Below are 269,656 nucleotides of genomic sequence, written 5' to 3'. Positions count from 1 at the left end.
CATGTCTGGCATCTCTTCTCCAGCACACCATGCTTTATCGACCAGATGTTTTTTGGCAGCTGGGAACCTCTGGTAGAGCGTGGTGTCCCGGAGAAGACCTGGGCCACATGCTTTCATTTTGATGGAATCACCTTCTTCATGTCCAAAACATGTAACCTGCATTTCAGAGTTTGGATCATTTCAAGAAGTGAGACTGTGTTGCAGCAGCGTTCAGTGCAGTTCTCTGTTGGCAGCAGTATGAGTGGCCAAAGTCAAGACGCAAACTGCAACTAACTGCTGCACTGAGGCCGATCTCGTGTCACTGTGTGAAGCGTGAATCGCTCAGTGTGGTTTTCATGTGGGGGATAATGACCAACAGAGAAATACATTCGGAGCGCCGTTCTTTTCCAACACAAGAGCGCAAGCTGCACTGGAGTAAGCCCTTTCTAGTTTTGCATCTCCTAAAATCTTCACAGATAAAAAAAAACAAAACAAATAACAAACAAACAAAAAAAAAAAAACAAGACAAGCCAAAATATAGTTTACAAAGGAAAATATAGAAGTCATCTTTTCTTTGACATGAAAATATCTCCGGAGTATACATCTGGTGTGAAACAGTCAGCATTCACATCGGGCAGAACAGTCCCTGCTCAAAAGCCAGGAGGTTACAAATAAAGTGCCAAGCAACTAGTGGACTAAACACTGCACAAAAACATAAAAAAAATCAAATAAAAAACAGAATTACACTTTACCCAGTCCAGAACCTGACATGATAGGCAACGACAACATAAAACAATCATATCTGATGTCTTAAAACACACTCCACTTCAGCATAGCTAGATTTAAGTCCTGTACATAACATGGGATAAGAATCTGCTCAATGTGTCTGTCATGTCATGCAGCTGACTGCGTAATGCAGAAGCACCCACAACCTGCAGTCTTGGCGAGACAGAACCTCCTTTCATTCTCTCAAGAAAGCCAAAAGGTTGTGATGACGGAGAGGAGGCGGCCGGATCGACAGTATGAGAATCGCCTGTTTACACCGACTCGTAACGCAGTGAGATGCTAGAGTAAGGAGAGAGAGAGAGAGAGAGAGAGAGAGAGAGAGAGAGAGAGAATGGAACGAGCAACAGTCTGGTTTTTCGGGAGGAGGAAAGAGACAACCGAAGAGCAGAGAAGAGAAGAAGACCGGGACCAAAAAACTCCAAGCGTCAGGTCATTTGGCAACAGGCTCAAACTAGGACACTGCCACAGAAAATACATTCTTTTATCATTCGTGAAGTAGCATTATACAGAGATGGAGGTAACAGAGTCACTTAACAGGAGTTAACTGTCGCTCAGGAGAGACCCATACATGCATCCCTTCAGACTTGGTGATAGCTTTATGTTACACAAATCAAACCTGCGGAGCTATAGAAGGCCTTTTCTCATTTAGAGGTTTGGACTGTCAGTTTAGTCATGCATTTTGTTTCAGCTATAGTGTATGTACAAGGTCAGTGTGAATGACTGTTATTCAGCAGGATGAGAGAAAAGAAATGACAGGAAAGCTCAACACACTGGCGTTATTGGAAACGCAGCAGTGACGTTCGGCTCAAAGACAATACGTATTTTTTTTCTTTTAGGAATAAAAACCTTTGGAAACATGTAAAGAATGAGCTCTATACATTTGTTTCAGTGACTCTGAGGAAAAATTCCAACTTTAGATACACAATATCAGCTCCTGGTAAAGTGTTGTGCATTTCTGGGCCTTTTTTTTTTTTTTTGTTTATTTTTCTTCCTTCAATGAGTACCTGGCCCGTGACAAATGTTTCACTACAGTAAAATGTTCCACTGATCTAAAACATTAAGAGTAGGTCAAGTTTGGCATCAGTTCCTTTAGGATTAGAGAGAAAGGGTTTCTTTCTGGAGCAGCAGTTTCGCACCAAAGTTCAACAGTCACACAGGAAGAAATTCATAGAAGAGGCAGAGAGGAAGTATGCATTAAGGTGGACGGGAATTGTGAAAAATGTAGAGACTATCACACGAGTGATTAGAGACAGAACAGGCAGGGTGAGTGATGTACAGAAAAAAAAAAAGAAAAAAAGAGACACTTCATTTCAAAGTAAAGCTGGATTTATGCTTCTCTGGCAAATTCATTTATAGCTCAGCGTACGATTTCACTCGTTGATTGTCATAGCACCACTGCAAAACTCCACGTCCTGCACTCATTATACACTGTACTCTCCAACTAAAGAAGACTACATCTTTTCTTTCATGTTCTATAGGGATACAAAGGAGCTTAATCTCAGAAACACACATTTGTCCAGCAGCTGAAAAGAGATGATCATTCATCATTTCCACTTTTTCTGTTATTTTGTGACGGTCAACAGAGCCCTTGAAATCCTTGTCTCTATAATGTCTGTACAAGTTTGTATATCTTATGCACAAAAGTAATAATTTAGATGTGCAATACTGCAAAAGGGAAAGTTGTGGCTTCTCTAGCTCACAATATAAATTTATGGAGTGATATTGAAGAGGAGATAACTGACCCTCCCTTGAAAATGTGACTGTCAGCGATTTCTACCAGCATCAGCAACATGTCACAGAGAATACAAGCAGGCCAAGCTGACCAATCACACTTCCAGCTGTAGCTCCAGTGTGTAGTTACATTCTTGAGGAGGTCTCCATTACCACACCATCTCCGAAGCATAAATCCAGCTTAACTCCTGGAATGTGTTAAACAATAAAACATCAGCAGGTGGATTTTTTTTTTTTTCCTTTGAGGGTCATTTTTTGTCTCATTTGCATAGGAATCACAGATCTGTTGAAGGCAAACAAAACCTTTGATGGAGGTGTACAGCAGACAAGAAACACTTCAACTGAAACCAACTGTACAACTGTAGAGGAGTGCAGTAAACCAAACGTGATTCCTTTTCGGGAAGGGGGGGGGGGTTGGGAACTTTTCCCAACAGCGCTTTAGGTGAGTAAATGATTAGCACGTCTGTACATGAACATTACAATATACCAAACATGATCCCACAGACCTACACACGACTCTCAGGGAAACTCTGACAAAAGGCTGAAGCGGACCGACATCTGACGTGAAGCTTCAAATTTGACACAATTTGTTTGACACATTTTTGGCAAAAGACAACTGTGTCATGGACGTAGTTAGAGATGATGTCGGTATGTACATTTTCAGATTTGTGTGAACACTTTTAGACTCTATTAGATCCCTGCTTGTTTTGAATGGAACGGGGCCGGTCTTGGTGCTGGCAAAAAAAAAAAAAAAAAAAAAAAAAAAAAATTGCATAAAATACTTTAAATATATAAATACACTCATATTCTTTCTTAAACATAATCTTTACGTAGCCTTTTTCTACTTCATTCAGTTTACTCACTGTAATAAAAATATCCTTATCTTCATAAACTCTGAGACTGCAAGACGGCGTCTAATGAATACAACAATTTGGAGGCATTGATACCGTTACATATCCTTCAATCAATATTTAAAACCCCTATATGCTGTATGGTACTTTTGTTATTGACGACCCCTGTTGCAAAGGTCAGTAGCGTTTTTGTTAGAGCTTCCCTGTCAAGGAGCAAAAAGCCTCCCCATAATTGCACTACTTTTCCAACACTTTAAACCCGTCCTTTTGAGTTTTTTTCATTTAGTTTTTTTTTTTGCCCCACTTTAAAAAACATCAACAATTTGGCTATAAACTGTACCGCTACAAAATACAGTACATTGATTTGTCAAACCTTACACAACATAACCACAAGTATCACTAATCAAAAGTTAAGTTCCTCTCAAATACAAGAAAAATGTTACAATAAGTTACGAAAATACGCTGTCACATTAGACACTTAAGTAGAACAGTAGAATACTCATGTAAGGCAAAATCAGGTGATTTCACAGTGAAAAAGATTTAAGATTTTAGTGTTCTCTGGTTTAAAAACAGACAGCTTCAGTCTGCATGGATATTGGCTTTTCACTGGCAGAAAATGAATTTGGACACGTTTCTCTTGCTTTCTAGTTAAATAGAAATACCTGATGATTTTCTCAGAAAAGAATTAATTCAAATGGCATAAAACCCAAATCCATTTCTGGAAACTATGACATTTTGATTTGACCGCTGGGCTGCAGCATGGCAACGTCTACCACGTCCCACATCAGAGAATGGCACATCGAACACCAAAGAGCAACTATGGGGAGGTTTTGCACTCCTTCATTAACCAAGTAGCTTAACAAACACATATATAAATATGTTAGTAATTAATAAATAGACACAAATTACATCAGTGCAATTTTACACTATGCCTACAGAGAGCATTTTGGCATCAAATTTAAATTATGAAATGGAATATAAAATCTTTAACCAAATAAATAAATAGAACATATAAATACATAAAGCATCAAAACATACAGTACATGATGAAAATAACATTTGGTTGTCAAAAATAAAGCTTTGAGTGTGAAATAGAAAGCCGTTACGGCATGATGGGAAAAACCGATTCATTTGATTGCCGGGTACAGGAAAGCAAAGTTTTTTTCTTTTTTGTTTGTTTTTGAACACAGCCGTTATAACGGGAACGGTTTAGCCCAATGTCCTAGCAGCTTCCTGCTACGAGCAAATTATGAACAAAAACAAATAGTACAGTGGATATGAAAAGAAAAAAAAAAAAAAAAATAGTCAAATGTGCGTTTTTGGAATATATGTGGCATGTAATGGTACACTGTAAACACAGCAGGCTAGCGAAAGCGCTGAGCGACCAATCTCATTCAAAACGACAGCGAGGCCATTCCCCGGCAAGCCACTGGATGTCTTTTTCCCTGTTGTCTTTTGGTGGCGCATCGTTTCAAAGGGCTTCACGAAGTCGAGGGCGAGGTCGGACAGCTGGACAGCCATGCAACGAGGGAGAGGGTTCATCCTGCCCTTTGCTTCTCTCCATTCACAAGTTAGTGTGGTTTTTTTTTTTTTTTTTTCCCCTTCTTGTTCTTGGCCACAGTCGGCCTCTAACGTTACAGCCTGTCCATCCTGAACGTGTCCTCGGTGGCGGGGTCGGCGAGCACCATGTCGGGGTCATTGAGCATGTGCAGTCCGTCCAGGGTGAGTGGATCGATCTTCAGCTCGTCCAGAGGAAACTGAGAGTCTGCGTCGAAGCTGACATCACCAACACCGGCCAGAGAGTTGGTCAGCTCTTTGGAGAGGCTCGGAGGAGACTCGCCTGTGACTGAGAAATGAGACAATAGAGAAAGACGGTGATACTGACGTCTGAGAAACACGGGACAGTCGTATGTTTTTTTACAATAAATTTAAAGAGGTATCTGCATTTCTTAAATGGCAACGGTAACTACAAACTATTTTCTAGTATGTTACACTGGTTATGTTATTTTGAACATTTTAATCAAGCTGTCATTTGACACTTATATAATTTGGGAAAAGTAAACAATAAATACAAAGAATTATTACACACAATTACACATAAAGCCAGAACAAATATCGTTAAAATATTATTTTCAGCTTAAAGGATCATAAAATGCCACCATGTGACATGTGTGGAGAGTCTTTTTCGAACACTGTGCCACAGTTCTGTTGTTTATGTGACACTGCACTTTCCAAAGTAATTGTTGAGATCTCTGAACACAGCGACGGCACTAAAAATAGGTCCAGTGGAGCAACAAACACAGGCAGACTGACAATCATGCGGGCTGCATAAAACAGATTATCTAGCCACTTTATTTAGAGATAAAACAAACATGAGCACCAGTGATGTTACAAAAAAAATCCTCATTGCACAGGACAATCCAAGTACAGCAGTCAGCCTGTGACCTGCGATGGATGTTTACAACAGAATGTGGTCAGACATATTGGACATACATTTAGTAACATTGCTGCATTCTGATATCTCAACTTTCACTGGGGGCGAGTATGACATCACCGTTACTATATCCTGCATTTAACCATAGATAAATTCCTACATGTCATCACTGTCATCTTGCGCTGGAAGAAGAAGGTAATTTCATCCTGGGAAAGAAGTTAAACTCAATACTACTCCGCAGTTACGCTGCAGCATCCAAACTAGGAGGTAGATGTAGTTTTTCCTGCTACAACCACATAACTGTGTCTAAATGAGTCCCATGTGCTCATGGTCAAACTCAAGTGGAATAGGGCAAAAGTGTATCTAATGGACTGGCTGGTGTGGCTACCTGTTAGGATGATGTTGGGGATGTTGCCGTGGTTACTGTAGCCCAGCTGCTGAGAGTCCTGTAGGCTGCTCCCAGTGAGGCCCATCATGGCCGCCTGTGTGTAGTTGAGGGTGGAGCACTGGTTGTAAAGGCTGGTGGAGCTGATGGGGTTCTCGATCATGTTGAACTGCTCCAGCTAGAAATCAGACAATTGAAACGTGGCGTTGAGTCAGTGACTATCTGATGAAAACATTTCTGTCACTGCTGCTTATTGGCTTTCTGAGCGTTCTGAATCACCTGGTGAGAAAGTGCATTGGTCTGCCTCGATGCCAACTGCTGATCATAGAAGGAGTCGCCAAATATACTGCCCACCACAGGGATGTGCTGGAGGAAGAGAAGTAAACCAAAAAATTCAGAACAACTGGTAAGAAAGCAGCAACAATTAAAAACACACACACACACACACACACAAAAAAAAAGCAATATTAGCCAGAGGGCAGGTTATCTGGGCCCACAAGCAGACATTTCAGCGAAGGAAGAACAGAAAACACAAGCAAAACACAAAGTGACACGACTGTCAGACCGAGCAGTGACCGAAGCAAATGGTTTTCTGGATTAGAGCTGTCGTGGTCGAGAGACAAAAAGAGGTGAATGAAACACTCGAAAAAAACTTTAAATAAAGGGATTTTCTTTATGATTTATTATTCAAATTAAACAAACACACCTAATAATTTCAAATGAAAAAAAAAAGAAAAGAAACCCTAAGACATGGAATGGGAGAATGAACATGGTGTGGTTGTTTGTCCCGTCCCTGCAGACAGGGATATACAACAGTGCAGTGATGCGTTGACCGCGGCAGCCCTGTTCATGACGACACAAACACAAATCAATTTGTTAAAGGGAAATTCTGGCATCTGGCAACAAAAGGGTTATTCTCATATTTTAGTTCATTACAACTATTGTTCATTTGCTACTGCTGAAGAGATTTGAAAAACGTTGACTCCAACAAGAACAAGGTTGATGAGGGCAAAGAGCACAATGACCCAACAGCAAAAACATCTATTCAACAGAAACCATCTCAAACACTTTCATCCACCACTCTACCTTATACAGGATATCTAGAGATTTCCTTTCTATGTTTACCATCACTTAGACTAAGAGGCAAGCATTTGAGATGATTTCTTTTGAATTTAAGTGCTTTTGGAAATCTACAGAGGCTCTTTCCCCCACTCAGTGTCACTCTTGCCCGAGCCTTCATGTTCCACATCTCTGCAATGAAAGAGGTGAGTAAAATGTGAGAACACCACCGGGCAGACAAATACCAGGTTTTCCCTTTCAAATATTCTTGCAATGAGAAAAGCACCACTGGACACAGAGTCAGCACTGTGTGATTGGCTTTCTTTTAGTGGTGGAGTCCCAGTCTAACCATTTCCAACGTTAACCTTTTAGTTACTGATGCCGAGGACATTAATCAGTGTGTGAAAGTCTTAGCTGGTCTAGATTTTACCTCTGTACTTTTTCCCTTTTTGAGACCCTCCTCCTCATATTTCCAAGTCAGCTTTCTCACATTAACTAAAAAACCTGTTATTTTCATTTTTCTGACATCTTATCTTTCAGCTTTTGACAGAGTAATGGCTTTTCTTGATGTGGCCTTTAGCCATTAAGTGGCCATGCACCCTGGAAAACACTGAACACATAACGTGTATTATTAAAACACATGCAGCTGTCCTTTCCTTTCTGCCAAATGTTTTATAGAAGATGGAATAAAGCTCTGATGACTCTTCCCCAAAGGAGGCAGCGACATGTTGTGTTTGTATGTATGTAAATAGCAGATGTTAATGGAGGCAGAGTTGTGTTCCAATGACCCAAAATACATGGGAGAATTACTCTGAAATAAAGTCTGTTTGAGGGAACGAACACACAACCAATTAATTAAGAAATGTATTTCAACTAAGTTTAAATTTTAAACCAAAAAACAACTGATATGATATTGGCCAGAATGTAACAAGATATTTTTTTCTGGTAATTACGTTGGAAAAAGTGGAAGTTGTCTTATATTCAAAGACTAGACAATTACATGTTCAGAACATCAAATATTCTTTCTGAATGCAGAGAGGACTGCTTTAACAGGCTCTTCTACTGAGAGTGTTGCATTATGGGTTGTTTGTAGCCTTAAATTTGCTAAGCTAGAGAGTGTTTTCAAGTCTGTTTATAGAAGGGCTGAACGATATGCAAACAAACAAAAAAAAAAGTCTGGAGAATATGATTTGTAGGCCGGGGCGTCTCTGTAGCACCACAATGCTGATGGTGCTAATAATGCACAAAAATGTTGTCACTGTTGCTACTTGTTCATATTGCAATTTTGATTATATTTCGATCTCATTTGCAGCCCTAGTTTATAGTGAAGCTGTTAAGAGTCAGCCATAAATATGTTGTGGTAGTCCAGGGTAACCTGCAGGTGTTTCTGAAGGCTCATGATCTGGTGTTTTGCTGCCACGGAGCAAATATAAGCATCATGATTGGCATCGGGTTCATAGCATCTCCCAACGTTGTTACTGCAGAAAACAGCCAAGAATAACGGCCGGCATGGATGATGAGCTCAGAGACACTCAAGACTGAAAAATGCTTACTGCCAGAGAAAATGATTTTACCGCTCAAACTGCAGGTATGAGACTGATGGGAAGTTACAAAAATGTGTGTTTTGTGTATTACCGTATTTCATGTTTCACTTCTACAGGAGAAAAGGCCTCAATGATGAGGACTTCCTTGTCCTTAGATTAATGGTCTCTTAGGGAAACTTTCCCAACAGGATGAGTGTATCACAGTTGTAGCCAATACACTACTTCATAATTTACCTGTGGAACACTATTTAGTCTATTCACAACAATCTGAGACCTCTTGTCTTCATCCTGCAGCTCACCACAAATGAACATAAGATTCAATCATGTGTAGCTCAAATGAACATTAACATGTTCACAGTAACAAATGGTCGGGCCTCCATCAACAAACTATCGCCACGTTGTCATGCACACAGTGAACAGTGACAGTGGTGATGAAGAAATGAGTTATGCAGCTGTTGACACCATGAGTGGTTAACTGCTGATACAGAGAATGAAAAGCAGCCTAACTCATCTACAATTAGCTTTCCCCCCAGACGCAAAGCCCTTCCCCAAACAGCAGCTAGCTCGGTGGGTGGGCCCTTACTTGAGGCGAGCCGCCGGGGGAGAAGCCTTGATTGGAGACTGGGGAGGTTGGAGACTGAGTGGCTGGTGAGCCAGTCTGATTGCGGTACTGTTGGAGGGAAGAGGGTTAGCTAGCACTAAGCTTCATGCCTGGCACACACAAATTTCAAAGGACGGGGTGTGAGAGGGCATCAGCCAAGGACCTGCTCAGTATGTATAAAGTGTATACATGTAAGTGGGAAGTATTAGGAATCACCACCTGATAAACTGTGGGACAGCTCTGTGGCTGGAAAATGTGACTGTGGAATAGTAACATCTGATACCATAGCTGAAGTTATTGTTGTGTTATAGAGAGTGGTCAAAGGTGTATATGTGTTTCGTATAAGTTTATATAAGCCAATTTCATCCTTTTCATCAACTGCATCTCAAAATGCCTTAGCCTACACAAAAGCTGAGAAAACTATAGAAAATGCTAAAAGTGTCAAATGGTGAGAAGAATTTGTCAGCTTTAAAAAAAACCCTGTTAACATCTTCCTGATCATCACACAACTAATAAAAATGATCTGATAGTCAAGAGTAAATAAGGTGAGTTATTCTAAAAAATGACAAATTAATGTAAAAGCCCTGTAGCATAAAAAGGATGTGAAGATATTCACTGGGTGTTCTGGGTTGAACAATAAAGTGACAAAATGAATAGAACCTTAAGAATAAGCAAAACAGTCCCAGTCATTTCATCAGGTTAACTGTTTTATCTCTGCTTCTAGTCTCTGATTAGACTTCCTGGCTCCTTACCGAGCTGATGCTGATGCTGGCGGTCGTCTGGCTGTCTGGTGAGGGGCTGCTTGCAGTGGCGGTGACTGTACCAGTGGAGGCCTGAGTTGGCAAGGCGATGAGCTGGATGCCCTGCGGCAGGGCCTGCTGCTGCTTCTGCAGGTCGCTGAGCAGCTGGGCCTGGGCCTGAGCCGTCAACTGGTTGAACAGGGGGTACTGGGCGAGCTGCTGCTCCAGGGTCAACGACTCCGTTGGCACGACCTGAAGAAAGAAGCATACACGCTCTGTTTAGGGTTCGTGTGTAATTTCAACTCTTTACCCTCCTAGAGTCAAAGCGCTTTACTGTTATAGAAACACCACCCAGGCCACAACTTTACACTGGCCCAACAGCTCCTTACTTGTGTGATGTTAACAGGTGAGGACAGGGTGGGTGAGAGCTGCTGCGGGGACTGTTGAAGATGGAGGTCAGAGGTGAGGGTGAGCGGCACCACAGGAGGTTGCCGGCGCTGTGCCGTTACAGTCATGGTGGGCTGAGAAGAGGTAGGGATCCCTGGGAAGAAAAAAAAAAAGAAGATGAATACACCTCAACTCAGACCTACTGACTGATGTGACAGTCAGCAATTTCAATAAGAAGACTGACACCAATGACTACATTCTAGGAAGAACCATGTCCTCAAACTCTGGCTGCTAGATTATGGTTAAAACTAGGGCTGCAAATAATGACTTTTGTCATTATGATCATTATGATTAATCCCCTGATTATTTTCTCAATTAATCAATTTGTCCATTGGTCTATAAAATGTCAGGAAATACTCTATTACTCCAATACTATATTTGAAAAGCTAGCACCAGAGAACATTGACATTTATTCTTAAAAAATGATTAATCGATTATCAAAATATTTGCTCAATTCAAGTAACTGTTGCAGCTTTAGTGGAATGCGTAACAGTTTACTGCAGAATAGCATATGACCAAGACACAAGTCCATTGTGCTTTTGTACAGCTCCTACGTGGTTCTTCAGGTTCAAATATGAGAGGCTGTGACTAATTGATGCTGTTGAGCCAAACTGATCATCAGCTCAGAAAGGCCAAGTCATCGGAAATGATGAAAAGGCAGCCAACAACCTGCTGATCCAGACTCAGCACTCATGCCAACACTGCATGTGCTTTCACTTGAGGTCGCAGATATGAGCGTAGAATAGCATCCTGTTACTTTTTGGCATTTTGACAATATTGCTGACATATTTTTGAGCTTTGTTTCACAAATTGCTTTATAGGCAAATGATTTAAAGGGAAAACACAATATCACCAGTAGCAACTCTTAGGTTTGATATCTTCTACTGTTTTACTTTGTGGCTGTTTCAAACTAAATATTTGACCTACTATCCAGTTCCAAATTAACACTAAAACTGATAACTACAAATTTTTTTTTGCGCTACATCAGTGCTCATAATAACAATTAAAGTGAAGTGCGAGTGTAAAGCATACAGCAGTTTTTCCCATCACTCTACCTCCTCACATGGCGAGCATAAATGAAAGGTTGTTACCGTGGCTGGCAGCGCTGATGCCAAGGTGGGTGAGGTTGGTGGTCAGGCTGCCTGTGCTGTTGGACGAGCTGAGGGAGGGGAAGGCCACGGTGTCGTCGGGGTCCAGCGGGGTGGATAGCGGAGGAGGGAACTGGATGTTAGTCAGATCAGGCAGCGAACCGCCGGTGTTGTGTGCAGCTGGGAGCACGGATGGGTTCAATTCCTGGTCTGGTGATGGGAATATACTAAAAAAAAAGAAAAAAAGAAAAGAAAAACAAAGTTCCATCAGTCATGAGAAACGCTTTTTAGTTTTTCTGTGACACAATATGTGGTCTAGACTTTGATCAACAAACAAAGATGCCAATATTTTTTAACTAAAGACACTGATACCTCATGCCATAATTCAATACCTATTTAAATCTGGCCATTTATGAACCAATAATGTTACTGTCGTGATTTTCCTTGAAATTAAAAATCCTTTAAAAGCGCATTTTAACAGATGTAACATAACTTATGTCAGGCCAATAAAACTCTTTTCGCCTTAGCAGAACTTTAATGTAGTGTGACTGGCCACATGGCAGGGAAAACTACAAGGCCCAGTCAGTGAAATATGAAATTGCTCGAGTTTGACTGAAATTACTGAATTTTATGCTTCATAAATGATTAGAATTGGAAATGCAGGCCCATGACAAACATTACAGATGTAAACAAACCTTTAACAGCACCAGAGAACACTTAAGAGCTGTTATTTAGGATCAGTCCGTGTATGAAAATATATTTAATTAATGTGGGAGGAACATTTCTGATTCCTGTACTATTTTAGCATCAGTGATCCATTAGTGACTTGGACAGCATAACATTTATTTAAACCTCATTTTAAATTAAGTGGTGCTGAAAAGAAACAACAGACGCCCTTACAATAATATTAAAAGCACCAATGACCGCTTTCCAGACTCTGCCTTTCACTGGGATCAGATGTGTTATACCAGCATTGGGGCCATTTCCTCTAGGACTACATGCAGCGTGTTTAAGTGCCTTTCCAGTATGTTTCTAGTGTAGCTAGACCGGCTGTCTTGTATCGGTGCACTTACAGCATGACTTATTTATGGCTGTGTAACTAACCCCCGAGTTTCACTGTAAAGAATAATAATACAATACACTTGAGCCACTCACTTGATTCCCGGGACATCACACGCGTTGGGCTTTGATGCATCATCCTGAGGAGAAAACGTAATCATGAGCTGCAAATCTTGTACCTTAACAAGTGTACAGGTTGCAGCCCTTCCCTCTCCCATCAGTACCTTCTTATCATTCCACAACTGTTTCTGCGCATCCTTGTCTGCATTTGACTCTGAATTCTCCGTCCCAGGCACTGTTAGCAGCAGTACTAATTAGTGAAACAGCAAGACACAGTTGCTTGCTATGACAAAATACACAACAATTCAAATCAGTGCAAGAAATGAGTCATCAATATCCCACCCAGTCATGCAGAATATATTGCTGTGCACTAGATTGCCGAGTCTCTAAAAATAGCAAGGTGACCACCAGACAGATTGTGGATGCCAGCCAATCTTGGCTTCATTATAGCAGAGCCTCACACATAAAAAGACATAATCCATGGATAATCAGTGAATTATTGATCCTGCTCTCTAGATCATCCTGAGTCAGCTTCATTAAGAGATGTCACTTCTCTACAGCCAGCTGTGTGCTATAATACATGCTGAAGTAGTTCTTTGCCAGAGATCAGTATCCATTTACTCTATAAATATTTCACGAGGAGTCTAGATCCACTTCTTTGTGACATCAACCCTTTTGTGTCATTTAAGGTTTGCCGCCTGCACTGGCACATTAATAAATAAAAGAGGCCTTGTGTCTTTGTAACTGGATCTTCCGTTACCTCGTTTTGGCTGCAGCTCCTGTGATCCCCCTGCAAACACCTCCTGGGGCTTCGGATTCATGGCGCTCTGGTGTAAGGCAGAGTCCGAATTTGTCCTGTATGTGTTAGAAAGATGAGATGTCAGCAAAATCACTGCCAAATCCACACTGAGGGCAGATAGCCAAGTCTACAGCATCATACCCATCAAGAATCTCACACTGTTATGAACACTTGTTTGCCGTCATTCAGCAAATGTGTGGTCTTCTTTGTGTTGGTTGAGTCTGGAAATTTTGTATCAACACGGACACACAGGTGTCATGTTTTAATTTTTGCAATTGAGCTGTATCCAGTTTTGTGCCTCAGTTATCACTTTGGCAAAATGACAAGGGGAGGTGGCTTACCTTCTCCAGCTAGTGTCTGGCGGTGGGGAGAGGTAAACTGAGCTGTAAGGACAGCTGTCAATGTGAATTTAGTTAAGGCTAATAAAGTAGGCGGGATGAAAAATGGATCCAAGCTAATCCATACTTTTATGTCTCTTGGCTGATTCAACCTAATAGACCTGATACATACACACAAGTGTTACTGGGATCCAATTACTTTGAAAAGGGCTTCAGTCAGCGTCTTGTTACCTAATGGTGGAACATATTTCTAAGAATAATCCTGTCAACAGAAGTGTGACAACACACTGTCTCATATTGTATCATTCAATATCACGCTCTCAAATTCACCTCACTTTTATCGAAATCTGTCAAACACTGCAGCACTGTGTGATGATACCTCACCATTAGAGGTATCAAACCATAACTGGTGGTATTTGTCATGTGTCAGACCTACATATACTGCAGAGGCATCACTCTAAATGGATTGGGCAACTATCCACTGTTTCACTCTGAGGTTTCAGATGCTAACATGCTGCATGTATTCCTCACAAACCATTTTGTATGCAAATTTGTCTGGTTTAGTACACTGTGTAAACAAAATAATTCCAGTGTTATTTGTCTAATACATAGCAATTACACTCCTTACTTACTTCTGTTAGCTAAACCATGTAATCAACTCTCATCTATCATGGTACTGTGAATAAAGAGCCAGAGCTGGAAGATCCTCCCATACAGTTTATATCCCATCTCAAGTTTAGATTCATTTTAAAGTTTATCCATCATTGCAACTATGAAATATGCTGAAATGAAATGTCATTGCATTTGTGTCTATGAGAATTGGACAGAAACTGTTCACGCTTGAGACCAACTCAGATCATGTTATGTCTTTGGAAACGGCCAAGGAGGTCCAAGTCACCCAAGTGTCTGTTATCAAAAAGAGGCCAAAACAAGACCAAAGGTGTAAACCCTGCAGTGATAAAGCAGGCTCTGGGTACAGATTCGGAGCAGAGCAACTACAAATAAAGTCAAAACATCCTCATCCCCACGCGCTTTCAGACAAAGGATATTTGGCGTCCGTGTTTGTCGACTGACAGTGGCCGGCGGTGAGGAGATGTGATGCGGTTCCGGTCACGGTAAACACGCTCCACCAGCCCGTGGTGCCTGGTTGTCCGACTGGTATCCAGCACCGAGTTCTAGAGTGAGCACACCAGGTGAATGAGGCCAGCAAAACCACTTACTCACACAGCAAAACTGTCTTTGGATAATGTCTTAGGATTAATGGTGCAAATGTGTTCATTTCAAAATGAGTCAAGCCATGGGCCCCCCATACTGATGCTCGAGTTGGCAAATGTATTTAAAGATGGAAAGCCGTGACAAGCAATGATATACTTAAAAATTTTGGAACCAAATTACACTGCAGGGTAGAACTGGTATGCCTTGTAGTACACTTCATTCATCCTTTCATTCTTTCACTCTTGAACCAAGATAAAACCGGTCGGACCTTGCAGCTTTGACCAGCAGGTCGTTTCTGGACACTTTACTACCGTCATAACCTAAGCTAAGCCTGCAGACTTTCTTTAATTGCTTTATTCACTGTTTTGAGCCAATCTTTCACCAATACTACAGATAACTGCAGCCTTTGTGTGTCCAATATTATCGCCAACAACTAAAAAAGGTACACTGTTCGAGAACAAACCTTTGATTTACCAGCCGAGAGGCTAAGGGCTCACCTGAAAAGGCAGGTCAATGTTGCCATTTCCAATCTGATTGACATTGGGCAGTGAGCCTCCATAGTACTGTCCACGATTCTGCCCTAGTTGCAAATACTGGGTCTTCTGTAACTGCAACTGTGCAAAGTAAAATTGCATGAAAGCATGAGTGAATGACTGATCTGATTCACAAAAAAAGTGATGCTAAAAATGAATGACGCCTGCCAGTCCACAGTGGTGAAATGAACGATTAATGATTTCATTAACTGACAGACGAAACATGATGAGACAGGCAGATGTGGCTGTTTCATGAACAATCAAGAGGCAGACAACATCTTTCATAGCAAATAAAGACCACATCAGCTGATGTGAGTGACACCTGACTGACAGCTGGTGCAATTACAGATCAGACTTTCCATGTAACACATCTGGCTAGTACATCAGCCACACGTCTTCATAGAGAAATCAGTCACAAAAGTCATGTATGTCATTATGTGTGACATGTGATGGAAGGCCTCTTCTACCAATAATGAACTGCAGTAAGATTGATCTGAACAAATGCAATGGACGGATGTTTGGATGGAAACACAAAGAAATCTGGCAGAGACCACAAATCTGAGAGAAGTTAATTCAATTCTTCTCCATGCAGTAAATGACAGTACAGCTCAGGTTTACACTGATGCAGCATGTGCTAAGTGGGCATCATTTCCAGCAATAGGGCCGACAATTAGCCCAAACGTTTCCTGGCAACAAGCTGTTCCTTTTTGTGGTACATTGAGCTGGAACGACTACTTGATCAATTGACTGACCAAAAATTGGCAGCAATTTTGATAATTGATGAATCATTTTAGTTACTTTTCAAGTTGAAAAAACATTGCCTTGTTTCAGCTTCTAAAATATTGAGATTTGCTTCGTCACTGTGTTTTATATGTTTGTTAACTGAATGTTATTGGACTATAATCCAATAACTTTTATTTGAGGAAATTATAATGGGCATGTTTCCCTATTTTATGATACTTTATAGAGGAAACTAGGGCTGCAACTAAATTATTTCAATTATCAATTAACCTGTAGATTTTTATTTTGAATAATAAAATAAATTGTTTTGTCTATAAAATGTAAGAAAATAGTGAAAAATTCTTATCACGTCTGAGCCCAAAGTGACATCTTAAAATTGCCTGTTAACTTACAATAATAAGCAGCTAGTCCCATTTTAGCAGCTGGAACCAATGTCAGTTCTTATCAATTGATTACTTAAATTATGAAAATCACTTATTTTATATCAATGTAATAAAGGACAAACCAAGTACTCTTTCCAGCTCTTGACTAAACATGGGATGATAATAATCAGCAGGTTTATTGATAATGGAGCTGGAACATAACTCAACAGACAGAAAATGAATTGGTAGTTTCTGATAAATGAATAATTCAATTAATATCAGTTATTTTTCTCAAGCAAAAACGACCAACCTTTGCCTCCCAACTTCTCAAATTTGAGAATCTACTGTTTCTTTGTTTTTTATCTGTCCTACATAATAGTAAACCAAATATATCTGTGTTTTGGGCTGTTGGTGGACCAAAACAAGATATTTGAAGACATCGTGTTGGGCTGTGGGATTACAACGGTCATTTTCTACAATTTTCCAACATTTTATACACAAATAAAACTGTTAGTTGCAGCCCTGGTGGTTAACTCATCTGTTTACCATTGTTGAGAGAAAGTTGACAAAGTTATGCTGACTTAACGTTAATGTACACTGACTAAACTAAACTGTTAGAGCTAGGAAAACAGACATGTGAGCCATTTAGAGCTGACTTTATTTCCGACAAGTCTGATGTTTGCTTATTGTTAACAAATAGCTGCCGAGCTAGTGTAACGGGTAACGTTAAGCTAGTAGTAGATGGTTAACCTAAAGAGGACAGTCACTGGTTATCACATACGATCCCTCACAGAGATGCCGCTCCTATGCAGTTTCTAGCAGCTGACTTTCCAAACATGTTATTATACTGTGATTTACATGCCAGCCGATGTGTTTGCTAATGAAATGTCAGCTGCTCAAACCATCCACATACAAGAGCACAGGTGCACACTACACAGGCTAGATAAGCTGGTTAACGCTGCACATGCTATACCCTGAAGAAGGCCAGGGTGCTTTTTTTTTTGCAGGCAGGGTGAAAACGTGATTTTGTGGTGTTGCACCGGTGCAGATAACATTGAGGACGTTAATATTAACTTTAGCCACTTTAGCATCCCAACGTTCAGATTTATCTCCGCAGCGTTCGTTAGCTGCAAAAACAGCGATGTAACAAAATGTAAACAGCCGGGGGTGTGCGCGTCTTACCCGTGCTGCTCTGGTGATGTTCAAGTCTTTCATCACTTCTTCAAACGCAGCAGTCTCCTCCGCCTGTTTCTGATTATGCAAAGCGATTTTTTCGCTAAATTTGCGAGGATTGTTAGAGGACGCCATCTTTCCCTCTTCTTCTCAATGGAATGTTACGTTACGCACTACGCCTGGGCCTTGTTGTGTCGTCATTGCGCACGGTCAGCGTATCTGCTATTTCGCCTTTTGCCTCTGCAGCTGTTGCCAGTAGCCCAGGGTTTGTTGGTGGGTGAGTCTCCAATGAAACAGCACAAACATGACTGGACTCTCCTCCTGAGGAACACCGGGGGCAAAACTTTGTTGTTGGGCCCCTGTTGGTGCCCACTATACAGTTTCACGATTTCCCCAGGGACCCAGTAACCGATACTGAAAATTTTGAGAACCCCAAAAGTCTTTTTTGAGCAGAAATGCCAAGAGTTCAAGGAACATTCTTGGTACAAGCTTCTCATATGTGAATATTTGCTAGTTGCCCCAGTTTTCTATCACAGTAATATCAATATCCTTGGGTTTTTGACTGTTGGTCAGTAAAAATTAAAACAATTATTGCCTTATATGTTATTTTGGGCTTGAACAATCGACAAGCGATTAGAGAAAATAAACGTGACATGTATTAATAATGAAAATAATTGTTGGTTGCAAAATTACAGTACCCCTATGATGGAATAATAGACCTTTCCCCAGGGTTTCTGTAATTAACACTAAGAAAAAAATATAATAAGGTAGTTGGCTAAAAAGACGGAAGTGTCATGCCGGGGAAAGATTTTACACAACCTGGCAAACCATATGTTGCTATCCTCTAATCCTAACCATTAATAATGTTCATTAATTATAGCTTAAACAACCCTTTATTAATGGCAACAATAAAGTAGACATGGATATTTACACATCAAATAGAAAAAATGAAATGAAGTGAGGTAAAAATCATTATTTAAAGTAGAACAGTTACAGTGTTTCAAATTATAAGCAATTAATGAACTGCACTGAAAGGTGCATCTGTGTCACATATGTTACAAATCACAGGCATTTAAATGTGTATGAATGTTTGGAAAACACTGTATGAACTGTATGAAGTTCTGATCACACCAGTAGGAAGTGCAAGTAGGAAATGTAGTAAAAAACAGTTGTAGGAATATAAACAGTGGTTTAAGACCGAGATGCATGATTATACTCCCTTGGCAGTATTCAGTATGAGTGTCATTTGTACAGACTGATGGCCACACACATCAGTCAGCAATCAGTGGTGCATCTTGGTGGTATTAGCTTATTGTGGAGGATGCTACTTTATCCATGCAGAAAAGATTAAGGGGTGAGAAGTATTGTCTGTTTCTCAGTGGATTGAGCTCCATCATTCTCTGGCATTTCCACAAGAGAATCAAATTCCATTTGAACAGCATAAATCCACCTTCTATAGTTTTTCGAGTTCTTGCTACACACACCAAAATTACCTAAGATTTGGTTTTAGGACATCTAGGTTATAGTATAATAGGCTTTTATAGTTTATAGAACAGCAACAATGTTCTTGCTGTTACACTATATTCCCTTTTTTTTTATTTAAAATTGTACAATTGCTGGGCCTGGGGAAACTTGTGTTCTGGTGGATTAAGGTAAATACAATATAATTGCAAACTCCCTAGTTTGACTTTGATCAGGACCCTTTGTTGCATGTCATACCTCTCTCTTTCTGCCCCCATCTCTTACACCGTCGCTGTCTCATAAAGGCAAAATGCCCAAAAAGACCTTTAAAAAAATCACAAAGCATCTGAATCCTAAAATCAACTTAGCCGATGTTTGGTTGTAGAAGGTTGAGAAGCACATATAAAATCCTTGAATGTGTTTGGTGGTGCTGTAGCTTATACATAAACAAGAATCAGGAGGGTGAGAAAAAGTAAGTGAACCCTTACCTCCCTTTATATATAAATTTGTCCTAAAATATGCTCAGATCTTCATCCAAGTTATGATTATGAACAAACACAGTCTATTTGAACTAATAACATACAAATCATTGTGTTGTTCTTGTTTATATTGATAATGCCACTCAAACATTCACAGTGTGGGCTGGAAAAACTATGTGATCCCTTCGCTAATGACATCAATAAAAGCTAAGTGGAGTCAGAAGTTATCAAACATGGTGTCAGTCAATGAAAAAAGATTGGAGGTGTGGGTTAGAGCTACTTTGATTTATAAAGAAATACTTTTTAAATACATTTATGAGTTTGCCATTCACAAGAACGATCTGCTAATGTGAACCATACCTCCCAAAAAAAAAAACAAAAAAAAAAAACAGATTGCAGAAGACTTACGATGAAATACTGTTGATGTGCAAAAAGCTGAGAGGGTTACAAAGGCATCTCAAAGAGTTAAGATAGTCATCATTCCAGAGTTAAACAAACTGGCTATAAATGGACACGATTTAGTTCTGTGGCTACTCTCCCTAGAAGTGGACGTCCAGCTAAGATGACTCCAGAGACACAACACAGAATGATCAGTGAGGTAAAAATGAATCCCAGATCAACAGCTAAAGGCTTAAAGGGACCATTGGAGCTGGTTTAAATCTTTGTTCATTATTGTACCACGAGCAAATCACGGTGCATGGTTATATGGAGCATGGTGGCCGGACACCACAGAGTTAAGGCGCTGCTGCACCTTGACATTCCACGTGTCAAGGTGCAGCCTTTGCTGCCTCTGCACCTGGACAGCTCGACATCATCAAGTAGAAAATAAAAATTCCCATGGACTATGACCCTAAACATCAAAGCAAATCTACTACAAGACGTTTTTCTTGGATTTAAAAGAAGTATAATTTTTTCTATCAGGCAAAACTGCACAGTACTTTGTCAGTGGCAATGAGTGGACACAAACATTTCAACTTTTATGATGTGACGCAGCGCTTCAGTTGGCTTGTGTGCGTCATCTTCTCAAACTAGAAAAACAAAAAGCACGTGAAGGATATTTTTAAAATATGATACACCTTTAATAAAGGATGCACATAAAGCTACACAAATGTCTACATTCCCCTTTGACTACAGTGCTTTCTTTTATATTGCAGTTCAACAATGTAATGTGCTTTTACTGGTACAGGTAGAACAAGACAAAGAAACACTAAGGCAAACAGGAGACAGTTTTAAAATGGACACTCCTCGCCATCATACAGATGGTCACATTTAAAAAGGAAATAAGAACTTTAAGCTTGTTTCTTCCTTATACACACATTAAGTACAGTTATAACTTCAGCAGCAGAATCAGATGTCTGATAGATACTGCTTAAAAGTGCAGCAAGGCAGTCAAATAAAAACACAAGTCAGTATCAGCCATGACAAATACTTTGAGCATGTTTACCATGTAAGTTACAGATTTGTGAGGGTTTGAGCAACAGCTCAGTAGTTACATTTTTTTTTTTAAAAGACAGTTATCCCCTGCAACATTAAATGTTACTGTGCTTGGGACAGAAGCATGTACTGAATGCAACATGTAGCACTTGTTTAACATAAAAAGCAGCACACACTGACATTCTAATGGACACAAACATCAAAGATTTATGTTGCTGCGTTAAGAGGTCCACACTGGTTTGTAACGTTGACTGAGGGGCGAAAGAAAGAACATTAACACCATAATGTGGAATCACTGATTCGAAGTTGAGACACATCCAGTGCTTGTGTTTATTCGTGCAATCAATTCTGTGCATTGGTATGTGGTTTGTTGATCAGTAAATTTTAGGAGACGTGTAAAAACAGTTAAGATTATCAGTTATCTTTTTTGGTAGAATAATAAAACAACAAATAAAAAAAATATACACACACACACAACTGTACAATCAAAAAGTCCAACATTATAAAGGTTGAGTCTCTTAATACCTTTGCACAGCAAATTTTAACTCAAGGCCTTCACTCAAAGATGCGATTATCAAATCAAACCTACTCTGATAAAAGGATAGGATAAAATCAAAGAGCCTCTTTGTGCCGTCTGAAACTTAAGCCCTTGATTGGTGAAACAATAACACTTTCATAGAATTACTAATAGTTTGTAATAACGTGTTATAATTTTTGCTTATGCTATTCTAAAAGAGAACCTATATCTTCAGTTCATTTGTCAGTGATTTTAGATTTTCCAAATAGGCAAGTGTACAATAATCAAAGACTGATTATATGTTATAAAAAGACTGATTATACTGTATATTATGTCATAGCTGACTGAAAATCAGACTGGCAATAATATATCAGTCAATCTGTTATTTAAACAGGAAATTACTCTGAACATCATCTTGCTAAAGGCTTTTCCACAGGAACGTATCAAAATGTGTTGGTGAATAATGACAAACTCTCAAATCCTGTAATTCAAAAGTGTATTATAAAAGTGTCCCAACATAAAAACCCTTTAGAGTTTTCATATGATGGTTTGCTCATATCAATGAAGGTCTACCTCTTGATTAGACACACCTCACCCAAAGCAAAGATAGAAAATAATACATTATTTTGTGTAATGCTGCTTCGTAGCTTTTCAGGTCATTCCCTCAAATAAACCCCCCACACCCACACTAACATCTTATATTATGTTCACACCTAGTGTCGAGTCAGTGTTCGGCAGAAAGAGCACACGGAATAAAATCTTCACAGTCACAGGTCTGGCAGTTAGCGTTGTGTGGTGTTTTGTGGAAGTATAATCGGCGTACAAGCGATGCCAGCAAAAGATTCTGGGAAGTGCAAATCCCTCTCCCACTCATCTGTCTCTGTGTTGTACACCTGCACGATGCTTGTGACGTTGTTCAGGTGCCAGTTGTAGCCTCCAACGATGTAGATCTTCCTGTCCAGTAAGCAGCAGCCTGCCTCGGACTGCCCTGCCCTCATGGGACTGACAGTGGTCCACTGGTCGTTCTCTGGAATGTAATACTCGACGGCCAGCACATCAAAACAGCGGTCCACATGGTCCATGCGACCGCCCAGTGCATAGACCCGATCCCTGCTGCTGATCATGGCATGCAACACTCTGGGTTCATTCATGGGAGCTCTGAAGTCCCACTGGTCTGATACGGGATCATAGCAGTGAAGAGTTTTTTTGTCATCCAGTGAGACGCCGTAACCCCCTGAGATATAAAGCTTTTCTCCGCATGGAGTCCCTGCATGACCCCAAATCCTGCGTTTAAGTGGCTCCACATAAGTCCACTCATTCTTCTTTGGGCAGTAACACTCCACAGACGACAGGCTGCCAGATCGATTGCGCCCTCCGGTGGCGTACAGCTGTCCATGCAACACGTTGAGCTGAAACTGGATACGGGCCTCCTGCAGGGGTTGGATCCGTAGCCACTGGCTCAGGTGTGGGTCGTAGCGGAAACAGCTGTCCACTGCGCCCTCGCCGCTGCGGTACTGTAAGTGCTGTCCGCCGACGACGTACACAAAGTTATCAAGTACAGCAACACAAGCGTGGCTGCACCCTGTCTCCATCTCCGTCAGCTCTTTGAACTGGCGGGAAGCGATGTCAGGGAGATAGTACACCTTGGTGCTCACTGTGCGGTCGTTGTCAGTGTAGGGCGTGCCACCAAAGGTGATGAGTGACATGACATCAGAACGAATGAGTGTCCGCGAGGACCGCATCTCATGCTGTCGGAAAGGAAGGATCTGGTAATTGAAGGCCTCGAGGAGATACTGCCGGCACAGCACGTCCTCCACCATGATGTCCACCGTCTGAACACTGTCCACCAGCTCTGAGGAGCGCATTAGTGGGAAGCGGACATGGCAGAGGACACTGCTGGCTTGAGCCCGGCGAGACTCGTCATACTGGAGCCACCTGATGGCAGCGTGGAAGAGGTCGATCTCGCTACAGTTTTTCAGTTTGTTGCTCTGCAGGAAGAAGACGAGGCGCTCCATGGGAATGTGCAGAAAGTCCTCCTCCTCAGCAATTTGGAGGAAGTGACGAAAGGTGAAGGTATCCACCGACTCCTTGAGGGAAGACAGGCTGAAGGTGGTGGCCATGTGGCCGATGTGCAGGCAGGTCTCCACGCTCATCGCTGACTTGAGGAACTCTTCGCAGAGCTCCACGACTGGGACCATCTGAAGAAACACCGCTGCTCCGAGGACATCCTGAATGCAGTCCAGGTCCAATGTGACTTCTGCACTGTAGGCAAAGTCGATGATATGTTTCAGCCCACGGGCAGACAAGCCCTTCAGCTCAATGGTATCTTGATTTGACTCCCTCATGCCTCCGGTAAACATTGCTCTGAAACACAAAAAGTCAGTAAAAAACATTTTTATAATTCCATCTCATGTAAATGCAGGGCAATAATTTTCATGACTAAGTAACAGAATCTTTCTGAATTATTGTGTTTTTTTTGTGTTTTTTTTAGGTCTGGTGTCCACAGCAGATGAACTGAAAACTACTATTTAAAGAAAAAATGTGCAAAACAACATTAAGAGTAGATTTGGCTACATTTTTCAAACATTTGTTAATGTCTGGAATACATCATTCTACAATTTAAAATCAGTAGGAATTCTCTAAATATAAATCATTAAGTATAATGGCTCATATCAAAAGACGAAATGAAAGAAAAAACAAGCACAAGCGAGTACACAATTTTGCATTTTGTTTCTCCCACCCTTACCTTCCCCTCCCAACTTAATTGCTTTGAATATGATTGATCTGTGAACTGCTTACTCTAACAGTGCTCTCAGTATAAATTGCTCTGGGTAAGAGCATCAGCTAAGTGCTTCCAATTAAAAATGTAAATGGCCAGTAAAGGGTCTTATGATTTCACTAACCTGAAGTAATCACTACAAGCAGCCAGCACAGCTTTGTGGACCTGGAAGCGCTCCTCATTGATGGCCAGCACGACATCAAGTAGTTGGCCCTGAGCCCGCAAGACCGACAAGCCCTGAAGGAGAGTGGTACTGTGGCTTGGGGCTGAGAAAGTACAGCGCAGGGTGCTATTCTTGTTAGCCATACTGGAAGAGAAAGACAGGCCGAGTCACAAGCAGTGAATCAAGGGATCCTGCACTTTTTTCAAATAACTACAACCTTTTTCCAGTACTTAAATTGTGGATTTGTAGCTTTTGGTGTTAACCAAAGATGTAGATGCACAAAGAAATAGTGATGAAGTAATCTAATCTGTATCGAAATAGTGATGAGATTAATCTAATCTGTTACAATCGACCAGGGGGAAATGAGAAATGAGAGCGTATCTGCACACACTACATAGAAGCAACATTGCCTGGAAGAGAAATGCCGTCGTTCTGTGTCAACACCTCATTGCTGAGCATAGAACACCGAAATGAATCTGCCAGTAGGAAGCATGATCACGGTGGGTGGAAACATTATATCAAAAGTAGGCCTACATATAAAATCGCAGGGTGCAGAAACAACATGTTGTGGGTATAAAACCCATTGCATTGGGTAGAGATAATATTATTGTGCATGCAAGTGTCAGCAAACATTGTACAAAATAAAGACTTTATGAGACATTATGACCACAGACAGAAACTGTGAGATTAATTATCCTCCTGGTATCACTTTAAATTAAAACACTACATAAGGAATGATCCCATTTTTTTTAACCCAATATTTCTCATATTCAGATCACAGTTTAATACCAGGTAGAAATTAGGTCATGAAATATTTAATGAATGGCCTGAAGACTGAAGCCACGAAGCATTTAGGCCTGTGTGTACATGGATTCAACAATTTTATATTCAACTGAGCAATAACTTACAGATATGACAGTGCTCTTACTTTTCCAGACTTTACATACCTGTGGCCTGATCTTGTGTATTTAGTCACTGAGACTTCATGCTTCATGGATATGGTCAAATTGCACTTTTTAAAAATTACTATAACTTTAATAATCTGGACTGAATTTTAGATATAGATGGAACTTAAGCCCAGGCAATAGATTGTCGTGGTTTATTTTAAAAACTGTTGCTAATCTGTGCCAAAGATATGACTGCAGTAATTTGAACCAGTCTTGCCATTATATACCATATTGGCCCAAATATAAGGAAACAGCAGATGTTCATTTGAATGGAGCGGGTACTGGTCCCTCCACTACAAAGTGAGCCTGTTAAATTAAAAGAATATCAAATTATGAGTTACTTGGTCCTAAAAAGGTTTCGTTTAGGTTTAGGCATGCTAAGTGTCTCTTGACACCTTTACTGCAGAAATAAGCTGAGGATCTCATCATCTGCCAGCCAACCAACAGCTATTGGCATCATAGCATGTCACGGTGAGGAGGCTCCAAAAGACAGACATAGGGCAATATGGTCGTGTGTTTATTTTTCAACTTTAGCAGTCCCGCTCAGTCACAGTACTCCTTTTTCACAGCAGACATTTGACTCAGTAGGAAAAGCCACAGGTGTTAGTTACTGATAACAAAAACAGCAGCTCTGTTATATTCAAGTTTTCCAGTGGCCCACAACAGTGTGACAGTGAAGCACCATGCACAACACCAGCACCCTGAAAATGAGCAGCTAAATGGACTTCAGTCTTCATTAGGTTTGTTGATAACACCTGAGCTTTTCTCACTGTGACATGTGTCCCATGGAAAGACAACCAAATTGAAGCAACAAAAAAAATCTTTAACCTCTTTATATCAAAAATGACTATTGACTGATATATTGTAATCAGATTTTCTCTTAAAAATAAATATTAATACATCCAGTATGGGCAAGGCTCTGAAGAGGACTGACAACAATTAAGGTGTTGTATCCGATTTTAATCACAATAGAATCATTCATAAACAAGAGAACAGACTGTCCACATTTAACTTTACCATTTCTGTTCACAACTTTAAATTTTGCTGAGCAATGTGTGGCCGGTTAGGCTTATTATTGTTAGATCATTGTCTGCACCTAACTTTGGATGTGTTTGGTTGGTTTTAAAGCTGAAACAATTAGTCGCAGAAAACAAACAGCAACTATTTCGATTATTAATTAATCATTTAAGTCCCTTATCAAGCAAAACTTTCAGACACTTGGTGGCTTTAGCTTCTCAAATGTGAAAAATTGCTGCTTTTCTTTGTCATATGATTGCAATTTGAATATCTTTGGGTTTGGACTTCAGGTCTGACAAAATAAGCAATTTTAAGACATCACCTTGGGCTCAAAGATTGTGAATAAAAGTTTTTCACTATTTTTTGATATTTTATGGATTAATCTATCGATTGTTGATGAAAATAATCTTTAGTTTCAGCCGTAGTTGGTTAATTATTGCAGTTAAGGCAATCTAATGATGACAGGAACATTAAGGCAGTGTGCATCAAAGTATTAATTTTGCCATGATAATATTTATTATTCATGTTTGTGTGTTTGCACAGGATATAATTACTATAAAAAAATATAAACACAAAGACACCCTGATATGCACAAACGCAATTCTACCTACATATACTTAGGCATACATGAATCTTAAGTAAACAAGAGCTTGTACAGGAGAGGTAGAGAGATAAACGCTTATCAATGACCTCTCCTAAAAACTGAGTACAAATCTGGTTATGTTCACCTGTTACAACACAGCAGACTGGCTTATGTGTGCCACCTCCTCTAAATTGACAACTGTTACATCCTTACTTTATTTCCACAGCTGGTCATCGATAGAAAACGCAAGCAGTGCGGATGCCTGGAGGCCCGGGCAGCTCCTCGGTGTTTCCTGGTGTCTAGCCGCGGCGCCGGGACGCCCCAGCAGTCTCGGACTGAGCTGCAGTCCCGGAGCCGTGGAGACTTCGAACAAGGTAACACCAAGAGACCAGTCCAACACCACAGACACACCACACCCTCACCCCGCTTCACTCACCTGTTCTGCGGATGTTTCGAAGCAAAATCCCCGCCATCCGACTCCGCCATCTTCTAGCACAGGGCAGCTCGCATAGGGCATCTTCAGGACTGTTACCAGAAGGTCAACAGCACGACAGGCCTATTCATGGTGCTTTACAAGTGCAGAAACAGCCTGTTGTTCAGGCACGGACAGAGAGCAGTCTGTCTGTGGACCTGCAGTGAAGACGGTGATGACCTCTCCTGCCGGCTGTTTGATACCCGTCCTCCCCCTGTACTGACAGCTTCTACCCACTGGGAGGCGCCATTGTCACAATCCAACCAGGGGTGGAAGAAGTGTTTAGATCTGATCTATGGCCGCAACTACCGACTATTTCATTATCGATTTATTTATAAAATGTCAGTAGTGAAATAACACCAGATAAAATATCCACTGCCCAATCGCATGTTCTCTCATAGCTTGTTTTTTTGACTGAACAGTGTAAAACCAAAATATATTCAGTTTTCTATCATATACGACAAAATTGCATAAAATCCTGACAATTGGGGGAGTGGGAACCACATAATGTTTGGCATTTTTGCTTGAAAAATGACAAAAACAATCAATCGATTATCAAGATAGTTTTCTGCTGACAGACAATTAATTGCTGGAGCTCAGTTCAGGCCCTTGAGTGCCGTGAAGTATCGGTACTTCACTTCAACATCAGAGAATTGAGGGGTTTAAATCGTATTTGATTACAACGAGGTAGATTATATATTTTTGCTGACCACAGCAAACAAGCACCGGGGCCCAGTAGCTGTCAGGGATCCGTCATACCTAGGGGTTTGAGTTATAGTCTTTTATATTTTTATTGCTCTTATTGAATTTTTTTCCAAAAATACACGTTTCACTGAAAGTAGGAATGTTACTTCTACCCACCACTTATTTAATTTGATTGCTTTCTTCTCAAAAGTTATGAAGGAAGGCTTTCTGGGAAATCCTGATTTTTCCATTGAGCATGCTCCCTGTTAGTAGTGACAACTCGTGCGAAAACACTGCACAGGTAGAGGTGAAGAGCGTGAAAGACGGAGAGGGCAAACGCTGCACGAGAGGAGAGAGCCGGCGTCGGTGAGGAACTACACGGACTGAGGCACCAGGACGAGCAGAGGGAGGAATCGGGAGCCACAACAAGCGTCTGACAGGCGGCGGCTGTCCCGAACGCCAGCCAGCAACAGAAGGAAAAGGAGCGCGACCCACACGCAGCTGCAGAGCGAGGAGGTTCGACAAGTGAAGTGACCGGCGAGGCCAGCAGCACCAGGACGCACACGGTCACTTTATCCCCCTTTTGTTAAGCTGAGTGACTTTTTAGCCTCCTGTATTTTAATATTTTGGACCTTTTTAGCTCTCCTCATTGTAATGAGAAAAATTGTTTTCCTCCATTTCATGTAACGTTTTCTTTTAATCGGATTGGATGTTCTCTTTTAATGTATGAATAAACCGTATGAACTGATCTCCGCAAATAAATGTACACTTAATGATTAAGCAAGATAAACATACTTTATACCCTGTATGAAATTTGAACTGTCTGCTTAAACATGTGTACGTGATAGTCACTGTATAAAAGAGCTAAGTTAGAGATTGGAGGGGGCCCAGACTCTTGATACCGTTGTGGTTGAAAGACGCTGCACCCTATTTGGCCAAATAGTAATGTGTTGATCTTTGCCTCTGCTTATGATCATTGTGTTGATTGCTGGTTGTTCATTCTAATTTGACATACTGTTCAATAATAAATCTTTGAATCTCGACAGACTCACTGTTGTCTGCTTTTCCTCACCTTAGAGCAAATTGCCTCTACACTCATCCCTTCTTTTTTAAATGGAATTTTAATTGTTTTTAGCCCATATTATCAAAGACATTTTAGATATTTTATTTTTGGTGGCTTAACTTGGTGCTGTGTAAAGCATAACAGACCTTGTAATAAATCATTGTGTTGCACCAGTACAAACGGCTGAACTCTTTTGATCTCTGTCAGAGTTGCTCTCACCCCGATAAACCACCACGAATCTGCTCATAACAACAACCCTTAAATTTTACATTGTTCTCCTCATTCCATTCTCACCTTACAAGTACAGGTTTCTCTTTATGGAGCGGAATCGGGGATTTAAATCCGCCGCAGTTACTGTTATCTCTCACATGTTGCTGTGGTGGCTGTTAGAGTAGAGTTGATAAGTTTGACTCCAAGGCTGCTGTCCTATGTGCTGATCAAAGGATAGTTTGCCGGATCGGCGCAACATGATGGCTGTAAAGGTGGAGGCTAGGGCTGTAACTAAAGACTATTTTGATGGTCAACTAGTCATTGATTATTGAAACAATTAATCGACTAATCGGGTAATAAATCACACAATTACTCAATGGCTCTATTTAGTTGCCAGCGTTTAAATTTAGCTTGAGGTTGTTTTAGGCATGTCCTATCTAACAATAAAGACAATAAAGATACTTCATTCAAAAATATCTTTTGACATACTTTGCTGCTGTTTATGCTTCTACTGATACAAATGATAAATAAAAATTCCAATATCAAATTTTTGTCCATTTAAAACCAAGGACTGGCAAAGTGCTGATACAAAAAAATCATGTATACATTTTTTTCTGTAAACCAAGGATGGGCAAAGTAGCAGCAGTAAATAAAACCCACCAAAACAAGTACTTTGAACACCACATATTGAGCTATACAGACCACTGTGGTTCAGTTTACTCAGCAAATCAATGCTTCAGTTGTGAATGGTTGGGAAGTTTGAATTGATTATCACCTGGAATCAACAAAAAACTTTTCAAAAAAATTTTTCCCTTAATAAAAAGAAAATAAAAGTGCATTTTGTGCGCAGTATTCTGTGGTCTATAGTGTCTGTTGCAAGTTCCAACTACACAAGGCTATATGTCAGTCATTTCAGTCACAGTTTATTCAAACTGTTGCAGGAATGCACAGAGGAGATCTTGCCAGCTTTGACAGTGTGGGGAAACGGCCATCAGTTTCCCTCCACCATATGAGAGAGTCTTGCTTTTTGGGTATTACTGGCTCTGCAAAGTACATCTGAACTTCTCACCTTTTTGATCTTTTGGTCTGCCTGGGTTTCCTCTTCCTCCTCACTCAGACTCCCAGTGTCATATTGAAAGAGGTTATCCAGTGCTGAATTTTCCCCCTGGAACGCTGACCTTCTTCTGTTGTAGAAGTGTATCCATGTCTCCTTTGCTGTTTTGTTAGCAAAACGGATTTGCTGTATGGACCGTTGCAGCCCTTTGACCAGCTGTCGAAGACATGAAGCAGTTGCGTACTCCTGTCCATTAAGGTAAACAGTGTACATTCAAAAGTTAAAATGGTGTTTGCCCCTAAGAGTCACTTCAGGATCAGATAGAGTTGCAGTGACTGCCCAGCGCTGTTCCAGGAGTCTCTCTACCATGTAGTATGTACTGTTCCATCTTGTACCGACATCCTGGATCAGCTTGTGCTGTGCTGTGTTCATTTGCTGTTGTTTCAGCTTCAGTTTTGTATTTGCCAGCTCGCTTCTCGTGAAGCGTTCCACTAAGTTTCCACTATGCTGGGCTCTTTGAGGGCACTGTTAACAATGAGCTGGAGCATGTGCCCAGTGCAGCAGACAGAGGCCCAACCATGTTGTTCTTCCGGCATTGGATTCGAAATGAAGTGTGTGTATACAGAAGACAAAAAGAGTCATAGAAAAAGTGCACACATACAATTGTCCTTATTGGCCAATAAATGTCACTACCAAACCAAACCTACAACACTGAACCCAAGTACAAGTACTCTAATAGACTTAGATAAAATAAGTAGTAGAAACTCAAGTCCACAAGTGTGAAAGATACACAAAACACTGTGGTATCATTTGATAGTATTTTAACCACGTATCACAATTATCAGGTGTTAACCTGCTGTCTGTGGTCAGTATAAATGATTTTGATCTCACTGTGGTGAAAGATAAAATATGTGACACAGCTGAGGCCAAAACCAAACAAAACAGGAACAAGGAAAATACGTTTTCTGCTCAGCTGCTGAAAAACTAAAGTGCAGTGTGGTGCAAGAAGTCTGTCATCACTTCTAATAAATCGACATGACACTTTCTTACACACTTGTTTGAACAAAGTCGAGCAAAACACCACAAAAGTCTCTTTGGTTATGACTAATCTAGTTTTTCACCTTGCATGAGCTACCTTTTTTTTTTTTAAAGGCCATTGTTTTTTTTGTTGTGACCACTTCCTGTCACATGTTCACCTCTTAGCAGGTTCACATTTCTACTGCTCAGCCATTACATCCAGCACTTCTTTGTTTCTGCAGTCTCAGGTTTCATTTTACACTGACCATCAACAGGTCACAGTCTTTACAGTAAAGCTGTTTTCTTTTATTTGGACCTTGCTGTTGTTCCATGAACATGGTGTCATTTTTGTTTATCTGATCTGTGTTTTAGTGGTTTGATTACAATATATATTATTTTGCAGCTGTACAATGAGTGATCTAGATTTCAGACTACAAGACTGTTAGGGAGTTAAAAGTTGAGGTCCAAAACTAGTTTTGATCTTTTGCAGTCTTAAAATAAATGTAATAATTGGCCAGAAGGTGGTGTTAAAAAAAAGTTACATACAAATAAATGGCAAATTATGGAAACTGCTATGCTGCTTATATAAATTATGCTCCTAAATAATTTGTCAAAGATATCCCCTCTTTCTAATGTAAAATACAGTCGAATCTATATACTTCCAGTTATTACATGAGAAATGAATGGTTTTTAATTGTTCATGTTTTCTTTGTTATTAAATTTAGTATGTCATTTTAGGGTGTTTGCTAACATGCAAAATAGCAATTAGGTACAGCTGAGGCATTAATTTTGCTTGTATTTGGACATAGAATTTTTGACCCATTGATGGGGCTAAAAGAAAAGTCAGAGGATCAACAAAATTCTTCCTGAGGTGAACATGAATGTGTTTACCAAACTTCCTGGCAATCCACCCAATAGTCGTTGAGATATTTTCCTCGGAACCACACATGTCAACCTTGTGTTGACGCAAGAGGAAAAGTCAGGGCATCACCAAAGTCAGTATGGTTCACCCTCTGGGGATCATGAAAGTCAGTACAAAGTGGTGAACTGACTGACACTGCTGTCCTAAAGCAGGCCTCTAGAACAAAATCAGTCATCACAATTTGATGGTGTGGAAAAACCTAAAAATATCAAAAATTGCACAAGTCTGAACAAAGATTTACTATCCACAGTTTACAAAAAAGTTTTATCAACAACGTGCATTGACAAAGCCTGTGACTGGATTACCCTCCTTCTTTCATATACTGGCTTTTGTATGTGAAATGTCACTGGCATAAATTAAAAAATACACTCATGTCAAACTGGGAAAAACAATGCATTTTTCGGGATGCTTAACGGGAATATGCAGAAATATTATTGTTCAAAAATATAAAACTCTTGAAACAAGAAAAGTATTAACCCATATGAACACATATATCAACCCTTTGTGCGTGTGCAACGAGGCAGTAAATATCTGCACTTACATTCATTTTAAGGCTAATCTACCTTCACATCAAAGACCAAACCATTCCTGTATATCAACATAGCAATCTCATTGTCCACTTGTTCAAGATCTGTTATTTCTCCTTCTCTGGAGCTTCTCAGTGCCTGATCTGTAGAGCCGGGGCTCTCATCACTGGTTCCTCCTGACATCCTCGAATCACCCCTCTCATTCTCCATGTCCTTGTCACTCCCATGATCCCACTCTCCTCGGAGTGTGGTGGTCTCCCCTGCATCCTCAGGGACAGACTTCACCTTTGGATGCAGCTGGAGCAGCGTTAGATCATTCACCTCCTCTTTCCCCTCTAGTATCTCCTGTAGTAGGTCGCATTGACACATGACAGTAAGATTCAAGTTTCGGTATTCAAAACGGAAAACAAACTGCACTGCACTGGAAAATTACTTTGCTAAATATAAAAATAAAAAGTATAAGTTCACTCTTCTCACCAAAAAGTGAATACAAGGGTCCAAAACTGGAACCTTTTACAGTAGTTGGATTACAGAAGTTGTAATCGTCTCTAAAAAACTTGTACTGCTAACATGTCAACATTTAAAGAACTGAGAAAGACTTTTTGTCCTGTTACTCATGAGGTTTTAGAGTGATGTAGAGTGTTTCATTGGCCATGTAACTACAGAAGAAGTGGAGTTACATGGTTTTCAATGAGGCAAGTTATTTTTTATCACAAAAACAGTTAACACTTCCTTTAAATATATATAGACTGCACTGATTTACTTAACTCTGTGTTTACTATGTCTGAGGAAATGAGTTCTGCTGTTTGGTCAAATTACAGCGTATAAATGACTGAAAGTGCAGCTGTCAGGGTTTCAGAAAGAGTAAAAACTTCCCACATGATAAAAAGTTTTGAAGGTAAAGGTTCCAGGTAAAGAGCAATCTGTGTGTGAGATTTACCTGATTCTCCGGCTGAAAGAGGTTGAAATCTGGAATAACAGGTTTCGGCACAGGAGGAAAGATCTTGTTTTTGATTCTAAATATTAGAACAGAGTAGAAAGTGTCTGAAACTTAAAGATCCACCCAGGATGAATAGCTGATTTAAATATTGCAGCTCAAACAACCGTTTAGATAACACAAATTCCTTAAAGCGGCAATGTATGGCCCTTTCAATTGTAAAACTGAGCAGATGCTGAATATGAGCAACACTGCAAACTGCACTTATGTTCACCAAGATTGTTTCATTTTTCTAGATAACAAAAACATAAGCCATCAGTGTATTATGAACAATTGCAAAACAAAACAAAAAAATCCTACACATAGTGGCATTCAAGACTAGAGAAAGAATAAGTAACTAAATTGTCCTCTTAGAAAAGTTGAATTACATTTTGTTACTATAGCTTCTTTACCTGGTCTGGTATGGCCACTAGCTTCTGGTTGTTGATGTTAGCTAATGTTAATGCAAAATTTAAATATATCATGAGGTGAGTTTGGTCTGTTTGTGCTACTGTTACTGTAGCATTTGAACAGTTTCATCACAAAAGTAAAACAAACAAAATGACGTAAGAGCATCTTGGAACATCAAAGAAAATTTGGCGTGATATTATCCTGTAATTGTGGCTATAGCTAATGTTTATAAAACGTTTATTAATGTTCTGACTTTAAACAAAGACATCTTAACCACAGAGTGCAACGAGATAATGGGAGGTCACGTACCTCTTCAAGATAACAGTGCACATTGTTGTGCCTAAAAAGAATGCAATCAGCAGGCCAAAACTCAGCCACACTAATTTTGGAGGAGAAAAGGAAGATAGGGAAAAGGAGTTAGCATCAGCACTTGGGACATCTGCTCCACTGACATTTCACTTGTTGAAAACAAGTTAACTTTAGAGTTGATTTTGGATAGTCTGATACCATTCATTTGCTTCTCTGGCTGTGTGTAGATACTTATTATGGCTTTAGGGCCTTCTCCCGCTCGTGTCACTGCGGCCAGGCTGATGTTGTATTTTGCTCCCGGTGCCAAGTTTTCCAGGTGGTATTTGGTCAGTGAGGCTGATATATTCCGGCACTCTGATGAAATGAGACATGTTGTCACAGTAAAATTCATGTAGCAGTGTTATTAGCTAGTTTTATTTTCACAAAGTTAAGTATCAAAAGTTGTTGAACTATTGCACATTTGTAATCAAACAAATAACTGCACATGAGGAAGCTCTGCAAACCATTTCAGATGAAAAAAAAGAAGTGGCTTTCACACCTTCCTGCCCTTCTTGTGAGCTTATTTTCATGCTGCACAGGCTGTAGTGTGTGCGAAAACCTCGCTGGTGCTCAGAGGCAGTTGCTTTCCAGGATAGGATAGCAGAATTGTGTGCGTCATTAATAGCAGCAAAGACCTGTGGTTCTCTTTGTGGTGCTGACGAGGAAAAGAAAAAAAAAGGGTAAAAACAACTTTTTTTCTCCTTCTACAGAATGTGGTAGTTAGAGTCATGATAACTATCTACACATAGAGTAATGTCCCCAGTCAGTTCCATCCATCGACAAGATTATTATTTTCCAATAGCTGAAATTTGTTTTTTGAATCCGTACTGGGATCAGTGGGACTGGTAAATTCCTTGACTGCACAGCCTGGGACGACAAGACTAAGATTCTACAGCCTTGCTGTAACTGCTCTGTGAGGCTTTAAATAGGCACATCGGTACAAAATGCTAATGTCAGCATGCCACCATGTTCAACATGACAATGCCTACATGCTGATGTTTAGTAGGTATGTTTACCTTGTCACTTTCTTAGTTTAGTGTGTTAGCATGCTAATAAGTGAGTACAGCTGAGGCTAATGTATGTTATATGCAGGTAAACCAAAGTGTTAGGCAAATCAAATTTGGACTTGTAGATGGGTTTTGGAATCAGTATTGGGAAAGACAAAGTGGAATTTCTGCAGAAAATGTGGCATCTCTCACCCGATACATGTCTAATCTAAATGTACTTCTGATATTTCTGTCTTTCATTTTTGTGAGAGAGGAGATCACCGGACAGAATCACTCATTTCAACAAATGCCATGTTAACATTTAACTGCCAAAGCTTTCTAGCGGGTGTAATTATAATTCTTGTCCAGAGGGAGAAAATGAGGATTTCTTACCATTTTGAAAGGCACTGTCAAAAAATGTCATCCACTAAACTGGAATGTCTGATCATAAAACACTTGAACGTAATTTACATCATGCAGACCCTAGCCAACCCTATGTGAATGGTATATGTGGATGTGATACATATAACAATGGCTTAAGGTGAGTGTCCAATAAATATGCTGACCGCGTGCATCTCATCACACACAGTATGTAGAGAAAACGACTTTAAAGACACTTACCACCCTCTTTTTTGTAAAAGAGGCACATTTTAACTGTCCGTGGCTTCTCATTGTCACATGTGTGTTCAAAGTGAAGGTAGCGAACATAGTCCTGCATTTCTGTAACAGACACAGAAGGTATGTGAAACTTCTTTACAGTACAGAAAATATTTCCACAGCAAGTGTAGCACAACATTGTATTAACAAGATAAAAGTTATTGTGGTTTTCTACCAAACACAGTGGAAATTCCACTGCGTTTGTTTTTTGGTTTTTTTTGCAATGTGACCTATTTTACTATCATTTAAACTGTCAATGTCAATGAATTTGGTGCCAGGTTAGGCAAAAAATAAGAAGTGGTGGATAATTGAGAGAATTTTTTTTTTTTTTTTTTTACTTTTGTCTTTTTCATTGTGTTTGCCCTCTGTAGAGCAGAGAAGTTGTGTGGGTAAAACATCTTTAAATACAACTTACTCTTTTTTACTCGCTCCCTTTCTTTTTTTTTCTTACTTGCTAAGGTTATAACATTTTGTGGCCTTGAATCTTGATCTCGAAGCTCATACCACTGCTTGCAAGTTTTCTTATTTAATTTTTCATCCAATGTCATGTTGTCACAAGCTACCAGGGAGAAAAGAAAGAACGGCCTTTAATGTCTGCTGAATGATAAATATACATGATACGTGATACAGCCCAGCACACTCAAACATGTCTGCCTACTTTTTAAATCTGCTGCAGGTATGGCTGGTACTTCTATGAGTGCTGAAGGAGAATACCCCACTGCGTTTCTGGCAGTAAGTGAGATGTTGACAGCAGAGTATGACACATAAATAACAGTGTTGTTGTGATGTCTGCTTGTCTTTGTCCTCTTACAAGGACATCCATGAGAAGACTGTGTGTCCTCCAGCCAGTAGGTCACTCCTCCGACTGCTGCTGCATGTGGCATTGGCTGAGGATGATACAAACAAATCTCAGTTCAGACAAACACAGGAAATGGCACCAAGTGAATAGGGCAATGGTTAATGGCTAATTGAATATCAGTGGTCAGTGGTTAGATTCTTAAAGGTTTTGTTTAAGTCTGCTTAGTTGCTGCCAGTGCAGTCATTTCTCACCAGTTGTCTCAAACTCCACCTGTAGTTATTGGTGGTTGTCTTGTTTAAAGACAGATTTCAACCGTCTGATGAAGCAGAGAGCCTACCTGATTTTCCCTTATCGTTGTCACTGTTAGCTACAAAAGTAGTAGCAGTAGTCTTAGTACAAGTAGTAGTTGTAGTAGCCCTGTAGTAGATGTAGAAGTAGAATGAATCATTTCTGCCATAATAGACCAATACGTACTAGTAAAGTGTTTGAGAATATTCTCTGGTTGCACCAACTCAAATGAGCGAATTTCCTGCTTTTCTTCGTCGTGTATGATTATAAACTAAATATATTTGGTTATTTGGACTTTATGTCCAACAAAACAAGACGTTCAAAGAAATCATGTTTGGTTCGCTGCAAAGTTGTGATGGGCATTTAATTTACAATTCTTTGATTTTTCATAGACTAAACGATCAATCGATTAGTCAAGAAAATAACTGACAGATGAATCAATAATGAAAATAATCATTGCAGCCATATAAAGTAGTTCCTTGATGTAACTGTTAAAAGAAAAAAATGCTGAAAACAGTAAAAGAGTCAAACCTTGGGTCTTTATTACACCAGGATTTAATCTGTGACTGACTGAATGACTGACTGACTGACTGACTGACTGACTGACTGACTGATAGAGTTTTCAAAAAACACCCAGTGACAAATCTAGCAACTTCTTGGATGAAGCATGGCTACTTAGAAGACAGTTATCAGTAATGACCTCTCTCATGTCTTCTCTGTTCAGTGAGCGGCAGAGATGTGGAGCAGCAGTTTATTACCCAAAAAGACACTGTGCACTGTGTGAGAGACTAAATAACAACATAAACTGAAAAACATGTAAATAAGAGCAGCTTTATTGGGAATTTGACTGTATTAAAATACTGTATATGTGAGCACAGAGAATAGGAGAAAAGCAAACAGATGAAGGGCTGAAACCAGCTGACACTAGGCAAAATGCAAATACGATGCAATGTTGCTGGTTGTTTACATCTGTTCCACAACAGTTTTCAACTATGTTCTCAATTCCAATGTCAAATTTTCTCATTGACCATAGGTGGTCCAGGCATATACTAGATTTTGCCCTTGTTTTGTTTTTTTTGTTTTGTTTTTTTAACCTTTCAAAAGTAAAGTCCTGCGTCTGCTGAACAAAAGCAACGAATTCAAAAGTCAAGGAAACCTGATTCTTAAAGAATACTGTATGGATATAATAGTAATACAAAGTGGATATTAATTGTCATTTTCTGATATACTAATCAGTAATTTGTATTGCTGAATAATCAACTCAAAAAGTTCTTTGCAGTAGGAGGAAAAGTACTTAATGGAATATTTATTTAGAATATTTCAGCAGGATTATTATGAAGTACTGACCTCCCGGACCAAACTTGGTGGGGCGTAGGGATGCAACGATTATGGATTTTGATGGTACAATCATAGTCTGAGGAATAATCACAGTTTCACAACTATTACGCATTAATCTATCTAACAAGATTACTGATGTATTAAATCACATGAGAATTCTTTAGAGAGTTTAATGTGATATTCATTGCTGTCCTTTCAAACAGATATAATACAGCAATACAGAAACCAAATAATACAGTACAAAATAATAATGATTAAATTTTTTTTTAAAAAATCAACTAAAATCAACTTTACTGAGCCCCCAGGGGAAAATATTACTAATGTGGGTTATAAACTGAAGTCTTATTGTCATCTACTGTAATCAATGCCTATTTTTTATTCAATTTTGATAATTGATAATCTAATTGTACACGTGGCCTGAGAAAATCCTGTCTATTATTCTTTTTGTTTCTTTGTTTGCAATTAAAGAAAGAAATTTAGAACATCTTTTATGCAATGTTATCAATAACTGAAACGCAATTAATTAAAACCCATGTTATAGTGCTGGAAGTTTACAAGCTCCTATAGTGTTATAGTTAGTGTTTTACACCTGGCATATCTACCATACCTAGAGTTTATTCAACACAGGCGGGAGGAAGCAACATACTGTAATGTTAAATGGTCAGAGAGACTGATCCAGGTTTACTGCCTAATTGTTTACGTTTCACTCAAAGCCCAACTCTCGCAGCTACGCCGTTGATTGTGAGTGACACTTTCATATTTACTTCTTGCTCAGGGTTTCATGAAGTAACTTGCCTCTAACGTAATTTAACTCGGTTGTTAGTATTACCTTTAATTGGATGTGTAAAGTTGGGTGGTAATCACGCAGACGCTGCATCAAGTTTGATGTGTGAGACCCTTCAGCCGAGACTTTTTGCCGGCAGGTTTTGCTGACAGGTGAGTCGTCGTCTTGACTAACGCCCTAGTAATTCGTGGTGTTAGCGCAGTTAGCGTGGCCTCCATGCCTGCCTCTTCATTCTGTTGATAAGCGCGGCACTTAAAGCTGGTGCACCACTGGCGTAAATGTTCCGTGCAGGTTGCGCCTAAATTAATTTACAGTCATAATGTCCCTCTTTCGAGTGAGAACAGACATCCACCCCTGTAGCTGAGCCTTTACCATTACATAGCCGTGACGTTTTAAAGCGATAGCGTTAATAGTGAAATAGCTGCATCCCTAATGGGGCGAGGGCCAGGGAAGAACCAATACATTTTTCTCCCTGATGTATATTGTTTGACATTGGCCTTGCTCTCTAAGTGCGGTTTTATATTTGTCTATTTTATATATTGTTAATATATATTGTGAACATAAAGAATTGACATCTGCAAATGATAGAGACTGAAATAAAAATACTTTCCAGATGCTTTATTGGACATTTTACACATCAAGTCATCAATTCAATTGTAATTTTCTGACGCTTGATTTTCTGACAATACACTATTCTCTAATCCATCTCCTGTTTGGGACAAATTTGTCCTTCAAATTTCTGTGCACCAATTTTGAAATGTATGGACATGTGGATGTTTTTCCTTTACTGGTTTACCTTCCAAGTTAGTGCCACCTCTCGAGTGCCATTTACAACCTTTGTTTTGATGTTAACTTCAGGTTCATGTTCCAGCTCTGCAGTAACAAACAAAATATTAGTGAACAGACTATTTCATTTTTAGAGAAATTTTGCAATGGGTTTGAGGCCTCTTTGTCTCACTTTTACAACTGAAAATGTGTTTCAAACTTTTCAGTAAAGCTGCATCTGTTCATAGTTTGCCATCTCCAGAGGAAAGAGGGAAGTGTATAGATTGTGAGGAATTAAAAAATGTAAATTACTGTATGGTGTTGGGGTGGGAGTGATGGGAACACGTATTCATATATACTGTCGCCCATAAAGTTGGAATAATTTTGTTTTCAGACACAATCCTCTGTTTATTTCTATTTAAATGCACCAGTAATCACTTTTGACCAGGTGCAATGATTACATTATGTGTCCCAATTACCCAGGTGAAATTAAATAAATCACATTGTCACAATCATTTCATGGAAAAAGAAGAAAAATATTTTATTCCAACTTCATGAGCAACAGTGTATATGGTATCCAGTGTGCACAGACCATTTCAGGCCCATAGTCATACCTGAAACCACTGTTTAGATAGGGGAGAATCTAGAGTTATAGATATGAATCATGGGTGGATGGGTCATGGGTGGGGATTTGACGCTCCTCACTGTTAAAGTGTCCCTTTGTGATTCATATATACTTTCCTATTACGTCTACAGCAGCTTTATGATGATTATACATTCATTTTCTTGTATTGAATGATGTGAATCATCAGACACAAATTATTTCAAACCAGAATAATGGTTTCAAAGTCTGAAGTGCTTTCCAATAAACCGTAAAAGTTATGATCCATGCATTAATTTAAATAGATAACATGAGTTCACCTGCAGGAACCATCAGAACTGGAGACCATTTGCTCCACAGTGGGTTTTGGGCCTGAGTGGACCGATGTCTGATCTGAAACTGGTAAGCTGAATGCTTCAAGAGGTTCACAACAATGACCTTGTCTGTAAAGATTAAAAGGGAAACAGACATTTTGTTCACTAGACATTATAAACTTTGGTAGAATATTTTTCCTGTAACACATTGCATTTTCAACAAGTCAAGTCAGGTCGAGTCAATTTTTAATTATATAGTACCAAATTACAATAGAAGTTATGTCAAGGTACTTTTCAAATAGAGCAGGTCTAGTCCATACTCTTTAAAACTGATTACAGAGACCCAACAATTCCCACCGTCAGAAAGCACTTGGTGACAGTCGCAAGGAAAAATGTCCTTTTAAGAGGCAGTCCTCATACCTAAATGACGAAACTGGTTGGTTGTCAATGTTTTCAGCAAAATTTGTGGTACAAAAAAGACATGAAGCTAACGTTCTGATCTGCCACCTCTATGATTAAGTGTAAGGCAGTAATGCATTACTCACAGTAATGTGTTACAGTAATATGATTACCTTTTCCAGTAGTGTAAGGGATTTGAATTTGATATTTAGCAATTACAGTACAGTTATTAATACCAGTAATGCTCAGTAACTTTAATATTCAGGGTTTGCCTTGTTGGCAGTCATACTGGGAGTTAGATGGAGGGTTGATATCAGTTTGATCTCTGTGGTCAATGGGCTGACCGGTCTAGCATATGGTTGAGGTGAGGGATAGATGGGAGCCTTATTTAAATTTTGTGCATTCTTGAATAGCTTACAAATGTTAGCCACATGGATACGTACATTCAGGAGTCAGCCCTTTTTGTGAGGTTGGGACCTGTGGAGAACTTTGTGCAGTCACTGAGGAAAGGAGAAATAAAGGACTTTAGCTAACAGTTAGTGGGCTAAAACAAACAAAACCAGCAGCATGGTCCTTCAGTGTTATTCAGAAGTAAATCCACAAGAAGCACAGAAAGAAATATATCACCCACAGAAACATGAAATAATGCAGAACTGTTGATTTCAGAACTGTTCATTTGAAAGACTGTGACTACAAAGATATAAGACACGAGTACTTACTCATGGTGGTGTATGTTGATATCTGTAACAGCAATGTACACATAAGGTTAAAATGGTTATTTAGGGTGAATTGTAAATTTGCTTCAGATATAATAGATTTGGTAACAAAACCCTACTTTTTCCCATGATTCTGTGGGGTGTCCATCTCGTCGAAACCTGACCTCGGCTGAAGCTTGATGGTTCTCTGCAGCCTTCCAGATTAAGCTGATGTTGTTTCTTAAGCTATTGTTTTTTACCCAGGACACTGAAATTATTTGTGGTGTTTCAAACTTGACTGTTGAGGAGAAGTAAAAACTTGTGTTTAATATCATTGTTATTATTATTTTTATTATTTTGATATTTACTTGATATACATTTGAAGTGTATCTTGAGTAAAATGAAAACCTTGACGTCAGTGTGTTCTCAGTTAATCTTTACTTCAAAAAGGACACTGTGTTTTAATCTCCCATATTGTAGGTTGAAATCAGAGAAGTATCCATTACCTGTGTCCCCGAGTACAACAGACTTCCTGGGTGACATGCAGCTGAAGTTTCCTACATGAGCTTCCACCCAAATGTTAACAGATCGATGTCGGATCAGCAGTTCCTCAGCGATCTCAAAGTAGGTTTCCTTTATGTTGCCAAATTTCATTTCACTGCAGGTAAATATGTTGAGGTATGAATGTATTGAAAGTGGTAGAAACTGAAGCATCTCACAAGACATCACAAGACATTAAGAAATCCAGTTTTCCCCATTTCCATTAAGTTGCCTTAAGATTTTTTTTAAAGGGATAGTTCAACATTTTGGGAAATATGCGTATTCACTCTCTTCCCAATAGTAAGGGGTTGGGGCCTGCTTGAACAAAACGGCATGAAGTACGTGTGAATGTCGGATCGTCAGTTTTGGGTTTTAGCAATGGTGGGACACAGCCTCCCCTAATCCAACGTTAGAAAGGTATGGAGGGCCAATACTATGTTCCTGTTACAGCTTCAGGACCACGGTTCAATGACCACATTTCTCCGATGCTCATGTTATGTAACTGTGCCACCTAGTAAATTGGTTAGGATTAGAGGTAGGATTAATAGTCTAATAGGTCTATTAGGATTAACACAGAGACTACATCGTAGTGAGCATTTACTCATTTGTGCTGGGGTGTCTGCCTTACTCTGCAATTACAAATTACAAATTGCTAGTTGGACGATGTAGTTGGGGTTTCTATTCCATTGTGTTGAGTTTCTTCCTGTACATCAAAAATAGTGACTGAAACTGAAACCTGTGTTGCGTGTGCATGGCAGCAGCCTTAGCTATCTTGCTGTGGAGACGCATGCATGTGTGTTCACACCAGCTGCATGTCTGCTGCGTTGCTGCTACTGCAGCTGTCTGTTTTTGGTGAGAGACGCGCTCATCACACCTTAAATTGGCTTTTAAGTCTAGCCACTGACAAAATAATTGAAATTTATACAGTTATTTATAGAGGAAGAGATTTGAGGCACTGGTACACTGAAAAACTGGCAATGACCCCATTAAGACAACCATTTTAATTGCACATTGAGAGGACTGATGGGTGTTTGTTGTGTCTAGAATTTGTTATATCAGTACATGTTCACAAAATACTAAAAAAGCTAAAATCACAATGGATGGTTTATTGGTTGAGTAAATGTTACCATTCTAAAATATTGCAGCTCAAAAAATACTCACTTGAAGTAAAGGTCAAATATCACATCGCTCTCAGTTGTGTTCATGCTCCATTCACACATGTAAACAGATTGCTCAGAATTTTTCCTGAAGCACTCAGGACTTGAAGGAGCCTCACATGCTGACCCTTTGGAGAAAAGTAAAATTAGAATCAATATTTTTTAACTTTTTGAAATGAGTTTTAACCTTTATTTTACCGGGTTGCTCCAGAAATAAAGATCTCTTCTTTGAGATCAGCAACAAACCAAATGCAGCAAATCTATAGTGATAGAAAAGGCAGCAGCTGCATTTTAAGTAACATGTTTTATATTGTCAATCCACTTTTTAATTTACCTCTTCTTGTCATTTTCTCATTGTACTGTGAAGCACATTGTAATGAACCATACATCATAACATGCTTTACAATTCTGACAAAGAGATTTGGAGTTCCGTACATCGGTTTCATTACTGCGACTGAACCAAGCTCCAAACTGAAAAAAATACATCCTATTCGTAAAAAGATATCCTACCAATGTGTAATATCAGTTTAGAAAAAATTATAGACACTGGAACTTTTGTAAGGGTGCCCAGGGCAATGCAATAAGGATGTCATCTGTTAGTGGAAACCACATGCTGCTGATAAGCTAACCAACATTCTGTGGCTGATGTACTTTTACTGAAGACACTTTGTTACTTTCACACGTCTGATTAGTTTTGTGGATTGTGTATGATAAGATAAGGTTAAAAGTGAACCAAAAGCTACAAAGAGGTCCCTGAAGTAAATGAAAATTTAAGAATAAAGAGTTTTTATATTGTTTTACCTTTGCTGACCGTTGTAAGGAATATAAACATAACATATCCATGTAGTGAACTCCAGCATTTCAAAGTTTCCATGAGATCTGGTGGAAAGTCTCAAAAGATGATCGTTCTTCAGTTAGTCCATTTAGTCAACCTGATTTCATGTAACTCAGTTGTCTTTCTCAGAAATGTCACAGCAGTTTCACGTCTCTCATGTTATACAAACAAAACCACAGTCAGGGGCGGGGGAAGGGTGTTCGGTACACTGGTAGACAGACACAAAAGCCATTCTGAAACAGTTTGAAGTCATTGTGTTGAGTTTTTAAAAAAAAAAAAAAAAATTTCCTCAAGCCAGTCAAAGAAAAATGTGAGGAAACTACACAGATGTGTCTCTCTACCACCAAGTGATCATCATATTAGTGTCAGTCAAGAGGTTTGGAGGAGGAGAAAAATAGAATTTACTTAAACTTCATTTTGGCCTTTCCAGTATTTTTATGGCTTGATTCAAAACCACCTGTTTGATCTCTGCACTTGTCAGAACCAGAAGGACTTGAATGCACGACTCGGAGACACCTTTATTTCACCTTTATTTAGGCTTGGCAGACAAAAGCAGGCAGGGACAACCAGGAGGCAAAGTCACGGAGCGCATAGTGGTTTGCAACAGGCCAAACAAAACCAAGCTTACGAAGGCAAAGGAGCAGGCAAAAGACAGAGTCCAAAAACAAGCAGCAGGTCAAAACGAGGAAGGTGAAGGTGGAAAGCTACAGCTGGGATGGCACAATGGACAAGCTGGTAGAGTGTAGGTGGAAATAGACTGGTGTATATACTGGGATGTAAATAGGGAATGTGGAACAGGTGTGTAGGTTGGCGGGTAGTGATTGGAAGGTGGGAATCACTGGGTTACTGGTGGGCAGTCACAGTGACACACTAGCACATTGGTTTTCGTCCATTCATGGGATTTGTTGACAATGAGAAAACTACGAACATTGCCAGCCTTTTCTCTACACACTTGTTTTGAACAGGTAGCTTTTAACTTAGCTAGTAGAAGTAGCTGAAAAAATTGTATAGCTGCACAGCTGGCTGGTGATTCTCGAATAGTTTTGCAGTATTGTGGACTTTTCAAATTACACGTACGTTAAAATTACGTTTAGATTAAATACTCAGTTGTAAATCTGAGTAATTAGAGAAAGCTCACTCTGTTTTGCAGTAGCAGTGATGGCCCAAATAATTCTTTAGTCCGATTAATTTTTTTTTTTTTTCAAGTAAAATATCAAGTTATAAAACTTTTCAGAGCAACTGAATGATGGGGAAGACTTTGAAGGAAATAATACTGTTGTACTGTTTATTCCTGTATTTCCTCAGGTAATCATCCCATAATCTCGGATTTTGTGTAGCTGTATACATGTTCAGTAACTGCTTTTAATCTGTCACATATTGGGATGTGAAAAAATGTTCAGCTATTTCAAAATGTGATATACCTTTCCAGCTCATGTGGAGACAGTGGAGCTCATTCTCCTGTAACACCTCCCTATCTTACATCCTCATTTGTCTTTAACCAATTCCCATTTTCAAGTTACAGTTTCATAACAAATGACTTGCATTTTCATTTTGTGTGTAATTTTTTAATTTGCAACATTTTTTATGTTTATGTTTCTAAAATGTGTATCAAGTCCACACATTGTTTCTCAACAGTCATAAGAGAGCACACATTGCTTATCTATCACTCATACAGGCAATTTACAGTGATAAATTGACTTAACATGCAAGTCTTCAGACACCCAGAGGAAAACCACACAGATGGAAAGCAATAGAGAGGTGTCTACAAACTCAACACAGGAAGAGGAAGTCAGAAAGAGCTTGCTGCTGGTGACAATGCTAACCACTGCATCATCATGCTATCTTCATCAACTAAACTTTTTATTTGATATTAAGTTAAAGGCGGCACTGGGAGAGGAGGGATTTCTCCACATCACTGAGATAGTAGCACACCAGATGGTCCAAAAGGCACAAGAGTCTTGATCTTACCAAAGAGCTCTGCCACGGAGAAGCCTCCCTCATACAGTGAGACAAGTCTTTTCTTTCTCCTCTGCCGTCATCACCTGCACCAAGATGCTTGTGTTGGGGTGGCAATTCGCCACCAGTGGCCTAAAAGGTTCTAACTTTTTATCCACACTAAGTTCAACCTGGGCAGCAGAGCTGGAGTCTGCACCCTACGATAGCGGAGCAGGTTCTTCTCCAGAGAATGCAGACCCTGATGAAGACTGTATGCGCGGCAGACATCTGATGGATAGCCTTATGCTATCTGGCACTTTTTGATTAGCACCATATACAACCACCTACAATAATTAATTAACTAATCATTTACAACTTTAGTCAAACTTAACAGACAGCAAGATAATGGAACATGTAAGGAATTGCTTGTATTGTTGAGCTAACATTGGCAACCCAACCCAACAGTACACTGCTAAAGAACCTGAAAATAATGGTCTGCCAGTTTGCAGCTATAAGTTGACGTAGGATTGTCCTTAGTTAAAAGATTAAACATTACCTTCTTCTCCACAGACTGGTGAGAGAACACTGGGCAAATTAAATGGTTGTTCCTATGTCCTCGTTTAAATGAATATATGGCAGTTATAACATTGAGACAATATTGATTAAATGTTGGTGTTTAAATGTTGAAACATGAGCTTTACACAGTGTTGATTCAAAGGTTCTTCTTTTGAACAAATAGGCTCAATGTACTGTAGAAATGATGACTTACAGTTCAATTTTTAACTTCAACCTTTTTCTGACCGTAACTGTATGTTGAATTACCAACAATTCGGCACATGACTCATACTTGCTGGCCACACAGCTTGATTCAGTGATGGCACAGACATGTGAATGTGTATAGGGACATCTAGTGGTAGGACTGTAACATTACAAGCAGACAGATTAAGAACTGATTGATTCTGATATTGATATTGAAACTGGAATTGAAATGGAATGGGATAAACAGTTCATCATCATGTTGAAGTCAACTGTAGGCTTTAAGGTGAGCCACAGCTCAGCCTAATATTTTGGGTTGTGAGCCCCACAAACTATTAACACCCCTATTAGCTTAGAATGGAACAACCCATAGGCTGAGTTAACATGCCAAAATGAGATCTAGAGGCATTGAAAATTTATCTGGTAACAGATATTTTAATCTTGTCTAAACATGAAATCTCTAAGATGTTATTGCACAAATGGTATCAAATCCAAGCAGACAGAAACTACAGAGACATAACGGAGATAGAGATGAGTGTATAAAAAAGAATTAGTCATCTAAATGTTAAGTTGTATCTATTTTCCCTCAGTAGTACTCAATTTCAGAAACTTTTCACTGCATTGAAGAAAGATTGTTTGTCTTTAGAGGAGAAGAAATAAAATGTTGTACTATGTGACCCAAGGCCAACATGTAAATTAAAAACAGAACAGACCCTGCAGGACTGAAAACCTGCTGTTGAGGAAATGATGCATGCTCGTCGACAGGGCTGGACTGGGACAAAAAATCGGCCAGCACAGTAGGAGATGTGAATGGGCTGGTCTTACTGGTGTCATAAGAAAAAAGAACCAATGGGCCACTGCCCCAGTATTATGGGCTGGTCATCTATGATTGTGTATGTGTATGTTCGTGTGGAGGGGTGTTTTTTTTATTTGTTTGTTTGTTTGTTTTTTAAAAATAAATATTAAAAATTCAAATCATATCGGCCCCAAGGTGAGTCGGCCCACTGGGAAAATGTCCCGTATACCAGATTACCAGTCCAGCCATACTATTAGCCGTCCGATTGGATGGGATGTGCAGTGGTTAGTTTAGGATACAGTCATGTCATACGTATATTTTCAATTTTAATTTTCTGAACTAAATTTAATTTTTTTGGCACACAGGAAGATGGTGAATGTTAGCTTTAAGCTCTGATGCACTGTATTTGTAGGTAAATAAATTACATTTACTAATTTGGCAGACAACCTAGAAGTTAAAGTCTTCACAAGTGTATGGCTCTCCTTTACGCTTGATAGGCTGACCTGGAGATGGCGCTCTTTCATTTGGTTCCATTATATTTTCTACATAAGCAAATAAATATTTTGTCATATTTTTGTTCCAAGTTGGTATTACTACTGTATATTAATACAGCATGCCTGTGTGTGGTTTGCAAGACAAAAATGTGTACCTGACCTGTGGAGTTTTCAAGTACTGCAACTCACTGCCACCAGAGGGCAGTCTCAGCTGACTTTTCTAACTGACTTTTTACTTGAGCAATGAGGTCACTGAATTACAAAAACAAATCCTCTTCAGATATACTTTGCATTAAAACATTTATATGCAGTTGAAAATTTACAGTTTTTGAGAGCTGGCTTGAAACTGACATGTCATGAACATTCCTAAAAACATTGTGTTTAAGATCCTTCACTCTCCATCGGGAAAGTTAGGGCAGTGGTGTCGAGGTAGAGAGAGTGACCAGTAAGCAATGACATGTGGAAGAGTGTGTGTGTAGAAAATAAACTGAGAGACTAAGCCAGTAAAATATGTGGAAAGAAAAATTTCTTTTGCAGATTAAATTCACCCTGGCAGGGATTTTTCGTAATATCATTTGAAGTTGATATCAGAAACTTGCAAATTACCACTGTCTGTGTATCCAATACAGTCTGAGGATTTATAAGCAGACAGGCAGTTTCTGGGTGGTATGTTTCTGGGCAATTAATTCATAATGAGAACCTGAGTCATTATTTGTGTTTGATCCTCCAGTGGATTGACCTTCATTACAACCAAGCAGATGGCAGAAGGTATCTGGGTAGGAAGATGGAAGTAGAGAGCAGCAAGATGAAATAATCAGGAATTGCTTGCTATATTGTGGTTGTGCAACAAAATGGTGGAGAAGTTGGCCTTTAGTCGGACTGTTTGAGGTGTGGGTAAGGAAAGATTAGCCTGATAATTAGACAGAATTTCCATGTTGTTTTCACTTGTAATGTTCTTTCTCTATTTGATAAACATAGAGATGTGGGCTGAGATTTAGAGAGGTGAAACCAGATTAAAAGATGAATAACTAATGTTGACATGAAAGGGAAAGGCATGTATCATCTGAAAGTCAAGGTAGGAAAAACACGTAATACCCGCAATACATGCTGTGCTTTGTTTGCATGGTAGAGATATACAATATAATATTATTAGAAACAAAATGCCTGTTTCAGGAGGCTCTTTATAGGTAATGATGTTTCTTGATGTCTTCAAAAAATATTAACAGTATTTTGTATCATGTAACTCACAAATAAATAATATGAGCAGAAATCCAACAGAAGCATTTTGTGAGATTAAATCAGATCACAAACTGCGCACTTGGATAGCAAAACTTGGCCTTTCATATTTGGGGGATTGTGGTTAAAGTTTCCAGAGTCCAGGCTGGAACGTCAAACCATCTTTTAACATTTAAAAGTCAGAAAAATCAGCTGCTGGACAAAAAAAAAAAACCATCAATCTCTTGAAGATCATAATGTTCAGCTTCGCTCTAATGCAGTGGGTCCCATGGATTCCACATGGCCAGGGGGAAAATATTGAGTGAAACTAAAGTGAAATGAACCTAGTTTACTCATCAAACTCAGGTTTAACTAATAACTTGTTAACTGCTGCATTGCATTGGTTACTAAAACACAGCCATCATTAATGTTATTACAGTTGCTCCTGTGCTTTTCCTGCAATGAAAGGTCAAAGTGTCTGCTGTGTAGAAGGTTCTATGAATATGATTCATGTCAAAGGCAGAAAGGAATGAGAGTGCTCTGATGCCAGCAAGGCCAACAAGATTCGAGTTAGTTAGTTGTGGAAAGTTGATGAAAAATTATCTTAAAATTAATGTAACTGACACAACTGTGACAGTCACTCATACTGTAAGTGTGAGCACTCTTTGAAGAGGAAATAATAATGTTTAGGAACAATAAGTGGAAAATTAGCTCTGACCAAATTACATGTTGTAAATTTGATTTGCTGACTTCTGAAACCTTTCAATTTTTAGAATCAAACCACAGCTCGCTGATCTTTCTGCTGATTTCAAGTGGAAAACAGAATCTATGTTAATAACACTCCTACAGATCAACAGCTCTGCATTAACTGATTATTATACATGTATGCAATGGGTCATAAAGCAGGTAGAAGCATAAAAACAGCAAGGGCTCCACTGATAAATCACAAGAGTCACAAGATAATCACAGGGATAAAATGAAAAAAAAAATTTTCAATTTTGTTGCACAAATACTGGATGCTTTCACCACTTCTGACCTCTCAAAAAATAATGTGAGAATAAAAATCCTTCTTTGACTTCTCACAACTGTGTTCATATTGGAGTGAGCATAATTATGAGTTTTGACTTGTAAATAGCCTTGACGTTAACTTCCAAGTCGTAATTACATCTGGGAAGCTTTGATTTTTCTTAAAGATCTTATATATAGACTTGGGATTTACAAATAGTGAAGTTCCTAAAAACCAAACAAGTATGGATACCAAATGGAAACCAAAATTTAATAGATATGATATTGTGAATGCATTTTAATCCTCCCATGACCAACTCTGTAATCATACAACCACGTGAACACTTGCAAATCTATTCTAATTGTACAAGTCTTTGTTCTCATTCTGTTCGCATCAGAGGTCAGAAATTTCCAAACTGAAAACTCGACATTTCCGAGCTTGAAGCAGTCCACCACCTGTGACACCCAACATGAACAATCAACATGGCTGACCACGAGAAATGCCTACGGCAGGCAGCATTCCTTTCTGTCATTTTTTTTAGAAGTCTCAGCTAGCAATATGTAATTAGTTAGTTAGCTAGCTTCTCCACATAGCCAGTTAACTAGCTTGCAACATTTATGATTAATTTTCACATACATTATCTGTCTTATTTTCTTAACAGCACTTATTGACGTGCATGGAATTGGTCCAAGTTTCCCAGCTGGAGCTTTAACTTTAGAAAGCAATTCCATCAACCTTTGTCAGGTAAAACACTGCAGCAGACAGCCTGGCAGGGAACTGGCTAAAGGGCTGGTATACTGGGGAGCCTATCAAGGAATTGGGAGCAGGTGTGCAGATGGGTGTGGAGGCCATGTAATGATAAAAGGCAGGAAAAACACTTCTGAAGGACAGGGAGGGAATGACAGAGCAAATGGTGCAAAATGTAATGAATTGGAATTGTGATCATTACAATTGAGCTACATACATCAGAGGCCTCCTGTTAATGCAATAATCCTGATAATGTAGTGCCATTCAGGTGAAGTCAACACACTATTATGGTACACACACAGATACACACACAGATACACACACAGAGATAACATTATTTGTCATTGTTTGCATTGCAATGTTGCTTGGTTAGAAGATGCAACAGCTCAGCGGCCCTGTAATGGAAAAGGTTTGGTTTGTTTATGAGAAACGTTGATACAGTAGAGGTGGGTGTTATGTTGTGCAAAGTGCACATTGTTTGCTTGTGCCACTGCAACAGGTGGAGCACAGCAGCAAACATGCTCACTACTAACAAAAGACATTGAAGTCCATCTTTACCTCAAAGAAGCGAGAGGCAGCAACAGTTTCACTTCAATGATTATCTTCAGGGTTCAGTTGACGCTTTCCCTCCTACATACACTGAGCTGATACAGTGCTCTGAAAAATTCCCCAACCAGTCAAGGTCCAGTATGCAACTTACAGAAGTGTGACGTGGAAACCTGAAACCAGAGACGTTACGTCCAGAAGTTAAACTTTTGAAATAGATTCTGGATTTTTTCAGTTAGAAATTTAATTTTACAGCAGGCTATTGAACTTTTTGTTGAAAAAACAATGTATTTATAAATGAAGTAGAGTATTTTAATGTCTTCAAATAAATATGTCCCTGCACGGACTAAAATGGAAGAAGGGCCAGTTGGTGTAATGAGTGACCTGCCTGTAGCGCTTCTGAATCAATAGCACATCACGCCGCTTTGTGTATTTCAGGAGCTAGACTCTCACAGTTGTAGGTTAGGCCACTGTTTGTTCACATGGAACATGAAAATAAAAAAGATTAAAATAGGAGGTAACAAACTGATGCAACATCTGTGGAAACAAACAGTAGTAGTGTCAAATTTAACAGTCAGATGTTACAATTGAGATATTACCTACCACATTTCACAATGCTAGGCAGTGTTGTGCAGGTTCACACCTTACAATACACCAGAGCTAGCTTAAAGTTCAGTTTAAGATAGCTGAAATATAGATTTACTCTTTTTCAAATAGGGTTAGAGACATCTTAAAGAACAATCATAGTGAATTTATAGTTAACAATATCATAATCGTAACAAAATACTACATACATGAATGCTATTTCACTAATCTTCATCTCAAATGAAGAACTGAATGGAAAACAGATCTCTCTGTAATGACTGTCAGTGTGACCGAACAGATGTCGATTCATCTGTTAAAATTTACTAAAGTTGTTTTCTCAAGTTTAGTTAATGTAACTCAGATGGATTTTTGGAAAACTCATGAGACAACATTAAACTTGTGTGATTTCTTACTGCGTTTGTCCTTATTGCTGATCACGCAAGATGTTTTGTTTCCACTGTCAAATGACTCAAAGAAATACTAATTTGAAGGAAATAGATGAATTTCCAGGGGTTTACCCATTTCTACATGTCTGGGCTGTGAGAGAAAAGGTCTGGCCACTCATTAGCATGTCCGTTACCATGAAATGAAACTTACTGAACGAACCCTAACCAAAATAGTAAAAAGTAATTCAGATCAAAGAAGCATACAGGCTATCATGAGGCTACCACAAGGCACACACTGCGACAGGGCTGCATTCAGGCCTTTTGGGGGCTGGAGGAAAAATCGAAAGTAGTTATTGTACAGACTTTGCATTGTTCAAATCTAGGTGTCATAACGTTAAATGCTGAACTAGCACTTGCACCTGGGACCCTGTGTGCAGCTTCAGAAAGGCAACATCACACAGGGTTCACACAAAAACAAATGGTGTGGTTATCACAAATTCATACGGGCCAACCCCACTGATGCACTAAAAAGAACGACCCTGAATGTGTAGTGGATCAGTGCAGCGTGGTGTAACGTAGGCTTCTGACGGCTGGGTAAAACCCCAGGCCACTTTAGCAATACCTGTGCCAAATAAAACAATGGTGTTTAAACTCCACTTGCTGAAATGTTGTTTGAATAACTACTAAAAACAATGAAGAGCCAAAAACCAGATACATGTAGTGTACAAAGTGGAATCAGCAGCTATTTTATTCAGGGCACAAGCTTAACAAGTACAAGAATACTTCTTTTTTTTTTTTTACAACTAACACACAATGTGAACCATGCACAGTGCATTTGATCTCATTTCATATAGTGCCTCGAACATGCTCTGCTGTTACTTACAGTACATGAGACTCATAGAACCGACAATTATGAACACAACATTATTTACACACACAAAAGTTTCTTATTTTGACATTCACTCACAAAATACTGTGTGCTTTTCAGGAAGAAACTGTTCAGTAATATGTGAAATAATAACACCTGTTGGGACAATAAACTTTGTAGCTTTGTAGCTTTTACTTTTGCTATTTCACCGCCAAGGTTTTCAGAACAGAGATGAACCTTCAGTCTGTGTTTGGTTGCATTGCCATGTGACCATCGATCTTAACACCACTGTCATTATTTACTTGCTTAGTCAGTTATTTTCCTTCCTGAGTAACAACCAACATGTGAGATGCCTGTCACTAGCATGTACATATGTTGGGTGAGTTTTATTCTACATAATACATTTGTAACACATAAAAATACATGGTATGAGAACTAAATCAATAATTTGTCTGACAAATCTATTAAAACATCACTCAGTTAAAAGAGAACTTCAGATGCCATGCAATGGAAAATGGTAGTGAGATAGTGTCAGATGTTGTATGTGTAATACTGAGTGTGAAAAAACTGTCAGTAGATGGAAAGATCACATCTGTATTCTGTGATACAATACTGTTGAGCTGGTAACAGATCTTTATCTACAAATAAGATTTCACCATGTCCCTGTTTCATTTCACTAGTTATTTTTGGCTTTGTTTATTTTAAAAGCCATAAACAGAGGAAGGTTGATGAGTCAAAAGTTCAAAACTGTGATAAATGGAATGAAAACTAAATATTAACAGAGGATATGCAAAATACTAAAGATATCACAAAGATATCACACCTCCACAGCCTTAGAAGTGTAGTTACACACATGGTGACAATATTATCTATGGGTACTTAAGCTGTAATGTGACTTAAAGGAGCTATTGGTAAGTTTTGTTATTTATACATAGCCAACGTTAGCATTACCAGCTGTTCACTTACCAGTCTAGAAGAAATATTGTGAGTTCAGCATCAAACTTCAATCCTGTACTCACCAAGCGCTGTCTCTAGCAATGGAAAGCAACCCCCTTGTTTTGCTTCTATTACTATCACTTATTTTCTTCTACTTAAATTATCAAGCTAGCCAGCAAGCAAGCTAACCAGATAGCTCCTGCCCTGCCGGCACCTCTCGTCAACTTCCAATTAGAAGTCATTGTAGCATCCAGGCTGCCCTGAAGCAGTACTGCCACTCAGTAGGCAGATTATAACCTCCTGTATTGTAAATGCATCAATGGTTGAAACTCTTAGCAAGACTGGCAAGTAAACAGCTGCTATGTAGCAATGGCAAAACTTACAAATAGCTACTTTAAAAGATAAGGTTGGCAGTTTTCAACGTTTTTGTTATCATCAACAAAAAAACATTCTCAGAATATTTCCCCAGGAACACGAAATTTAATCTATTTGAATAAATTACAATGGAAGCTCTATAGACTTTAGTTACGTGGGACATTTGTTAGTAGGATGTTAGTAAAATCAGTTCATTGGTGGTTTCAGTCTTTTTAGGGCATTTGTTAACAATGACAAAATTCCCCTGAAACAAATAAAGCAAAGTTGGTTTGTTACTGCGACAGTGTATATGGTGGCTTGTGGTTTGCCACTGGCAACTGTCAACATTCAATCTTGCGACCACCAAAAACAAAGCGAGACCTACATACTTATGACCCATCAAGTCAAAACTGCATTGTTTGTAATTTATTGCAAGAAGCTCACATCCTGGAGGGTTCATGGCTCTATTACAAAAACAGCATTCATCACCTCCGAGAAATATATTTTTAGTTTATATAGACAGTATATAAGTCATCTGGAAAACCTTTACTCAAACCAAGACAGACTAGTCGGTTTACATTCAGCTGTGTGTCACATTCTATTTTCTGGGAGATAGTTGACGGCTGCGTATTCTGTGTCATTTGGATTAATCCCCAAAATTGGAGAAGGTCTTTTAGGAAAGTCCAGGATGCTGTAAACCAGTGAGGGTGGAGGTACCCTGTTGGATTCCAGGCTTGTTTCCTGCAAAGACAATCATAGTGAAGAAGTTTTAAATATTTACTTTGACATGCATGTGTCTGAAGGAGGGACATGATGAGAGTGTTCTTACCTGTACTGTGGGATTAGAGTTTCGTTGCTGTGGTTGTTGTTGTTCTGGACAAGAAGCAAAACAGGTAAAATATAGAGTCAGTTAGACAAATAATCAGCATTAGCGATAACACAGTTTGACATTTCAACAAATAAGTCTATTCATGGTCTTTCTCAATTGATCGATACTGACGTAATTCCTGGAGTCTTGTCATCAGAGTGAGTTTGTGACAAAGCTGCAGATGCTACACAGAAGTACTGGGGGAAAGGATAAACTGTAGGGTGTCAAGCATGTAAATAGTTGCAGCATGTAACTTCCCAAAAAAAACACAAAATTGTATTTCTGTTTTAGTGTTTTTGTACAAATTACAAAAGCAACAGTGTTAAGTAGTGAACTTTAGAGGTGCTGCTATGCAGATTTTTTGAACTTTAGAGAGAGCCAGGCTAACTGTTTCCCTCTGCTTCCAGCTTTTGTGCTAAGCTAAGCTAATCAACTCCCAACTCCAGCTCCATTCATAATGCAGACATAAGTGTGTGGAAGATCTTCTTTTCTATCTCTCTGCAAAAATGCATACATTAATTATTGCACAGTTTGAAGGATTAATGGGCAAAGTTGTGCAAAAGCTGAATGAAAAACAGTGATTAGAGGTTCATCAAATTAAGCCTGTATTTAGAAAAAAAAAACATTGAAGTAAAGCCTATTAATTCTGTTGAAGTCAGACTTAATCAAACTATATCAGTCATTTCATTTACTTCTAGCTCTGATACTCAACTGCATCACTTCCATAACATTGTAAGAAAAAAAACTATCCTTTATGATCTGGTAGTATAAATAAGCTAGACATGGTGCAGACAAGTACAGCTCATCTCCACCATCTGTCCCTTTGCAGAGTTGTGATGTTCTCTCAGTTGAAGACTCATAGCTGTGTTTGAGCAGTGCTATCTGTGGACAACCTTGGACCGGATAAGCACGACATGATACAGGAATGCACAGTCAGCAAAAGCCTGCATTTGTATACATGTACGGGAAATCGTCAAAGTGGTTTCTGAGGTCACAGGGGCTGTCAGATATTTCAGGGCGGCAATGTTCCTACACAAAGTAGGCCAGAGGGGTTCGTGTCTGAGTGAGAGTGCACTCATGATAGTGAACAAATACTGCAAGCAATTTTTTTTTTCCACACATCCATCAGTGATAGTAGGCACATTTACATTTGCATGCTCTGAGGGAGGACTTCTTTTCAAAAGCAGTGAATCATCACATGTATCAAAAGGATGTGAAACTGCAATCTGGTTAGCATTTTTGAGCATCCAACCACACAACTGCACATTTTTTCCACAGAATAACAATATTTCTTCTCATCTTCACTGTATTTACTTGAAAGAAAATTTGTAGAAAATACTACTGACTGTAGCCTTAAATATATCCACCCTTGGATTTCATTTTGCTGGATTATCAGGTCCAACATTAGGTTTTTGATTTTAAGAGATCAGCTGACACTTCTATGCCGACCTAAATTACAAGCAACCAACAACTGGTCAATGTCAAGAGTCATATAAAGAGTCAGAACATCAATATCCCTGAATTATCAGTCATGGCAAACAAGTAAAACAAACAATTGTCCCTACCTTTGGTACTCACGAGACACCAGATCAACAAGGGAAGTGCTGCAGCCAGCAGCACTACAGGTAAAACCACAAGGACAATGACGTTGTGAAAGGAAAAGAAACTGGAACTTCCACTGTCTTCGATTATTGTGATGTGAGTCGGCAACGGAGGAACTGTAGGAGTTAAAAGGAAATTATGAAAATATACAGTCATGTCGCTACAGAAAAATAATATTTCTTTTCAATGTCCATAACAAGTAGTGCCACGGTAATAATTGATCAAATGGAACCAAATTATATTCTAATTTAATGGGAGGTATTGTGTGACTACATTTCTCCTATGCAATTAGACTAATACAGTATAATCCCTTTTTTCTTTTAAATTAAATATGAAGCAGACAGTAATGTCGAGGCACAGGCACTTTCACTTTTTTTGACTGACAACCTTAGTAGCAGACATAGCGCCTTTAACCAGCAGTGAAACTAACACTCTGTGGAGTGGCAAACAGTATCTCAAATGCACGTCGATGAGAATGTGTAGCAGCTCTAAGTACTTGTTTTTCTTTATTTTTATTATTGTCAACAAATTCCATGAAAAGTAAAGGCTCTCACTACTTTCAGACCTTCCTTTGAAAATGCAGACTGAAGATGTAAATGATTCAAAAATCATCATAAAATATATATATATATATATATAAAAGGCTCAGTAATTTCATAAAACAGTTGGTCACTGTAGTCTTCAGCAAACGTTACTCAAACAGGAGTAAACAGTGTATTTGTTCAGGGACTATTTTGTGCAGTGGATTAATACACATTTGGTGCTGTAGTTAGTGTTTTAGTAGAGCCCACATTCATTGTAAAGAATGAACAGGTCACCCAGTGTGACACTGTGTCTCATTCACAATGACAGTTTTTGGACAACAGTGGGAGCCTATGACACTGAGTGAAAATATATCAGATAATTTTATTGTTGTTTTTTGTCCATTCATGGGATTTGTTGATGGTAGAAAAATATGAACACCTGCCTTATCCCTGGCATTTTCACATTGCACAGGTAGCTTATTATAAAACTGTGACCCACATTGTAGTTTTTAGCCATGTTAGCAGCATAGATAGCAATGTCCAGTGGTCAGTCCACCACTTAAGTCCAGACTGAAATATCTCAACACCTGCTGGAAAGATTGCCATCAAATTTGATTCAGTTACCCATGGTGCAGAGAGGATGTTTCCTAATGACTTTAGTGCCACCATGAGGTTCACATTCAAGGTTCTGAGTGAAAACCACAACATTTCCAATCAAGACTTTCCCATCAGCATCATCTGTTCAAATGTTGCTCATACAGGAGTAAACAATACATTTGATTAGAACTATTTTAAACTGAGAATTTATACATTATTGGTGCTCTAGTAGCTCAACAGCAGAAGGACATTTTATGTGTGATGGAGACAAAATAAACTATTGTTCCCACAAGGGTTGGGCAATATGATATGAAGTTATTATACATTTATCTACTGTTGTCAAAAAACTTGCCATACACTTTATACCGTGATATCTATTTTTTTAATATTGCTGGTTGTATTAGACATTTATGGTCAATGTAGCAAAGTAATCAATGAGTAAGACTGCTTTATGGCTTCACAATAATGTTTTTATATATAAATTTTTGCATAAATGTAATGACAATCTTTGTCAGGTATAACAAAATAAAAACACATACACTATGAGAGAGGATTATATCCAGTCACCACTTAGTGAAACACTGTTGGTCATTGATGTGTTTCTTAATAGTGTTTGAACAACAATGGAGCTCTATAGCACAGAGAAATAAGCGATATGAGACTTTTGTCATACAGGAAATAATACTTTTCAGGATAAATTTGTTGATGGTTTTGGTCTTTTTGTCATATTTTTTGACAATAACAAAAAATGTAGAAAAGGATCAGACTTATCAGATACTGGCATGACCTGGTAATTCATTGCAGTTGTGGTAAATATTTACTTGGTAAATGAAACAAACAATATGGTGTTGTGAAGGGCAATTTCTCTCTGTTTAAAAGAAGTGGTGCATGATGGCTAACTGTGTAAACCGCAGCAAATGAGCACATGGTTGTTCACCTGAAATATTTCAGAGATGAATAAATCAGCTAACTTTAGTCAACAACTTTTCATTTTTAATGCGTATCTGCAGACTATAATAACAACTTGACATCTTTATGATAACAGGAGGTTAGTCTTCTTACACTGCACACTCCACAGACTAACAAAGTGTCCTTCCTTCATATTGATTTATATTGGTGTCATTTGTTGTAAGTGTACTCTATAATTATAAAGTCTGAATTTACCTGTGCTGCTTCTGTTCTCCTCTTTGACGATCAGCTGCACCTTATTACTGTCTATGGGAGGTACCGAGTCGAACAAACTGACCCAGTAAAGATCACTGTGATTTAATCTGAGATTTGTAATGTGGTACTCAACAGAGGTTTTGTTAAGGTCAATGTTAAGAAAACATCCTCCTGAGCAAGCTTTGGCCTTTTTACACTCATAAATCTTTCTCTCGCCTTTTACATAAACTGCAACGTGACTGTTATGATGAAGGACAGTGTCATTGAATCGAAATTGAAGGGTGATGTTGCTGCCGAGGGTCCCGGTGACCCCTGCTTGGCTGGAGCCTGTGTGAAGAAAAAAACAATGTGTACGAATGGGCAGTGCAATGATCACTATGTCACTACATCTAATTCCTATGAAATATGAACTATACATGATTCAATTGAAGTTTATTTTTTCAGACAACCCAGTTATGGACAAGAGAGCTGACAGAACATTTTGATGGCAGATACTGGGTTTTCCCCCTTGCAACATGTGAAGAGAGACAAAGTGCAGTACACAACTTTTCTATCTCTTCACAATTTATTACCAGGCCTGAAAACTTATAAGCCTTTATTCTCAACCTCACTGTGTAGCATCAGTACGTTTTCACTGCATATGTCATGGACGTCAGCAAGTTCTGTTAAACTACTTTATTTATTAATAGTATGTCTACAAAACAAACTCCTGGCTCAGAATAAAACATAGGTACCGATCAACATAACTGTTAGTAGTGCCACTAACTAAGTATCCCATCTGTCTATACATATTATGACCCAGAATTTGTTCTACTTAAAAATTTAAGGGCATAATTTAAACTCTTGTGACCTTTTTTCCATGGATAGCATTGGGAAATAAGGCAAATTTATTTGTATTAAAGGATTTGACATACAAAGTGTCAATGAGTATTAATGGCTTATTAAGGCTACACATTATTCTGTTCTTGCATTTGTCTTCACATTAGTGCACATCGCGCTCATTATAATGTCCAATGTTTTCAGCAACAGCATAACAACAGACACCAAAGCCAAACCGAGAAGACACCACGTCAGAAATGAAAAGATCGTGGCACAGCAATGGAATAATAACGTGTTATAAACACAGGCACTGTGATTCAAAAAGGATAAAGAAGACAAACAAAAATAAGTTTTAAAAAGTAAACGTAAATATCAACCTTTAGCATGTGAGAACCTACAAAACTTCTGAGATATCACAGATTTAACAGTAATGAAGGAGACAGCTTACCGTTGGAAATCATGTGAGCTGTGGCGATCAAAACTAACCCGACAGTCATAGTGACAATATTGTCAACCATGGTAAAAGAATTGATTTGATCTTGTTGATTTATATGAGCTGCCTCGGTGTGTTGGGTCCTCTAGTTTTATCTTTCTAGCCAAGTAGCACTTTGTGTGCCTGACAGGAGGAAACTGTAGACAGGAACTTGCACAAACACCGATATATCTACCTACAGCATCATAAGCGCCTCCTGTAACGGAAGACTTCAGAGAGATTCATGGACATGTGGTGCAGACTGAGGAACTCAGCTGAAGAGGTTGTCACTCACATGATGCAGAAAGAGCAGTATAGTAGTTATAGTATAGTTTCCTTCATATTTTGAGGAATAATTTACAGAAATGTTACCCACAGAAAACCACATCTAAGCTCACGATACAGTGGTCTGGGATTGAATTTTTGCTGACGGTAAACTATTGAAAATACTTTTAGTTTTCGTAAAAAGTTTGAGTTTGAGCTGTTATTTAACCAGTAAACTGTCATTTACAAATAAAGTGAATGGTTGTACCCTGTTTTTGATTAAAGGTTGAGTTCACTTGAACTGCACAAGAAAACCCCCGCATTTTTTCTATTTTTTGACTTGTAAATAGTTTCACTTTTATCTGCTAAGGTTTCGAGATCTCAGTGTCTGGGTTTTTGCAAAGTGAACAGACTTTTGGTATGTGGTCCTCAAAGTCAAGTCGGGTCAAACATGACATTAAAAAGCATTTAGAAAACTACTTAAATTCAGCAACAACTTGTCTTCTGAGAAACAATATCCCTGGTGCGATAGATAATCCACAGACATCAGAGTGAACAGTTTTAATAATTTTCTTTTTTTTCCTCCCATTGATCTTCATCGACTGCCATATCAAGTGTAGGTGTAGGTGTAGTTGTGATTGTGAGTGTGAATGATTGACCGTGTCAGCCCTGTGATAGACTGGCAACCAATGCAGTGTGAGCTGGAATTAGCTCCAGCCATATAAACGACTGGATGTAGATGATGGGATGTTTACCATGAGCAGATAGACCTAAAGCTCTGAAAGGTTCCGAGGTCAGGCAGCAACATGTTATCAGTTGAAGTTTTACGCCTACTGTTTTTTTACATGTCTGTCATTGCAGACAAGTCAATCAAGTCAGATATGTAAAGCATATTTACAAAGATATGTATTTACCCACATATCAGATGGTCATCTTACACATTGTAATTTATAGTAAACCTGGTACTCAGCTGGGAATTTGTTTCTGCCATAAAATGGAAAGAAAAAATGAAAAAACTGCATATCAGATCCTCTTTTTGTTCAAAACTGCATTTATCATTTTCTGTTAATACTGCATTCTTGTCAAAGACAATCTTCTGTATTGTAGACAACTAAGTTCCTAAATTTCAAACAACAAAACTGTTTAAGGAACAGAAAGCTTCCAAGGTTGCAAATTATATTTTTACAGACAGATTTTTACATTTGATTTTTAACGTCTTATCTTCATTTGTTTTAAACAAAACAAAAAACAGTCAGCCCAAAGTTTAGGCTATAACTATGCTGATGTCAATATCAGTAAAGATCAGCCACACACACACACACACACACACACACACACACACACACACACACACACACACACACACACTCACACACACACACACACTCACACACAAACACACAGCAACACTCCAACCACAGAAGAGGAAGTTGGGGGCTTTGAGGTAAGGCCTTGATTTCTTTAAGACAATCACTGTTAGTGTACAGCATGGGGGATTTTGTTGGTTGGATGTTTGGTTTCAGTGGTTGATGGAGGTGGTCATTTCTTTGCAGCTCCTGTTCTCAGTTTTCCTGTAGAATCACCTCTGTAAAATGAGCGTGCAGACAAAGACCCCACTAAAGCAGATGACTCAGCTATAAGGTGCATGAACTTTGGAAGGTAATGTGATGCATCGTCTGTAAATCACAGTGTGCCTTCGGAGCCTGTAAAGACTGCAAACAGCTGAATCAGTTTTCAAATGCAGCACAGAGATGCTGTATCTCAAACAACATACTTGATGGCTGGACCGCATATGGTCAAAGTGCAAGGATGCGGTAGAACCACTGTAAACAACTGACATCACCTACTCCTATTTCCATTCCACCTACAGTCAGCGGGTTTCAGATCTATATCTGTTTGCTTCACTCCTACTCTCTGTGCTCACATGTACAGAATTTTAATACAGCTGAATTCGCAGAAAGCTGTTCTCATTTACATGTTTGCACCAATTAATTTTGAAAGCGCAATGGCCAATGGGTAAAGTCCAACTCAGTTTTATGGCATTTGGCTGACCAATGGTGGAACTATGATCACTCAACTCTATCAGTCGGACAGTCAGTCAGTCAGTCAGTCAGTCACTCAGTCACTCAGTTACAGATATTCACAATTATATGGCTGGCCCCCAAAAACCTTGTAACAAATGTATGTTAGTCTTTGTAAATCAGGACTTCTTGTGGTTGCTTACATAACTGGCCTCAGAATGACCACATAGAGACAGAAAATGACCACAAATGACTACAGAGCTTAAAACGACCAAACAACTCCAAAGGGACATAAAAAGACGACAGAGACACAAAATGACTACGAAGAGACACAAAACAATTACAAACCGTCATAAAATGACCACAACAGCACACACAGTGTTGTCGAAAGAGATGCAAGACAATCACAAAGAGATGAAGGAACCAACTATAACTGTTTCGTGTCTCTTTCAGTCTGGGGGTGTTGCTCCTCTGTAGGAGCGGTGTGGCAGGGCCTTTTACATATGTACACCTGGGGGCCCATTGTCTCATAACTGGTCCATGGGTAGAGCATGGATTTGTACAGGTGAGTTTTCTTTTTTGCTGGCACTACTTTTTCTGTCCTGTTCGTGTCTTTTATTTATTATATTGTAAATGTTGGAGTCACATTGAAAATGATTTGATTGGCTAAGTGCATTTTTTGTCTAGTTTCTTGCTGTGTTATTGTCCCTAATATAGATAGTATTTGGGGATGTATCATAAGTAAACACTTTCCTAACTCCCATTTACCTGCCTTCTTATTTGATGCAACAGGCTTGAAAAGTCATTAAAGACAGAAATTAATTCTTACATTGCAGATTGTATAAAATCGAATTGTCTGAGGAATATACTTGGTTCTATTAAACAACTGCCATATAATAAGTCAACCTGAAGACAAAGTGTATTTACTTTCATGTATTGCTACAGAGGACCACAGGTTTCATTCCTTCGTCCATCAGGGGTCAGTGTGTTTCTGCCTGCTCACACATTATATCTAGTAGAAACACTGATGTGATTATTCCACTGTCATTATTGTATTTCTACGCCATCTTGTGGACTGAGCTGTGAGAAGAAAAAATTTGCAAAGCCTCAAACACGTGATGACACACACCTCCCTTTTTTCTGTCTCACAGAAAAACACTAATACACACATACAATACACGCACTTATAGCCACTCACTTCCCCTGTGATATTACTCAATTTCCTGCATCACAGCTTAGTAAAATGATTTCCTCTGTGCATCCCTTACACCATATTGTTGACATTTCTGTTCCTCTTACCCAGTAACAAAAGTACAGCCTTGAGTTTAATTGTGGTGGTGAATGTTTTTCTCTTGTTGCTGCTCATTTCACAATCCATTTTCAATTTTTTTTTCTTGCTTGTCATCATGCATTTTGTAATTATTTTCTTTTTATTGAATAGAATGTCAGGTCAGGTCCCTTTTGCCAGCTTTTAATCTTGCCATGGTATTCTGATGAAACATCCATTTGCGTATGTATTTTATTAACTCAGTTCACAGTGTGTTTGCCGCAAATACACAACCTATTAGATTTCAGTGGTTGTATAATAGAGTCAGCAAAGAAATAAATCATGGCCTCAGGTTATGCACTTCAAGTGCCTCCGTTTCACTGTCATCAGGGGAAGCATCTTCACTTCAGTTTGTGTGAGTATCTGTCAGAGCTGAGACATTTACTCATGTGAAGGCCCCACATTTCAAACTGGAAGTATCATTTGTATGACTGTAAAGGGGAACACTGACAGATGAACCTGTGTGTGACCAACCAGTGTAAACAACATTCTTTCAAAGACAGGAGACTGTGAAAGAAAATGACATTTGATGGCACGTTATATGTAAGATTTGACTGGGTGTGTTATATGATCTGACCTATGATTTGCACTTCAGCTGTTATCATCCTTTGATTTGCATAAAGTATTTGCACATGGTTAACATTAATGTGTCCATGAATTGTAAGTCACATATATAGCGTCAGCATCCGGTTAAACAGCCTCCTCTTTGCCTCTCCTCCCATGCAGCAACACCGACTGAAACAATGCTTCACCTCACGTTTCTCAGGTTTTGGTGCACAGTGATTCTTCTCGCTTGTTATTGAACCATTCAGTATCTGTGGGTGAGGTTTTGGATGTGTGTGAGCCTCAATCTGCAAGATATAGTTATCCAGAAACCTCTACACTAAGTCTCTGTGGAAAGACGTGTTAATATTTCTTTGCAGACACATGTTTCTCTCTCATTTAGCATACATACATTTTTCCTACATTGCTCCCCAGCTGTTCCTATTGTATCAGAAATACAGTATATGTATATATATATATATATATATATATACAGTATATAGTGTTAATTTGCACTTTGCAACCATTTACTGTGATCTCCACAGTTTGTACTATAGTGCAAGACCATGTATTCTTTATATTAACATGCAGCAGAGAAGACAAGACAAAACATGATGTAATATTAAAAACACTTGTGGTGGATTAAAGCGTATTCAACCCTAAATCTAATTTGGCTGAAAAAGCGTTTAGCTAAGCTTCATCTCACACAGCAGAGATTGAAGGAAGAACACAGATTGATGGGAAGGGAAGAGCAGGAAAGCCCTTATTGCCATGGTAACTGAGATACCGACTTCTCCTACTAAATGCTTCTCTAGCAAAACAATTACCAAGCAATCAGGAATGGGAATCCCTCCTTGCCTTCCACCACCACTACACTATACACCACCTGCCACTCAATGCCTACCACCTACCACCACACACACATCATGCTCACAGGCAAAGCCAACCCACAATTTTCTCTTTGTGATCTAGCAACATCGTGCTTGAGATAAATACCATTTCAAATTGCTGTATCTTGTGTGTAAATGTGCAACTCTTTTCTAACCAGTTGGTCATATCAACTTAAAAGGTGATATGTTAGTGCTTTCCATCTTTCTGTTGCCCCAGAGAGGTCAAAACTGTTTTTTTAATTCAAGTTTAAGTTTGATCCATTTTATTTTAAACAATAAAAAATTAGCCATATAGGACATTAAAACTCCTCACTGATACAAACTGCTGTTACTGCTACTACTACTACTATTAATGGTAACAATACCATGGTGTATAATGTAAAAGCTACATACAATATTTCATCAGAGGCAGTCATTTATTGATTTAAAGATACACACAGTAAACAAACAGCATACTGGTCAATCAAACAATTGTGTGTATGTGTGTGTGTGTGTGCGTGTGTGTGTGTGTGTGTGTGTGAACCTACTGGTTGATAACTATTGTACTTGGGTCAAGCTCATGTTCTAGCAACCAGGCAAACCTTCACCAGCTCCCTAGCAACCAGGAAGACACTGGTGCAGTTGCTGTCACCAGTTGCCATTGGAGATGCAGACATTCAATAGAAACCAAGCTGAGATGCAAATAGTGACAACACACAAACACAACCTACAGATCTCTCTGTCTCTCTCTCTCTCTCTCTCTCACACACACACACACACACACACACACACACACACCTACCCTACATAAGTACAAGAAAATTGACTTTCAAGCATGCACTTGCAAACACACATCCACCAAACAACACACATCCACACACTCACACATAAACACACTCCTACTCATGCTTGGGAAATCTACTTGCATGCTGTAAAAACGTGTCAAAACCACATGTCCGCACGTGCTCGCACAGACTCGGCCTAAATTGCAGATGCTCAGAAATGTGATTTTAAGATACACACACACACACACACACACACACACACACACACACACACACACACACACACACACTGCCTTTGTGGGGAAATTGGAAATTGACTCTGTCCTTGCAATTGATGGCTTCCTACATCAGTCAGAAAATAAAGGCTTGCATGGCAGGTGCCTCCCCACACACACGCACACGCGCCGCGCGGCAGAAAGTGAGAAAAGCACCCTGTGTGGCAGCTGTCACGGTTTCCAGCGAAGGTGTTCCCCAGCCTCATCACGACCAGCAGCCTGCCACTGTTCACGGCTCCGCTGCTTCATTTTGTGTCCGTGGACCGAGAGAGAGAGAGAGAGAGAGAGAGAGAGAGAGAGAGAGAGAGAGAGATTGGATGGATTTATAGATGAAGCATTAAAAAATACTGGTGGAAACTTCATTTTGTCAGGGTGTCATTGTGGTATTATGCGGATAAACAGATAGAAAAGGAGCAAAAAGACATGACATATAACCTACACTGATTATTATAGCCTGTGAACTCACCAGACCTCAGTGTGTTTGTCTTCTCTTTTATGAAAAACAGAATAATCAGGTTTGTGAATCACATCTCATCCCCTACGCCAACTTTCCCCCCGTCCTCACCCAACCTCGCCTCTGTTGACTGTCACCCACCACCCAAACTGATTTAGCCACCCCCCTCCAGTAGACTCCCCCCTCCATCCCTCCCTCTCTCCCTCTCTCCCTCTCTTCCCACCAGTCACATGGAGGTTAGCGGCGACCCGTCGCTCCCTCCGTTTCGTGGCAGTCGCTCTCCGGTGCGCCTTGGAGAAGAACGACGAGCAAAACGCGCAAAACTGCCACGGCGCGTCATTTTGTTTTATTAAGTGTAAACTGCGGTTTTTTGAACCAGTTCACTCGGAAAATCTCCGCGGAATCCGCTGAAGCCGCCGGTAAACGATACTCAGTTAAAACGGGTTATTTTTAGTCAGCCACCGCAGCGATGAGTGTCTTGAAACCGGCTGTGAGACCGAGTGGTGCTGCGCTGCGTGGTAAGTGAAGCCCCCGCTTGGTGTTCAGCAAGAATGAAGTCGAGGCGAGATAAACTGAAGATCCCCTCTCTGACTCTGGAGTAAGTTCTGCTCTTTGTTTTCATCCTGTGGTGCAGATGTGAAACCGCAAGCTGCCATGTGAAACTGTTGTCTTTTAAAGTTGTAACAAAAGTGAAATGGTAGTATTTATGTGGTCGTGTTGTCTTGATGGTAACTCGGCGTATTCCAGTGTCAACACAGAGACTTTTCCCATGCAAAGTGGCTGTTAGTTCAAACCCACTTTTATCTACTAGGCTACCACTAAAGCGTTGAGATCAGACCTACCAATTGAGCCAGATGGAAATGTAAATAATCCCTCCTGTTTTCTCTCAGGTTGATGACATTTGCTTCAGGCTCAACTATCTAGTTGAACAGCTTCAGTTTTCTCTTGTGTTTTTGTATTTTTGAAGAGAGGACTGGAGAAGTTAAAGATGTCTCATCAGTTTCCTAATAATGCAACTATTCTTAGAATTATCAAACTTAGTTTTCCTGCCTATTAATCTTTAAACTAATTCACCCCACTGAATGTAGAGAATCCAGCTTTCCAGCCTTGAACTCTAACTGTGTTTGACAATTCATGGCTGGTTAAACTTGTAAAACCACATCACTGAAACAACAAGAATGGGAGTTTTAGGGAAAAAGTTTTAGGAACATCAGATACAAGAAGGATTATACTTCTTTCCTCAAGACAGTTACAGATCTTTGATTTTAATCAAACCAAATGCTTCTCTCAGTGTTGGAGGCACATCTCAGTCAGTGTGATTCTATCCTCACGATGTTTTGCCTTTCTCTGGCTCTATTGTCTCATTTTTCTTTTTAGCCTCACATGAAGATTTCACTCCAGGATTCCTGCATGAGTCACATGCTCACCCTCACAACACTAGACAGACAGACAGACAGACAGACAGCGAGACAGACAGACAGACAGACAAATGCCTTTCAGCCTTTGGAAGAATAGATATTTTATTTCCTTATAATTGCTAATTTGTGATTCCTATCTCCATCAAAGGACATGGCTGCAGTCTTATATCCACCCACTCATCCCCTAGAGTGAATGTAGCCGTTTGTTTTGTGGGGAGGGAGGGAGGAGGAGGAGGGGGGGTGGTACCTGCTGCCCACTAGATGCTTATCATAAGGCGTAGGAGCTCCCTGCTCACATCCCCTTTCTCTGATCCATCCATCTGCCTCCACTATGGATCATCTCATCAGAGCATGCGCTGTTTTCCTTTCATTTTCATTTTTAGGCACTTTTGTAGCTTCTGCTCACGTGCAGAGATACAGAGGAGGTTTCAAACTCTGGCTCGCAGGGAGGGGTTCAGGGTCTCACTGATGCCTGTTGATGGAAGCATCGTTCCCGGCGCTCATTTGTCTAAACCAAACCTCTGACAATTAGCATTCTTGATTAGCTCTTTAACCACCAGCAGTGAGAAAAATGACAAGCATGACATACAATTTTGGTTGTATTCAGACATATTTATTGCAGAGAATTATACTATGCTATGTTATTTTGTAAGATAATACACTTTTCTGAACATACTTCCTTTCCTGTTTCCAGGTTTCAACTCTTGTTTTTTTTATTTAATTTTATTTATGTTAAAATTATTTCCCAGTGAAGGACAATAATGTGTCTAAAATATCCTGGAATAGGCCAGTAATCCAATAATTCTAATTAAAGAATAAATTGACTTGACATGAGTGTTGTTTTTGCAGTAAAGACAATCTTGCTGTCATATTGCTATTGAGGGACTGTAGCTGCCGCTGCACTCCGTGTCAGAGTCTCTACGACCTGAACATCTGAGCAAATCAGAAATTCAGTGCAAATTCCACCACTGATTCAGTATGAGATCTTTTACTCAGTTTACACTCTGGCAACAGTGTCTGTGAAGTGCTGACAAATTGTAAATGCAAAGTGTAAATGACGGACGATTACTGGCTCAAGCATCACTGAGAGCTTTGGTTTAGGGGTCTGTAGGAGAAAATGTGTCGAGACGAAATTCAGCGCAATGAGTTTCATGTGTTGTGTAATTATGAGCAGACACTACAGAATGTGGAGTCTTTGTGCAAGGAGTTGTTTTTCCTACCATCCTCCCTGCATTACTATGACAACACGTTCATTAGTGCTGTGTTTAGCACTGAGAAGCCTCTGCAGCACTGAGACAATAGCAGCACTGTGGCAAGGCAGAGCTTACATTTGAGCAGGGAAGTCAATAGAAAACGGCTTCGGTGCTTGGTCAGCATCAGTGAGATATAGACCTCAGGATGGCTGAGCATGCATATTCCTATACAAAAATGATGCGTTAGGATGTGAAATGGTAGATAATATTTAGTTTTCAGGACTTTGTGTGTAGGAACCCAAGGGATTCTGGATCCTGGATTAATTAAAGAACACAGACATTGTTAATTTTAATCTAAAGTCAATCTTATATGAACATGCAGCATGTCCTCAGATGTCAGAGTCCCTAAAACTGTAAGAGTCAGTAGTGTAGTCACTATTAGGTGTTCACTAAATCTGTGCTGGACAATGAAATTTCCTGTCTGGTGTGTTGACACCTAGCTGCATCCTGTGGCGTAGGAGCTCAAGAGAGTTTATATAGCAGCCAATTAGGCAGCAGCATCACCCTTCAGAGGGACGATGAGTATCTGTCACTATCAGCGGGTGAGGTCAGCCAATTGGAGGCAGGCATCAACCTCTAACCCACGACAAAAGCTCTGTTGCTGCCTGATGACAGACGCCGGCGCACTGAGGTGCTGAGTCAGCGCACTAATCCATGCGAACGTTTCTTGCCTTACAGTTTGTCACCCACTTGCCAGAGCCCCACCCTCCTGAGCCCATGCAGCCCCTGCAGCCCCTGCAGCCCCTTACAAACCCTTCATCCCTGGAGGTAAGACAGACAGGTCACACGCAGACTGTTTCTATAGACTGAACATGTTGAGTCACTTGAAAAAAGTCTATCATCAAAGAGTCCGTTCATCACAAAAGCAACAATTAGCTGATCCACCTAACAAGTGTTGTCCGTGTAGTCAAAGCCTGACCACAGAGGACACGGTGGACTACAGAGTTGCACTGTATGACAGGTCCCTTCATTAGCAAGAACATGGGCACTGTATATTTGGATTCAGGCCCTCATACACTGAACTGCTGGTGCAAATACTCAGAGCACCAAATATGTATCAATCCACGACTGACAATAGCCCCCAAACAATACAATATCTACTATGGTTTTTAGTCACATTTGCCAAAGACTACAGCGCCCAGATGTTTTAAGATACTAGTCAGTATTTTTTTTTTAAATGAAAATATGTATTTGTTTTTAAAGGTTAACATCCTCATTTGTAACAAAAGGGCTTGGGCCCAATTTCTACCAGAAGGAGATGGCAAGGAAGATGCCACACTATTTGCAGTGATACAAAAAATATAGTGAAGTGATAAGTGAAGACTTTGGTCACCTGAATCATAGATGCAGCTATTTTTTTTATTATGTGATGTTATGGTGAAAAGATTTGAGATTCAAAGTTAATCCTTGACCTTTGAAACAGTTGTTGACAAACTATCTCAGCACAAGGTCCATTTAGTAGCTTTTCTGGTGCTTTCAATCATACCACACAGTCTTTACATATTTGAGCTTCTACAGTTCTGTATGATTTTAAACACATGCTACACACAAAAACATCAACATCATGGTATCAAAAAGTATGAAATATAAATGGAGAGATGAGGAAATATACACTAGGTCTGAATTGGGTTTTTTTTTTATATTAAGGTGCTTCTGTTTCACCAGTGAAGACCTATCATTTATTAGTTGTCTCTAAGTCTATGTGGGTTGCTTGGCAACGGTGCTGGGTGCTGTGGAGGAAGGCAACACTGCAAACAGAGGCGGATACATCCAGCATGTTTCTGGATGTGTGAGCAGTGCTCACACCACATGCTGTACAGTAATGAAATCCATTTGCTCTGTTGAAAAATGAGCAAATCTTACTGGGAATACAAAAATTTCTCAGGCGCGATAAACACGAATTCCTCAACAAGACTCAGTTTTCACACAGTCATTATCTGATGGCACAGTACGACAGGTTGCACATTTGTTGGCATCATTCCTCAGCATTCTGCATTGGAGACCCCCCCTGTGTTATTCCACCTCCCAGAAACATGTTCATTCTCTTGCATCAGATTCTATATTTGTATGCAAGTAAATTGCTTCCCCGCATCAACCTTTGACTCTGATCACTGAATATGTAGCATTTTGTCTTGATGGCATTGGTGCAGAGATATCTTCACAACTAATATGACAGGTATCTGCCGGTTAGAGACTGTCAGATAACCGAAGAACATGTTCATACTGTAATTTCTGGGTCCAGAGGATTGGTTCATGCCGCTCAGGAAATCTTTGTAGACACTGGAAAAAAGGACTGTCGCAAGGCTGAGGCGTGAAAAGGGGACTCATATTATTCATATTATTACTTAGAAAGTCATATTATTAAAGTTGATAATAGGAATGTTAGTGACCTCCACATATGTGCAGTTCTGATGATAATCATATAAAGCACACATACAGTTCTCCTCACACTGTAAACATATCAGCTGAACTGCATATACTGTAGGGAGAAAGCATAATGTATACTACTTTTGTAGTCTCTCTAAATAAGTAAAGAAATAAATAAACTTTATTTAGATTTTGTTTGCTGTTACAAATTCATCGTTCCACTACAGTATTTTTTTTGTTCTAATTTAAAATGAAATTAAAATGCACACGTACAGTACATGATGGGTATGCATACACGTGTTAACTTAACACTAGGTACTATATGCAGTGGAATGTACCACTGTTTAAAAGTTTGGCTGGGATCCTCCCTCTACCCGACTCCTCATGGTATAACCCAACAACATATGCTGCTTTCATGTTCTGTAGGAATTTGCCCTTTTAGTGTGAAGGCGCAAGTGGCCAAAGAAGTAAACTTGAAGAAAGTGTTTCTAAGGCAATGGCTCCGACTATGATTACACCATTTTAAATGTAATAATTGCCCTTAAAATGTTCTTCATGGTCTGTGGTCATGGTTTGATACAACAACAAAAGACTGAAACTGAAATGCACACCACCTGCTTCAAAAGGTCAGGTGCAGTTTAGGTTACAACTTGGTATAGTGGCTTGTGGAAAGATTTGTGGTCAAACATAGCACCATCTTGCACTCAGTACCTTTGTTTTAGGTAGGCTTTACATGCCAGTACATCAGATTATTAATGAGATCTCATCCAACAGAGCTACTACCCTTAAAAGAAAATGTAGCCTCTAATAGACCAGAAGAATAAAGCTTTACAAAGGATAGTATAATCCAATGAATCAGTTCCAAAAGGAGAATAGCAGCACGTTTATATTATCATGCTAGGACTACATAAGTTTTGATTCGTTTTATTTGCAAAATAAATTCAAACAGTATAGATATGCAATTTCCATTGTACCCTCACAGAAAGGGATGACTGCACTAATCGACCATGGTGTGACCTCCAGAAGAACAGCAGCTGAGTCATAGATCTCCACCACTCATCTTCGTGTTCAATCTTATGTTTCCTCTAAAAATAGTCAGGATGTAAACAAATGAAAACAATTCTTTAAAGCACTGGCTATGTTCAGCTTTTAGTAGGTAGCTTTGTAGCACTAGCGTAGGAGTCAGTGTGTGGAGCTTAGTTTCACTCCTACACCCCAAACAGCCTCTGTGTTTTGGTATGACAAAGTGTTTTGGCAAAATGAAAACTCTCACATTGGTCCCTCAAAACAATGGGGGTCGGAGTCCTGCAGAAACAATCAGTGAAATAATCATTTGAATAATTGATGCAATTTTTAGCAAGCCTTTTTAACATCTGGCGGGGAACAACAGAAGGAGAATTTTCTTTCAGGCTAACTCTGGCTCATTTACAATTATTTTTTCTGCTGATCAATGAGCATTATCCTATGAACTTGTAGATAAAGTGGCAGTGGTGTTGAACTGTGTCAGACTGTGACCAAAGTCTCTACAAGTTTATATTACAAAATACTATAGATTACAAAAACATCTTATCTAAACGTTGTAAGTAATGTAATCATCATTTATTGCATTTTTCTAAACGCTAAAGTTTTGTTCAGGAATGAATAGAAATTTTGGTTTGTGGGCATGGCAGGACTCCCATGAGCATTTAGAATGACAATTTCTGATGATTGATCAAAACAGTAGCTGATTTCTGCTTTTCCTGCTTCTCTCAGGTGGACTTGCTGCTTTTTAGGTTTTGTATAATTGAAAATTTAATGTGTTTGGGCTTCGTTATGGTGGTCCTGAGTGGCAAAACACAACAAAAAAATTTTGGAAAACACATTAGCAAAACAAGATAAAGACGTCACCTTGGGGAATAATAATCTCGGAAAAAAGGAACAAGCAATCATTAGTTGCAGACCTTAAATTTATAATAATGATGGTTAGCTGTAGCCTAAAGCTTGGGTGGATTTTTTCGCAGCAGTGTGAAACCGGAGGTTGCAAGCAGCACTTGAAAGCAGCATCAGGCTCCAGCTTCCTCACACGGACCCACACGCAGCCAGCAGTGTGTTTGGCTAAACTGAAGTGTTCCGCCACTGTGTGAACATTGCTACACACCAAACTAACCGACATGGAAGTGATGTTTCGGGGTTAGGACTACAGCCAGGGAGGTGCACGGAGGATGTAACGGCAGCCCCGGAGTGGTTTGGACAGACTCGGGGTGAATACAAAAGGAACCGCCGAGAGGGAGAGACGATGGTGGGGAGAGCAGCAGCAGAAGCAGGAGGTGGAGGCGGAGGAGCGGGTTTTACAACGACCCCAGCTTCAGTTTTCTGAAATCAACATTAACTTTGAAACGGGTTTATTCAAGAAAACATCTCCTCCAGCATGTCGGATCCCAGTCATTGCTCTGCGGTGCCAAGTCAGAACAAGTCACATTTTGTTCCCGGAGCGTTGCTGAAGCGCTCAAAAAGGTAGTTACCAAGTATTGGCGCGTGGACGTTAAGCTAGTTTGGCTGTTTATTTTGGTTTTTGCTGTGATAAAATCCAGTAGTATGGCAGTTTATGGGTCGCAGTTGGCCTTCATTTAATGTTAATGCTTTCACGAGGCTTCCTTTATGTTAAAACTAGCTAGCTCCTCTGTTCTCCTCTCAGAAAGCCGCTCTAACGTTAATCCTGTTTGTTCAGTACAACGCAGGAGTTTATGTTTATATGCAGATTCTGTTCAGAAAATAACTTAACTGAAAGCAGCTACTGCATTTTGCTAAAAAAGCTTGTTGTCAAATTAATATTCTCAAATGAAATTCCCCAAATATCAGACGCAACATGAAGCTTTCTTTGTTGAAATTGGATGTAACATGCTGCAGTTTACAGTTGGCACATAAAACCATCGGATCTTCTTATAGAATCACACCAGTGGCAGTAAAATAAATACTCACAAAAGATCTCTGATGTTAAGTCAGACATATTTTCGCTTCTCTGTTTATGCTGGTTGCTGTTGGCTGTGTTATGATGATAATGAGTGGCTGGGTGTCTGTCATGTTTACTGTTAGATTACTGGAGATAAAACTGCAGCTTCTGACTGTCTGATGCAGGCTGTTGCACTCAATTGAACTGTGGCCTGTCCATTGTGGACTATGGCTGCAAGTAGCAGTAGCTCTCCATTTATCTGTTAGTTGTCTTGTCGATAATCAATCATCTTTAAAATGTCAGGAACTAGTGTAAAATGCACATCACAATTTCCCAGAACCCAGGGTAATGTCTTCAGATTGCTTGTTTTGTGCAACCATCTGTACAAAACACAAAGATATTCAATTTGAAATCATATAAAGCACAGAAAAGGAGAAAATCCTCACTTTAAAGTGGTTTGAAACAGCTGCAACTAATGATTCTTTCATCAATCTATTTGCTGATAACATTCTTTATTGAGCTTGTGGTCTATAAAATGTCAGAAAATTGTGAAAATTGTGTATTATAATTTCATTGAACCCAAGGTGGCTTCTTCACGTTGCCATTTTTTGTCTAACCAACAGTCTGAAACCCTAATTATTCATTTTACTACAATACAACACAAAGAAAGAAGCAAATTATCACATTTGGGAAGCTGGAAGCCATTAAATGTTTTGCAGTTTTGCCACTGTCAAAATAGGTGACGCCTGATTTCCTGTTGATCGTTTAACTGTCTAATTGTTTTAGCTCCATTGTGAACTGTCAGCCCTGGTGTCACAGTAAAATCTGTTAATTTGAATGTCGTAGGCCAAAGTTTGCCCCTTCTTTTCAGGACCAGAGGGTTATTTAGGACTCCCTCCCTTTACTTACACACACACACGCACACACGCACGCACGCACACACACACACACACACACACACACACACATATATATATATATATATACACACACACACATACACATATATACACACACACACACACACACACAGACACAGACACAGAGTTGTGGACATCTGTGGGTCAAGCTGGTCCTGCTGTTGCTGTTGCACACACACACACAATCTCTCCAGCCTTGAGTCTGTTGACAGGAGGCTTCCCCCTTGTATTCTGGCTATCATCAGTTTTCCCTCCTCATCTGATATTGCCATGCTGGTGTGTCGTGCATTTGCTTGCAGATTAGAGTTGTAGTTACATAAGCATTTCTCAAGGCAGAGCTGCTCTGAAGGCAGAAATAATCTCATCGCTTGAGTTAAATCTCAGTGGGCAGAGACAATGAAATCTTACTCCTTCTAGTTAAGTCTCATCTGTACTAGGCCATAAAGTGTACATTTTTATTAAACTTGTGGTTTGCTTACAGTTGATAATGCCATTCTGCCTGCTATAAAAATGCATTGCTCTCAGTTGCTCAAGATGTGAATATGATACCGAGGGTTGCAAATGTAACTATGAACTCTGGATGACTGCCAGAGACTCCTGCACATTGGCATTATAAGCTAAAAACTGCATTATTGCCACCATAGATGTGAAATACTGGTGTGTAGCTGCAGAATGTGATTACTAATGAGACATATTCAGCTCACAATACCAATCAAAAGCTGCATTAGTATAATGGTGCCTGTAATATAGGTTAAATTTATTGCATTTTGATATTTTTCACATGTGACTAAAAATTTCAGACTGTCAAGTGTAGTTACAGGGACATATACTGATGCTGACTGAAAAAGACAGGCAAGCTGATGTTATGAAGCTTAGAACTCGAGTTCCACTGACTGGAGAACCTTTTAACATCCTAAATTGAGTAGAGCTGAAATGATTTATTGATCAACAGAAAAATAATCAGCAACTATTTTGATAGTCAGTTAACAGTTTCCTTTTTCCGGCAAAAATTGAAAAAAAGCTACACATTCTCAAGTTCAAGCTTCTCAAATGACAGGATTGCTGCTTATATAATAGTAAACTGAGTATCTTTTGGTTTGGGCTTTCGGTTAGACAAAACCAGACATCTGAAGACATCACCTTTGACTCTGAGAAGTTGCGATTGGTATTTTTTTCACTATTTTTTGATATTTTATAGACAAACGATTCAGCAAATTAGTCAATAATGAAAATAATCATTAGTTGCAGCCCCTAAAATTGAGTAGAAGAAAGAAGACACTAACATTTATAAATCTTTTACATCTTTATACCTGCCTTCAAAATAAGAGCTGACTAGTACTAAACAAAAATAGGCTTTTAAGAAAAACTCTTAATAAGTCAGGAAATGTAAAAACTAAAATTCAAATTGTAAATAGCACAGAAAACTTGACTGCAACTACATAGGTTTAAATTATAATGAAATAATAAAAGTGTAAGCAAAATAAAATGTTAGGTTTTTAATAGGAATATTTGTATGATTTTTATTTTTTATTATTTTGAGTGAAGTGTGAAGATGGAAAGCAACTATACAGAAAACTGGACATTGTTGTCTATTTTCACTTCTCCTACTTCCGGTTTGCACACAAGCACAGATGTGTTGTTGAGCTACAACAGTCAGAGCTTAATGGATCACAGTCTGCTACTTTAGAGGTCAAGTGTCTTCTTAATCTGTCCAGTGTCAGACTGTAATAAGTCTTTTGTGTCCTGCTGCTCAAACACAAACACACACTTAGACATAAACACAACCTGAATGACTCAGATATGTAATTGTAGTTGGATAAACCCAGGACAAAAATGATTATACTTTGCTTGCTATACATCACAGCCCCCCCCCCAAGATTATCTTATTCTTCATATTAGTGTTTAGTGATAAAAAGAAACGACAGAATTATCTATTGGAGCAGACACATCTGTGTGTAACAGTTTAGTTTTGCTGTCATCATTTTTAAAGAGAAAAAAGAGAACTTAACAGCAGCAACTGGAAACATAATGACGAGAAATAAGGCAATATTGTGGGGAAGAAATGATGAATGTAACAGAAAAGTGCAAAACATTTGGCAAAACAGTCTGACTGATATTGTTAATACACCTGCCTTGCATAGTTTAGCCAGGTGACCAATGGGATGCTGTTTTCATCTTAAAAATACTGCAAATGAGATGACTTTGAATGCTAAGAATAATAGAAGTAAGATAAATCTGGCTAATCGATTTGAGTGTCCTATATTTCATATTTCAAATCTACAAACTGCCGAATAAATGCTTCCAACAGCCTTAAGATGTTGATTTTTTTTTTCTTTCTTTCTTGGTTGTGCTCCAGCTGTCGCAGCAGCAACAGGAAGAGCCTCGGCGTTGGGACACCATCACCCACGCTTTCCCGGCCACTTTCTCCGCTCTCTCTCCACACTGGTAAGATCCATTTCAATGTTTTGTAACCTTTTATCCCAGCAGGTTGCAACAGGAGCACTGCTACAAAAAAAAACACGTTAGCAAAAACATGTTAGAATTGGCATAGGCTCGACTTGGTTATCAGTAGTGTAGTGCAGTGTCATTCATCAGTGTACTGCATTGGCTAGATGTAAGTGCACAAAGCAGCAAGAATACCTTTTATAGCATTATACCCATTTACAGTTTTATCCTGCAAGCATTGGTCTTAGTACCTTTACAAAGTTGTACAATCCTGCATCAAGAAAGTACAATCTGGAGTGTGGTGCATTTAATTGACCTTAAACTTGACTTCCTGCTTCATATTTTCCCTGTGCCTTGTAGAAACATGTCCACACCAACGCAGCCCATTACGTTGTCATGCTTTACTGCTGCTCTTGTTCCACTGAATGAGCTGTCAGAGAAGTTGGTGGCAGCAGGTGGTTGGTGGTCAAACCAGTCTGGTTTTAGCTCTGGTAATTTAGTTTAACAGCACTGACTCATTGGTGCTTGTCTGCATGTTTGTATGGTTTAAGAACAGTTTGAGAGATTTCTAAACTCAAGTATCAGTATTTGAAACATGCTCAAAACACACTCAGCACTAGACCCTCTCAGACATCACATTTCCAAAGTTATTTAAATGTGGAATTTAGCAGCAAGAAAACATAAAATTCCACTATTTGATTAATGACATTTAATACAGTTGCAAATGAGTTCATCATTTCTTAGGGCTCAAGTATCAGCTCGTCTCACGTATTGTTTGTAAGCTGTAGGGCACCTTGCCTCCCTCCCACGCTCACTAATACAAGATTAATCTTGTTCACTCTTAACTTGTAAGCTGCACCTCAGCCAGTATGTGGTTGTTACTGCAGAATAGTCGGACATGTTTAGATGACCTGGAGGGCACTAGCTATCAAACAATAGCCATTAACTGAGTTGTTAAAATTATAATAAGCTGGGTTTGTTAAAGAGACTCACTGATATATAAATATGACTGATATTCTACATAATATTACTAATATTACACAGTGTGAAGTAATGATGACTGAATGTCATTTCAGTACAGAATTGTATGGTGTTAGTTGGTCGGGGTTGGAGTAGAATAGACAGAAAGGGAAAAAGTCGTCTGTGTAACACAACCCAGGATTTTGACAGCACACTCAAGATGTTTTCACTTTGTTACAGAGTTGCACTGCAAATCGAAGATTATTTTTAATGCTGAAATAAAAACGAAATTAAGAAGAAAGATTGAATCTATAACATTTTCATAATCATTTTCATTATTCAAACCGACAACCGCTTTATCTAGTTTCACCAAAACAGCTTCTAGTACCCAAACGATCCTAAATTCTCTCATGTGAAATGCTCTAATGTTTGATATAAGACACAAGAAAGTTCAGATAAATCATTGAGACCAATGACTGAAAGTAATTGTTGAGATCATAGCCCGACTGGTGCTGAATTTCTGGTTATTTATTCCTTTATTTCTTTATTCTTTGACTCTGACATCGATATTAGAGAGTTTAAAAAGTGTGGAAACAATATTTTGGCCAATTTCGTAAATTTGTATTTTTTGAAACATTAACATGTAACATAAACAAAGAATCCTGATATGCATTCCTTATATTTGTATATTTTTATGAAGTTGTGAAGATACATACTGAGAGGGACATTCTACAGTTGAAAAATCATCTTGTCCTGGCTTTCTGGTGGACAAACTATATAATGGTGGAAGTGTTTTTAAATGACCTCATACCTGGTTTAGCATTCCTAAACTGCAGTCTCTTGTCCCAGGCAAATACGTTAAGCCAATATCAGCCGATCTATCAGCCTGGCTGGTTTATCAGTCTAGCTCTAATTGTGATCACAATTGAAAGTAAAGTTATCCACCATCATCAGGTTCAGCCTCCGTATCTTCACCAAGCATCAACAGTGCTTCATGTTGCTAAACTGTGTTTAAAACTTTAATGTTCTACAGAGTCGGTTTTAACTTGATGTTCAGAATTAACATCAGATCGGTGACACAAGTGCAGAAAGTGTTGAGATAATTGAAGGGCAGGAGATTTCTCAGTGGTTGGCATCCTCCTCCTGCTTTTTGTATCAACAATAGCACATACAGTGTAAGCCTCTTAATACCGTGAAGCAGCTGCACTCTATGAAAAGAGTTTTGCTCAAGAGCTCCTCATTCCAGCAGTATGTGGATGTGCTCCCTTTTGAACTCAATCAAGCTGAGGATTATTTAATCACAGAGAGCTATCAGGCTCTAATTGGTACTCAACCACTTGCATGTAAACGAACCACAGTCTCTAGTGTACCCACACCCGCAGACTCTGGTGAGACCTGCACAAGGCTTTCCCCTTAATTAAGAGTCTTCTTAGATAGACGCTCTGATATTTAGAAATGTAATACCAGGATGATATATTGCACCTTTCTGAGGTGCTGGTTAATGCTGCTGGTTTTTGCAGTGATTGAGAGTTCCTGTATAGACATGATGTCATCCTTTTTGGAAAATTTCCATGTGTAAATGCAGCCATATGGTCATCTCTGTTCTGTTTTCATAAGTTTATTATTACAGTCGTGAACAGTATGGGGAGGAACTTTGTCTTTCCTCTTTCAGCTGCAAGCAGCCCTCTAGACAGCCCCCGAAATGTGTCGACCAGCACCTGCCTCAACTTTCCATTTGCCCGGAGGTATGTACATACTGCTCTTTTGAATCCTTTCTCCCTGAAGTGATATATTTGTTTTGTTACATTTAAAGGATCTCAAGTATAGGATTTGATAAGAATATGTTTTTGATGAAATGTTATTATGCAACCTCTCTTGTATTCCATCTGAACAGTTTATACAAAGGCTGGTGCTGTATTTTAGTCTGTCATTTCCTAATAATCTTTTAAAAAGTTTATTGACAAGACTTGTATAATTTGGGACAGATTATAGGAAATTTTCTTTAACTAAAACTCAACTTTATATTCATATACTATTGAAAACTTTCCATATATGTTGAATTGTGTGCTTGCCTACAGAGAGTCTTTAGGTTACACTACAGTAGCAATTACATGGACTTAATTCACTAGAAATATTTTTTCTATAATATACATATATAAAATAAACTTCTTGGAAGTTATTTTGAAAAATTTTGAGTATTACAGAATTAATCAAGAGATTTTCCAAAGCTGTTTTGTAAATGAGCAAAATGTTGAAGTTCAAATACAGTTTTCAGTGAATAGCAGCACATATTTACCCAAAACTGCTCGTGAGTGAGTGAGTGAGTGAGTGAGTGAGTGAGTACGTACGTGGGTCCCAGAAAGATTTGGGCTACACATCATGATTTATTAAAATTACAGGAGCTACAATCACTTTTGATTCCTGAGTCTATGTGTTGTTTACATTCCATGGACATTTGTAATTTAACAGTGTGAACTCAGATTAACCCAAAAAAACAACAAGCAAAAAAATAATGAAACAAATAAATCTAATGATCTGAGGGTTTCCTGCGAGATTCAGTGTGTGTGTTGGGACAGAGACAGACAGGCTGGAAGCTGAAGAGAAACAGGAGCAAGGTGACAGAGGCTGACTCAGCCCAGAGAGTACACACACACACACACACACACACACACACACACACACACACCTCCCCCGCCAGCTCTTCTTACAGCCAACTCTTCCTCAGCAGGATGAGTGCAGTTAGATAGAGGGTACCCCTGAAGCCCACTCACACATCATTCAGCCTACAAGTGAGGCGGCACCTTGAAGACACCCAAGAACAGTCGTTAAAAACTCATGAGCAGTTCAGGTGCTTCATCCTGGGAACAAGACAGATAAATGACACCTGCTCTGAGAATAAATTAGTGCTGGCATCCGTGTGAAGCACACTCTATAAACCCTTATTGCTTAAATATTCCGATTTTACATGTTCTAGTATAGTGAGCCATAGAAGATTACGGTCCTTTAACTTTAATTTCATTTGCGCAAAACATACAATGGCTCTCATCTCACCTTGATACACAAGATCTAATTCTGCAGGCAAACATATTACTACATGATCACCTATTATGCGGAGGAAAGTGATGAGTTCCCCACACACAGTCACTTCCTCAGGCATCCATCGGCTGTTGTGCTGCAGTAATAAAGACTAAAAGCCTTGTTGAACAGTCAGTGACCCTGCTCATTGCTGCTTGAAGCTCCGGTTTGCTCAATTAATCTTGTTCCAGTGTTTAATGAGACTCTTCAGTTAAAAATTGAAATGGAGAAGATGATCATTCTTGGTTATAGTTGTTAATAAGAAGCTGCATCTTTTTCACCATTTAATTATGCCTTCTTCATTTATTATTTATTTATTTATTTATTCAATGTTTGCTGAGTCATACTGTCAATGCATTTAATTTTGAACGTTATGACTCTGGAAGCTTTCATTCAGTGTGTCAGTTTCCTGTGGGAATTCTTTGTGTAAAAAACTGTGTTTTGCTTCCAACATGCCAAATAATTTAATACCACTTAACCTTTATTTCTATTCAGTTTCATTTTGTGCTGTCGCAAAATCCGAACTGCAGACACTAAAGTAACAAGATCATTTTGCTGGAGGTGCTTTGAAGCAGAGGTGGGGGACTTGAGTCACATGACTTGACTCAAGTCACAAATTTTCGGACTTGAGACTTGCTTGACCCACACTGGTAAAAGAATCAGCTTGACTTTGACTTTCTATTCATGGCTTGAGACAAATGACTCGAAAGGACTTGACTTTTTTTTTTTAATTAAACATTTGCATTTTTCTAGGTATTTTTTTTAGATAAGTCACATTTTGTTTTTGAGACATGATTGGGTGATTTCTAGTGCGATGCCCACAAACCAACTGTCATGGAGAAGGGCTAGTTCATAAATACTTAATTTTGGACTGCACTAGGAAAGAAAAGTTATATTGGCACAATGCAAGTTCAACAGATTCTACAGATGTATTGTAATAGTAGTAACTAGAATCACACTCAGTAGAGTGCATACCTCCACCAAGGCCAAGCAATCCTACACATCACAAAGTGATTTAACTGGATCTGTACCAAAATTTTATGGGTTCATCCCTGCTCCATATGGGGCATCTCTCCACTAAGTTTGGTGCCAATCAGTTCAGTTGTTCTTGCTGACAAATAAACAAACATGGTTGAAAACTTGGCGAAAGTAATAATAAAAGACTAAAACTAATAATTTTAGCAGTGGATGGCTAGCAGTGACAGATACAGACTCTACATTGCCTCAAAATATCAAATATCAGTAAGATTTAAAGGTGAAGGTAGTTTTCATTAATGCGAAAAAATAAAATTAACTTTTTAACTGATTTAAAAGTGGAAACTGGGGTTGATCATTAGAATTTCATATAACTTGACTTGTGACCTTTTTTTTTGACCTGAGCAATGACTCGACTTGTCTTGTTTGACATATAGCAGGGACTTGACTCCCTTGATTCTCACCACAGTAACTTGGGACTTGCTTGAGACTTGAAGGTTAAGACCTGAGACTTTGCTTGTGACTTGCACATGTGACTTGCTCTCACCTCTACATTGAAGTGAAGATTTGTTTCTGTTATGTAAAATTTATCCTCAAATTAATTTAGTTTGGTAGCTACTCCTTGTATCTGGACAAATGAAAACTGGCATGGAAGGCAGCATTGTCAGTACTAATCCCTCAGATGAATGCCAGGGGTCACAGGATCACTTGTGCAAGATTCTCAAAACTCACTGAAACTCTTTCTTTGCTTTTCTCTTTCTCTCTGTTGCTGTCGTGATCTCAGTCACTTGGCTCGCGCCGACAGGTAGCTTCTTTTTATATCTTTTATGTTCTTACACCATTTCTTTTGGCTGGTTTTTTTTTCCATATACTACAAGCTTGTATTTGTGATTTATATTTGTTTTTCACAAAGAAAATTCTTCTCCTGAAAAAAGGTCTTATGTGAAGGTACTGATTGATTTCCTGAAGCAAAGCAAAATGCTAAAGGACTGCTGTGAATAAAATGACACAGAAAACCCTGTTGTATATGAATTAGGCAGAAAAAAGACATTCATTTCATGCCTTCGTAGTCACAGAACTCCTACGTCTTCTGTTATGTAAGGAGTTTCACATATGAAATGCTAACTAATGCCTATTTTGCTGAGGCTTATGTAACTTGCATGTCCGTTTCTCTCAGAGCTGAAGGCCGGAGATGGTCCCTGGCATCCCTCCCCTCATCTGGCTATGGCACCAATCCGCCGAGCTCCACTGTCTCAGTAAGTCACCCCACCACCACCACCACCACCACCACCACCACCCTGGTAGAGAAGTGGCGGCCAGGCAATTCTAACACCTCACTCAGCCCAAATAGCACATTCGTTTATGCAATAAGGGACAGCGAATGCCAAGACCGAGATGACAAACCACTAATTGTTTTCCTCCATCATCTGCTTGAATGAGTCATTCTCCCAGTCTGTGGAACTCAGTATTAGAAGTAATACACACAGTCTGTGTGTATGCATGTTAATGAAGAGATTAAGCTAAGAGCGTGTGCGCTGTGTGTTAGTTATTAGATTAAATACTTCAAGTGGCATTATTTTATGACAGCATTTCAACAAAGCATCACAACATCACACATTTGTCATATTAACAATGTGCTGAGATCTTGTTTTTTTTTTGTTTTTTTTTTTCATTTTTTATTAACATCACAGGTGGTAATTATGTTAACTTGGCCTACAATGTGATGTGTTTTTGTTTGGTGTTTGAAAAGCTGACAGATTGCTATACCCACATTTTGGGAGGGAACATGTCAGAATATACAAGGTATAAATGTCAAATACTTTTATTTCAAAATCATTTTAAAGGAGGTTTTGAGAATATTATTATAGTATACATAGTATAAATCTGTAATTGCATTTGTTTACAGAATGATATCGGTACACAGCATTCTAATGAACAGTTTTGCAATGGGACAGCGGGTGGTGCTGAGTTTGTGATGAAAGTCTGCCATGTGGAGCTATTGTAAAGAAATTTATTGGTTAGAGCTCGGGGAAGGCCCAGAGGTCAGTGGGGACAATAGGGCTCTTCAGTGGGCTCTCACTGCCCTCTTCATACTGAGCCATTAGAAAGAGACTTCACAGATGTTGTTCCTCTGGCCGTCTTCTTTTCAGGACACATGGGCCGTAAAATTAAACAGCGCCGGCAACGTACACCACGTCCCGTTCAGTTTGAAAAGAGTTCACTCAGCGCCTCAGTAGATATGGAAAATAGCTTATTTGTGTAACTAATGATGCCTCTGTGGGCTTCATTATTGTTTACACCATCACCTGAAAAAATCCACTCTAATGATTAGCCTGAGAGGTCTTAAGTTCTCTTTGGACTACTACTCTAAACTCACCAACTAAACATGTGAAATCCTCCACAGGTGCATGATCAGTTGGTCGGGCTTATGTTGACTCCTCGTTGGCACAGACTACACTACGCTGCCGTCGTCATGAATTAGAAAGTAAATGTGAATATGTGAGTGGCCAGCTAAACGCTGGTTAAAACCATGTGGTGCAATGTGGAGTAATTGAGTATAAATAAATTGAAAAACTGACAGCTGCTTGATTTGATAGGCATCGGCTCAGATTTGACTCAGTGCAGGAGTAAAGCACAACTTTAATGCTTTTGTCCTTTTCTTACTGCTCTCTCTCAGCTTCAGACTTGCCTAACTTGTCTGAACACATGCTTGTGGTCTCTTAAACAGAGTGATGCCACTGAAAATTCAAGCCTGTAGCAATGTCCTCTGCGTGAAAGGAAGTAGCAGGGTTTACTGGGGCTGTAATCTTGAGTTAGACCAAGACACAATGCTACATATTTCAACTTTTAAGTCTTTCTTTGGTTTAACTTGGTCTAACTAATCATCAATTTGGGCAACTGAGGCTGGATTAGCTCTGCTGGTCTTTTGAATATGTGTTACACTGCAATATGTTTTGATCTCACTTTCATTTCTGTCTCTGCAAGGAGTTTTGAGTCTTTGTGATTTTAAGACCTGTATAAACAAATGTCTATCTTTCAAGATAGATACACAAAATTATTCAGTCATTAATTATTTGTCTTTTTGTGTTGATAAAATGACAAAATAAAATCATTTTTATTTTGGGTCATTTAATATAAAAAAGGCCCAATATAAGTATTGCAGTGTATCACTCAGTGTAATTATAAAAACAGTTTTCTGAGGTTGGCTGAAGAGCTGGTAAAAGTTTTGGCTAAATTACAGATAGATGTGAGGATTTGAATCTGGTGAATATGGAAACAGATATTCTCCACTGATGGATCCGTCTTTGTGTCTGCAGTCCTCCTCGTCCTCCCAGGAGCGTCTTCACCAGCTTCCCTACCAGCCGACACAAGATGAGCTGCACTTCCTTTTCAAACACTTCCGTAGCACAGACAGCATGACCGACGAGGATGGACGACCCTCGACTGTCATGCGACCTCGGTCTCGGAGCCTCAGGTACCTAATCCTGATTTCACATTGCATCCGAAAGTCTTGTTGGCAAATGATTGTTTTCTTCTAGAATTTTACATATTGATTATAGAAAAAAAGGTTGATCTGTGTAGCCAGTAATAATGTAGAAAGACATGGACTGCAGGTTATCATCCATGATAACAGTGTCACCTCGTTTTTAAGGCTTTGCATGTTTACAGAGCCTCATCAGCTGTAAATCAAATGTGACAGCGAACTTTAAATGTCCACCACAGATCCAGTTGGAATGCGAGAAAAGTGTTGGTGGATTACACTTGTGTTCACCACTTGTAATTTCCCATCAGACCACTTGTTTTACAACCCAATCTGAACCGAGTCCAAACATCTGTTTAATGGTGTTTCTTGGCCTGTCATTAAACTGATGAAATGAATATTTTATACAGATTAAATTCAGTAATCCTTCCTAAAGGATTAACTACCTCTTCGTCGGGGAAAACAACATTCTAGATTTGGACAGCGACTGCATGTGGTGCGCTGTTCATGACGTCCTTGGTGTCATTATGCACTGGTAGACTGTCAAATGTCAGGATGCCTGTACATCGGTATGACCAAGACAAATTCACAAGCAAACACAGCATTTGACATCTGAAGTGCCTCTGATTGATTACACATGCCTGTTGGCCGGCAGGCAGGTGGAGATCTGACTGCAGAGCTGTGTGGTTTTGACAACTTTTGTCTGTTGGCTCTGCTCTGCACTGTTTGTGCGATGCCGGAGTGCTCTGTGTTCTGGCACCATTGTGTGCTGTGTGTGGGCGTGCTAGCTAACAGAGCGCCTCAGGGATCTAGCTGCTGAACTGTAGTAGAGGGTGGTGGTGCTATATGGGGGGGTGGGGTGGTGGGGGGGTTGGTGGGGGGGGGGGTTGATGCAGAGATGCAGCAGTGTGTGTTGGCAGCAGCCATCCAGTCTAACAGAGGCGTCTTTCATGACAAAAAATGGCTTAGGGAGCCTGTTTGCATGTGATAGGTTTTCCCTCCATCTGTTCTGTTTGAAGCTTCATTAAGCAAGATTTATCTGTAAAAATACACTCGTCTCATTGGTCTTAACACTGGTGGTGTTGCAGTAAATGACTAATTGGGTGATGTTGGTGATTCACACATTTTGGCCAGAAGAAACCTCTGCTGTCTGCACAAAAAACATCTAAAAGAGAAACATCAAAACCTGTCAGTGAAATCCACCCTGACTGCAGCTCTAGCGGCTTAAGAGCTGCTGAAATCGAGTGTTGGCTCACAATATTGCTTTTGTTAGGTTGAGATCAAAAGTGTAAATATAGATATTGACCTCAAAAAACCTCCTTCAGTCAAACCCAAACTATGAACTGAGAGTTGATGTGTGTATGTTTTGTTGGGCTGGACTGAATCGATTGATGGTCATTTCTAGATAACTGTGACATAATCACTTTTCACATTCCATCCCAACTTAATGGCTCAGAGGAGAGTTGAATTGGATGAAGTATTGATAAATGTCAATATGCATCTGTTGATCAGTTAAAATATGCTAATCTGTTGTTTTGTTTCTGTCGCAGCCCCGGGCGTTCGAACGTTTCTTTCGATAACGAAATAGTCATGATGAACCATGTTTACAAAGAGCGTTTTCCAAAGGTATGTACTTGATATCTGTAAATTAGTTTTTCCATTGAGGCCATACAGTATATGAACAGCAAACACACTGTGCATAAAACCAGAATTTGGTTTTTAACCCACCTGAAAGCCAAAAACAGAATCTGGAGTGTCTCAAAACTCAGTAGAAATAAAACAGTATGGAACTGAAACTGAGCTTTAGTTTTGAACAGCAACCATCTCAGCAGGTGGCAAAGTAATTGCTGAATCACTGGTAATGATCAGCAACCATATGAATCCACCCACAGAAATATTATGGACATTTGGTGCTGTGGAGAGTAAAAAGTAAAAATCATAATAACTGATCTTTTAAATATCTTAACTGTGTGTGTGTGTGTGTGTGTGTACGTGTACTTGTGCTCCCTGTAGGCCACAGCCCAGATGGAGGAGCGCTTGTTGGAGATCGTCACCCACTGCTCTCCAGACAGCTCTCTCCCGCTGGCTGACGGGGTTCTGGGCTTCATCCAGCACCAGTTGGTCGAGCTGGTCAGAGACTGTCTGGACAAGTCCCAGAAAGGCCTTGTTACTTCCCGTTACTTTGCTGAGCTGCAGGAGAAGCTGGAGAAGCTGCTCCATGAGGTGGGGAAACAGCCAGAGGATTTGGGGTTGGGATCCTGCAGGGCTGATGTGGAAATTATTTTATAGTTGCAAAAACTTGAGCTTAATTGAATTGTATATAGCAGCTTTAACCATCAGCTGATGAGCTCCTTCATGTGAACTCTTTTAACTGGTCACTTGGATATGATGAAGTTATGAAAGGGGATTGATCGAGGCGGGGTCAAATGTGCAACCAGGCGCGTCACTCAATAACTGTCTGATAGCCAAAGGCACACACAATAGATCTGGTAGTGGAAATTGTTAGTGATGGTGTGAGGTACTTTTATCACAGGTCTTATCTGTATGGTGATAAAATGTTAGTTTCTATAGCAACCTCTTCCACTGTTCCTCTGCATGCTGTCAGACAGAAGGCATGGCCGACTCGCTGTACCTCCAGCTGAACTGATAAGTCTGTTCCCATACAGTGGAACAAATGCTGTCACACACACACAAGACTAGCTTTTTGTGCCAAGGCCACTTTGGTAAAAACTCTTGACAGTTTTTAGTAATAAATTGACATCTAACTTCTCTAAATGTGATTTGATGTGATGTTAATGACTCTCAGTTTGAAAAAGCTGTAACATTTTTTATTTTAAACACATATTGCCTGGTAGACTTGTGGAGGACTTGCCTTGGAATGATCCTCTGCTGTCCAGAAAGTGACAGATTTTGTGCATTTGGCAGCAAAAATTGAAAAAACTCTTGAGCATTGCTCCATGATCTTTGCTACAAGAGCAGCAGCTTTATAAGGAAAAACATTTTGACAAAGTGCACAAGCTTTTTATATGTTGGGCCCCCAGCGATTTTCTGAATTCATGTCACCTCAGGTGCTTTTCTTAGGTGTGTAAAAGCTCTTAGTACATTTCACTGTACTAAGTACTGTTTACCACTTGGGCTTGATGCTCAATCTGACTTGACACTAATTGAGCATGTGAGGATTCTGTGTTTATAAAAGTCCAGTAGGCCACATTGTCAATGGAGGAATCTGCCTTGTGACTTTCTAGTAACAAGACTATCTTTCTCACATTGCTACGTTTTAACAGTCATTGACGTGAAAGGTCTGACATGCCCAGAAGGTGAGAAGGTAACCCACATAGATGAGTTGAAAATGATTCTGTCCCTGGAGAAAATTGAAATTGAAGGAATAGTTTGATATTGTAGAGGTGCTGGTAGGCGGATTTTGTTACCATCGGCCTATACCAGGCTATCTGATCCCCTTTTCCATGCTAAGCTAACCGGTGCTGATTGTAGACTTATATGTACCAGACAGATGAGAGTAGTATCTTGTCATGGTCCATGCTGTACATGCAAATGACCTGGAGTGAAATGCATAGTATTCCACAGTTTCAGTTTCACTAGTACGGACTGTCACTCCCGTCGTCTAGAAGAAATGCCGTGGATGACTCATTTAGACTCCACACACCCACCCAGTGATTATTCTAATAATTCCTCTTGGTTTAACGTGTTGTTTTCTCTGACGCAGTTCTGTGAGGCAGCGTGTGTTTTCATATTTCTTTTAATGTCATACCCATCTGCTTTGAACACACTGTGTTTTATATACTTATATTTCCTGTTTCAGTATTAAGCAGTTCTTCTGCTAGAATCTTTTTCAGGGGTGGACGAAGTGCCACTACGGGCAGCAAAGCATGTCCCTCCTCCTTTTAATCAATTATTTCCAACTTAGACAACTTAGTAGAGCCAGACCTATTTATCGGTCAGCCGATATAATGGGCCGATATTGGCCTATCACAGACACATCGGCATCAGCGCATATGTTCTCCGATATGCGCTGATATGAATACTTTTATTAAGAAGATGCAGTGGACATGCTCGGGTCAAGTCAAGTTATATAGGCAGCATTTTATGTATATTTGATCCTTTGTTTTCATTCAAGTTAAATATATATTGATATCTGAATTTTTTTACTCCCTAACATCGGTATCGGCATCGCCCCCAAAAATCCAATAACAGTTGGGCTCTACAACTAAGCCCTGATATTTTCATAACTTAATAAAGATACACATACATGTATATTTGAAAACACACTTTAGACATCAAACTATTTTTATTTCCACTTTTCCATGATGCATGCATACCATCATTTATTCCATGTCTCAAAATGTGGTGTATTTACAATTTTAACCATTTTAGTTTAATATAGTTCTATTGCACTACAAAACTGAAGGGTATGCAAAATTTTACTTAGTTCCATATTTGGTGAGAAGTGTCAGGATATTTAACTTTTTCAACGTTACCTATTCCTATATGCTTGTTTTTTTTTGTTTTAAAGTATGATATGTTTTTCTTCAGCATTTTGATGATCCAGTATCGCATATACTGTATAATCTTTGCCTTTACTTATATTTTGATTCTGCTCCCCTGCTGTTTTGCAGGCCTACGAGCGCTCTGAAAGCGAGGAAGTAACTGTCATCACCCAGCTGGTGAGGAAGATCCTCATCATAATCTCTCGGCCGGCTCGCCTCCTTGAGTGTTTGGTAAGCTGAGGAAGAGAAAATCTCTTCCTAATTGAAAATGAGATTACTTTGAAACGGACAGAAGTAAGTTCACGGTAAAGCAAGGCTGAAATGAGATTCTGGCCTTTATTCTCTCAGGAAATGCATGTGTGTCACCAGAACATGACGTAGATGAAGGAAGGAAATATTCCCAAACTTTCACTATGCCTCCCCTTCAGTAGAGAGACAACAATTAAGACTGTTGTTGTCAGTGAGGTCTATGATTATCCTGAGTAATTGGGACACTGTCTCTGCAAAAACATATTGTTGAGATTTTAAATGTATTTTTTTTTTCTTTAAGACTACAGTTACCTTTGACTTGATACAGATTAAACACTTGCCTTTGCTGTTTCCTGCTCTGAGATCAGTCTGTCAGGATGTTGGCTTCAGCCAGTTCACATTAATGAGACTTGGATGCTGTTGACAGGAGTTTGATCCAGAAGAGTTTTATCACTTACTCGAGGCAGCAGAGGGTCACGCCAAAGTCGGCCAGGGAATCAAGACAGACATCCCGCGGTACATCATCAGCCAGCTTGGTCTGACGAGGGACCTGTTGGAAGGTAAACGGACCCTGTGCCATGAATCAAAGCCTTATGTGTTATTCACAATGAAACCCAAGTGTTCCAGTCCCCTCACATGTGGCTCAGATTTGACGTTTTTTTTTACTTGTAATCATTCTGAACAGGAGAAAAACTTCATCAGTCATTTATTTTACCATTGTGGACGTCATGGCTGTGTGGTATAAAACTGAATCAACAGGCTTTCAACATACTTGCAGCTTGTAATGAAACACTCAAACGACCGTTTGCTAGTATTGCCATGGCAATAAGAAAATCATAGATCTTTTGCTTGAGATAATTACAGCTCTGGTATGTTGAAGCTTGGATGACAGTGTCAGCATAGAGGACAGTGTGATTCAACAGTGGAAACAAAGCCAAGTTGTTATGTGTGTGTTTTTTTCCCAGACATAACCATAAGCCCAAACTGTAACAGAAATGTGTTTTAACCAGCTGGTTATATCTTTTATTATGGTCACTGTGTGCATGTCATTTCATATTGGATTTGGCTTGCATCCTAGAACAAACACATATGAACCATCATAAAAAAAAAAGAAAAGAAAAAAAAAACTGTAAGAGTTCACAATGAGGAAAGAAATTTTACACTGAGGATGTAGCTTGAAATTCAGGTTCAGACAGTCAGTACAAGAGCTTTATGAATTTCATAAAAGTTTCACTGCCACATAACCAGGCTGTAGGAACTGGTTTTTATACAGCTGAACCACATTTACATTCACATGACAACCCTCGGATGAAGAACAATACGGTTTGAATATAGATTAACAGAGATTGAGGAGGACGAGTTGATGATGGAAGTGGAAGATTCTTTGTCATAATATTAAACTCTGTTCGTCTCTTATTTCCAGACATGGTACAGCTCGAACAGTACGATGCCGGTCCTTCAGTGTCAGTCGAACCAGAGGCCAACGTGGAGGTAATTTTCAAAGTTTTTATTTTTGATTGTGTCTTTTAAAAGAAAAGATGTTCTTAAACAAATGTGTCACTTCTGTATTTAAAATTGTGTTTGAGCCATCTCTGACTGTTACCAAAATTCACTTCATGCCAGTATGCTTTCATTTCACTTAATGTGACAGACTGCTTAACAGGCCTCGAAGCATTGATTACACTGTAATAATCCTAGTGATTAATGTTTCTAGTGTGTTTCCTTCCTGACTTGCCCATAAACAGCCACTGGCATCATGTGTCTGCTTCCTCTCTGTAGAATAAGGCCCCACAGACGCTGACGCCAACTCGAAGGAAACCTCTTGAAAGTGATTTTGAGACCATCAAGCTCATCAGTAATGGAGCTTACGGGTAAGAAGAATGGTCCATTGTTTTAGCTTTCATTATGTTTTCTTAGACTTCTTTATTTGTTTTCCAAAAGATTTGTTGCAAACTTTGTTGAGTGCAAAAATGTCATCCTCTCTAGCTGTAATGGTGGCTGTAGTTTGATCATGACACATCAAAGGCAACTTGCATGCAGAGACGTCTTATCTTTGCACTCATGAGTTGAATTAGAATAAGGCAGAGGGAAACTCAAATCTAGTGTGAAAACCACCGAATTGTGTTTTCATTGAGAATATCCCCTTAAGGATAACAGGTCTAATGTGGTTTTTGACAGGGCTGTGCATCTGGTCCGCCACAAGGAGACTCGCCAACGGTTTGCCATGAAAAAGATAAATCGCCAGAACCTGGTCCTGAGGAACCAGATCCAGCAGGCGTTCGTGGAGCGGGACATCCTAACCTTTGCTGAGAACCCATTTGTTGTCTCCATGTTCTGCTCCTTTGAGACACGACGTCACCTCTGCATGGTCATGGAGTATGTAGAAGGTAAAGTCAAAAGAGGCAGCTATGACTGACTCTAAAGAAGAGGGGTTTATTTTGAGTGCTAATGTTGAACTGCCATGAATCGCTTGATTGTTTATATTTCAAATTTGCAGTCCCCATATAATACACAACAAATAGTTTGTGTTGCTCACACAGTCATTTGACCACAGCCACTTGATAAACACTATTATGGGAAATGGTAAATAAAAATGTGTGTAGCGCCTATGGTTTTAATGTTTTCTGTTTCTCTTCTTTGTTAAGGCGGTGATTGCGCAAACTTGCTCAAGAACATGGGTCCACTGCCTGTGGAAATGACAAGGATGTACTTTGCTGAAACAGTCCTGGCCCTGGAGTACCTTCACAACTATGGCATTGTGCATCGTGATCTCAAACCTGACAAGTGAGAACACAAACCTCCCACTTCACTCCTGTTTTAAGATTTTTGAATTTCTTCTGGAAATGCACTAAGTATGACGAAGCTCTGCATCTGTGCTTTCGCTTTTCATCAGGATTCATTAAATTAAACGTCATTAAATTACTCAACAGACATGGTCTGGTCTCTGATGATGCATAGATTTGTCCCAGTTTTTTTTTTTTTTTTTTTTTTTTTTCAATCCTCCTCGTCCTTTTCTTTTTCAGTCTGGCTACTTGTATTTGCTTGCAGAATTTGGTTAAAGTATCGACCATTCAAAAGTCAAATGCACTTGGAGAAAACCTGCTTATCTTAATTAACTTTTTTTTTTTTTTTTGTGTCTACCCAACAGTTTATTAATAACATCCATGGGCCACATCAAGTTGACGGACTTTGGCTTGTCTAAAATCGGCTTGATGAACATGACCACCAACCTGTACGAGGGTCACATGGAGAAGGACACAAGAGAGTTTGTTGACAAACAGGTGAGACTGTTTCAGATGTAAGAGACAAAACATCTGTATGCATGGAAGACAAATAACACTAATTAGTGACAGATGTGATTATGGAAGCAGCTGTTTGTTTGTTTCCCCTTACTCACCTGTGTTGGTTTGCACGTGCAGGTGTGTGGCACTCCAGAGTACATCGCCCCAGAGGTGATCCTCAGGCAGGGCTACGGAAAGCCTGTGGACTGGTGGGCGATGGGGATCATCCTCTATGAGTTCCTGGTCGGCTGTGTCCCGTTCTTTGGAGACACTCCTGAAGAGCTTTTTGGCCAAGTTGTCAGTGGTGAGTGATGACATGACAGAGAAGCCATTAAAAGAAAGAGATGCAGCTGGTTTTTAAAAACTCTAGTAAATAGTGGTGAGAATTAATTTTCAACTTGGTATCGATGGCAAGTATTGGCTCTCGTAGAAACCAGGAGCACAAATTGACATAAAAATTTTCCCGTTAGGAAACAGAATAAACTTTACAAAATATTACTGCTTCTTATAGTATAATAGCAAAAGATATTTACTTAATCTCATCCACATGCAAATGTTTGATATGTTTAAAGAAAAGACCAGCATATAAATTCAAAGAAATGAATTAGTGCCAGCAAGATTGTATAAGGATTTCCAAACCCTGCCTGCTGCAATGCCAAGCAGTATGCTGAGATGTGCTTTTTTAATCACCTTTCTATGACTGTATAATAGTGTAGAGGCTATGTTATTGTGAAAAACTGCTCTGACATGTGATCAGCTGACTGGCCTGTACTTCTGTGGTTTGCAGATGAAATAATTTGGCCTGAAGGAGACGATGCTTTACCTGCTGATGCCCAAGATGTGATCACCCGCCTGCTGAGACAGAGTCCCCTAGACCGACTGGGAACTGGTACTGCTGAGTTTACTACAGATCAACTTCTATTAAACTTTATAAAGTACTCATAGAAGAGAACAATTTAAAAACGACGCAAGTTGAATAAAAATTAGAAGTAATGATATTTGATGAAGTAAAGTGGAGACAAATGGTAAACATCTATCAGAAGACATTTTTAAAAATCCACTTCACTGAACTTGATCCAGTGTTTAACTGGCTGCGAAAACTGTGTGGTTGTAGGCGGAGCCTCAGAGGTCAAACAGCACCCTTTCTTCCTGGGTTTGGACTGGAATGGACTCCTGCGGCAGAAAGCTGAATTCATCCCTCAGCTGGACGCAGAGGACGACACCAGCTACTTCGACAGTAGGTCACAGTTGAGAGTATATACAATGTCACATCCTGACTTCAGGCTCAAAGAGCAGGTTTTCTCTGGCATTCACAACACATACAGCACAAATCAAAGCGCGGCATTTCTGGTGGCTGTTAAAAACAGGACCTCTCACGATATAAGACGTCTGCTGTTTGATATTATTGATGTACAATGACTGACAAAGAAAACCACTACAGACTGGGTTCTCTGTAGTTCTTTCAAAATAGAAACCTTTTTGTGTGAATTTCTATGAAAATTGGAGTGTCATTTTCTGTTTCTGTCTTCAGCTCGATCAGAACGCTATCATCATATGGCGTCTGACGAGGATGAGGAAACCAATGATGAAGAGTCTTCCTTGGAAATCAGACAGTTTGCTTCCTGGTCGCATCGCTTCAGCAAGGTAAAGACTGCACCTGTTGGAAGACAAGAACTTTGGAGGTTGAAAAAGTCCAAATGGGTACAAAAGAAGCTTCAGCATTAATTCTATGGATATTTACAATGTTTATTTAAATATTCCAATATTCATATTTAAAAGAAATATGCTATGACAGACTTGGGTAAAATGTGACAATTATCAGGCCATCCCTCTGTGTTATGCATCATTTATAAGTGTTAGTCATCAAAAAGGCTCAGTGTGTGGAAAAAATCCATGTAAAATGAATCAGTGTAGAAGATGAAATCATCAAGTGAAATCAAATGACTTGTGATAACAAATTTGAATGGAGGACAAGCATGAAATAATGCATGATCTCTATTTCACAATCTCAGGTTTACAGCAGCACAGAACATCTGGCGACACCTTCCAACCTGAGTTTCTCCTCCGACCGCAGCCACAGTGAGGACAAAGAGGACCGCGGGGACATGGGAGGACTCAGTCTCTCCCCAAGCCCAGCAGAGGGCAGTGTGGAGCGCAGACACGCTGGACGCATGGCCAGGTTGGCACAAGTCTAAAATATATCATATTGTATGTCATAACCGCCTGTTATTCCACTTTTCTTCTTTTCTTTAGTTCTTCTAGTTCACATTAAAGTTTTTTTGTTGATTTTTTTTTTTCTTACTCAGCACTTTTGTTGCTAGGTTACCTATGAAATGCTGCCAAAATCTTGAAGAAATTATTGGATCATGAGCCCTTGGAACTTTCCCTCGTTATCTGTTTGAAAGCAGCAAGCTGTCAAAACACAGTGCTGCTGTGATCACAGTTGATTTACTTTTCCAACTGGTCTTTGTCTGTTTGAAGCCTTCGCCCTCGGGCCTCCTCCAGCTCCTCCCAGTCTGAGAGGAGCACCAGCCCTCTGGTGATGAGCAGCACCCACAGCCTGGAGACGATGCCCCGTTTTGCCCTCTCCACTGATGATGAAGGTAAATCCAGACTGCCAGGATTTTTATGCCAGCCAGGTCCGGATGGCATTATGTTCGCGGGTTGTCTGTCCGCCTTATCTCAGTAACACCTTGAGGGAATTTCTTCAAATTGGGCACAAACATTCACTTGGACTCAAAGCTGAACTGATTACAATTTGGTGGTCAAAGGTCACTGTGACTCATGAACTCATACGCTAATTATGACACAGTTATACACAAAGGTCTAAAGGGATAAAATGATCAAGTGATGGCATTTTATATCCGAATGGTCAAAGGTCAATTTCACTGTGACATCATAATGTTCATACTACATATTAGAGCCATGAACAGTGAGCATGTTTACATGTTGTTCATTTTTTAACCTGTGTTACCTGCAGCTGAGGTGGCTGTGTCAAACCTTCGGAGGATCAGGATTCGCAGCAACAGCACCGGGGCCAAGCATTCATCCCCCAAGGAACCGGCCGGCCCACGACGCTTCGGTAACCAGCTGGAGACACCGGACAGACAGAGGCTTCCCTGCGGAGGGAAGGTTCCCAAGTCAGCCTCCGTCTCAGCCCTGTCTCTCATCATCACTACAGGTACAGGAGGTTATCATCACCAGTTTCAAGTCCAAGTCACTTGACGAAGGGAAACTGCTTTCAAATGAAATAAAATAAGACCATGTCTTTTCATACATGAACAAAAATTTGTAAATGTTACTATATTTATTTACATCTAGAATATAAAAGTTGAGCTTATGAAACTGTTTTTGTGTAACTGTATGTGAATATATCAAATTTATATGGTCAGAAAAAGGAACCACAGCAGTCCTGTGTTTGTTGTAGATGACTCGCCTGGTGGCCTCCAGCCCAGTCCCATTTCCCCACGCTCGCTGTCCTCCAACCCCTCATCTCGTGACTCCTCGCCCAGCAGGGACCTGTCCCTCTGCTCTGGCAGCCTGAGGCCGCCCATCATCATCCACACCTCAGGGAAGAAGTTCGGCTTCACTCTGCAGGCCATCCGCGTCTACATGGGCGACAGCGACGTCTACACAGTGCATCACATGGTGTCGGTGGGTGCGACCACAAGATCTAAATCCTATTTGTGTTACAAGACACACAGCTATAACTAGTCCTTGTTTGTTTTCAATGTCATGTGTTTTATTCTGATGATACTAAACCAGAAAGTATAAAAAGGTGGTTATGTAATGCTCAAATACAACTCCTCTCACACCCTGTGTTGCTGTTTTAACAGAGTGTGGAGGAGGGCAGCCCGGCGCACCAGGCAGGTCTCCGCACTGGAGACCTCATCACCCACATGAACGGAGAGTCTGTCCAAGGCCTGGTCCACCCTGAAATGATAGAACTGCTACTGAAGGTACAGCAACTTACTGTAGCAGTTTGTCACTTTGAAATTTTGTGTAATTTGCATTCTTTTTCCTTGGCTCATATGAATCATTATTTCATTCCTTTGAAATGTGCAGAGCGGCAGCAAGGTGGCGCTTCAGACCATAGCACTTGAGAACACGTCAATCAAAGTTGGTCCAGCTCGAAAGACCAAACACAAAGGCAAAATGGCTCGTCGCAGCAAGAAGAGCAAGAGGAGAGATAATTACGACAGGTGAGAATCTAAGGATTTGTTTCCTCTCACTCTCTGCAGCTCTGCAGTGTTACTCATCTCTTGTTTACTCTCTGTATGAGGTTGGAAACTGGTGAACTTCAGAAAAACTACCTTTCAAAACTGAGTCCTTTGTCTCCCTCTAGTGTTACACACTGTAAAGTGTAGTGTAGTAGCAACTTAGTACTACCTTGATTACATTCTCTGCATCATATGTTTTGTTGCAACAGTGAATATTTAACATCAACATTTATGTCAGTGCAGCTCTATGTACTGTTGTGTTTTCAAAATGTATATATTTTTGCTGTTATTAATAATGTACATTGATGTTGTGATATCAACTAGATTCACAACAGCCTAAACACATAACAGGGCTGTTAGAACACACAGAATATCACATCAACTCTGGGTCAGTGCCATTGTTTAACCCACTCAACTGCACAGGATCAAATATCTGACTCTTGCTTTTCGTCCACTCCAGGCGACGAAGCATCTTGAAGAAGCTGTCCAAGCAGAGCACAGTGATGCACAGCAGCCGCAGCTTCTCTTCAGGTCTCCATCACTCGGTTTCCTCCAGCGAGAGTCTCCCAGGCTCCCCGACGCACAGCCTCTCGCCCGGCCCCTCCACACCCTGCCGGAGCCCTGCACCCGACCATCAGGCCTTTGGTGAGTTGGCTTCAGGGTTATTGATGTGGAAAGTAAATGGATCTTGTGGTTAAAAACTTATCCGAGTCAGTAGAGGCTTTGCAATTGTACTACGAATCTTGGAACATCCAAAGATCATGCTACTGTTATCATATTGTATAGCGCTGATTGATTTGCACATAATGGTAAAATATTGTGCAACTTATGATGTGCAGTATTTAAAAAAGTTTTTAATTCTTTCCAGAAAATAACTCTCCCCAGAGCACGTCTCCATGCTCCAGCTCTCCCAGTTCTCCTGCCGCCCACATCCGGCCGAGCTCGCTCCACGGCCTGGGATCCAAACTCAGCACACAGCGCTACAACAAGGTGGGCCGCCGGAAGTCAACCAGCAACATCCCTCCCTCGCCTTTGGCCTGCAACTCATCCTCCACCCAGCCCCTCTCTCCACAGCGCTCTCCCTCCCCACTGCCTGGCTTCGCTAAAAGCCTTCACACTTATCATGGCAAAACCCTGTCACCACCCACCATTGTTAGACACATTGTCCGTCCCCGCAGCGCTGAGCCACCCCGATCTCCTCTTCTGAAGAGGGTGCAGTCAGCTGAGAAGCTGTCTGGGGTGTATCATGCAGATAAGAAGTCGTACGCCCCACGCAGGCACACACTGGAAGTGCCGTTTTATGGTGAGGGTGATCTACTTGGTGACTCTGAGGCTGAGGGCGCCTGTGGAGGCTCCTACATCGGGGTTGATCACAGCAGGTTGGTGGGCTACATCAGCAGCCAGAGGATGAGGGACCCTGGGATTGAACGATCTGAGCAGCTGGTCGTGATGAGAAAGCTCAACCTGTCAGAGCGGCGAGACTCCTTTAAGAAGCAGGAGGCCGTGCAGGAGGTGAGTTTTGACGAGCCGGAGGAGAAAACCAGCACCACGGTTACAGTTACCACCACAGCAGCTGGAGCCCAAACACAACCTCAGCAGCTGCAGCAGCACAGGACGGCCTGGATGGTCACTGGACCCCAAACAAGCGAGGAGGTGGAGCTGGAAGTGCCGGTGGTGAGGAGGTTCACTCTGGTGCCCCAGATCGCTGTGCAGGGCTCAACGGAGAGCGAGGAGCAGGACGAGTGGGAGCCATGTTCAGACAGCGAGGAAACAACAGACAAACCTGAGCTCGACATCGGTGTCACTTCATCTCAGCAGGAACGGGCAGGATGTCCCCTCACTGACAACAGCTGCAGTCAGGCAGCAGAAACCACTTCCGCTGTCCCTCGAATTGGACCATCAACAGAGTGCAGAGAGGAAACTCCACAAAAAGGGAATCTGAGAAAGTGACAGTTCACCACTGCACTTGTTTCAACTGCTCATTTCTTTTCTTTCAAGTCTTTCAAGTGTAACTCTGAGGGAGAACTCCCAGGTGTTTTTTAGTCTAAGCCAGACGAACTGGAAGCTGGAAACTCATTTACTTACCTGTCTGGTTTAAAGAGAGTGGGAGAAGATTTTACTTGAATTTCTTTTTTTTTTTTTATTGTTAATACTTGCCTCAAGGATTTGCAGGAGTTCTGGTCGTATTTATTACATTTGTAAACTATGATGAGTTAATAACAGGTAAAGAGGGAAGTTGTCATTGGTTGAGTAGCCAAAGCTCAACATTTTTGTATTCATGAAATGTGGTTTTATGTCTTTTGACTGGATTTTTTTTCTATAAATGTCTATTTTTTAAATAAACCGTTGTGGTACACATTAGTCTGATAATGCTGGGCATAACTGTTGCAGGACCAAAAGGTACGAGAAGTCATTTTTAGAAACTTTTTTTTTTTCCCTCAGTGTCTGTTTAAATTTGAACAGTGCAGCTTTCAGTAGTGCAATACTGCTACAGTATAATCTTGATGTCCACAAAACTAAGAATGAACTTCAGTTAACACTATGAGCAACATGTGTCATTATCTACAGCACACAACTGCAATTTGCATGCTCTGCATAGATTTTGTGCTACTTTTCTTCAACCTACCATCGCACTACATCCTTCAGAACAAGGGTTAACACAAAAGCTACTAGGCACAAATTAGGCTGCAGTAAAAAAAAAATATATATATATATTCAAGCTTGAAAATTGTACAAAACTGGGAAGCTTTGCACAGCCTGAATTCTTCCATTCTGCACTTGTCACACAGATCAGTTGTCCACATAACATCATATTTGTAGGGAGAAAGAAGTGCTAAGTTATGGTTGTCTAACAGAAGACGTTTCTCTTGACAACCTCATCAGCTTTGTAAGAAATAAAAGTACTCCCTCTGACTCGTTCGTCATGTCCGCAGCACTGTTTTTCATAAATGTGGAACCAGTCAGTGCAGGGTTATATCGCATACCACCTGGGTGCGACTTTAAAGCGCGGGCTGTTTTTGCAGACATTTTGAAGCCGACTCAAGAAGGATGTTATGTGCCATGACATTTGTGCAGTGTCCTCTAAGCCATATCTTTGAAAAGAGAAATGTCCATTTAAATCATTTGTGTTGCTTGTAATTTCAACCCAACATGAAGACTTTTCTAGGAATCTTGTTTGTTCCTGCTAGGTGTCACAGTTTCAACAACATCTCCTGAAAAATGAAGTTCAGTACTAAGCTCTGGATGTTGTACACAAATGTTTGTGGCTACTTGATGTAAAGTTAATGTAATCCCGTGTCACAGACGTATGACAAATAGTTATTCCTGCTCACTGCTCATCTGTGAACACAGATACAGCATGACTCTGCATCTTGCTGTGATAACTTGTTCTACTCAAAGCATGCATCTTGCAGGAAAAAAACACTGAGCAGCCAAACTCCATCTTCACAGCCTGGAGGGAATCACAGGAACATGTTTTTGTTTGTGAAAAACATTTTGATATTTATTTTTTGAACTCGCGTAAAGCGACTACATATTTTGAACCTGGAAAGTGTTGCACCCTCGTGTATTTTTGGAGTATTTTTTTTCCTCAAACTGTTGTGTTAGTCTTTGTTTTTTCTCATGAGCATGTGAGAGACACCATGCCTAAAATGACCTGTCCCTACTCAATTTACTGTGTAGTGATGTTTACATTGGGGAGAAGTGCACTAATGTATTTTGACATAGCTTTTGTAACTGAATGTTGAAGAGGGACACATCTACAATGAATCCAAACCCAGGGCTTCTTTGAACAAATGTTTTATGTGTTTGTATTGTAGAAATATTGCTGTATATTTTGATAACAAGTTTGTGTGTAATTCCAGATGTGTTGAAGGACAAGATTATGCACAATGACAATGATAATTTCTGGCACCAGGATTTTTAAATCTGACTTGAGGTAATGGGCTCTTTTTACCAAAACACCGGGCTGTAGGTGCGTCACATTTTTCCACTACAGAAATGGAGTTTAAGGTTGATTGTCTTATTTGTCAGTGGCTGTTGCTAGCCGACTTTCTCTTGGGTCTTCTGTTTATATAGCATCAGATTTGTTGATGTGTCTCTTATGACCCTCTTCCTCAAAATAGTCTTTGAATCTCGTGATGACGACCTCACAAGGTCCTGTCATTGTGTGAGCGAACAGCACGGACAGATCCCTGAATGGTTCAGTTATTTTTGCAGTCTGACAGAATTGTTTACAATGAACAAACATGCTATGTACTGTACAAACATTTTATATCCTGTGTCTGTATATGATGAAGCTACCCTCTTTGATACCATGGAAGAAGACTACACTGAAACTATTCTTGAGGATTAATTTAGCACCAACCTGAGAATCATTCAGCGAATTTACATGCACTTGAGTAACAGAGTTATCATCGGTTTTTTGAAATTACCTGGGTTCTTCTAGAGAAACTTACTGTATTTTCATGAATATGTAAATATGTAAACAGGTTTGTAATGTATTTTTTACATGTGCACATTTGAATGAGAAAGATGTCTTACAAGGAAATTAATGCTGAAGGAGGATGAATACAGAAATATCTTTAGCATTCATTTATCTAAAATAATTGGATACAAGTCAAGCAAACTAAAACCACATACTTAATACTATTTGTACAGTTCAAACTGGGACAAACTGTAATTAAAATGCTACATGGTTAAAGGATAAATCACTAAGACCAGTAGTAATATACCTGTATTACTTTTAAAATAATATTCCTGATTCATTCAGCTGCACGTGGACATCTTTTTTGCACTGTGTTCATACCTGATTTCCCTAAATAACCTGGTTTCTCTTGTGAATGTAAATGTAGCTGCTGCTGTGATCACTACTGGTTGAAAGTGTCATGTCACAGTAGTGAGAGGTGGAAGCTTCAACCACTGGAGGTCAGCTCAAGCAACACTCAGCTGGTGTTAAACTTAACTCTTTTTTTTCAAGGTCAGACTGCCGTACATGTGCATGTGTTCTCCTGTGGACTATTCTGTTCAGTGCATGCTGCATGACACAAGCACACAACTGTAATACTTGATTGCATGGTATACCGGCGTTGTCGCCCTGTACTGTGTTTTCTTGTGCAACAAATAAACTTTGTATTTCTCTTTGACTCTTCTTTAGTTGGGCTCCGCTGGTGTTTGACGTGTATGGATGTTAATAGTTAATATGCAGGCAGTAATGGGTTTGAGAAAGTGTATAAAATCGGTTATGATAAACAGTCGCACCTTTTTAGACTTCTGTCATCTCACACTTTTTACTTTGTATGCAGTCATCTGACAAGTTTGGTTGCTAACGCAGAGACATTGCTATAAACATATGTAGTTTAGTTAACAGCAACATTAAGATTACAGTAATCATGGTACAGACTACAGGGAAAAAAAACGACATTTTGACAGCAGGTTGCTTTAACAACACACTGACATCTGTATTAATTAGTGTCTCAGCATGTGTGACTTCTTACTGATATTATTTGGCCTTGATCTTAATGAGTCTTCCTGAATAAATGAAGCTTAATTAATTAACTGTATATTGTTCACTTTGGCATATGCTGTAAAATAGCACTGATTTGAAAAAAACAAGAGCAACTGTTTAAAAAAAAGATTTTTCTGCATAATATATATATATATTGTTCATTTGAAGTGAAAAGAAGTAAATACAACCCCTGAAACAAACAAACATTAAAGAGGAGCCTTTTTTTCAAATGATGACAAGTTTTTTTCTCCAAACACACCTCTGGTGATTGCGGCCAAAGAATTAGATTTTAATTCAATCTGTCCACAGCACTTGTCTCAAGAATGACTCCTAAGAAGCCCATGAGTGTTGAGTGTTACTACAAGGTCCTCAGCTGATAGTTCCTAATGATAATTCTTGACCTGCCTTAAGTCCCAATGAGTCCATTCAGGCTTTATTAGTTGATTAAGTTCTCAGTGTTTTACAAGTACAACATTTGCACATGCCACAATTATTGTTGTATTTTCTTAAATTCATGAAATAAATAGTAACAATGCATTAAGGTTTGAAGAGTTTTTGGATATCTGTTTGCTGCAGAGGTTGTTTTCACTTCTTTTCACTTCCAAAATAAACAAAGCATATAATTTACCCAGGCCTACCAAAACTCTTGTATACAACTGTATTGCTTTACTGTACTGCAAAGGGGGTAAATTTCCTGCTTACTCATTCACTTTATATTTCACAAACAGCTGTAGAGGTGCTGCTTTATGTCAGGATGAAATGCTGCAGTTTCCTCCCAGGCCTCCAGGAGTCAGTAACGTGCTGAGATACGTCACTCCACATCAGAGAAGAAGCTCGGTGTCCTTCACAACAGCCAACATGGCGACTGCTACCAAACTCATCCAGAGGCTGCGCAATTTTTTAGCAGGGGTAAGCAATAAAACCGCGGACAGAATTTAAACAGGAGCCAGGACCTACTGATAAATACAACATGTTTATCTCGGGATGAAACTTTCGAACAGGACTAATTTAACGGGCAGAAATTGCCAGTGTTAGTTAGCATGTAAGAGCTAGCCATCCGGGCTAGCTGCACGGTTGAGAGCAACGTACTGTTCATGTCATTAGTCTGTTTTGATGATTAAATCACTGGTTGGTTTCTTTTTCAGCGAGACCTGCAAACCAAACTTCAGCTGCGATATGAGGAGGTTGCCAAGAGGTGAGACTGCAACCATTAGTTACCCTCTGAGAACAGTTTTATTATTTATGTGTAAACGTAGAACTTAATAAAGATACGTAAATGACAGTTAATCAGGAGTTGTATTTAAAACAGCAGCTGTACTGTCTCATGTCAGTGTCTTGTAGAAAAACATTCTGCTGTGCTGTCATTTGGTTTGAAATCTGATTTTCTTCTATACACAAGGGCAGGAGAGTTTGTGGGGTCCAAAGCTTTATATTCTGTCTTTCTAGCTCATAATTGGACCTCTTATGGCTTAATATTCCTGTACAACAATTGTAGGCACTGACGGAAAGTGAGGATGCTCTCAAAAACTATGTCATGAGTAGTTTTTACTTATCAGTTAACATCATAAAAAGTTCAGTAAAGGGAGAATCAGACCAGGATTTGGTGTGACCTCATTTTGTCTGTAAACCAGCACCAATTCTCCTGTGAACAGTTTTTCAAGGTACTTGGCAGGTAGGTGGTTCAAAGCAACTTGGAGAACTTGCAACAGTTCCTCTGTGGATTCAGGCTGTCTCAGTGTCTTCTGTCTCTTCATGTGATCTGAGACTGACTCAGTGATGATGACCACGATGGTGTTGCATGGACAAAAATGTATAAATCTGAAGTGCCTATAACTTTCACGCAGTGCTGTATGTGCCTTAAAAATCAAGGCTAAGCACAATCCCCAACAAGCTTCAATCTTATCAAAGTTACCAAAAGTTTTTTTTTTTTTAACATAAAACTACCATGAAGAAAGGCATCCAGTCAGCCCCTTTCAAACACAGTCCCTTGTTTTTTTTTTTTTTATTAAGTTTAAGTTTAGAGCCTGACAATCCTGGCAAAGGTGCAAAATCTGTATGCAGCCTGAAAGAAAATACAGGCATTGCTTAAACGTAACAATAAACCTCATTTTAGGTAATGTTATCACTTGTGGACAGCTTTAAAGAGACTTTTTAAAGCAGACATGCAAATTAATTCTGTTTACAATGTTTCTGTTCAATAGGACACAGCCACCACCCAAACTGGCAGTAGGCCCAAGCCACAAGTATGCTGACAACTACTACTTCACCAGAGACGGCCGCAGAGAGTCAGTACCCGCCACAGTTGTCATGTCTTCACAAAAGGCTCTCACTGCTGGCAGGTAAGTGACTCAAATCAAAGCAGTTTCATGTACAGTCATAATGTGATTGTAACCAGACAAGGATAATACTCTCATTGTAACATACTGCACATATTACTTTAGCTTGATTAAAGTGAAAAGCAGAGGAAGTGCACCTTATGAACAGGGCTGGAAGACAAATATCTAAATGTAGATTAAGACCAACTTTTGATCAGCTGCCAGTGTTCACAGCTGGAGTAAGTGGAGCTGTGGTAAGATATGTCAAGTATATCAGGGGAATTTTAGCCATGGAACTATTTAAATCAACCAATGGCTGTCTGAGTTTTATCCACATTTTTGCGACATGTACAATGAACCAGCTGTCTTGATGACACCTGCAACACGAGAACTTACCTCCTGCTGCCTTGCACTTTTATAAAACAATGAGACACCACAGCACCTGTTTTCCCTGATATCTGAAATGTATTACTTTCAGTTTGTAGCTGACTCTTTTGACTTCCTGTGTTGTTTTTTTGAATCTCTTCTAGCCAAGTTGCTGAAGCCCCAAAGCCTCCTGTTACTCCGGGTGCTGTATATAAAGAACCACCACTCTCCACAGACCAGCCATATCTGTGAGCAGCAGGACAAACTGTTTCAGCATCAACAGCCTAATTTCTCCATCTCAAGCTGCTGTAGAGGCCTGACCACAGCAAGTGTTGGTTGTATCCTGTACAATAGAAATGTGAATAAAGTGTGTTATATGTTTAAGTTTTTTTTGTCCAACTGGTTATTCTGGTCACATTATGAGCTGAACAAATGTTAAATCATCAGTGTCATCTGTGCAAAAACTTTATTGTCATGTGAAGAATAATTTGGACATACTGAGTGCAAAGAGGGTAGAATAGCAGGAATGACTTAGCAGATGAACTACATGATTTCATAAGCTGTCAGATGAATGTAATTCTTGTGAACATGGGGCGTATTGACATTGGCCAAACCCCAGTGTCCACCTTCAGACTTTGATGCCTGTTCCCATTAAGTCCTAGAGGGCTTAGAGCTGTTCCACTGTAAAATCAGCAGGTTCATCGGGCTCTCTCGTCGACATTTTGGGCCGTTTATGAACACTTAACGTCACTCCTGGAGACTTTACTAAGGGAATTACCCATAGTTCCGAGCGTTGGGACGTTAAACACGGGGTTACCATAGTTACAGGGCTTAGAAACGATAAAACGGAATAAAGAAGATACAAGAAGAAACGCAAATAATCAATCACGAAAGGAACGAACCCAAACTAAAAATTAAGTTTACATGTAAATATAAAGACATAGCTGACTGATGATTCGTGACCAGAACTGTGTGTAGCTGTTTGTCCTATCATGGCACAACGATGAATTATAAACAAAGTCCAAAACCCACAATTCTACGGAACATGTTTTGGCGTCATCAACGTGTCACAAAGTGCTGTCCCATTCTTTCTTTATACCATTTGAACGCTTGAGGCCTGAGGGGGCGGGGGGCATTGGGATTGAACCAGAAGCAAAGTTCAGCTTCAACCTGCGATTGGGTTTAATCAGCAAACTTGACTGGAAACACCTGGGTAGGTGTGTGCAGGACATGTGAATACACTGATGAGCTGTTTGATGACAGAAGATGCACACTTAAAGGTGAGCACTCAATGTAAAGTAGCCTATAAAATAATGTAGTCTATAATATTTAGTACCAGACTAGAAAATATCCAGTTTTAATCGACAGAATGTTCATATTTTAGACCTATAGAGAACAGGTTACACCCGGAAACCACTTAATTTAAACGTATTTAGCATCTTTGTGTTTGTGTTAAATAAAAAGTAAATAAAATAATTTATTTAATTAATTAATTTAAAAAACCGTCTCCAGTAGAAATAAATAAGGTGTCATGTTTCATTAACAAATCTGCAGGTTGACTGCATGGTTGTACATGGTTATGTAGCCTACTATAATAATACGTCCATGTGGTTGACAGGAGCTACTCTTGCGTCATATTTCTGCGCCGCGTGGGCTTGCAGCCGTGGAGGACATCTAGCATGGGACACCTTGGAGGTTTATTTCTTTTGGTCGTCTCCGTTTCGTGGCATCATATTCTGGGTAAGATGCTGGAAAGACTTGTGCGTGTGTGTGAGAAGAGCGATCTGGGTGCGTTCGCCGATATTTCGAGAAAGCGGAAGGACTTAATGAGAGTTTACAGTCGAGCAGAGCACCGCTCACTTTGAATGAAGTCTGTTTACCGTGCAAACTGAAGTGAACTTGGTTCTTGACCTGTTATGTTTTCACAGCTTATTTGCTGCATGTGTGCGAAATTTACCAATAGAAAGCTGGAAAGATGGTAAAATGAAATTTAAAAAAGGGTCCACTCTTCAGATGTCACCGGACTCCTTGTGCAAGCGTTTGAATTAAAGCCACCTTTTGGGCCATTTTAGGTATTTAAATATAAACTTAATATTTACATATTTAATTAAAATACTTAGTCATTTGTAAGTGTATGTGCATTTTCAGTGTAGTTCTCCAAGCCCAATGATTCCAAATTTGCTTATTATTATTATTATTATTATTATTAAACTCACATTTTGAGCAGGTAATCTGTTAAAATGATTCTGGACAGTCTGCCTTCACACAGAATCACCAATGCAATGGTGATTTCAAGGTCAGTTAAATTAATTTTCTGCAGTTTTTGGTGTTTTTCTGACATAAGATGTGATCGAACACAAGTGAAGAGAGCAAAACCGCTGTGAAATGGTACATTTTATCCATTTATTGAATAACTTCAGTCTTATCCTAGAGGCTTTATGTTAACACATGATGTTTAAAAGAAATTGAACAACTGAACAATATGATTGTTTATTTTTGTTGTTTGGCATGTGCTCATTTTTTTGTTAATCAATTCAAATAATTCATAAAATGCATATCAGACTTTGTTGATAGTAATTGATAATCTTTTGAATGTCTTTCCAGGTTTCCAGGAGTTTAGTTTAATAAGTTGTCATGCTTTTTCAAGCTATCATTCTTGCCCTGTTATATGATTAATTTATTGTCTTTTATGATGCCTTTGATTATTGACCGACATCCTGCACGCTTTCAGGTTCTGCAGGCCACTCTCTGCCCGCCTGCCATGAGCAGCTGGAGTTCAGGTGCAGCGATGGTTCATGCATCTCGGGGCTGAAGTTGTGTGACAGTCACACAGACTGCAAGGATGGTTCAGATGAGCAGCACTGCAGTGAGTCCCATGTTGAAAACATGATTCCATTCCATACACACACAGACATGCACTTTGGTTTGGGTGTCACAAGCTCCCTTTTTTTTTTTTTTTTTTTTTTTTTTTTTAAAGATGCACTCGCACATAAATGAAAACAAAACTGGCATTTCTTGTCACTTTAAATAATGTAGTAAGCATGTAGCAATTGTAGTAATTTAAGACATTAAAAGGCATTAAGGCAGAAAGTAACAAACAGGAAAGTATGAAAGACATAAATATGATTTTAAAGAGTCTAATGAAACAGAAGTTAAAAATAAGTAAATTATTTTTAAAAAATTACGTTGCAGTGTCATTCAAGTTTCATTTCATGAAAAGCGGTGATTTTGATTTAAACAAACTGAGAATTGGAGCAAACCTGTTCCAGATATATGACTAAAAGAACACTTAATGCTGCTTCTCCATAATTACTGAAGTGATCCATTAACTGAAAGAAATTTTCAAGTAACTGCAGCATTTCCCTCTTCAGTCGACAGCGATAGAGAGGGTTCGGCAGATGGATGGATAGATGGATTGTTTTGGCATGATAAGGGTTAATACAAGACTGAAGTCACCCATTCCTGACACCCAGGTGAGAGCGATGCCATGTGAAAGCAAAAACTGACACAGACAAGCCTGAAAATGTGACTCTGAAGTCTTCTAACAACAGAAGTAACTGCAGATGCATTATCATAAGCTCAGCACCATTCCTACAATTGTTACATATTGTACCTATAACACACACTGCGCTATTGGGGCTACAAAAGAACATTGTGTCTGTAGAGTCCACCGACTGTGGACTCTACAGACCAGAGGTGATTGTGTGTGATTTTCCCCGTCAATGGCATCATAACAGCACAAATGGTGTCAAAGTCTAACAGGTTCAGAAAATCACTATATCTAATTCATGTGTTCATATGCCCTTTTACTTACAATTGCCTTATTCAACATACAGTATTGTGTAATGGAGCTGATTATATCAGCCTGAAGGCAGAGCCGTGTTCAGATCTTCTGGACTGTTTTTCTATTTCAAAACTTGAAAGAAAGTCTTGAATTACAAATTTTGCCATATGTTCATTTTATCTTAATTATCTCAATTCCACAATTTTTGCAAAACAGGATATTGTCCTACTTATACTTATATATTTGTATATCCTTTTGTAATTTTTTAATTTCTGTGCTACAAAGATATCCTCTCATTTTCTGCAAGGTGTGGAAAAGTGCCATTGTAGAGTTTTGTTTTATAATCCAGTTGAAGTCATTAGCGACTTTGATATAGAATTCCAGAAGGATTAAGTGATCAGCATAACCTTTCTGCAGTGCAGAAAAACCCTGCAGGAGAAAAAATTCTAAAAGGATTTACTGTGATTTGTGGGATGAAAATAAACATTGCTGATGTAAGCGGCTGCAGGTATGAATATTGGCAGTGTTGCTCAGACGGTAGGGACGTGAGACTTAGACCTGAAATTCCCTGGTCTGACTGTCTGCCAGGAAAATGCAGAAAGTGAACAAGATTTACTTTCTTCTCTTCAGAAGTGCAGGACTCAGCAGCAGTGGACTGTGCTTACACTGGAGCTCAGTGGGAAAAGAGCAAATGAATAAAAGAAAGAGGAAATGATCTGTCCTCAGTCGCAGAACAATTGAATACAGTCCAATACAGTTTTGTGTTTTTGGCATACAACAGGGATTTTGTCAATTTTTGAAAAACATGATTTTTATAATGGACGTCTATGAGAGGAATGTTTCAACTAGGCTCAAACCCACTCAGCCTTCAGAGCCTGCTGCTCCGACAGAGACAGACAAAGTTCTGTTTATGTACAATTAGTAACAATTACATTTGTTTAAAAGAGCTGTCATGGGTCAGTGTTTGCACTGCAGTCTAGTAAACAGCAGGTTGGAGTTCAGCGCCCGGCGAAGGCAAACACATGATCCTGGCACCTCTGCTCAGATAATACAAGTCGACCGACTGGGCACAAGTGTCTGATTTCATGTCTTTAGTTTATGGGCAATTACACTGCTCCTTAACAAAAGTGAAATGGCTTCTTCCAGTAGTTGTGTTGGCTTGGTGGCTTGCACTACAGTTTCATAAACAGAAGCTTCAGAGTTCAATCTCCAGTAAGCAGTAGCTGCTGCAGCATGTCCCAGCACACTCACACACTTTCTTCAGAAAATACATTCGCTTGTTAATTTTTGTTGCTCTCTGCATAAACAGACTAGAAATCAGATGGATAAACTGGTGTTATCCCAGGATGTGGGATACTCTGATGTTTCTGCTAATGTTAGTTATCTGAAAAAAGCTACTATGTCACCAACTGTAAACACACAAAGTCATTCAGACTGGAGATTGGTAGTGAAGCCTTTTAGGACTCATTGCTGTAACTCTCACTCTTCACAGGTCATGCGAGGTGTAAGAAAGATGAATTTGCATGCCGCAGCAGACGGTGCATCTCTAAACGTTTCCTATGCAACGGCGTAGATGACTGTGGTGACGGGAGCGACGAGGATTCCTGCCAGAACTGCCCCCCCCCGGTCTTCTCCTGCGGGCTGTCTGACATTTGTCTGCCCAGACATAAGCTGTGTGATGGACGGACAGACTGCAAGGACGGGCGGGATGAGAGCCAGGAAATGTGTGGGTTGACGCAACCTCGCCCCAAAACATCTCCCAAATGTGCAGCTTCAGAGTTTCAGTGTGGAAATGGCCAGTGCATCAGCCAGGCCTGGAGGTGTGACCACTCACCGGACTGCTCTGATGGCAGCGATGAGGACGACTGTAGACTGTGTAAGTGATGCGATTCTCCTGTTTGTACTTGGAAAAATGTTGACTTTGCCAAAACCAAAAGAAATGTAGCATAAGAACAAGTCTCTAACTTCTGCCACCACCAGCTATTATGTTACATTCATTTGGTAGATGCTTTAATCCAAAGCAGTTTACATTTTTGGAATAAGAATAAAGGATCCAACCAATATTTCTCCCACGTACGTTTGGAGGAATTTGGAGTCCAGTGGCTCAAGGACCCTTCAATATATGTACTGTCAGGAATAGAACCAGCGACCCTATGATTAACATCCAACCTGCTCTACCACCTCATAGTTCCAAATTACAAGAAGTCTTAATAGTACAGCATACATACAACATTAAAATTAACATTTTAGACAACAGTGTTCTTTCAACTTTGAAGCCACACTTTGGGAAACCCCCTTTCCTGTTTCAACATGACATCGCCCCCATGCAGAAATCCCACAAGTCCATAAAGAAATGGTTTTCCCAGTTTGCTTTGCACAGAACGCTGACCTCAACCCCGTCCAGCACCTTTGAGCCAGGTCTTACAGCATCAGTGTCTGACCTAACTAAAAGCAGGCACTTTCTCAAAACTAGGTAGTTTATACGAAGTGCCAGTGGATCACGTCTGAAAAGGCAAGTGTTAGTTTATAGCTGCTCATAAAAGCCACCCACACTTGACGGTGAGCTGACAAGTCTGCCATCACTTGGCAGCGAGACACGATAATTGTTCAAATAAGGATAAAGGAGCATACTTCTCAAGAGTACCTCATTTCATTGTGCTGCACACACACAAAATGACTGTGGAAAATGGACAAGGAGAGCTTGAGAGAGAGAAGTTGAGACCCTGATTAACCTCTCGCTCTACACAGCTGGCTAGTTGCTACGTGCAGTTGAAGAGTTACAAAAATTGCTAAATATAGACCTTCCAATTGTGACTTTGGAAAGGTGTGGTGGAGGAAGGTTTCAGATGCTGATCAACTATTTGACAAGCTCTTCAGTTGAAACATACTGATGCCTTTATGTTCAGGTGATTGAATGGGAGCGAATTCCTGCAGCCAGGTTCCGAAATCGAGTGGAAGCTGTTAAAGCAGAAAAAATACTGTCTATGGTTTTGAATGAGATGCTCAACCAACACGCATGGGTCTAACATTCAGTTTTCCACATAAAGAATAGCCAGCGGAGGGCAGTATAGCACTAATTTATACCACACCGAAATACAGAAAGACTCTGATCATCTTGATAGACGCTACTCCTCATGCTCCTCTATTTTGTATGGGTAACAGGGTCATAAGCTAATCTGTGTCCTCTAACGGTAACCTGCAGGAATGCAGCAAAATCACATTTTAATCTTTATGAACTTGATGGGGAGTGTCATAAAATTCCTGTTGGTGGAGAGAATGTTGTTCTTTAAAGTGAGTTATAACAGCTAAAGTCTTAACTGGTAGTCAAGGATATTTTATTATTTATATATATATATATATATATATATATTTATATTTATGTCTATATAAGGTCTCACAGCTGACAGTGCGCATCAGCACAAAAACCAAGCCATGAAGAGGAAGGAACTGCTTCCAGAGCTGAGAGACAGGATTGTGTGGAGGCGCAGGTGGGGGAAGGATCTGGAAAAATCCTGCTGCATTGAAGGTTCCCAGAGCTCAGTAAATCCGTAAATCTTAAATGGAAGAAGAACCAGGACTCTTCCCAGAGAGTGTTGTGCTATTGTTTCCTCAGCTGTTGTTTCCCAAGTCAAGAACCTCAACACCTAAACATTTGTGTGGATACTTTTTAGTTGTGCTATTGTCGTGGTTCTAGGGAAACTGATGTTGGTCAGTCCCCCATTTCCATCCAGGCTGTAATATCTCAGCAGAGACTTCTATGAAGTAAGGTTTAGACAATAGTCCTATGGACTTGGTGACCCTTTGACCTTTTCTCTAATGTCACCAGCAGGTCAAATTTTTTTCACTTATTCTATGAACATGAATGTGACATGAATATCATCAAGAAAAAATGTGTTGCATCATGAGCTGCATTATCAACAACAGATGTGCTTGCTGCCTTCTCTCCCCCCCCCCCCCCGATATGATTGTTTACTGTCACAGTGAAATAATCTTCAAACTCATATGAACACTATTTGTCATTTGGCGCATCATGTTTGCAACTCAAACATTGTGTAGACGTGAACATGAACAAAGAAGTTTAACCTTTTATCACACTAACAAACATCAGGGTACACCACTGATGATGTAACATTTGCTCCTGCAGATCAGAACCAGTGCCAGGTCAATAATGGAGGCTGTTCTCACGAGTGTGTGGACCAGCCTATGGGTTTCCTCTGCCTCTGTCCTGACAACATGAGGCTGGTCAGGGACAGCCAGTGTGAGGGTGAGTGGCAGCTTGTTAAGTTTTACATCACCAGTTATAAAGATTTGTCCTGACCAAAAACACAATACATTTATGAAAGGGAGGGTTATAGTGTTATTTTTTTCTTTTTTCTTTTAAGGGTGGGTTCATTTTTGTGTTACATAGTATTTGTATCATAATGTGAAAGTATACGAGCTATGAAGTAATGATAGCTGGGCTTCCATGTATTTTTAACACAGTCTCGTTTTCAAGTATTCGCTCTTCCATGTAGATGTCGACATGTGCCTGGAAACAGATGTGTGTGATCAGCTGTGTGTTCACATGAACGGCAGCCTCACCTGTGACTGCCACGAGGGCTACACCATGAATCCAACAACCAGAGAGTGCAAGGCCAAAGGTGAGAAACAAATGGTGTGTATAACTGGTAACTAGCCACTGGCAACATGAAGGTTTAAGATTCTTTCATGCTTTGATGTTTGATCCCAGGTCTTTCTTCCCTGTAGCCAAAACATTTACCTTCTGTGCAAACTTTGTGTTAATGACAAACCCACCGAGAAACACTGTGCAAATTCTAAATAGTTCATACAAATCTGCCAAGCAGCAGTGAGTTTTTCATCACACATCCCCTCCTCAGTGTGACTGATTGAGCCGTTTGTCTCTACTTTCTCCAGCATGTGAAAAAAGTCTCACTTGCTCAGCATAAACAGGCAGATCCTCACATATCTAGTTGCACTATGAAATTACTTACTAGATAACTGACTAAATTTAAATATGGGCATTTGCGGTGTGATGTAGTACCTCAGTTTATTCTTTATTTCAGGGAAGAGGACAGGCATCCACTTTTATACATAGAGAAATTGTGTAAACAAGTTCTTTCTTGCTTTCTTTCAATCTTGTTTCCTTCCTTCCTTCCTTCCTTCCTTCCTTTTCGCCTGCCTGACCAGAAATACAGTACCAGTCCAAGTTTGGACACTCCTTTAATTAAATTAATAAAATTTTCTCTAGTTGTAGTATTTTCTACATTTTAGAATGATTACATAGTAAACAGGGAAGTGTAAACAAAGCAAAACGTTTTAGATTCCTCAAAGTAACCCCCTTTGTGCTTTGATGACAGCTTTGGACACTCTTGGCATTCTTTGACTAGTTTTATGAGGTGGTCACCTGGAATGGGGTTTTCCAACACTCTTGAAGGAGTTCCCAAAAATAATGTATTTTAACCATGTACCAGATTTAATGTAATAATAAAATATATTTGAACCCCACCTTAAACAAAAAACAGTAAGTCTGAACTGAGTCTAAGTGGTCCCAGTGGAAGTGGAAATGGTAAGAAAGAGGTTAGTGGAAAAATACAGTGAGCCATATTGCAGGATTTTCACTAAACACATTGAGGTTGTGTGTGTATAATGAGAGGGCCAAGATGAACGTTAAGTTGCTCTTAAGTGTCTGATTTTTTTTTTTTTTTTAAACTCTTTTTGTGAACAAAAAAGGGTGACCAGTACAGTAATTCTAAAAAATGTAAAATCTTGTAGTCACACCATTTCCCTCAAACTGCATGTCTCGGCTCTAGTAAACCCATGTAGACTATTGCCTGAAACAATTTTCACTGCATGTGTCCCTGATCTCCCTCATAGCCTGAGGAGGTGAAAGGTTAGCATCACCTGAAGTACCTGGAGTCATGCTATTTAAATATGACATCACCAGAATACGTCCCTCGTATTTTATCAGTGCCATTCACAGGTTTGTTTAACTTTCTGCCCTAATGTTTGGTGAGTACCTTCAGTCTGTTATTGTGTGACACTCGAACTGGTTCCGCCTTTGACTTATTTACATTGTAAAAGTAAGTACGGCTGTACAAACATATTAAGTGACGGTGATCAGTTCACCAGAGACGTACTTATTGAACAAGCCCACATAATCCTCAGGAGCCCATTATTTCAATTGTGATCTGCTGTTGTGTGACGTGGTTGCCATTATGTTAGAAATTAGTTACTGTTGGGTTGGTTTTTGTTGAACTATCATTTTTTTCTGATAGTCTGTTGATATGATACTTGAGTTTTGCTACAGATGACAAAACATGAACCTAGCATTTTGCACACTTCAATAGATAACGTCACAGTATTAAGTTTAAAATACCTCCAGATATTTTCACCAGAATCAGCAGAGAGAGAAATGACAACTTGAGAAACTTCATTCTTATTGTGATTTCTTTTTCTTTCTTTTTTTTTCCCTCTATATGCTTTCAGGAGATGAGGCTCAGCTGGTTTTCACCTCTTCTAAAGGAATACAACGGAGCAGCATCCCTGGTACAGAGCACAGGGAACTGGCCCCACATTTACCAGGACCGGGGCCTGTGGCAGCCTTGATCTCAAACAGCACACTGTACTGGGCCCAGAAAGGACGAGGCTCCATATACAGGTACCAGAGTGGAACTGTAGCTGCTGCTTCCACCAAACACCTCTTCATTTACTAAACCCGAAGGGATGCTCGGGGGAGGTCAAAAACACAATCTGTGATCCCAAAGCAAACCAACTGGTAAACCACCTACCCATCCATTTTCAACGCTTATCTGTGTTTGGTTAGCTGTGGCAGCAGAGTAAGCAAGATAGTTCACTAGTTCACCAGAGATAATAATTTACAGGGTGGATTGTGTTATGTAACCCTGCCAACATTGTTTGTTTGTTTTTGTTTTGTTCACAGAGTCTGCAGAAAAAGTTTCACATTTAAAGTCAGTGTTTCGCTGATGCTGTACGATGGACATGAGATGTCAGGGAATGGTTGGGAGCTGAGATTGCGAATAACCTTTGTTTTGATTGTTTCTCTGATAACTTATGAATCAGATGTCCAGGAGGTTATTACTGGCAGCCGAATTATCCACAGAGGTCCTCCCATAACAAACGGACCAGTGGATTAAAACCGGTAAAAACAACGAATAAAGCAGTTTCACTTTAAAAATCTGTGATTTGTCAACACTCTTCGGCAGACACAGGACGTCTCAGAGCGAATAGGAGCTGAGCTGCCTAACATTTGCCTGCCTCTGATAACTTAAGATCCAGACGTCCGATAACTAAAATCATTCATTCGGTCAAAATAGCCAAAAAAGCCAAATGAAACGGATCGTTACCCTGATTTTGGTTTTGGTTTTCCCCAGTTGGGATAATGTAAGTACACAACGTAAAAAAATATAACATATCTAGTCTTATTTATTTATTTTTTTAAAAAAGGCATTTTGCTTTGCGTCAGTGTAGTTTAATCCCTGTGCGGAACATAGAGGCTGGTAAATTGAAGAAAAGGGATCCTGATAGATTTTAGTGCACAAACTCCTTTTTGTCCAAAATAAAAGATAATCAATTAATTGAAAAAAAAAAAAAAAAAAACATTTGTAAATAGATAGATGCCTCTGATCCTTTCCTACACTATAGATGGAGATAAAGGCTACAGCCATCCAGTGCTGTGAGGTTTGAATGAATGCCAATCAGCATGCCAACATGCTCACGATGACAATGCCTGCATGCTGATGTTTAGCAGGTATAATATTTACCATGTTCATTATCTTATTTTAGCATGTTAGCATGCCACCGTTTGCTAGCTAGCACTAAACACTTTGGAGGGTGGGAATGAAATTAGTCTTGCTGGTATTTGGTTATAAGATAAAGCAAGGGAGTGAAATTTTGACTTGATGAGGCGATCGCCAAAGTTATTACAATTTATACCAAAGATGACGCCAATCTGTCTACCAAATGTCATGGCAATCTATCCAATGGTTTTTGAGATATTTCACTAAAAACAAAAAATGTCAACCTATTCGTGGCATTAGACGGAAGGTAAGGTGATCACCAGAGACAGTTGCATGAATATCTGTACAAATTTCATGACAATGCATCCAGTAAATCATGAGGTATTTTAGTCTCGACCAAAGTGGTGGATCGTCCGACATCACCATCGCTAGCGTTATGCCTATAGATCATAGTTCTTTGGTTGCATTTTAGTTTTAAATTTTCAGTCATAATGGGAAGAGGTGAATGAACCTGATGCTATATCTTTTTATCCGTGTTTGTTTCTCAGGGTCTCCATGGATGGAAAGGATGCCATGCTAGTGCTGAATGTTAAAGGTTCAGTGTCCGCCCTGGCTGTGGACTGGATCCACCAGCTCCTCTACTGGACCAGCATGGAGAGTGGTTCTGTTAATGTCGGCCTGCTGGACGGTTTGGCACAGCGTCAGCTCATCACAGGTCTGGACAAACCTTCTGCAGTGGCTGTGGATCCTCTCCAGGGGTAGGACGGCACAGGAATTTACATTTTATTTTAATTAATAGTAAATCACGTCATCAGGGAAGTTAAGTGATGTTCAAAGCAAGTCAGCAGGATTATTAAAAGCTTTAGCTGTGATTACACACTCTTTAAATTACAGATATTTGTTTTAAAGGCTTTTGACAAGGTGTTTCTGAGCTAACACGACACCTGTTTTCTCAGGTTGCTTTTTTGGGCTCAATGTGGCAGCTTCCCAAAGATTGAGGGAGCCAGCTTGGACGGCCGGGACAGAATGGCTCTGGTCACTTCCTCGATACGCCACCCTGTTGCCCTCTCTCTGGGTATGTTCTGATATATGCTACAGAAAGTTTTGAATCTCTCTGGAACTTGCAGAAGGTTTTAAAATCTGTATTTTTCTTACGTTTGTTGTCAAATCTATCAAAGTTGTTGGGGAAAATCCTAGCTTCCCCTTTAAAACAAGAACATTATGAATGTATTCATGCTCTGAGGGCTGACTGCCATCACAGGTAAGTTGAGTGTATTTGAATAAGTCCTTCAGTGCTACAGTTTATTGTGCCCATTAATGTGTCCATGTGTTTTTTTTTTTTTTTTTCTAGATATACCTCGCCAGCTGCTGTACTGGGTTGATCAGGGAATGAGAAGCATCTCCAGAGTAAATCTAGAAGGCCGGGAACGTAAAACAGTGGTCGAGTCTAACGGCTATCTAGATCGTCCCTTCGGACTGGCTGTGTTTGAGGTAAAACAACATTACAGCCCTGTGTTGGAATGGAGGTTGAATGGTGTACTCATGCCTTTCACCTAGTGCATACTGGCACAGTCTTTTGCCACCCATGAGCTGGAAAAAAATAGGTGAATGTGGTATAATAAAAGTAACAAAGCAAAGACCTCAGCAACTATAATGACAGAAAGGCTTAGACAACATCTCCCTCTTTTAAACTCACACAGAAGAAATTACAGAACTAGAAATGACAAAAGGTGGTATATCGCCATTTTAAGTGCTACTGTAGTCTGATTTTATATACATATATATGTACTCTGTGCCACTAATCCTAATGCAGAACAAAATGAGGAGTGAGCTCCCCTCATTTCCTTTATATTTAATCTCTCTAAATCCTTGACCTTTGACCTTTGACCACTTAATTCTAATTAGTTCATCCCTGAATCGAAGTAAATGTTTGTACCAAATTCCCTAAAGGCCTTACTGAGATCACGTTCACAAGAATGGAAGGGAAAGAAATTTTGAGTTTAATATATTTAATATTTGAATCTCATATCCGCTTCCATACTATTGACACAGCAATATTTTTCCTTAACTTAATTTTCCAATAACTTTTCTGTTTTTTTTTTTTTTTTTTTTTTTTTTTTTTTTCTTTTCTCCTCGTTTTTTTTTTTCTTGTCTTACGTTTCTGACGGGGAAAGAGATTTTGTTTTTACTAACATAACAGTGGCGTTCTTGACCACTAGTGGCACTATGGTGCAAGGTTTTGATGATGGCGTCCACATTTTGTTTCCGTCTTGTCTTCTACTAGAAACACTGGCCACTGCGGTGGGAAATGAAATGCATTCACCTCAAAGATTGGCCATGTAATGTCCCTTGGTTTCATGCTATTCCATTGATTGACAGTTGGAGAAGATAAAATGAATCAAATAACACAATGTCACAAAGTGCTTCACTTTAATTAGACATTTAATATAAAACAAATAAAATTGAGGAAATTGAAGTTTCCTTGCTTTATTGAGGAAGGAAACTGATTCAGCTCAAGGGCCTCAAGGACAGACAGCATTTGTTGAGAAACACTGAATATAAACATAACTGGTTACTGTCCTTAACTCAACCCAACTTATAATGAAAACCATTTCTCCTGTTGTATAGTGAAACGATTGCTGCTAAGTGTCTCTCTGTTTTGATTCAGGGTTTTGTGTATTGGAGTGAAGAAGTTACACGCTCCATCTGCCGAGCAAACAAGCACAATGGCCGCCAACTTCAAGTACTGCTGACAAATATTACCTCGCCAGGCAGTGTGGTCATCTCTCAGCCTGTTCTTCAGCCAAATGGTACGACCAATCAAAAGCAATTTCTGCACAGACTTCATGATTGTTTTTTTAATTTTTGTGTTAGGCACACACTTCACTTGAAAAGTGTGGTAAATAAACAGATTACAGCCACCTCACGATCACTGATTCCTCTGGACTGACCATATTCTGCCGGTTTTTAAGGGCCATCCGTGTGTGGACGTCCCGGGACAATGTGCCGGCATAAGTGTGTTGTCAGCCTGCTGTCTGACATCCCAGAGTTCAGCTGCATTTTCCCAGAAACACAACAAAATAAGTCTCAAGCATTTCCTGCTATCTCTCGCACCGTGCCTGCAACGACTCTGTCTGATCCCACGTTTACCGGGATCCTCTTCCTTATTGGTAAGAATGTGTAACCAGTATCATCTTTTTACCGCAGTGCGGAAAACCACCTGTACTTAGTTTGGCTGTAATGAATAACATGACCAGTTCTACCGGTAATCTCCAGCCTGAAATAACAAACTAAATTAACAAAACCCCACCGCACCTAACTGTGCATGGAGGAACGAACCCTGCTTGTAGAAGGAAGAGAGGACAAAAGAACCCTCACCCAGGTACAGCTGTGTGTGTGTGTGTGTGTGTGTGTGTGTGTGTGTGCGTGTGCGTGTGCGCGCGCGCACTCTTATCCCCTCCCTCTGTCCCCGAGTGCTGATTGCACCCAGGTGTGCACCAGGCAGAGGGACCTGGGAGGCAAGAGTAGCAGCGAGAGAGGACAGACCACCACACATCCAGGGCGCACGCAACAGTGACTCATAATTAAATATTTATTATACAAGATGACTACTGATATATAATTTTGTCCCTCATGTTTGATTTAGTGAGTTTCCCAGCTGCTTCTCAACACTAGTTTATTTAACTCAGATGTCTACTGTAAGCTAGAGGCTATACATGTGATGTCACAGCACACTGATGTCAACATGGTCACTCCCCTATGAGTCATAACCATAAAACATTCAGCATCATTGTACACTAGTTGAGCAGTTGATTCCCCACAGAGATTCAGGCAGACGTTAATACAAACTATTGAAGGCTTAAAAGAACCTATATGAAGCAATGCTTTCTAAGTAGTCAACTTTAAAAACATAAATATTTTTACCATCCTGTCCACAGACACTCAGAAAGTCTTGTGCTTTCGAGGCTCTTTTGAAATAGGAGCAGTCTGTATGTGTTTAAGTATATATTTACTATATTTACCTAGTTAATCATGTGAAGTGTCTTCGAGTATAAAGAGAACTTCTACAAAGGAAATGTATTATTAGTATAAACATTTAGGGGTTAGGAAAGTCTCTCCTTAAAATGTCCAGCACTTTGTATGAATCCCTGTTGATTTTTGACAGACGTGACTTTTTCAAGATCTTTTGGTTTTCCTGCCAGTATTTCAGCTTTATTCAGTCATAGCAGCCACCTGTTTTTCCACTCAGAGGAGGTAAGGGTGGGGAATTACAGAAAGTTGTTGTCAGCCCTCTGTCGGGTCCTCTGCCCTCTGTCGGGTCTGCAGAGGCTCTAGAAAGTGACTTAAGTCTTGTCTGTGTGTGTGTTTCCCAGTGTTTCTCACTTTGCTGCTGGTGGGAATGGCTGTGTGGTGGTGGAGAGAGGAGTTCAGCCCGTCCAAGTCTCTTATAGTGCAGAGCTTTTACCTCAAAGAGTCCCAGGACCCGCTCATCACCCGGGGGCCACCCATGGGTCCAAACTCATGTCTCACCAAGGTAAGAGAAGTTTGTAAACACACAAATGCAAACATAGGCACCTTCATTCACCTTCAGAGAGGAGATTCTTTCCATTCAGCTGCATATGTGTACAGCTGAGAGAGAGATATATATATATATATATATAAAACTGTTATACTGAGGTGTTGGTTATTTTGGAGTCTGTTAATGATGTGGAAAAACTCTCAAACAGGAAAGGTGAAGATTGCACATCATGAGGTCTCTATAATGTTTTTGGCTTCGCCTTTTAAAGGCCCTGAAAACTTATTATCTGAATCAGCTTTATACTAAAAGTGACTGGGTCACACAATTTTCTATCAGTTGGAAAAAGTTTAGTTTTTTGCATAAGAGATTCCTATGTTTGTATTTTGTCTGAGCTCTTCTCTCTGGTTGGAAGTGGGACCAATTTCATTTGGCAAAAGCCACATTTGAATCAAAATCTGATGACAGTTGTTTGACAATGCATGTTCAGTCAAACCTGATTATAACCAATGATTTTGATTGTTGCACATTAATGAATATTTAGTGTTTATAGAGAAATATTTACATTTTTTTAAATTTACATTCATTCAAGTTTCCTGGGCTTTACCTTAACAAGCCACACGAGAGAAACACTTAAAATTATTGGCATATTATTTCTAGCTTTTCCACTTCAGCACAAATTATTTAGATCAACAAATTCACAAGACACGAATGAAGGAAACTGAATCTAGAATATTGGTTTTCCAAATTTAGGCATACAGTTCGTACAGTTGTACTGTGCAGACCATCTGAAGTTACACTAAACATCAAATTACATTTAATAATATAAGACTTTATTTGTATAGCACTTCTCAATATTTATATATCAATATAAATAATAATATATAAATAATATATATATGTATACACACACACACACACTTGTTTTGTCCCAGTGTAATAGTGTATGCCGCTATGTTATGCCTCAAAAATCCAATATTGTTTGTTTAGGTTCCTTGATTTGAAATGTGTGGCAGCTTTTCTTAAAAAGCTGACCGTCTCTCTAAAGGTGAAGGGCTTATTAGCATGCTGTGTGTCAACTAAGCTGTGTTTTCTACACTGCCAGGAAACTCTGCCTAAGCTGGACTTGGACAATGAATGAAGAAGGTGTGACACAGTTGGTCAGCAGACTGCGCTTCACCTGGTATGATCTCAACCCCCGCACAGGACAACAAGACAACAAACCTAGCTGATGACCCTGTCGTGTCCTGACTCCCTGTGGAGGTTAAATCTCTGACGGAGTGACTCTGTGGTAAATATCTGAGATGGGAGAGGGGAAAAGGCCTTCAAACAGTCATTACTGTTGTAGCATCAGCTCTGAAAGAGTATTACTTTCAGCCCTGGTGGCTCTACAGTAGATTACATCTTGTTGATGATGATGACCATTGTCCAATTTCACCCTGAAAGCTGTGAGCAGAAGTGAACAAGCATACATGTATTTTTGTGCTTTAAATGAGAAGATGCTGTTGCCTTATGTTTAAAACCCTGTTATCAAGCATTTTGCTCAACAAGTTGCCAGCTGTGTTAGTTTTACGGTCTCCAAGATAATCAATGGAAAGGTAATCTGGCAAGATTAGACATTAAACGATTAATTGATTCATCAGTTAGTCATAAACAAACAAATGAACTGGCAAATTAAAGAATTTTCTGCTTTTCTTTTTTTTTTAAATATTTGACAGTAAAATAAAATTTTATTTGGGGTTTGGACCATTGATCAGACAAACAAGTAATGGGATGACTCTGGGAAGTGGTGACAAATATATTTCAGTATTATTTGAGGTTTTATGGACAAAACCATCAGTCAATGAATTGAGAAAACAATGTTTCCTTGCAGTCCTGGTGTAGAATTATATTTTATTGTTTTATTGCATGACCTCAATTCCCATTGGAATGTTTATTTCAGTTTATTGCACTTCCCGAAACTTTTGCAGCATTATAAACGGATCAAATAGGGGTATTGTGATCGAACTTTTTTTTGCTCATAGGCTTTCAGGATTTTCACACTCTTGGTTTGTCAGCATGAGACTGTAGTCAAAGAGATGCATTATTGCATTGAAATTTATGTTGCCTTTTGCACAGACTTCACCCATCTTTGAACTCTGCCTTCATTTTGATCTCAACTGCACACGTGTTCTGTGAGTGTATCTTGCAACGTTGTGACACCATTGTGGTTACACAATCTGTCCACATACATATAGACACATAAACTACTGCTAAAGTACTCAAACCTGCTGTTTGGAGTTTGTAGTTCCCGCAACAGCATGTTTTTCCAGGACCACATTTTTACACACACACACACACACACACACACGCACACACACTGGACAGGATGTGCACACAATTAACTTCTGTAAGATGTACTGTAAAAATTCAGAGGTTGGCTGTGATGATTAATGCAACAATGATGCAAAAGTTAATTTAAAGTAGCCTTAAAGTTTAATTAAAAGATCAGATTTGATTCTCACAGGGGACATCTGCAATAACTCCATTGCCACATCTGGAATAGTGGTAACTTCCTTTTGGATAAATTCATCCATCAAAGAGGATGGTGATACAGTTTTACTAATAGTTAAACTTCAAGCTCTTACTGAGTACTTATTAAACTGCTGCTGCTTTTTCAGCTCTGTCACCAAGAGCAAGTGCCACAAAAATCTAGCTTTATCTTCATGTTTTGTCTTTGAATGTTGGAGGAAAGGATCAGATAGCAGAGCATAGTTCGCTATTTTCTTTTGGATATAGTACAAATAGAAATACACTGTATTGTAAATGCTGTAGCTGGAGTCAGCAGCTGGTTAGCTTAGCTTAGCTTAGCTTAGCTTAGCATAAGCACTGGAAAGAGGGAAACGGTTGCATGACTTAGTCCAAAAGTAGGAAAAGCCACAAACCAGAACTTCTAAAGCTCTGTGCAAGGTGAAAGCTCTAAAGCAATGCTATACAAAAAATGGAGATATTAAGCCTAGCTTGTTGAATGGCAATAATACTGACATGTAGTTGGTTTAAACAGTGTGAGGAAAGAAACGGTTGGTTGTGGGTTTTGTGTTTTGATGCCTTCTGAGCGCTGGTACTACAATGGGAACAAATGTGTTTTGTAAAGTTAAATGGTTTTGCTCTTGTGTGAACTCTGGTTGGAGTGAATGTTGGACTGATTGACTTGCTGTGTTTGATTCCAGTCTTTTTGTGTTGTTTTTGTGATCTGATAAAATGATTAAAAAAAAAAAAACTCTGTTGGCACTAGTTGGGAGATAATTCTGTAAGTGTGCTCATACGTTTGAGTTTAGTGGTTGATATTTATTTTTAAGAAATGTTTTTTTTTTCTATTTTTGAGTAGCTTTACAGTTAGTGTAGAACTGTGTTTGCACCCTGGATAAATCTGTTAAATGCTGTAAATGAATTAAATATATAAATATTTTATGTTCTTTTTTTTTTTTCCTTTCATATTTGTGTCCATTATCTTTTGTCACACTATGAAATCTCAAGCGTGAAACAGAAGCCTGTAGTTTATTAACCACTGTTTAAGTATGATTACCTGATTACTGTTGGAATGTGTGAGAGAAAAAAGTAAACATGGTAAATTATGTGCCTCTGCACGGGTAGGTAGGAAGGTCATGATAAAAGGATTAATCATCATACTCTGTTTCCTGTTCCTTTCTGCGGTCGAAGTAGAAAATAAGAACGTGAATCAGAAGCAGCCTGTGTTGGTACAATGTGTACCACTATTGCTTCCCTGTTGATTCACATTACAAGTTAACTTTTCAGTTCCTTGTTGCATAAACTGACTTAATCTATGCCACAATTTATTCACTGGATACTGCAATAAATTTCCATCCTATAAGCTGTGTTGCAAAAGATAATGATCCATGAACCCCAGCCTCACTTGCTGCATTTTAAGCTGCTACAGTATAGACAGGAGAAGAAGCAAGCTCTTTGCAATTGAAAAAATTGTAGTGAAGTAGCAGATATAAGTTGTTTTAATTGTTCACACTGATGTATTGAGTATTTTCATACTCTGATAGCATTTTATATCAGCTGAAGTTGAAGGATATTTTGATTGATTAGGACAGAATTACAAGATAAAGACTACAGCCATGTAAAGCTGTAGTTTGGCACAGGAGAGCTGTGAACTAAATGTTAACGCATTATAGCTTAGTGAGTTAGCATGCTAACATTTTTACTTGGCATTGAACCCAGCTAAAGCTATAGTATTTGGTCATAAACCAAAGTAATGGCAAATTTTGACCTGATAATGGCACTAGACTAAAAGTCTAACAGTATCACCAAAGTTACAATTCATCTTAAGGAGGGCATGGATGTCTTTACCAAATTTCATCCAATAATTATTGGGACACTTCAGGATTCATCATCTGGGCACCATGGATAGGCAATATGTATCAAATTCCATGCCAATCTATACAGTAGTTGTTAAAATATTTCATTCTGAACCAAAGTAGTGGACTGACAGACTGACATTACCATCCAGAGAGACACCCTGGTAGCATGGCAAAAAATAAATGACAGTAATGATGCCTGAAGGATATAAAGGCATGGATAACCTCTCCTCTATTAAACTTATTTGGCAGTAAGTTCACTGTATTAATGCTGCTGTTGCTGCTATGATTTCTGGTAAAAAAAAAAAGCAGCTTTGTCACAAATTTCAGCAAATCTATAGCCTAATGGAACATTAAAGCCTTTTAAGCCTCTGGCAGACCATGGCACACTTGACAGTTGTTCAAAGAGGTCAGCAGTATCTTCTTAATATTTATGATACCTTTGCTGATTCTTAACATATGAAAATATTGATCAGCTTCCGACTCTGTATAGACTGTTAATGTGTGTAGTCTGTGCTATGTGTATAACGTTTTACAGTAAATCCGTCCTTGGCAGGTTTAGTCAGATAGTAAGTTGTGAGCTAGACAAGTAGGTTAGCAGGAGAAGATCACACGCAGTCAGTTGAGGTGAGTCACCTCCAAATGACTTGTCTTGACGGAGAGTCAGATTACTTCTTGTCCAGTCTGAGGGAGTCCAAGAATAAACAAAAAATTTTAGCTTTCATCATTGTGCCTCTTTATTTGTGAGCAGTGATATTTTGAGTGGCAATATAATATTGTTCATTTGTATGACAGATAATGGCTCAATTTTTAGCAATGCTTTTGACTTGGCATGTTGGTCTGTTGGTCCAGTCCCCCAGATGGAAATATCTCAACAACCATTGGGTGGACTGAATGAAATTAAGAGCAGACGTTGATGCTTCTCAGAAGATTAATCCTGCCAATTTCCTGATCCCTTGATCCTCTAGAGTCACTGGTAGGTTGACAAGCTTTTGATGGAATATCTCCAAAACTAATAAATGGATTACTATCAAATTTGGTACGGATATCCAAGGCAGCCACAGGATGACGCCTACTGATCTTGGTGATCCGCCATCCTTTTTTTTGACTCTTGAGGTTTTCAGTGGAATATCTCAACAGCAGCAGGATGGATAGCCATGAAATTTGCTCAGAATGAATTGGAACCACTCGTCTGACTCGTCATCTAGCACCATCAATCCCAACATTTCAGTTAATGTTCAGTGAATATTTTTAGATGTGTGGAAACAGTATGAGGACATGAAAGTCAATACGAACGTGAGGAAAAAAGGTCATTTAAAAGAGGAACAAGAAGTAAATATATAACATAAGCCCGTTGGCCCTTGGTCTCAACACTTCAAAATCCTTAAATCAACTTTGTGTCCTAATGCAGCCACCACCACCACCCTCCCCCCTTATATTTACAACTGCTTAAGGAAACTTGGAAGGGAAACCGTGAGATTAAATGGATGAAATCCCTGCTCCTAGCCCTGGCTCTCCTAGTCTGATAAATCAAATGCCTTTGCTTTGTCTTCGCAGAAACAGTCAGAGGAGAGTCTTTTCCTCTCCCCCCAACTCTCGACAACAGAGTCTCAGCCACAACTGAGCCAGCAAAACAGGAAGTGCTGCTTTTCACGGGGGTATCACTTCCTGCAGGACAAGATGCAGCTTTTCTGTTGATTCAGTAACGTATGATGTGCTGCTAGAGTAAGTTTCCTGGGGTGCTTCCTACTTTTGTTTTCTTTCTTTTTGTTCAGTTTAATTGAATTTGTGTCTTGAACCACAGTTGCCATGGCTTCAGAGCAAGCGCAGCTTCAGAGAAATTTACAAAATCGCCGCTCTACTATCAACTATCTATCCATGGGTGTAGAGGACAACAAAACATTCCCATTTTCTCAGGAGAAAACAGTCAAAGCTTGGAGCTCTCTGGAGAATCTTGACAGTCCTGGCATCAAAGCAGAGTGCCCTAAAGCTGAGGAGAGACCTAAACGGCAGCAGAGCATCAATGTTAATGTTGGAGGGAAAGTGTTTCATATCCCTACACAGTGTGCCATTAAATATCCTAACACCCGGATAGGCTCCTTAGCTCTCTGCAGGGACAGAGCAAAACTCCTCACACTATGCGATGACTACTCAGTGCGCAAGAATGAGTTCTTCTTTGACCATGACCCTGCCTTCTTCCACCACATCTACCATTTCTACACAAGTGGAGTGTTGTGGATCATACGGGAAATGTGCCCCATCAACTTTGAGGAGGAAATTGCATACTGGGGTCTGAGCATGAAGGACACTCAGCGCTGCTGCTGTATAATGTTCGAAGAGAAGGTGGATGAGGTGAAGGACGACCTGAAGGTGGAGAAGGAGCTCATGGCTGAGATTGAGGTGAATTACAACGATGACTGTTTCAAGGACATGATATTTGGGGATTTGAGGAAGAGTCTGTGGAACGTTGTGGAGGATCCATACTCTTCACCTCTGGCAAAGGCTTTCACTGTGCTCTCCAACCTTTCTTTGCTCTTCTCCATCATGGCGATGACCCTCAGCACTGTGGAGGAACTTCAAATATATAGAATTAATGGCAAAACGCACATGGAATGGGTGGAGATCATCACCATTGTGTTCTTTACCTTTGAATATTTAATTCGCCTTGTCACCACTCCTAACATCATAATGTTTTTCAAGAGTGGACTCAACTTTGTGGACATGGTGGCGGTCATGCCTTATCTCCTTCAGATCATCTTCGCAGCCTTCACTGACACCGGGGACGTGAACGGAAAGGAAGACCTCAGGGTCATATCTCAGGCCAGCAACATAAGTCATGTCCTCAAAGTGGTCAAGCTAATGAGGGTCTTTCGGATTTTGAAGCTGGCTCGACACTCAACCGGCATGAGAGCATTTGGGTTCACTCTGCGGCAGTGTTACCAGCAGGCCTCTTGCATTTTCCTTTTTATTGCCATGGGAATCTTCACTTTCTCTGAACTCATGCATTCAGCCGAGAGGGAAACTGAGGGATCTTCCATCAGCAGTATCCCAGATGCCTGGTGGTGGGCTGCAGTGAGTATCAGTAGCTGAATAACTCAATATCATTTTTTTTGGCTGCTTTGAAGGACTGCAACTCTTTTCCCTCAATGCTTTGTTTTTATTAACAAGAGAAAAAAAAACAAAACAGAGAAGTGTATTTAATGTATACCTCTGTGTGCAGGCTGGCATGGGGCAGCCCTTTGGATAGTCAGATCCAGACCAGACACTGTATCTTAGAAACTGGACAATCCTGATCTATGAGCATTTGCCATGTTAGGAAACTCCCTATCTGCCAGTAAAGTATATCTCCCAAAATATACTGTCGCCTGCTGGCAGGATAATGGGATTTACAGTGTGCAAGATTAACTTGTATAAAATCAAGACTATATCGGAAGCAATTAAGTGTAATCACTGCTATAAACCAAGCCAAAAATCAACATGTCCTCCACCTTTTTCTGGATCCAGAACACAGAACACAACAGGTGGAGTGAGAAAATGTGACTTCTTTGTTGTTACTTGGTTGTTATGGGGTTATGGGCATTTGTTTGGCAAGCTGCAGGCAGGCTGGCAGATAATGAATCCACAGAGCAGGGCAGGCAATCCAAAATCCAAACAGGTGAAACAACGAAACTGGGCTGCAGGAATTTGAACCTGAAGACCAAGAAAAATCTAAAGGGGGAAATGTATGTGCTCTGGAGCAGGTTCTACAGTAGATTTGGTATGACATTAAAACAAAATGACATTAATACTGCACAGTGTGACTGAACGAGCTGGTAGAGAATGAAGAGATCTGCTGCAGGGCACAAAGGACTGGAATGAATAGGTTTCTTTTAAGTAGGGTGTATCTACTTTGTGGCATTACAAAATTTCAACTTGACAGCGTATGGGTTACTGATTTCCTCAGTGACAGGCCGATTTAACAGGGAGACAGTTTTTTCAGCTCAGTTTTCAGAGAGATTTTTGTGGAGGACAACCAAACTGACTGACCTGGTCCCTTCTGTAAAGCAGAACACAACAGGTGGAGTGAGAAAATTAGAGTTCTATACAGTAACTTGTTGTTTGAGCTGAGTTATGGGGTACGGTGACGGGTCAACACAATGCAAAAGCCACAACACCAACACATGTTGTGGCTTTTTTTCAGCTTCTAAAGTAAAGATGAGGCATATCATTTTTTATTTTTTTTATTTGGTGAAGCAAGATAAAGACAAAGAAAGTGATAACATAACAAAACGTAACATAACAAGACAACATAATATAAGCTAGCATAACATAATGTATTATGATAGCATACACTACTACAGAGATATATTATTATATTTTGATTTCAGAGGGAGAGAAAAAAAAAACATGTAGGAAATAAACAATTAAGTTGTTAGAGGATGGGGCGTAGCGTTAATACCACATAATGTGACTGAAGGATCTGGCGGAGAGCTGGGCCTCCAGGCTGTGGAGTTCATTGGCAGGGGAAGAACAGGTGTGTTTGGTAACTGACGGTAGCTGTCACCAGGATGCCTCACCCAGCTAGACACAGAGAATAGACTGGGGACAAACAAAAGAAGAACGTTAAGAAGGAGAAAATTTAACTGTGGGTTGTAATAAACTGCTTGCACAGATTACCAAAAATGTAATCACCATGAAGAATCCCATTACATCAAAGAAAATATTCCTGGAAACGTATTAATATGGAACTGTTCACTCTTCTCTCTTAGGTCAGCATCTCTACTGTGGGCTATGGGGATGTGGTTCCTGTAACTATCCTGGGACGCATTGTGGCCTTTTGCTGCATCTCATTTGGTATCATCCTGAATGGCATGCCAATCTCCTTCCTTTTTAATAAGTTCTCTGATTACTATGCCAAGCTGAAGGCCCAGGAGTACAACACTAGCTCAGTGAAGCGACGCGTTCATCTTAAGAAGCGCCTCCTACGCAGAATGGACATGTGTTACCATCCCTCAGAGGAAGACAACAGTACAGTCAGCCACTGTGAGTGCCCACACTGAGTGACTTTTAAAATGCCATGATAAATCACAGGGGTATCTTCACAAGTGGCCTGGCGATTCCGTTATCTGTACCTGAACAGATAACTGAATGAGACAATGCAGACAGGAAGAGAAGTAGGAAGAGGAAGTTGAAGTTTGCATGCATGTAAGGTCTGAATGTGAATGTGAAACAGACACTCAACCTGTGTAGATACATACAGATTCACTAAGGAGCAGCATTTAATAATCATTAGCAAAGAAACATTCAGCTAGCACATCTTATAAAGCTTGCAACGTTATGGATTGTAAAAGCAGCAGCAGCATTTTAACGGGTTGCGACTGTTGCTGGTGGGCGTTGCACTGTGAACTGCTCTTAATGCTCTCCTGCAACACTTTTGTTAATTTGTGAAGACAGTTGATAACCACATTGCAATATCAGTTATTGCAACACTACAGATAACAGCAGACACAAGGTTTCCTTCAAATCTAAATGTAAACAGTTGGGAATTGTCTGACAGTGAAAATAATTTCAGGTTACAAGAAGATAACTTAAGACAAGGAACACCACTTTTCACTGTTTAGTTTTCCTTTTGGATGGAATTGTTTTTTCTTTTATTATTTTATCGGGGTTTGTTGCCCTCACCTGTCTTTTTAATATTCCTTTTGTTAATATATTCTCATGTCTTTCTACATTAAGTAATTAAACATGAGCATTGAACAACTAACTCGTGGTTTATCATGAAATGGCAGCAAACGCTTTGGTTGAGGTTTCCTGTTTAAGTTCCTCTCCTTTAAACTGAAAACCTGACTCTTAGCTCCTGTCTGCTCACTGGATGTAAACAGCTTTGTGTTAGAGGGTCTAAGATTGGACTGATAAAATTTGGAGCTGTGACATCACGTTATCTCAATTTATAGTTATAGTTGTATTGACCATATTGCAATTAACCGTGTTCCTCTCCTTATCATCTGAGAAACAATGGGTAAGGGAGAAAGAAAGAAGACACAAATTTTTCTCCAAAACACAAATGATCAAATATATATAGCTTTCAGTGAGATCACTTATCTTGGTTAAACATGGTATGAGTCTTGCAACAAATGTCTGAAGTTGCGAGTTGAAAGTTCATGCCTGACAGAGAAAATAGAAGATAGAAAGAAATAAAACAGTCTCACTTAAAGGACAAGAAAGGGCTTTATCCAAAGAGTACTCCACTGATTTAGCATTGTGGTCCTCCAATAGGAGAGATGTCACCTTTTTTGGTAATACTTATTTACCGGTCCTGTATTTTCCAGCTCATTTCCTAATTTCCTAAAAACTTGCTGGTATTTAGCTGTTAATAACTAGGGTATTACTGAGAAGGCCTACACACAATTGAGAATGATATGAGAAAGTTATAGTGAGTACAGTTGTTAAGTACCTGCTTCTTATACTTGAGTTTTTAAGAAAAAAACTAGCACGTTATATAATAGGTGAGTGAAAGATAGCTCTAACAGACGTCAGTATCTATCAGAGTTTCCTAGAAAGACTGACAAAAATTTGTAATTTCAATTCATTATGACTTCCAACTGCCATAAATTATAGGTCTGCATGGTAATTGGTAAATATTCGCCTATGCTGTATATTGGATTAACTGCATGCTCACCTGTAGTTTCCAGTTGCGCTGGAGATTCCTTAGTTTCGTGTTTGAATAACAGGAAAGTAAAAGTGTCAAATAAAGTTTCTAGGAAATTAGCTGGAAAGTAAAATAAAGCGTAACATCTATTTTATCCCGTGTTTTGTTCTTCCTTCTTTAAATCTGATGCTTAATGCAACATGAACAGCAGCAGTTCAGTTGAAAAGTCAGGCAATTGAACTTCAGCAAAATTGGCACCCTCACCCTTAAAATGGAAAATTTGCCTATAGCCCCCTTGTGTTACACATTATAGAGAACCCATTCGTAAGGTTTTGAGCCTCCAGAGCAGCTTTAATGCTCCTTTTGCAAGTCTTTGGAGGGGTAAACACCATTTTTCCACATTATATCCTCTCATTTAGTGTTTTGATGATGGTGGTGGAGAGTGCTGTCTCACACATAGCTCCAAAATCTCACATAGGTGTTCAGTTGGGTTGAGATCAGGTGACTGTGAAGGCCATAGCATATGATTCACATCATTTTCACACTCATCAAACAATCCAGTGACCTCTCGTGCCCTGTATGGAAGCATCAGCATTCGGGTTTTTCCTCCAATTTGTCACAGCTCAGATCACTATTTTGGGTTTGTAAAGCTAGGTATCTCAGTAACCCAAATCAGTTGTTCATCACTGTCTCATAAATACATCTGAACAACAATGCAAAGGTTTGTGTCAGTTAATCTTAATTCATTGTGCTCATTACATACTTGTTGACTTGTGAAGACTTGTCTTCAAAAATAAGTAACCTGATCAGCTTTCCTTTCAGTATCATCTGAGGCCACATCAAATAAAAAGAAGAACCAAGCTGCTCAGAGACAAGGTTTCCTTTTATAAACCTGACCACATGCAATAAAGTGTCTCAAAACGTGTTGCATCAACTGTTCCAGACCCAGAACAAGTTCTCTACTGAGCTGTTCCCAACTGAGTAAACAAACATGCTTCACATTTGTCAGGCATTGCTGGTTGTGTCATTGTACACAGTGACATTCAAACACTCCATAAAACATTAAATCGGAGTGTTTTACTAGTATTTTATTGTTTAGTAAACAACCACAGTAAACTAAGGTCCAGACAAAGTAAAAGTTCAATATTTGTGAGTTAGTTTTTCTCTCTCTCTTTTTTCTTTTTCTTTTTTTTTTTAAAATTAAATTGGCTTAAGTGTCTTGAGGCAATGCACTTTGGTAAGGTGATGAAAAGACAGCAAGATCACACCACAACATACACTATATTTGAAGAAGCTGCAATTGATTAAATCATGAAATATATAGGAGAGGAGACTCATTGTGGTGATAGTCTGTTTATCATAAATCTAAATGTTCAATCTGCTCTCTCCCTGGCCACCAGAAGCTCTACATCCGTCTCATGAGGATGTTCACTGAGGCATACTTTTCCCAGTGTGTTTTGTATTTAAATTAATCTGCATGCTGTATACAGGCTAAGGGGAAGTTGTCATCAAACTTCATCTTTTATTGTCATAAAGGTATTGAGTTACCCTATCCTCTATGAGTAACAAAAAGTATCTATTCACATTCAGACACATGGGTGTAGCAGTCACTGTTAAAGTGAAACTGTTCTGTAAATAGAGCCTGTTGTGTCAAATTTTGACCCCCAAAGTGGATTTGTGAGAATTTTTTTTTTAAAAGACATGTACATTACAACAGATTTGAAAACACTTACATCTGTCTGTGCCTACTTAGATTTAAAAAGATAATTAATATCTGGCTAATTTTAAACTTTTGCATATACACAGTCTACAAGCTATTACGCCTACCCAATACATAGGTATGCATAGACCATAAGGATCCATTGTGCAACTATATTACACTTATGTCAGTTCTCATTGTGAATTTGATTGACAGATTCGCAGGCCTCGCCTGTCACGACTGAACAAGGACTTGAACCCAAATGCACGACTCAAGACCCAAAAAGTACAAAATAAACAATCTTTTATTGATAAAGTAACAACACAAAATCACTCGTTCCGAGGAATCCAAAAAAAGGTAACAAAAGTAACAACTCAAAATCACTCTCAAAGGAGGCAAGAAACTACAAAGCAAAGTACAACTAAAAATCGCTCTTGATAGAGGGAAACAATAGTGTGACAGAAATAACAAGGTCAAAACAAGAACTCAAAAGAGCCTGACGTGACTTGGGCTTGGCGAGGAATGGCTTGGCTCTGTATCAAACAAGGCGAACTAGCACAGGACAAAGGGAGACACAGACTCTAAATACACACAAGATAAAGGGACACAGGTGGGACAATCAGGGAGGGGCAGGCAATCAGACTGGCGGGACACACACGGGGGGAAGGAGCAAGTTATCTGAAACGAGAGGGAAGTAAGATTTCAATATAAAACAGGAAGTCACGAGACAGCATAAAGACAGGACAACACAAAAGGAACAACATAATTTCTTGGACATGACATCGCCTTAGTTTGGTCTTCTATGACTTTGTGTATGTATGTACAGCAAAGGAGAGTAAAGCAGGTCTGCCCTGTTGGAATAGTTATTTGTCAATACCAAGTAATCGGGATTCAAAGGAGAACTCAACATTTCAACCATGACAAATTCTAAAGAGCAAAGTAATACTGAAACTGAGAACCAATGTAAAACCACTGTTAAATATAAATAATTCTTCTTTTTTCTGTGGTTTTCCCCAGCTGCATTAAAGCTCAAATGTTACAAAAGGTGTCCATACACACGTGTTTGAGGTCAGTGGGAACTGTAATATTCATTAAGTGGTAGGTGTGACAATTCCACCCATTTTTTGGTACAATTAATGCAATAATGACATCCTACTAATATCTACAGTGTAGATTCGGAGCTGACAGTCTATCTAAGCTCAAGTCATTATGAATGCAGAATAGCCCATGTCATTGTTATGTTATTATTAATCTGATTCAATTAATTAAGCATTATCATATACAGAAGGCAGCATTTTGATGTTATATCTGGTTGCAGTGGAGCTCATGTAAACTATTTTATGTGGTTTTTAATATTTACTGTATCATGACTCATGATAATTTATACGTTCATTTGAAATCTTAAATCAGCAATGTGACTACAGCTGTGAAATAAATGTAGTGTAGTAATAAAGTAGCATATTTCCCTGAAATGTAGCGAATAAAAGTAGTGTAAAAGATAGATAGATAGATAGATAGATAGATAGATAGATAGATAGATAGATAGATAGATAGACATGAGTCTCCTGTTGAGAGGCTCAGCAGCAGAAACAGGCACCGCCCAGTGGGCTGCGCACATCAAGATGGAGCAGAGAGTCACGCTGTTGCACACAGATTTGATCAATGATCTGAGCAGCGACAGAGACAGATGACAAGACTGATCTCCCTTTTTCGGTAAGTACCCGTTGTCAACTGTAAAAATACAACTTCGTACTGCAGCTTATCCAGTAGCTTCTCCTGCGCAGAAAAAGTTGAAGTTAACGAGGCAAGAGCGAGTCTCTGTTATACAGTACCTAATGGGAAATATTTAGCAGTTTAGTGGTACACTTGAACATTTTTATTTTTTACTTAAAACCTTACGCTATGTAGTTGAGATAGCCTGCTTGACTGGTGGCACATAAACCATCAGCTCGTAAAAACAGGCATCAAGCATTAATATAAGAATTGTTTTAAGTTTTTCCCCTTTATCTTCTTATATCTATCCTATATCTTCCCTATATCGAAAGCGTGTTTTTATGCTTTTGATGCAGTCCTTTCGTAGCGTCTAGTCTATAATATGCATACGCCCTTATGAAAGATTGTTTTTGTTTCCATTCTCCTCTGCAACCTCTCATAGCCTACACTCTGCCTCAAAATCTGTGGGATTCACGCGGAAATAAACTGACACTGAAGTCATCACTGGTAAAATAAATAAATAAATAAATAAATAAATTTAAATAATATAATAATAAATAATTTAAATTCGAGGTCATTTAGAAACCTGGGAAACAAAAATGAGTAGGCTTAATATGTTTCTTAAGCAATATTCGCATCATAGTTTCACATGGTTTCACAGCAAAGTATCAAGAATTGAAAGTGAAATATAGTTGGGCCTGGGGGGAGTATATGCAAATGAGACTTGTTCTGTGAACTATGTAACATAATTGAAATATAAACCCAAGATAGATTCCAGTAGATGTAGTTCACTAGTTATATGGACATTTCAGATTGAGTTATGGTTTTCACCGTTTGTGGCTACTGCTGCTGAGATCATAATGCTCCGGGTAATAGATTTCAATAGATCTATTCAGAAGTCAGTTACTCAGCATGGCGTACACCACATTCTGACATGGTTTTTTTCAAAATGTCGAAAATGATTATTCAGTTGTTAAAATAGTAGCCGTTTAATTATCTGTCGATCGATGTAGTCGATAGATTAATCGACTAATTGTAGCTCTAATTGTTTTTGTTTGTAAAATCTGAATCTGCAGAGTGACTAGTAACTATAAATGTCAGATAATTGTTATGCTTATATTTTTGGGATAGACTGAGGCAAACAACAGAAAACATAATGACTCAAAGAAAAGATAATGATTCAACTGTAATTATTAGAGTCTAATCGTGACCTTTGACTCCCGGAAACTTTTAATTGTTGATGCATCATTCTAGAAGGAGGACATTATGCAAAACACAATAACCTGGCAATAGGAAGAAGGAAGAAGCATTGCAAATACGTAGATCAAATAGATGTAAGACTTCTGACAGGCTCAGCAAACACCAACCAACTTTGTATCAATACCATATAATTACACTTCAGGAAATCCCAGCCTTCATTTATAGTTCGGGCAGATTTTATTGCAACATACAATCAGTTGGGTATCTCTGTGCCATCATTTCTTCATTATGAGCAACAGAGTGAGGCTTGTGCTTGAGCAAGACAGGTCCTTTTTCTGTCATTTTACAGTAAAAAATATATTTCAGTTGGGAGCTTCCCTTTATTCACGTTTCACTAAATGAGATTTTGAGTTTGTTTTAATGATTTAATGTCTGACATCACCAATGTAAAACATACTTCGCCCATCAGGGTGAGGAGACATGACAGCATTTGCTTGCCGCCCTCCACCCCATGTAGTAGTACAGCATGTGAGAAATCTGCAGCATGATGCCAAGCCACCTCATGTCTGCTCTGATGCTCAGTCTGCTCACTCCTGTTTGCTTCTGCTTCAGAACAGTAATGTCATAGTGCAAGTGGGCCTCAGAGGGAGATTGTATTGGCATGAACAAAAGCTTTATTTTATGGGCACTTACTGTTTCTGTGCCTTGTATGTCATGACTGAAGCCAAATACTCAAAATGCTGTCTCATTATTCCAGAATAACTGCTTTCAATTCTCAAACATTGCATTCTGGCGTTTTTGGCACAGGAAAGGACTTTTCCTGTTATGCAGTATTCTTCTTTGATGCAGTGTGTGTGTGTGTGTGTGTGTGTGTGTGGGTAAGACTACTTGTAAATTGACAGACATTATTCTCTTGTGGTGAGTTCTGGGCCATGCAAAGAGAGAGTGGCTGATGGAGGCTTGTTCATTTTAGCAATAATTTAGTATTATAATAGTTTGAACAACGTACAAACACGAGTATTAGGATTTCTTAGAAGCATATTGTTTACACTAGGTACACTTTAGTGGTAGAGTGTTATATTAGCACACATTTAGTCCCATTATCTTATTTTTTTTAATTGTGATTTGTTAAATTAAAAAAACGCATCATCATATCATATCATATCATATCATATCATATCATATCATATCATATCATATCATATCTTCTTGTGTAAACATTGCTCATTTTCATTTGCTTAAAGCAAAGTGAGACATTTTGAAAGGGGGCACTAGTAATGATTAACCTACAGGGGAAGTTTCACCTGAATCTTAAGCCACCCTTGGCTTTACCGAGTTTTATAGTCTAAAGAAGTTCCAGCTCTGCAACGTTACTGTTTTAATTCATTCTCAAGACCAAAAGACCAAAAACAGAGCTAAATCAGAGTGAATATTAGATTGAGACAGACTCCAAATGAATGATAAAATTGTTTAAGTCCCCCCCCCCAACATTCATGGCCCAAAGTGAAATTTGTTAGCAGACTGATATGGATACTGATATGGATTTGTTTGTCCTTATCCTTAATTTACCTGAACAATTAATTTATAATTAATATTATCAATTATTTTATGTGTGACTGAGATGTGTTGATAACAAAGCTGTGTTCTATTTTTCCATTGCAGGGTCTCAAGCATGAAAAACAACAAAATAACAATATGCTTGGTGACAATATTTTTTTTGTTGGTCCTCCATCTCTATAAAGATTTTATTGAGACCAAAACCATCAACCTCCACACAGATGTGAAAGAGGAGAACCGTCAAACAAGGCAGCGCACCAAAAAGTGGTCCAATCTATACTCCTGGCCAAAATGTCAACAAAATATTTCAGCTGACAGCATCACAGGCTTCAGCTCTCTTCCAGGTAATGTAAAAGATTTTCTCTACTATCGTCACTGTCGCCATTTTCCCATGCTACTGGATTTTCCTGACAAATGTGGAGGAGCTGATAAATCAGCAGAAGTCTTCCTTCTACTGGTCATCAAAAGCTCCCCCACGAACTATGACCGCCGAGAGGTGCTGCGCAAAACCTGGGCTCAAGAGAGGCTACACAATGGTGTGTGGATCCGGAGGATCTTCATCTCAGGAACGATGAATTCTGGTTTTGAGAAAGAAAGACTGAACAAACTACTTGAACTGGAGCAACGTGAGTACAGCGACATCCTCCAATGGGACTTTAGCGACACCTTCTACAACCTCACCTTGAAGCAAATACTCTTCCTGGAATGGATGGAAAGAAACTGTCCAAAAGCTCACTTCCTGCTAAATGGTGATGATGATGTTTTTGCCAACACAGACAGCATGATCGAGTATCTCCAAAGCCTCAAGGACAATAATGGAAGCAAGCACCTCTTTACTGGCCATTTGATCCAGAATGTCGGGCCCATTAGATTATCAGGCAGCAAGTATTTTATCCCAGTACAGGTGCATGAGTCAGATTCATACCCCCCCTACTGTGGTGGTGGGGGCTTCCTGTTGTCTGCCCATACAGCTATGGTTATATACAGTATGTCCCAGTCCACTCCCATTCTTCCCATTGACGATGTTTATATGGGGATGTGTCTGGCTAAGGCAGGACTAGGTCCTACTTCCCATATAGGTGTGAAGACCGCAGGACTGTACATCCCCTCCAGAAAACTAGATGAGTATAATCCTTGCTATTATAAAGACATTTTATTGGTACACAGATTCCTTCCACCTCAAATGTATCTTATGTGGAAGAGAATACATGATCCCAAGCTGCGATGTGGTCACCAAAATAAACAACGTTAGTAGCATCAAACTGCCATTTAACTGTGATGACTGTGCTTGTTGACCTGCACTTAGGCTGTGAGTGCAGGCACGACCTTCTTACTTGTGTCATGGCAAAAGGTTTGAACAGTTTTTCTACCAGTTTTTATGATGTGTGTAATCTTTGTAAGTACCATACAGCTGCTTTGATGGGCCTGAAAATGTAACCGCAACAATAGCAACAATAATTAACATCTTAACAAGGGCTGGGCTGACAGTGACCTAAAAGTCCAGCTGAAACCAGTTCTGAACAGCGGTTGTTCATAGCTTAACAACCATGAGTAGTCACAGGGGTCCTGTGAAAATTTCTCCACATGCTAAAGCAGCATGCATGGGGCTGAATTAAGAGTGATACTCAGTAGATAGAATATTTGGAGGGTATGGAACATGCAAGAACAAAGAGCTTCACACAACAGTAACTAAAGGGGGCAGGGCTTAGCTAATCAGAAATTCAACTTTATGTAAAAACATATTCCTAAATATAGCTTCTTGGTTAATATTCAGTGGTTTCCCTTTCAGCAATGAGTAAAGCAAACAAGAGTTTCAACAATTGATTTATTATGAAATAAATAAAATGTTGTTTCATGATTTAACTAAGATTTAGCTTGCAGGAGGTTACACCGGTTACTTGTTTGTCCCACCCTGACTGTAGCACACATATGTTTGCACATTTTTGTGCAGATCCAGACAATAAACCGGATCTGGTGGAAGAAAATGTCCTTGGTGAAGGTATGTGCTGTAGTGACTGCCATTCTAATTCCTCAGGCTTTTGTAAGACTAATAGTGTATTGTAATGTTATTTAATTGCTGGCTTAAGTTCATATGTTTACAGTTTTCTTTTATTTATTTATTTTTTCCAGTATAACCTGTATATTTGTGTTAGCACAATATGTTGAGAAAGAGATGAATGTTTTTGTGCCTTCGATCAGTGCTTCTCAACCAGAACCAAAAACAGGTTTTTCAGGATTTACATTTCTGTCCTGTCAAATATAACAATCCTAATCAGGTGTCGGTAGTAAGGAATAAGGGGTCTCCAGTAACGACTCGTGAAATGAATGCTTAAATCTAATGAATGCTTAAATCTATTTTATTTTCATTCTGCTAAGAGAATATGTACAGTATTTTTGTGCTATTTTATTATTAAAAATGTTTTAGATGAAAAAAAACGTATTGAAATAAATTCTATAAAAGAAAGTGTTCTCTGTTCTCTGACCTTTTTCAGGGCACACCTAATGGGAAATGTTTCTCTGAACGTACAGTTTAGCTGTTCCGTGCCCCCGTGTGTGATTCATATCTACCTACATATACATATGCACATACACTATCGGCTGCTATTTAAATTTACATGATTAAATGCCTCAGTGTTTCTGAAATTAAAGCAGAGCACAAATAAACAATAGGAGACTTTAAAAACAAAGAATCATTGAATCTTCTTGTTGAACTAAATTTAATTTAAATTTTCGTCTCAACGCACGCTGTTCTCTCTACAACGGAAATCAAGTATTGTTCTGAAAGTCCGTCCCAACACTGTTGCAGAAGTAATGTACTGCATTTACAGTTTGCTTTGCTTTCACCTTCCGTCCACTTCATCCCCAACCAACTCCACGGGGTTTAAGTGTGGAGATTGTGCTGGTGTTCCATAATGTGAAGCCACCGTCTACTTCTACAGTCCACAAGGCATTAACACTGTGCACAGCTGTTTACATTCCAACACCATTAGGCTAGTTTTTGGAAGTGACCTCAAATGAAAGTAAATGAATGGGCGGTACAAATTAAGAAGACAGGGCCCCTTTGTCATAACACTGTATGAAATTCCTGCTGTTATCGAACCCACTATCAAAACCCACTGTGGCTCTGACCAGCCAACTAGATGCATTTACTCATTTGGCAGAAACTTTTGTCCAAAGCAACTTAAAAGTGAAACATAAGAGATCGGAGATGTGGGCAGGTGGTCAGAGGCCTTAAACCAACCTGGATCAAAGCGTGATCGTGATGGTGAGGGTGAAATAAATCCCTGCTATTTTTTGGTTGTAAGATAGGGAATTTGGTAAACTATCTTGTATTCCTAATATAGTGATGTTTGACAGTGTTTTATTCAAGCTTCAGGATGTGTCCCCCACGCAGGAATAAACACATTTCCTGATTGGATGTTGAAAGTCATCACTATATGGGCTAATATTTCACTGGCATTGGCTCATGTGAGACCTTCCTTCCTGAGACAACATGAGGGAAATATTATAAAATTATTCAACCATTTGTTCCTTTTAGAAACGGACATACTGGAAAGTTGGTAACTGAAACTATCCAGATTTATTTTGATAGTAGTTTGTAAATGTTAAATGTTGGTAAATGTTAAATATAAAGAGAAGAGAATCTGACAGTGCTAAATTAATACAGGTTGTGTCTTCATGCATCTAAAAAAGAATAAAAACAATAAATGCAAAGTCCAGTGATTTTATGAAGGCTCGTGTCAATGCCATTTGCATTTATTGCTTTTATCTTGTAGGAAGTTGTTTTTTTGTAATAATTAAATAAAGGTAAAGTAAATAATTAAAGTAAAAAGTGCTGATTTACCAGAACTCCGGTTGTTACTGACCAGTCAATTCATTGTGCTGTTTATTGTATTTAAGTTGCCGGAGACTGTCTTTATGTGTAGTTTGTTCAATCTTTGCTAGTCTCCAGGTTTGTCTAAGCAGACTTCTGCATTGACTGTCACAGTGACATGTCATGCGGTCGTTATCTCGTGAGCCAGAAAGGAAAGGAAGGAAGGAAGGAAACACAGATGCATGAAAGCGGGTGTGCTGTGGAAACTCCTTTTGTTGTGACTACGAGAGGCATCAATGAACACCTTTCTCCCTGAAATATCTTGGTTTTTGGAGTCAAATTCACTCAAATGAACTAAAACTAATGCTGTGAGCTGTCAGTGCATGGTTACTGACACACAGCTCAGGTAAAACCCACTTCCTTTCTTGCTCATCGACAACACTCAGCATATGGTGTGAGTAGCTGTCATGACCAAAGGCGGAGTGTTAATTAATTGCCCTAGAGGTAACAAAAAATGATTGATCAAGTATTAAATGTGCTGCGGTAATTATCTGAAAGGCTCATACAAACTGAATAAAGGATTTTAGGTAGGTGGGTGCTGTGCTGACGTAAACTTAATGTGAGCAGTGACATGGAGCCAGTGGAGATTAGTGAAGAGCAGAGTAACATGGGTGTGTTTTACTGTGTGAGCTGTCAGCCCTGCCAATCGAGCATTAAGTAGCTAAGACTCTTTCTGTTCCAGCTTGGCAAGGGGGACAACTAAGTACCAGCTGCATTACAATGGTGAAAGAAGCAATAGGTGCATTTCTATTCATACATGTTGTGCTACTGCTGTTCTAGGGAAGTGTCGGTTCTCGATGGTATGTCACTCACCAAGTTTAATTCATGAGAACTGGTGAGATGATGGTGTACCACTCCTCTTCTATTTCCATGTACCATTCTCCAGTGGCTTATGTGGATTCTTTACAGCTGTTGTGCTGAAATCAAAAGAGGATAGACGAAAGTGATACGCTCCGAGGTCTGAGGTCTCTGGATTTGCATTTAACATTGGATAGCCAGGGCTTTGCAGAACTAGGTTGACCAGAGTTAAGCACCAGCTTGGGATCTTTTTTGGACTTACAGTATACACACTGACTGATCAGCCTGTAGGATGAATGTTGGTTGCTGATAATAATTAATTTTGCTGCATGGATGTTCTTCCTTGTCATGTTATTATCAGAATATTCCGTATACTATGGATTTCACAGATTTTGTATTTTTTGTTTAGGCTTATACCACTGATGTTACTGGTATCTTAAGCAACAGGAAACCTCTCACAATGTGAAATGATTTACTGTCATGTGCCAAAGATAAAAGATATCATAAAATTGAATCATAGAAAAGAAACTGCAGTCTGGATCAAATTGGTAACTGACGGCAAGTTACCTGAGATTCTCAAATCTGTTTAATGATCACACTGAGATTTACGCAATATGGATTTTATTACTGAACTGTCCAATTGTCTTCAACTTTATAATTCTGTTTCACCTTTGAATCCCTTGTAGATACAGTTTATATGAACACAATGTATTTATTCATTAGTTCTTCAGTGCGTCAGGGATTTTAAAGAACAGAATTTAGTTATGTCAGTAAAGAAAAACAAAAAGCTACTGGAACCACATCACTTTATTTCAAACATGGCAAAGGATGTAAACATGAATACAAAATACAACACATTTTTCACTGGAACACAGCACTACTACACTATAAAGGCAGAAATATTTGATTCAAATATATTTCTGGTTCATACATTTCTAACACAAAGCTTTAAATCCTTTCTTTAACTCTTTGAACCCTTTGGATGTAGCCACAGTATAAAAGCCACAGTATACAAACCTTCACAGTGCCCGATGCATTGTACCTTGCATTTCCTGAATTAACCAGCATTTTATTTTGTAATAAATGTGGTGTGAGAAAGAGTTCTAGTTCAAATTTTATTCCAGAAAGATTAGCCTTGAGCACTGAGCTTGTCTGCTTATTGTGTGTGAATGTTTTTATTCATTTGACTTTGACATATGTATCCGCAGAACTGGAATTACATCAGGGTAACTTCTATTTTTCATATGCTGTTAGTAAATGTTTTGTGCCATCTGCTAATCATTAATAGCCTTTGTGACACATTACAGTTTATGATAGTCTTCCCTGAGCTTGCTTGAGGTTGTGTCTGTGCACATTATGAGATTGGGAAAAAGGGCTTTAAGTGAGCTTTACCTGAGAGTTTCGGAAGTAGCTTACCAAAAACGTATGACTGCTGAAATTCTACTGATAATAAGTTAGTATGCGAATGGTCAAAAAAACGGATGATGTCCACTGCTGTGTTGTCTTGTACCTGAGCGATGTGAATTTCCACAGGGACAGTGAATGAAATTGTGTCATTTCACTCGGAGTTCAACTGTGAGGTGCAACAAGGCGTCCTTGTCAGCCTTTAGGGTTTTCTCTGTCATCCTGCATGATCGTTTCAATTTGGTTTCCCAGGCTGGAGAAGCACGGCCGCTCGTCGAAGTTGTGCGCCCAGCACTGCTTCATCAAACTGTACACCTGGTGGTACAATGAGAAAAATGTAAAATGTAATTTTTTTTAATCAATGTGAAAGATTATACAGCGAACTGTTGACATTTGTGTGGTGTGGAATGACAACCACAGTGATCAGATGAAGAGTTGCAGGTCAAAATGAGATGTTTACAATTTTTTTTTTTTATCATGATGGAATAAAAAGACAAAAAAAAACAAAACAAATCTAAATATGGAAAATGGTCATGTCTCACCAGTGACTTCTCTGACTTACAGAATATTTGTTATGTATATGTCAATGTAGTAAAGTCACAAATAATTTAATTATAAACAAGATGAGTGTCATGAGTCGTGACTGGGCCCTGTTTATGTTGGCCATTCTGCCTCTGTCTTCTGCCATATTCCGCTCACCAACCCGACGCCCCCTCCTGTTCCCGGTTTCCACCTCTTCACCTGTTTCCCATTCCCAATCACTGGAACCTCCCTGCCTACCTGCACACCAGTCTCTCATTTCCCTCATTTGATCCCCTGTATTTATACCAGCCCAGTTAGTTGCCAGGTTGTTTCACAGATTCTCTCTGTGCAGCTCCCTTCATGCTGATGACCAGTATTTTGCTACCTGTTGTCTCTTACCTGCCTGGCCTTCATCATTTGTTCTATGAAAGTACCTTGCTGCCACCACCAGCTGTGACAGTGAGAGAAATACAGCAGCCTTCCAAAAAGGCTGCTGTATTCCAGCTGATAGATAGAACCACACAGAGTGAACGTACCTTTGGTGGGCAGTGCGTCGGAGCCGGCAACCTCCAGTTATTCTTTAGAATATTTGCAAGATGCATTGAAATGGATGGACCCTGCACGTGGTGTCCAATCTCCTGCATGCACAGCTACAACAGTGGCACAAATTTTGAAAAAGGGAAAAAAATACAGTTTGATGAAACAGGTGTTGATGATTAAAAACACCTGAAGTATGATAAAAATAGATTCTGACAATCCCCTTACTCTCTTTGGGTTGCAGTTCATGTCGCAGTAGGAGAAGAGCTCATGAAGAACAACTCCGAAACTCCAGACATCTGATTTGTGGGAGAATTTGGACTCGTTGATGGACTCTGGGGCGTACCTGCAGTAGATGAGCAATGTATGGCCACTAGAACTCCAGGAACTTAAACTTAAAAAGCAAAACCTACTTCAGTCTCTGGCTTTTAATGTATTTTGTACAGAAGTGTAAAAACATCACCTCAGCTTATGTTACCATTTCCCACATTAATCCCACATCTCTATTGACTAAAAGACTACAGCCACTTAGCTTGGTACAAAGACTGGAAACGGGGAGAATCAGCAAGCCAAGTTTTGTGGTGTCTGATTCAAACACACAGCAGGCTTCCACAATACTGTCGATATTTCATAGCAGGCCACAGCAAACTGAAGAAAGTGACGGATTTCTGCTTTAACACTTTGGATTCAAGAATATTAGAGAGGTCACACATGAGGAAATCTACCAGAAGATGGGGCTCTCTCCAGGCTGTGTGACTCTGTAGTACTCCTTGTCAAGAGGAATAATCTTGGTCAGCCCAAAATCAGCGATTTTCACCAGCGACTCACTGGCCACGAGGATATTTCTGGCTGCGAGGTCTCGGTGCACATAACGCAGGGTCTGCAGGTACTCCATCCCCTGGGAAAATAAAAACACAAGAAAATGGAAAAAACCTCCCCCTGTCCCTTTTTTTTTGTTTTTTGTTTTTTTGCTGTGCAATCAGTGAAAATGAAGTTGATTTATAGAACCATCCTGCAATAAACAACAATAAAACACATTATTTGTAGCATGCATTCTTTCAGCAGCTGCTTTGACAGTTTCTTACTATTGGTTTAATTGTAATGTCAGTAATGCATGAGAGGAGATTAAGAAATATGGATTCCCAGAGCAATTTTCATTTCCTGCAGGATTCCTGCTGGATTTCCTCTAAATGAACAATTATCGATCTTGTATTATTGCATTTCTGCAAATGCAATGCATTATTCTTGGGGGATTCCAGTTGGATGTTTTTGTGATGGACAAATAAGCAATGTTTTTTTTTTTTTAGATGATTAAGAAGATGCCCAAATTACACCCAATAGGTCTGTACATGTTTAGGAAAAGAGTCACAGTATTTGAGGTTGTTGACCAGTGTAAAACTTAAGAATTTGTAAAATCCTAATTTAATTACAGTCCACTCAAACTTCTTATTTTAAACTTTTGTAATAACAGCAGTGACGCTCATATCTCTGACTCTTACCTTACAGATCTGAGAAGCAAAGAGCAGCATCCGCCTGGTGTTGACATTGTGCCGGTTATTCTCCAAGTAGCCAATAAGGCTGCCATAGGGCAGGTACTCCATCACCAAGCTCATACTGAGGCGACCTGTGAACAGACAAACATTACACATTAAAATCATTCAAAACTGACAAGGCTGTTTGAACGGTTTGAGATAAATCTACCAATGTAAATCTAACTCAGCTTCACTTAAAGAAATAAATTCACCCAACAATAGCTTGGTTATTTTAGGAATAGCTACGCTTGTGTAGAAAACACTTTCAAGTCTTTGCAGTTTCAAGTCTAAACCCTCACATAAATCTTGCACATAAACATTACAGCTTCCACATGCTGTCATAAGAGAGAAACCATGTGACTCATGTGACTGTATGTAAAAAACAAGTAAAACAAAAGTACAGTTAGTACACATACAACACATACACACATCCTTGCCGAACAGAAGACATTTAAACTGAAAATCAACCCTGGCCAGTTTGTTCTTTTACTGAAGTTGATTATATTGATACACGATGAACTGTGTTTACAGTGAGTGTTTTTATTACCCATGCTGTAGCAGACTCCTCTGTATTTGACAATGTAGTCGCAGTGCAAAACGCTGAGGGTGTTGACCTCTTTCTGGAAGTCATCCTGGGTTGACTGCTTGTTGGGTTGTAACTTCTTCACAGCAACCAGCTCGCCAGTGTTATCACCCAATGGGTCATAACGACAAAGTTCAACACTGCCAAAGTTTCCCTGGAAAAGGTTTGAGTTATTCTCTTGTGAGTTACACCCAAAAATTAAAAAAATCAAATTTACTATCTTAGCCTGTGTGTGCCATTGCTGGATTCACCTTAGATTAAAAGACTGGTGAGCCATTTAGAAGATTTAAGTTTCTTTGTGCAAAGACAGTTCATCATAAAACATTCGTTTTCATATTATAGGAAGCACAGATAGCAGCTTCAGTTAATATGCTGTCCTGTAACAATATCCAGCTGCTCTGGTCTGTTCAATCACCTGTTTCCCAAACACAATATCTTGGACACCACTGATGATCTCATAATGAAAACTGTTGAGTCACTGCTCGCTTTTGGTCTTTATTAAATACTAAATAGACTGTAATTTTCATAGTCTATACATGATATGGTATGGTATGGTATATAGGACAGGGCTTGAAACATTGTGGTCCTCTGCCTGTTCTCAAACATACTTTTCCCAGAGGGGTGATGTAGCGAAGGTGTCGCTCCTCAAACAGTGTCTGGTCGTGTTGAGGGCTGAGGGCTCTCCACACAGGGCTCTGTGTGACGGGCTCAGTGGCGTGCAGTATTACATAGTCTGCCATGAAACAAGAAAAACGTATCTACTAATATTTTGATTCCAAAACAGTAACAGATTAAAAAAAAGAGCAAAAACATTTAAATTTATATTTAAGTTGTGCAAATGATGGATTTTAGATTTTAAAATAAACCAACCAGTCAATAAACAATTGTCATTTGCACACTGTATATCTACATGCCATTTTTGGCAGCTTTGACAAGGAGCATTTTATCGCCATATTTTACATATTATACATTATATTCCTGATATTTTTTATAAATGCTCCAGTGTTTCATACTATTAAAATACAAATATTTTTCCTTTTTCATATAGAGGTAACTACTGACACCAGCATGTATTCATAGAACTGCTTTTTTATTTTTCCTTCTGTTGTATCACATTCACAGAAAAGATTTGTCTGAGCCAGTGTCAAATTTCTCGTTTAACTGAACTGAAGTGAAGGAAATGTGAACTTGACATTTTAGGTGGATGTTAATACACTTCATTACCTGAAGTGATCAGACTGTTGAGTTGACGGATGATACTGCGACAAGATGGTCTGAAGGCTGCCTGGTAGTCCATACACTGACTGATCAGATCGGCTAGCTCTGTCCACTGGGAGGAAGGCAGCTGCTGGAACCGCTCATAAAACCCCCGCTTCTACAGAAAACACATCAATAACACACATTACCCACTTTGTTCTAACCCCTAGTAGAGTATTTTGTTGTTCATGTGCCTTCCACTTTCTGCCCTTCTCAGGTTCACAGGAATCTTAGTTCAAGTTGAAGTTGAACCTTTTTGTTTTTGTCATTGCTAAAGTTGAATAATGGTCCTTATTATGTTAATTTTGCTGTTGAAACATGGTGTAAAATGAATAACTTAATAACTTAACTTTGTTCATTTTACACCATGTTTCAGCAGCAAAAAAGCTAAAATTAGCTATGCTGCTTCTTCCTCCTGGACCATTGTACAGAAGGATGTCTGCTTACTTTTGGTGAATTTATGTCAATTTAGAGGTATAAGATTGTTCCAGAAACTCATACCTGTGTATGTATCTTCAGTGGATATTATTTACACCTTTTTTATTGAGTGTACTTTTCTTAGCCTGTTTATGCTGTTTGTATTGTATTCATTGTTGTAAATTTCAGATCTCTCTTGAAAAAGATTTTCTCATTGGGACATTTACCTGATCAAAATGCTAGATCCACAAATTCAGGACAACATGAAGCGAGGTTGTTTGGAAGACCTGTCTAATCTCGCAGGATCCAAAACTAATAGTGATATAGGACAACTCACATCTGCTAATAACGTCATATGGTCCCAACTTTATCATCAGAGAGTTCCAATGAATCAGTCGAGAGATAACAGATCCAGGATGCTAACAGGAACAGAGGCCTGGTTTTCATTTTATATAACCTGCAGTGTTTTTTCATGTCATGCTCTAATTCATGTCACGCACTAAATGGTAGGTAACACCTGGTAAATCTTGTTAAATTTCCCACAATGCCTAAAAAACTGAAACTACTTGAAATGTGAGACACCCCGTTGTCATAGTTATGAGATGAGTCATTTGTGGATTACTGCGCTGCTTTTCAACAATGGACTCTTTCCACACTCATGTAGTTGATGTGAAAAGTTATGCAATTATCTGTCTTGATGTCCTGAAGGGACCTCCTGGATTTATGACGGACTGTCACCCAATATTGTTGCTGTGCTATGTCATTTATACACCTATATTTATATTTAACTTTTAATTGTGATTGGATTCAGACCTTGATTTTACTCTTTCTGTGATAGTCTCTCTGGGTGAAGTCTGGGTCCCATGTTTTGGGAGTTCGAATTCTTGTCAAACATTTACAAACATGTAAGGTATATTTCAATGATAAACATGAAATTCTTTGTAATGTCCAAATGCTAATCCTCAGAAATGTGCACTGTCCAACTGATGACTGCACTTACATGTAGGATTTTTTTTCTTTGTGTTTGGCTTTTTCTCTCTGACAAAGAACTGTTTGTAAACGTGAACAGCGAACTGGATGTGTGAGTGCCAACTCTGCTACATCAGTGTTCAGTTTGTGAAGTTGGAGCACCTGTTGCAGGTCCCAGCCCCGCAGCGGAGCGTCCCCATTGTTGAAGATTTCCCACACAGTGGCGCCAAAGCTCCACTTATCACACTCCAGGGTCAGCTTGTCTGGGAACTCCAGCACCTCAGGGGCCACCCAGGGGATTCTGTCCAGGATAACTGAATGAACACACAGAGAAATCCATATCATTGCATTAATGACAGTTTGTTCATTTTCATTTGAGTGTACTGGATGGATTTAAATGGACCTGTATGATGTTGTCAGACGTGGTTACAGGGAGATTAGAAAACCGTCTTTTCTTTACCATCTTTGCCCAGCATGGCCACACTGATGCCTGGGTCGCTGAGCTTGATGAAAGGAGAGCTGCCCTGCGATGGGTTGCCTTCTCTGGCCAGCAGCAGATTTTTGGCACAGATGTTTCCATGAACTATGTTTTTCTCTTCCTGCAAGACACTTACAATTAGTGTTGACTCGTTAATGATGCGCAGCACTGGTCAACTCAAACTAAGAACGCCACCAGTACAGTAATACTTCTGTGATACTTCATATCATACACACACACACACACACACACACACATATTTGATACGTAAAGTGAATAAATATAAACCAGCCAATCCTACTGTCGATTGTGTTGCAGTCATTACACAGTTGCCGTCGGTCTTACCAGAAAGTTGAGGGCAGATGCGAGCTGTTTGGCTACATCAAGTTTCCAGCTCACTGACACAGATCTCCCTCTCTTCAAGTAAAGGTCGAGGGCCCCATACTTGACAAACTCCTGCACCATGATGTCTGTAAGGCACAGCAAGGTTTGTTTCAACAGCTGTACTTCAAAACCAAACATGGAGCCAGAAATGCTCCCCCACATAACAGGGACTGATCTGCGGTCACATGAGGATTTCATGGTAACATTGCTATTTTGTTCTATATGAAGAGAATGAATTCATGTATTCATCTATTTATTACTTCATTCAGTTTTTTTAATGCACAGAGCAGGTAAATGATGTGCAATACAATCTGATTTTCATCTCTACAAGTACCTGAACAGCAAAAACAAAAATTTACACAACACATATTATCCACAGCACATTAGCACATCTTACAACATACAGCACATTAGCTTCATCAAGCTTACAAGCAAACAATCAACTGTTTGGTTTGAACTTACTTTTCACTCCTTGAACACTAATACCATAAACAAGGAGGAGGTGTTTGTGTGAAATCTGACTCATCAAGCTGGCAGCTTCAAAGAATGACTGAGAGAAAGAAAGGGCAAGAAAACAACACGTGTTTAATGTGTTTTAAATCCATGAATAACCAGCAAAACTATTTTGTGTATTTTCATCTAACGAAACAAACCTCCCAGCAATTCTTATGAGCAACATCAAGCTCTTTCAGTAGGACTTCTGTCACATGTTTCTCCCCATCATGAATGTCTGTTTTGTAGCCTTTAAAAATGCGTGTGAAGGATCCCTGTCCAAGGCTTTCCTCCTTAGAAGGAAAATACATACAGAAACCACAATTAAGTTTCCTTTCATTTTAGATTGACTACAGTGTCGTAGTAGTAGCTGCATTTGTCACGCTGATAGTATTGATAACAATAGAAGTTGTAATAGTAGCTGTAATAGAAAGCGCAGTTGGAGTCATGTCTATACACTCACACATTTCAGGTCTGTATATTTGATCATGTGGAACTGGATGTGACTGAATTTGTTCCTTTCAGGTGTTGGGGACCCGTGAGTTTCTACAGAGTTGCTGCTGCGTATGATGATGAGATTTGTGAGCTCTGTGGGGACAGCAAAACAACTTGTTATTGTAACACAATCTACACAGGTTGAAAATATGAAGGTACGTATCTCAGTCCAAGCAAGAAATTGTGACTTATTATTATTATTATTATTATTATTATTATTATTATTATTATTATTATTATTATTATTATTATTATTATTATTATTATTATTATTGTTATTATAATCATTGTGGTGATGGACATTGAATACATTTACAAGTATCCATGTTATGAGTCTTCTCTCTGTGTCTGAAATGCTATTCTGAATAATAATGCTTGGGTTTCTCAAAACATGGATACAATAGGTGGCTATAACCAAGACATGATATCTACATGCACAAAAATGTTAATGGATATACAAAAACATCGACCACAAAAACAATACAAACACAAGTAAACAAAGGACAACACCAATTAATGAAGTTACATATCGACTACTATAGGTGTTGTGTATATTCAGTAACATCATTGTATCAGTGGCTTGGGAATCAAACCTTTGGGTCGAGGTGGACAGCAGCGAGCCAACATGACAGGTACTTCAGACAGCAGCAGCTTGGTGTGTTGGTAATAGCTGGTGAGCTTTCTCAAGCTGGAAAACGATTTCTGGACACCAGGAAGACTGTAGTGCTCATTCTTAATAATGAGGCAGTCTTTATAATCAAGTCCAAGTGGGGTCTGCGGAAATATAAATGTTGCATGACATGAGAATGGAATAATATTGTGACTTAGGGGGACATAGGAATGACTTTTGCAAAATCTACAGTTAAGCCCAAAATTATTCAGATTTCTTATTCAGATGGCAATATCTTTTTGTTGTCAGGTCCATAAAATACAAAAACAAACAAACAAACAAACAAACAAACAAAACCCTACTGAATTCAGAGTACGCTTTAAATCCATCTTTGTCTATGTCTATTATGTGACCTCAACAAGAACATGTACCTGAACACACACGGTGAGGAAGAAGTTGTCATAGTTCTTTAGACTCTGCCGGACAAGGAACGTACCACCTTTAAATCCGGATTTTTTCAATTTGTGGACTGCAAACTCAGATCTGATTAAACAAAAAATAATATAAATATCTTAAAACAGATGAATGCAAAAGTTTTCTCTGGATTCAGTATTAATCGAAAAAGACTCACGTGATTGGGCCGTGACAATGGTTTTTTATGCCCTCCAGAATACTTGGGGGTGCAATGTCCTGACAGAAGTAGTGGCTAGAGTCTGTTGTCAGTCTGAAGTAGCCATCAACAAGTGACACAAAAGAAAGAGCTTCTTTGAGACCCTGGAACTTGGCTTCCTAAAGTGCAAATTAGGGCAAATAGGTGTGCATGTTTTACATCAAATCAAAAATACACAGAAAATAACTTTAATTGTTGAATGTAGAATATGTCCTTTACCAAGCATCTGTCATCTTTGCGGGTTATTGTCACCATCCTGCTGTCTTGGGGAACCTGCTCATGACACACTCTCTTTATACTGATGTCAATGATTTCTTGGAAATCGCAGAAGGTCTGCCACTCCTGAAAAAGAAGACAGGCTGATTACTTAATAACACCTCGTAAAAAGGGATGGGGAATAGGACCAGTGAGGCATTTAGGGTTACATTTGGCAAATGGACATCTAAAGCCAAGTAAACATATCACACATGCTAGGCCCAAAGACAAAGTGATCTAGGTCAAACTGAACAACACTAAATCACAAAACAGAATAATGCAATTCAGTTGACAAGCAACTGAGGCTACCAGATCTTACTGAATGCAAGTCTGCAATAAGTACCAAGAAACACACTGTAATAGGCAGTTATTTCGATATAATGAGGACCATTAAAGACAGAAAGAGGCTTGGCCAGGCTGCATCGGTCATTTTTCCAAACCAGTTCAGATGAAACCACGCCTACTTCCACATGACGAATGCCTCAACTGAATGACCGAAGCCCTATCCCTAAACCTAACCAATACAGAAGTGGCCATGTTTTAATGTAAACTGGATTGGAGAAAAAATACAAGGGACCAGGCCAGGCAATCCTTGTAGAAGCTTAGATACAAGTTATCTGATAGAAGGAAGGAAAGACAATCTAACTATTACTCCAACTTACCATGGAACTATCAGAATGGCAACTTCCACTGGTTTGAATTCCAGTTTCCCCAGACACCCGCATGAGACTGATAGCTGACTTTGAATGGGAGGCCAAAGGATCCACGTTGAAGGTTTCGCTTCCCAGGGAAGGCTCAATGCCAGCCAGTTCAATCAGGTACTTGAGTTTCAAGCTGCACTCATCCACAGAGGAGTTTCCAAGCTTCTGTAAGAAACGCTTGAGGGTATTTCGGATTCGATAACGATCCAGGCGGTTACGTTTCTGGATGTCGTGGCGATGTGACTTAGGTAGGCACGATTTGTAGCTGAAGAGGAAGAGTACACGATTTTGTGTAATTACTACAAAAAGAACTTCCCATTCAAAAACTGCTGAAATATTAATATCTTTTATAATAAATCTAAAATTCCACAGTGAAGTAAAACAACTTTACTGGCTTATATGACAGCCAAAAATAAAACGTTATACAAATATAGATACCTTACAGTCTTGCAGAGTTCTCTAACACTCTGATGGCGCTCTTTAGCCATTCTCCACAAGTCCAGTACTGCAAGGCCCAGGCATTCTTCTTGAGTGCTTAAAGGTGGCGAAACTCCTGCCTCACTAGCAATGAAGTCACTTCGCAACTGGGAACCAAAAGAAATTAGTCACTGACATAGAGCAGTTCAATGTTTTATGGTATCACTTTAGCATTATCAAACATAATTATAAAATTGCACTGGCACTGGATGTAAGTATACCATCCATTATTCCATTAAAACAAGATGTAAAACATAAAGTTATCGATCTCAGTGAGTCAATGAATTTTATATTTAATGAATTTTATATTTTGTACTTTATACTTTACCTGAGCAAAGAGATAATCAATGACACTGTAGTCAAGCACTGGACTAGTTCTGTCTCTGGTCAGACAGTAGCGGTACGATGTTCTTGGTCCTTGTCCAAACCAATTTGCAAAGAAAAACCTGCATACCAAAAAGACATCCATTATTTATCATCGCATGATGCTAGCCTGTCCTTGTAAGAATTCACAAATTAACTTTTTGACATGCATGGTGTGAGTGCACATCTGCACACATTTGCTATACAGATTTTACAGAACTGATAATCAGTCTTTATTGATTGAAGAACATTCTTTATCTCTGTCCAGATGTTTTTCTTATTTTCAGTTTCATCAGAGTTACATTCCATTCCATGAAATATGCTACATTAGATTTATATTTACTCAGTTGGCAGATGCTTTTATTCAAAGCGACTTACAAGTGAGGGACATCACTAATGCTTCAGTGCAGTAGGAAACCTTGGTGTAAGTATTAAGTACTACATCTATTTAATACGTGCAAGGAGACCAAGTACCAAAAGTGCACAGTAGGTGTTAGAGATGTTAGGAGCGGAGGTGCTCTCGGAAGAGATGAGTCTTCAAGAGATCAATGTAAATTACTTTCTGAAGTAAATGAGTGAATATATGTTTTGTGAATTTTAACCTACCTGACTCTAAAGTGGACTTGCAAGTTTTCATCTGTGTTGAACACGTGTGATGGAGGATACCAAAATGAGAGATCAGAAGATGCCAGCCCAAAAAGGCTTAGGTATACTGGTAAGATTCCTAGAGAGGACAATACAAAAATCATCCTAGCATCACTGGGTAACTAGCACCTAATAAAAATATAAATGCAATATAAAATACATGATATCATATGGCGTATTTTACACCCAAACTATAAGCTATCAAAAGGGTGTAGTCAAACTCATGTTTTGCACCTGTGATCTTACCACATTTTTTTCCTGCTTGGACGCAGACATTTTCAGCAGAGATCTGGCCAGACGACATGTGTATTGTTGTTTCCTCCTTTGTGGTAGGGAAGAAATAGAGGTGTACTTGTAAACTGGGGCCAGTGCTTGAACTGGACTTCTGGCTGCCTCCCCGGTCTCTGATTACCAGAGGGGCCAACTCCTCCTCACTGAGATCCATGGGTACTCCTGACGATGAAAACAACAGACTCAACAACAGGAAAATGATTAAATGATTCTGGTACTGGTAGAATTTTAGCAGTATGAAATAAAAAAATAAGTTATTGGATAATCTTCAAAAATGATTTAGGATAATCCCATATTCTAAGGTAATGACTTTTGATCCATTGCCATATAAGCTATTTTAATAGGAATATTCTAAGGTCAATCAAAATAAGTTGGAAAAACATCTCCACAGGCAGGAATGGTGGTACCGCTAAATGAAATACAGTAATACAATTTTGAAATATTCCAAAGTACACTCTTTAAGAGGTTTTACAAAATATTAAAATCATGCCATCAGCATATTTTTAAATAATGATAATAATCACATTAGAATTATACACATAGGAGTGTTCTTTTATCAATTACAACTCCAATTACTCCACAGTAAACAATGGCAAGATATTTGTTATTTTATTTCTTTTATATTCTCACTGAGTTATATTGTTTTCATCATTGCTTCATCACTAATATAAATTCATATTTTTGTTGTATGACTTGCCCACAGGCATGTCAGTTTTACTTGTCAAGATAAGGGAAAGTGATTCAGAGTGATGGAGTCCACCCAGATATGATGAAAACCAGTGAAAACACAGCCAAGACTCAGAAGTGTAAAGTATCATAAAATAAAATTACAAGCACTTAGCTACCTTACACCTTTGTCAAATGTACACATTAATTTGATATTCTTTAGTGTAGCATTAGCATTCTCAAATGTTGTGCATTCTCAGTATGTTTACAGTATAAAGCTATCATGTTGCTTAGAGCTTTGTATAACTGTTTAGTGAAGTTTGTGTGTGACGATGAAAACGATATTTTCAAATGTCAAATGTAGATTTGTGGGGATTCCTGTTATATCACGCAGAGCTGCTCACCATATTCTGCTGTAGCTAAGCTAAATCAGGAACACAGTACGTCGAATATATAATACTATTTAATATATCATAACATTGTTTCACATTTCCATAAACCATTTTCAAAAAATTGTCAAAAATGTCAAAAATTGCTTTTTTTACTTTGATAACAATAATAATAAGAATAATAATCTGTTTACTTTCACATAGAAAATTATCATATAGATCAACAAAACTGAATCAAGAGCTATAACTACAATGTATCAAAATTTTCAGCTTTATGAAACAGCTGGTAAACATAGCTTTAAAATAACATCCAGTCTTTATCAAAGCCAGTAGTTGGTGAATATAAGTTAAGAAGTTGCTACAGCGTTAACCAACACATTGTCCACATTGTATTGTAGGCCTTGTGGGTCAATAGAAAGTGAAACTGACATTTCATAACACTTAATATGTAAAAGCTGCTTTAGACCTACAAATTAAAGATCATTATTATGTGTAATTGAAGGTACCTTACCTTCACATTCGCACAGTAGAATGCCTCCCTTCCAGACCTTTATTCTTTGACTTCTGGGTTTACGCTCTTTATGTGTGTGTGTGTATTGACAGGAAGTTCAATTTCCTGATTTAGAGAGCAAACGCTACAAAACCCAACAGCAACTGTTTTCACCCCACAGACTGAACACACAGTTACAGTACAAACACAATTAAAACAGAAATGTTTAACAAAAGAATTCTCTTTTTAGAATCACAGTCCTCTAACTGTCAGGGTTTGTATTGTGTGAAACACAGGTGTTAACACATTATTCACCTCTTATTAAATGAAAAGCTTCATTACACAATGCTGCACCTCAACTCTGAGAAAATATTACTGGACCTCTTGCACATTTAAATGGAAATGTGACATGGAAAATGACCCAACAAATAAATTAATATGCCATTAAAGGCAACAGAAATATTAAAAATAAATGTAGGCATCAATTATTTTTATAAAATGTGACATAAATTTATATTTCTGTTTTAATTTGCTTTTGTATTTACTTACCTTCATATTAATTCCCCTATTTATTTACTTTCCCATTTAATTTTCCATTTCTTCAATTAATTTATAAATTTTTCAATGTATGTACGTATTTGTTTCTATATTATTTTCCATTTGAATTTCCCCCCTATTTATTTCTATGCTTTCCTTCATAATTATTAATCCTCTCCCAGAGGCATGAACACTACGCACTTTTATTCCTGTATATGGTTTTGCATATGTTTTCTGTTATCGTCTATAGTTACTGTTGAATTAATGAAAGGAGGGACTCACTTACTATAATGGCTGACTGAAAATAATAGATTGGTCACAACAAAATTGTATTCTCCTCTCCTTGTTATGCCTCTGTGACAGCGACATGCAGCCAGGGCCGGAGGCATTATGTTTTTGGGTTGACCGTACATACATACGGAGATGTGAATGCGATATCTCCATAACGGCTTCAGGGAATTTTTTCAAATTTGGTACAATCGTTCACCTGGTCTCAAGGACAAACTAATTTGATTTCGGTGGTCAAAGGTCATAGGTCAAGGTTAGTGTGACTGCTCATCTGCCGGAGTTCAAGAGGTTTAACCTGAAGCTGGACTAAAAGGTACATATGCCAGTTCTCTAAGAAGAAAGTGTGTGCTTGTGCAGTATATTGTGCCACTTGTCAACACTATGGAGTCTGATTGAACAAGAAGTTAGGCAGAGACAGTATAGGCTCTGTGTAACTGTAGTCTACCGATTTTCTACTTTCTGAGTTTCTAATTTGTACAAAGGAGTATTAGGGCCATGGATGAGAAAAAGAAATGAGAGGACGAAGATGTTTTTCATTATGCACTTTGAGAAAAAAAGTGTAATTGTTGAGAAAAAAGTCGAACTGACTCAGAAGAGAAAGTTATTTTTTTTATTTTGCATTTTGAGAATAAAGTCGAAATGTCGAGGATAAAGTCAACTCCCCCTTTCATTTTCCATGCCTTTGTCAGCATACAGTCGCTCCGGGCATCCTCCCAAGCGCGCAATGAATAGATGAAGTAGTCTAAGTACTTGTGCTCCTTAGTCCTGCTCTTTGTCTTTCTCTCTCTCTCGTTCTCCCTCGCTCTCTCTCTTCCTATCTTTCTCTCTCAACCCACCAGTCGAGGCAGATGGCCTCGAGGTTTCTGCTTCTTAAAAAGAAGTTTTTCCTTGCCACTGTCACCAAGAGCTTGCTCATGTTAGGAAACATTGACATGACTTGACTTGACTTCTTTACGCAAAAAGTACAAACCAAACTTTGTGGAAGGATGATGCATGAGCCAGGGAAGAACCCATTAAAATTTTCGGGCAGATCCAGATCATTTACTATGAATGTGTCTGGTGTGTGTTGTTTGACATTGGCCTTAGCGGAAGTCTGCGCTCTCTGTGTGCCCTCCTATCTTTCAAAACATTATCATCTATGATTCACATTAAATGATGGTTGTTCTTTAGTAAAAGCAAAAGGGGTTCTGTGCAGAAATCAACTCATCTCACATTACAGGAAAAGAGAACCAGCTGATAGCTGTGGTTTCCCTGTTCAGCAGCAAGGTTTTTTTTTTTATCAGTTTCCTCTTCTAGTTGTGAGAAAACCATCTTGTTTAAACTGCATTATGTTTTCCTGTACTTGCTAATACTCTGTCATGATCCATTTTACATGTTTTTGTCCTGCTATTTAGTTCTAATCCATTCTCACCATGTTTCTGTTTTTCTATATTCTTATATTGTCAAGGTCCATACAAACAAGTAAGCATATTAAAGTGACACAACACCCCACATTCTTCCTTCAGAGTACCAAAGGCTGAAAGGTAAGATTCAAAGCTAGGTAACATTCGACTCAGTAGAAATTTAGATAATTGAGGAGACTGGTAATTTAACATGTTTTTTTGGGGGGTTTTTTCTACTAAAACTTGAGGTTTTAGGCCCTGGGTTTTTAACAGTTGTACTGATAGCTGTTCAACTGAGCTGAAACCCAATACTTACATTTAAAAGTGTAATCTTTGGGCTCTCTGTTGGCGTTGTTTGCTGCCATATTATTTTCATTACCAGCGCGCACTGAATCTTGGGATAAGTTAGGCCACGACACCAAAATCTGCACAGTTTTACAACAGTTTGTAATACTCACAGAGAGGATTTTACAACTCTGAAAAGATATCACAGTGCCAACTGTTTTATATTTCATCACCGCAATTGTGAGTTAAATGGTAGAAATACGATGTTCATGTCACAAAGAAATCTATCAGGAATGTGCACTTCCATGTTATTCGAGTGGCCAACGCAACACCTTACCAGGTGAAGTTGTGTTGCAACAAAAGTCGAGCCAGGTTCATCTTTTTTGCTCAGTTAGCCTGCGATGTTTTGCTGGAGCCCTCTGCATTTGCACACCCACTGCATCAACAGACTGGCTCCATTCAAATGAATGAGAGGGCTAACATTTTTGTTCTGAAGAGTGTCTGAACGTAGCCTTAGGTACAGTGGTGCTTTGAGCTAAATGATAATGTTAACCATCTTAATTCAGCGTGTTAACATGTTAAAATTTTCTAATTGGCACTAAGCACAATGTGCAGCTCATGGAAATGTAATGTTTTTAGTTATTAGTTATTTATTCATAAACAAAATTAAAATTTTGAGATGACGGAGGCACAAGATAAAAAATTAAGGGATCAACAGTTATTATTAGTTATTATTAGAATTTGTTGTTATTGGGATCCTGAGGGCAGTGTGAATGTCAATACCAAATTTCATGCAAATCCAGCCAGTGTTTGGTGAGACATTTCACTCAAAACCACAAATATCAACTTCATGGTGGTGCTATATTAAAAGTAACAGGATCTGTGCTAAAATTCATGGCAATCCATCTAGTAATTGTTCAATTGTTAATATTTCAGACTTGGTGAACTGACAGACACTACCACATGCTTAGAACCATGCTGCTAGTTTGGCTAAAAAATGAGGGTAAATTCAAAGGTTTATGGTGTTAAAAACATGATATGTAAATGCAAGTCTACAAAATCTACAGAGCAGATTACCATAAAATAACTAATAAAGTTGATGTTGATGTTCCCTTGAGGTTGAGTCTTATTTTGAACCTCCTGCAGGTCAGTTAGTTAGCAGAGTCAAAATGATCGCAAGTAGATTTTCTCTCTTGTGACGAGACTGCTTTTCAGAAAATGTATGATGCATTTGAAGAATGTTTGATATTTTGCAATAGTGCTATTTTATGGACTACAAGCCCTTGAGACAATAATTGCAGTTGATATGTGTGGTTGATTGTGAGGGAGAAGTGAGGCCTAGTCAACAATGTATCGACAAGGAAATGAGATTTGACCTGAACTCGTCTTACTGGAAGATTCAATCAGCCTACATTATTTATAGCCTGCTGGCATTCACTTTTAAATTTTCCACTCACTTTTAAGACAGTCCTTTGGAGGCTAGTAATGTTTCGTGCTCATGGACTCTGTATGTTTTTCTGAATGAACTGGATCACAGAGCTCCATAACTGGATAAAACAGCTTCAATTACTACATGAAAGTCAACTTTTATATGCTTGAGAATATCCTTGAAGAGTCCAACATCTATATAATATTCTCTTTCAGGAAAGTGCATCTGTTAATCTTCCCTGTCTGTCATGATTGAATGTCATTGAAAGGAAGCAGCCTTTGTTTCAGGATTCAAATGAATCTTTTTTTTCTTGTCTTTGCTCGTTTTCTTTTTGTTTTAAAAATGTTGAATTGATTTTAAGATTTAATTGATAATCCCCCACAGAGAGAGACATGTGTACAGTAATAGAGCCCATATCAGTACTCTTGTTACTGTTCCAAGGTCCAAAATGAAGACCAAAGGTAACAGAGGTCTTACAGTCAAAGACTCAGTGTTTTGGACCATTCTCGTAGAGACACTTATGCCAACAAAATCATTTTTATCATTAAAATCTTAGAAAATTTTACAAGCAAAACCCTTTTTAAAGATTTTGAAGAAATGACTACAGTCAACATATTCTACAATCTTTAAGCTTTATTTCTAAAAAATATACTTATATTGGCTGTATTGGATTTCACTTTGTTTTAGTTTTATGATTTACTTGCTTTGATATCTTAGTGTAACCTTTCGTGCTGCTGGTTATATTATGTCTTAAGGGGTTATGGACAATGACACAGCAATACTTGATCTTTGCCATTTTATGAGGGGTTGTATGCCAGACTATTTCTTTACTGGAATAAAGGACATGATAGTCCATAATAGTATATAACAGTACATGATAGTGCTATCAGATTTGGCCAAAAAGGACATTTGAATATTACTTCGAAGAATATAAATAACTAAAGTTAGAACCATTCAAATACCTATTTTTGCACATTTTAAGTAGCTTACATAGCTTGCATATAACCTTTTCTTGAGGTTCCACGATTTTGCCGTCTCTTGCCCAACATTCAAACTATCTCCAAACAGGGCTTTTTGAGATTGCTCAGAGTGAAACTCACTCTCTCTGCGGCCAAGCTGGGTTGTGAATTCTATCATCAGTGGACCCACGCGAGAAGTCCCACTGCAGACAGCCATATTTCTTTTTTTCACAATCGAATATAAATTTAAAAAATGTCTGGATTTTTTTTCAATTCCATTATGTAAGTGAATTTAGAATACTCATTGACAGCCCTAGTAGTAACCAGCCATCCAATCATGTCTGAAATGCAGTTTACAAGACTGTTAACGGGGCTCAAATCTTCAGGTGAAGCAGAGATAAAGAGTTATGTGCATAGCAATGGAAACAGATGCCATGTTCATGGGTGAAAGAACCAGCGACCAATAGCATCATTTGCACTTGGGATGTAATTTTCTGACTGTCCAGCTGCCACAATCCAGATGAGAGAAGAGAGGCCATGCAACATCATCACCTTCACTTACTACCATGGGCATAAAACAATAAGCTTAATGAGAAACTGAGTGGTGCAGGGAGTGTTTTGAGGATAAACTTGATCTATCCCCACTTTTGATATATCTATAAGAGAACCGTGATTCAAGTAAGAATACATTTTTCTCACTTGTGTACTACTTTGAGGAGAACTGCCACTGGGCTATGAACAACTGGAGCCAATAAAGTCTGATAGTTGAATATGGACCAATATTCTCAAGTATCTGCCTAACGAACATTGAGTTGTAAAGTGGCCTAAAGTTATTAAATTGTCTGTTATCTAGAGTGTATTTCTTCAGAGCACGCCTTACAAAAGCAGTTTTGAATGCAACTGGGAAACAACCGGTCTGTCGTGAGAAGTTATTTATGTGCAACAGCTCTGCTGACAGGCAGTAAAAGACAATGGCGGTCAAGGGCATGAGCAGTAGTCTTAAGATAAGATAATGGTCCTAAGACAACAGATAACTACTCTGGTGGCAAATTGGCACACACCACGGTAAAATAGAAAAGGTGCTGGGTGGTGGGAAGGTTTGAGATCTTTGTATGAACCATTGTTATTTTATTAATAATAAAATATTAATATATCTAATCTTTACATTTAAATAATTACAAAGGATCAGGATCTATGAATGGGCGACGATTCAGTGAGCAGTCAACTATTGAAACTAAAACACAAGGATTAGCCTTGTTATTGGAAATCGGAACTCCACAATTGCAAATCAAAAAATTTACATTTAATATGTTGTGGTTATCCTGTAATTTTGTTTTCCTCAATTTTCTGTGAGAGTTCCTGCAGTTTGCTTCAAGTGAAGTTTTGGTTTGTCGTTGCCTTTTCCTATTTTATGTTTGCATATACACTATATGGACAAAAGTATTGGGCCACCTACACATTACACCTACAGGAGCTTTTATGACATCCTATTCTGAATCCATAGGCATTAATATGGAGTCCCCCCCCCTCCCTTTGCAGCTATAACAGCTTCCACTCTTCTGGGAAGGCTTTCTACAAGATTTTTGGAGTGTGTCTGTGGGAATTTTTGCCCATTCACCCAGAAGAGCATTTGTGAGGTCAGACACTGATGTTGGACGAGAGGGCCTGGCTCACAATCTCCGTTCTAGTTCATCCCAAAGGTGTTCGATGGGGTTGAGGTCAGGGCTCTGTGCGGGCCAGTCAAGTTCTGCCATACCAAACTCACCCAACCATGCCTTTACGGACCTTGCTTTGTGCACTGGGGCAGTCATGCTGGAACAGAAAAGGGCCTTCCCCCAACTGTTCCCACAAAGGTGGAAGCATAGAATTGTCGAAAATGTCTTGGTAAGCTGAAGCATTAAGATTTCCCTTCACTGGAACAAATGGGCCAAGGTCAACCCCTGAAGAACAACCCCATAACATTATCCCTCCTCCGCCAAACTTTACAATTGGCACAATGCAGTCAGGCAGGTAACGTTCTCATGGCATTCGCCAAACTCAGACTCGTCCATCAGACTGCCAGAGAAGCCTGCCTAGAGAAGCGCGATTCGCCACTCCACCGAACACGTTTCCACTGCTCCAGAGTCCAGTGGCGGCGTTCTTTACACCGTTTCATCCGACACTTGGCATTGTGCTTGGAGATGTAAGGCTTGAATGCAGCTGCTGGGCCATGGAAACCCATGCCATGAAGCTCCCGGTGCACAGTTTTTGTGCTGATGTTAATGCCAGAGGAGGTTTGGAACTCTGCAGTTATTGAGTCAGCAGAGCGCTGGCGACTTTTACGCACATTGTGGCTGAGTTGTTGTGGTTCCTAAACGCTTCCATTTTGCAATAATACCACTCACAGTTGATCGTGGAATATCTAGGAGGGAAGAAATTTCACGAACTGACTTGTTGCAGTGGTGGCATCCTATTACAGTACCATGCTCAAATTCAGTTAGCTCTTCAGAACGACCCGTTCTTTCACAAATGTTTATAAAGGCAGACTGCATGGCTAGGTGCTTGATTTTATACACCTGTGGCAGTGTGTTCAGGCATCTGATCAGGATGCCTCCTGGGCACCTTCCATTGGAGATTTTCCCGGCATGTCCCACTGATAGGAGGCCATAGACTACACATCTCATCTGGCCTGGGAATGCTTTGCGATCCCCCAGAAGTAACTGGGAAGCATTGCTTGGTACAGAGACGTCTAGACAAGCAGTAGAAAATGGATGGATAGAAATGGACCAAGTCTTTTTAGTTATGTATATAATTTAGCCTGTATTTGTTGTATTTGTATTAGCTTGTTTTCTGATTTATGCTTTTGTATTAAACTATCAGCTATCAGCTATCAGCTAACAGTTCAGCAAGATTTGACTGACAGAGGTTGCTGTCATCCCCACTCACCATGTTTGTTTCAGCTTCAGCCTAATAGTTTTCATAGAGAATATTACAATTAGAGATGGGGGAAGATCTTTGTGTCTGTCGAGACTTGTGATCGCCAGGAATAGCTGGCAGGGGGTCATTTGTTTAATAACCATTCTCACATAGCTGTTTGAATGCTCACATAGCTTTCCATGTCCTCAGATTAAAGGGGTGGAGCAGAAAGTGGAAGACTTTGTCATCTTCATCATATGCCAGATTAGAAAAGCCAAGTGTAAAAACATTATTTTGGCATTTCCACTCGAGTTCTAGTTTGCAAATTGAAAATGCTTGTGAAAAGGGAATTTGAACGCACATACAGTCTTTGGCATCACGTTTTGCTGGGTAGGAATTTGGTGGCGGGACGGTGTCATTCTCGTCCATTCGCCTGTTTGCTTTAACATCTTTAGGAATAGGCTGAACGGCGGAAAAGGAGAAGTGTAACTTATTATGGGTTAAAGTGGGTTGAAGTGGTCAGTGGAGTTCATCTAGTGGGAAAAACGGGCTGCTGAAAGTCACATGCTCACACTCCATAACCTGCGAAATTAGTTAATTCCATGGAAGCTAGTTGAGAGAGGACTGCTGAAAAGTTAAAAGTTCAGTAACCTTTCCATTAACTCAGACTGCTTGTTATAAATACAATTTGGTCCCACATGCACAACAAGAGACTTCACGGATGGGTGGCAGATGACAGTTAAGTCAGACATTCAGTCATCAGAAAAGTAGCAGGCCTTTAAGTTACTACTGTGTATTACAGCAGAATCACCAACAATTAAAGTTTCAGGCTCAATAAGTTGGTGCTCCTGAGATCTGCCATGTTTGTTCTGCCTCACTGAGGAATGTTGGGCTACCACTCTTTGCTCTCTTGCTGAGGAGCAGGGATTTCTCATTTGCGTAATTGTTGATGGCTGAACCTGGGTGTCTGGTAGTGGCTCAGCTCATTCTTCAGATGTTGAAAGCACTGATTTTATTCATTTAGTTTTGGTAACAAGTTCAGATGTTTCATCACAGATAGGCAGATCAACCAAAAAGTGATGTTCAGAGGCTTGAAGAGGTGAAACTATCCAATGTGACTATTCATATACTATCATATACTAATCATACACTGAACATGATGTAGGCTACAGGAGCATGAGAGGAAAGAGATAAGCAAAAAAAAAAATGCATGTATGTGTGCGTATGTGAACATGTATTATTACATATATTGTACATAATTGCACTTAACTAAGGCCATGGCACTAGCCTGAAATGTATCCAAACCCAAACAGTTGTTTTCTCTTTTTTCTTTTCCTCCTTTCTTCACACACTGTCCCATTCGCCCTTAGCTGTCCATGTTACATATATGTTTTGTATGCTTATATCAACACTTATTAATATGTCTATGTCCACACTGACCATATATGTATGCACTACATGTAGCTATGCACTAAATGATGAAGCCCATAAAATTAATCACTAGATTAATCAATGACAATAATAAAAATAAATGTTAGATGTTACCCTGCTGTAAACACACACACACATACACACACACACACACACACACACAGACACACACACACATACACACACACACACACACACACACAGACACACACACACATACACACACACACACACACACACACAGACACACACACACATACACACACACACACACACACACACACACACGCACACACACATACACAAGGATCACGTGCTATAGAAAGTGATCAACTTTCATTATGTCAGCAATCCTCAACACTAACTGTGCTTTTGTTTGAGGTCATGCACTTTAAATTTACGACTGCAACAACCTACCTGGCCCTCTGACCGAAAATACCTGAGTGGCTTTCTGGCAAGAGGGGGGAGGGAGGGGGGGGTCTTCTTTATGAGAATGTTCACGGAGCGTGCGCAGTCATGCACATGAGCAGGCTGCATTAACGAAGGTGTGTGGAGGAGGCGAAGCAGCTGTTGAGGAGCGAAGAAGAGAGTCAGCACATTCTCCTTGCACTTTGTGGAAGAAAATCGACTGCATGAACTACCAGTGGTGAGTCTTTGCTTTTTTTCTTCTTTTTTTAAATTTACCTTTTTTTTTAAATTTTTTTATTTACCCTTTTAAATAAAAAAAAAAAAAAACTTATTTACCACATATCTAAGAACCTGTAAAAACCTGATGTATAACTGAAAATATTTTAGCTGCAGTGCCCTGCATACTTTACTCTGACACAGACACATTGCATATAAATAGTTTATTCATATTCTGTGATTCACAATATTCTAGGCTACCACCTGAAACAAGCTTTACTTCAATTAAAATATTGTGGAAGGAGTGCATATACTTTAATTCAGCCTTACACTTAGAATTTTGTAGGTGCAATATCCCACTTTGTGGTTTTTGCAGTTCAAAAAAAAATCAAGGAAAAACAATGGCAAAATGGGACAAATATATAAGATGTACTGAATTCACAATTATTGTGTGGGGAAAAGTTTCAGTCAGAAAAAAGTACTTATGAATATTCAATTTAACAATCCCCTAAATCCACCAAGAGTCGGTATGTACTGTAAATGAATTCATTTCTTGTCATTAGTGTAAAAATCTCTCTAAACCTCTCTAAACAAGGGTTTGTCAACAACCAGTAGGAGCATCTTTCTGGTCTGATGCTGCTCAGTATAAGACAAATCAGTGTGGTGTGATAGGTTAGGCTATTGGCTAGTTAAAGTAAGGATTTGGTAACTACAATTTGGTTTCGGGAAAGATAATGGGTGTTGGTGCTATTGGGGAAAGTCTGTTTAATCACACATGACTCATAGCATTGTTTTCGTCTGGTTGTTGGTAGGAGACAAAACATGAATCCTGACCTGCAGTGTCAGAGTCAAATGCTTTGTGTGTCCATCCATTCACTCCAAACTTTTTGCAGTGCCATAAGAATGTCTGACCATTTGAAGCTTCAAAGGTTATTATATGTGTGTTGAACAAGGAACCAAGGCTGATATTTTACTAAGAAAAGAAGAAAAATTTTATAATTACCCCAATGTTTTGAGCGGGTTCAACTTTTATTTGCAGGCACACGAGAATGGGACAGATTGAATACTGCTGACATTTTTATGCGATTGCACAAATGGAGAGTTGTTGGTGGTAATGTGCCATGAAACCTAGCACTGCACCAGCAAAGGCAGAATAAGACTGCATGGTTTATGGCTGTTAAAATGTTTTAAAAATTAGCTTTGTAGATGTATTTTGAGGAAAGTATTTGTTAGACTTAAATGCATATGCATTTCGGTGAGAAACTCAGTATGTGTTTATAGGAAACCAAGAAAAGACGCAACTTGTGGAGGTTTTGACTGCTGCTAGAACAGTGTTCATATTTTAAGAATTTCTCTGGAGAAATTCCATAACTCGTGACTTCACCAGAAATATAGGAAACTGCCACATCCAGTGATGTCATACAGTAGACTAGATATGCTTGTGTCAAGTGTTTCCATCAGTTGTATGGTCACTAATTGACTGTAATTCCCTCTGACAGATCCACCAAACATCTGAATTCACCTATACACCTATACTACAAGGCGGACGGCATCAAAGTAAAATAATGGAAGAGCAGACTGCCAGTGAACCATCCAGATCGGGATTTGTCCTGGCTGACTACGCTGTCTTTGCCACCATGTTGTTAGTCTCTATGGCCATAGGACTCTTCCAGGCCCTACACAAGAGGCCAAGAGACGCCAGTGTTGATGACTTCTTCACCGGTGGTCGGAGCATGCCGGCAGTGCCTGTTGGGCTGTCGCTCTGTGCCAGTTTTATGTCAGCAGTCCAGGTTCTGGGTGTTCCCGCTGAGGCTTCCCGCTATGGCTTTAAATTCCTCTACATGTGCCTTGGACAAAGCATCAACTCCCTGCTGACAGCTTACCTCTTCCTGCCAGTTTTCTTTCGACTGGGCATCACCAGCACCAATCAGGTCTTAATGAGCTTCCAGTTATTTTCATTCATTGTCATATCATATCACCAGAGCATAAAGTGACTGAATATTACAGAAAGCCAGAGAAGGTAACGATTTAAATATGTATCGTGTTTCTTTAGTTTTTTTTTCTCATCGACGTTTAATGACTCAAATGATTAAGAAATATTCTCACTTTCTTTGAGTTGACAATGACAACATTATTAGTCTTTGATCATGAATTTAGTATCCAGATTTTGATATTTCATGATAAATTTGGCATCGATATGTCAAAATGACAAACGTTTGTTGGCAAACGATTACTTACTTACACATTCTGGAGACAGAACAACATGAGCAGCCCTTTGTCATTTAAATCAGTGTTAATATGAAAATATGGCTCAGTGCTGGTTTTAAAAAACGTAATCTTTACCCATGTCCTCTGTGGCGTCTGTGAAATGTTGTATTCAATATGTTATTGGCTGCAGTTTTGTACTAATTTTTCATTATAGTCTGCAAAACCCTACCACCATATTTATTTATTCAGAATTTGATAATCCTGAAAAAGGTACATTTCAGTTTTGCGTAAACTGTGCAAAGGTCTAAAAATTTCAGTCTGTAGGATTTTCAGAGGAACAAGAACATTTTATTAGTTTTTTGTTGTAGATTTTTGTACCACAATAGCAGAAGAGGGATGGGGCTAATTTGAGAGTTTAAACAAACTAACACAAAATAATTAAGCATTAAAATACCTATAGTAGGCTATTTCTGACCAATTATATTGTAGAAATTCGACCAGGATCTCTCTGACAAAATGTTGAAATGCACCTGTGGCTCATCAAATGAGATGAATATAGGAGGTGAGGAAGGATGAGGGACGTGTGCAGAGATACTCTGATGTGTTATAACTCCAGCCATCTGTCTGTCACAGTATCTGAAGATGAGATTTGGCAGAGGGATGCAGCTGGTGGGGAGTATCCAGTTTCTTGTGGCGACGGTAAGAAAGACATCGTTGTGTTCCCTGTTACTCAGTGTTGTTGAGGACAAAGCTGTAGTGCTCTAGCTAGTTTAGTGCTCTTAAAGAGGTTGTCACATTTTCATTCATTTTCTAATGCAAATAGTCACTTGGGCTCAGACTCACACTCTGGGCAGCCAGTTCTTCATTTGCACAAACCAAACTTCACCCCTAAAACTTTTTCACTCTGCAATGTGTCACTGAGTTTACAGTTTTCCTTGTGTTTCCCTGTTCTCAGCTGCTTTACACAGGGATTGTCATCTATGCACCAGCCTTGATCCTCAACCAAGGTAAGAGAGCTCACCTGATGCCCCGCTGTCTGCAGGGATTAATGGGATCTTTTCTTTCATCTGGCATTTTGGTTGTAATTCCCACAATTCTTTGATATTTCATCCATCACTCACAAAAGAAACACAAATTTCTCCATGAATTGATAACTTTATCAATGTGTTTACGTATGTGTGTTTATGTGTTTAAGATTTCCTCCATTTTTACACCCAACACCAAGACCTGACAAGGTGAAATTAGCTTGACACAGATAAATAAAAAGCTCTTTATCATCTGTGTATTTATGGTTGCAGATACTTTCTCGTCAGTATCAAAGTTAGTGACAAGGTGACAAAAGAATTAACCCTACCACTGAGAACAGGATGTGTGAAGTGAATTCAAGAGAAATATGAGCTACAGAAGAATTTATTCTATTTAAATACTGATATAAAAGTGTAAAAGTGATATAAAAATCCACACTGACACATGTTTTCGTTAAGACTTAAAACAATGACAATGAACATTTAAGAAAAATCTACAAAGTTGCAGACATTTTGAAACAGTGTTACCAGTTTGTCCACCAGAAAACATTAACAAGTTTATTTTTCAACTGGAAAATGTACCATTTAGTAGATATCCTGGTCACATTCTTTAACATGTAATCATATTTTTAAACTCAAATACAAATTTCAGCTTCAAAAATCCATTATTACTCTGCACAAGGGGTTTACAGGGAAATGATACATGTAAGTGCAAACACTTTATAAACCTTGTTTTTCTTTCTTTTTTTAATTTCAGCTACTGGACTCAATATGTGGGTGTCTTTGTTTTCTACTGGGATCATTTGCACCCTGTACACCACACTGGTAAGAACATATTTTCTCCATCTATTCAAGACAACATGGACATTATGAACATCATTAACAGACAGGACTGGCTTCTGTCAAGACTCCTGTCAGGGTGCAACACGTCTGACAGATGGATATTTGCTCTAGCCAGTGACAATATAGCACTGTATACCAGCAGTTATATCAGTGTTACTGTGCCCACTAGCCGAGTCTTGCAGAGAGTTTTATCATTGTTAAACTGAAAGACGTCTAGAAATGCCACAGTTGGACATGGTTGTTGACGTTTGAACCTAAACCTGTGTCTGTGTACTCTCTCATTCTGGGGCTTTGGTATTTTTTTCTAGAGAGCTGATATCATATTGTTACTCAAACTGCATTTTTGTGGTAACTTTTAACTTGTCATTTCCTGTTTTATGTTGAAATTCTTACTTTTGTCTCTATGCTTGTTTTTCTTCCTGCCCTTGTTTGATTGCCCCAGTTAGTTTGACCTGTTATCCTTACCTTCCTTTATCACTTTATCAGATGGTCTATGTAAGTTCCTGGTTATGTTTCCCTTGTGTTCCTTGTGTGGAGAACCCTGTTTTTGCTCTTGCCTGGTTCCTGATAGTGGGGTTTTTTCCCCTCAGTCTTCTTCCTTGTTGTAAAACTTGTAAACATTATCTGTGATTATTAGATTAACTTCATTGCACCAACCTGCCTTTGTGTGTTTCTGCATTTGGGTCCAAAAATCATTCAGCTGTGACAAAGCCTTTGTGGAAATCAATGCATGTAAACATGAGGACTGAATCGGGGTTAGTTTCATCTTGGCAGCAAAGTCCTATGACAGATTGTTCAAGGATAAAAGGCAAATATCCAAAAGGACTAGTTTTATTACTGTAACTTTATGACATCACAAATGCAACTTCACATGTGATGACCTGCACTGCGTTTCTCGTGGAAGAGCCATATTTACAGTTGGTCTCACCTGGTTAAATGCACCAATTTTAATATAGACAAGCCCCCAGATTTTTAATGAACCCCTCCAAAGATGAGAAATGTGAATGTTTAACACCAGATTACCATGTAGACACTACATCTCGTTTCATAGCATAAGAGGTGTTACATCATGTCCTTATTTTGGTTTTTATAAAAGTCTCAGTTGTTGTCTTGCATTTGCCTAAAGGTCTCACTCCTTGCCACTCTGTCTCTGTCTTTTCCATCATCTGTTTGTAACAGGGTGGCATGAAAGCTGTGATCTGGACCGATGTATTCCAGATCATTGTCATGTTGTCCGGTTTTGTGGCCATTTTAATCCAAGGCACAGTTCTGGTCGGTGGTCCTGCACTGGTGCTGGAGATCGCCAAGAATGGATCGCGCATTAATTTTAATGAGTAACAACATTTTGATTTCAACTCATAAATATCTGATAACCACACATTACTGTATGAGCACAACAACATGCTTACACCATATAATCTCATCACAGTCTGGCTACAGTTCCTTCACAGTAATCTTAAATACTCCTTGGTGATAATTGATATCATTTCAGACTGTTTAAAAAAATTGAAAGCACAAAATTACACTATACTTTCAATTGAGCACAAAAGTTAACTCTTGACAAATGAAACAAACAAAAAAAAATCTTAACTCAAGGTCAGCTTACCAGCTTTTCCTTGAGTCTGTCTTGGTGGGCAGAATTTGTTCAGAAATTGTCTTCACATTGGTGAGGTGTGGTCAAAAGCTGATGAACTGATTTGTTGATTTGTTGTTTTCCCACCAGTTTTGATGTTGACCCACGGCGGCGCTATACCTTCTGGAGCCTCTCTGTCGGGGGTGCATTTGTTTGGCTGTCCATGTATAGTGTAAACCAAGCTCAAGTGCAGCGGTACATCTCCTGCAGAACAGAGAGAGATGCCCAGTGGTGAGTGGAGACTTGTACGTCATTTACGTAACGTTCAAGCACTTGAAGATCTACTGAACCAGGTATTTAGACATTAGAACAGCTACTTCCAAAACTCATTGACAGACTGCAGAAAAACCTCAACCTAGCATCTGTGAAATCAACTACAGATTTCAAAAGCGACATTTTAGGTTTCCTGTCCCTGATCTGAGAGGCAGCATAAACTGCATATCACTGGAAGATGTGTGGAGGAAACTTTTATGCTTACTTATTTTGAGGCTTGGTGTTTGGCTCTTCACAAGTGAAATAACAGGCTGTGACAGCTATCCATCAAGCAAGCAGAGCCCCAAACAAAATGCTTGTTGTTTTTGTTGTGGTGTGATAGAGATTTTGTGACTTGATCAAGGACGTGTCAACAGACCACTGGATCCAAAAATATGATCATTTTTAGTTCCTCACTTTGAAGCCACAGCGTTGCTATAAGGACTGGCAATGTTGTTTTTTTATTTTGGTTAGTCCACCGCTTTGGTCCAGACTGAATCAATAACTCAATATCTCAACAACTGCTGAATGGGTTGCCATGAAATTTTATACAGCTATTCATGGTCCCCAGAGGTTGAGTTCTTCTGACTTTGGTGATCCCCTCACTTTTTTCTCCCCTGTGAGGTTGACATTTTGAGTTCTGCGTAAATTCTGACTGAATATAAAACATTCCAATTAGTCTAGGCTATCCTTTGTGTTTAGCACTAATTAGCAAATGTTAGCATGGTGACAAGCTAAAGTAAGACGGCAAACATGGTAAACTTTGTATCTGCTTATCATCCGCATGTTAATATAGTCATTATGAGCATGTTAGCATTTAGCCTCACGGCACTACTAGCATGGGTTTAGACAGTCTTGTTTAATGGTTATTCTGGTGTAAGGGCCTGTTTATGGTCTCTCAGAACTAGGTCTGTGCTGTCCGACCACATCGAAAATCAAATGCTTTCCTCTCATAGAGAGAGGCGAGACACACTATAGTAGAAAAATGGGGTTAACGGGACAGATTTTCAGACAGTCCCTGCAGTGAGACGTTCATAGTGTTACACATGGTTCTACAGTTGGAAAGTGCTGCAAATAGCTGAGTAACAAATGGTCAACAAAGAGAGCTAGAGGGAGAAGTTCAATACTGACTCCTTTCTTGCTTTCACACAGCTGTCCAGTCACAGCGTGAAGTCGGATTGTCAGTTTCAGAAAGTTACAGAAATGGTCAGACATAGACCCCCCTATCTGATGTCGGAAAGGTGTTGTGGGAGGAGGATTCCGACCCTATCTGACATGTCATTCAAAAGGAGGATAAATCCCAGGATGTTGTGACCCATACAGGAATTTAATCATGTAACATTAAATTACATTGCCTCTCTTACATGTTTTTATTGAGGTATGTGTTATGTTTTGCTGTACTTGCAAAAAAGTCAGATTCATCCCAGTGCTTCACAGGAGGATTGTGATGTAATCAGATGCTGACATATTCAAACATATTCACAATATTGTGAATATATTCACACCAGGTAACTGTGTAAATAGTGGAAATGCAGAACGCTAACATTTAACCTGGGTTACTAAAATGATGTTTGATTTTGATTGTAGGGCTCTGTTTGTGAACCAAGTGGGTCTGTGCTTTATTGTGAGCAGTGCAGCAACCTGCGGCATCGTCATGTTTGCATACTACATCAACTGCGATCCACTGAAGTCTGGAATAATATCTGCTCCTGATCTGGTACTCATGACACTCCTGAAAAAAATATTCATATAGATCCATGAATAGAGGTTGATACTGTGTGGGTTTCAACTGCTACAGAGTTTGAAAGCCATTTTGATTACTGATATTATGTATTGGTGCTACATAAGTAATATTTTTTTGATAAATTAAACTCTGTCTTTAAATTAGAGTGAAATTTGCTGAATATTTTCCTCATGATTTTATTCAATGGGACATTATTTTTGTTTCCACTGCAAATGTAAGGGTTGCTAATGTTCATGTCAAGATTAAAAACAGTTTGAAAGATTTTCTTTGCCAGATACTCATCTATCATTTACATACATGTGCTACTTTACATTTCAAATAGCTGTTTACCACACTGATGCGATTAAGGTCAAACAACGTAGAAAGCTGAAATGTATTTTACAGATTGTAAACAGGATAAAAAAAAGTTCTGTACTGGCTGGTGACAAGGACTTTGATTAAGAGAAATATTTTCTTCAGTATTTTCTCGATTAGATATTTTTCAATGAAGAACAATGGAAAATTATAAATTTTTCTAACACTGATATTCACTTTGTCATTTTTCCTCCTTTCACTGGTCTAATAAAGTATATGCCATACTTTGTGCTGGACATATTCAGAGGTCACGCAGGCTTTCCAGGTCTTTTCCTTGCCTGTGCATACAGCGGGACTCTGAGGTATTTGAGTCTTTGTAACTAAACTTGTGACATATTTCCCCATAGCATGACATTAAAGAGAGTTAGTAATATCAATCACTACTGTAAAATGCTGATCTGGGATCATTAGTAAAACAAATGTCTTTTTACAGCACAGCCTCCACAAGTATCAACGCCATGGCTGCAGTAACCATGGAGGATCTGCTGCGACCTCATCTAGTTCACATGACCCAGAAGAAACTGATCCTTCTTTCCAAAGGACTGTGTAGGTTGATTCTCGCTGTCGATATCCACTTAAATGAGTATTTATCCTTGAAACCACTTTTGTTTTAAAACCAATCATCATGACATAATGCAGAAAACTGTCACTTCATTTACACTGCTACCAACTTTGTTATTTTGTTGTCACCTCATCACATTTCACAATTCACCTAGATAAAACCAGTTCCGTATCATGAGTCCCAGGCAAATGCTAAGGCTTGTATTTTGCACAGTTGAACTACATTACTCCACTGTTTACTATTTACCTTTTTCTTTAAGCTTTCCTGTATGGAGTTGGTTGTATCACCGTAGCTGCTCTCTCCTCTTTCCTGGACTGGGGAGTTCTGCAGGTATAATACCTCAACATTTCCGTATTATATAACATTTAATCCATCATGCAACCCCCAGTCCATTCTCAAAATGCAGCATTACAAGAGCTTTAAAAGGAACACAATCCCGAAAGTAGCTTATGAAATTATGCAATACTGAATAATGAATGGAATAATGGATTTTTTGTTGGATGTTAGGACAGCAGACAAACTAGGTGTTGTTATTTTTCCTTTTTTTTTCTCAATTTACCTAAAATTTGATCACTTATCAAAAATTATAACAGATTAATCAAAGTTATCCTATTAGCAAGGTTTTGTAGAAGAAGAAATATTGGGCTATTATTGGGCTAATGAGCAGTGGTACAGACTGAACTGCACTACAAGATTTACTATGTATTCTTTAATTGAATATCAGCAGAGTGTTTGATTGCTTTTCCAACGCTTCCTTTGTTTTCTCTCCTCAGGGGTCATTCACTGTTATGGGTGTAGTCAGTGGTCCATTACTGGGTGTATTCATTTTGGGGATGTTTGTTCCAGCAGCAAACAAGCTGGTGAGTGGCTGGTAATCCAGTTTTTAAGACAAGCGTATAAGAAATGTTCACAATGCACACACCCTAAATTTCTTCAGTGGCTTGTGTCCAGTTTTCCAGACAAACTTATAAGAAATGTTCACAAGGCACACGCCTTAAATTCTCTGCAAAGGGTTAGTCTGCGGTCTCTTTCAACATAAGAAACAACAGTACAATGACTGAAAAAAACCCTAAACTGAATTGCACAATATTTGGTGGAAAGGTTGTTTTCCTAGAAACAAGACTTCTTGCAAGACTTCCCAAAAAATGCATTTAAAGATCCACCCACTCATGTATTATAATAGTATCTATCTCTTATTGTCACTCTGGATTAGATTAGTCTTATCTTTAATGGTTGATATTTACGGACACAAAAGGTAAAATTGTGTCCTTTTTTCTGATCTTCAGCTTTAATTCCAACTTGTCTCTTCCCTCCCTCTGCTATATTCACTGGCTACGTAGCTATAATATAGTAGCTTTTGCACAAAAGCAATTGGCTGCAAACATTGATTGTGTTGCCTCTAGTAATGTCACAAATATTAAAAAACAAACTAACACTGCTGAGTAGAGGGAAGTACTTTTCATAAAATGTGACTAGTTGCTGATCATTTTAGACATTAGATTCATTTAAATACATACGCTTGAAGTCCTCTTCTTTGTGTTATGACGGCACAACTGTGGTTTCAAGTTCTAGCTATTACGGAAGTATGGTACTTTCCTGATAGTCACACTATCACCTGTTGAATTGGTATTTATTGTTAATATCACTTCCTGATTTAAGGAGGTCACTGTCTAAAACCAGATTCAACCTTTTAAAATCATTAACTTAACACCTCCTTGAGACAACTTTCAGAGCACTTACTGCATGTTGGGCAGATCAGCAGGAATGTCACACTTAACAAACATGAGCCCCCCCACTCACCTTTACATTGTCCTTGTTCACCAGACAGTTTTTCTGGAAGTCAGTCTTTCCTCAGCGGTCTGTGTTATCACCAAGAAATTCATGACAGCTTTCACTGACGTTAGGTGACAGTGATTTATGTGATTTTATTTCAGGTGCGAGTTTACAATATAAACAAACATACATTTTTATTAGACATTTTTATTTTTTATTCTATTTTGATAGAAAGTTAAATAGAACATTTTATAAGAATTTGCTCTTTTCAAATGTTAAGTGTCTTAATTTGTAACAACTATTGTCTATTTTATTAGAACTTTCAGAAATTTTTCTATTTGTGGATCCTCGACACATCAGTTAATGCCAGCAAAAACCAACCGATGTTCGCTCAACAACGTCTCAACTGATGGCTGATTGGTGTGGACTGTCAGGGCCCTTACACTATGTTATTCTTTATCCATTTTGTTGTCTTTATCTGTCTTTCAGGGGGCATACTCTGGAATAGTAGTGGGCTTTTGTGTCTCTCTGTGGCTTGCTGTCGGTTCGACCCTTTACCCGCCCAGTGAGGAGACGATGGGTGTCTTGCCCAGCTACACGGACGAGTGTCAACATGGCAACGTCACCCTGAACAGCAGCCCTAACAAGGACCAGCACTCCATCTCCACCCCACTTCGCCCCAATAATGAGGGGTCAGTGATTGCACTGACACACAACTTTTCTTTTTTTCCTTCCTGTGGTTTACACTGGTTTATACTGTATGTATGTATGTATGGACGGAGGTTGGTTCTGATCATCACAGTTTGTGTTAAAAGAACAAAAATAAAATGGGAAGATAATTCATTTCCTTAGTCAATGTGGTGCCATTTTAAATGGTGGAGTGTAGTGGAGCATTTTTGTGTTATTTATTTTCTTTGCTCTGACTTTTCCAAAACTAGGGGCCTGCAGAACTTCTACTCCATGTCCTACCTCTACTTTGGTGCCATGGCAACTAGTTCAGTTGTATTAGTTGGGCTGATAGTGAGTTATGCAACAGGTAAGAAAATAAAGATTGATGAGTGAGCTGAGCAAAGTGTTTAAGCGAAGTGAAAACTGCTGATTCACAATGACATACTGTATTCATAACTGCCGTTGGAATTCAGGCCAATAAACTACAGTTTAATATACCTGCCGTGCAAATAAAAACCTTTAAAGTTTTATTTTTATTTATATTGTACTAGAGACATGTGATTCACCTCTGTTGTCATTTTGGAGCCATCAGTGATGAAGGAATTGCATTACATTGTACCTCAAATGAACAAATTGTGTTGTTTCTCTCTAAACACAGGGCCAACAAAGAGGAGTCATATTAAAGAGGGTTTATTGTGGTGGGACCTGAACAAAAAGCAAGTGGAGGTCCCATCAGTGCGCAGAGTAAGTACTATGTTAAAAGCTTTGGATATGTTTTGTGTATGTTATTATGTTAGGATAAATGGATGAACTGAAAAGGGACTTCTTAAATGTATCTGTTTATTACTTGGGCTTGTTCTCTTATGGAAACAAGGTCCTGGGGTCAGATTTCTATGTGGAGTTGTGCATGTTTTCCTCAATTAATGTTGATTTCTACCAGGAGCTCTTGCTTTCTTACGCAGTCTAAAGTCATGCACTTGACATAGGAATTCTGAATGCTCCAAAATGTTAAATATCCATTTTGTAAATTCAATAAAAACATATCTTTTAAGTTTTTGTTTTAAGTTGTGAATTGTAATTATATTGCATGTATGAAAGTGAATGTGTTGGCTGTCTGTGTTTGTTCTAAGACTGGAACAATGTCCAGGATGTTTCCCTGTCTTCTGCACAATTCATGCTCGGATACACTGCAGCCACCTGGGAACCTGAATAGGAATAACAGGGTAAAGATATTAACTTATAAATTACGATCTTTTGACTATAATTTAATGAACCAACAACTGAATGTAATGTAATGTAGTGCAAGTGTGTGTATAGCTTCACATGATCAGCAGCTCTCGAAGGCTTTCACCTACATTGACACTACATCAGTCTCAACACTGATCAAACTGAACCTACAGTTGGACTTAGAGCATAACATTACAATCAAGTCTGTCTGTTACCGCCACAGTGTAAAAGGTTTAGTAGGAATGCATACATGAATAAGTACAGTCTACATCTGACAGTGTGAAATGAGGAATACAGTATGTTGAGGATTCTGAATTGAAAATCAAATTGCATAAACAGATATCTGTCAAGGAGTGTGTGTTACTGTACAGCATCTGTGTGTTAGAGCACCTCTGTGTCCATCAATTTGTTGTTATTTATCATCTTGAAAACTGAATTTTGGTCTTTTTTGCAGGAAGACAAGACGACAGTTAAACCACAGCTTGTGCCTTTGAGGAACCTGCCCAGAGATGACGCAAATGAAAAACAGCTGACAGATGAGGAGGATATGAAAGCACCACTCCGAGTGTAGATGCTGGACAACTGAAGACTTTTACTCCAAATAGCACCAATAACAGTGGCATTTCCTCTCTAGTAGAAGTAATCATTTATAGTTGTATATAGTTATAGTTCAATTCAACACTTTACTTCTGCCCCACATTTGGAGCGTTTTCAATAATGTATGCTTTAAAACGTGACTCAATAAAACGCCCTTTAATATTGTGCTGAGGAACATATGGACTGTAATCAAATACCCTCAGGTATGTTGACAGACTCTTTCATCAAGACATTCATTCTGGTATGCTCCATATCTGTAACAATGCACATCTGTACTTAGACCAGTGTAAATGGATATGTGACAGGCAGCTTGAGCTAAAGTGAGTCTGGTGTGTGTGTGTGTGTGTGTGTGTGTGTGTGTGTGTGTGTGTGTGTGTGTGTGTGTGTGTGTGTGTGTGTGTGTGTGTCTTCTTTCCTTGTTCTCCACTATGTAATCATATCTGTACATTATATTTGTTATTGCAATTAACCTAAAGCCTCCTCTTTGTGTAGTCTTCATGATTTGGATAGAAATATATGCTGGTACATGGGAGATCTCCTAAACAGTTATGGCTTCCCACACAAATATGAACACAGTAAAGCTATCAGAGGCATTTTTAACACTCAAACTTTAACTGTCACATGCCACTGCTCACCCAGTCACTACTGTCAACATCTGTAAAAAAAAAAAAAAAAAAAAAAAAAAAAAAAAAAAAAAAAAGCAGTAAGTAGCAACATCAGTAGTACCCAGTTCACTACAAATAGCATCATATGTGAACAAACTCCTCTGCCTCCAGAGGTCGGTACTACTAGGCAAGTTCAACATACCCAGGATAACTTACCAAAACATTGTAACTGTAACTGTCCTGATAACCTGTGCTATGAAGCTGGTTATCAACTGGCTCAGTTAACCCTGGGTTTACCTATCCGGTTAAGAGCGCGTACACGTGAAAGAGAGCTGTTAATTATAAGCAACATCGTCAGAACCATGATTGAAGTATTTAATATGATATGAAAGACATGCTGATACTTGCCACTAATTTCAGTTATAGCAACGTCCCCAGGTGATATTCAACAAGGTGAAATGTAAACTATATGATCACATAACTAGAATAAAAAATATTATTTCCATGTCTAAATATAATTTCTATTTAAGTCAGACTGAAGATATATCGTAAATAAGTGCATGAATTATCATTACATTTGAGTATTTTCGCTCTTTTGTCTGATGATGAACAAACTGTTATGAACATGTGATGCAGATAAAACAGTTAAAGTTAATGTTAGACTTTTTCTGCTGCAAAGAAGAGAGAAAGGAAAGAGGAGAGAAGTAGGTGATATCTGATGAGTCAGTCTGACCGAAATGTTAATTTATAATCATGGAAATAATTAATAGTGTGTGGCTAATTTTTCTAATCAAAGACATCAGGGGTTTAGTTTTTATTTAAAGTTGATGTCACAGAGTCTCCTCATGTTATTCTGAGCTGCAGCGATGAAGAAGAGAGTAAAAGCATCCACACTGTCAGAAATCCTGTCGGATTAAAGAATATTTGTTCATTTAAAATGAAGCTATACTAGTTATTATACAGGCTATTTTGCGTCATAAACTCTTCGTGCACTTTTTAGAAGCTTTGTTTTAAAGCCAGAGAGGACACATGGAAAGACCCAAACAGTAAAACTGTCAGGATCCTATAGGAATGATGACTCTGTTTTTCCAGTGATTTGAATGGTCAGTAGTTTGCCTGTTGACAGGTTTTGATCTGATCCTCTGAAGTTAACCTGCGCCAGAGCAGGTTAAGAGTTCATACAGTCTATGAGTTCAGCATAAGTAATCATGGTGATTTACCACCGGTAACAAGTGAGCCACCATCGTAAGACTGAAAATCCAGAGTTAAACCTGAACTTATCTTGATAACCTCAAATCCTCTCTGGTAGTACAGGCCTCAGGAGTGGATGCAAAGAAAGAAACATGAGAGGTATCTTGATAAGACATTTTGAATAAAAAAAAAAAATGTTTCCTTGAGCATGGCCCTGTTTGCTACTGTCCATAATTGTCTGTTAAGCCACTGGTTGACTCTGGTTTCAATAGATGATTTGTGGATTTGAACATGAAAGCGAGGCTAAGCAACTTTTAAAATAAAGGACAATCTTCCTCTCACAAATGAAAAAGTTGAATTTATAAGCAATAAAACACTCCTGCTCAGTTCAATACCCTTCAGTGGTTTTGCTGCTTAGTCAAATGACTTTATGACTCTTCTCTACTTGTGTTACTGATACACAATCTTTCAGTGTTACCATTATGCCATGATTTAAAACCTGTTACATATTCTGGCTCTAACTACAGTACACTCCCCAGTATGACTACTGGTGTTACGAGTTGCAGCATAAAATGTGATAGAAACACCTTCTCTGTATTTCAAGTAGGTTTTACAATACATGCTTATTGTGCAACTTTATAACAATAAGTAAAATCTACTTTATGTTACAAATTGCTCTGTCTGTGACAACCTGATTAAAAAATAAAAATTTCCGGTGCACTGGAAATTGGTGCTTGGCATCAGAAATGTACTTGATCATAAATCATTTCCTGTGAATGTGTTATGCAGGTTTGACCCACATTGAGAAAATGATAGCCAGTCAAAACTTCCGTGTCTGGCTGTTCAAAAGCCTGTAGAGGCTTTTCGCCTTTAAAGGCAGCCCATCAAGATAACTGTGTGGTGTCAAGTATGTTATCAGTGGGTAGGATTAGCATTTAATTTCTCATGTCACTTCAGTGGATTTTGAAGTGACTTCTTTAAGTTAAAGACATGGATGTTTCTTTCTTGATGAGACATTCCTATAAAGAGGAGATGGTCACATTTTTGGACTTTTATCGATTTGAGGAAAGGATTGGCATATTCTCCATCATCGAGCAGTTGCAGTAATTCATTTTCAAAACTGTCTTGAAGAGACTGACTTTTACTTTAACTCACTTTTCTACACAAGTATCCTAAATTTACTCAAACTTGGGTAAGACTTCCTAACACTTACTTGAGTATGACCACTTTTTAACATCTTCATTAAATTTCATCTTATTTTAAGGCTCTTAAAATGTGACTTGAGAATTAAGAAGTGTGAAGATGACATAATATACCTTGATATAGGTGTGTGCTATTTTTTGGTGTGTAGTGACACCTGCCGTAGATTGAATGTCACTTCAAAATGCAGATGTGCACACATGGCTGCCATACAGCCATTATGGCTGCCAGATACATGAAACCATTAAGTACAAAGCACTTCGTATCAGGTGATGGTCATTTATTGCATTTTCTTACTCTTTCACCCAATCTCACCATACAAAAGTAAGCATAACATTTCCAGACACTCCATCTTGCAGAATAGATAGATAGGACTAAATACAAGTCTGTCTTAAACGTTGCGGGATTGTGCTTCCGTGCACGCTGGTCCTGAATCCCTCAACCATCTCCGTGTTGCTGCCGCCGCTGCTGCTGCCGCTGCTGCTTTTCTCAGCCCGGTGCTTCACCACTCATCTGCGGCCCTGTTAGAGTCCTCGTCGGCTACAGCACAGTCCAGGCGCTGAACACCGGGAAGCGCCAGGTCCCTTTCGTTAAGCTTCTCCAGAAACGAGGAAAGCAATCGTTTGTTTAAATGGTCCGTCAGGGTCCTTTCCTCTTCGACCCGCTCCTTGGCGACATTACTCACCGACTCCACTTCCTCAGCCTCGGTGTCCGCGCTGAGTTGCGGAGGGGCCGACCGGTGGTTCAAGGACAAGCCGTTCGACTGCTCGTCCTGCCCGGACTGCTGCTCCGTCCAGTTCCCGGCGTCCGCCCCAGATTCCGTCTCCATCCGTGATATTAAAGTAGTCTGCAGGGCGGCATTCTCCAGCTCTTTCAGACGCTTACTGTGGAGGCCGCAGGCAGGAGTTTCATTTCCAGCCGGGTTGTTGTTGTTGTGAGGTGGCTCACTAGTTTGCTCCATCATGTTCTGCGTCAGGAGTGCAGCCCATAGATATAAAAGACTTGTGTGGCGCAGACTGAGAGGTGTCGCCGCCCTGTGGCTTCACCAGTAACAGACACTGTAACCCTTTGACATTGGTAGAAAAGTATGCAGATCCTTTACACAATTAAAAGTTACAAATACCACAATTTCAAAATACTGTGATACAAGAGCCCTGCGTGCACAGTGTTATCTAGATAAAATACAGAAGTATAAGTGGCCTACTGAAAGCATCAAAAGAAGAAGCATTCATGATGCAGCTATATTGGATGGTTTATCCTATTGCAAAACCTAATTTGCAATGCAACTGTAGCTGTAAATTATATAGGTCTATATACTGGAAATTTTTATGGAACACACTTGGTTATACTTGTGAACTGTCTGTCTGTGTATGTAAGAATGTCTATGTGTGTGTGAATGTGCGATGCTTTCACTCTCCATTCAAAGTCTGTAATGTTTGTGATCAATTAAAGAACCTTATGATTGGTAGCTATTAACTGACTTGACACTAAATACAGCTTGAAGGCGAAGGGAAATAGTATTGATACTGTACTAATACTTGCAAACAAACTTTACAACTTCCTAATCTTTTTATATACACCCTATGTTCCTAATATCAACATACAGCAAAGAGGGACAACGGCTGTGATACAGAAACACAATTTAAACTTTTTTACACGCTGTGGAAATCATTAAAAATCAACAAATGAACCCATATAGCCAAATGACCAGGTGGTATGAAATGCAGATGGTCCTGACATCCACAAAATCGCAAAAACGTCATTGCAGGTGTGTTTGACCGCGTTGAGCTTCCGTAGAACAGGAATATGTTTCCATAGAGACCATCTTCGGTAGAGACGAACTGATACCTAGCTCAGATACAGCACAGACAGGTAAAAATTCACATTCGGGGTTGCAAATACGATATGTTGTTTACGATCGCCGCTTACCAGAAGGTTCAAAGAAATCAACACTTTTTATCTGACAACCTGCGACGACACTAAGCGTTAGTGGGTTTTTTTTTGCTAACTTCCAGCTAGCCACTAGCCAGCTAATGTAAAATCCCCTGACGCTACTTTCACATACTCGATCGATGGTACAGTTACTCATACGCTTACACTGATATCCCAGTTCTGTAATATCACAGATTATGTTTTTATCCCGTGATGATGGATGGACAATGTTAGGTCAAGTCAGCCGTTAGCCCACAGGACTTTACACTGTTACACTGTTGTGCTCGTTGTGTGTAATTAACGCACATCTTCGCTTTTTTGTTACCAGTGGAGGAACCAGTGCATGGTCTGCTGTACAGTGCTCGCGGGTCACAATGTCCTTCAGAGACTTAAGAAGTGAGTGATGATCGCTATCTGCTCCGCATCGTGTCCAAGCTTAACTGAGAGATTTTTGTGTATTTGCTGTTGGTAACTGGTGTATCTTATTTGGCAGATTTCACTGAAATGATGAGGGCCTTGGGCTACCCTCGGTTGATATCTATGGAGAACTTCAGAACACCAAACTTCACTTTAGTAGCAGAAATCTTAATATGGCTTGTAAAGAGGTATGCTTGAGCTTCACTCATTCCATAATTCTTCAAGTTTAAAAAGTCTGGCCTCTATCCTAAAATCTGCAATGATTTCTTTGGTTGGAGCTCTTTTGCCCCTCTTTGCCCCCATTTTTTCTGTCTGCCCCCTGGTATGGATCAGAGTTCTATGTTTTTACTTCAGCAAACTATGTATGCATAGGCAGATATGGTGATATATTTTGCTCTTTGTCTTTTCCTCCCTATCCCTCTCTTTTTCCATTGCATGTAGATATGAGCCTCACATGGATATTCCCACTGATGTGGATACAGAGTCAGACAGAATATTCTTCATCAAGGCTGTGGCCCAGTTCATGGTGACACCTATCTTATGTTTAGTCCACATGTACAGTTCATCTGCTGTTAATCTGTCTTAACCAGTGTCTCACCTGGTTGCAGGCAACAAAGGCTCACATCAAGTTGAACACTAAGCGTCTTTACCAGGCCGATGGCTACGCAGTGAAAGAGATGCTTAAGATCACCTCAGTGCTGTACAGTGCTATGAAGACCAAGCAGATGGCCTTGGGAGACCAAGTTGAGGAGGATAACAGCAAGTTCAAGTTTGATCTCAGTTCACGGGTGAGATGCAGTTTTTACACTGTAATATTAATGTACATGTATCTTTATCTTCAAACATTTCTAATCTTACAAAGCTGTCAGCTGAGGTTGAGCAATGAAATTACATTACAAGTGACATTTAAGTTGATTTAGTGTCTTTTTTTCTATTTTGCATTACTTAGCCTGAACAAGCTCTAGTTGGTCACTTCAAGTCTGACCCACATGCATGTTGACAGTCAGGTTAAAAAATGGCGGCAGTACAATGTTTGACTTCACAATCCCATAGTATTTACTACCTTGCTTCTGTTTCCTTTTCATTGTTTCATAAATTAATCTTAAATCAAAAATACTGTGTGTTGCTGATTACATCTTACTCTGTCTTCACTGTAGATTTCAGATCTGAAAGCAGCTCGACAGCTGGCATCTGAGGTCACGTCTAAAGGAGCATCTCTATATGATTTACTGGGGAAGGAGGTGGACCTAAGGGTGAGGGAAAACAGATATTAACTGGTGCATACTGGTTTCCATTTACCATGATCGTGAGTATGCAAAGTCCTTGATAGTAAAAAACAGTTCATGGAAACATTTGGAAAGATAAAAAATGACACTAGCTGTCATTTTAATCTGTTTCTTTTCATATATTAGATACAGAGTAGATAGATTGCTTTACCGTTTGAAGGCCAAATTTTATACAGCAATGTAAGTGCCCTTTAAGAATGACTTTGAGAAACATAGTAATATCTTTGTCTGAAAACATGATGATATCAGAGGTTCTGAAATTACTAAAGTAAAGAGAATAATGTCACCCTTATTTTGGGTAATTTCTTTAAGAATCTTCTTCTTTTTTAAGATCTATCTGACAAAAAAACTGCCATTGGCCCTTGAGAAACTTCTTTATAGTTAACTGAGCATGATGTGGCTTTGTTTTGTTGCAGTGAACATAAGCTGTTGCTCTCTGATGATAACAGCTGTACAACAATGAAGTCTGTTTGAAAAGACGTCAGTGCCATCGATGCAGGAGATTACTCTGTCTTTGTTGTCCCAACAGGAAATGAGAACTGCGGCCATTGCCAGACCTCTGGAAATCAATGAGACTGAAAAGGCGCTGAGAGCTGCCATCAAGGAGATTTTGGTGTGTAATTATCCCGACAATTTTTTTTTTTTTTTTTTAATTCACACAGGATCTGATTTTATCCATGAAATGGCACTGAATCTGCCACAATGCCTCTGTGTTCATTGTCAAGCAAAGTGTGGAGAAGACCAAAGACATGCTGAGTAATGTTGTGTCTGATGAGACCAGTCTGGACGCCAAGATAGAAAAGAAGAAGCAGGAGCTGGAGAGGAATCGGAAGAGGCTCCAGACACTGCAGAGTGTCAGGTCAGTTTGCAACCTGACAGGCAGCAGAGGCAACATGACAGCAATATTTCTCTGTGCTGTTCTTCTGATTTTAGTCACCGTAAACTTTTCTGTCCTTGACTTGTGAATAATTTTTGAACAAAACTTTAACAAGTACATATATGTTCACCAACTTGCTTGCAAAATAGTTTTTTGTTTCCCTCTCAATTTTTTAGGCCGGCCTTCATGGATGAATATGAGAAGATAGAGGAAGATCTGCAAAAGCAATACGACACATATGTGGAGAAGTTCAGAAACCTCTGCTTCCTGGAGTCTCAGCTGGATGAATACCACAGACTGGAGCAGGAGAGGTTTGAGGTATGTGCGTGTGTGTGTGTTAGATATGTAGAACACTGACTCCTATGGAACTGCTTGTACCGTACACAACTATCACTCATACATAGATATTTGTGCTTAAATAAACTTCCACTCTGTCTCGGTAATGGTCAGTATAACTTAGAGACATGTATTGGTCAGCAAATATGAGTTTGAAAACACCCAAAAATAGAAAATATGGAAGCTAGTCAGTTTTCCTTTAGATAATAATTTTACTTCTCAGTCATTCTGGGCAAATCCAACAAACCACATTTGAAGGGAAACCGACCAGGTGAAAAACGAGTGCCCCTCTTCCTCTTCGTTTCTATGTAAAATATCATTTGTTGGCGTGTGACGATGAGAAATAAGACAATACAGTTCACAAACCTTGGCAATGAAAATTCAAATGTCAAAATGGGAGTAACTCGTACTTGTATGCGGTGGATGGAAGAGAATAGAGACTGGCATTCAGGCAGAAAGAGCTTGGATTCTGGATTTGACAGATGTATTAAGGGTTGTATAAATCTAAACTTCTCTTCTCTTGGCGGCCCTCTTTATACTGTCTACGTGTGTTTGTCCGTTTGTCTCGTCTGCAGGAGGCTGAAAACACTCTGAGGATGATGCAGCACAAAATGAGGGAGGAGGAGAGGGATTTGATGAGGAGCTCCTGTGAGACAAACAAACAAACTAAAAACAAAACGTAATGACATAATCTCAGCCCTTTTTCATGGTTTCACACACTTGTTTCAAAATGTCTTCTGCAGTGAAAGATGAGGATTCTGACATGGACGTTCCAGAGGACGAAGGTTCAGACAGCGACATGGAAGAGTGTCGACCTTCTAAGCCCCGGCCCACACGAAATGCCATCATGGCAGGTACACAGACAAGGGAAAGCCATATCTTTGTGATGATCAACTACTAATGGCTTTGGAAAAGTTTTCTAAAACTGAAGTTCATTATAAACCAAAATATCTTCATCATTTTCTGCCTTCCTTTGTGATTTACATCTGCAGTTCTCAAGAATAAACACTCAACCATGAAAACAATACCTCCTTTCATGTAAACTGAGCATTGCCTCTTTTTTGTACCCTAGGAAGAGGCTCTCGATTCATTGGGAACATGCAGGGTGGAGACAGTGATGAGGTTAGTGCTTTCACAGCAACACCAATGCAAGACTCCTTCCATCCTCTTACTCCACATTTTGTTTGCTACGATTATGAAAATTTAAAATTTTGAAAAGACTGCTTTGCTGATGCCGCTCTCTGTAGTGTCTTTCTTGCAACAGAATGACTTGCTGTTTACTTGTATTTGTAATTTCTAACCAAACAAGTGTCCTGTTCACCATCGCTGATCAGTTTCACATCCCTTTTGTTTTCCTCTTCTGCTCTGTTCAGTATCTTACCTTTCTCTATCGCTCACTTGTATTTTAAAAGCCCTCCTTAGCTGTTTCCAAAAGATCAATTCATTCTGCCAAACCACAACGGAATGGAAAGGTTTGTGCAGGACCAGGATCTAGTTCTCTCCTCATTCGTCTGAGTATTAAAAGGAAAAATCCATTCTCAAATTATCTGACATTGTAGGCATTGCTCAGACAGCCAGTATAGTCTGTATCCACTCATATTAATTGACAGGAGTGTTCATATAGATCTTGTGGTTGATCAGACATACACACAAAGCTTGTGGATCAGTTACATTTCTCTGTTTTCTCTGTAAGTCACACATTTATTTCATACCTTTATGCAAAGATGACACACTGAAAATGGCTATTTTTGCATCGTACTATCACAGAAGTACATGAACAGTTTAAACCTACCAATTTCTTTATTGTTGCTGCAAGTTAGTAAAATATATGCAGACATTGTTGCCTCTTTTGCTGGAGAACAATGTACACAAAACTTGCTTTCATGCAATTCATTCCACTGTGTTTATATTCTGTACTGTGTGAACACAAAATACCATTTCTCTTAATCTGTGGAGTTCAGTTCATACCAGGGTCTGCCATGTAAAGACATAGTGCCATAAATGTCTGAGTTTACCCTCAACACTGTGTTGCCCTCTTCCCCTCCAGGTAGTTATTTTACTACATTATTTAGATTTGGAATGGATTTCTCCTTTAAATCAGGAAAATGGTTATGTTCCCGTAGTTGTGTGGCTCCAGATGGACATGTTCCAGTTCAATGATTCACTGTAAAATCAGTTCTGGACTCTGCATGTTTTCATTCCAGCCCATGATGTGACTCTGTGATTAGATCCTCCTGTCTGATTTAAGTTGTGGTAAACAGTTAGCTGGTTTGGTGTTTAGCTGGATTGAAGACATGCCCATCCCTGGTGTAGCTCTACACAGTGTGTTGAAATTGTTTTCCTGTTATGGTGTATTTTGCAATAGTTGTAATCATGTGACCTGCCGTTTCAGACTGAAGACAGCGAGATTGATGTGGATGAGGAGGATGATGAAGAAGATGAGGAAGGTGACGAGGAGGAGAGCAAGGATTTAGAGGATGACAGTTTGGAGGGCCCAATGTCCAGGGGTACTCGCCCCACCAGGGGGGGCATGAAACCCCCTCTGTTGGAGGAGAGTGATAATGACTTCTGAATGAAGAATACACACACAAAAATGTCCTCCAGCTTTTTCTGTATTCCAGCTCAAATTAGAATATCTTATTACCTCTCAGAAATATGCATTAAATGTTGTGTTCCATTATGTTATTGCTACATGAAGCATTTATATAGTTCCTATTTTTGAATATTTGAGTGAACTGGTTTCCTTAATAAAATATTAACAATTTCATATTTTGTCTGTATCTCTTAATTGACTCAAGTGTGACAGCAAGAGTCAAAGAGTCATATATTAAGACTATTTCAAGATTGTACAATTTTATTTTAATACTCCACTATTTTTCTGTGGCACTAAAGAACCTGTTAGATTTATACAGTTAATAAATGACTGAAAATTACTTTTCGAGGGAAAATGTGAAATTTTAAATGAAAAACATTAAGCATAAGAAATGTATAAACTTATAAGATACTTTGCGGTTTCAATGTAAGGGTCATTCAACAGAAATTCTCTATAATAGACAGGTTACAATGGGGGACAAATTGTTCTCAAATAGGAAGATGCATTTTAATACACGTTAAGGTGTTCGGGACATATTTGATGTCCGCCAAGAATAATGCCTTGTGACATTTTCCATATGAATAATTAATTAAACATTTCTTGATCAGAGTAATTCTCATTTATTTACATTTAGATATAGATTTAGAATTTTACCACTAAGTAGTATTTATCTAAAGGCCGCATAGTTAAAAGTGGTGTTTTCTTCTACGATGTAGCGGAGTGAACAGTAAAACTGAAATTCACTGAGCAGCGTAACCATAGGAAACCCTACGTCATCGCAGTGCGCGCTGGTCTCAAAGAGGAGGTGGCAGATGCCTCTTCGGAACAACAGTCGTCTAGTTACGACCTGTTTTTCCTCTCATACTGGTATGAAACCATGTTTATTCTTCAACATACGTGTATTGAGATCGTTATCATCTTAGCTAAATTTCGGTGTAGTTAAATAGGGAATATCTTGCTCATTGACAAGCGTGCCGGTCTTGTTTATCAGGCTAACACCAAATAGCTAAAGCTAACTAGCTACACAGAGCAGCAAAGCTGTAATCGTTTGTGTAGTTTTAGAGAATTCGGGTTTGGCAAAACTAACCCCCTCTTTGAGTGTATTTTGATAATCTACGTGTTTGCAAACCCACCTTTTCAAACTGATGCTTAGTGGTAGCTACATGGCAGTAATAATTGGCTTGCGTTACTTTATTCATACGTAATACGAAATTAATTTCGATGGTTTACTATCTCCACATCTGTTGTCCCAGAGGAACTGGTGCACAGTACCCATAATATAAACACTGCATATTGACCAACCAGATATTTTTTCAATAAATAAGTGAGAAACACTAAAAAGAAAAGTAACTACCAGAGTTATTATTTTCAGTAACGATTAATGTGATGCCGATTTTTTTTTCGATCAGTCATTTGGTCTTTGAACTGTCAAAAATGGAAAAAATGCTAATCACAACTTTGCAGAGTCCAAGGTGACATCTTCAGATGTCTTGCTTAGTTTGATCAAAAGTTCAAAGACCTTCACTTTACTATTATACCCGAGAAGCTTGAACCTGAGAATCTGTGGAATTTTTTTCACCATTTTTGTCATATATATCAGTATAGAGCAATAGTCTTTAAAAATCTTCTTTCACTCTTGTCTTTCTCAGCTGAATAGCAGCTGTTGGGATGCCAAAGAAGTTCCAGGGTGAGAACTCCAAGGCGGCCACAGCCAGAGCCCGCAAGGCTGAGGCCAAGGCTGTGGCAGACGCCCGCAAGAAGAAGGAGGAAGAAGATGCTCTGTGGCAGGAAACTGACAAACATGTACTCAAAAAAGAGCAGAGAAAGGTGAGGTGTCTCTCCAGCCAGGTGTTATTTTCATAGTCATAGTTATTTTGTGGGGCACATCCTGGAGAGTATTCTGTTTAGTTAAAGTTTCACTACTGTGACATTTTTATGCTGTCCTAGATATTCTTTATTAATTATGTGTGTACAAACAAATTCTAAAATCTTTAGGCTTTACAAAGAATTAAACATGGCCGAAAAGTTGACAAAATTTGTCGATATTTGAAAAGAAAGAAAATTAGAATAACATTCCTTGATTAGGACAGGAACTCTGTCTGCCTGTGGCCTCTTCTTTGTTGGGATTAATATGCTTGATATGTGAGAAAATAAATACCTATAAAGTTTTGTCAGCAGAAAAGGTCTATCAACCTGACAAGACAGATTTCTGCAGGATGACAAGGAGAAGAGGAGAGTGGAACTCCTGGAGAGGAAAAAGGAAAACCAGCGACTCCTGGATGAGGAGAATTCAAGGATAAAAGGCAAATCCCAAAAGGAGGCTGGAGCTGGAGGAAAAGTTACTCGTGCTCAGATCGAGGAGACACTTCAGAATGAGCAACAGCTGCAAGAACAGCAGGAGCTCAAACCGAAAGGTGAAGTTTTGGTTGATTGATAAATGTGAGATGGTTAGAATAAAGATGAAACTTAAGTGGCAATCAGATGAAATCAAACAGCAGTGGCTGTTTTAGGGCTCAAACCCAAAAGGATATTTTCCTTAACCATGACATCACCTTTGACAGGTTTCAAATTAATTTTTTACCCACAGATAAGAGCCACCTGGAGACTCCACTGGAGGAGAATGTGAACAGAGTTTTTCCTGAAGAAGGAACGGTGGAAGCCAGAACAGTAGAAGATGCCATTGCTGTGCTTAGGTACCTGTTGTTTGTTTGCACTGTGTGTGATATGCTGTTGTCCTTGTGATGCCTGCAATATTGATTTAAATGAAATGGCAAACATGACATGGGTTATGTTAACAATTTGGCTTACCCTGTCTTCCTGTCTCCAAGCACGGGGCCTGAGGACCTGGACCGTCACCCTGAGCGGAGGATGAAAGCAGCATTTCTTGCCTATGAGGAGGTCAACATGCCACGCCTAAAAAAGGAGAACCCCAACATGAGATTGTCCCAGCTGAAGCAACAGTTGAAGAAGGAGTGGATGAAGTCACCAGAGAACCCCCTGAACCAACGCTTTGCCAATTACAACTCAAAGTGATTGCACTCTCTCCCCCCATAACACCCTTTGAAAACTGTCTGCCTATGGCACATTGGAGGCTTTCATTGGAAAATTGAATAATTTCATCTAAAAATGAAAAAGAGTGTTGCTGATGAGAACTTCACTGCTACCTGCTCAGAAACGATCTCTCCATTAACAGAGGACTCTACTTTGCTGTTCCATTCACTTGCAAGGAGAAGCTCACCCACCCCCCTACCCCAACCCCCAATCAGCATCACAACTGATCATCCTGTCTGTGCACGTGGCCTCTAATGAGGCTTCTCAGCATCTAATAAATTTAATTACATCTTTTTTTAGCACTTCTGGGGAGGTGGAGAATCAGATGTTTTGAGAGTAACTTATTAAAGTTCACCGCTCGATCATCAACTCGCTGTCGCTTTTTAATGCAAGACTTCTTTCTTGTTAGGAGGCTCATGCTTGAAGTCACACACTGAAGTCAAATATTTCTGCCAGCTGCTGCTGTTGTGCAATGCATATTCAGAAAAGAAGATCATGGAGTTAAAACTCTACTATTCATTCAAGGAGAAAGTTGACTATAATTTTGTATCCACGGTAAACAATACACATCAGCCACCAGCAAAATCATGGTAAATTTAAAATAGCTGCGGCTGGAAATGACTTAAGGTTTTGGTTACTTTGGCAAGTGATGACCAGTTTCTTCGAAGGAGCTGTTTCTTTGCTTAAATAGCAGTACAGTTGGCCTTGAGCACTGAGGCCACCGTCACCAGTGGATTAAGAGTATGCTCTGAATAAACTCAGAAACACTGTGCATTTTCTACCAAGATATCCACACTGGATCACATACAACAACAATGTCTAAACCTTTTAAAGAACAACCTTTCATTCAAAAATTGCCAGGATGGCAAAGTGGGTACAAGGATTAACTATAATTGTGCAGGCTCACTCCCCATATCAATCTCATTTTCTTTTGTCATGTCCATCAGACAGGTGACAAGGAGCCACATTGTTTCGGACAAAAGTCTGTTAAATGTAGTAAATGTAAAGTGAGACTTGTTTGTATTGTAGTCTTGCTCACTGGGTGTAGGCTGAGGATTTAAGACTGCAATTGGAGGCCTATGTCAGGTAGTATTTTCCTCCCTTTCCACTTCCCCTGCCCTTTACCATTTTCAAAATCCCCTTTGCTATGTGATTTTAACTGTACAATCACACAGGTGACATAAGTCTTTGCTGACACTATTTTTCAGGGGCATTGTCACTGCATCCTGGGCTCACCTGAGAAGATTGTAATTGGTTTAAAATTAATGCAAACAAGCCAGTGCCCCCCCCCCATAGCAGAATGATTATGGGTGCAGCCAGACCATTCTCCAGTGGCGATGCGCAACTACTTGTGCTGTGACTCCTGACTCCTTGGTGCTATTGCCTCATAACAGACCGCTAACGGTAAAGGCTGAAATTAAAAGTGTTGACACAAGTATGATTTCTTCACATCCTTATGCATTCCTGATAAAATACTTAGCTGATGCTACCCCTTCAATGTTTTAAGGCAGTGTCCTCAGCATGGTTTGGTCTTCGAATTGTTGCAAGCAGAATCCATTACTTGGCTTCTTGTAAAACCCAAATGTGAGGGAGAAATATAACATCAAATCTTGTGAGAGCCCTGGTGTAGCTACTTTTACCAAGAACAGAAGCTGTCACTTTATTGCTTTGTAACTCATCTGCACCAACTGGAAAGAAGAAGAAAAAGAGAATGAATCAGCTGATTTTACAGGTCGACATCTGCTCTAATATATTTATATTGGCACAGTAAAACAATGTAAATTGGCATGAACACTTTAAAGTCCTTACCACATCAACAAAATGATCAACATGTTTTTCCTTTTTAGGAAAAAAAAAAACAGTAGCTGACTGGCCTCCCTTATCTACTCCACCAGACCCTTTGGCCTTTAGCCAGCCATGGCTTTTAATTCCTATCCTTTCACAATATAGGTGGGCTGATGAAATATAAGTTGAAATTAAACAGGTTTATGATCCAAACACTCACTATGTTGCTGCTGTGGATGTGACTTTTGTTTTGGCCACTAGTCACAAATCTGTTATTAAAATAAGCCAGACTAATTTCTGCTATGTGGAGAAATGTCTCCAATAAAACATCAAAAATGTTAATTGTAACATAAAATAAACTTCTCATGGAAAATACTTAGTTATTGTTTTTGACTGTGACCAGTGCCACTGCTGGTCACAAAGGTTTTCTCCAGCACAGCAACATTGATATACTGAGCTGCTGAGGCAGCAAGCTGCAGGCTTTGTAGGTTTGTCTGATGCCAGGTGGATAGACAGCAAGCACAGAGAAAACAGGGCTGAAGCAGCCTAAATATAAGTAATATATAGGTAAAAGAAGTCAAACAATATAGTAAGAAATATAGTTTACCTACAGTTATGTGTGGGAAATGGAGTTTAACACACAACAAGGCCCTTTCACAAGAAAAATAAGCAGAGCAAGTGTCGGTATTAACAGGTTTTAAATGCTTGAGAAAAAAGATCAACTAGAAAATAAAATTAAAACAAAACTGATTGAGGGGCCACTGCTCTGTCTTTTGGCTAAATAATCCAGAAAAGCAATTGCGTTTCTTGAAATAGTTTGTGGTTTTTAAAAGTCACATAATTCACATTGAGAGGCACCAGATCTGTTTCATGTTTGCAGGTTTTTATTTCTAAACGGCAACAAAAAACACTGGTAAGGTAAGTAGCTGGTTGAGAAAACAACACCACTCCTGCTGACTGAGTAGATATGTTTTGAACATCCAAGGAGATGGACTTGTTGGTGTTTTTGAATGTATCTCTTCGTGTTGTTGTTGCGAAATCTCTCCTGCAGTTACATTTGTTAGATCTTCTAGGACACATCTGATGAGGCCTTGCACTCACTGGCATGACTCATTCAGAACCAGATTAAAAATGGACACTTTTGTCCAGTGAGGCTCTTGTGGCGGAGGAGATAAGAGACCCTGTGAAGACCTTTGAAATACAGAGCTTTAATGACAAGTTCAACTGACCTTTTATTTTCCATTTTGCATTGAAAGCAACCAATTCCTTTTCTTTTTCCTAGCAACCAATCATTCCCACTTTATAGGGATTTCTTTGAGCTCATACGTGTGATGTTCCGCCTTAACACCCTGGTCTGATGTTACATGTTTTTGTTTTACTGCATCCTAACCTGTGGCTGCACCCTCCCACTCCCTGTCCATTTGCATGTCAACCCTTTACTGGGCCAGCTGCTGCTGCCCTTTTCTTTCTTCATGTTGAATTCTAATCATTACTTTCAAAGGAGAGCGTCTCCAAAGCTCCTTTATCAAGTGCTCGTACTGGGAGGAGGCGAGCCGCTGTCCGACACCCACTCTGGCTGCTCTTCTTACAACCTCTGTTCTGCAAACAGCAAGCACTTCCTATTTGTGACCTGCTTCTTTAAGTTTGGGGAAAACAACAAATGGAAGAAGAAGGTAAGGACCTCCAGTGGGGGATTTTTTCAGGATTTATTTTCATTCATTTTAAGGAGAAATTTGTAAAAAAAAAAAAAAGAGACATATTGAATTGCAGTTAAAGTCCAAAATAAGACAACAACCATTTGGAATAATTAGGTTTGCTGAATTAGAAAATCGTTTTCACCCACTGAGAGTGATACTAAAGTTATAAAGCATGTTAAGATAAACTATTACAGTGATGGCTCACGTTAGTGTGTGCAAGATGACGATTAGCCCACCTTTTGGGCTGAGCTTCAGGAGTTTAACACATAGACTAGTACGTATATATCATGTGTTGACAGTCCTCATGTATATTACATCAGCATGACATCTGTCATGAAAATAAAAAGATAAATCAGTCCTTTTCTAAACAACAATGTTACAATTTTGTGAGTCTCAGTGGTTGAATGGACTGTCGAAGGACTTATCTTACATTCCTGTTTCTGTTAATGATCATATTATCACCTGGGTGTACCATTGGATATACACAACACTACTACTTTAAAAGCTGTTACATCTGTTACAAAATTGTTTTCCTTTATTTCACGCTACATACAATTATATCCACTTCCTAAACCTTTGTTGTTAGTAATTTAAGACTTTAGGACAATGCCGCTCAATAATTCCAAATGATTAATTACTTTCCTCTAAAATAGTTTGATAATGTGTGACACTGATCTGTGTAATTTTCTGAGCCTTTCTGATTTCCATGTACAGTAGAGTAACATTAGAGGGGGGTCACATCTGCTTTTGACAGAATGATTCACATTCAAAACCAGCTGAACACACAATTTGAGACTCAGCAAATCATTGTTTTTGTAACAGTGATGATTTTGCCTTGAATAAATACTCAGTGTGAAAACACGAGTTTGAATAATTTGTTGAATAACCTACTGTTTTTGACTGTGAAGCAAGGCCATTATGGAGTCAAAAAGAGATGAAAATTAGAGATAAAAATGCCACACCAGATTTTTTCAACACCTTTATTTCTAAAGCAAAATAACATTTGTTTTATGAGTTAATACATTTGGGCACAAAAGGAGAACAAATGAATTTGAACTGTGTTTAACAATTGAACTGTGACATCCTGATTCAAATACATTTCAGGATCTTTGTTACATGTCTCTTCTGTCTCATCGCAACTCTGTCTTTCCAGTGACAGGATCTGTTTGTGATCTCATTTCAGCTCTGCAGTGATGCCATGAGGTTGATTCTGGTTAAACCCACCAACGCCACGCGACGTCTTGACTCAACAGGTGAAGTCTTCCACGACGGTGACCATGAGCATTGCACCGCAGGAGGTCCGTCCCCTCCAACAAAGACCCCTGAGGGGAAGCATGATCGATACTCTGGAACCTCAGTTGAAGCATCTCCATCCCAACAGGAGACGAGTCTGTGCTGTGTTTCATCTTCACCCCACAAAAGATCTAATGGAATCAGTCCTCCGAGAGTTTCAGTCCAGATGTCGCCGCTGAAAACCCAAAACCTAACCTTATCACAGCTGAGCGATCAGGACTGGCTGCTGCTTTGTGGCCAGGTTAGCAGCGTAGGAGATGATTCACCCTCAGCAGAAAGAGCAGGGACCAGTGTGGGACATCCAAACCATAATGACAGATGTGGTTGTACCTGTCCTGATGCACACCAGCATTCAGAAGCTTCTACTTTTCAACCAAAATCAACACACAGTACAGTCCAAGACTGCCTCTCCAGAGTTACAAACAAGAGGAGCCTTTTGTCTTCACCATACACCCAGTCTTTCTCTCAAAGCACCCAAGGTTCAACCTCCTGCCAGGTTTTGCCACAGCAAGCAAACCAAAGGGATCCCTTGAAACCTGCAACAAACCATCTACAAGATAATTTCATGCCTCAGTGCAGTGACCAGGAAGGTTGCAAGGAGCTTTTGCAGCAGCACCCTTGCAGTCATTTTAAACTCAAAGACAGCAGCCAACCAACTCGTCCAAATTTGTTCAACATCCCTCTAAACTCTGTGGAGTGTGCTGAGACAAATCAGAAAGTTCACCAATGGCCTCAGCCTGCTGTCAGTGCAGACCTCAACTGGAGAGAGCTTTTCGGTAAAGAACCACTGTTAGTTCAGCAACGTCAAAAGCAAGACTCTCACAGCTCGATATCTGGTGAACAAACCTGCAAGTCTTCTGGGGATGCCTCGATTGCCCTCAAGTGCCGTCATCTCCTGTACAACCCTCTGACCAGTACTCCGCGGGTGAAGAGGTCATCGACACCAGCCAGTAATAAAAGTGTCCAATCCTTCTCCATCAGCCAGTATAGTTCACTTGAGAACCAGGATTTAGTTGAGGAGAGAACTAGACAGCGACAAAGTCAGGTACAGGATTTTTTTTCTTTATCTACTGTAGCCTCCTGACTTTGTGCAGATCATTTCATGAAATGCAGTCCGTGTCATCTAACAGTCCTTTTTCTCTTGATAAACTGTTTATTGGTTTCTCCCATATATGTTGTCGGATAAATGACATGCTGTGCTGACTGTCTTACTTGCAGACAGACTCTCAGCAGCTCAGTGGATCAAAACTCTCCTTCCCTAAACATACCCCCCCGCCATCTGACAACTTAGAAACTAGTGACACAGTTAACGGAGATGCAGTGCGGCCGCTGAGCAGCCGTGGCACTGTAACATCCAGTCTTGCAGATCTTCACTCAGGCCAACAGCCTCTTCAGCTTCTTCACAGTGCCATCCTCGAGGACGCCTTCTCCAAAGTCATCAGAGAGGACTCCAGTAAGGCCAACAGTGACAACCTGACCAGGGAGGAAGGCGGGGTACCACAGAAGAAAACTAAGGACATTAGCTACCGGCTGGGTCAAAGAAGAGCTCTCTTTGGGAAGCGCAAACAATTGAGTGACTACGCTTTGGTGTGCGGGATGTTCGGCATTATTGTCATGGTGATCGAGACAGAGCTTTCGAGGGGATATTACAACAAGGTAGTCTTCCTAAATCTGATTTTATATAGTATCATTACTTTTTTAAGTTAAACACACATTCAAAAAAAGCTCTCATGAGTGCAGAAACTGACAACATGGGACAGTGCAGCCAAGAAAAGTGAATGTTCAATAGTTACTGACAGACTGACACACGAGTCAGTGGGGCATCCTTTATGAGAAACTGATGAACTGAAGTGATGCTAACATGGCTTTTAAAGGGCCTTTAAATGACTATTATTTAGAAATGTTTTTGGGCAGAAATTCCCTGCTTCACTTGTGTCTTCACAATGGGGTGCTCTCACCGTGTTCTTGATTTTGTTTCCATTATTTACAGGAATCCATATATTCATATGTACTGAAAGGCCTGATCAGCCTTTCTACCGCTATACTTCTCGGACTCATAGTGATGTACCATGCAAGGGAAATCCAGGTATGTAGATGACTGAAAAAAAACTCATTCTGGTAAATAACCTATGGCCTTTTGTGATCGATAAACCTTATTATTTGAACACAGAAGTTCATTCTTGATCTTGGGAGCAAATGTGATGTGAACACTCTAAACTCAACTTTGACACTGACACTGAAATGAAAACTACAGTCCAAACAAATTAGCTGATTATTCATAGTTCTCTATTTTTATGGTGTTCAGAGTTATTAGATCATTAATTGCCTTAAATCTTTCATTCTCTTCTCTTCTTTTACAGCTTTTCATGGTTGATAATGGAGCAGATGATTGGAGGATAGCTATGACCCTTGAGCGGATTCTCTTTGTTGTGTTTGAGCTACTGGTCTGTGCCATCCATCCAATCCCGGGCCAGTACGTGTTCACCTGGACGGCTCGACTGGCCTTCAGCTACACAGCATCAGTAGAGGACGCTGATGTTGACATCATCCTCTCTGTGCCCATGTTCCTGCGCCTCTACCTCATTGGTCGGGTCATGCTGCTTCACAGCAAGCTGTTCACAGACGCTTCCTCCCGCAGCATTGGGGCGCTCAACAAGATCAACTTTGACACTCGTTTTGTGATGAAGACTCTGATGACTATTTGCCCCGGCACAGTCCTGCTGGTCTTCAGTGTGTCCTGTTGGATCATTGCAGCATGGACCGTGCGTGTATGTGAGAGGTATCTGCAAAAACAACTTCTCACTCTTCCTTTTTCTTCCTTTAGTAACCAGTGGTATTCCACCTTATTCAAATGGTGGATATTAATTTAAGAAACCAAAATCAGGGATAATTTACTTGTAAAACTCGGTACATTTTCTCTCAGTTTTTACATCAACTGCTGTTGCAGCCAAGTGTCATGTCTTCACAGGTATCACGATGCACAGGAAGTGACTAGTACCTTCCTTGGAGCAATGTGGCTAATCTCCATCACCTTCCTGTCAATCGGCTACGGAGACATGGTCCCTCACACCTACTGTGGAAAAGGAGTTTGCCTGTTAACAGGGATTATGGTGAGACTTACAATGATACAGTACGACCAGACAAGTAGTGGAGGCTAAACCTATTAAAGAAAAAAACAGAATACCAACCGGCTCTCCAAATTACACACTACAGCACAGCAAAATTTTTTGGCCTCAAATTCATAGTAAATGTTACAATTTGTAAATTTATTTTATAATTTATATAAAACTAATGAAAATTATATACAGGAAAAATCAAAGCGTAGTCAATAAAATTTTGAGTTTCAAACAGCAACTTGAAAATGTTACTTTTACTGCAGTAAAATTGCCCTCGTAATGCCCTTTACTACTGTATGCCACAGTGTCACTAAACACTGCTCTTCTCCTCAGGGAGCGGGCTGTACAGCTTTAGTTGTTGCTGTTGTTGCAAGGAAGTCAGAACTCACCAGAGCTGAGAAGCACGTCCATAATTTCATGATGGATACCCAACTCTACAAAAAGGTCACTTCACAATCAGAGACGTTAACTTATTGCACATTGTTTCTTAATATTAAGAGTAAAACTCAATCTGAACAGAAATACAATTTTTGATATCTGTATGATATTCCGCCGACAGATAAAAAACACGGCTGCTAACGTGTTGAGGGAGACGTGGCTCATCTACAAAAACACCAAGCTGGTCAAGAAAATTGACCATGCCAGAGTACGTCACCATCAGCGTAAATTCCTGCAAGCCATCCACCAGTAGGTATAAACACGTTGTCATCAGGGAGTGCACCACCACAGTTTGAAGAAAAAATTGACTGACATTTCAAGTGTAGCACCTTACTCTTGCTCAGCATTAAATGTTGTTACTGTAAAATGTGTGACAGGGTTTTTATTCATGTACTTCTGGAGGTTAAGAGTTTCATTTTTATCAAGACAAACTGTACTCTGCATTTATTTCACTTGTGTTTCTGATTTTCAACCGTAGACTGCGAAGAGTCAAAATGGAGCAAAGGAAACTAACTGACCAGGCCAATACAGTTGCTGACCTTGCCAAGGTCCGTATGTGTACTATCTTTCACATTTAAAAAAAAAAAAAATGCGAAGAGTCAAAATGGAGCAAAGGAAACTAACTGACCAGGCCAATACAGTTGCTGACCTTGCCAAGGTCCGTATGTGTACTATCTTTCACATTTAAAAAAAAAAAAAAATCAAAATTTTAAGTTTAAGTTTGATTCAAGTGCAAAAAGATTTTTCACCTAGTTAGCTAATTATACATAGTCATTTATTAACATTAGAAGCCACAAGATGTTGTATGTCATTGCATGCCATTTTTAAATCAAATTACCATTACTCCACTTTGCCATACTTCCTTTTAAGCGATTACTTCACCCATACTTCACAATACACACAGGTCTTCCTCCAGAATCAAGCTCACTGGGTTCACCGTGAGGCCACTGTGGGCTGAAAGGTGGGCCCCATTGAGTTGCCCCAAACAAGACCCCTGTCCGCTGTGAAATGGAGGGCACATTTGTCACATGATGTATCATTTCATTTTGGTATGGACCCACTGAGGGCCCACAGCTCTACTACAAATGCAATGAGACTGTCTGTAATTTGATGAGAAATTAATCATGATTTAATACAATACTGAAAAGGAATTCTAAAATGTTTCTGCCTGAGATGAATTTTGTAATTTTAAAATCAAATCTAAAACCATTTTGAATGACTTATTATGACCTCTCCTCAAAGTGACCACAACATGCTGTAAAGTCAGATGTGTGATCTGTCCTCCCTCCTGCTTTCAGACTCAGAACATGATGTATGATCTAGTGTCAGAGCTGCAGCATCGGAGCGAAGAGCTGGACAGGAGGATTGTTGCTCTGGAAGAGAAACTGGACTCCCTCCTTCTCAGTGTGCAGTCACTGCCCGTTGTGCTTTCTCATGCAATAACAAAGCTACAGAAGGATTTCCTGGACGACTTGGCTTGTCGTGTCCACTTCCTGTCATCCTCCCTGAGCTCTGAGTGCTGTCCGGTCCCTGCCAGGCAGCTCTGTCCAGGATCCACCATGCCAGAGACACCTTACAGCTGATGGGCCTCGCTCAGTGGTTTCCCTCTTAGTCTGCAACCTTTTTTTTCATGCTGGGGAGGATTTTCTTGACATGCACTTCTTTTTTGTAACACTCTGTTACGCAATCATATAGTTACAAACATTCACCCCTGGGAATTACAGCTACAAAGTCATGTCTAGCAGCCCCAATGAGAGGGGAAGTGTTTCAGTCAGGGGACTGTAGGGGAAGGGAAAACCATCATCCCTTCATTTCCTCTGCTCAAAGTTGTTAGTTCAGGGACTGGGGTTTCACCTGTAAATCGACCAACATTAGTCCATACAGCCTCTCTTGATTGCACCCCAGTGAACACTATACTGTAAGGGAGGATGTTCATGGAGAACTTATGTATAACTGTCAACGGTTACATAACATCTATTATTAAAACATCTTATCATATTCAGTGTAGTTAAAGAAATTTGAAATGATATTCCTCTTTTTTGGGGTACCATAAATGGATACATTGACCACTATCAGACCTCATGTGGAGGACATTCCCTCCAGGTTTTTCAAGCAAGCAGGTTTTTATATTAGCCTTGCCTTTTCTCGCTTACCAATCAATATTTAATTCAGAAAAGCTAACTATGTGGGTCTTTTGCCCTCATTATGTGTGTAGTGAACTAAAAAGGTTTTTTTTTCTTTTACTGCAAGCAATTATGAAACTCTTAAAATAGCATTAGACAACAAATTCAATGGTAGTGATAACAGAGTAACAAAGGTTTGACCAAAGGTATTGTGGAAATAATTTAATACAGTAACAAGCAAACACAGTGAAAGTTAAACATCAACATTAAGTTGTCATTGGAAGTACAACACAATAGTTAAACTTGTAAACATTAAGTCCACCAGGGTAAAAGTAAAAAGTGTAAAATACATAACAATTATCCTGACAATTATTCAATAGTTAGCTTTACTTAGAATGGTGCGTTAGGAACACATTAGCTAGATCACAAATCAACAATAGTAAAACAGGTGTAATAAAATTAGCGCTGAAAGACAGCTCTCCAACAAGGGCATTTGGACAGTAACTAGATTAATTAGTTGTGAACATTTTTTAAACACAGCTCTAACAAAATGGTGGATATTAATGATGTTAATTAAGTTGCTATGGAACTCCTTCAGTAGTGGTTGCTATAGCAACAGAATGTTCAACTGAAACCAACTGCTGGTGGCAGAACAGTGGGACTGGAAAAAGGTTTCTGAATTATTAAGAAGAGCAGATTTGATTACTGAAAGTCCATGGTTGTCTTGGGGTAACAGAAGTCTTGTTAGATGGCTTGTCATCATCGGGCTCCTCTAGAGACTGAAGTGGCTGTGAAAATGATAAGAAAGGCTGCTTCCACTTGTGGTTAATGTTGTATAGGGAAACTCCCAGGAATGAACGAGTGATACTGTACATATGAAAAGCAGAGCAATAAACATTTAATATGAAGACAACACCTCTAAAGAATAAATAATTCACTTAACATTGTAATGCTCAGTCAACTTGAAAGCATCTGCTGCATTTTGTCAAGAATGCTACCGACTGACTTTTATCTAGAACTGAAAAGAAAACGAAAAAAAACGTTGTCTTCCTGCTCTATTGGGACAAAGTGTAGTTAGATAATTGGATAAAGCTGTTATGATTCTTCCAAATGAAAGCCTAAAGGGGAAGAAAAATTACATTCAGGGCACCTGTAGACTTTAGAACAGTTTACCTGAAGATATTACTTTCATTTAACACTGCAACTTCTCTCAAGGGCCACCAAAATATTATTATTACAATAATAATTCCTTTCTTCACTTTAATCACATTCTTCATTTTTGCTTGTTTGATTTGTTTGAGATTTAATTTTCATGTGGTATTTTGCTGCTTCTACTAAATTTTTGTGTATGCCAAGTGGTATCAGTACTTTTTGAGTTGTAAATTTGAAAACCTTCTTAAGACATGTGCAATAGAAATAAAGTTTATATATTTGATAACTTGGTAACTTGACAGTTCTGTTATAGAGATTGGTTTTAGGAAGTGATTTATGTTTGTCAGGTGAAAAAGGTGCATCCACCAGGTTGGGGAAATCAGAATGACAATCCTGGATAGAACAACAGTGACTATCAGTGGTCAACAAGGAGACCAGTTATATATAGTTTAGGCAAGTGACAGAAGCAATGTTTTGTATAGTGATATAGCAATTTTACAAACACATGAACAGTCTCTGCCATGTACCCAAATACAGATCCTCCTCTCTCACATACACTTATTTTCAATGTTCTAGTAAGAATTGAGTGGGCCTCATTGGCTTTCAGCTCCCGCCAAACTGAGGGGCAGCTAATTGTATATCATTAATTAAACAGTGCTACTTAAATCGGTCGGGGGTGGGGGTGGACTCCACATCAAAGTTTCACATATTAAGACGATTAGTTTGAGTTAGGATAGTTATTGTGAAACCAAATAACAGAGCCAGACATGATAAACAGCTCTATCAGTGAGGTTGTTTACCAGAACCACCATCTGTCTCTTGGATGCAGGTTTACATGGCGATGTATAATCTCGCGATAAATGTCTGGAGGCGAGCTGCACCCACGAGAATGTCGTTTCGCGCGCTGAGGCTAAGCTCCAGTCGCATTTCAGATTGACAGCTCTACCATCCAATGAACTGGATCTACTTAGAGAAAAGCAGCCAATCGGGAATATGCATTTTTACAGCAGGCGGGATATCAAAGTCTTGAAGAATAACTCATTCATCAGTCTCTTACAAGGCATAGAGTTGGTCGTGTAAACCATTGCAACGAAGTTATTTAGGGAAAACGTGCGCGTTATTCCTTAAACGTCAATTTCTTATTTTCACTTGGACGAGCAAACAGGTAAAGCAGTTTTTCTTCATATTTTAATAACTTTTAAAATCGCACTCATTGATATCTTTACCCAGTGGCTAGCTTACTAAGGTTAGCTAACTTGACAAAGTCCTACCTCGTTTCTGTTTGGTTTACTACATCAAGTTCCCTAGCCAGCCAAATGTAAAATGCAAAAGGAAAAAAAAGTATAGACCGGGACAGTTTTCGTGCTGATGAATGTACTCTGATTTCTTATCGTTAACGTATCATTTGAAAGCTGTGTAACAATAAGTTGTAACGTGGTTTGCATAGATATGGGTGGGCGATGAACTTGACTACAACGAGCTGTTGTACTGTGTTGTTTATCTGTGGTAAACCTTCATTATGTACAACACTTTGTGAAATTTCAACTACCTTTGTCACTTCAGTGTTTACTATTACGCAAAACAAATACGCTAACCTTAAACCAATTGCCTATTTCCTTGTTTTTCCGTATTGGCTTGTGATGAATTAGCTTATGTTTTCGTCTGTATTTTGAAAAAAAATGAATGGTGTCGGTGAAGTAACGCGTCTTAGGTGAGAGGAAGTCGTTTGTTTTCGATGTTATTACTTCTGTTTTGTTCACTGGTGTTGGTTTATTTCGAGCCAGCAGAGCGAACAGGACCTCAGCTGAGAGCGCAAAAGTAAAAGCCAAGCAGCCGCCGAGCTCGTCGCTTATTATAGGCACAATGCACGGTCTATGCGGGTAAATGACCGTATCCTATTATAATAATCGATTATAAACCATATGTACGGCAATAATTCGGTGTGTTTTATTGTCAGAGCGAAGGCACATTGTTTGCTAGCGCTCCCTCGCGTCCGGATGTGCTTGCTTTTAAAAGAACTGGGAGTGGCCTGCAGCTCAGTTTCCCGCACTGTATTTAAATCAGCTTGTTCCCTCCCTTTCTGATACTCTGCTGAAGTGACAGCCCAGTGCTGACAGCAGCATAATACACTGACCAAAGAGTGAATACTCATATTTCTGCTACTGAGAAACTACATTTAACTCTTTGTTTGGCTGAAGATAATGTACTTAAATCCCGAAAAAGAGAAGGGAAATATGAATTTTATATGTGGACAGCGTCGTGTGAACAAGTAGTCATAGTAGAAGAACATGTTCAATTTAGGGTGGTAATCCCCTAATTATTTGTTTTAAAACTATATGTGGCAAAAGTCACATTACAGTGCACAAACAGCGATTGTATACAAATACGTGTAGATCATTTTGGTTCAAATCTTAAGACCAACAATAATAACTAAATCTATTACAAATCATATAATACATGCAGTAAGTGGAAGAACTAAACAATCTTTTAATTATAGTCTTGTGTTGCTTCTGACAGTAAATGATGAAAATGGATGAAAGTTAATACAGACCACACCTTCAAGTCTTATTAGACATAGCCACAATAAATGATAATGTACTATTCAGTGGGCTTGATAGATTCATAAATTGCATGTTCCAAATTTAAAAAAAAAAAAAAAAAAAAAGTTATTTGCCAAAAAATCTTTTGCAGTGACACAGTTGCACTTAAATGTAAACAAATACAAATGACTAGCGGACACATTTTGGTTCTTGTGTTAAGCCTTGAACTACAATGGAAATAAAGCTTTTTGAGTTAATGCCATCCACTGTGACGTACATTTTAGTTTCCCCAACTTGACAAAATCAGAGAAAAACCCGCACACTTTTATTCTGAATTATTCTCCATGGTTGTGGGATTATTTAATTTTGTTGATATGCTTTGTGTACTACTTTGGAGCATTGTATTATAACCATGTCTTCTGGAGTTCAGCAATTCAGCACTTACTTACTTACAGAATCTAGTAAAAATAATTGCAACGATTGGTGTGGCTATAATGGATCATGGCTTGGCTGTTGACACAGGGCAGCTGCAATGTGGATTCAAGTGCGCACAATGGATGGGAAGGAGACCCACCGGGTAGATAACCTCTCCAAACTTACCAAGGTGGATGAGCTGCGTCTCAAAATCTTGGAGATCTTCAAGGTGGAACCGGAGAGGCAGCGGCTGTTCTACCGTGGCAAGCAGGTGAGATGATATGGTTAAAATTTTGTTTGTCTTTGATGCTTTTCAAAGTATTAGCATTTAAGAAGGCAACATTTTTAACATGGTTAATAGAAGTAATTTTGTTTTTTTTAGATTTGTCTCAGCTAATGTAAAAATATCAAGGTTATAGTTGTAGCTCAGTTATGAGTGCTGCTTTAACATTTAGTTGTTAAAAAAAAAATATATATATATATATATATATAGATGCAAAACCTGCATTAAATTAAAAGCTTGTATTAAATGGGAATTTAAATTTCCTATCATGGAAAATATCTGTCATTGTACAGGCACCAGTAGGAAATATTAATTAAATATTAATATTATTAAATATTTAACGATGTAACACGTGTTTTTTTGCAGATGGAGGATGGCCATACCATATTTGACTACAACGTGGGACTAAATGACATAGTGCAGCTGCTTGTAAGGCAGAAGATGCCCCCTGTTGATGTTGTCAAGAGCAAGGACAAAGAAGCCGAGCTCTCTGACTCTGATTCTGGCTGTGGCTCAACCCAGAGCGAGTCTGACAAGAGCTCTACTCACGGTGAAGTAGAGGGTCAAACTGCTAGCACCTCTGCCCAGACCAACAGCTCAGAGCTCATTGATCCGGGGTTTGGATTTTACAAGGTGCGTTTTAAATCTGATATTTGGGATTAAATTGGGTATTGTATATAGTGATTACAAGTTACCTTTGCTTTGTGGGGAAAGGGGGAAATGACCTGCGTTCAGCCTAGGACGGGAAGAGGTCATGAAGCGTGGTCAAATGACGTGTTGACCTAGATGATCAACCAACAGTTTGGGTTCTACCTGCTGCAATTCTTAGCCATGTTTCTGCTGTGATCCAGCATGTTACTGTCAGGGCTCAACAACATGTAAGACATTTCTTATACATGTGGACACTTAAAAAAAGTTGGTTATATTGCTGCCTCAAACAAGAGATGTCATCCTATGAATCCTCCAGTTAATTGTTTAGTTCAGGTTGAGTGTCACTGCACATTGATTCATGCTCACAGCCGTGTAGGCTGCTCTGTATTAAACGGGAGGCTATAAATAAATGGGTATACAGCGGGACACAATCGTCGCCCTTCACTATAAGCAGGAAACGTCCGTCATCATGAATACTTGAGCTGCCATTTTTTTTCAGAACTGCTTGTCATCTGCTCGACACCTTTCCAATGTAGGTTTTTCTGTCTGACCATCTGTTACTTTCTGAAACCAACAATTTGACCTTCACGCCAACTTCAGCTCATGATTGGCCAGCTGTGTAGAGGTGAAAAAAAAGAGCCAGGGTTGTACTTCTCTCCCTAACCTGTTTGTTTTGTTTGTTATGCAACTGTTTCTGACAGTTTTTTGTGTGTACAGTCGAGTGCAACACTGAGCGCCTTCAGGAGAGATTGTGTGAAAATGTGTAACACTGCTCGCATTTAAACTTTCACATCTCCCCCTATCTATGTGTGACAGCCGGCTTTGAGTGCGGCTGCTTGGAACAACTATGAACACATTTGATTTATGACATTGTCGCACTAGTTATTTTCAAGCATAACCCGACCCTGTGGTGCATCGCCTAACCAGCTATATTACTGTGTCTTGTTATGCTGCAGAATTCGCAGTTACTCAGTGTATGTAACTTACATTACTGTAAGATCTCTTTTTTTTTTTTTTTTTTTTTTTTTTTTTTTTTTTAAATGCATAACTTTCACTTCATGTTGTTGAGATTATAGTGTAAAGAAAATGCAGAAGTTTTATGTGCTTGACCACAATAATGTTTTAAGTATCAAATCTCTGTGGAATCCAGTAGTTTGGCACCTCTGCAGACTTTGGATTTTCTATTCCCCACTAGCATGATTGAGATGGCTGTTCATACACTTTGCATGAATGTACCAATGTATTTGATTTGGATAAGGGGGGGGTGTAGTGGCTTGGATTTTTAAGCCTTTCTTCATCCAACATCTTGTAGACATTGTAAAAATATGTAATTTTACCCCATGTTCTGACATTCCATATATAAGGACGAAGGTCTGATGAGACCTCAGATATTCAATTTTTTTTCAAGCTAAAAAATTGAAGATTCTCAGAAGGAAATTAAACTTGTTTGGGTTTTAAAATGTGTCTGAACTTCTTCTCTTTTTGTGTGTTTGTAGATCAATGAGCTGGTGGATGCAAGGGACTTGAATATGGGAGCGTGGTTTGAGGCCCAGATTGTGAATGTTACGAAGACGACACAGACGCCTAAAGAGGAGGCTGCAGAGGCACAGCCAGCAGAGGAAGAGATACTGTACCATGTTAAATATGAAGAGTAAGAGCCCTTTTTCTGTCACTTCTCTTAATCATGCTAAACATTGAACTAAAATATAACTTCATGTGTATGTAGCACCAACGGTTGAAGCTTCGGATTTTCTGTGGTATCTCTTTGCCCTCTATGAAAGGTGCTGTTGTGTTGGTGACTTTGCAAGTGTGTTAATGTTTGTGGGAACATCCATCTGAGTGGTGTAGCTGTTCCCAACCATGCAAACATACTTGGGAGCTCTGTGGAGGAAGCACCTGTGGTGGTATGTGGCTTGTCTCTGAACTGCAAACTGATATGGTGTAACATTTACGGTCGCAGCTACCCAGAGAATGGCGTGATTCAGTTGCTGTCCAAGGATGTTCGTCCGCGGGCCCGTACGGTGTACCAGTGGCACCAGCTTGAGCCAGGAATGGTCGTTATGGTCAACTACAACCCAGACGAGCCCAAGGAGCGTGGCTACTGGTATGACGCAGAGATCCAGAAGAAGAGGGAAACGCGCTCTCTGCGAGAAATCTATGCCAAGATTATCCTTGGGTAAGGGCACTGTTGCATGTGTGGTGGAGTTGTAACACTAAGTAGGGTGAATTACCACAAGTCTAATATCTGTTCATCTAGCTGTGGTGGCAAGTGAATATTTTTGTCTGTATCTCAAAGTTCGTTTGGATATTTGGCTGCCACAGTAGCAGGTGGGGAGAAGTTTATTTCCTGCTGTGGTGTCAAAGTATATTGTAGAATATATTCTGCGCTGCTAACATTTTAAGAAGTTGGAGTATAAACTACTGTCGTATTATATCTGGATTTGGAACTCACAATATTATCTTCCTTTCCTTTACCTTTCTGCATAGTTATCTATAAGTTTCTAAGTCGCTGAGATTCATGTTTTTGCCGTTAGATTTTTTTCAAGTTATTCATACAGTATGTATTGTAAAATGGAGATTATACTACTATATTGCTTCTATGCAGGTTACATTGACTCTTGATTCTTTGTTTGCAGCGATGCTGGTGACTCTCTTAATGACTGCCGGATCGTGTTCCTGACTGAAATCTACAAAATTGAGGAAGCCGGCTCTTTGAGTGAAACCCCACCTGGATCAGAGAGTCCACTAAAAAGTAGGTTTAAGTTTGTTATTTTGTTGTTGTTTAAATTGTAAAGTACAATTTTAAACTGAATAGTTTTGACTTGTGAATAATCAGGATTTTGATTTTGACTATTGTCAGTGTACTTAATGTTATTTAGATATAAAATCTGCCTTACCCTACCCAGTTGAAAAGTGTTTCATAATATTGGAATACAGTATTACGAAATTCTCTTTTTCCAGGATCAAATGGACCTGAATGCAAGCACTGTAAGGATGATCCCAAAAAAAACTGTCGCTGGTGTAACTGCCACATCTGCGGCATCAAGCAGGATCCTGACAAACAGCTGTTATGTGATGAATGTGACATGGCCTATCACACCTACTGCCTGAACCCACCACTCACCTCCATCCCTGAAGATGAGGACTGGTGAGTAAGAACAACTGTGTTCACATATCCTAACCTTTACTTGAATATAAAGTTAGGAAATTACTGGTCATATGTTGACGAATGGGCAATCTCGTAATTGATGTGAATCTTGTAGTACTTGTGACCTCTTTCAAATGCATTCAATATTGGCCTGATTATTTTCTTTTTTTCCTAAAGCCAAGAACAGATTTCAGCTATTTATATACTATATAATATCCACTATTCTGAGACCTTAAAAGCTTGAAAGCCTCAATCACAGCTATTTGCAGGCATTAAATGTCAGGGCTGTTTGGCTGAATCAAAGCATTAAACTTAACTGTTAACAGGCCAACCACTGGGTTTCACACCATTTATGACATGTGTCATGTTTTTGATCATTATTTGTGTTAATATGTTATACTTGACTTGACCTATACTCTACATATCATGCTGTTACAGGTATTGCCCAGGTTGCCGTAATGATGCCAGTGAGGTTGTGTTGGCTGGAGAGAAGCTGAAAAAGAGCAAGAAGAAAGCAAAGATGGCTTCCGCTAGCTCCTCCAGCCAGAGGGACTGGGGCAAGGTGAGAGCTGTGACGGCGTTGCCAGACAGCAAATCTTATTTGGATGTACAAAAAATTATCACATTTACATATTTGAATTGGTTATTTGGCTGATGGAACTGATGGACACTGGTAAGAGCACCTACAGTATGCTCTAAGAAATGGGCTTACCGTTTACATTTTCAGAACCATTGGAAAAACTAGTTACCACATAATACATGGTGTTAAACGCTTAAGTCTTTACATACATAAAATGTACGACTCCTCCCTCTCCAGGGAATGGCCTGTGTTGGTCGAACCAAGCAGTGCACTATTGTCCCATCCAATCACTACGGCCCAATTCCTGGTGTCCCTGTCGGCTCCTTGTGGAAGTTCAGAGTACAGGTCAGTCCAAGCAACTTGAGAATTACACTAATGCTGTTGAAGAAACATTTGCAATGAAGTGCCTAAAAGTTCTTGAGTTCTTGTCTTCAAGTTAAGGTTAATTTTAATGTTGACAAACTGAATAACACTAAATTTGTTCCAGTGGCCGGCAATGATGTTCAGCTTTTGGCTTTTCTAGGTCAGTGAGTCTGGAGTCCACAGACCACATGTAGCTGGCATTCATGGCAGGAGCAACGATGGTGCCTACTCTCTGGTCCTGGCTGGAGGTTATGAGGATGATGTGGTATGCTGTTAATTTTATTTAATCAGTATTAGTAGTAACATATAAACGGTAGTGAGGATAACTTTTAATGAGCTTTTAAGTTGCTGCTTAATGTCAGTTTTGATGGGAATCTCAAGTGTCAAGGGTAGGTCTCATTTTGATACAAAACCCAGAGATTTTTTTCTAACCGCTTACATCCTGTTGACAAACCGTCTTTGTAGGCTTATTTTGTCTGATGTTTGTGACATCTCATTGCAGGATGATGGCAATGAGTTCACTTACACTGGCTCTGGCGGACGAGATCTGTCAGGAAATAAGAGGACTGCTGAGCAGTCATGTGATCAGACACTTACCCACATGAACCGGTATGATGCTAAACGATGTAACGCATAACTGCCATAAATCAACAGGATTTCAGAGTTTTTTATTATTTGTATTTAAATTGTTTGCTGTGGTCCTTTGCAGGGCACTGGCTCTCAACTGCAACGTCCCCGTCAATGAGAAAAATGGAGCTGAGTCCAAGAACTGGAAGGAAGGCAAACCGGTTAGAGTTGTGCGCAGCTGCAAGGGTCGCAAGCACAGTAAATATTGCCCTGAGGAAGGAAACCGATATGATGGGATATACAAGGTATGAAGAACACTGTATGCATTTTTAGGGAGGGCAGATGTCAAACTGGCTCATTTTAAAACATGATTATGTCAATTATTGAACTATTAAACATGGCATGTGACAGTTAATTCATTACATTGATAAACTGATTCAGCCTCACCAGACCTGAATTCCTAGTAAGTCAACAATTACCTATAGTTTGAGTAACGCGTTTATTAATAATCTTGTAAATTCCAGGATTCATTTGTAGTTTTACTTTACATGTCTTTGACTTCCTTCAGGTGGCGAAGTACTGGCCTGACAAAGGCAAGTCTGGCTTCTTGGTTTGGCGTTATCTGCTGAAGCGTGATGATGATGAGCCGGCACCGTGGACAAGGGATGGCAAGGAGCGCATCAAGAAGCTCGCTCTCACCATGCAGGTACAGATGATGAGATCATGATATATTACACTGGTTTTTCTGAGTGTCATTCCCTGTTCAATCTGTGCAGAATACTTTTAACACAATTTTGACAATAGTTTTACCATTGATTTTAAAAAAAAAAAAAAAAAATGCAAAGTGTTACATCTAATAGGTGTTAAAATCCATGGTAATCTGTTGACTGTAAACTGCTCATTAGCTCTCTAATGTTCATGTAAATTGACTCAATCTCATTGTTTCAGTATCCTGCTGGCTATCAGAAAGAGAAGGAGAACAAAAATGAAGTGGAGGAGGCGGCGGCGGCAGCAACACCCAGCAAGGCAAAGAGGAAGAGAAAATCTCAGGGCAGCGGTAGGTTTTGTGTGTGTATGTGGGTATTAGTTTTTACTTGGTGTTCAGAAACAGAAGTCCATATAAGACTCCTGCAAATCACACTGGAGCCATGCACTAGGCTTTTTGTGGCATACAGAAAATGATATTGCTGGTGGAAGTGGTAGATTGATGTTTTTCCTCTCTAACCTAAACAAAATCTGCCACCCTTTCTCCTACAAACTCTTCCTAAATTGAAAATGTGTTTATCACTTTCTGTCAGAATCCTCCAAGACCCCACCAGCCAAGACTCCAAAGAAAGTCAAGGTAGAGGTATACAAGCTTTCCCAGGAGCAGAAGGCCCTCATCAAGAATGACAAGCCAAACAAGAAGCTGTGGGACGAAGCCATGGAGTCACTGTCACTTGGACCGGTGAGCATGACTGTGCTTGGTCAAGTCACTGCATGGTTTTGATATGCTTAAGCTTAAATTTGGGGAAAGCTAGGTAAATTAAGCTTGACCTTGCTTATAGTTGACATATTGATTAACAAAAAGTGGCTGATATGAATGGCAAATTTGGTTTGAGGAACAAAACTGTCAGGTGGTGCTTTGTCAGCGCTGGATCATACTCTCAATTAGTTAATAAGGAACTAAACAGGAGCTTCTTTGTGTAAAATTGTAGTGCCTTCTTAAATGTTTAATATTTTGTTTCTGCAGAAATTTTTGAACAAGGTTGAAGAAGTTTTCCTCTGCATTTGCTGCCAAGAAGTGGTCTATCAGCCCATCACGACAGAGTGCCAACACAATGTCTGCAAAGTAAGAAACTATTACTGTCGCACACTTTGGGGATCCCAAGTGACTGAGATTTACAATAACAAAGAATTCATGATACAATAGCAATACATTGCAGTTAAATAGACGAGATAGATTACAGCCTGTAGATGCATTTACATCTTGAAAATACAGGAAGTTGGGAAAATATTGGAAAGTCTTTCCTTGAAAATGGCCTAATTATATGGACTTAATCACACCTCAATTTAGGGATATTTTTGATGAATGATATACCTTTTTAGAGATGCCTTTTATTTTATTGTGTTGCAGTAGTGATAGGGTTACAGTTGCTATCTTAAATGTCATGTTAGCTGTAGTAGCTTTTGATCTGATGACGCATCCCCTCCTTAAACCACCCTCTGAAACTTATTGTGGAGAATGCAGGAAACCACCAACTAAAGGTCATGTCAGAATGAATTTTAAAATCCCAAACTGGTATATAATAATACATGAGTAATCTGTTAAAACAGTGAAATTTTAATGAAACAAATATAGCAGAGCCCCTAAGAACTGAAAGTTGTTTCTTGTTACTCCAGGAATGTCTTCAGCGGTCCTTCAGAGCAGAGGTTTACACCTGCCCGGCCTGCAGACATGATCTGGGCAAAAACTACTCCATGACTGTCAACAAATCTCTGCAAGACATTCTAAATCAGTTTTTCCCGGGGTACAGCAACGGGCGATGATCATTGGTTCTGCTTACTCAGCCCTCGAGGAAACGTGATGTAAACTGTAAGGGGAATTTTCAGTAGAGGCAATAAAGAATCAGTTTCTCTTAATATATTTTTTATGATTTATAAAACTACAATTTCTGTGGACTTTAATGCTGCCATTTTTCACCTTGGATCTGCCGTGATGTGTAGTTACTGATGAATCGAAAATTCCTTTATTACTGCCTGTGCCATTACCCCGTTAATACCTTAAATTGTGATTTTTTTTTTTTTTTTACTCCCAGTGTTTTCATTCTGTTCCATTAACTAATGCTAATATCGATGTAAAATTCTTGTTACTTTCAACTAAATCCCTCCATGTTTAGCACTCCTTAAGATAACGTTAAGTCGTAAGTTGATAAGCCGTTTACCCAACTTGTTTGGAGATTCTTTTGTACAAGACTTTTTTTAGAATCTGGATCTACTGTTCGTTTGGCTGTGGCTGGTCATCATTTTGATGCAATCTTCTCAATCTGATCGTGCATTCAGGGTGTGAATTGGTTGGCATTCACATCTCACCTGGAAGACAGCAGCTTGATTTGTCATTAAGAAATCAATTGACAAATTTAAAATGGGGGGAAAAAAACTATCAAGGCAATGTCATCACGACAGATTCTAACTGCAGCACCTTGTGTACACCTTGTCTTGGCATGATCAGATGATTGGCATTGTATTAAAATGAATGAACAAAGCCCTTTTTTTTTTTTTTTTTTTGAGAAGAGATTTTCTGAATCTAAAACTGTTTCATAAAATGTAGATGAGACTTGACATGCAAGCACAAACTGAACCAGTTTGTTTTCCTGCACTTCAGCTGTCTCTGAAGTGTCTTGTTAGCAAACCGTGTCATCAAACTTGGTTGTATTTTCTAGCTTCCCTATATATTTTCATACAATAATTTTATATTTGTATATGAAGTTTCTGAAAGTTGGTTTAACAATTGCCATGAATTTGATAAAATCTTTAAAGCTATTCTGTGGCATTGATTTGGATTTCCCCTTTTTGAAAAGGTTCATTTTTATAAAGTCCAAAGAAACTTAAATACTTAACCGAGAGTGTAATGTAGAACTCCCATCTATCTAGCTCTTTAGACGTTGTCCCAGACACTTAAACCTAATTGAGTCTAGAAACTTTATTTGTATTTTTTTGCTAAAATTAAAATGTGTACTTTTCATCTTTTATAATCCATTACTGCCCTCTGGAATGGGGCTGTTCAGTCAGATTTTTGTCTCCTGTGGTAACTTGTCTTACCGGACTTCCTTTAAAAAAACAGGAAATGCTTGCATTAATTTGAAACGTTAAGGAAATTCCACACACTGCTCCTGAAATTTGATATTGAATCAACTAAATTATCTGAATTTGTTATTTACTACTTTTGTCGCTGAATGTCTTTTCATGAATGATGTTTGGTGTTGAATTTCAACAGCAGTGTGTGACAATATCCATCCACATGCCAGCACTTTGAGTTTTGATGGAGAGACAAAGATTTGCATAGACCAGGAAATGTATATTTTCTAAAATTGTATAATTTTTAGTCCGTTTTAGTTTTGATGTAGTTTTTAGAAATGCTTGCACATGTTTGTTGCAAAAATTTGTCAATACATTTTCAGTGTTATTCAATAAAAAGTGAAAAAGATGTTTTGATATATATTTTTTTTTTTTTTTGTTATTTGAATGTTAGGTAATGAATGTGGCTTCTTAACTGACATGGATACAATTTTACACTAGTTATTTTTAAGGTAGAAAGTTACTCAAACTAGATAAATAACTGAGTAATGGCGCATGATATTCATGGCTTGGACAAACTTTAAACTCATACAGGGATTATGAGAATACTCGTAAAATGTTCACTTGCGTTAAAGGTACTTTATTCTTCTCATGGTTAACGGAGCAGAACAGCCTTTGAGAGCACCGGCAGTGTGTACGTGCGTGGCGTGCACATCGGTTAAGTATGACCGTCGATGACATGAGTAGAACTAAGCGTCTATTTTCATTGGTTGATTTATCTGTCTATAACCGAATAAACCAACCATATCACCGGCTTTCTGGCCAAGAATCATAGTAGCCGCGTCATTCAACCAATCGCAAGGAGTAGTTCTTGCGGTGGGCGTGACTCCAACCAGCCTCAGCTAGCTAATGCTAGAAGAAAACCGATCCAGGGAATTTTTACAAAACGAAACCAAATTGATTGAGAGTAACAGGGAGAAGGCGATACTATTCTGCAGGAGGTAGTATTTCCCAAACAAGATTAATTTTTTTTCAATCGCTGAGTCTGTGTTCTTGTTTAATTGTGATGGTGTGTCTGTCGTCGCGGTGTTTTGTTTTTTTCTAACTGCAGATATGGAAGTAGCCAGCGAGAAGCTAGCCAGCTAGCTTAAGAATACATTTGGACACGGTGTAGCTCTGTTTAAATACAGCCAATGGCTGGTTTTGCGTGTATGTGTAACTTAGGTTGATTGCATTGAACGTTTGTGTGAGTTTCACATTTTGCTCATTTGAAGCGCTTCAGCTACGGTTTTTTGTTCGCTGTCATCTTAGATAAAATGCTAACAGTTGATGTTAGTTGTGCAGAGCTATCGTCGCCCTTAGCAGCAGCAGCAGCCTGCAATAACTGCTTCCCTGAAATCAAGCAGCGTCGTTTTACTCTCAACAAGCCTGATATAAATTAACTATTACGATAAAGAATGTAGTTTATGAGTATTAACATTTCAGTCCTTATTAAGAGGGAAGCTTCCTGCAGTATTGAAATAAGTTTCAGGCCCAGATGGAGTTAAAGGGTCTGTGTAGGCCCCTTTTTGTTGTGGTTAGACAGCTGGGGGTCATGTGGCCTTCCATTCACTGAATAGGTCAGTCCCGGTTAGAAAGAGGGTCCCTGCGTAAAACGTAGTGATATTCTTAAAAGTGAGATAACGTTTCATCTTGGAAGAGTGATCATTAATTGTTAAAGTGAAACTAGTTCTCAATTGTTTGTTGGGTCGGTTTGGAAGACAGGTCTTTCTCGGTTGTGTTGCAGTGGGATTTATGTGCAAGTGATATAAACTAGAGACCCATAACTCAGAAATACCTAACGCCTTTCTTTTCATTGAGCTTGCTTGGAACCTAACTTTCTTTGCCCTTTTAAGCTCACACCATGTTTCTTGCTTTAGAGGCTGTTTGTGATTGATGCAAATGACTTGTTGAATGACAGTCGCCATTTGGTTTGCCTTGTAGTAGAAACTCACAGTAGGAACAAGAAACCTAAAATTCACAGCTGGTGATGTTTTAATGCTGCAAGTGGCTGATGTGTGTGAAGTTTTGAACAAGAAGATGCTTGAAATGCAAACTTGGGGATGTGGTCATGTGTATTTTATTTATTTATTTATTAAGAAACTTTATTTGATCCAAACCATGTGTAAATGTTGCAGTGCAAATACAGTTATGAAATCGGATATCCTCCTGATATGCCAATCCTACAGCTAGTCTTTTAAATCAATATATTCTTAGTATGTCCATCATGTTGTCAAATGTGATCAAACACTAAATGTTGCACACCTATTGCATTTCAGGACAATCATTGACAAAGTGGTGATAGTTTGTTTGGGTGACACCTGTGTGCTTGACAGTGCCAGTGTTATCTAAGGTAATCTCCAAACAGATAACTTCTTGTCAGCCGTTTGTGTGCAACAAACAGTTACTTTCATGTCACCTGTTTGTTTGGAGAAGGGAAAAATTTGAAAAGTAATTGATGCATTGCAATTCTCTATTGAAAGTGTTAAGATTTGATGCACAAGACTACCTGCTGAAAATAGATAACTTTATTATTTCTGCTCCATGCACATTTAAGAAAGTCAAAATTATGGAGACACTTTAATTCAGCTAACAATATAAGGCTTTTCAATAGATTAATGTGGAATTGCTAATTATTTTGGTAGTTTATTTTCAGATCAAACCTGCTCAGGGCTCCTGTACATGTAGAGCTAGATGATATGGTTGAAGTCATTGTAACTAATATTTTCCCTTTGTTATATGTATGTTAAGATATGGTAAATTAATGAAAAATCACTTGTAAGAGCATGAGACAACTCTTTTCATGTGATTTAAAAAGGCGTTGATACGATTTTAATTTTAATATTAATTTTAAGTAGAATCCAGAAATACATAAGCAGTGTATTTGAAATTTACATTGATTGGACACATGTTTGTTTTGATCATTTAGAGAGGCTGAGTGAGCCAGATAAGAGCTGTGAGACATAAAAGTTGTGTCATGTGAAAATAAAATATTTTGGTAATAACACTGCTTTTGAAATCACATGAAATGTTTCCCTCTGGAGTCAGAGGACCAACAACTTGTTGAAAACCCTTTAGCATTCATATATATAGCTCAAACCATGTGTTAAGTGAATACACAACTCATATCTCGCGTTGAGTGTAGACTGCATACCCACCCCCCACCCACATTAACTCTCAATAAATATCTTTTATTGATGCTTGCATGTTTTTCATTGTTGAGCAGGTTTATATGCTCACCATTAAAGTTGCGTAGGGTTCAAATTAAACAAGGACCCAGCCTCCCCCTTATGTCAAAGTGGGTGTCAATGTTTACAGCTTTGATTTGTTATGCTTGATGATGCAGCTCGAAAAAGATAATGTCGCTACACATAAACGTGCGTCAATATTATGCGCATGAACCAAATGATTTGTGCTTTCCAGGAACAACTGTGGGGATTGGTCCAGACAATATATGGAACATCATTTTAAAACAAGACAATGAATATCTAGTCTCTCAGTCAACCTTTAGTTACAACTCTCTAATGCATGATGGATTGACATTGACTATTGATTAAATATTGAATTTAAAGCGTTTATTAGCTGGGCATACTGGGCAGTATTGATGCACATCTCTGACCATTAGGGTTCAGTGTTTCACTGGTGCCACTGGTTGCAGTCAAATCAGACGACCACATGTAATTCAACACGTTTCTGTTGAGGTGATTGAGTAATTATCACCAGTAGCTGCAACAGTGACTTTGCAATATACAGACAGCTGATAAAGGATGTGAAAAACCTAGATAAGATGTCTTGGTAAGGTGTTGGGCCATCACACATGCTACCAGAAGAGCTTCAGTACGCATTGGCAATGACTCTCAAAGTCTCTGGAATCCCTCCGTCTGTATAGTATTTTGGTCTGTGTCAGACCTTCAGCGACGGAGCCTTTGTTAACAGACTGTTATGCCACCTGGCTAGCTAACGAGCTGTGCCTTTCGGCTGAGTAATTTTTGTACAATTTTTTTTGTATTACAAATTGTTTATCTCTCACAAACTGTTGTGTGCCATGGTGTTTTGACCTGTTAGAGAGTAAGTTGTTGGTAATTTATGTTATAAAGTTATAACCATCAATAAGAAGGATACGCACAGTTAATAGGGGTCCTCTCTCAATACAGTATATAATTTGTATATGAAAATAGTTGTATATGAACAATTCATACCGTACTGTAAAATAAAATCTGCATAAGTTGTCAGTAGTATCAATATTAGGATGGGAGTTGGAAATGTTTTGTAAAGTAATAGCTTTACTGATGAGATAAAGGGAGGGAGTTTTTTGATGAGAGTCAGGGAGAGTGGCATTTGTGAGTGAGACGAGAGAAATAAAACATAATTTATTTGCTGTTTGTGCTACTGCAAAAGCAAACAATAAAACAAATCCTTAGCAGTAGCAAGGAGACCAGTAACTACAGAGTAAAGCATTTATCTCTGCAGCATTTTTTAACTGTTGGCCTTCAATTGCTATGTTATCGGTTTTTGAGGGACTTCTATTTTCTGATTTACTTAATGGAGTTCCCTAGTTTATGTTATCATTTGTGTAAAAATGGTCAGCTAGAAGCCTGTTAGTGATTTTCTCACACAATATCATTGTCTATTATGACCCACTAAGCCATGTTTCAATTAAATAAGCACTTTGCACTCTTTATAAAAATCTAGATTCCTAAACTTTTCTGAGCACTTACATGTTGTCCACCTTGCAACTGTTCCCAATTTGAATTTGAGTTTGCAAAAAAGGTCCTTGCTATGAAAAAGAAGCTGAAATATTCTGAATATGTCCTGATTGCTCATGCTCTTCTCTCCAGGTTCACCTGCAACACTTAAACGACCAAATGGCTACCGACATGCCCATGGACACGGTGCCGGCTCCTCACTCTGCCCCAGCCTCACCCCCAGACACTGCCCCAACCTCACCTCCTACTCTCAGCTCCAGTTCAACCCAAGACCAGATTCCCTCGCAGGAGCCAGCAATAGCTGAAACACCTCACACAGCGGTGACCTCAGAACACGATGCTGCTCCAGATATCACCCCAGCTCAGCCTGCAGCCCCAGACATGGCACCAGGAATTGTTCCAGGTTCTGAGCTCCCCCCAGGCCCTGTGCTGCAATCACTGCCACCAGTCAGTGCCAAGAACCCCAGCTGCAAGATCATGACCTTTCGGCCCACCATGGAGGAGTTTAAAGACTTTGCCAAATACATCGTATACATGGAGAGTCAAGGGGCTCACCGCGCTGGACTGGCAAAGGTGAGAACAACACACTCATACACCCACACACATATAGTATACTGTATATACTCTCATACATTACACTCACATACTTGCTGCAGTCCTTTACAGTCCTGTGATAGTAAGGTCTAATTGTCTCATTGTCACTTACAAGTTGGATAAAAGCGTCTGCCAAACGAGTAAATGTAAATGTAAATCATTAGTTGAATAGATTAATAGTATCCTATTATCTGAGCATTGATTGTTTAAACTCAACGATGGGATGTTGATAATATTCTTGTACAATGTAAAACATCTACTTTGATGTGGCTGGAAGCCATTGTAAACCTATTTATATGAATGTCAACTTACTGCATATAAATGCTAAACATTTGCTCCCTTCAACAGGTGATTCCCCCGGAGGGCTGGAAGCCGCGGAAATGCTATGACACCATCGAGGACATGGTGATTCCAGCTCCCATCATGCAGGTGGTGACTGGTCAGTCAGGTCTGTTCACCCAATACAACATCCAGAAGAAGTCAATGACTGTGGGAGAGTACCGCAAGCTAGCCAACAGCAAGAAGTAAGTTGGTGCCCAGTCCAGGCGTCTCATTTATAAATGTGGTCATTATTTAGTGCTTGTAGCCTTTGTCACGCATGTGTTTAGAAGAGACTGAAACTGATGATGAAAGACTTCTAAGTTGTTTTTGTCTTCCAAGCAGTAGTCAATATATATATATATATATATATATATATATATATATCTCACAAGTGCTGATGATACAATTATTTCTCCTATGTAAACTTTAAAATAATTTTTAGTAAATTAAAATATAAGCATATTAATTGGGGACCACTAATTAGTTTATCAGTAATAACCCTTACCACTTGCCCAAGCACTGGGGCAAATGGTTTAAACTTACATCTGTAACAATGTCATTAGTGTCATTGATTTGCATGAAACTCTTCCAGCAAGAACAGTTGTTTGTTTTCTGCTTAAGTTGTAACTGAGTTATGTCAGCATTTGTAGTAGCTATAGTGGTAGCTTTTGATCAGTTGAATAACTTGAAGATGTTATTGAAAACTGAGAAATTGCAAACATGAGGGTGTAGCTGAAAGGCCATCTCTCTGCACACTGCTGACAATCTATCTGATCCTGTTCTGTTTTTAGGTACTGCACACCTCGTCACAAAGACTTTGATGACCTAGAGAGGAAGTACTGGAAAAACTTGACATTTGTGTCACCCATTTATGGTGCGGATGTCAGTGGCTCCATCTATGATGAGGTAAGGTGTGTGTGTGTGTGTGTGTGTGTGTGTGTGTGTGTGTGTGTGTGTGTGTGTGTGTGTGTGTGTGTGTGTGTGTGTGTGTGTGTGTGTGTGTGTGTGTTGTTGTGTTAGTGCTCACTTTCTAACCTTGCTTATTTTGCTTGGTACTTTAGGTTAAGGTTATTAATTGTGACTCAATGGTTTGAGGACGAAAAAGGATTTACTATACCTTTGGCATTATATGGGATGCATATTTTACACTGATAAATGGATAATTGTTAATTGTGATACTATGTCCTTAATATAAGCTGTTTTAAATATTGTGCTTTTATGACTTGTTGCCAGTATCATAAAGGTTTCCACATCCTCAAGGTGTAACTTCAATACCTTGCTCAGTGAATGGGAAATTGCCATTTTTGTTTGACTACAGCACCATCTGGTGTTACAGCCATTGAAAGACTTTTTGAGTACATGGTAATCATAAGAATGCATGTTATTCTGTCCAGGATGTTCAAGAGTGGAACATTGGCCATCTCAACACGCTGCTGGATATGGTGGAGCAGGAGTGTGGCATCGTTATTGAGGGTGTCAACACACCGTATCTATATTTTGGCATGTGGAAGACCACGTTTGCCTGGCACACAGAGGACATGGACCTCTACAGCATCAACTACCTACACTTTGGGCAGTCCAAGTCCTGGTCAGTCACTGATTTTTTTGGGTTGTTTTTTTTTGTTTCATCTTGATGCTTTCTGTATAGCCCGAACAATGTCACTTGTCATTTTAAAGTTTTACAGTCTGTGCTTGCTGCACAGCAGTAGTGTGTCAGTATAGTTAGCGGTCATATAGCTGTTGTTGACAGCAGGAGCAATCACTTTGCGATTTTCACAAAACTGGTTGGACTTGATTGCAGTGATACTGACAGAACCTGTGTGGCAAGCAGCACCTGACATGTTGGCACTGTTGCACTGTGATAGCACAACAGCCTGATGATACTGCCTGGCAGGTAGCGTCTGGTTAACAGCACCACCTAAAGTTCACGTGGAGCCTAACAGACACATAATCTGCCTGTGAAGTTGGGGTAGCACAGCCACGATGACTCAAACAGGGAAAACTCAACTTCTGAATTTCTCACTCGAGTTTAATTTTAAGAACCACAGGTAGAGTAATTTGTAATGAATACCAGCTCATTACCGTTGGATCCAATCGGTCTGAGCATCACTAGTATCAAGCAGTTCTTTATTGATTAAAGCTAACAATGGATACAGGGTTGAGTGTATTTTAACTTCTGTTGCTTCCTCTCAACTTTTTGTACTGAAAACATGATTTTTAAATGGTAATTTGGTTGTAACTTGGTTGTGGATGTACTGATATTAATAAGCAGACTTCTTGTGTGTCATGTACAAGTGGGAACCTCTGCCCCTGTGCCAAATACTCTTCCTATGTCATTTTTCCTGCTGTTGCACCCACTCTGTAGTGTACATTGGGGTCCTTAACGTATTTGTCTTAGTGAACCAGTCCAAAGCAGCTGTAACAGGCCAGGGCTTGAGGGTAGGAAGTTTCTGTTGCATAAAACCTTGCAATTCTGTGCCAACTACATAATTCACAGATTCATGTTTTAGTCTTGTGTTTCTGGAACAGTAGACTTATGTACTTGCTTTACTGAGTCGTTTTTTGAGAATCTCTGCTTTTGATACATGCCATTAGTTTGAGCGTGCTGCTTTGTGCTCGCAGCACTGAGGCTTCTCATTGGCTATTTCACCATCGGAGGGTTCCTTATTTGGCAGGTAAACTTTTGAGATATTTGATTGTGCTTGACGTCTGTTTGTTTTACAATTGTGCTTTGCCTTTTAGGTATTAGGACAAATGCTTCATGAATAATGCTAGAATTCAGTTTTGTTTTTCTACTGTTTCTTCTACCATTTTTTGTCATTTTGTTTAAGAATTGTTTGCAAATAGTTACCTCTTTTGTTGTCTCCTCAAATCCCGCTTGTCCTCAAACTTATGCAGTAAATCTCTGAAGAATGTTGAAACCATGACCTTACCATGAGTCTTACTGGTGTTGTGAAAGTTCACTCTTGCATAGGCACAGAAAGTTTGCTGAAACCATGTGTAGCAGATGGTGTACAGTATAGGAACCTATAGGGGTTTGAGTGCTGTTTTGCTTGCTGGCTTTCTATTCTGTGCATCATTACATTTCCTTTTGTCTTTCTGTCACTCAACCCTGGTGGCCCATGGTCCCCGAAAAAAAACAAAAACCTTTTCCTTTTCTACCCCTTGATTTTCTCTTGTGTGCAAGTGTGTGTGTATGTTTTCTCTTCTTTCCCTCAATATTTTTTTTGATCTTTGGCACGGCAGGTGGTGAGCAGACTCAACCCAGCCTTGGAACACTCAGAAATACAGTATTACCTCTGTGTGTGTGTTTACATATATGTGTATGGCTTCCCTTCTCTGTTTGCTCCATTTGATTCCATCATTCCCCCTCTCCTGTCTTCCTCTCGGAGTTGGGTACTCCGTGTGTGTGTGTGTGTGTGTGTGTGTGTGTGTGTGTGTGTGTGCGCGCACGCGTGTGTTCCCACTGTTTGTGATGTGATCTCATTAAAATCATCTGCCTGTCTCATTTTCACACCTCTCACTGAGAGTGGCTATGTATCTTTTCAACTCACTGTCAACGTATGTGTGTGTGTAGATAAAAATGACATTCATCGAGCTGTGATTTTCAGCCTGGTGTTCAACAGGAACTGAGCTCAGTGGTGGCTGTGCCATTTCTTGTAGAGAACAGTACAGGTTTATGCCTGCATTATTCGTTTGCCTGGATGGTATCAAACCCTTAATCTGATCAATTATTTAGCTGATGTATTTGTTTGATGTGTGCTAAATGTTGTGTTACCATCTCGCTCATGAACATTTAAACGGGTAACCCTTGTGGCATGATTTGAATCAGTGATGTACAGGACAAATGCATAGGGCCAACATCAGTAAGGTTGTGGAAGCAAGTGTATACAGTATTTTTAAGGACACTGATTTTAAACATCAGGGGCCTTGACGCTGTCAGTGTATGGTCTCACATAGAAAATAATAGGTGCAGGTGTTTTGATGTGCATTACAGGCTACAAGTGTTTGTTGCTCTTTGAAAATACACCAGTATTTGTTTTTACAAGAACCTCATTAATACTGCAAGAGAAAAACAAATATAAATATTCAAATATATCATAATATACAGCTACTTATAGTGCATATTTCTTTCTCTTATTGATTTGACAAATTTGATTGTGTGGCTTTTTAAAATACATCTGCTTTTGCGGAGTCTGAAGTTTGCCAACACATCTATGCATTCTGACTTTTTTGTTTCTTTTCTTGCTTTCTTCCTCTTTATACTTCCGTTTAGTTTGCCCTCGCTGTCATCCCTGTCAGTTAGACTAATTAACTCCCAGATAGATGGATGCACACCATTCATCTTCTTTTTAAAGCACATACTTGTCTCTGTCTCCCTTTTACTCCCTCTCTCACACTCTCAATTGAATCATTTTCACTTTTACACTTTTGGGGTCCTTACAGGCTGTTAAACAGACCATGCCCTTGACGCGCTCACACACACACACACACACACACACACACACACACACACACACAAACATGGATGTGTAAAATCCTTGGCAGCCACTTTCTCCCTGTCTTTATCCCTCCCATCATTCTCTTTCTCTTTATTTTTATTGCTGAAACCCTCTCAATCACCCATCTACCTCAACACACACCAGTAGATGTGCTGTCAGATAAAAGATTACCTCAGAGCATGTGAGGGGAAGGTAGGGAAAGGCTGATGAACGAAAATTGAAAAGGATGTTTTGAAGCATAGCCCAGCTGCAACTTCCTGGGATGGGATGAGTTTCTTATGAATCCATCAGTCCTCAACCTCCTCTATAGTCTTTGACAGTTTTCCCCCTTTGTCATAGCAAAGGGTCTGAATATTTCAGGTTTTCCTTTTTAAGAAATTTGCAAAAAATTCTAAAATTCAGTTTTCACTTTAGCATTATGGGATTTTGAGTGTAGATTGATGATAGATAAATGTTTTTTTTTTTTAATTTGAGTAAATGGCTGCAACATAAAAAAATGTGAAAAAGGCGAGGGGGTTTGAACACTTTATACTACTTTACACTATTTTTTTTGTACAGTGGGAGTCACTTTTCTTGAGAAATGATAGAAATGGCTTTCAACTGGAAAACACAGAATAAGGAGAATGCATAATATTCTCAAACTGTCTGTGAAGGAGAAAAACGCACAACAATGCAACGTACTGTGCCGCCCTTCATGCTGTCAAGACATCTTAATTCCACCTGCTAGGAACACTGTCCCGCAATAGATAAATCAGTCTTCCTCAGAGAGGTGGAAAAGTTCAAGCCTTCATTTGCTGTGTGTTGTTTTATTTGTGTGTTTCTCTCTCTGCTGCCGGGGTGACAGACGTGTTGTTACCATGGCAACCGTGGCCTTAGGAGGGAGGGAACAGGAGGAGACGCGCTGATCGGCTGATTTGTTTAGTTTGATGCTGGGATGGAAGGGATCATCTGAGGGATGTTCTCTAGCGCAGGCTTCTTTGAAATTCGCACATTTACACAGTAAACTCTGGAATGATGCTCCCCCAGGACAAAACACCTCTAAAGGAATACTTGAACATTTTAAGAAATGTACTGATGTGCCGTCTAACTGAGAGAGATGAGAAGATCAGTATCAATTTCATCTTAGACTTATATCCATGATATGTTTAGACTAGCTAAGCACAAACACTATAACACATTATTTAACACCCACCTTTTTACCTCCAGTGTGTGGCTGAATCCCATCGTAACTTCAGACCTAACATCGCTATGATGAGTGCAGTGGGAGTTTAGTCTATTCTGTTGTTTTGAGCAGCATAGCCATTAAAGGCACATGTTACTAATGCAAATAACTGCTCACAACACACATCATAGGACACACAAAAAAAGCTTTGTGAATGTTTTAAATCTTAATCGACTGTAGAAAAACAATGATGCAGGACGGTTTGTGTGGTGTAGTTGGTGGCCATCGACAAGGAAGATACAGTGTATTGCCAAGGTTGTTGTAAAAGTAAATATGTCTCAGTGATGCACATGGCAATGGGTCAAAGAGTGCTGTATCTGGTCATTTTGGGACTAATGTGAAGAAGCAGTTAGAGCATTAGGTTGGTATTTCAAAACCAAAACCCTAGGTCAGGTTAAAGTTATCTCTGACCAATAAAGTGAATCACCAACTGCCATTTCTCTTGCTGTTCTTTGTCTGAGAGCCACAGGACAAATTACGACTCTTATTGTATAACCTGATTCATTTTAGTGTCGTACTCATTACCCATTATCTTGTGTACTAAATGCACAACACATAGAGAAAGATTATGTACTTAAAACTATACAAAAATACAAAGGGTAGTTACCTGGATATTAACTAGACCTGTTACAACTCTGAGATAATAACCTGAATTCAGGTAATAACCCTGCTTCCTAATGGCATTAAGGACTTTGGTCTAGAGCTTCTGATGTTGGATAGTCGAGTAAATCCAGGCTATAATAATAAAACATTGAAGGATGCTGTCCCTCTCTGAAGTTCAAAGCTTTCGTCGACAGGTGGCAGTGTGGCTCCATGTCCTGGCTCCTCCGACTCATGTATTTTCTTTACCCCCCCCCACTCTGTCTTACGCTCTTGGTCTTTCTTTTTCTTTCTCTCCTTATGTGTGGTTGCATCTCACCATCACCCCATCTTTGTTTCTCGCCCTCTGTTTCTCCATTTGTTTTAAACATCCATGTGGCTGTTGAGGCTTGAATAAGAAAGGATAATAGTTCATTGCCTCGGGTCTCTGGAGGCTTATGCAACCCAGAGGAAATAATTTCAGTAATAAAAAGTATTGTAATAACTTCACAAATGAATGGATTAGATCTGAGCTTTGCTGGCTCCCTCCCACTCTGTATTACAAATAAACTTGCTTTCTAAATGTAGCATCTGATATTTAGTGTAATGATATACTTTACAGTGCCTACCTCCTGTATTAACATTACAAACACTGACTTCTTGGTAATGTTAGTACCCAGCTCTAACCGTGGAGGAACACAGAATCAGGGCCACAGGGCTACCGTATTTGTACAGTAATAAAACAGAAACAAAGTGGAAGGAGGAAAAACAATGAAATATTATGAATGAAACAAAGCAGCAAAAAAAAAAAAAAAAAAAGTTAGAGTAACTCAAAACAATGTAGCAGATCAAAGCAATATGATAAGAAATTAACACCAAAAAAAACAAAGCAAAAAAACAAAAAACAAACCCTCAACCCAGACCCTCCGAACATTGACAAGAATAGTGATTTGCATGATGAGTGCATGTGTAAAAGAGAAGGGGAGGGAGGGGCAGTGAGGTGTACAGCATGGGTAATTTCATTTTTTAAAATGGTAAGTGCTGAGGGCTGTGAAATAACCCTGCACTCCCAAAACAGTCATTTCTCCTGGTCCTGCCCTTCATCGGTCATTTGATCTTTTCCACCACCCTTTGTGTTTCCCCTTCTTCCTCCCTTCAAATTATAGCTTGTTTCTTTCTAGATTATATCTTCTATCTAGTATCTAGACAAGGCTATTGTGTAGGGCAGCAGTTTTTTTGTAAGGTACATTCAGAAATATGTCTCTTGTTATTCGTGCTAATTTGATTGCTGGAGTGATTTTGTGTTCCTTGTTTTTTTTTCATGGTGCCAACTGTACAGACGTTAGGTAGCTAGCTAGTGACGTACACATGGACATGTGTGTCTGTACTGTGTCTAATTTCTGTGCATTTAGATTTATGATCATTTTGATACATAAGATACAAATATTTTACTCAAGGTAAAATATTCTTTACTCGAATGGTCGCGTCTTTGCCTCATTCCGTACGCCTCGCATGAATTTGTGTCTATTTGCATCTTTGCATTGACTTTATATACTATTGTGTTACCTCCACCTCTATGGGAAGACTCTTCACTGTTGTTTAGTTTACCTTTAGAAGTTGTTGAAAATAGTGGTTTCATGATATGTTCAATACCAAGAAGGCAGCCCAGGTACAATTTGATAGGCGTACAGCTTCTATTTTTACAACTGTTTTACTTGCATCAATAAGGTCTTAAAGTATATTAAAAAAAATAATATTGTATACATGTTTGAGATATTCTAGGGCAATGTATAAGATAAATAATAGCAAAATACTCAGAGGGATTTATGTGTCTTCCTTGACAAGCACGTTTTTGATGTTGCTGTAGAAACTTGTGTCCTTCTGGTAACAAGACAGCCAGCCTTAGTAATAGGAAAACCTTTCACTAAACTGATCCCCTTTTTACTCCCTCTGTCTGCAGGTATGCCATCCCACCTGAACACGGCAAGAGGCTGGAGAGGCTGGCACAAGGTGAGGAACTGAGGATGTACTCAGTTAAAATCATTTTATTTTGCCATGTTCATTTTACCCCTTTATACCCTGCTACCCTGCTGTCTTTCTGTTTGTCAGTAATGCACCTTAAATGAAGGGGAAAGTGCTTCAGACTATTAAACACACAAACAGCATTAAACTGTACACATGCTACACACAAGACATGCACAGAATACACACTAGCACACAACCAAAGCTCGCTTACCTGTTTTCCCTTGCACTGGTGAATAAAGTAAAGTAGCAGTTCTCAGCTACAGCCTGTCTCATCCCCCTTAAGCACAGCATGCACTGCATTGTTAAGAACCCTTTACCACTCACAATAAACAACCTTTCTCCAGTTTCTTGTCGGTGTCAGTGGTCCTCACAGTAAACAGTATGGTACATGCTGTGGTTAAATGTGCATGTATTCAGTGGATGAGAAACTTTTATATCCCGCTTTCTCACCACATATAAAAACATAGATTTCTTTGTCACCTGGCTGTGCTAAGATAGAGCTTGAGAAGGAAGAGCAGCTTGAAGCGGTTAGCGTGTGCACTCACTTGTACTAAAAAGATCAGGAGGGCTGTAGATGCTGAATTTGGAGGAAAAGCTGGCTGTGCTCAACTATCTGGACTGCAGAAAGAGGAGGAAACCCATGAAGCTCATACAATGAAAATGGTGATCAAGACTGTGCATTGATCAATTGTTTATGGTGCTGAGCAAGCATGGGCTACTGCTACGTTGTCTTCATACTTGTAACAACCAGTTTTATGACAAAATGAAATACATTAGAACCAGTTTTATTGAATCTAATTTACTTTACTAATTTAAACATTTACATAACATGCTTTTGTGAATGTTATAGCTAGAGGTGGTTCTGACATGATGCTCTTAACTCAAATTCTAAATAGTGTCTGATTCAGATAAATGAGGACTGAAGTGAGAAAGTCTTAAGCCATTCTGTCTTTAGTGTATCGTCAACCATCTGCCCCTCTCTCTGGTGTAAGATGTCTGCTTGATTCTCTCCCCTTCCTTTCTTCCAGCCATGTTCCCCTCCTCCTATTCCCTGTTTTGATCAATGAAGATTACCTTGTGAACTGCATGTTGTTCAGAATGAGGTTGAAGATATGGGGAACGATGGCGGAGAGTTGTCCAATTCAAACTACATTAAATAGACACACTGTTTGTCCTTGTTGCTGCGAAGAGCTGCTGAGAGCATATCAATAATCACCAATGCATAGCCTCTGTCACTTGCTATCCTCCTTTTATACTGTAGTGGCTGGAATATGTAATGCACAGTATGTGACATGTGACAGACAAACAGTCTCTGCAAATGAAAAAAAAAACCCAGCTCTGTGCAGGTAATATTAAATACAATACATAAAATGCAGTATAATTTATGTTAAAACAGTAGCTACATGCATATGTAACAGTTGTCTCGTGGCTTGGACTATATAAATAGACGTATTGCCATAGCAGGAAAATCACAGGTTTAACTCAACATAAATTATTGGTCCACGACAGAGTCGCTGGAACTGGTAGACCTAAATGAACTTTGGGCACTATTCATGTTGTTATGTACTGCGTTATTCAAAATCCTGATCATTAGCAGTGATTATGCCCCATTTTTTCACCCTCACCCTTGAAGAAGTGTCTGATTCACACTTCAGATACCTTATGAAAACCCTACAAAAATCAGTATTAAGAAGAACCACTGCCTTGGATAAAATAGACCAATTTCAAAGCAGACATTAGTACCATTAATAATAGCTGTTTTCTGTTTACTTATTTCAGTTCCAAAGCCCTTGTGCTGTGTCTTGACTTACTGCTCAACCTAAATAGAATGGGACCATAATTAGGATCATTACTTCCGCCTGTGCCTTTCCTATGACTCTACCCCAAGCAGATTTGAACTTTTAGCCATGCATTCTTTGTCAGGTGCACTGATGCTGTGTTCATCCTTTCAGTAAAGTTGCAACTTAACAAGCTGGTTGGGACAAGTCACTTAAAGTAGTCTTCCAGTTAAACTTTTTAAGTATTCTGTATTAGTATTTTAAGCTTATCCACTGAGTAGTTCTGAATCTGCACCTGCAGTGATCAAAACACATAACTAGAGTCAGTGAATCCGATGTTTTCTCAATAGATTAAGTGCATTTTAGTTGATTTAAAAAAAAAAAAAAGAATTATATTATGCATAAGTAAAATAGATTTAAGATCATTTTCTTGTGTGTAACATCTACCATATATCATGTTTTCTGTAGTAGTTAAATAAAGTTGAATAGCTTTGATAAGGGATGTGAAAGCATTCAAATTTGACAGCCAAAAATTCAATTAAATTAAATACAAGAATCATAAATGTGATAAAATTCTATCAAACTGTGTCATCATTCTTCATGTTGGCATTCAGTTTTCAGTCACTGTCAGATTGCACCCTTCCTCTCTTAGCTAAGCAGCTGGCAGTGGGAGGAAAGCAGTGCCAACGTTATTTAACAAGCACCCACTGACCTATCAAAGCCATCGTCTGCACAGGCAGCCAACTGTTTACGAGGTCCTAAAAAGACAGTTATGAGTGTAGTAGGAATGCCTAATGGGCCTGGAACAATGGTCTTGTTACTTGAAAACTCCTCTCCAAACATTTGACACGACGACAGCCGTTGCTCTTATCACTCCTCATTTCCGCATTATTTCAGACTTTTTGGATTTTGGAGGGAAGGAGGGGGGCTACTAGGTTGGAGGCAGGAACTTAATTTTAAAACTCAAAAGGACAGAATGAAGCCTTTAAGTTAATGTTACCCCACGGAGAGCTCAGAGAGCCAGCTGCATTTTAATGGGGATTAATACCCGGGCTGTGTCGGCACATTATTCACCTTTATCAGCTCCAACAAGCAGGCAGGCGATGAGAGAATAGAGACCCTCTCTCCCTCTCTTGCTTTGTAGAGTAGAACAGAGGCTGAAACAATGCAGTGAAAATGAAGGATGAAATGGGTGCTGATTATACTGTCAGTCACATTAAAGTTTAACTGGGTGGAGGCTGGGATGGACCCCCCTTTTAGGCACTGGTGGGTACAAACAGTAAAGAGTGGGAGAGTGAGTGATGGAAGAGAAACTCTTTCTTTGATTATGCAGAGGCCATCTGAGTTTCTCTGTCTCCAAGAGCAAAAGTGAGCCTTTGTTTTAGAGAGAGAGTTGGGACTTTGAAGGCCTAAAATGTCAGTGGTTTTAAGAAAGCAGGGTTGTTTTGTAACACAAAAGTTAACATTGCTAAGTTTTAGCAGCTGTGTAAGTGGACTTTTGCAGATCAAAAAAGTAGTAGTTGCAATCACACATTTGCACAATACACAATTTTAGTAGTCTTATAAAATACCATGACTGCAGAATTCTTTTTAATGACCTTGGGGACAGAGCCATCAACAATTAAAGGACAGCAGTTTAAGACCTCATTATATTATTTTTCAGTAAACAAATGAAACGATGGTTAAGATAATTGGCAGTCTTTCAATTTTAGTGCTGGCTCTTGCACAATTTCAATACACACTTTTTTTTTGACTGCAAAGCAGATACTCTTCAGGCAAAGGTTTTCTCTTTGGTTGTGCAGAATGGGATAAGTGTCTGCTCCCAGTTTCAGTTTTGTGCTGTTCTCTTTCTTTGTGCCATCATGCGATCCATCAGATTTCCCCAGAAATCCAACCTGGAGGCCAACAAACAATCAATTTACATACACTATGGCAATGTGATTATTTAACACTTTAGGCAGTAAATTCATTCACTCCCATGTCAACAGAAAACCAGATTTCCTTTTCCAGGTTGTGGGATTAACTATAGTCAGTAAACACATTTACAATTCTGCTGTATACAACTGTTTAATTGGCAGTACTTATCTAGCATTCTTCAGATGCTTACCTGCCAATTAAGCCTGCCTCCAAAACTACCAAAAATGTTCTTAAAGCAGCATCATATCAGCTCTCTTACTAATCACACTCTTCATTCCATTACTTAAATGGAAATAACCACATACACAGTAAAATAAATGTACCATAGAAACCTACATACTGATTATACACTGTGAATGCTGTAGATCAGATCCAGAGTTTAGGTGATTGGTGCTTCATAGGTTTTGACTGTATAATAAGTGATTAGTGATTTGCTCCATTAGGTTGTTAGAAAAGAGATAATTCCTGCATAGCTGCATTTATAACACCTATCACACATATAGTATCTCCACAGTATCTATTGTCTGTTCAGCTGCTGTGTCATCTGAAGTTTACCTTTCACTGACAATCTTGTGCCATTTGACAAGCAGCAAACACAGGGCTGGATATCATGCCATTGTAGGACCAGGAAATAATTATTATAATTGAAGGCTTTTATGAACGAAAGTGCTACAATTTGATTTGAAGCAAGCTGTTTGATAAACAATGTTTGCTAGTGATTAAGTCATTCATTCATACACAACCTGTATTTGTAGATGTGCTACCATGCTTTGCCAATGCCTCTGGTATTGGTGAAGGTATTCATGGTTTTATGAGACAACTTGAGTTTCTCTCATAGAATGTGTATCTCGATTATCAGTAAAATGCTCTGAATACCATGTGCTCACTGTGACCCTCCGCAGGCTTCTTCCCTGGCAGTTCCCAAGGCTGTGATGCCTTCCTTCGTCACAAGATGACGCTGATATCTCCATCCATCCTAAAGAAATACAGCATTCCATTTGACAGGGTGAGTGGCAACTAGTCCATGTTGCATGACATACCAGGACATTTTATTAGTCACAATGACTAAAGAAATTTAGATTTTGGTCTAAGTAGAGGTGGTGTTGTCTGTGTTATGGTTAGAAGGTTCTATGTTTTTACTTGACCTAGTATTAGATGACAGCCATGGTGCTCGCACAAAGGTGGAGCCATAAATGGGTTGACACAGTGTCACTCATCATTCACTGTTCTCCACACTCTCATATGCTGACTCAAATGTGTAGCTGAACACTCCAGTGAAGAAAGCTAGTTTTTCATCATCCCTTGTCACAGGACTCTAATATTGTATCTACCATTTCAAGCAGCTAACAATATTAACTTGCATGTTTTTCAAGATAAAATCCTTGTGCACAGTGCACAGACCATGATAATTCTCATTACTTTAACTATAGTTACATGTAAAATAACTATAACTATATCTTTTTCAGTAATTACAAGTGTACCTTAATTAATTTTAGTACTCCCCCAACTCCCTATGTGATCAAGGACATGGTAAATTGTGATTTCACAGACTGATTGACAATGGAACTGATTTAAAAAAAAAAAAAAAAAAAAAAAAAAAAAAAAGCTTGAAAGATTCAGTATAATGGTTTAAAAAGAAATTGTAGGTGTGTATTCCATACCTGCTCTTCTCTGGCAACATAAGTGGGTCTTGCATAAATCGCAGAAGAGATGGGCTTGTTTTGAATGATGAATGACGGTTAGTGGCTCAGCTTTGACGTAAACACCACAACTGCTACAGGCTGTAGTATTGATACAGTATGAGTAATGATCTTCTCTGTCTATCATAGGAAATTAATTGGCTTTTTTCCGCCTCGCTGTTTATGTTCTATTCAGTAGGCAATATAAATCCTCACATAGAAAAAATGAATGGAAGGTTGAAGGAAAAAAAAAAAAACTGGCACAGAGCAGGCATACAGAGTTCTCCTCTGTCAGCAGAGGGTTTCCCCCCACCCCATTTATCTTTTCACTCCCCCTTCAGGACGTCATTAACACAGTGAACATGTTACTTGTTACACACCTACAGTACCTTTCTCGATTCATGTGTAAAAATAAAACCGTCTTCTTGCGTCCTTGCAAGAGCAAAAAGGGACGTTTGTTATCTGAACCGCTGCCTTTAGTTGAGGAAGTTTATATCCCGCTCTCAGCCTCTACCCCTGTCTCTCCCCTCATGCCTGTCACCTTGTCTGGCTTGATGTGTCTCTTGATTGCCTCGATCCAGGCTTCACAAAGAAGTTGAGATCCACAGCCAGACATAGAGGGATTAAGTTTTGGGGCAACACATTAAAAAAGAATGTGCTTAACTTGTCCTCACATTTTTAAAAATTCTCAGAATAACACTGAGCTCATGGGAAGACGCTCAACACTTGGAGCAGCAGTCATGTTAGGCTGAATTAATTTTGCTTGCAAGTCAGAAAAGTTTAGACAAAAGTTGTTACTGAGGAGTTGAACTCCTTGTTTATCCTTATAACCTAATGACAACTGTTGTCTACGTGAGATTCATGAGTGGTTGTAGAATATATTTTAGATTTAGATTAGATCATTTTTTAATGATCAGAAAATTAGGATTCAAAGCTGCAAGTCATAATTGGTTAAATCAAAAACATTACATAATAAATAAGAAAAAAGCAAAGCGGGCAGCATGCACACAGAGAGCTGATAATTTCAGCACTCGCATATATAAAACAGGAATGTACGAGCAAAGGTGAAAAGTCTAAATAGAAAGGTTATTCAGGTTATTCACTGTTGGGTGTCAATTTTAAGTACAATTTAAGTTTTAACAGAGACAGCCGGGGCTGGTAAAACTGTAATTTTTGACGGTCTACCGGAATTCGTCCGGGTATGCCCGATGGCCAGTGCGGGCACCTGGTTGGTGCATGGGCGTTGTACATCAGCGGTCTGTGTGAATATCAATAGGCAATAAAAATCAATCTAACTTAACCATAGTTAGATAAATATACCTTTCTCTCTCTTGTCTTTCTTTTTCTCCTCCTGTCTCTGTCCCTCTCACCTTGGCTTGGTGTCATGTGACCTCGCCTCCTGTATCCATTGTTTCAAATTGAAAGCCCTCTGCAGAGTCTTGTTACTGCAACTTAATTACATAGCAGCGGTGGCCCCCAACTGCAAAATGTATATAGCAGAATCATCTTTATAAAATTAAATAAAATTTCCAATAAAAGTGTGGCAACAAATGTAAGTGTTTAAGTGTTGTCTCCCAAACCAATTAAAACAAACATTAATAGTGGCCTTAATGAGAGACCTAATTAGTTTTTATTTAGCCAGTGGGTTTATGAGATGCATAGTTGTCTTTATTGGATACAGCAGTGGACCCATGAATGTGACCAGGGATTTTCTTCATCTCCAGATGAATTTGATTGGGATTCAGTTAGAATTAGGTTCACATAACACAGATGGAAATTTATGTTTAATCCTTTTTTGTTATTTCTCTCTTTACCAACAGATAACTCAGAATGAAGGGGAGTTTATGATCACCTTTCCTTATGGCTACCATGCTGGCTTCAACCATGGCTTCAACTGTGCAGAGTCCACAAACTTTGCCACTCTGCGCTGGGTAGACTATGGCAAGATGGCCACCCAGGTAAGATAAGACAGACTGATGGTATATTCTGTTCTGTAGCAATGACAAGATGTCACTGAGAGATAAAATTCTCTCCACTTTGTTAAATTCGTAAAATCTGGACATTTAACTGAAAGTCGTACATTTGTGTCTGGAAAGTCTCAAATTATGGGAAATAGTACATTTTTGTGTCTTTTTTGGAATGATTGGAAAGGTAAAGCTACTACTAAGGGAACATAGGTCTACCTGAGTCAATGTGGATGCTACAGCTAAATACCAGTTTGGATGTGGTATTGGCAGGTTGACTGGCTGGGGGAAAAAAAATTATAAATTATAAACATTTTCTCTAGATTTAGGCAGTTGTCAGAAAACTAATTGCATCAGCAGCGTCAGTAAAAAAAGGAATAAAATTTGGAGTGAAAGTAGACATATGGAAACCTGCACCTAAAATGAAAATCATCATCATCATCACACAAACACTCTGCAGGGAAATGTAGACACGCCACACGAGGAGGTTTGATCTGATGTGTGATTCAGCAGCAACTTGCTTGTCTGAAGGGATGAAGTAATAGATCATATCAAAATATAAAAGCAATGTCTGGTTCACTGCTGCACACCATCTGTTACCGACACTAACCATACCCTTGCATCCTTCCATTGACGCAAACTGCCTCTTTGCCTGTAGGCTGCTGAGCATGAAATTGACAGGGCATGGGTTGGTTGTGAACGGCAGCACAACCACAATGTCCCCTGGAAGAACCTCCCCCCTTGTCTCTTTTCAATACATTCCACTTCATTTTCCTGTTCAGTTCCTCCTGTCTTTCCTTGAGTGTTCACGTGTGTGTGTGTGTGTGTGTGTGTGTGTGTGTGTGTGTGTGTGTGTGTGTGTGTGTGTGTGTGTGTGTGCCTGCATGTGCGCACCCCATTTCCCAGCTTTTTCTTTACTTGGCTGCATGTCAGATTTATGAGGTGCCAGTTTGCAGAAGTACATCTCCCTCTTTCTCATTCTCGGCCTTCCTACGTTACCCATGTGGCCAGTTGTAATTTAAGAACCAGTAGTCCAGGCTCTAGCAGCCCCCCCTCCTCCCAAACTGCCCAACCCAGTGCTCAAGGGAGCGTCTCCACTACACTTGTCTCAGTCTGATAAAGAAGAGTGGTCCACTCTGTACTGCTAATCCGAGTCGACAAATTGACAGCGCGGCACCACATGTAGAGAATCAGAGGAATGTGAAAGAGAACAGCTCAGCCAGTGAGACAGGCTCTTTCTGTCCGTCCGTCTTTCTCTTTCTCTTTGACTCCTACACAGACATTTTCATTCTCTTAGGTTGGTGTGGTAGCATAGCAGTTACAGAAATTGTCTCGTAACCAGTGCTGCTTAAATTTAGTCCCAGCAGCAGTCATTCTGTCTGTTCTCTAGCAAAATGCTGAACCTCACTGTGAATCCCTCTGAGTAAGAAGGTAGGCTCAACGACCCTTTGAGTATGGCTGGCAAAAATGGCATATGACCTGTTGAAGTGAACTTTCTTCATTAATAAGTTTGTTCTAAAACTGATGTTAATGCACCATTTGTTGTTTTTTGTTAGTAACAGAAGCTTCTCTCTTGACAGGATTATCATACTAAAAACTATACTGAAAAACAAAACTAAAATTTTGCCATGGTTCTAGTTCTCAAGAGTGAATAGTGACTACAGACACATCTAAACAGTGTACTTGGACAAACTATCAAAAATGATGACTGAAATTACTTGAAAGTCAAGTTTTTAAGTACAGTACAGTGAGTATTCAAAAATTCTCTTGAATGGAATTTATTTTTGAATTATTGAATCTAGATTGATGAGGGGAAAAATTAATTTCTAGATTTTAGAGACAGATATCATTCAGTTTATTATAGATAGATAACTCGTTCCTCTCCCTCTCCCATCCTTCCCCTACTGAGCTCTAGTCTGTCAGCAGCAAACGGGACAGTGAACAGTGGGGCTCTGTATCAAATTTGTCACTGTTTGGGGGCTGAGAAAGAGAAAGAGCAAGTGAGCTTGGACGTACTTCATATCTCAGTCTTCTTAAATAGAAGCTCCTCAACTGCTGACCCATCTTTCTGACTTACTAAGCTAACACCTGCAGTCAAAGCAGCCCTAGTGTCAGTACTTCTTGCAAGCTGTGTACGTGCATGTACTGAGGTGTCATGTTAAGCCAATCTCTCTGGTAAGTGGTTAAACTAGTTTGTTTGGAATGAAGAGGAAAATAAGTTTGGTAGAAAACAGCTCAGCAGTGAGCCCACTGAAGCACTGAAGATGGTAGAAAGGATCTTGCAGATTATTTTTGAAAGTAGTTATGTCTGCCGAGCCATTAATGTTGTTCAATGTTAACAGTTTCTGTGTTATGGATCTATAGTATTCTCAAGGAGAGCCTTTCCCTGTTCATTTGGTGCTCAGTCACACTGTTCCCTGAGGTTTCCAGGGCGATTTTTTTTTTCTGTCTGGGAGAGGAGCAGAAATCATCCTCCCAGTTCCCAGACTAAATCACATCACTTTTTCATCTTGAAAGTGAATTGCAGATGACTCACTCCATCTTTTTTATATTTGTTTGCAGACTTGTCTTGTTTTGGCGAGCCCAGACATGCTGTGATTGGACATGCTGAAATTTTATTAGGCTTTATGTGCAACCTATGTCAACGATAACCAATAAACAAAATGCGCTCTCTTAGTAGTAGACTTACTGCATTATTAAACGGGTAAGGGACGATGATTGGTCTTACAGCAAACACTGCTTAGAGCCCAGAACAAACTGCACACAGAAAAAAACCTCACATGCTCAATAGGAAACATAATAAAATTGGAAAAATAATTGACCAAGACTATTAAAAGAAGATTATCTGCCACACAAACCTTTACAAGGGCAGTTGGTGTCATCATATTAGAGTTTCACAGTAAGTATGTCACACACACTCAACAAAGACGTTTTATCTAGGCTTTCATTATCACATTAGAAACCTGTGATTTCACCCATAATGACACCCATAATCACAACTATACTCTAGGTGTTTGTAAGATGTGAAATAGCCCACAGGCAGAATTTGCCACCTTTAACCCCAGTGCATTACAGATATGACTTGAAGCAATTTAAACTTGCAATTTCTAAATTAAGATTTTACTGATATCAAGCCCTAATGAACCCACTTGCATTATTAAAGTAGCACAATAACATAACAAGCACAGAGATATCACTATGTCTTAATGTTATTGAAAGATTAGACTCCTATCACGTTATCTTGATATTGATGATATAGCCTCTTATTTTCCCTACTGGGAAATGGACCACCCTGGAAGATGCTATTCCAGGTGGGGGTATTGCAACTTTTTTCTGTTTCTAGTTAATTTACATTTTATGTAGTTGACTGTTGAGCTTATCTGAAGGATGGACACATCAAATCAAGACAGGCTCTGTAATACCCAGTCCAGCCTGTCACCATCCAGTAGAGGGCAGCCATATTGTAATGAAGGACAGTCTTTAGTCGTGAGGAGAGGAGACCAGAGACGTCTGGCAGTACAGTGAGATTAGTGGATACTGTTCCATCACAGTTGAAATATCACTGACATTTACAGCAGAAAACTTGGTGCAACATAAAAATAAACTCGACAGATGCAGCAACACAGAACTGTATATACTGTTTGTTATGCACATAGTTGGGTCTGCAGTTGTGAAAGCCATACACAACTTACTAATTACCATTTCTACATTGCTTACTGATTTTTTTTTTTAATCTTCCCCTTTTCTTTTCAGCACATTAAGCAGCTGTTGTTGATTGGGTTGTATATGAGGAGATAGAGAAGGGGAAGAAAGAAGTGGGAGGCTAAGAAAAATGAGAGCAATTTAGTCATTATTTAAACTTGGTCAGCATTTTTCTGCAGGATGCATCTCAGTGAAAAACCTTAGAAACATTTATGGAAGAGACACACATGCAAAGATGGCTTCAGATAAGTTTTTGTCTCATTTCACAGTATGTTCAATAGCATAAACAGCTGGATGATATACGGCCCTGCTGTTTGGTATATTCTGCATTAAACTTCTTAACAGTTTTTAATTACCTCTCCAATCATTCCTCATTGTTTGGATCTTCTTCCTGGTTATTTATGTCCTCAGCAAGAGTGTCATCAAAGCAAGCATAAAGAATTCTGTATAATCAAAAGCTCACAGCTACTGTGAGTCAGGTCAGACAGGTCAGACTCAAGCCCTGTTTTGTCATTAGTACTTGGCGCATCCAGTCCACTGAGTCCATAGAAAGTCCCCAGGCTCTTGGTTTTCTGTTGCTGCAACAATTTAGCTTCATTAGGAGCCCAAGTATACTTCAGGGCTCATTGACTGCCTGCCTCAGGGTGAGTTTTTGTTTTCCCAGATCTTGTGCATCTCCAAATGTGTTTCCCTCCTTTAATTAAGTTTTTATATGATAATAAAGTGTAACTCGTCCTGGCCCTTGAGGATGGCAACAATCTCCATAACCTCTTAATAGTTACATAAAAATAAAATGAGCCTTTATTCCCATTTACAAATGAAAACGGCAAATTTTGCAAGATGGTGTAAGGGCTATATTTATCTGGTGTTCTTTTGCGTTTGTAGTTTCCTGACATGGCACTGTTTCCACTAAAAGTTTCGCAATGGTAACAATCAGCTGTGCCCATGCTCACTTGCTCCCATCTGCCCTCCCACTTCCCGCTCCAACACCCTCCGCCCGACACCATATTTTAATGTTTCCGTCTGTCAAGTGGTGTCTAGATGAGATGTAGGCAGGATATTGTTTTGCTGGGGAGGGAGAGCTGCAGTGTTTCCAGTAATTGAACATAAGGCTCTCCGCACAACTCGGGAAATAATAGGGCCAGAATGTAATACAGCAAGCAAGGCACAAAAGAAAATATTTTCTCTCTCTCTCTCTCTCTCTCTCTCTCTCTCTCTCTCTCTCCTCCCCCATCTTTGTTTGTTTCATCTCCTTCCTTTTGCTTCCGTCATTCCCAAACTTCTTTTTGCTGTACCTGCCATTTTCCCTTTGCTTATATACAGCACTGTGGTTTCATTTAACAGCTCTGTCACTACAGTCAGCAGAATGATTCATTCACCGGCAATGTCATTATGAAGGTTTGTGGAGGCATTTTGAAGTCTTGTGGTTACCAGATGCAGCTGTCAGTCTCATTTACACTACATATGAAATCTACACAGTACCGTATTTACCAGGTCTTATTACCTGCCTTATTTTATTCTCTACCACAGAGTAACTTTGCTTGATGCTGCATATACAACAGCCCCCATGGGGCAACTGCTTGTTGGCCAGTCCAGTTGGGTTTTTTGTTGTGAAAGTAACCCAAATGCTGCACTCTAAACTAAGCACATGCTGTTGTTTCGAGGGTAAATTGTGAAAAAATACTCAAAATCTACAACAGTTGTCACCTCAGGTGTGTACTAACTGTCCCTATGCTTACAGTTATCGTGTCAGCTCAGGTTAGCTAACGAACCTGACTCCTTTTAGCTGCTCGTACACACTGCTCTTTTCAGTGCTTTTTCAGTTATGCAGAATTATGTACAATACCATTCAAGGCCAACTGTCATTAGTAAGTACAGTTGTAAATTCTATACACTGGCTGCATGAATGTAGCCTAGATAATGTCTCTCTCTCAATATGACATTCCAAAAGCAGAATCTGAGAACATTCACAATTTTAACTTTCATTGCACGTCTGTGAAGATTCTCAGTCATCGTGGTATCTCTATGAGCTAAGCAAAGGCAACTGGACTTCCTTGAGTTTCTTGAAGACATTGCAACTCTCATCCAAAAGGCTTTTAGGTAGAATAGAGACATGTTCTTGGCTGAGTGCATAACACAGTTCTTATAAATATGGATGCAATGATATATTGATTATGAAACATTGCAAATTCTTTATATAAATCTAAGTTAAAGAAACATCTCTGCAAAATGTGATTTCTGTTTTTTTCCTCCCACTGTGGTGTTTTTTGTAGTTCTTCATCAGTTTGTCACAGAAGGTTGCCTCCTCTTTTCTAATCACTCACTGCTGAGTTGTGAGTCAAACATTTGTGAAGTGTAGCTAAAATTGTGTAACACCCACTCTATATGTAGACAAACATCAGTATTCTACCACTGTGGAGGATTACGCTCTGAAAAACCTGAATGTGATACGACAGTGGTTCGCAGGTGCCATTTGACCAGGAATTAATATGCTTTTTGTTTGTTTGTTTGTTTGTTTGTTTGCTGTGGACAAATTTTATTCCTACCCGACCTGTAGCTATTCCCCACTCTAACATACAGTCATCTCCTCTGTCTCTGCTCCCCCCCCCCCAGTGTACCTGTCGTAAGGACATGGTGAAGATCTCCATGGATGTTTTTGTGCGCTGCTTGCAGCCTGATCGCTATGAGCTATGGAAGCAGGGCAAAGACTCCATGGTGTTAGACCATCTTAAGGCCACCGAGCTCAGCAGCCCCGAACTCGAACGCTGGAGGCAGCATCGTGTCACCTTCCGAGAAAACCTCCTCCGAAGGTGAGAGGTCAAGCTACATACACTGAATGTTGTAGTTTCTCTATACATGATCATAGTATCTACGCCCTATTTTAGATATGTGCCAATTCTAAAATTGCCATATATAATATGCACGAGTTTCTGAGGCAAAATCATGAATCAGATAAGCATTGAACTCAATAGACTGCAAGAGTTTTATTGGAACCTCAAATTGTGTGGTTGAGGCTCTGCACTCATGTGGCCCTGGTGAAGATTTCTCTCCCACAAGTGTATGTGTGTGCGTTCTTAAAAGGACATTATGTGAATCTTTTTACTCACCTGTCTCTCTGCACTATCCCAGGGCCATGCAGAAGATGAAGCAGTTCCGTCGTCTAAAGCTGGAGGAGGTGAAGGTGCTGGCAGAGGAAGGCATTGAGCTAAATGCTGCTGAGTACCAACGTCAGGTGGAGGAGCGTGAGGCCCAACGGAGGCAGGAGAGGGAGGAGCGTCTCGCCAGAGAGGCCATGATGACCCTGGAGGCCATGGAGCGTGAGGAGCAGGAGGCCGCTGAGGCTGCTGCTAAAGCAGCTGAGACTCCGGCCGTAGACGGTGAGGATGATATTGGCAGTTAGATTGCAGTTTGTTTATGTAAACACACAAAACAAGAAATTCAGAGTGTAAGCCAAAGTGTAGTACAGCATAGCACTAGATGAATGTAAAGAACTTTGTGTATTTGCAGCATGAAATCAGAGTAACTGCTTTGATTAAAAAAAAAAAAAATTTAAGATGGAACGTTCCAAATCCAAAGCTCTTTATTTCTCACCCCCTCAGCACAGTCCCCATTCCCATAATCACTGTAAATCATCCAGTCTATTACCTTTTCACCTTCCTCTGAAGTTTTTTTCCTCCTCTTCTCTTTGCCAGCTGTGAGGGAAATTCTTCTCTATATCTCATGAATACAGAATAATTTAAGCAGAGTGAAATTGATTAAATGGTCCTTTACTTACTCTTTTTAATGTTCATGGAGGATACTCAGTACATGTGCAAGTGACACAAAACTAATACAGAAATCATTTCTCATTTATACACTCCACACCACTCTTTGGCAGAGATGCAGGAACAAAACTGTCCAGGTCGACATGACCAAGCCAGAACTTTCTTTTTTCATACATATCAGTAAATATTTCCTACCAGATGCTTTCCTATCAAAGTCTACTAATAGTCTCAATTGTGAAATCAGTGCACACCATAATCATGATTTTCTTCACATAGCACAAGAACCCGAGGCCAAACCACAGAGCTTGACAGACGACAGTGAGAAAAAGAAGCAGAAAAAGCCAAAGAAGATGTCAAATACCCACAACTCCATCACTGGATTTGAGGAAGCATTTGAGCAGTTTGCTACATCTGGCATCAGGAATTCAAAGAACGCCATGGTCAGTCATCCAGAGGTTGGGAAACCTCTAACCTCAAGTCAGAGTGACATCCCAGCGGACAACAAGCTAGATGTGAGTGCCACCCTGGTGAGATTGTTCATGACTGAAAGTTAATAGATTTTTCCTTTTTGATTTGTAAAAGGCAAAGTTGCACAGTTTCTGGTATTTTATTGCACAAATGATGGAGCTTGCTGAAAATAGAGCTGGACATCTTCATCTTAACAGCTTTCTGCCACAGTTGCAGGTAATGCTGTTTAATTCAACAAAAAAATCATCACCACAATATTTCACAGTATAATACACAAATAAAATCCAAGAATCAGAATGTAGGATACTTTTATTAATGTGATTGCATAACAAATTAGCCTTATGTAGAAAATGTTTGAAAACTTACAGCTGCACTAATGATACATTTTTTCAGTTGTTTTATGACTTTAACATATTTGCCCACAGCAAATTTACAAAATTGAAGTCAAGACTTGAACATGTTGAAAACAATATTATATATTTATATTTTCTGCTTCCCATTACAAGGTTGAAAACACACTCAAGACATAATGAAACAAACTTATGTTTTATCAGGCATGCTACTCCAAGATGAAGATGCCAACAGAGGTGAAAAAGAGTCGCCGTCACCCCCTCAGCAAGCCACCCATGCGCTCCCCTCTGTCCATTGTCAAGCAAGAACCAACCAGTGACAAAGGTATGTGGTTCTGTGTCCATCGTTGCACATTTATTCAATCTTCAGTATATTTTAATATCGATATATATACTTTAAACTCAGGGGAGTCACCCTTCTTAAATGAGCTGCTAACCCACGTACATAAATTTGATAAATCTGAGCTACAGTTGAGAAACAAGCTATCATGTGGTGTAAATTCTGTTCAATTCTTCTTTGACATGAATAGAAATAAAAGTCAAAAGAGTGAATTATAAAATAATTATTGAAATGAAACTGTTACAGATTCACAAAAATGTATCAAATATCAAAACATGATTTGCAAGAGCTCGATCAGTTGAACCCTCACAGTTCTCCATCTATCTTAGATCCTCTTTTTTTTCCCCGTGCCCTCCTCGTTATTCATCTCACTCATTGTCTTCTCCATCACGGTACTTGAAGAATAAAGAAGACAACAATTTTGTTTTTGATTATTGATCTGGAGAAAGAAAAACAAGCAGGACTAAAGTGGGGATAATGAAATCAAGACTGCAAGGCTTCTTTTTCCTCTCCTCCCTCTTGACTTATTATTTATTTATTTTTTCCCATTTTCTGACTGACACATATTGATCCGGGGATCATGACTTCCAATTACCTGCTTTCAAAGTCACTTTAAGTCGGCAGCAGGGGACCCGGCTCAGGGCCTGTCCTTCAGAACAGTGGATGGGGGACAAGGAGAAAGAGAGGCCCGGTGGTGGGAGCAAAGAGAGAGCTAAATGGGAATCTTGTAAAAAAGATTGTCCTGCCTTCTTTCCAGGTCTAACAAACTGTCTGGATCAGTAGCTTAAGGGGCTTCACTGCTAAATTGATTCCTGGCCCACAGCAGATAGTTGTTGATGTCTCTGCTATTTGTGTTCATCAGCCAATAATTCAGGAGTGTTGTTGTTGTTGTTGTTGTTGTTGTTGTCTGGAACGCAATCTGCTATTTTTGTCTCTTGGCGAGGGCTTTTCCAAAAATGCTTCATATGCATTTCCGACGAAAAAAAAGACAACAAATGATTACTGATAATGAATCTTCCGACTTGTCTTCAGTATGTGTCACTTACCTCAGATGATGGTCTCCTTTTGCTGCAGAACTCTAATGTATTTTATTTCTTACCCGCAGAGCTGTCTTCCCCTATGCCGCTTGACAGCACTATGAAGAAACAGGAGCACCTGTGGCAGAATCACTCACCCAACTTCCTGGCAGAGAAAGCCTTCAACATTGCAGTGGCAGCGCTCCAACCACACTGTGCTATCTGTTCACTCTTCTGCCCCTACACTAAGGTACAGCCACACACTGCAGCAGAAATATGTGTCAGTGAAGTAGTAATGGTAGTGATAGTAACAGTTAAGAAGGTTACTGGTGGTATTGGTGATGTTCTTTCCATTCATCCCAACCTTTAAAAAGGCTGACATATAATCACAATCATCGTCTTTCCTCTGGCCTTTCCAGCCACAGAAAGACGTCTCCGTTGCGAACGACACCCCGCGCACCTCCCCTCCCCATCATGGCAGTATGACTCGTCCGTTGGTCCCAGAGATGTGCTTCAGTGTCGGAGCAGGAAACACAGAGCCTCCACCCACCAACTATCACATTGGAGAGGATGGAACCAGTCTTCTGATCCGCTGTTCATCTTGCAAAATGCAGGTTCATGCCAGTAAGTATAAAACCTTTAATACAGCAATGGAGTAATAAGTTGATATGATTTTTTTAGATGAGCTGTATAAGTAAATCTGAGCAGAACACATTATTTGTAACTTGTTAATGAAAAATCAACACTCCTGAAGTTGCGTAAAGCTTTCTAGCTGAAGCAGCACCAGGATGTGAGTGTAGCCTCTGAGGCATAGATCATTTTGGTTTTTAAGGATGTTAGAATGTTGTCTTAGTACATTTGTCCCCATTTATTGTTTTTATGTAACAAATATGTTATGCCGAAAATTAGGTGGGGGGTGGTACAAAGCCATACAATGGGGGAGATATTTTCATTATCTCTCCAGCCACTGCGGGTCAAAGCCACTTACTCTATGCTTTTGAGAACATCTGAGAAGATGAATAAAAAGTCATGTTAAAATCATGTAAACATCGGCTTTAATACACTCGTTAATGCGCTCCTAAAGACTTGGTACTCTCGCCTTGACTTCTCTCTCGCGCTCTGATCTTCCCCTCCACCAGCACCTTCCACTTGGCTGAGAACTAGGCCTACTTTCAGTCCTGACAAATTAACCGTATCTCATCAGTAAAATGAATTAACATTTCCTCCCATATTAGAAGAACTAATGATGTATGCACTCTGCACTGTTTCACCTTTCCTCGCGATTCTCCTCCTCCCCTTTTTAAAATAATCTGTGATTTGAGTCATTTCTGCAAAAAAAACATACACAGTGGGATGTAATGTTAATTTAGGGAAACTTTTCAAGAAGCTGGTTGTGCTTGGAAATTTGACGGAGGCGGTTGCCTCGCAATTTTCTATACAGGAAAAACCCTGACCTAATGGCTGTGAAATAGAGCATACAAACTCTTTTTTGTTAACAATATTTTGTGGATTTCAAATTTTACAAAAAAAAAAAAAAGAGAGAGGTAGAAGTAGCAGAAAAGTTAAATTTGATTCTGTTCAGCCATGGTACATTAGCTGCTGATTTATAACACTCAGAATTGTGGTCTCAGCCAGCTGCAAGACCATACATGGGCTGACAAGCTTTACAGACAGGCTCTACTGGGTATTCCACTGCTCTTCTCTATTCACAACTTTTTTTTTCATCCCTGGACCCCTGAGAATAGTGCTGGAAAAATAGGAAGCACCGAAGATGAGGCCCCACCACAACAGTGCAACAAACTGTCAGCTTAATTCCCCTGTTGCCACGCTCAGTGAGGCTCCATAGTTTAACTCTCCTTGACTCGTGTTAAACTAGCTAAGAGGCTGCTCATGCAACACAAGACCTCTCTGAAGGCATCGCAACATAAACTTCCCCAGCTCTTATTTACTCTGCTTTCCGCACTTAAACATTTCAAAAAGCAAATCAACTTTTAAGAGCATATGGCTTCTGTCAAAGGAAAGTGTGAAAGGACAGGCAGCTTGTTAACATTGTGTCTGAGAGAGTTAGCACAGGGAGCTCTCTCTGTACTCGCTCTACTTCTCATCGCCAAATGTCAACATCAGTTATCTCTACAAAAAATAAGTTGATTTTGTTTTTTTGTTTTCAAATCATGACACGGATAAATAATATCTGTTCAAATAATGGGGAATGTAATATTTAGTCTTATAATAAGAAAGTATCTACTTTTCCAAATGACTGCATGTGTGGTTGTTTTGTGTAAGGTTGCACATACAACCACATGAATTACAGCATGGGCTTGTGCACACATCAGAACAGTCAGCAACACACAATGCACACACCAACCCTCCAGGGTTCTTATTATCCCTAAAGCTGAAGTGCACCTTCAAAAAGGCCAGTTCATTAGTCATCCAGGGATGAGCTGGGCTCAGCTGTGGGGAAGCAGCGCTGCTATTGATAAGACGACATGAAGCAGAAAGAACTCCTGTCAAAAACACCAGCCCTGCACCCCATCCCTGTACTCCTCATTGTATTGGAGTGGACATCCAACTAAAAATCATTCAGACCTGCCTAGGTGTTACATGAACATGGTGCTTTAGAAACATGAAATTCAAAATGGATGGATGAATGAATGAAAGATATGTTAAGTCATTAATCTCTCCTCTCTTATAGGTTGTTATGGTGTAAAGCCAGACTCTGTTAGCGATTCCTGGATGTGCTCCAGATGTGAAGCAGGAGCCTGGACAGTGGTGAGTGGCAGCACTAACTTACACCAAAAAAAGAACAGGTTTCTCATAGTTGACAGGATGTTGAGCCTTTATGCACTTACACAGCCTCCCTTTCTTCATGAAAAAAAAAAAAAAAAAAAAATCAATGGATCTGTGTCACTTTGTTCTCCATTTCCCTCACTGCCGAAACTTAATCCTCATTTGCTTTCTGTTTTTCAGGAGTGTTGTCTCTGCAATTTGCGGGGAGGAGCTTTGAAGACTACCACAGATAACCGGTTAGTGGCACATGCTTGGGGTTTTTTCATGTGCAAAATTATCTGCAAATTCACTAATAACAAAACCCCAGGGTTTTTATTAATAGTACTAATAATAGTACGACTAGCTGATCTGACACACATTTAGCTACAGTATTAGTAAAACTTATTTTGATTTTGCAGGACTGGGATAAAACAAAAAAAAAAAAGTCATGGTTCAAAATAGGAGTCGTCCACAAATCTAACAAATTAAATCTAAGGAGATTGCTGTTTTTCTTTTAAATATTTGTTTATTTATTTCCCGTCATGGATAGATACAATTTTGAAATGAAAATCATCATGTATTGTTATCAGTGGAACTGACTTTGTAATGTATGCACAGAAAATTGTGCTGACAGTCATTGTCTTAAACATTCAGAATTGATCTGCCTTGTATGTCTATTAGTTTTACCTCTGTTGATTTTCACAAACCCTCCTTCTCTCTGCGTCTACAGGTGGGTCCACGTCATCTGTGCCATCGCTGTGGCTGAAGCTCGCTTCGTCAACGCCATTGAAAGGGAGCCAGTGGACGTCAGTGCTGTTCCAGAAACACGCAAGAATCTGGTAAGTTGGGGCAGATGTAAAGAAAAGATTTATTCATCGCTGTCACGGTGCAGTGTGAAGTATAAACAGCTTTACAGTTAAAATCCTCACCTTTATCCTACAAATGGCGATCTCCGGCTCTCTCTTTGAGGAAGATTTCAAAACTTCTTTTTACTCATTGCTTATTGCAGCCATTCATTTCTTTTGTCTTGCTTTCCTCACTTTTATGACGTCGTCTCATCTCATCCTTAATTTCCTTTTCTCACTCCTACAGTCTTTGTCTACCTTTAAGCGAATTCCTGTCTTTCCCACTCACTGCCTCTGTATCTGTCACTCTCCGTTACCCACTCTCCTTCCCTGGTGGATGGATAGATCATGTTTTTGCGAGCTGTGGAGGACACAGGGTAAAACAGATGTGCTGAGGGGAATGGCTGAATAATCAGCTGTCATTTCTTACTGCGCCAAATGAACTGCATCGATCCCGTGGGCAGGAGGTAATTTCCCCATTGCTGCCGCGTCTTTGAACACAACTCGTCCCCTCCCTTCCTTTCCTCTTGCCATCTCTCCCTCCCAGTTTCTGCTATCCCGCTTCACAGGCAACAGCAGTGCTTGCTGGTGCATTATCACAAATCTCCCTTTCTCTCCGAATAATCTATCCAAGACAAGCTGGGTGACATTTGCATCCGAGTGCTGTCAAAGCAGGTTTCCTCCATCTCTTCTTAAAAGGCCATGAGAAGAAACTCTGCGGTCTAATGATTTGGATGACTGGGCTGATCAAATGTGAACACGCACCCGTGGAACCCGTTTATATTGCACAGTGTTCAGCAATATGTGGTTTTTCCTCCCATCTTTGAAGGTATGCTTTTCAGGGACGGAGAGATTTCACGAAAGCTCCTTTTGTCTTTGGGATCTCGGAATTTCTCTGGCAAAGTAGCACGGCACAAATCCAAGTTATAATTGTTGAGTTTTCCACCTTCTATTCCACGTCCACTATTGTAATTTTGGAGTTAGCAATGTACTTGAAAGAGTAGATGTAGTGGTCACTAGCATGCAATGTTTTTTAGGCAAACAGAGGCCAAAGTCAGACATTGTCATATTCAACTAAAAAAGGGCTCCAAAATGTGAAATAAGGTGGATTCTGGTTGATTTCTTTCAAAGAGAAAGAGATTAAATGTACATATAAAAACAGCAAGGTGGGGTGAGGTATAAACAAACAAATAGACATACAAATAATGTTTCTTGGTGCTACTGAATTTCTTCCATGATGCTCTGGTCTCGTGTCATCGCCTGTCTGTGATTTGAGCAGTGGAAACCTATTCCAGCTGGTGGAAAGTATAAGCCATAGCATACAGTGAAATATCACACAGTACAGCTCCGTTGAGAGCTGTTGTACATTTTTCCTGCACCAAAAAATGAAGTATTGGCACTTTGATAAAGAATTTTTATTTTTTATTGATCGCCCATGTGCTGCGCTACAGCCGCTCGCCGTGTGATTTGTCAGAAGGGGGAGGCTGGAGAGGGAAGGATGAGAGAAAAGGGGAGGGATTGGGTGTTTGATGATAGATAATCACAATAAACCAAGTACACAGAAAGATATCAGGCACATAAGATGAGACGGTTGTCAAAGCTGGTGGGATAATGGGTTGAGTCTGTTTGTTCGATTGAAGCATGGCGTCATGAGTGGAATGTATATAATTCCACTTTTCTCTAATCAAATTTCTTTCTTGGCAGGTGATTTCACAAAGGATTTGAAGGAAGGTGATCTCACCTGAAGGTTTTGTGCATTGAGAATATAACTCAATTTGAGACACCAGACTCTCTTGTTCTCCTGCTGTTACCCTCTTTCCTTGTTGCATCCAGGCTTTTCATCTCTCTCTCTCTCTCTCTCTCGCTCTCCCTTCTTCTCTCAGTTTTCACTGAATCTGGGGACAAATGAGGGATGGGGAGGGGAGGTGTAAAGACGAAGAGCAGAAGACATGGAGGGTTGAAGGATTGGAAGTGAATGAAATGAAGGTTGTGGGGTTGTAAGTCCAAGGTGGTATGTGTCAAAGTGGCTCAGCAGGAAGTCGACCTGGTTTGCGGACGAGGGCAAAGATTTGGTTGGGTGGTGGTAATTTCACAGTCAGGATGTGGGGATGGAATGAAGGGATTTGAAAAAGAAAAGAGAAGTGCTCCAAGGCAGAATGGCAAATTCCTTGTACGATTGTGTAAGAGCAGAGGTTGAACGAGTGATGCAAGTCACAAAAAAGGATGGAAGAAAAAAGAGAGATGAGAAACATGTTTTGAATGTCTCAGCGAGTGTTCAGGCTGCTGTTAACAAACACCAAGTTGCTCTGTAAAGAAGTTGGGGAGAGAGTCTCACCACGCCACTGACACTGATAACAAAACAAGCATGTTATGAAAGCTGAAAACATTCATTCTATTTTTAATGATTAGAAACCTGAGAACCAAACAGAATCAAAGATCTGAGAGAAGAGAAAATGGTTACACTGCTGATTCCTCCATCATCTTTGTTTCATGTGATACTCGACAATTCCTGATATGTGAAGGTGTGAAAGACCTGAATAAAAGAGTGGAATTGTCTTTTTGTAGCTAAATCACAGTGCTGGTGTTCACCTACTTGGAATAGCTGGGCGGGGTTTATGACATCAAGTACTAAGATTTCCACATTTGTGATCAAAATTTCTGTGTATTAAGTATTTAGCTGTCTGGTGAACACTTTTTTCCTAACATCTCTTCTGAATATTTCCAGTATCAACAACCTTAGTAGGAACTTTGACAATGTCACTGTGATGCAGTAGTCTGGGAAATGTGGAGCATCTGTAGTCATGAAAACAGTTGTTTACCTAGTTCCTATTATGTCCCTATTGTTATGTGTTGTTTCAGAATTACATTTCAGCATTTAGCTGAGAATTTTTTCACATAGTAATTTGCAGTGAATAAAATAATAGAAAAAAAGCTGAAGTTTCATGTTCCCTGGTGTAATAAGTAACCCTTAGTTGCAAATGCAAGATCCTGAAACTAAGGACTGTAATAAAATTCCTGTAATCTTTGAACATCCATGAAAGAGAATGCAAGAAGGAAAAATAAGATAATGAGGTCAAGGGGGATTTGTGTCTAACCTGAATCACGAACCAAAAGTCTTTGGTTTTTTGTTCGTGTTGCAGAAGTGTGTGTTCTGCCATGGCAAGAATGCCAATCAGAACCGCGGCGCCTGCATCCAGTGCTCATACGAGAACTGTGCCACCTCCTTCCATGTCACCTGCGCCCAAATTGCTGGAGTGGTCATGAAGCCTGCCGACTGGCCCTATGTGGTGTCTGTCACCTGCCACAGACATAAAAGGGTCCCTCCAAAGGTAAGTGCAACTCAAGAGAAAAAGTCAGCCATTGAACTGTGTGTTTTTTTCAGATTGAACCCACTAAAGTTCATAATTTTATTTAAGATTTGATAGGAGATTTTGCGAAATTATAGCCTCTTACCTGAAATTGCTTTCAAAAATGTTGCATTACATTTTTTTTGCTGTTGTCATGTTTTATGAGCAGACGTCGCATTGTAGAAGAGAGATTGTTTTTAAAGTGGATACAACGTGGTGGAAGTGAAAATAGCTTTTGGGTTTCATCGAAGTGGAGAAAACTTTACACTGTGTTTTTTGTGTGTGTTGTGAAATGACTATTGTCGGAATGGTTGAGATCTTTGTTGAAGCAGCAGAAGCATAATGATTGGTGAAAGGTGCTAATGAGTAGAAGAGTCACTGGTTTAAGTTAATGAGAGAAAGTAGCAATGCTCTTCTTGGACAAGATAAATCATACAGACAGATTCCCTTCACAGAGTTGATGATTTGAATATATTTGAATATCTGTGTTGTAAAGTAGAACTCACCACCTGTGTCTTGTGTTAAAACAATCTTATGCTTCTTATTTAGGCATGTTTGATTTTGCAATTTAAAAAGCTGTCTTAACTTCTGTCTGGGTTTCTCTCCTTCCAGCCGCGGACAGCACCCAAAGGCCCACAGTGCCTGAACCTGGGCCAGAGAGTGATCGGTCGTAATGCTGACGGCTGGTACTACCACTGTACCATCATCGGCATGGCAACGCAGACGTTCTACGAGGTCAACTTTGACGACGGTTCATACTGTGACAATCTGCACCCAGAAAAAATATTGGTGAGTTCTCTTACAGTTTAGTTACACACCTGCCTCTGTATAATTCATAGAAACAATTTCAACAAATGGTGCCTTTTATAACCAGAGACATATCCTAGCAACTGGTGTTTACTTTGTAGCTTAGGCATCTTAGTAAATGAAAGTCATTGAGAATGACTCACTGCTCTAAAGTTAGATACAAACATAACTTTAATTTCACTGTTTGCTTATGAGAAAAAAGGTTGAACTAAAAACAATATGCAAGAACTATATCAAGTAATCTAATTTAAAATAACAAAACTTATGCAATCAAGGAAATTTTACTTAATCTTCCACTGCTTAGTAAAACACAAGTGGAAAGTGAAGGGACCTCATGAAAATCCTGCCAAAAAACCTTCATTAGTCAAAGTTCTTTACTCTATATACCGAATCTGTCTGCTAACTGCCTCAGGTCAATTACTTAATGTTATTTTTAAATCATGAGTTCATCAGCATTTTAAAAGTGTTTTAGTAAAATGGCATGATCAGTTCTCTTCCATCTCCTCCACATTCTCTGTTTCTCACCAATTTCTTCCTCCTTATCTACATCCTCTTCCTTCCCTTCCTCCTTCAGAGTCACGACTGCTTACGTAGCGGTCCTCCTGAAATAGGGGAGTTGATCGTGGTCAGCACGCCTGAGGGTCAGGCCCTCAACGCTTCTTTTGTCAAACAGCACACCCACAAGCTCTACCAGGTGAGGGGAAAAACACAATATAACATCTCTCTGAACAGACTGGATAAATCTCTTGTAAAATACATCACAGTTTAGTTTCTGTGACTTGCACAGTTGATAGGTAAATATATGTAAGAAAGAGGACCAGAAAAACAGTTCACATTCCTAAGCAACTGCTGTTCAAAAGCCTGTAAGCAGTGGAATTCCTGCCAGCAGTATGTGTAAATGTATGAACCTTTCCAAGTCAAATCAACCTGCATCAAATCAAAATGCATGTCTGAATACAGTGCCACTAAGGTGTGGTGCAGGAAAAACAGCTAGGCAAGTACTCTGTGAGTAATAGTATCATTTACACATGACAGGATGTGATTGAACCTGTGAACTTTCAGTAACAGGGTGCTCTTTCTCATGGCTTTGCCACCCTCTGGTTTGGGTCCCAATTCTGGTATTTATCAACATGTGTAATGCTCGGCTGCCCCTGTAGATTATGGCAGAGCATTTTGATACAGTGCGGCATTAAAAAGTAAAGTGCAGAGATCACTGGTGCATGCTGGGGAATTTATGGGGTAAATATAAAGAGTCCTTACAAAGTGGAAAATTCAGAATTGAAGAAGACAATTCTGGGACTGGTGTCAGAGGAGGCCAGCTTGATAGTCACTTATGTACATGAGTAAGGGATTGCATTAGCAGACAAGGTCAAATGAGATCGTTAATCTCAGATTTTGCCGTGACATTGGTTTTGTAAGTACATCTGTAACTGTTATTCTGAATGCACACAAATATACACACGTGTACACACAGAACAGACATTTTGATAACTTGCTGAATAAGTCATTGAACCATGTCTGACGCATTCAGTCTCTTTATTAAAACATCAATTAAATGCGTGAAATATAATGTTTAAAATATTGAACCAGTCTTCCAGGCTTTTGTTTTTATTCATTATACAGGGGAAACATTTCCAGACATGTTTTTGTGGCCCGATCTTGTTTCCTCAGATGCTGCTAAGTTAGGGTTTATTTTCCTTTAGAAAATAAATCGGCTTTGTATCTTTCTGTGCTTTTTTTCATGTCCCTTTGTAGCCTAGAGGTTACAGTTCAGTCCCGTTAGAGACAAAGAACACTGTTACAATGAGTAAAAAAACAATTCTCCACCTTGTAGCTGTTTCAGGGACACAACCCTGACCTTGTCATTTTTTGCTCAAGATTTTTTTAAATCTACATTTATATTTAAAAACACTTAGCTAACGGTCATTTCCAGTCAGTAAGCAGCTTTGGGGTTCAGTGCCATGGTCAAGGACATTTTCACAGAACACATGGTTGTTGATTAACCATTTGTGATGGCTGAGATCCAGTGTTTGTGTTTTTACTCACCTAGCCACCTTGATACTCTTTTCTTCCATCACCAGCTCATGTGTCCTCTTGCTGTTCTGACGGTGTAGTCTTCTCCTGATTTAGTCTCAACTAATTATTTATCAAGTCGAATGTATTTGGCAATCATGTGTGGCCAACTGTGCTCACTCTGCTCACAGGGGACGAGAGAGTTGGAAATGTTGGTTGATTAATCCAGAGTTTTATTATGCATGTGCAGGTTGAGTTTCAGGATCAGAGTCAGCTGATGCTAAAACACTCAGAGATCCATCAGCTGGACCAGGAGCTGCCCAAGAGGGTCCGAGCCCGACTTGTGAGTATTTTACTGAAATTCTGCTTCGGAAAATGGCAAGAAGGGGTTAGCCCAACAGTATCTTGTATTGTTAGATAAAAGGACACTAAAGTAGTTGCAGATAAATAACTTTTATTCAAGGAAACAACTTTGCACTTTGCAGCCTGTGTGTGGGCCTATATGTGTGGGCTTTTGGTTTGAATAAATATCTATTTTATCTGGTAAATAAGTGTTGATGTACTTCTGAAACTTTATTGCAGCTTTAACATCTAAAGGGTTCTGATGCCAGAGAAGTTTGCCATAAATAATTGTACAGATACAGGCTGCGCTGACTTTTAAAATCCCAGTTTATTTTGAAGACACTTAATAACAGATTGCATAGATTAATCTAAGGTAAATCTACCCTCACTGGACAATTGGATAGGACAGATCATGAGCTCTAGTCTTTCAGGAACTCATGCAGTCTGACATAATTGTGTATTAATATACACATTATTCAACCAGAGTGGAAAACAGCTGATGGAGAAAAAACATACCAGGAAATATTGTAAAGTGTGTAACTGGTATAACCAAGCTAAGGTGAGTATTCATCATTTCAAAAGAGTAATACAACCACTAACTAGTTCTGAGTTTTATCGGCAAGCTCCACTAGGAACAAATCTCTGATCACACACCAGCAATTTGTTGTGACAAAATGAAAGTATGTATTTATTATCACATAGTAGTGCAAGATGTTTCAAAGACAAGACTAAGAAAACCAAACTGCAACTAATGGTTATTGTTATTATCAAATATTGTTTTTTTTTTTTTTTTTTAAATGTTGAATCCTTTTGTCTAATAAATAATATAAAAGAAGCGTAAAATATGCCCATCAGAATTTTTGAGGGTGATATATAGTGGACACATGTATAGAATTCAGACACATATCAAATGGCAGTGCACGCTAGTAAATAGAGAGAGCACAAATCACTTCCTAATTATGTACCTGTCTGTTTTCAGGCCATACCTGTACCTCAGGAGGAGGTCCCCTCAGCAGATGAAGCCCAAGCAGCCAAGCGCCGCCGCCTGCCCTCGGGTTCAGCCCCACCCACTGAGACTCCCATGGAAACAACAAATCCGCCCACCTGCCCCCTAACTACAGCCCCGGTAGAAGCACCAGCAGCACATCATGACAGTATTAGTACACCGCTGACCTCACAGCCTCTGTCCCAGCCCAGCATGGCCCGACAGGATGCCGCCGCCGCACCAACCAACGGTATGGAAGCTGAGACCCCAATGGACACAAGCGTCAGCCTCGCCGACGCTCTAACGGAGTCATCCCTGGCCTCGGACCCCACGCTGACTCCACAGACGACCTCTTTTCAGTCGACATTGAACTCTGACCCCCTCCTGTCTGCCCAGTCCCCTCCCCCACCACCCCATCACATGTCCAACAGCTACACGCCGAGCAGTGGCTATGTTTCCTACATGGAGACACTCCTCCATTCACATTTCCCTCAGGACGATAGCCACGGACCCCTGTATTAAAGAAAAAAAAAAAAAAACACAACTCCACTATGTTATTACTTGGTCAATGGAGACTGAGCCAATAGGAAGTAAGCTAATGGAGGTGGATTGTACTGAGTGCTGTATTAACTGGCCGTGAGAGCTCAGGGCCGGAGCAGGAAAAGACACGGACACATGAGCACTCTTTTAATGCATGCTACTTTTCTACTTTTGAGTTAATGTATTTGCAGTGGTGCTTTAGCCTGCTCTGAAGCAGCAGCTAAAGAGGAAAAGGCTTTTTTTATTTTTGACATTAATTATAATTATTATTATTATTGTTATTATTATTTGTTTTTGTTTATTTTTTGGTAGGTCTTGTTTTTTTTTTTTGTTTTTGGTCAGCTGCTGTGCTTTTCTCCTCCATCTTAATATGAATACGTCTCTGGGTGGTATCAACTCCATACCTCGTTGCATTAATTCAGTAACAGCACACTCCCTTTTTCTTTCTACAGGAAGCTAATTACTATAATGGCCTCTCTGCATTGAGGTCTTGGTGGACTACACATTTTTTTTTCTTTTCTCTCCAAATCAAATAACCAGCAACAAAATATCTATTTTTCAATCCAGCCACTTGTGGCTTCAATACTGTTTGGAATGAAAGTGTCACAATGTCCATCTACAGGATATTTTCAGTAAGGTGTTTTATTGCCGGATTGCAAGAGGTAAATGGGGAAAAGGGGTTTAAAAAAAAAAGTATTGTAGGGGGAACCCAGTATTTAAATGTCTTAGTCAAATATTGAAAGAATTATTTGTAATAGAAGAAACATGTTGAATGCAAACACTAGTAGATGTGTCACCGTAGTAAACAGAAGAGATCTTTTATGTAATGACGTCATTGAAATGGTCATTTGGCGACTCCACTTTTCACTCCCAAAACTGTCTCAGGGTTCCTACATGTGGAAAATAAATTCTAACATGCAAGTCTTCGCGCAGTTAAGAAAGTACACAACAGCCTGGAAAATTGCCTCAAAATTATCCTCAGTCATAGTTGGCACATGTATATCCGTTGCTATTATTGTCATATTTGCTCCTGTTAACAGTTTATCTGCTATATTGAGTGATATCTTTGTTTACTGTCACGTTATCTCCTAGTAGCACATGAACTGGTAAAAACTATGAAGTCAGTTTAAAGAATAAAATTATGGAAAATGTCTGATACTTGGAAATAGGAAATTATGTAGGAACCCTAAAATCTGGAAATATTTTATACCATTTTTGGTTTAAATTCTGTGTATTAATCAATATTGTATATTGTTAATGTTGTCTGTTTTTTCTATGACGGTATCCTTTCTATGTTCATTTTCTTAAATGAATTCACAAACTTGGCCGATCTAAAAAATATTAATACCTTTATTTTTGACAGATTTTTGCAGGCATATTACTCAGTTTATAACGACAACTACGTGTTTTTTTTCCGGGATATGGCCGATTTGTGCTACAAAGGTGCTACAGAGATAAACTACTGATGGACTAAATTTCCCAACACTGTCACCTTGTACATACCGCAGGCCTTGTGTATCGTGAATCAAATTTGTAAATGTCCTCTTTGTTTTTCTTCTGTCACGACAACCGAAATGTTGGAACACAGATGTGTTCCTGTATCCAAATGATCATCAGTTGAGAAATCTTATTTCATAGGGATTAAAGTGGGTTGCTAGTTGCCAGCTCCTCTGTGTTTTGTGTGTTCAGTAGCCCAGACATTCAAAAAGTAGTTTCTGGGTCGAAATCTTTGGACTAACTGTGGAAGAATGAGAGTCTCCTCAGTAACAACTAACACCTTCTGATCATTAGATATTATAGTTAGCAAGGGGAAATTCAGGTGTCCAGCAGCTCATTGGTAATAATAATGATAGTTAATAATAAATATAATACAATAAAATCAATCAAGATACATTTTAAATTTTCTTGAAACTGAGTTCTCGGTTATCCATAAATTAACCGGATAGGAATCTCTGGTTTTGGTTATTCCACTGCATTAAATAAGTAACAAATCAAGGTGCGTTATCACATTGATCTAACAATCTTGTAAATACAGTTATGCTATAAAATGATCACTTCCTTTGTATAATATAGCAATTTTTTTTTTTTTTGTCCATAGGTGAAAATAATTCCCTATCTTCAGTTCAGTTTGAGTCTTTATTGTAAGCTATCTGTCATCTAGCTGTAGTGCTGTATTTACCAAACAAATTGGAGAGTGGTGTCAGATCATCTAGCTATTTGTTGCAATTGCTAGTGCTACGTACCCAATATTAGCGTTAACCACTGTTTCCTTAGCAGTCTAGAGGAGATGTTGCAAGTTCAAACTTCATTCCTTTACTCACAAACAGTTGTCTCCTGTAGTTGAAAGCAATGCCAGTGTTAACTCTTGTTTTGCTTCTGTTTCTACCACTTCTTTTCTTCTGTAGCGTCCAGTCTGCTCTGAAGATGTAGCACTGCACAGAGGGCGTACCTCTTGTACTGTAAAGGCAACAATGGCTGACGCTCTTCACAAGACCCTCACCACCACCTGCTCCTGGCAAGAAACCATGTTCAGCAGCAGGGAATGTCCTGAAGTCTAAATACAGAAGGTCTTGGAAGCAGTTCTCATGAAGTCCCCCTGATATTCTCACCTTAACTTTGACCACCCAAACCCTTACTTAACCATCTCTAATACAAACCTAAACATATCTATTTCAACTTTATGCTCAGCTCCAGCCCATATGAAGACTTATGAACGTTATCATTTTAAACCTTCTGGTTTGGCAGACCCATCAGAGCGCCTGTGGGGAATCCATAATTTTGCATCTTAAAAGAAAATACTAGTTTCAGTATTACATTTACTTTCCAATGTTGAAATTCTTTTCCCTTAAGGCCTCAGGGGAAATTTTATTTTCTTCTATTTCTTCACATTTATTCACGTAATGGTGAAATTTAATTAAGGCCACCAGGGTTGCCCTGAGTCTGTAGCGTGTAATTGTCTTTTTAAGACATGATCCTCGGCCTCCTCCTCAGACAAAGAGATTATAAGTGTATTTTCAATAATTGGCAGTGCAAACAGAAGCATCACTGTTTATTCCTCTCTGTAGAGTCTCGTTGGCAGGAATTCTGGTTTTGCACATTAAGCACACAGCAGGGAAGTACGTTTTTGCTCTTGCTTGCTGGATTCATCACGAAAGCTATTTTTAGACGGTGTAATTAGCAGGAGCCACCATTCAGACCAACTAAACCCCCCCCCGACCCCAAAAAAGTAATTCTACAATTTAATTATATTTTCATAAGTGGAATACATTACTCTGAGAGGGAACTCAAATCAGTTTCATGGGAGTCTAGATAAGATGTATATTAGTCAAGTGTGTCTGTCATGTCACTACATCATTAGTAGCATTCAATCTGGATGGAGCAATGCGCTCTCTTCTATTTGTGGTGTGGGATTATGCATGTCCACCCTCCATGCTTTTTTCCCTACATCAGAAAGATGAATTTGATTTGAATGTAGTGAAGTGTTTAACAGATATACCATTTTTTCCACTTCATTTTGCACCGCTATGGAAAGGTCAGAGGTCACTGCAATCCAACCAGAAGGACCACCCACTGCTCTGAAAGAAGATATCCTGACACTATATAATGTACCTGCTTCCCCTTAACACATCCTCAGCCTGCTATGGGTTCAAAAGCACCTTCAGACAGGTTGGGATGTTGCACCGATGTACTCAATGTTTTAATCAAAATCCAAACAGGCTGCATTGGTTCTGGGGCCCATCGCAAAAACGATTCACAAGCGTTGCTTCGCAAAGATCACTAATGAAGGGAATGTGATATGTATATACAAAATATATATATATATATATATATATATATTGTATATGCTGTATCTGTCGTACAAGGTGTCTGTGTGTAGATTATTGCTGTGACAAATCCATCATACAAGTGGTTTGAACATTCAAACACTGGTGCCAAATGGCCATTCTACATCAACGTCCTTGCTAGTTACTGTCATCATCACAACTTTTGTAAAAGAAAATGACATCATATGGTTGACATTTGCCAAAAAGATAAAAATAACCCCACAGACCAACACAATGTGCTCACTCTGATCTGTTTTTAAAAGCAGTTGCCTCTTCCTTCATGTCCTTATACACTAACAGGATTCACTTTGACTCCTCAATGTGAAGAACGACCTTCCAAATTTGGAAGAAGCCCAATGAGAAGAGGATAGAAGTGGAGAGGAGAAGGTCACTGAAAGAACAAGAAATCCGTGTCTTATGGACAAATTGTTAATGTGGGTAAGAGCACGCACACACACACACACACACACACACAGACACACACACACACGCGAACACACTAACACTACTAGCTGTGCATATGCCAAGGCTGCATTGCCCTCTCTGAATCAGGGTGGCCATTAACATTCTGAAGTGCCCGCTGTGTCTTTGCAGAGGAACTGGGGATGTGCCAGCTTGGCAATTACTTTAACAACCCCAGAGTTTGATTTCTTTATTCAGTTGAACCCAGCCAGGGGTAAAACTAAGGAGAAACATGAGGAAAAGGACTCCAAAAGGACAAAAGTTTAGACTGACCCAACTGTAGCTCAGAAACAAGGAACTTCCATCATTTCAACAATATCTAACAATATAACCAACTACACTGCAGCAGTAAGTGTCCTTGAGGCTATTGAGACCACACACACACATATCTGTAAGTTCAAAGGTCATGGCAGCCAGTGTGAGAGTCCGTCTCCACCAAAATGTCCTTCAGGATGACATTAAAACCTCTAACCTGCTTGATGACTATCAGGCAGCTGAATGGCTCACATGGAAATGGAAATCAGTGAATGCAGTGGGATCTAATTGCAGATGGAAGTGGCAATTATGTTGACAAGCTGGTTGATATGACAGGCTCCATTATAGCCTTAAGCTTTTATTACATTTCTGCCTAGTAAATCACATCACTGAGGCAGCATTACCATAATGACTTAGTGGGGCTCAATCTGTTTAACACTGTCCCTTGTTTGAAGGGGACTGGACTGAGAAGTTGGAGGTGGCTGATCTTTATGAACTCCCATAGACACAGAGGACGTTCAACTGACGCAACTATGTCTGCATTGTCTCTTTAAGATCCACCGAGACATATCCTTTAATGTCGATACTGAGAACCAGCTGCCTGGCAAGAGGGACAGAGAGAAGCTGGTGTAAGAAATGAACAGAATTTTAAAAAAGGGTTAATTCCCCTGCTGTTTGTGTCTTGTTAGCTCCATTGCTGCACAGTTGCTGACACAGCAGGTTTGCATGCTAGCTCATTTATCAAGACGAGATGTTAGAAAAACATGGGGATATTTATTTCAACCATGGGGAGAACAGTTTGCCAGTAAGACTGGTGTGTGAGGATCGAACTTGAATAACAACAACAAAAAAATCTATGAATTGAATGAGAATATGAATCTCATGTTTTTAGTTGGACTTGGAAATTGTCCTTTTGATTTTCTGTCCTAAGATCATAGTTCGCTATTCACTGAGAGGTGAGAGAAAAAGCCCTTCATAAAGACTGTAGAGATTGTAGCTTTTTCTTTCGATTCTTCTATGCTCAGTTGAAATTTTCAAATATAAACATGTCATCTGAAATTATGTACACGCATATAAGTCATGTTATGATTCATTTTTCCTTTTGGATTTGTGCACAGACGTGTCTTGGAATCCCATGTGGGACTATAATTGCACAGGAAAGGCAAAGGGCCTTCAGTCATGTGAATTTTAAACGAAGGAGAAACCTTTAACACAAACCTTCATCACCATGTGAC

General features: G+C 39.4%; 16 protein-coding genes across 19 annotated transcripts; 11 read left to right on the top strand and 5 right to left on the bottom strand.

Annotated features, from left to right (window-relative positions):
- Window positions 1-4,981: 4,981 nt before the first annotated feature.
- Window positions 4,982-18,060, bottom strand: crtc1 (CREB regulated transcription coactivator 1). Its single transcript, XM_022770392.1, has 14 exons — window positions 17,935-18,060; window positions 15,614-15,730; window positions 14,951-15,076; window positions 13,905-13,966; window positions 13,525-13,619; window positions 12,929-12,999; window positions 12,801-12,844; window positions 11,649-11,872; window positions 10,500-10,651; window positions 10,123-10,362; window positions 9,353-9,439; window positions 6,446-6,532; window positions 6,170-6,344; window positions 4,982-5,193 (listed from the first exon to the last, which is right to left on the bottom strand). The coding sequence occupies exons 1-14, from the start codon at window positions 18,058-18,060 to the stop codon at window positions 4,982-4,984; spliced, it is 1,818 nt and encodes a 605-aa protein (XP_022626113.1).
- Window positions 18,061-20,590: 2,530 nt separating this feature from the next.
- On the bottom strand, window positions 20,591-27,986 carry klhl26 (kelch like family member 26). Of its 2 annotated transcripts, XM_022739051.1 has the most exons (3): window positions 27,742-27,986; window positions 24,720-24,902; window positions 20,591-24,180 (listed from the first exon to the last, which is right to left on the bottom strand). In XM_022739051.1, the coding sequence occupies exons 1-3, from the start codon at window positions 27,789-27,791 to the stop codon at window positions 22,599-22,601; spliced, it is 1,815 nt and encodes a 604-aa protein (XP_022594772.1). In that variant the 5' UTR covers window positions 27,792-27,986; the 3' UTR covers window positions 20,591-22,598. The 2 variants fall into 2 exon arrangements, with proteins under 2 accessions (XP_022594772.1, XP_022594780.1); XM_022739059.1 differs by lacking the exon at window positions 24,720-24,902.
- A 4,991-nt stretch (window positions 27,987-32,977) lies between these two features.
- il12rb1 (interleukin 12 receptor subunit beta 1) lies at window positions 32,978-45,259 on the bottom strand. 2 transcript variants are annotated; one of them, XM_022737945.1, is made up of 16 exons: window positions 45,114-45,259; window positions 44,317-44,440; window positions 43,122-43,273; window positions 42,756-42,913; window positions 42,640-42,661; window positions 42,364-42,420; window positions 41,528-41,650; window positions 40,638-40,714; window positions 37,291-37,519; window positions 37,048-37,191; window positions 36,597-36,695; window positions 35,489-35,644; window positions 35,149-35,304; window positions 34,951-35,020; window positions 34,195-34,270; window positions 32,978-33,599 (listed from the first exon to the last, which is right to left on the bottom strand). In XM_022737945.1, the coding sequence occupies exons 1-16, from the start codon at window positions 45,184-45,186 to the stop codon at window positions 33,282-33,284; spliced, it is 2,034 nt and encodes a 677-aa protein (XP_022593666.1). In that variant the 5' UTR covers window positions 45,187-45,259; the 3' UTR covers window positions 32,978-33,281. The 2 variants fall into 2 exon arrangements, with proteins under 2 accessions (XP_022593666.1, XP_022593671.1); XM_022737950.1 differs by having other exon boundaries at window positions 37,084-37,191.
- A 9,099-nt stretch (window positions 45,260-54,358) lies between these two features.
- Window positions 54,359-61,958, bottom strand: LOC111230768. Its single transcript, XM_022757626.1, has 5 exons — window positions 61,794-61,958; window positions 60,527-60,853; window positions 58,205-58,357; window positions 56,601-56,644; window positions 54,359-56,512 (listed from the first exon to the last, which is right to left on the bottom strand). The coding sequence occupies exons 1-5, from the start codon at window positions 61,861-61,863 to the stop codon at window positions 56,363-56,365; spliced, it is 744 nt and encodes a 247-aa protein (XP_022613347.1). The 5' UTR covers window positions 61,864-61,958; the 3' UTR covers window positions 54,359-56,362.
- Window positions 61,959-75,719: 13,761 nt separating this feature from the next.
- Window positions 75,720-105,545, top strand: mast3 (microtubule associated serine/threonine kinase 3). The gene is made up of 26 exons (XM_022746731.1): window positions 75,720-75,886; window positions 79,599-79,687; window positions 82,320-82,392; window positions 85,875-85,953; window positions 88,015-88,172; window positions 89,729-89,804; window positions 90,192-90,401; window positions 92,813-92,914; window positions 93,360-93,492; window positions 94,356-94,423; window positions 94,712-94,803; window positions 95,111-95,319; window positions 95,578-95,716; window positions 96,081-96,213; window positions 96,352-96,517; window positions 97,001-97,102; window positions 97,328-97,450; window positions 97,745-97,857; window positions 98,226-98,392; window positions 98,695-98,816; window positions 99,194-99,394; window positions 99,641-99,867; window positions 100,050-100,172; window positions 100,279-100,415; window positions 100,894-101,078; window positions 101,302-105,545. The coding sequence occupies exons 1-26, from the start codon at window positions 75,801-75,803 to the stop codon at window positions 102,381-102,383; spliced, it is 4,395 nt and encodes a 1,464-aa protein (XP_022602452.1). The 5' UTR covers window positions 75,720-75,800; the 3' UTR covers window positions 102,384-105,545.
- A 1,222-nt stretch (window positions 105,546-106,767) lies between these two features.
- Window positions 106,768-109,008, top strand: ndufa7 (NADH:ubiquinone oxidoreductase subunit A7). The gene is made up of 4 exons (XM_022738300.1): window positions 106,768-106,848; window positions 107,085-107,134; window positions 108,141-108,278; window positions 108,785-109,008. Exons 1-4 carry the CDS (start codon window positions 106,798-106,800, stop codon window positions 108,870-108,872), a joined length of 327 nt encoding a protein of 108 aa, XP_022594021.1. The 5' UTR covers window positions 106,768-106,797; the 3' UTR covers window positions 108,873-109,008.
- A 1,267-nt stretch (window positions 109,009-110,275) lies between these two features.
- Window positions 110,276-125,818, top strand: LOC111235007 (low-density lipoprotein receptor-like). The gene is made up of 13 exons (XM_022763327.1): window positions 110,276-110,360; window positions 111,352-111,486; window positions 113,897-114,280; window positions 116,549-116,668; window positions 116,919-117,044; window positions 118,891-119,062; window positions 120,710-120,919; window positions 121,118-121,236; window positions 121,513-121,652; window positions 122,830-122,971; window positions 123,134-123,331; window positions 124,535-124,695; window positions 125,783-125,818. The coding sequence occupies exons 1-13, from the start codon at window positions 110,300-110,302 to the stop codon at window positions 125,816-125,818; spliced, it is 2,004 nt and encodes a 667-aa protein (XP_022619048.1). The 5' UTR covers window positions 110,276-110,299.
- Window positions 124,583-134,711, top strand: LOC111239033 (potassium voltage-gated channel subfamily V member 2-like). Its single transcript, XM_022737777.1, has 4 exons — window positions 124,583-124,695; window positions 125,783-125,968; window positions 130,599-132,113; window positions 133,790-134,711. The coding sequence occupies exons 3-4, from the start codon at window positions 130,851-130,853 to the stop codon at window positions 134,078-134,080; spliced, it is 1,554 nt and encodes a 517-aa protein (XP_022593498.1). The 5' UTR covers window positions 124,583-124,695; window positions 125,783-125,968; window positions 130,599-130,850; the 3' UTR covers window positions 134,081-134,711.
- A 4,310-nt stretch (window positions 134,712-139,021) lies between these two features.
- b3gnt3 (UDP-GlcNAc:betaGal beta-1,3-N-acetylglucosaminyltransferase 3) lies at window positions 139,022-144,269 on the top strand. Its single transcript, XM_022740534.1, has 2 exons — window positions 139,022-139,081; window positions 141,944-144,269. Exons 1-2 carry the CDS (start codon window positions 139,056-139,058, stop codon window positions 143,088-143,090), a joined length of 1,173 nt encoding a protein of 390 aa, XP_022596255.1. The 5' UTR covers window positions 139,022-139,055; the 3' UTR covers window positions 143,091-144,269.
- A 3,038-nt stretch (window positions 144,270-147,307) lies between these two features.
- jak3 (Janus kinase 3) lies at window positions 147,308-161,231 on the bottom strand. Its single transcript, XM_022740405.1, has 24 exons — window positions 161,159-161,231; window positions 159,548-159,754; window positions 159,263-159,380; window positions 158,622-158,739; window positions 158,255-158,400; window positions 157,778-158,081; window positions 157,080-157,202; window positions 156,822-156,979; window positions 156,622-156,733; window positions 156,174-156,354; window positions 155,549-155,673; window positions 155,247-155,378; window positions 155,056-155,143; window positions 154,555-154,679; window positions 154,192-154,330; window positions 153,894-154,045; window positions 152,313-152,463; window positions 151,697-151,821; window positions 151,053-151,242; window positions 150,473-150,597; window positions 149,699-149,871; window positions 149,202-149,319; window positions 148,973-149,086; window positions 147,308-148,229 (listed from the first exon to the last, which is right to left on the bottom strand). Exons 2-24 carry the CDS (start codon window positions 159,744-159,746, stop codon window positions 148,110-148,112), a joined length of 3,336 nt encoding a protein of 1,111 aa, XP_022596126.1. The 5' UTR covers window positions 159,747-159,754; window positions 161,159-161,231; the 3' UTR covers window positions 147,308-148,109.
- Window positions 161,232-172,522: 11,291 nt separating this feature from the next.
- slc5a5 (solute carrier family 5 member 5) lies at window positions 172,523-183,838 on the top strand. The gene is made up of 16 exons (XM_022766879.1): window positions 172,523-172,898; window positions 173,809-173,874; window positions 174,131-174,182; window positions 174,958-175,025; window positions 176,223-176,377; window positions 176,767-176,907; window positions 178,516-178,645; window positions 179,240-179,328; window positions 179,460-179,572; window positions 179,848-179,918; window positions 180,362-180,448; window positions 181,851-182,053; window positions 182,300-182,397; window positions 182,689-182,774; window positions 183,161-183,253; window positions 183,712-183,838. The coding sequence occupies exons 1-16, from the start codon at window positions 172,533-172,535 to the stop codon at window positions 183,826-183,828; spliced, it is 1,935 nt and encodes a 644-aa protein (XP_022622600.1). The 5' UTR covers window positions 172,523-172,532; the 3' UTR covers window positions 183,829-183,838.
- Window positions 183,839-183,969: 131 nt separating this feature from the next.
- cluap1 (clusterin associated protein 1) lies at window positions 183,970-194,462 on the top strand. 2 transcript variants are annotated; one of them, XM_022767080.1, is made up of 13 exons: window positions 183,970-184,057; window positions 189,111-189,178; window positions 189,276-189,387; window positions 189,641-189,725; window positions 189,808-189,987; window positions 190,357-190,452; window positions 191,015-191,098; window positions 191,211-191,344; window positions 191,539-191,680; window positions 192,274-192,346; window positions 192,442-192,552; window positions 192,771-192,820; window positions 194,091-194,462. In XM_022767080.1, the coding sequence occupies exons 2-13, from the start codon at window positions 189,157-189,159 to the stop codon at window positions 194,268-194,270; spliced, it is 1,269 nt and encodes a 422-aa protein (XP_022622801.1). In that variant the 5' UTR covers window positions 183,970-184,057; window positions 189,111-189,156; the 3' UTR covers window positions 194,271-194,462. The 2 variants fall into 2 exon arrangements, with proteins under 2 accessions (XP_022622801.1, XP_022622718.1); XM_022766997.1 differs by lacking the exon at window positions 183,970-184,057 and adding an exon at window positions 188,659-188,722.
- Window positions 194,463-195,069: 607 nt separating this feature from the next.
- Window positions 195,070-197,711, top strand: ccdc124 (coiled-coil domain containing 124). The gene is made up of 5 exons (XM_022739168.1): window positions 195,070-195,158; window positions 195,941-196,118; window positions 196,507-196,705; window positions 196,879-196,984; window positions 197,120-197,711. The coding sequence occupies exons 2-5, from the start codon at window positions 195,960-195,962 to the stop codon at window positions 197,322-197,324; spliced, it is 669 nt and encodes a 222-aa protein (XP_022594889.1). The 5' UTR covers window positions 195,070-195,158; window positions 195,941-195,959; the 3' UTR covers window positions 197,325-197,711.
- A 4,311-nt stretch (window positions 197,712-202,022) lies between these two features.
- kcnn1 (potassium calcium-activated channel subfamily N member 1) lies at window positions 202,023-207,254 on the top strand. Its single transcript, XM_022763205.1, has 9 exons — window positions 202,023-203,162; window positions 203,336-203,773; window positions 204,108-204,203; window positions 204,478-204,896; window positions 205,086-205,227; window positions 205,567-205,677; window positions 205,793-205,920; window positions 206,150-206,219; window positions 206,970-207,254. Exons 1-9 carry the CDS (start codon window positions 202,023-202,025, stop codon window positions 207,252-207,254), a joined length of 2,829 nt encoding a protein of 942 aa, XP_022618926.1.
- A 2,768-nt stretch (window positions 207,255-210,022) lies between these two features.
- On the top strand, window positions 210,023-220,276 carry uhrf1 (ubiquitin like with PHD and ring finger domains 1). The gene is made up of 17 exons (XM_022739121.1): window positions 210,023-210,111; window positions 212,009-212,171; window positions 212,550-212,816; window positions 214,331-214,485; window positions 214,795-215,010; window positions 215,471-215,586; window positions 215,796-215,982; window positions 216,421-216,544; window positions 216,800-216,907; window positions 217,086-217,190; window positions 217,428-217,534; window positions 217,635-217,797; window positions 218,061-218,198; window positions 218,441-218,549; window positions 218,791-218,939; window positions 219,225-219,323; window positions 219,875-220,276. The coding sequence occupies exons 2-17, from the start codon at window positions 212,019-212,021 to the stop codon at window positions 220,019-220,021; spliced, it is 2,343 nt and encodes a 780-aa protein (XP_022594842.1). The 5' UTR covers window positions 210,023-210,111; window positions 212,009-212,018; the 3' UTR covers window positions 220,022-220,276.
- Window positions 220,277-222,156: 1,880 nt separating this feature from the next.
- On the top strand, window positions 222,157-263,886 carry LOC111230935 (lysine-specific demethylase 4B-like). Its single transcript, XM_022757870.1, has 22 exons — window positions 222,157-222,270; window positions 226,147-226,587; window positions 226,957-227,132; window positions 227,721-227,835; window positions 228,324-228,517; window positions 235,193-235,242; window positions 239,855-239,958; window positions 242,452-242,589; window positions 248,911-249,107; window positions 249,427-249,674; window positions 250,338-250,573; window positions 251,084-251,204; window positions 252,325-252,485; window positions 252,655-252,859; window positions 254,928-255,004; window positions 255,203-255,258; window positions 255,732-255,840; window positions 258,987-259,175; window positions 259,806-259,982; window positions 260,575-260,694; window positions 262,264-262,356; window positions 263,335-263,886. The coding sequence occupies exons 2-22, from the start codon at window positions 226,174-226,176 to the stop codon at window positions 263,860-263,862; spliced, it is 3,708 nt and encodes a 1,235-aa protein (XP_022613591.1). The 5' UTR covers window positions 222,157-222,270; window positions 226,147-226,173; the 3' UTR covers window positions 263,863-263,886.
- The last annotated feature ends 5,770 nt before the right edge of the window (window positions 263,887-269,656 follow it).

Source organism: Seriola dumerili, unplaced genomic scaffold (genome assembly GCF_002260705.1).
Source record: "Seriola dumerili isolate Sdu_G_001 unplaced genomic scaffold, Sdu_1.0 BDQW01000002.1, whole genome shotgun sequence".
Lineage (NCBI taxonomy): Eukaryota > Metazoa > Chordata > Actinopteri > Carangiformes > Carangidae > Seriola > Seriola dumerili.
This window is presented reverse-complemented; position numbering and strand designations above follow the sequence as displayed.

Coding starts and splice junctions, on each gene's coding strand:
- slc5a5 (XM_022766879.1), top strand. CDS start 172,533: ATGGAAGAGCAGACTGCCAGTGAACCATCCAGATCGGGATTTGTCCTG. Junction 178,646..179,239: donor TAATATCTGCTCCTGATCTG/GTACTCATGACA, acceptor GGTCTAATAAAG/TATATGCCATACTTTGTGCT. Junction 180,449..181,850: donor TTCCAGCAGCAAACAAGCTG/GTGAGTGGCTGG, acceptor TCTGTCTTTCAG/GGGGCATACTCTGGAATAGT.
- LOC111230768 (XM_022757626.1), bottom strand. CDS start 61,863: ATGGTTGACAATATTGTCACTATGACTGTCGGGTTAGTTTTGATCGCC. Junction 60,854..61,793: donor AGCTCACATGATTTCCAACG/GTAAGCTGTCTC, acceptor TTCTTCACACAG/GCTCCAGCCAAGCAGGGGTC. Junction 56,645..58,204: donor GTGTCTCGTGAGTACCAAAG/GTAGGGACAATT, acceptor CTTCTTGTCCAG/AACAACAACAACCACAGCAA.
- ndufa7 (XM_022738300.1), top strand. CDS start 106,798: ATGGCGACTGCTACCAAACTCATCCAGAGGCTGCGCAATTTTTTAGCA. Junction 106,849..107,084: donor TGCGCAATTTTTTAGCAGGG/GTAAGCAATAAA, acceptor TTTCTTTTTCAG/CGAGACCTGCAAACCAAACT. Junction 108,279..108,784: donor AAGGCTCTCACTGCTGGCAG/GTAAGTGACTCA, acceptor AATCTCTTCTAG/CCAAGTTGCTGAAGCCCCAA.
- crtc1 (XM_022770392.1), bottom strand. CDS start 18,060: ATGGCGTCCTCTAACAATCCTCGCAAATTTAGCGAAAAAATCGCTTTG. Junction 12,845..12,928: donor AGTTGTGGAATGATAAGAAG/GTACTGATGGGA, acceptor TTTTCTCCTCAG/GATGATGCATCAAAGCCCAA. Junction 5,194..6,169: donor CCCCAACATCATCCTAACAG/GTAGCCACACCA, acceptor CTCATTTCTCAG/TCACAGGCGAGTCTCCTCCG.
- b3gnt3 (XM_022740534.1), top strand. CDS start 139,056: ATGACAAGACTGATCTCCCTTTTTCG. Junction 139,082..141,943: donor AGACTGATCTCCCTTTTTCG/GTAAGTACCCGT, acceptor TTTCCATTGCAG/GGTCTCAAGCATGAAAAACA.
- jak3 (XM_022740405.1), bottom strand. CDS start 159,746: ATGGATCTCAGTGAGGAGGAGTTGGCCCCTCTGGTAATCAGAGACCGG. Junction 155,144..155,246: donor CTCATAAGAATTGCTGGGAG/GTTTGTTTCGTT, acceptor TCTTTCTCTCAG/TCATTCTTTGAAGCTGCCAG. Junction 149,087..149,201: donor TGAACTGCAACCCAAAGAGA/GTAAGGGGATTG, acceptor CCACTGTTGTAG/CTGTGCATGCAGGAGATTGG.
- il12rb1 (XM_022737945.1), bottom strand. CDS start 45,186: ATGGAAACTTTGAAATGCTGGAGTTCACTACATGGATATGTTATGTTT. Junction 43,274..44,316: donor ATATTTGACCTTTACTTCAA/GTGAGTATTTTT, acceptor ATTTACCTGCAG/TGAAATGAAATTTGGCAACA. Junction 42,421..42,639: donor ATCAACATACACCACCATGA/GTAAGTACTCGT, acceptor TCCTTTCCTCAG/TGACTGCACAAAGTTCTCCA.
- klhl26 (XM_022739051.1), bottom strand. CDS start 27,791: ATGGCGGAGTCGGATGGCGGGGATTTTGCTTCGAAACATCCGCAGAAC. Junction 24,903..27,741: donor TCGAAACATCCGCAGAACAG/GTGAGTGAAGCG, acceptor TTTCTCTTCCAG/TATGGCTAACAAGAATAGCA. Junction 24,181..24,719: donor GCTTGTAGTGATTACTTCAG/GTTAGTGAAATC, acceptor TTTGTGTTTCAG/AGCAATGTTTACCGGAGGCA.
- cluap1 (XM_022767080.1), top strand. CDS start 189,157: ATGTCCTTCAGAGACTTAAGAA. Junction 189,179..189,275: donor GTCCTTCAGAGACTTAAGAA/GTGAGTGATGAT, acceptor CTTATTTGGCAG/ATTTCACTGAAATGATGAGG. Junction 191,345..191,538: donor CAGACACTGCAGAGTGTCAG/GTCAGTTTGCAA, acceptor TCAATTTTTTAG/GCCGGCCTTCATGGATGAAT.
- LOC111235007 (XM_022763327.1), top strand. CDS start 110,300: ATGGGACACCTTGGAGGTTTATTTCTTTTGGTCGTCTCCGTTTCGTGG. Junction 119,063..120,709: donor GGACGAGGCTCCATATACAG/GTACCAGAGTGG, acceptor TTTGTTTCTCAG/GGTCTCCATGGATGGAAAGG. Junction 121,237..121,512: donor CCCTGTTGCCCTCTCTCTGG/GTATGTTCTGAT, acceptor TTTTTTTTCTAG/ATATACCTCGCCAGCTGCTG.
- kcnn1 (XM_022763205.1), top strand. CDS start 202,023: ATGAGGTTGATTCTGGTTAAACCCACCAACGCCACGCGACGTCTTGAC. Junction 203,774..204,107: donor CGAGGGGATATTACAACAAG/GTAGTCTTCCTA, acceptor CATTATTTACAG/GAATCCATATATTCATATGT. Junction 206,220..206,969: donor CAGTTGCTGACCTTGCCAAG/GTCCGTATGTGT, acceptor TCCTGCTTTCAG/ACTCAGAACATGATGTATGA.
- LOC111230935 (XM_022757870.1), top strand. CDS start 226,174: ATGGCTACCGACATGCCCATGGACACGGTGCCGGCTCCTCACTCTGCC. Junction 235,243..239,854: donor GCTGGAGAGGCTGGCACAAG/GTGAGGAACTGA, acceptor GACCCTCCGCAG/GCTTCTTCCCTGGCAGTTCC. Junction 242,590..248,910: donor ATGGCAAGATGGCCACCCAG/GTAAGATAAGAC, acceptor CCCCCCCCCCAG/TGTACCTGTCGTAAGGACAT.
- ccdc124 (XM_022739168.1), top strand. CDS start 195,960: ATGCCAAAGAAGTTCCAGGGTGAGAACTCCAAGGCGGCCACAGCCAGA. Junction 196,119..196,506: donor TCAAAAAAGAGCAGAGAAAG/GTGAGGTGTCTC, acceptor AGATTTCTGCAG/GATGACAAGGAGAAGAGGAG. Junction 196,985..197,119: donor GATGCCATTGCTGTGCTTAG/GTACCTGTTGTT, acceptor CCTGTCTCCAAG/CACGGGGCCTGAGGACCTGG.
- mast3 (XM_022746731.1), top strand. CDS start 75,801: ATGTCGGATCCCAGTCATTGCTCTGCGGTGCCAAGTCAGAACAAGTCA. Junction 75,887..79,598: donor TTGCTGAAGCGCTCAAAAAG/GTAGTTACCAAG, acceptor GTTGTGCTCCAG/CTGTCGCAGCAGCAACAGGA. Junction 92,915..93,359: donor CTCGCCTCCTTGAGTGTTTG/GTAAGCTGAGGA, acceptor TGCTGTTGACAG/GAGTTTGATCCAGAAGAGTT.
- uhrf1 (XM_022739121.1), top strand. CDS start 212,019: ATGTGGATTCAAGTGCGCACAATGGATGGGAAGGAGACCCACCGGGTA. Junction 212,817..214,330: donor CGGGGTTTGGATTTTACAAG/GTGCGTTTTAAA, acceptor GTGTGTTTGTAG/ATCAATGAGCTGGTGGATGC. Junction 217,191..217,427: donor GAGGTTATGAGGATGATGTG/GTATGCTGTTAA, acceptor ATCTCATTGCAG/GATGATGGCAATGAGTTCAC.
- LOC111239033 (XM_022737777.1), top strand. CDS start 130,851: ATGGCTTCAGAGCAAGCGCAGCTTCAGAGAAATTTACAAAATCGCCGC. Junction 132,114..133,789: donor ATGCCTGGTGGTGGGCTGCA/GTGAGTATCAGT, acceptor CTTCTCTCTTAG/GTCAGCATCTCTACTGTGGG.